At 40.3% G+C, this 288358-nt stretch overlaps 1 protein-coding gene across 19 annotated transcripts; it reads right to left on the bottom strand.

Moving 5' to 3' along the window:
• Positions 1 to 46628: 46628 nt before the first annotated feature.
• On the bottom strand, positions 46629 to 207152 carry EYA4 (EYA transcriptional coactivator and phosphatase 4). 19 transcript variants are annotated; one of them, XM_075414028.1, is made up of 20 exons: positions 207031 to 207152; positions 186343 to 186444; positions 124702 to 124751; positions 103157 to 103281; positions 101915 to 101983; positions 95736 to 95813; positions 89201 to 89267; positions 87146 to 87288; positions 86859 to 87002; positions 85777 to 85856; positions 85220 to 85400; positions 78068 to 78204; positions 76432 to 76515; positions 67606 to 67695; positions 61323 to 61381; positions 61057 to 61217; positions 59196 to 59310; positions 57287 to 57408; positions 54914 to 55014; positions 46629 to 53323 (listed from the first exon to the last, which is right to left on the bottom strand). In XM_075414028.1, the coding sequence occupies exons 2-20, from the start codon at positions 186373 to 186375 to the stop codon at positions 53243 to 53245; spliced, it is 1920 nt and encodes a 639-aa protein (XP_075270143.1). In that variant the 5' UTR covers positions 186376 to 186444; positions 207031 to 207152; the 3' UTR covers positions 46629 to 53242. The 19 variants fall into 19 exon arrangements, with proteins under 19 accessions (XP_075270143.1, XP_075270144.1, XP_075270145.1 ...); XM_075414029.1 differs by having other exon boundaries at positions 85238 to 85400; positions 95736 to 95828; XM_075414030.1 differs by lacking the exon at positions 54914 to 55014 and adding an exon at positions 55054 to 55154 and having other exon boundaries at positions 85238 to 85400; positions 95736 to 95828.
• Positions 207153 to 288358: the final 81206 nt, after the last annotated feature.

The following is a 288358-nucleotide window of genomic DNA, read 5'->3' on the forward strand; positions in this document are numbered from 1 at the left end:
TTTGGCTGACACCCAACGAGGCTATTAGTTTAACCATGGGATGCACTACCAAATGTACAAGAGTCAGCAGAACTTTTCCTTCTGAAAATTGCTCGTAACCCTCTGTGAAGAAGCCTTCGAAAACCCAGAAGGGATAGACGGAAGGGAATAATCAGGCAAAAAGGGTCTGACTTATCGGCTTCCGATAATTGGCACGGCTTCAGCTTCCAGTTTCTTTTCAACAACGTCCGCTCACTATAGCAACCCCGGATCCCATTTAAATGTCATGCTGCCCTCTGTTCTATAAACATGTATCATCCATCACTAAATATTTAGATCTGAATTGTTGGAGCTGAGTTCTGTGCCAGGGGTAAGGGGATTAATTCCTTTCAAGGCCCTCACATGATGGATTTTTCACTGAAGTAAACATCCGAGAAGAGCTCACACTACAGCCATAAAATATATAAATAAAGTTTAAAGTTTAATTAAGTCAACATTATTTAAAGTGGTTGTCATATTTTATGGTGAACTCTTTGTGTTTATTTTGTATGACTCCTCATAAATAGTCTCTCCCCTTCAGACAAAAGGCACAGCTGGGTTAAAGTTAAGGGTCCCATGCATGGTACTGGAAGGAGGATCTCCGGGGCTCGGGGGATCCAAAACACACCGTATCGGGCCTTCTGCTATCTTGTGTCTTCCTAATGAGCTGAGATGTTGTGCAGACACAGGAAAAGCATGGCGGAGTTTACAACAGACGTGACATGGGGAAGACTTTCGAGTGGCTATCTGGGCTCAGCAGAGGGAGGGCCTCATCCTGCCTGGTCCAAAGGCTGTCGGTGCCGGGCAGGCAGGCAGTGGGGAAGGAGACAGGGCTCGGAAGGGGTAGGTTGAGAGGGGCAGTTCCTCCCACCTCCACCAATAAGGGGACTGCACCAAGCATTGGAAGAGACCTGGCGCTGCTCCTGTTCTGCTCCCACCCTTCCTTCTTCCTAAGTGAGTTTCCCAACACAACAAGGTGTACTTTAGAAAGGAAGACAATATGATGTCTTTATGTGGCCTAATCCTTTGCAACAGCAAGAGTAATTTTAAAAGTGAAAGAAAATAAGTGGAGAAATTCATCAAAGCAATTGCCAATCGATGCTCTGCTGTAGGGAGGTCTTACAATGCCCTGATAAGGACTTCTGGATGATTAGGTAAGCGCCCTAAAGTGTGGACTAAATGCTAGAGCTCCAGCTCAAACCTGGGGAAAGCTTACATTCAGCTTCTTCACTCCCTCAGCTGCTGTGGGCAGTTCCCACCCACACACCCTGCCTCTGCTCCCCATCTGTACATCAGCAGTGGGTTATGTCTCAGTCAAGGTTGGGCTTGTTATTAGGGCAAACAAGAAACCATTGTGAGATGCTCATATTCTCAAGGAACGTGTGCTGTGTAAGACAGAGATCTTTCTTTTTCTCTCTTAGCATTTTCTATATCTGTGAAAGGGGACTAGAAATGTTGCCAGGACGGTAGAGCTCAAAGACAGGACTGGTAGCAGAGGTATTAGCTGTGATAGGAGATTGTCACTGATCTCCTACGTGACTGAGAACAAGTCATTTGGTATTTCTGTTTCTTACCAGTAAAACCGGAGTCATGGAATTTTATCTGCCCAGAGAGGTAGTGGAGGCCCCAACCCTGGAAACATTCAAGGCCAGGTTGGACGGGGCTCTGAGCAAGCTGGTCTAGTTGAAGACATCCCTGCTCACTGCAGGTGGGATGGGATAGATGACCTCTGAAGGTCCCTTTCAACCCAGAGCATTCTATGATTCTATGATTCTATGATCTTGTTTAACCTGCTTCAACTGTAAAGTTGCTGCAGTAAGGCTGGTGTTTTACACTGTCTATACAGTGCTTACACCAAAAATTTCCAGTCTCTGGAAATTGTCACCTATAGCTGCTATTCTGCTGTGAACACTGAAGCAAGAGAAGAGCATGTTCCCCCTTTTGGTTCCAGTTATTCTTCTCTGAACAGCTTTTTCTGCAAACATGCGAGAAGTGCCAGAAAAAATGTAGGTGAGCACTATTTCTCTAAGAACAAAAGAAACTCCTGTACCTATTCAAGCTCATTCATCCCATACCTATTTATAAAATAAATACGTACATGCATATGCATGTCTGCATATGCAGATGCATGCACACAGTTTATTGATTCTCATATATCCATGTTTAATCTGCGAGCATGGACACGTTCATTCAAATTCAGAAGCACAGGTCATGCAATCAGTTCGTGAGGGGAAATGCAAGGCATGCTATGTCCAGACGGGGCACATGCAGAAACACAGACCAGACTGAACTGAATTTACCAGACAGCAAATCCTCTTTTTAGCAAATGAAGCCACAAACAGTCATATGATGAAAGACCCCTCTGCTTTCATTCTGTATCAGAACTGATTATGTTGCCCCCAGATCTTTAGCATTAGGTAACATGACCATGCTGAAGGTAGTATGAAATTTAATGAGGTCTTAATCTCCATGACAGGTTAAAAGCTATGAGAGTTTCTAAGGCTCTATGTGGTATAAATGGACTGCAAGCTAATATTATTTGATAAGATAGGAAGAGGCCCAGCTGAAGGGAAAGCATTTCTCTACAGGCGCTGGACTTTGGTTAGAAGTGAAACTGTTAAAACTAAAAAGACATAAAGAAATCAACAAATGGAAGGAAGGAAGGAAGGAAGGAAGGAAGGAAGGAAGGAAGGAAGGAAGGAAGGAAGGAAGGAAAAGAAAGAAAGAAAGAAAGAAAGAAAGAAAGAAAGAAAGAAAGAAAGAAAGAAAGAAAGAAAGAAAGAAAGAAAGAAAGAAAGAAAGAAAGAAAGAAAGAAAGAAAGAAAGAAAGAAAGAAAGAAAGAAAGAAAGAAAGAAAGAAAGAAAGAAAGAAAGAAAGAAAGAAAGAAAGAAAGAAAGAAAGAAAGGAAGAAAGAAAAGAAAGAAAGAAAGAAAAGAAAGAAAGGAAGAAGAATTAGTGATCTTCAAAGTACACAAAAGCAGCTCCATCACTCCAGAGCAAGAAAACACTTTTGAAAAAATAGAGAAAAATTTTTAATTTTAACTTCATTTACAAGCAGTGAGGATTTGTCAAAAAAGAGTTAAGGAGTGACTCCTAAAGGAGTTAATGTTGGTCAAAAGTCACGGGTGCTACTTTTAATGGCATGGAATGAAATTCAGCCTGTGCAAAAAGCTAGCACCAAGCATGTTCATCTCGTAAGCCCTGTTCCCTCCATTTGCCAGCCAGCAAAAGCTGCTCACGGGGCCTGAGGCTTCCTTTCTGAGTTGCCAGAACTGGGAAATGGGAGGCAGGTTTGAAGGCATCAGTATTTCTCACGCCAAAGAAATATTGCAACATGCAGCGATGCTCATGTCTCATAACGACCTCTGCTGTTCTTCCCTCGAGGGGGTTCCCACCTGCGGGGGCACGGAATCACCACCCTGGGGCTCACGTGCTAGGAAAGTCGCACAGGAAGGACTAAGCAGGACTGGTATGTGGGCATTATTTTAGCCTCACTCCCTGATGTGGGGATGCACTTAGATCCCAGGCCACCAGCCACAGTTCTGACAAGTTGTGTTTTTACTCTATCACGCTGCCTTCCAAAGGCCAGCCAGATAAGGCATCCATAATAGGCACTATTAGTGTTGAATTCCCCTCTTCACAATTCGTTCCCCCGCCTAAGTTGTCAGCTGCTTTGGCAAACAGCATAGGGGAAGCATGAAGTTTCTTCTGCTGTTGGCTTTGCTTGTATGCATGTAAAAATTTTGTCACTTTGTTTGTATCCCCAAGTACCTGAAACCTGAGTGCTTAATGAAGCATTAATTCCATTTCTGCAACACTAGAGGTGGGAAAGAAATATATTGAAAGTTGTTTATATAGACAGAAATACGCATTTTCAAAGTAAAACCAAAACCAAGTACTATTTCACTATTATTATTATGGGGGTGGGTGGAATTTACAGGAAAACAAATATGCTATCTCGTGACCACTTCTGAGGAGTCAAAAGTTTTCCCACTAATCCCTTCGTAATAGGCGTTGGATAAGCTAATGCCTTGTTCAGTCAAGAACAACAGTGTCTGTTAAGAGGACAATCCTCTGGAAGGGAGGAGGGGTTCAAGTAATTGCTTTTCCCGACACGAACACAAAGCTACCAGATGGGGAAGTGATGATTAGGCAGTCTCTTTGTCCAGTTAATACTGAATTTATAGAACTGTGTGAAACAGATCCAGTGAGGGAGACTGATGACAACTTACCATGGTCAAGGGATTCATCATGGACTAGAAGAGAAAGAAGTCTGCAAAAACATAAATATGAACACTAGCCCTCAGTTTGACATAAGTGCTTGTTGGCTGTGCTTATCTTTCTCTTTTTCCTTGACCAGAAATGCGATCATTGTCAAACACGTTATATATATTTGTGCAGAAATGTTTGGTTTTGACAAATCAACAGTTTTTGACAACAAAATAAAACAAAAAAGCGTTTTCACTGGCAAATTCTTGAGCAGCCCTAGCAGACAATGCTCCCAGAATTGCCTTTAAACAGCCAAGTCATTCCCACAAGTATGAATATGCAGTTCCAGCTACTTTAGTGGAATTTGCATGTGTATATCAAGGGGCAGAATTTGGCTCTTGGTCTAAAACACGTTGAGCACTTTTTAAAAAGAAATTCATTTAGCAGTGATGTAAGTCTTTGCAGTTTCCCTGTTTCGTCTATGCAAGATTCCAGTTTTATCAAATGGTATGAATACATTACATGTATTTATATTTGGCTGTTATAGCAGTATGCAACTGTCTAACAAGCCAGCTGAGAACATCTCAGTTAATTGGTCTTTACCAAAACAGTTATCCCTCAATCGTAATCCTTTTATTCCAGCAAAAATTATTATGATTCTCTGAACTCAGATTTTTTCTGATTTCACTGCTTTCATGCCAAGGAAATTCCAGTGATTTCAGTAAAGTTACCCTGGCATACAAATGATGTAGCAAAGTAGTAAATCAGATTCTGTGCAAGAAATCCTAGTCCATTGAACTCAGTGGGAATCACAGAATCACAGAATCACAGAATAGTAGGGGTTGGAAGGGACCTCTGTGGGTCATCTAGTCCAACCCTCCTGCTGAAGCAGGGTCACCTACAGCAGGCTGCACAGGACCTTGTCCAGGCGGGTCTTGAATATCTCCAGAGAAGGAGACTTCACAACCTCCCTGGGCAGCCTGTTCCAGTGCTCCATCACCCTCAGAGGGAAGAAGTTCTTCCTCATGTTCAGACGGAACTTCCTGTGCCTCAGTTTGTGCCCCAATGGGCACCTTGTCCTGTCACTGGGCACCACTGAAAAGAGCTTGGCCCCATCCTCCTGACACCCACCCTTCAGATATTTATAAGCATTTATTAGGTCCCCTCTCAGCCTTCTCTTCTTCAGGCTGAACAAGCCCAATCAATGTTACCATTGATTTCAAGGGAGCAACATTTTCATTGTAGCTCTATAAAATAATAACTTTTCTTTGTGCAGGTGCAAAATAAAGTTAGTATTTCAGTTATAGTGACCAGATATGCACAGTATAATCGTTTCTTTTCTCCATATACTGAAACAACAGAGAACTCTGAATCTTGATTTTTGTTTTAATTCTCACTGGTAAGTATAGTTTGGGCTACAAATACTTTGGACAAATCATTTGAAAAGGTGTAAACAAGGTAGCTTGAGCATGAGCCTTATCCAAGGCACCCTGAAGTTCAAGTTTGGTGTAGCTGACCTAGATATTTCATCAAGAGGAGCGTGAAAATAAACAGTGACGTGAAGTGTTTGGGTTTTACTTGTTTTTTGGCAAACAACCTGGCCCTGATTCACCTCTCACTTAATTGTATAAGTGCTATAAGCGATAAAGTCAGATCTCATCATCTGGAAATAACAGAAGAATGAAAAAATACTGTGGAAACTGTAATGGGGTCTTGACCATGAGAATGCAAGCTTGCAATTTATCTGTTGAAGATTTTCTTGTAGGGACTGGCGTTCTCTAAGGTGGCAGGAGATTTTCTGGTGTACTTTGAAACCATCTTTTTTTGACTTTCTGTGACCAGACTCACATGCAGGGGATAAGAGCAGAGAAGAGCTCATGGAGTTATTAAGAGCTCACTGAACAGGCTTACCAAAGGGCCCACTGGGGATGCTGTCTTAGCAGAAGAGACCAGAAGAGCTTGGCATGGTTCAGCAATACAATGAAACCTGAGGGAAAACAAGGTCACTTCACACAAATACACTAAGGCGGAAGAGAGAAAGAAATACTAGGAAAAGGAGAAATTTAAACAGATGGAAAATATTGTCACAAGGAGAAATGATTATAAACAGTCCAGGAAGTAATTTAGGCTTCAAGGCAGAAGGTGGTTTCTTGGTCAGGTTTCCATGAAGGCAGCAGATAAAAATAGGAACATTCAAGGTGGAGCTTGTTGTGTGCACTGACTGTAGGAGATGGGGCTTGTGGGAATGGGGAGTCACTCTGTGGCACAGGACCATCCTTTTAGTCTCAAATTCCTCTCCTCTAAAGCAGGAGAGGAATTCTGCTGAAGACCCTGTTTCACAAAGCTGGTAAAAAGGAAGGTACATCGTCTCCTCCTCCATGAAAAATCACTTTAGTGACTTTGCTCTGATATCTGGGTAGCATCAGAAAACCTGCCTGCCACCAGAGTGGTGAGCAATTCCTAAGAAAACAGGTACGTCACACCCACATACATGCTCTACTCCTCTCTGTATCTGGGATGCCTCAGATAAAAAGTGTTGACATCTCCAGTAGGGGTTTTACAAGAGATTGCCATTCATATTCCACAGGGACCAAAAGATCCACATGGGAATATTTAACATAAACAGTAACAGTTTCCCACATCTTTGTTTAGAGAATAGCTTGAGGATTTCTAAACTTTAGGATCATATTCATTCCAGAAGAATGGTTTCACTTATAGCCGTATAAATCTTTCCTTTACTTAAATGATGATTTTTTTTGGTTGTATCTGAATATTTAAATACAATATTCAGGTAATCAGACTGCCACGAGTAGTACAAGAAACTCGCACCTCATCTAGTTCTACTTTACAACAAAAGACCTGATCTGCAGGGACATTAGCTGTCTACTGTTCTAGTGTAAGATGTGCCAGACTTCCAGGAAACACAGAGGGATCTTTTTAAAAAAAACAAAGCAGGAAAAGATTTCCCTGCGATTTCAGGATTGGACTTGCAAAGAAATCCAAGGCTGAAAAATTAAAGTCCCATGTGCACCTGGGCTGGCTCCTAATCACAGGGATCAAGCTGTGGAGCTCAGCACTCTTGAAAGCCCAGCCTTGCCACTAAGTGCCTAAGAAGGAGCTGTTTGATGTTGAGCTGTTTGGAGTATCTGCTCTGAAGCGTCCAAAAGGCCATTTCTCTTAGCTTGCCTTTGGGATATTTTAAATGCATTTTTGGCCTGCTTAGCACTTTTAAACATTCCTAACTTCCTTAATAAAGCCTACTGCTATATCACACTTGTCACTACTAGCCACAATCTGATATAGTACGTGCAACCTCCCATGGAATTAACAAATGTAGGGGAGTGGAGGAAAAGCTATCTTCTTGTTAAAAGCTAATGATATAGTATTGCTGACTTCTAGCATTCATGCGTCAGGCTCACAGATGACTATGAGACTGGAATACCTTTATTTCCTTCCGTTTGTCTGCTGATTTCTGAGATTTTAATGCTCGTATGTGTCAGCTCTTCACCACAGCCATGTGGGCTTGACAGTCATTGGATAGTGTAGGGCTGCATATTAGCTATTCATGAATCATTTCCTCACTCACACGTATCTCTATTCTGAGTTTCTATTTTCATATCTATGGACTCTGGATAAGTTAAGCAATGCTGACGCTCTCTCCTGGCACATTGGTTGAACATTTGTGTTCTGTTGTGTTCCTGGAAATAGAAAGGATGGATGAAAAACAGAGGTTCTAAGCCACTGCAAAAAACAGTGCCTGTTCTTTCACAGGTATAGTTAATACTTCTTCAGAAAATAACTGATATCTGGAGTTAACAGTAGGATATTTTGCTGAAGTTTCCAGCCCCTGAATTCTGAAGAGTGTATGAACTCAGGGAAAATTTCAAACAAAATTGAGACATCATAACCTTAACAGCTGTATGTGCCCTGGCAGGGTTTTTCGAACACATAGTGTTCCTCACATTCATTTCTCACTGTTTCAAGAAATAAATGATGAGATAGACTGTGCTACAACCGATTCTTTCAAAGTGGGAAGCATGCATGGTATCATCCAGTTTAAGAGAGAAAGTCAGAAGCAGGAGAAGAGTCACTCCTCTGTTTGTACCTCATGAGACCATGACAAAAATAAAGCGTGATCACTTGGTTGGAAGACTGAGGGAGAAGGCTTTTTTATACACTTGAGTTCTACGTTCTCTTTCTCGGAGTTCACAGAAATACACTTTCATGTCTGTGTTTGCAGCTTTAGTTTACCGCTGTGGGGCTCAAGTGTTTGATGTCAGGAGGAAGGGAGCAGAGGTGTTAGGACATAAAAAGCCTCTTCCACTTGCCAGGTGAACTGCAAAAGCTAGAACCACTTTCTTTCTTTCTTTCTTTCTACACAAATGATATGTTATGTTCCCTTTGGATAAACACATGAAGGGAAAGCAGCTCAGGATGACCAGTGTCTTCCCTCACCAGTGCAGTCATTAAAGAGAACTAAATATAAGTAGGTTACTTCTACTTAGCATTAAACAGTAGTTCATTCTTGACAAACAAGTTATCAGTTTTTGCAAAATGGATGTTTTACATGAAGAGGACCAGAAATTCTTTCTTGAGCTTTCTTACAAAGGATGCATTGATCTGATTTATCCAATTCCTGGAATTCATGAAAGACAGAACAATACAGCTTTGTGGTATTTTGTAAGAACTAAAAAAAAAAGACTAAGAAAAAATCTAAGTCTATCCAGTTACATGTTTAGACTCATTACATAATGTCAGAGTTGGGGGAACAGAATTGACTTCCAATTCATTAATATTTACTTTTTCGGTAGTCAAGTGTGTTATTGGTGCCAAAGGCAAAAAGGTAAAATATAAGAAAGCGTTCACAAAAGAGGCTACTTCATAAAGCTTGGTCAGTATTGGAAGTAACTGGTGCAAAATTCCTTTGTGAAGTGAATCACAGCAAATGTATTCTCTTATTGTACCTGTTTCTTCATCTATAATTATGGTTTAATTGTAGTTTGCAATGGATAAAGTATCTGTGTATTCAAGACTCCTTTCTCTTGATTATGGGCTTGATAAAAGTTTTCATAACTGGGCTTAGCTAGTTTGTTTGGTTTTACGCTTCCCTTCTTGAAGCCTCCCTCCTTATTCTCCTCTCTGGACCCTTAACAACTTTTACTCCAAGCACATCAGTATTTATGGTGTGCCCCAAAGGACAGTGCCCCTTAAAAACATATTCATAAAAGTTAGTCCAATCCTCAAGTACAACAAGTTCAAAAGAAAAACAGTCTGGAAATGAGCTTTGAGATGAATGCTTTAGAGTCATTATCTGAGGTACACTGGCAGTCTCTAATGAGACATTTGTGATTTAATTGTGTCACGGAGAGTCTATAAATTTTCCCCAGAGTCCACATCCAAGTTGTTTTTATAATGAAGATAAAGTAACACACATCCAAAAAATCTTTTAAATACACTATAACTTCTTCCAAAAAGATAAAGACACCCTATATGCTATTTATGTCACTACACTCGGTTGCGTAACACAGCTTACAACAAGTAAGACAGAGTGCAAGAGTCAGTCTATAATCATTGAATACTGTATAATTCCTTACATTTCTCTTTTAATCACATGATAATATTTTGGGGACTAGTTCATATCAGTACCAGAAAAGAAGAAGAAAAACAACAGGATTGCAAATGGTTGTTCTACAGAATCTTTATATGGGATTATGTTGTGTTTGATGCTCCCTCTGGGGAAGAAAATGTTCTAATGCTGCATGACTAAGGCACTCCTGCATCAGATTTCTACAGCTTTGGATAGAGAATTGTAAAAATTTTTATGCCTCAATCAATACCAAAATCCTGCTAGGCCAAGCACGTCTTGCAGATTTAGAAGATGATACACTCACTTGATCATTCCCAATGAGCCCTCCGGGTCCTTCAGCTAGAATGGTGTATTTACTTCCTCTGTAGATTTCAGCATTTTTTTGTCCTGCGATTCTATTTATTAAATTGTGCTGGAGACAATCTTCAAAGTTCCAGCTGGCTGGGACAACTTTCGCAAGCATTGAAAATGACTTAAAATGGAAGTGGCTTTTAAAATCAAATTTAAACTTCAACAGATACCTAAGCATTCATTTTTTAGGAAAAAGTAGGACATAAGACCCATGAGTGGAAAATAGAGGAGGCTGAAGAATATTTTGTGTTCTAATTCTATGGCAAATACTGCAAAAGTACCAAGTTCTACAAGAACCTGCTTTTGACTGTTTTCCTCTGACTTGTTTCTCTCACTCAAGCTGGATATTTGAGAACTGTGATCTAAATACAGGACAGGGAGTGATCATTCTTGTATTTTACTTCTGTCTTCAGCATAAACTGTCCCTGCATTTTCAGGAAAAGATATCTCACACTGAGATAGCTTTTCAAAAGCCATTCTGAAAGTTCTCATGACGTCTGTAATGTCAGCCCAAGAATCTGAAGCTGCCACCCTTGTAGATGCTGTTCACAGTGCAAGGTCTCAGATGAGAGACATGAAACACCTCCTCAGAAGCAACTCCAATATATCTTTTTCTTATTAGGGAACCATTTTTAAATTTTTTTCACCCCCAATGAATGAATCTTTTCATATGCTTTCTGCCATCTGAAGGTGAATATTTTAATCAATAAACAGAAATTTGTTTAACCAAAGAATCAGAAAAATAATCTCCATGTAAAATAATTTTTTATCAAAAATTAGGTTTAAGTGAGATCCCTTCCAAGCTCCATAGACAGTATGATAACAGTATTTATCATGTAACTATTTAATTTTCTATTCCAGAAAGTACATACAGATTGCGGTAAAACACTACTGAAACTTGAAACAAGAGATAATGAAATCATCATGCTTGGGCGTATATGAAAACTGATCAGGAAAGATTGCAGCCATTTAACAATTTTGGTCTGATTCTTCATTGCCTAATACCTTGTGGAGTCATTTGCAGGCATGTATAGGGAATATGAAACATGAGGAATGCAATCATGACCGCTGTATTTCATATAACTTTTAGTAAAGACACAAGAATATGAATTCTATTCAGTGCAATGTATTAGGCTTCACATTGCAGTAGCTAAGTGAAATTTTACGGCCTTAATTTTACAGGAAGTTAAGCTAGACAATGCAATTGCTTCTTCAGGCCTTAAAAACCTAGGAACGGTGGAGTAAATTACTGCGTTGGATACAAGTCAATGGAGACTGAAGTTCTACTGCAGCTGGAAGGGATAGGAATTTGCAGGAAATATAGTATAGTATACACCAGAAAAGGAATGGATTGTTTCAAATAAAAAGTTGTGTGACTTGTTACTAATTCCAAAGAAAGAGGTTACAGCTTGCAGATGAGGCACGGGCTGTAAACTATTCAGGATGACTTTCATTGCTCAGAGGGTATAATTAAAAGTATGAAGCAAACTGCCAAAATCTACAATAGAAATGAATAGTGTACACTGGGTCAAAAGGGATCTGGACTCATTTCTGGAAGAAGAGACAGTACACAGCTGTTAGCTTAATTTTTTTAAGGGTGAAGATGATCAGTTACTATATGAATTGATTGGTATTTCCTGGGCATGTTCTGTTAGGATTTAAAGTCTTCTCCTGGACCTTCATGTATCATTGTTTCTTTCTAGCAGCTGCATTCATCCAGGAACAAATGTCTTCCATTGACTGGAAATGTATATTGTAGAGTAAAATTGCTGTAATTACCAGAGAAAATACCTTGGTGCAAAGAAATTTTCTTGGTTTTGCTGTGATATAATTCAGATCAGACAAAAAAAATGTCAGGTAGATAACTTCACCGTTGGGAGACTTGTCTCCCCTTTAATCACCATGACAGTGCCTAGATCTGGGAGAAGGTATCTAACCAATTGCATACACACATCCATGCAAATAATATCCAAATCATTGCATACATCTTTTGTGTCTCACTGGCTCTGCAGTCTCTGTAGTGCAATGTACCATGTTAAAAACTCAGAACAAGAGATAAATGGACAGGGCTGGGGATAACCTGCTCAAACGATACTGCAACTGTCCATGAATCCCACCCCAGTACCTCACCCAGCCAAGCCTAAAGAAGCAATCTCATCTGAAATGGATAGAGGCAGGCACAGGTAAAACTGAAGGGCTTTAGAAAATCTGAGGCTCACAAACTTCTTGAATGCTGTAATCCTCCCAATCATATAGTACCATTCAGACATTTAATCATTGGTGAGAGAAGCGATTACTATTTCTGCAACAATTATGAAATGACTAGAACAACTGATGTGACTTCGAGGAGTGTGTTTCCATGCAGCTGGCACAGAAGATGACATGCTCTAAAGGAGGAGGTATTAGGGTGAGAAGAGATTACAAGCATTTGGATTTGCTGGAATAATTCTTGGAGTCCTCTGTATCAAGCTGAAAGGCTGAGGGCTAAGAAGCCCTGCCTGCTCTGTAGCATGCCCTGAGCTCCTGTTTATACGGGGCTGCATATGACTGCTGCATCCCTTCAGCAACGTTCTTGAGACATAAGCAGCAGGCATGGAGGAGTTTGCAAGACTGGATTCCCCCTGCTCCTTCTATCCTCTGTAACGTGGAGCAGCAACCCACTTTCACAGTACCTAACCAGGAAGGCCAAAGCTGAAGTTTTCTTGGATCCTGGGCAAGTTACCTGGGATACCGACTGCAGTCCCACATGAAATCTGCTTACACCAGAGCAGCAGCACAAAGAAGGTTCAAGGTGTTCTCTGCTCTCACCAGCACTGTGGATCAAGTGCAAAGAGGCAATAGCTGCTTCTGGCTTAGCCCGAAATTTATAGGGCCTTGGGAAAAGAAAAGTAGCATGCGGAGGCAGCTCCTGTGGCTAATCCTGGTGCCACGCAGCCACTCTATTTGATACCTCTTTACTCAGAGGAGTTTGTAAAATTTAGGTCATATTAGTATCCTACCTATATATGGAAAAGGACCATGGGTAACCAGTTTTGCTCCTAGGCTTTTTTCAGCATAGTCTGAGTCATCCTTGTAGGAGCAACAGAAATAGAAACAGAAATTCTCACTGAAATAGACCCAGGGAAGTCGTCACACCCTCAGCCTTCTCTCCACTCCCTCCCAAGTTTTCATTGGCACTGAATAAATACAGCAGGAGATTGTCCATAACTCATAGGGGTTTTAATCTAAATATTATAAGATATTTAATAGCCATTCAAGTGTTTCAAAATTTTCCAGATTCGCACACCACAGGCCTTACTAGTGGTGCAGCTCTGTTTAGTGCAACTTCAGTTGCTCAGGTGAAGAAGCTTACGCGGCTAGGTAGTGTGTACAGACACTGAATGCTCTTGGAGATTGATTTTTAAGGGGCTTCCTGATGTGTGTGATGTCCTCCCATCCGTATTTGTAACATCTGCCCACCAGCTCTTCAAATAAACTGTTACGGACTGGAAGAAGTGACTTCAAAGGCGGACAAACAGCAAAAATTACAAACGGTGTTGTCAATTATCAGGTGGGTGGCTGACTTGTGACTGTTATCACTGAGCACACCTACACTGGCTTTTAGTGAACATAGGCGGCTTGAATGAATCAATCAGCCTTCTTATCCTTGCCCTATTTCCAGAATAACACCTGTAAACATGACACCAAACAGTGCATGGGTTTCCCTGTTTTTCATTTATCATTCCTCATGTCCACAGTGTTTATTGAATTATCTTTTGTAGTGCAGGACTGACCCCTCTTGAGACAGATGAGATCTAGATTTCCCTGGAAATGTCTGGCAAGCTTTCCACCAACTTGAGTAGAGCTGGGAGCAGTTTCCCATCACTGGGTTTTTGAGGGTGTTTTGTTTGTTTGTATATTATTTGTGCTCAATATTTTCTGTTCATAGCATATTTATGGAAAGTCTTAATAGAAGCTAATGCCTTGGTACGAATCTTCCAATAAGCTTTGGTGCTTTCTTCAAGACACCGTTCCTTGTTTTGACGAAGGCGTTCAATGGAAATTGTGTAAGCCTCTCTTCTGCACTGAATTCACCAAGTCAAAGAACAAAAAAACAGAAAACCTGTAAATGAGACACTAAAGTACTGCAAGCAGATTGAGTGTTTCACTGGTCTTTCTCCTATTTCAGCTCCAAGCACTTTCGCAAATCCTGTATCTTGAAACACCTGGCCCACTGCCTTGGCTGAAGAGAGATGATTTTGTGTGTCAGGCTTCCAGGTTTCAACATATGTTTGTGTCAGCACCAGCTGGTTTTGGTGGTTCATTGATCACATGTAGGAAAAGATCCTACCAAGTCCTCTAATGCTTTAGAAAATTTTGCAGTGAGAGTTTTCTCCAGATGTGGTTAATGCTCCTAAATGATCGGAGGAAACATCAGTACTGTTCTGTGGAGCTGATATTATGTGACAGTAGAACTTCACTTATGCAGACTAAATTAATCCTAACTTGGAAATGCTTGGTTTTGGTATTCCAATATTTAAGCTTGTAGCTCTTTTAAAGTGGGATTTTAGAACTGATTTTTTTTACAAATATTCCTTGGTTATTTTGCCCCATAGTGCTAGTGGATGGACAGTGCAGACGAGTGGAGTAATTAAAAAAAAACAGTCCTAGGACCTTAGTCCAGCTGGACAGGGCACTGAGATTGGAAGATCCACAAGAATACTCTCACCTACCTTTGCTTCTGAAAGGCTGATGCCACTCCTCTTTCAATTTACAGGAGCATCTTTACTTGTCCATTTTAACCATAATCAGGGCTCCTATATTCCTACCTGCGATTTCCTGGCCTAGAAACCATGTGCAGAAGCACAGACTTCTCCCAGGAGATGTCGTATCTGCAGGTAGATTTCACAGATGCACTAAATCTGAGGCTTTCAAAGTATACCAGACTTTGTGCTTAAGTGTTAATGAGCTGTGCAGCTCACGTGCAATTAAATTGATACTGCCAGGAGCTGCTGGAGACACAGGGAGGACTGGTGCAGCTGATCTGCTCTTGCACTGCCAAGGGAGCCCAGGGCTCTGAAGCATGAAGCAGTTACGTAGGAGGGAGAGCAGATCTGCTTCCCCTGGCCTACCAGATGCCCAGGAATCCCCAGCAAGCCTAAAATCCCCTACTATTCTTCCTAGACAATACTTCCGAGTGGAAAAACAGTTTTCATGGTGACCTTACCCACTGCAGTGCTCAGAGCCTCCTTGTTGGGGTGAGGTTTTTGGGGAACTATGGGGCTGTGGTTTGGCTCCTCAGTTCCTCCCATGTGAGCAGGGTTCGTCTGATCCTACGCACAAAGTCTGCTGAAGCTCGTGACAGCTTCCCAGTCACTTCGCTGGGGTGGGGATTAGGCTGGTTGTCTTTGGCATGGGAGTTTGTCCACTTGTCAAAAGCACAGGAGGGCTGCAGGAGGACGAGAGGGGAGCTAATGCGCGTTGCTCTTTTTCTATGTTTCTTCCACATGATTGCTGGCAGATGTGACCCATGACAAATCCTTGAAATATGGCTGTGCAGACAGAGATGGGATAGATCCAAGGGTAAAAAGCCTGCGCTTGGGAGATGCTGTGCTGTGACAGATGCATGAGTTCAGATGTATCTCTCTCCCATCTCATGTTTGCCATCGCTTACTTAGAGGAAAGCAGAACTGCTGAGGCAGACGGCTGGACAGGGCTCGTTTCCTTACTCCCGAAACCTATGGAGTGGGGAAACACATGCTAGTCCAAACACTGAGGCTCTCCTAACAATATGGATCATTTGAGACTGAGGAGCGGAGCTGAAATGACAGAGATAATTTGTGCCAGAAGTGCATTTTTTGTGAATGCTGAAATCCTGACATTCCTGGCTAGGCCAGTATAAATATGGCCACCCAAGTGCTGTGGCATTGTTTGAGTTCATCTGCTGAATAGCTGTTATGTGGTTACTTTGGCAGCCCAGTGATTCCCTGAACTGACAGAAAACCATGGCCTCGCTCTCCGAGGCTGTCTGTGCAGGGGCCAGCCTTATAAAAAAACCCCAAACAGGCCATGACCCTGTGAAAGCACACGGGCCCGTGCGTCCCCGTCGGCGTGCGGCTCGCTAACGGCGCTCGCGGGGAGCGAGCATCCGCACACCCTGCGCTGGGGCTGGCCTCTCTCCTCCCTGCCCGCACAGCGAGGCCCAACCTGGGAGCCGATTTCCCCATCCTCCCTCTCAAAACACAAGCCATTCCTCACAACTGTAACCAGAGGGAGAGGCAGCACATTTATATTAAGCTTGCACTTGGCTGGGTGTGTTTACGCTTTGTTTCGGAAAACGGCACAGGGTCCATTAGCAGCGCGGGACAAAGTTCAGTTTGTACGACGCAAAGAGGGCTGTGGGGGAAGACGACCTGGAGGTCGACAGCGAGACTCCTCCCTGGGAATTTTTTTCTTTTAATATTTGCAGTTTGTTGTAATCCGGTCCCTCCCAAGGGAAATAATTTGCTCTACCCAATGCGTTTTATAAGCTCCAAAGAGAAGCTCTTGCTTTGCTGGGACAACAGAGAGGAGGAACCGCAATATCCCACAAAGGCAAAGAAAACGTCATAACTTTCCCTTCAGATCCAAAGGAGGATTTTTTTAAAAGAGAAAGAGGATTGTTGTTCTCCAGCAAGCTATGGCAAAATAAAATACCAATACCCTTCTTTGAACTGAGAAGAAAAAATGAGCAGAAATGCAGTGGAGGCTGCGTGCCGGGAGCTCCTTCAGACACTTGTTCAAGCTTTTCACACCGCTCAGGACCTTTTTAGTCTCTCCAGCCATAATATAGGAGTCAAATATCCACCCACACTGTTTTTATGCTTGGTGGATTGCACTATTGGACTGTTAAACCCCATGGTTTTATACAGCTTAGAGCATTGTAGAGACACCAGAGTGAAGTAAATGGTGAGTTTCACTGCCTCAGCCTAGCGAGCAGGCAAAACTTCCAAACTGTCAAAATGATTTAGAAACGTAACCCACATTTATTTAGGGCCAAGTCGATTAACCTGAAAGGAGCAGTGTGTCCTTGAGACTAAACCGCTATGGGAATCAAAAAAAAAGATAATTTAACCCTAGCCTAGGTGTTAGCACTGCAGCATGCCGCTCAGAGCGCACTCACCTTTGCAAACAAGGCTTATACTTCTGCGTCCCTTGGGCATGAATGAGGTCACCATGAAGCATGAAGTCCCTCAAGCAGCCTTTACCTGGGGCGGGGGGCATAGGACGCCCCGCGTTACGGCCTCCGCAGGCAGGAGGGAATGCTGGTGGGGAGCTGGGACGTGTCCATTCCCACAGCTCCCCTGGCTGGAGCCCGGCCAGCCTTTCTAACCTCCGACTACCTCGCTCAGTCCAATCCCACAGCACTTTCTGTTTGTTTAATGCTGTCCAGCAGCCTTGAGATAACGGGGATGTTGCCGGAGAGAACGGGGCCAGCTCGGGGCTGGCCTCGCAGCTCTCCTGCGCCAAAGGAATCACAGCCCAGGGGTACTTTCAACACGACAGGTCCCAAGTGGGCCATGATGTCCAACACCAGCGGGTCAGGACTCAACTTCAGGTTGCTTTTGGAGCTCTGAGATGCTTGCATGTTAACTACACATTAGCAAAGTCTGGCCTAATTTGATCATCTCAGGGCTGTGCTGGTTGCTGAGATCCCGGTCAGTGTAGAAAATGCTCTTCTGCTCAAAAGAAATAAAAAACAATGTGTCAAAAATATCACATGTATGCACATACACATGCGTGTATGCACGCACACATGGAAGGATATGTATAAACTTTCCCTCTGAGAGTCAAGTTCGGAATAAAAAAGTTTACAGGCCCTGCAATGGAGCAGGGCAGTCAGGCGAGAGGAAAATAGCAAAGTGCAGCAGCTGCAAATCCTCATATAACATCTCACTTAAAATGTCATGTGTGCTACTTGGTTTAAATTGTCACCCCTCCAGCAACCACAAACAATGCAGAAACAGCAGATGTGTTTTCTATTTAGAATTAAACAGTTTATCTCAACCACTGTCATTGTTACAGAGGGAAAATAAATAAATATCCATGTTAATGTAAACTTCAAAAGGTACTTTCTGGCATGAATGACTATTCTGAATCCAGATTTCACTGAGAAAACTAGGATTTGACCACATATTTTTTTTTTCTTTTTTTTTTCCCAATAGGGATACTGGCAGCTCAGCATGTAGTAAAACTTAGACTGGTCAAAAAGATTTTTTTGCCAGATATAGCATCCAATAACTCATGTCATTTAGACTTAATGGTCCAGAAAATTATAGTAAACATCATAAATGTCTTTTGTTATTAAACTTTCCATTCAAATATTTTGTTTAACTCTTTCTTAATGGAGAGTAAAGATGACGTTTAGGGCATATATTTACCTATGTGATAATCCTAGAGTCACCTCATTGAGATTTAAAGATTTGCCACAGTCTCAGCCTAGGCAAGCAATCAGCGAGAAAAACAATAGCTAGTGTGAGCGTGTTCTCTGGAGAAGCTAAGCTAATGATGAATTTGACCTTTAGAGGTCAAGGTCAGTATATTGTACAACTCCTAGTTTTATAAGCCTATTGCTTTGTACAGGCAAGAAGCATCTTAAGCAAGAGCCACCATATGAATATTATTGGATCCTTTTTTATTTTTAAGAGGAGACGCTATTTGTAAAGGGTGTTGCTGAGTGGTGTAGTTGGGATAGACCTTAAGAAAACATAGCCTTTTTGTACAAAAAGCAAATGTACAGCTTCATTTAGCCATTGATGCCCTTTCACATCAATGCTTGCATTTAAGACACAAAACCAAAGCAGAACTCTGTCTAATTGTGAAGATATTTTAACTAAATGAAGCTTGATTTGTTTCCACAGCCCAAGGAAGGTTCCAAAGCTGAATATCACTGCGTTCCTCTGTGTGTGTGACATGGCCTTCACAAATACCTTTCTCGTGTTTGATTTGTAGCCAGTATTTTAAGACCTCACCAGCCAGCTTGTTTCCAGATTTTATATTTTTACAAAGAGTTTTTTGTGTTTAGGCAAGCAAACACAAAAATGTTCCTGTTATTCTTGCTGCCTGAAATGGACAGAAGAAGGGTACATGTGACCAGCAATGAGCTGTAAATCCTTAACTGCCAGTAGTTACTTCATGGTCTTGTAACACATTCAATTCAATGCTTGTTTCTCCACAATTGTCACACTCCTGCAACTCTGCAGTCTTCTCGGTAGTTAACTAGATGTCTGCAGATAATGCAGTCAGCAGGACAGGCACAAAGTCAGTGTTAGCATTTCAGAATGGCTACAAGCTGAAGAAGACACTGTGCAACGTGCTGTTCTCCGGGATCCCTGAAGAAAGGAGCATTTTGAGAACTGCATAGTTTCCCAGAGATTAAGGTCTGAAGGGATCGTTAATTCATCTGGTCTAGGGTTTGACCACAAGCACACGATCGAGATTCATCAACATGAAATCCAGGCAACCCTTTTCACACCACAAAGAGCTGATCTAATTCAGCTGTCCTGTCCTCAGACATGATCAGTCTCCAGTGTGTGGGGGGAAGGAACAGGAAACCCTCCCTCTGGACAAGATGACAGGCAAATGCGACAAGTCGGGTGTTATAAGCAGATTCCCTTCTCACCTCTTTAAGCAGTTGCTTGTAAACGTGAGATTAAATCGCAGCCCTTGCTTACTTTAATACAGTTGTCAGTATAATTTCTGTGTGTGAGGTACAAGCACCTTGCCTTCTCATCTGACTCTGTTAGCTGTCCTGAGGAGAGGTAACATGCAAGTAGGTGAGGGCAGAGCTGGTTTCAGGGAATCATAGTTCTGATCTTATCACTGTTACACACTCGCTGTAGTAAATCTGCAAAAATGAGTGAAATACTTTGGAATTAAAGCATCAAGGCTTCGCTGGGCATTGGGCATCTCAGTTAATGATTTTCTGCCAGCATAGCCAATATGGGCATCATCATTTCGTCTGTCTGTCTTGACTCCTCTTCTGGTTTATGTGAGTTGAATATAGATCAGAAGGACTTTTCCAAATGTGGTGTTGCACCTAAACAGTTCTTCCGGACCAACAATTCTGGATCAACATTCCTGAATAATCCCATGAGAGAACAATTTTAATGTGCAATAACAATATCTACATGTGGAATTACACAGAAATAGTTACTGTGCTTGGTTTCCCACCCGCATTTGTGCCAAGCTAATTTTCAAGTGTAAATGATCCCTAAGAGGTTACATATTTACCCAGAGGAGGAAATACATTCCTTTATTATAAGACTGAACTTGTACAGTTGAAGAAATATGTAATACAAATCGAATGGACAGAAAACTTCTACTAAATGGGTACTGAAGAGCTTAATTAAGTGGACCACTGAACAACTAAGGCCTTTATTTCTCAGTAGTGGTTTGAGTGTTCATACCTATGAGCATCCATAAAGTCTACCAGCAACTGGATTGTATATTTGCATATATAACCTGTTCCTCTGAGTTACAGCTTGGAAATATTTTTTACTGCTATATATTAATATCATTCTGCCTCCCAGCCTTTAGGTATTGACTAAAGTGTGAGTGAAAGAAGACTGTGGAAATTACAACTAAAAAGGCAATTTATTTATTTTTTTCAATGTTTCTGCACAATTAAAAATTGATCTGTGATAACCTGAACACTTGAGCAGATTAATTTGAAGCCAGTATAATTTTGTTATTGCTTGCTCTTATTTTCAGACATCCTTATTTGAAGTAATTTTGGGCCATCACTCTTCAGGGATCTTGTGGTCAGACCAAGAAGCCTTCCAAAGCAATAAGAAGTTCATACTAAAACAATGCTATCAGATAGGGAAAGTAAATGCTAATGTTATCTGCATGTCAGAGAGCATGGATAAGTTCTTACAGCATTTCTCTAGCAAGATGGATTTGCTTCCTTACTACGGAAATCATGCTATTGATATTAGTCGCAACAGAAACAAAACCAAATTCCAACTCAACTATTTCTGCTTAATAAAAGGAAAAAACTTTTTAAGAGCTAGAGAATAAGTAATGGCAAATCATCTGATTTGGTCCTTTTCCTTTTTGTGACCTGCCTAGAAAAACCAAACTATTTGCTGAGGCTGTTTTTCTTTCTTAGCTTGTTTGCTACATTGAATTATGCAATTATTTGTGCCTCATATAGAGCTTTTTTGAAGTATCATTAAGCTGTGTTGATAACATTTACTCTTACAGAGATCATGCCAAAGTTTCACTGTCTTGATTCAATGGATGACTCTCAGACTCCTGTTTCCAAAGATGATACAATCAAATATGCAGTGCACTTGATTATTCTCTGATATCAAACTTCTAATATTGCCTTTACGTCCTTTTCTCAGTGATCACGAATGGTAGCAAATTTCTTCAGCAGAAAACATCATGACCATAAAGTTGGCCAAACCTAATCTCAAATTAATTCATTTTTATCTAAGTGTCTACACAAGCTAAATAATTGGTAGTAAGTCTGTAGCTCCAGGCTGTACTCCCTCTGTCTCAACATAGGGCATATGCTTCTATGCAGGTCAACCATGTTTTGTTGAAGTCATGCCAAATAGATAAAGGTATCTGTGAGGCAGGCTTTAGGGGTAAGACTACATTTTTCAATTTCATCTTTTATTTATTTTATTTTTAATAATTTTACCTGTATTTTAAAACAGATGTAATTATTAGGATTCCTGAAATTCCTTATCCAAATCTTTTCTTTCCAATGAGTGACTGTCTTACAGTAAGGGCAAGAACTGCTTCACCACTGCAATGTTAATTCTCAGGAATCACAGGGTGACCTTTGCTTTCCTTCTGGGAAGGCCGGCTCTGCCGCCTCACGCCGATAATGAAATAACTGCTTAAAATTCTGGTTTCTTCTGAATCCTGCACCCTGAGTCATCTCGCAGCCTCATCCCCAATTTCAGCCTTCAATATTTCACTTTTAGCAACTCTAAGCATCTCCCCATGACAAGGCTGACAACACCCATCACACTCCTTGCCAGCCTCTCACAGCCACAGGAGTTTTGCTCAGGAGAAGAAATTTCCCTTGCATTGAAACAGTTGCCCAGCCAAGCCAGAGAGTGTGGAGCCTTGTGCACCTCTGAGCAGTGGGAATGGGGCAAGACAGCAGGTGTTCAGAAGCAGCAGTCACAAATTAAGAGCATACTGGATATCTACTCCCTCCTCCTAAAAAAACAGAGAACGAGATTTTGTTGTGATTTCCTTTACAGACAATTTTAAATTAACTAATCCAGAGATCTTCAGAGCTCTTTTTCCTCAGCTGATGATGGGAAACAAAAGGGTCATGACCATCTCTGTCTAACCACTTGCCCTCATCACAGTAAAAATACTGGCTGTACAATGGAGGAAAATGTTTTTTTTTGAGAAAACAGAAGACAAAATAGCTTGGGGGAGGTGAAAGTAGGGAAGATGAGGAAAGAAGGAAAGCCTTCGAAGACTAACATTAAAAAAATGTTCATTGTAGAAGGTGGAAATCAGGGATGATGCACATGATGATGTTACTTGCCACCCTAAGAATGATGTACGGTTATCAAACTATCAAATTATTTCATTATTAAATGATCAAATTAATTAAACTCCAGTGTGGCACAGGGATACTGCTGGGATGGTTGTCTTTTTGTGACTTTGGAACCTCAGGGTCATTAAGAAACCCAAGATGACAACTACATTTTCCTGAGAGATTCTTTCACTGAGCAGAAAACTCTGTTTTGATTGCTTAGATTGAAAAGAATTATTATGAAGACTAAACTATCACACCTCTCGGAATGGAGGTAGGCTTTCCTTGAATTTCTTTCAAAACATGGATGGAAAGGGAAGGAAGCTCTAGCTGTGAACAATGAGAAAAGGAGCTGCCTCTGATCTCATCTAAGAAAGGAAAGAGTTGCCTTCTCTGCCTTGGCTCTCCAGTGGGTGCTGCAGGCGAGTGGGTGGTTGTTTGACATTAACTGCTGGTCGTTTGCTATGGGGTTTTCTCACTGATTTGTCACTCCCAGACCTTTTACGGCATCTTCTGGCTGATACACTTGGCACTTACGGATGCAATCACATTTAAGAGATGACGACAGCAGCATACATAACTACTGCAGCCGTAGACCTTTGTTTTACTCAGCTTACTATATGGTCTGACTGTGCTTTTGTTCCCCAGCACCTGGCAAGCCATCGTCACTACAGGAAACATTAGCAACAACCACATCAGTCGTGAGAGATTAGGTACGGTGGTAGGATGGTGTTTGCTGTCTCTGGTTTATGTCTTAAGCTGAAATTAGAAGTATATACAACTAATGAGCATGACAATGGAATTAAACCTTTAGACTGGCTGGGCTGACTGGAATTTTTTCCATAATGAAATAAATATCCATAACTGGTTTTGTTATCTATGTGCTTCAAATTCACGGCTGCCCTTATCAACCATCCCATCCAGGGTATGGCCATATATTTTCGGTTGGGGTACTGTGCAACACACCGTGGGGTACCAGCTATCTATAAACCAAGAGCCAAGTCAAAGTATGGATCCGTGCAGCGAGTTCTCTGGGACATTCTCCTGGTCTGAAAGATGCTGTCTGTTCCTGTTTTTAACATAAAGATGTTCTTATTAGAGCCAGTAAAATCTTGGAAGAGTGAAAGAAGTGTTATTTCCCATCTTGATTACCTCTCCAGCTTTAAACTGGAGCACTCCAGCTGGGGTGAAAGGCCTGTTCAGTGTCCTGCCTTCAGAGCTTACTGGACCTTGTTCAGTTTTTGAAAAGCTCAGGGAAAAATTCTGTTTCATTGCAAATTAGACCATTGACGGACACAAAAATGGTAAGATGAACTTCTGACTTTGACTGAACTTGGAATACTTATCTCCCACACCTCTATTAATTTCCATACATTATTAATTTCACCATTCCTTTGTCCACATAATGTTGAACACTAAGTAGCATCATTAATTAAAAGCTAATGAAACCAATGACATTTCATACTCTGCACACAGTTATCTGCGTAAGAATGACTTGTTATTTCTCTGTGCATATGAAATACAAATCATCTTTCCATCTGGGTAATGCAGTCAGGGACTCAACAGTACAGAGCTCCTTGAATTGGCATGGAAAATGAAAAGGAAGGGGAGAGAGGCCAGAGGAAGTAGTCCAGCGTTGTTTAGTCACAGCAGCAGCAGCCATCCCACAGGAAGCATCTCTGGCCAAAAGGGAGAGGGGTGGTCCCCCTTCCACCGCTCTGACCCTTGCAGCGTTGCAGGCCTGTCTGCAGGGTGTTTGAGCCAAGGAGCACGCTGCAGAGGAAAGCTTGAGACATTGGAGTGAAGCGGTGAATCACACACTGTGATGGCACTTGCACTGGGCAGCAGTCCTGCAGGGTTGGTGCTGTCTTTAAGGGGACTGACACGACACAGATGGGCAGCAAGCAAACAGGTTTCAAAACCCCGGTTGCAGCCAGCACTGAAAACTTCACTGCTCCTTCAGTTCACCATGATTTCTTCATTGCAGTCTCTCCTTTCTGATTCAATCAGATACCGTATGCTAACCAAGCAAAGAATTTCCACTTATTGCTTACTAATGCAGCCAACGTTAGACACAACTGTTGGCCAGATACAGATGGCCACTTCCAACAAAACTCGACCATGGGCTCTGCCCCGCACTTAGAAGGAGAAGGATTCTTCAGCAGTGTAGCAGGGCCAAACTGAGTCTGTGTTTGGTTTTTAAAAGGAAAGCAAAATTATGCAGATGTAGAATTCTGGGAGGCCAGATGGATTGTATCTGGAAGTGTTTATCATTTTTAATATTTTGAAACCAGATGTTGATGCACAGACACTGCTGGTTGCAGCCATAGGAAGCTGTGTTAGAAGGACACTCTCTAACCTTTGTTAAGAAATTACAATGTTTTGATCCAGTTAAGATCAACTATTAGTACAGAACTGGCCAACCACTGCTGCAAGCCGTTAAAAAAATAGGAAACAGATGCTCAGTAGAAAGAAAGCTATCAGCCAGAGCATTCCTGATCTTTTTATAAAATGTAAACTTAAATACTTTATGTGTCCTTTAATGAACTGCTATGGAACAACTTTAGCAGTCAAAACATTTCACAAGATTACACAAATGCAATTTGTCATTTATTAATATTTCCACAGAAGTAGCGTCCCTGGGAAAAAAGGGCACAAAGGTGGCACATGCCAGGTGATAAATGTAAAACGTTTCTGTGACAAGAACTCGACGCAGATCTGATACTCGTAAGACTGATGGCATTTTGATTGTAAGAAAGCAACAGCTTTAATCCCTCAAATAGACTATGGCTGTGGGGGAAGGAACAGCCGTATCTACATTATGTGGCAACATCTATAAATGTTAACAAGTATATGATAATTGATCACATTTGCAGGAAAGACAACAGCAGCAGTGCTCAGAAACTGCGAGCAGAGCAGAGATTTTGCTATTACAGCCCATTCTGTTGTTACATTGAAGGATTAACTTTGCTTTTCAGGTTTTTCTCAGTCTTACAAAGCTGAGCGATATGGTCCTGCCCTGTTTTCCTAGCTGAGAACAGTGATGAGTGGCAGACCTGAACGAGTGCAGCGCTTGCTGCCCTCCTCAGAGCTGTGACTTCTATCAGGGAAGGAGCGGAGCTGGACCAAGACTCCGGAGTAAGTAAACTGAGTGCCCCACGTCTTCCTTTTTTTTCTGTAAAATGGGGATAATAATGCTTCCTGTCTCCTGCTACAGTGTCACTTTAATACAGACCAATAGTGGCAGTCATTGGCAAGTTGCTTAGAAATTTAGTGGACCCAAACCAGCATCCTTTCCTTCAAACCGCATTATATAGATTGACGTGCTACTTCGAGCAGATTGGACAGCTGGATCCTACCCTCATGGGGACAACGCAAGCAAGTTAAAAATGGAAAGACATCCTGAAGGTATATCTTAATGTTCACTGGAGACTGAGGCAGAATGATCCTTCCTCACAGCACGGCTCTTTTGCAAAACACTTCTGGAGAAGCACGCAAATTGCTCCCTGTCCTGCCCACTTGGTGTTCTGCTTGTGCTCCTGCAGATTGAGGAACAGGCGCAAGCAGGCAATGGGACGCACGAGGAAATCCGATCTTCATGGTCCTTCTGGGTTTCCTTCATTGTCTAAATGTCCTGGGGGAAAGGTAAACACAACAGTCGCAGACACGACTGAACACAGGATAAAGTGATGCAATAGATTTAGATTAAATATCAGTAAAAGGGAGTTCAGAAGAAGATTATTTATTCTCTTTCCTGGCCACATAGGCTGGGCTCTGTTACCACAGTCCTTGGCCATTTGTACCTTAGGTAACTAGTTCCAAGGTAACTCAAACCCTCCATCCTACGGTGTAACGATGGGACGAACTGATTGTCAATGCACCCTACGCCTAACGGAGGGGCTCTCAGAGCTGCTCTCTTGTTGTGAATCGTCCTGGTTGATTCACATCTTAAAAATGCAGTTTCTCAAACAGAGCAGCAGTAGTTCATTAAAACATTGGACTCAATTGCTGCAGAACCAAAATAACACTCCACAAGCTCTCCTCCCCATTTAGCACAGCCTCCAGTGTTTATTATACAAATTCAGCACAACCAGAAACTGGATTATAGTTTTTCCTTTGTCTTTTCCCCAGATTAGATCAAATTTTCACATGGGGCAAAGGAAGGGGATAACTCCTTTGCGTGTATTTTAGCAACCAAATAGTTTAGTCTTTTGTTCACAAACAAGCTGCTGCTTCTCTTCTCCCCGTCCTTGTTTTTGGAGGCTATCCCACATTTCAGCTCATGCTAACCAGAGCTATATTACATCTGGCGCTGTCCCTGTGATTGCTTAGGCAGCTGGAACAAGTTAGATTGCATTGTTTCCTATGACTTCCCTTTGCATATCAGTTGCCATTACTCCACCTCTGCTGGAGCACTTTTCCATCTATGTTCTCTCCTTCTGTTCTCTGCAAACTGCCAGAAGTTTTCACCGTTTGTTCATTTCCACTGTGAAGCACATAGAAGGCCAAATATCCAAAAGCAGATGCGAAGGAAAATGTAGCATAGCTTTTGACGCAAAGCAATACAGATTACAATAAAAGTCACTGTACTACCACATTTGGGTCTCTCTCTGTTAAATATGGGTACTTCTCTTTCCTGAGGGAGGACAACGTATCATTCTTTTTTTAGTTTAGAAATCTGAACACTTCTAAACAGTGGTCTAACCCCCAGGTCCACTGCTCATGTAAGGCAGAGGTGATGTTAGCAGGAAGGCTTTGGCAGATGATAACTGTGAGGGGAAGATCCCTGAGATCCGTTTCCTTATATGAAGTGCCTCATGATCTCGGGAGTGCTGATGTGAAGTTATATCCCTGTAAATCCAGCCTGGGTAAGCCACCTTCTCTGTCCTCTCTGAGAGCTGGGAATAAATGAGGCACTTAGTTCAGCTTCTGTGATGAGACACAGCCAGTAGCTCACATTTGCCTCGTGCCATCATCACCCCTTCCCTGCTAGCTGTGCCTGCTGGCGCGAGGCTGGGCCCCAGCCATGACAGGCTTTGCAGCTGGTGCTGCCACAGTTCGAGTTATTGTCACCCCGCAGCACTTGTCTGAAAGCAGCTTCGCCACACCAATTCACACCACTGGACTATGGCTGGAGCTACCATACAGGACGGTGTTTTTCTTTGGCAACCCCGTGACCTGTGGGCTGGCGGCTGTATTTTCTAATTGTGATCATTTGTGTTACGAAACAAAGAAGGCATTTGATGTAGCATGGGTAACATGGCAGATGTATACATTTTTCATAAAGTGCAGATACACCCTAGCTGTTAATTTCTGGTCCATGATTTGGGGATTACTATTGTTTATTAGTTAAACGCCAACAATGTGCTCAGAGCTGTAGAAGACTCTAAATGAAGACAATCTCAGCCCTCCAGAACTTGGATCTGAAATTCTCCAAAAGTCAGAAGAGGGTTTAGATCAGGTGTTCCAGTTCAGGCTCATCCCCGTTATGAAGTGGTGCTGAAAAAATCCAGATGCTTAATAAATAATCGCTACATTTTCTTGTAAAAATGTAACATTTATTGCAAATGACTAATTTGTCTAATGAATATTTTGGAAGTGACGTCTGTGTGGAGAAACTATAGACTGCAATAAATTGCACGGGGGTTGCCTGATGTTTCTGGGGGCTAAAGAGAATGGAAACTCTTGGCCAAGATGATGAAAAACTTTCAGCAAGCGAGGGAGTGAGTGCCGACACCGTGTAATCTCAAGCATCCATTAAAGGTTTCAGGCTACATTATCTGTGTAAGTGCTGGACAGACATGGACTGAGGCACCAGAGCCTGTTGTAGCAAAGAAATGTTAGGGCTGTTAGAACAGTAAAACTCATATGCTGATATACATTGAGAACTGAGGATCTCTCTTTATAGTCATTATCCCCAGGGAGGGAAAAAAAAAAAAGGCATGAGAAGAGTGACCTACCATTTCCTGGTGAAGTACTGAGGAAGGCCAGGGAGGAAGGGGTTAACTTTCTGGTGGGTATGGTTGGGCTTTAGGGCTCAGTTCTTTGCCTGAAACACATCAGTCCTGTGTACTGCATTGCTCATGTAGGAGATGAAATCCTCAGCCACGGAAAAGAGGCACACAACATATGTGTGTGTGTGTGCCCGCACGCATGCATGCCTGTGTGTGTGCAGCTTCTACCTTCCCCTAAACTTTCACCTCTGTTCCTGGGGGACTCTGGGCCTCAGACACCTTGCATTTAACATGGGAAACACTCCTGGTAGTTGGCAGGAGGTGCACATTTATTAGATGTGGAACCTGCTTTAACCAGAAGCAAAACCCTAGGTATTCTATCCTCAAACCATCTATTCCTCATTACTGCTGCCGTAGCTGACACGTGTGGCATGATCCAAAGCCCGGGGAAAGGTCCCGTGCGTTTCCATGCCTTTTACATCAAACCATCACCGGCTAGAGAATTACTTAAATTTTAAATAAGAATTACTATTAAAAGCAAAAATCCATCACTGTTTTGTACACGTCAGGGGAGAAAGCAAACACCTGTTCTCGGCGATTTTATTCCAAGTTTGTGTGAACATTTTGTTCGGCTGCTTTTTCCTCCCATACTCCCTCCTCTCCTCGTCTCCCCAGCCCGGCCGCCCCTGACGTCGCATCAACATCACCCATCTCTGGGTGGAAAAATGCCGTTCCGCGGCGGACGCCTGCAGGCCGCAGCAAGGCTGGGCGACACACCTGTGCGCGGCACCTACGGCGACGCTCAGCGCGGGCAATGAGTGAGTGGGCACGGTTCCTTCAAGGAACGTGTACAATTGCACGCAAGCAGTACAAACCTCCGAAAAGCCTCCCCACCGGGACAGGCCCTCCTGCCCTCCCTCAGGCACCACTCCCGCCGCCCCCCTGTCTGAACACGGCCCCGGCCCGCGTCCCAGCGCCGCGGCGGGGCAGAGGAGAAGGGGCGCGCTGCTGCTAGCGCGGCTGCGCCGGACCTTGGTGGCGGGGCGACCCCTGGTGGTGCGGCGGGGAGCTGCCGGCCGGCGGCTCGGCGCGCTCCCGCGGACGGACCGGCGGGCAGCGGGTGCGCGCGCGGGCAGAGCAGACGTGCTTTCGCGCCTCGCCCTCCCAAAGCCACCTGAAAAAAATAAATAAAAAGGGGAGAATATTTACGGGCTTTGGTGTGCTTGGCTGGGAACGGTATTTTTAACAGCTCGACGTGACGGTGCGCGAATATCTGCTGGTTTTCAGCACACGCTGGGGTCGGTTTAGAGGACAAAGTGACGCCGCTGCCACCTTTAAACGACGTCATCCTTCGGGAAAGCGGTCCAGTTGTGTGGGGCAGGGAGAGACACAGGCAACTGACGGATTCCTGCCCACCCTGCTGTTAACGGCGGTGCCAGCGGTGGCTTGAGACAGCCTGCTCAGTTCTCAGCCAGAAGCCCTGTTGCGCGCCTCCCGAGCTCCCTGCCGCTTTCGGGCTCCCTCTGTCACCTCTGGCTCACCGTGCTGGCTGGTACATCACGCCGCGACCACCGTCGCGGCAGCCCGGAGGGTGACCTCCCGCCGCTGGCTGCTGGGCTGCCTGCCGCCAGGTCTCCACAACCCCCACGCAACCAAAACGTGTGCGTGAACCAGCCAGCCTCAGGGCCCCAGGCACCCCTCACGCCCCGCAGCATCCCCAGGACATGCGGGTCCGGAGCGCTCCATCCACGCGGAGCCCGGTGTCGGGAGATGGCAGTGTCTCCTCGCCGACGGCTGCCCCGCAGCCTCCAGCTGTGCGGCGTCTCAGCCAGCAGCTGGAGCAAACACCGCCGTGGCAGCACAAACCACAGCCACGGGGAGCGTTCGTCTTGCTCTCCCCTGAAATACGCTCAGCCATGCTTGACGGGCTGGCGCTGGCGGAGAAACCTGGTGGCCGGAGGGTGGGGAGCAGCAGCAGGCCCAGCCTGTGGCACCCGCTGAGCTGGCGTGATCAGTCGGTGCATCAGTCCCTCTTCTCCAGCCTCCGGGCTGCCTGCCCACCCCGCTGCCACTGCCTGCAGGATGGGGACGAAGGCTGGTTGATGGAGCACAGGGACCCTCAGCGCCCCGCTCCTTACACGTACCGGCCAGCTGGGATGGGACCTTCACAGGCCCAAAACCAGGTGAAATGACTCCTCCTGAGCTCTGTGCTGGTGACACCAGTCTGCCCAAGGTATCGATCATCAGACCAATGCAGAGAGCTTTGGAGATTCCCTTCAGCTTATGAGCTGAAGGCAGTAATTACTGCTCCACAAGGCACAGAGAAACCAGAAGCTGGCGCGAGGCAGATTGAGCACATGGGCAGTAACTCCTTGCCTTTTGCAGCAGGCAAGGTGTAACTGGTTATAAATACTCACATTCCCATCCAAACCTTCCCATCGTTCGGGTATTGTGAATCACAGTTTCAGCAATCACAACAACATCTGCTTGGGAGCAGCCTACATGAAAAAAGGGGGAAGGTGGTCAGATAGTGTGCAGTAAATGCTCACGGGCTTCACTATTCTAGGCAACAACAATCACATAGCTGTTCACCTGTCACCTGTAATGGTTTAGCTCTGCTACTAGGGGCTGAGTGATAGGAGAAATAAGGCATTTTTTTCTGGGGGAGGGTTCAGTGTGAGGCAGAAGGAGAGGATGGCATTCTCCATCTCGACACCAGCCCATGACTGGAGAAGACAACTGCTTTCCAGCAGCACAGCAGTTCAGGATCAACTTGTACCTTGAATGCTGCTGCAATAATCACTATCAGGATTTCATGCCCTGATCTGCACCAGCCCTTAGACCTGTCCCAGCTCCACTCTGTGATTGTCCCATCCCAGTTTCATTCCAAGAGCTCTTTGTGCACCTGGTTCAATTCAGCAGTGAGGAGGGGTCATGCTTCCCAACCGCTTCTTCTCCCTTTGCATCTCTCCTCTCTTAGTCGGTCGCATGTCCCATCACCTCCACTGCACGCCCTAGGTCCAAGGGACTCCCAGGGTGAAGGCTGGAGGGTCCACGGGACTCTCAAGTTTCTCTTTGCTTTAACAATAGGTTCCTGCAAATGTCTTTCCTTCCTTCCTGTAATTATTTTTCAAAAGCATGAAATTTATCTCTGGTTTTCTCTTTTTTGTCAGTGCCTTTTCTCTCCTCAGACTTTTCAGGATGTTTGCACAGATAGTCCAAATCACTTTTGAGAAAGAGAACTACCATTTTCTGACCAACATTAGTAACATGTTGCTGAGATTACTAGTCTGCCCAGAAAGTGGAGGAGTGCATTACTCAGTGCTTCCATTAATGTTTTTTTCATGTCTGAGATGGTGAAGCATTTCACAATATCCTGTGCCCAAGCATCATGTTGTTGAGATCAGTTCTTCTTCCACAATGAAAAGCTGTAGTCTGCTTGCCATTTGCATCAGCGCTGAACAGCGGTCCAGCCAAAGGATCTCGGGACCTGTGAAACATTCAGTCCAAACTTGTATGGATGTATTCCATTGACGCAGTTGTTGGAAAGCTTGCTATATCCTACAGATACAAATTCTATCCTATGTTTCAGAACATATAGTTTTCTGCTATTACCAGTAAGGTTCAGTCAGCTCCCAGAATAAAATGGGCAATGGAAAAGCATGGCAACAACTATGACTTTTTTAAAAGAACTGTGGAAGGATTGCCATTGCAACACTGCAGCCCATGTTGGTTTGCTGTTCTTTCCACTAGTTTTACCAAAATGATGAGTAGTAGAAAGGACTTCAAGAAACCAGTACAGCTAGAAACCTTTGGAGAAGAGAGGCATTCAGTAGTACCCTATTTTTAAGGAAACAAATATATCTAGCCTCACATCTCTCCTAAGCCCAACAGATGCTCTCGATCAATTGAACTGAAGTATGCTGAAAGATGTAATAGTACTGGCGAAGCCTTTTGGAGACCATCAACTACTGTGAATAATGCTATGACTAAGCCTACCATTTAAATGGCTGAGGTCCAAGGAATTTGAGGGTATCAGATACCTACAAGATTGGCCCACCAGCTCCATTTCACTTGCTTCTCCTAGAATGAATCAATACAGAGAAAATTTGTGACCTCAGACAGGCATCTTAAGGAAGACAGGGCCACAGCTTGCTTAAGGTTGCTGGCAATTTGTTTTGCACAAAGCCTTTCTAAGAGGAAGAGCATGAGAATGCTGGTTCTTTTTTTAAGCCAGGGAGAGTGCAGGAACATTTTGCAGATAGGTGAATTGCCCACTCTCAATATGCTATGACCTCAGTAGAAAGGAAACTCATTCAGTGAAAATACTGTGTTTTTCTCCTGGCTTCTTTGAAAATCCAGTCCTGGCTCCAGAGATCTTATGGAATGTCTCCTGGGAATAGCTTTGTGGCCAATTCATTGCCTTGTTAAGCACAGGGTGATAAAGTTACAGAGATCTCAATCTGCCCATTTATCTCTGCCTGTCCTAACACATTGAGAGCTGGAAAAGCCCCACACACTGCAGTGCAAACTCTTTGGACCACACTCCTGTCACCTCTGAAGGCTTTTTCTGTTACTTCTGTAGGCAACAATAGGTCTGGTCTGTTTTGCTGATAAATTATGCGATTCATCCGAGACATAAATTTGGCTTACAGCAGAAGCATTTGCCTGGCCGAGAGGCGTACTGTAACAACAAATGTACTTATTGGATTGTCTACCACCACTGAAGTCATCATCTTCCGGCCAAGGCCAAATGTTACGGTGCACATGTCTCCCCTCATCTCTCAAGCAAATCACAAGACTGCTTACACAACTCTGAGAAAACTTCACTGCAGATAGCATGCTATGGAGCTGACACTTCGGTAATGTTACACATGTGTGATCTCAGTTTATTGGATGACCGTCAGCTTTAGAGATAGCAATTCCAGCAGGTTTTCTCAAGTAACTCTCTCAGATACTCGCTAGCTCTCAGTAAATGGGCCATGCAGTGTAATCTTCCCTTTAAATGGCCTCCAAAACATTATTGCCACTTCCTACAGAGAAGTCCAACTAGACCTGAAGGTGGACTAACTCTGAGGTAAAATGGATTTTTAATCCCAAAACTTGCTCAACCATTGTGAAAACGTTATCCCTTGGCGTCCCTCAAACTTAGACTGTAAGGGCCATCATCAGACAGCTGGAATTCTTTTAAAATCCCTGGATCCAATGTTCTCTGTTGACTGGAAGCAGCTAGCACACACAGCAACAGAAAGAAATGGTTAGCATTGTTTTTAAAAGGAAAACAATAATCCTGAAAAAACGCAAGTGCTTGTTTAGAATTAAGAAAGATAATTTTTAATGCAAAATAGTTACAAAATGCACTAGAAAGTGTGTTAGGGGTTAGCAACAAAGTAATTCGTAAAAATACGGTATGAACAGAGACACTCCATCATGAAGGGGCAAAAAGCAGTGAAATATCTAAATGTTGTTTCAGCTATCCCAGGCATCTTTGCTGAATGCACAGCTACACACTACTGAGTATACAAGATAATTAACTTCATGAAAGGTGGGAGTAGGAAGAAGGGGCCAGGAAAAATAGTGTCATTGCCAAATACTACAGTTTTCTGACATGCCATGTCCACTTGACAGAAGTAGACAATAATGACTGATATTTTACTTTCCCTATATTCCACAATTCTTCCTTCCTCATAATACTGTGCAGGCAATACCAAATAAAACTGAGAGAACAAACGCATAACAGAAAGAGATATGTTTTCAAAACAGTTATAGCTGACCTGTAATTTTGACTGTCAAGTAAAGTTTTGAGGGAAAGAGCATGATGATTTTCAGAAAAGACTGGGGCTTTAGGTGATGAATGATAATACCTTCAATTCCGTCAGTGCAGGTAGCTAGTTATGCAAGTTGCCTTAAACCAGTAGCTGCTGAAAGACTGGAAGAATCTTGTTCAAGATTGGGCACAGCCTCCTTATCTTTTCTAAAAGGTTTTCCTTTTTCCTTGACTAACCTGGTGCTCATCTCTGTCAGAGACGGGTTAGTCCTCATAGACAGTTGGTCTAATCAGATCTGATATGGCTTTTCATAAAACACTTTGCACCTACCTAATCTCTCCTGAATAACTTCAGAAGAAAGACCTAAATGACTTCTGCTATTGAAAGCATCCAGAGAGCCTTGAAGCAGGACAACCCCCAAGGTGGGACAAGCTTTGAACATCTGGGCTACAGCAGACTGCAAGGAGCTGGCAAGGGAGTGCAGCTCTCAGTATTGCTGGCCCTGGGTTTTAAGCCATTGAACTGGCCTTTCACTCATCTCGTTGCTAGGATTTGTCCCTCATTAGGGATGGTTTTCACAACAGACAACTGATGTAATGATTTCTGTGTTTTTAAGAGCAGTTACAGAAAGAGTCTTTTGCAGGGGAGATCAGTTGATCTAAAGAAATTGTTGCAAGCAGGCAAGAGGAGAGCGACCGTTCCCACAACTACAGGTTTGGGACTGCTGATGGTGCTCCAAGCATCTGCTTACATCAGTAGAGAACAAGGCAGTCTTCTTTTCTTTGGTCAGCCTTATTACACTGAAGAAGCTGAACATATGTGACTGAATGTGGCTTTTCCAAACCAGGCATTAAGGTCACATAGCAGTAAGCTGCTGTGAAAGGGAGGTATGTGATCAGCCGTGGAAAGGTAAGCTGGACTATGAGAAAACTTTGCACTGGGAAGTAATCTATACGCTGAAAATCACTGAGGAATTCTGGGTTAAGCATGCAAGTGAAGAAACAGGAAAGCAGTATGCCAGCCAGCATCACCGTACAGAGTCTGCATGCTCTGTTTTTCAGTCTGCTGTTTTTAACAAAGCAAATATGAACACATTGGTTTTGTTCCTGACTGTTCTAATACATCCCAACAGTATGACAAGAGTTGTGGCTTCTTCTGTTCATTATGCTATCCTGAAACCCACAAAGATAAAAGCTCTGAAAGAGCTGCCTCTCCATATAAAAAAGTATCATGGAGACTGATTGTGAATTTACTACAGTGACAGTTGAGAAATAAAATTTAACAGCAAAAAAGGCTTCCAGTTACAAGGCTAGGTGTATAACGTGATGATTTATCATGACAAAATTTCTCTTGTGATACATCTTAATGTTGAAATCAATGATTACCAGAGGTAAAGAGGTTCACCCTCTTCTAATTCAGAAATATGTCAAAACAATGCCATCCACTTCTTTACACACCCAATCCTCTTAAAACTGTTTAAAAGGAGCTATTGTCACATGGTCTGGTGGCTGCTTTCTATAGCCAGATGTTTTGTTCTGTGGTGTTATTACATCACCACAGAGATCACTGCTATTGCATCACTGCAAAGATCACTGTGGCAAAGTCTTCATAGCAGAAACAAGATTCCTCTATTAACCCTAGCAGTCATTTTGAGTGCCAAATGTCTGTAGCTTTGCGTACTTGAATGCAGTAGCTCTGAGACCTACACATGCAAGGAAAGACGTTAAGCTCAGGCCTATCAGTGGAGTTATAAGGAAGGCTGAAATTAGCCTTTAACAAAGACAGCCAGCTGAAGGAAGTAAGGGACCACATGTTCTCCAGATGTTTTATAGCATAAAACCAGAATAAAGTCAGATGGTGGTTCAGCAGGAGGGGGGACAAGAGATATACATATTCTGCCTACCTCTATGAGAGTGGTTGAATTACTAGACAGAAATTCAATATCTCCTTCAGCAATTCCTATTAAAAAGCAGCCTCTCTTCATTATAGGCCCACGCCAATCTCTGCATATGGAGCAGAATAGAAAAGTTCAACAAGGATAAAAGAAGTCAAATGGAGCCTTGGCCAGAGAAGAATAGGTGTTGGATTTAGCAACAGGTAAAGGCAGAGAGATGAGGTTAGTCTGGGATGTGTGATTCTCACCTTACCATGCTGCACCAAATTCCTTAGTGCCTCAGTTACCTATGTGTTAGAACAAAATAACCAGGTTGGATGGGGTTTTGAGCAACCTGCTCTAGCGGAAGGTGTTCCTGCCCATGGCAGGGGGGGGTTGGACCTAGATGATCTTTAAGGTCCCTTCCAATCCAAACCATTCTATAATTCTATGATTCTATGAACAGCGCCTTTCCACTCAGTAGGGAAGAAGCAAGCTGTGCCTCTCCCCCTGAAAGCTCTCTCCCTAGGATTGCCCAGTAGTAGAGCACCACATCTCTTGGTGGAGAGTCCCATGAAGGGCTTCAGCTTGCACAGAAACTGGAGCATTTCCTTTTTAGAGTAATTTAATACAAATGCAAAGAAAATAAAGGAAAAATTCTGGTTGTTAAACACCAATCATTAAGATTCTACCTGCCTACTCTGACTGCTCTTCTCTACACGACTTGTGAGAATAACCATGCTGGGACCCAGCAGTAAGGAAAAGCACCAGGAGCAGGCTAAACTCGCCTGTGCCATTAACACCTCTGAGCAGAGTTCTGTGAACACAGTGACGAGTGATGGTGTATTTCAGAGTGTGGGAACAAGTGACGTGTAAGAGCTAGACAAGGCATTTCTCTTGCAGAGCTACATCCAGAGTGCAGTGCGTTCAGGCCAGCTGTGGTGAGGTAGGATCTGGCTTGGGATACCACACATAAACCATAGCCTGGAAAGTGTTACTTGCCAAAGGGACTCTGCTGTTATCCACTGTAATGGAAACGACTGAATCCTCCTCACTTTTTGTTGAGATATGCACACCTAGCCACTGAATTTACAAACTACTTCAGGACACTAAAATAACCTTCTTCTCAAGAATAAACCATCTTAAAACTGGATATTCCCATCGCCTACATCGCTGCCCAGCATGGGACAGGCTTCTGTCTTTTAAAGGAAGTATCTCAAACAGAGTGGACACTTCTCACTTGGGGCAGCAATGCTATTTAGCACCGTGGACTTACATAACAAAATGGCTAGCAGTGCACATGGAGATGGAACGGGATGGCTGAGTGCCAGAAAAAATGTGACAGTCCACCCGTGTGGCAACACTGGCGGCTGGCCTTCGAAATGAAGCGTCCACCAGGAGCTGTGACCCAGGAGACCAGCAAGGGTCCAGGCTTTCTGCCTCCAGCTCTTTGAAGTGGGACCAGCAGCATGAAAGGGACCAGCAGCACTTCTGTAGTGGGACCAGTAGCACAAACAGGATTTGCTTGAGCAGAACAAGGGGCCTGTGGCAGCGATACCCACCTGCCACTCCATCCATGCTGCCACGTGCCTGGGGGACGACTTGTACCCTGCTTGTGCCCCACTGCCGCGGCTGCCAGCAGCGAGGGGGAAGGCCGCTGTGATACATTATTTATGGTGAATTTGGGCTTATTATTGCATGGCATTCCAGCACGCAGACTCCACAGCATCTTGTGGGGAGATTGCTGCATGATGAATAGACTGAGAAAGGCCAGGCAAACCATATTATTATAACACTACATAAATATATATTTTTTCATTTAACATTAAAACACCTGATTTCCTTTAACACTGTAAACATGTCACTTTATTAGGTCTGGGAGAGCTGATGAATTTAAAGCCATTTTCAGGAAACAAGTAGCAACTTTTCTGCTTTCTAAATGCAGGTGAAGGAAAGAAACCTTTATCATGAAAACATATGGAAGAATTAAACAGACAGGAGAAAGCTGTCGCCCGCTCTGAAGTTTCCTATAGAGAGGGGAAGAGCCACCCAGGTGATATTGGTGGAAAAGAGTTAGAAAATGGGTGGAATATAGGATCTAATCTCCTTGAAACAGTTGGCATAGTCTCTATGTTTTGTAGCTAATAAATTTAGCTTTCAGGAGGAAATTCAAATAAGCTGCATTTACTAGTTTTTAAGAATGAAAATGAATGCATTAATTATGTACAACATTACCATCTGCTAAACGAGGAAATTTTTGGCCAGGACTTGGCAATTTCTTCCCGGACATGAAGTTTAAAACCAAGGCTTTTCCACCATAAAATTACTACCCTGTAAAAGGACAGATAAATGTCTAAACAAGCGCCTCATTACTGTCAGAGCAATGATTTGTTGCTTTATTTTACTGTTGTGTTTTCCTGGTTATTAGAGTGAAGCTTGAGTCAGCCTTTCCATTCTAAAAAAACTGCTTTTAAGGAACTGCAGTTTAACCAGAGAATAAAACCCACTGTGAGCATGATGTGAAAAAATAATAACACTAGCAAGAGTGTGGATACCCTTTGGGCTGAGTGGTTCTTGAGTTCTTGAGGGCCCAGATTATTTGTTGGTTTTCCTTTCTCTGTGAATAGGTTCCCCCCAGCTAGGATCACTGCTGTTTCTTTTTTCTCTGTGAACAGGTTCCTCCCAGCTAGAATCCCTGTTCCAGTGAGAACCAACTCAGTCTAAGGAGGGGGTAAAATCAACTCGGAGATAATCAGTAAAGCAATGGGAGCTGCATTCCTTGCTCCCTGGGGGCTGACCTCAGGTGTGATGCTGTCCGGGCCATTGCCCTCTTCCCTCCGGGATGGTAGCAAGTGAGGCTGCAGTGGGCAAGGTGAGGGGCCACGTGAGTGGGGTGGGCACCCACCTTGAGAAGGGACCTGGGCAGGTTCAGTTCTTTCCTCTTTCACCTGGCCATGGGGGCCAGGTGGCTACGCAGCCTCTGTTTTGGCCACCAGGAAGTTCCATGCTGAATATGTTCTTCATGAAGACTATTCAGGGCTTGTGATAAAATCCTTATTTTAGCTCACAGTGAGTAACACTAGAAATTGGGCTTTGCTTATTACCTTACCTCCATCAGCTGCCGTGTGTCAGTGGCCTGTGGCAATTGCTGAGAATACGATCGCATTTCCTAAATCAGCATGCACATGCTGTTTGAGCAGAACAGACCCCTGCACTTGGCTCCATTCTCCTCCCTCCCCCATTTTTTTTCTCCTTGTTTTGTTTTGCTTTAAGCGTGAGCAATTGTGAGGCATGGATGTCATTAAGAGTTTCTTTGCATGGGCTGCAGAAGCGTAATATATGCTCCAGTCATGGCTTGTACCATAAAACCAAATCAGACTAAAAGCTTTCCATGTGAGAAAGATAGCATTTGAAGCTGATGCACACTTGTAAAGATAGCATTATAGGCTGCTCATGGGACATGCTGGTGAGACACAGGCAGTGGCCTCCCATGGCAACAAACCTCCGCAGCGCAGGGACATGCAGCCTTGCTCTGGCAGGAGAGCTGCTCTTAGGCACGCTTGCGAGGGTGGCAGGGACAGCCTGTGAAGACTCTGCCCTCCATGAACAGGGCTCCTGAATAAAGGGGATGGGATCAGGTGCCGTAGGGATGTGCCAAGACACCCTAGCAGCTCCTACGCCCTGCAGCTGAAACAGGAACAAAAATCCATTTCACTGCTGCGAGCTCCTCTCCTTCCAGCAGCAATGAGTTGTGTATGGAGGGACTAAGCTGGCAGCTGGACCAGCATCTCCAGTCGCATCTCAAACCTCTCCTATGCAAAGCGCAGTTCGAGGGTGACAGGTCAGGACTGGCTGAAGGGGGTGACACAGAGAGCGTCATGCAGGTCCAGGATCCATCCTGCCACGAGCAGCAGCAACAGCTTTTGCGCCAAAGCGCGATTCACACAGCAATACGCATGCACTTGTCATCACTGCGACAGCACTCTGCACCGGTGAAAGAGAATATTCATACGCTGTTAAAAATCACACTCAGAAGATATCCATTTCAGTCTCTGTTCACTGCTGCCATTCCCATGATATAAACTGTTTATTCCAGGAGAAAAATAATACATATACACACACACAAATAAATAAATGAAAACCACATTTTTAGCCCATTAGTGTGTTGCAATGGTAATGGATTGAATCAACTGCAGCTGATTGTTACTAAGGTTTCACCATAACAGCTAACTATTTCCTGGAGAATTAATTTATTTAACTGTCTGAAAGTGGCAGGCATCGTATGGCAGTGAACTGCCTTACCCTCATGGGTTGCTAAAAGCAAACAGCTGTTGCCAAATGGCTGGGATGGCTCTCACGCACTCGGGTGGCACTTCTCGAATGGCCGGCTAGGTTCTCCGCTGAGCATGCCGGCTCCGATGCCTTGAGGTGGTGTGGGGCATGGGGAGGGTCTTGGGTGCACGGGCATTCTGAAGGGACCTCAGGCGTGCCTGGTGTCTTGAGGTGGGTGAGGTGGTGGGCTGGGGGTGGGGCTGGTGGTCAGGAATCATGTGCGATGGGCAGGAAGCGAAAAGGTATGGCCATGCCTGTCACAGCCAGGGATCAGGAGCTGGACCTGCCGCGACCTAAGCTGGCAGCTCTTCAGCATCAGGTTGAAGACATGCTGGGATCACTTCATAGGCTCTGGATAATTAAGGCAGCAGAAGAAAATCACGTGTCTTTCTCTGCTCTTCTACTTGCAGCTAGGTTTGTGTGTCTCCTGCTAAGACTTGTCCTCTTCCAATGCGCCTCTGCCATGAGTGAAGACCATGCAGAACGAGAGGCTTGACATTCTGTCAGGGGTTTTTGAGACACATCTCCCCTCCCACCCCATTTTGGGTGCGGGTGCCCAGGCGCTGGCAGCGAGGGGGTGCTGGGCAGCCTCTGTGAGGAGCGGCTGGGGCTGCCCAGAGCTGGATACAGCTGGTTCCAGGCAGCTCCAATGCACCCACAGCAGGGCACAGCCCAGCCCCGCAGCCAAGATGGCGGCACCCTGGGGAAAACATGTGCAAGAAAGGGCGGAAAACACCGCACAGGCAGAGGAGGAGGGAAGAAAAAGAGTGAAGCAGCAAGGGAAACACCAAGACCAGACGAGGAGGAGCTCCGTGGTGGAGCAGATATCCACATCACAGCCCGTGGAGGACCCCATGCTGGGTCAGGTGGACGTTCCCTGGAGGAACTGTGGCCTGTGGAGAGGAGTCCACACCGGGGCAGAGGAAAAGCATGAGGAGGAAGGAGCAACAGAGAGGAACCACTGTGTACTTACTGACTGCAGCTGCCATAATCCCCCATCCCACCTGTGCTGCTCAGGGGACACAGAGGAGCTGGGAGTGAAGGAGTGAAGCTGGGTATGGGAATGAGGGGAGGAAAGGTGCTGGTTTGATGTTTGCCTTTTTGTTTCCCACTACCCAATGCGATGATTAAATATTTAATTGGCAATAAATTAATTTTCTCCAGGTGCAGCTTGTTTTCCCCATGACAGTAAGTGCTAAGCAATCTGCTCGTCTTCATCTCCACCCGCAAGCTTTCTCGTTGCTGTTCTTCCTATTTCCCCGGTCCCACTGAGGGGAGGAGCGAGCGAGCAGCGGGGTGGGAGTTTTCTGCCAGCCAAGGCTAACCCACCATGCTCCCCCCAAAAACCCTGCAGAGAAGTCCTGCTGCTAAGTGCTCGGAGTTTGTCTGGCTATCCAGGAGGCTTCTAATGCTAGACACGATCTCCTTACACTAACCCGGCAAGCTGTGCTCAATGTGCCAGCCCTTAGCTCCACGAAGGGACAAATCCATTCTGCTTCTTCCACAAACCCCTTGTGCTTATCTTTGTGCACAAGCTTTTAATGACAGTTTTCTGCTTCTGCTCCCACCCTGGAAGGACAACATTGCTTGCCCTGTGTCCTGCTGCTCTGCAAAAGCATATAGAATCTTCTGCCCACCTGCTCTCACAAAAGTGACAGTTTCTCCCTATCATGCTGACTGTAGACAGTGGCAGAGGGAAGCATTTGTAGCCCTGCCACCAAAGGGAGAGTGGCACGTCTGGCTGGGCTGCTACTTACGGTGACTCCCATGTGTGGATCTCGCTCTCCTACAGCCCTGGTATCCCACGTGGGCAGGATAGCAGGGCTGCAGGGACTCACTCGCCTCTGTGGCCTGTGGCATAACACTGGCATAACACTGCTGGAGCCCTCTTTTCTTTTTCCTGCAAAAGCTGTAAGGAGCTGCTACACTTGAAACGCTATTTGGGATCCTAATAAATTCACAGAGAGCAAAGGGCTGCAGTGGCAATGAGGTAACAAAGAGATGTAAAAAGGGTTACGAAGATGATTAGGGGACTGGAGCACCTCTCCTACGAAGTAAGGCTGAGGAAGCTGGGCTTGCTTAGCCTAAAGAAAAGAAGGCTGAGAGGGAACCTTATAAATGCTTATAAATATCTCAAGAACATGGGGCCAGACTCTTTTCAGTGGTGCCCAGTGACAGGACAAGGGGAAACGGGCACAAACTGAAGCACAGGAAGTTCCGTCTGAACACGAGGAAGAACTTCACTCTGAGGTAATGGAGCACTGGAACAGGCTGCCCAGGGAGGTTGTGGAGTCTCCTTCTCTGGAGATATTCAGGACCCACCTGGACAAGGTCCTGTGCAGCCTGCTCTAGGTGACCTTGCTTCAGCATGGGGGTTGGACTAGATGATCCACAGAGGTCCCTTCCAATCCCTAACATTCTGTGATTCTGTGAAAACCAGAGGGAAACGAGGAAGCAAACAGATCAGCCCGCAAAGACCCATGGACCAGAGTCGGTGGGACAGTTGGAGGAGGTAGCTGTATGAGGTAGGAGTTCAGAGCACAAAGAACACAAATCAGGCTGTGCTGTAAAAAAAGGAGAGATCCCTACACACTGTCTAGGGAAAATGCCCTTTCTGGTTGCTGGTCTTTTCCCATGTCTCATCTTCCACTCCTCACCCTGCAGCCAACCGACCAACTAACCACAGCTTCTCAGTTGCAAAATCCTTTCTGGGCAGATTTCTTTCTCCAGAACCCTTCACAATGGGCATAGTAGTTTTAGTGCTGGGCAAAGAGAGGGGTGGTTTTTTTTTTTGTTTCTTCTTCCCTTCCCTTATTTTTCACTCACTTTTATTTTATGATTTCAGAAACGTTCCTCTTCACTCTTGGGACTGAACTGCAAACTTTTTGAATCAGAAAGCTAGAAACCAAGATCCTAACCCAGACAAGCTGAAAGCAAAGAACAAGGGCTTGGTATGCCAGCTGAGAGCCATAGTCACCAGACTCCTGCAATGGCTCAGACTTTTGTTCTGTCTGATCTGGTGGGCTCCTGATTCGCTCTTTCTCTAAACAGGACTAGAAATGTTCCATTCATTGACGCTGGTCTATGCAGTCTCAAAACACATTTTGGTTTCAATGAATCAACAATTTCTAATATTTTCCAAATAGTTTCAGTTGTTTTTCCTACTGTAGAAAAAGTGTGTGCTTCCTGGTGAAAGGCATAGTAGGCTGTGTAGTAGCCTAGGAAACATGAATCACTTTTCATTTGCTGCTCCTCTGCAGCACTTCATTTTCCCAGACGCTAAAGCACAGCAGAAAAATCAAATCTAATTAACCTCCATTCTCAGCCTAACTCCTTGATATGATGTAGTCGATTTAAATCCTGTCCTTCATGCTTCTCTGTTCTCTTGCTTCAGGTTTATTGAAGTGCATATGTGAATTTCTAATAACCCATGTTTAGATGGATGTTTGATGACCAATTCATCTGGCAAATTGAGAAATGGTGCTTTGTGCAACAAAGGATTTTCTTTGCTTGTCCACTTAAAAATGAATTTGTGAAGCTTTCTGGTGATTTCTCTCGTTGCTTCCCAACCAGAAAAAAAAAAATCCTTCTTCATTTTTTATTCATGGTTTCAAGTCAGAGATTCAGTTTTTGGAAAATCAAGCTGTGAAACTGGTAGAAAAACTAACACGCAAAACCAAACTATTGAGATGTTGAGATGTTTTGACTTTCTCAGCATTCCTCCTAATGCCTGGGCTTCTGGCAACCAAAACAACTCCCTCAAATTTATAAACATTTGTAAAATGTTTCTGAATTCATTATTTGTTTGGAAAAAAGAAAATGGATCAAACAAGACAATGCTAAACCTGCATGCCCTGGAGATACTAATACATCAGCAAACAATGGACAAGATGCATAAGAAATAATTCTATTCTAAATTTCTGCTTTGTTTTCCTTGGGGATTCACTATAGGTAATGGATAATGAGGAAGAGGTATTTTTGCACCCAAGTGAGGAAGAGGTCTTTCTCTGCCCATAAGTGCTCTCAGTGTAATGGTTCTACTTTACTTCAGTGCTGTGAATTGTCATGCGCAGAACATATTGACAGCCATTTATAGTATTGAGTTTCTCAGCAATGAGAAATGAAGCTAATGCTGTGCTAAAACCCAGACAAAAGCTTTTAGTAAAAAGCCCCAATAGCTAATTTTTATCCTGATGTGAAAAGGGGAAAGTTCTGAAACCTCCCACAGTTTTAATGGAGAGGAAAACCATCTTCTGGCTACCTTTTATCTCACTCTCCTGAAATGGTACTGAATATTGGCTCCTCTTTTCTAGAGTCACACGCAAATGTTAAAACTGCTGTTTTCTATGGGTCAGTGTGCTCAGTAGGTGGACTTTATTTGTATTTTGTCTGCCCTATTCTTGCTATATCTTCCTTTTGTTTCTAAAATTGGAGTAGAAGGCAAATGTACATACAGAACAGTTATCTGTGGAGATTCCACAAGGCCAAATGTTGGGTCCTGTGCTTGGGTCACAACAACCCCATGCAATGCTCCAGGCTTGAGGAAGAGTGGCTGGAAAGCTGTCTACTGGAAAGGAACCTAGGGGTGTTGGTCGACAGCCAGCTGAACGTGAGCCAGCAGTGTGCCCAGGTGGCCAAGAAGGCCAACAGCATCCTGGCTTGTATCAGGAATAGTGCAGCCAGCAGGAGCAGGGAGGTGATCGTGCCCCTGTATGTGGCACTGGTGAGGCCGCACCTGGAGTACTGTGTTCAGTTTTGGGTCCCTCACTACAAGAAGGACACTGAGGTGCCGGGGCATGTCCAGAGAAGAGAAACAAAGTTGGCGAAGGGTCTAGAGCACAAGTCTTACAAGGAGCTTCTGAGGGAACTGGAGTTGTTTAGTCTGGAGAAGAGGAGGTTCTGGGAAGATATTTTTGCTCTCTACAACTACCTGAAAGGAGGCTCTAGCAACGTGAGTGTCGGTCTCTTTTCCCAAGTAACAAGTGATAGGACTAGAGGAAACAGCCTCAAGCTGTGCCAGGGGAGGTTTAGATTGGATATTATGAAAAATTTCTTTACTGAAAGGGTTATCAAATTGGAACAGGCTGCCCAGGAAAGTGGAGTCACCATCCCTGAAAGAATTTAAAGACATGCAAATGTGGCACTCAGGCACACAGCTTAGTGGTGGACTTGGCAATGTTAGGTTTACGATTGGACTTGGTGATCTTAAAGGTCTTTCCCAACCTAAATGATTCTATGATCTTTGTAACAGACATGTTTTAATCTAACTCCTAGGAATAAACATCTACTATTTACAGGCTGTCTCTTCTGGTTGAAGTGCTGTGGTTACCAAGGCTCTGACACTTACTGTGTTGTTCCCAAGATCATAATGTCACATCTGTGTGCTGGTAGTCCTGCGGTCCCAGTTTTGCCTTAAAGCCTATGCAAGCAGACAGTGGGGGGCCTACTTCCTTCAAACCAAGGTCAGCACCTCACATAGACATGAGTCACTGCTCCCAAAGATCTTTAAAAAGTTTCATGAGGTTCAGCTTTGATTGGAATGTCTTGCTTCTCTTCAGTAGCCCCGTCAGTCTTGCAAGAAACCCACGTCCGTAAGAAGGACACTAGCATAACTTTAGTAGGTGAGCTAGTAAGGGAATTTAATTAAATTAATATACTATGTGTCTAGACCATCAAATTGGTTTGATTTGTATTTTGCCCCAAGGACACCGCAACAAAGATGTTAGTTGTTGCTCAGGCTGCATCTGGAGCAAGGCACCTAGTGTTCTTGGTGAGGGAACCTGAGTGCAGAGGAGAGGGAGGTTCTTTCTAAAGGCTTCACCCTGCAAACAGTATGTGGATGAGCCAGTCTCTACCAGACGACACGGGCACGAGGTTGCTGGAGGCACGAACCACAAAGGCAGCGTGGACATACTTAAAAAGAGTCCAAGGTCACGCTCAGTTCCTGTAAGAGACATCGTGCACGGAGGGTTTCAATCACAAACCAAGCATCTTACAACATGGTATAGTGCAGAAAATGACATTTCCAAGTGTATTTATTGAGAAATAGTAAAGATGTACATAATTTTACAAGCTTTCAATTTTAATTTACATTTTCTTAAATTATGTAGGCCCTAATAAACTATAATCTGCTAACACATGACAGAGACCCTTGGCTTCAATTATACCTCCAAAATGCTGCTATTGCTGGGATTTTGGCTCATGTCACTTCAGCTCCTCTTCAGAGATACTAAACACCATATTCATTTAGAGCATATGCCTGGTATCAATCCTGTAAAGCAGAGATGACTTTTGAACCAAAACCCTGGATCCAGATACAACCTCACAGCTAAACTCTAGTCTTCCTATTGTGGGCCAAGTCCATATTCTCCATAAACTCTGCAAATTCCAATTGGCTGCAGGATTTCATCTGCCCCGAGATGAAGGATGCTAGTATACAGGATTTTGATTTGGCCTCATCTCCCTTGTCAGTGCTTGCACTGGAACACACTCTGCATCTGCTTTAGATGCAAACACTGCTGCTTACTCTGGATTCTAATAAAAACAGATCCGGGAGCTGGCTGCCACCTATTATCTTTGCACACCATCTCAACAGGCATCTAAAAATAAGCATCATTTTTAGTTTTTCCTGTCCTATTTTACTGATATACTGAACTGCACAGTTATAGCTATTTAAGATACTGTCTTGTGACTGCATTCACACCGTATTTGTATTCTGCAAGCTGACTACTCAAATGCCTAATGAATGTTGAAGTTCTGTACTGACTGAGAACTGCTAGAGTATCAGCAAAAGGCATTATATCTATACTTCATTTGCCCAAAATACTTGCAGACATGACATTGTGCTCAATCATGGTTATTGAGGAGAGGCTGAAGGGAAGGCAGTTTCTCATTAATATGCTGTTGAATTAAAATGCGCTCCATGTCAGAATGACCAGCCTTCAGTTTAATCTGCTTAGGCCCCTCTGGAAAGGTCTGGTGTGACTACATCTCTGCCTTGGTTATTTTCTCCTCTGTATTGCTCATGCAGGAAAATGTATCAGAGTAATTTCTCTCTACAAGGCAGGCGTGTAGTACACACTTTTACTGAAAGATATATAACAATTGTTGATTAGCAAGAGAGTATTTGTGCTCTGCAATTTTGTTTTAGGATTTTTGTATTGTGAAGGCTTTTGAGCTAAATCCTTGAATTTTCTTTGTATGTACATTTTTGTGGATTATTTATTTTTAAATTTAACTTCTGCTATGGTAGCACACAGAATCCAACTTAAAATCAGAAAATTTTGTCGTGCTCTGTAAAACTTCCCTCCTTTTGCCTCCATCTCCTCTCTAGAAGTCCAGTATATTAACTGAGCCATACCTGCCACAGACAGCTAAGCACAACTCCAATGAAGGCACTGCAAACCTTTTATAAGAACCAACAGTTGTTGCTGGCCTATTTTTTGTTCTTGCATCTGATTAGGAAAAGAACACTGAAAAGCTGAACAAATAACTTGAGAAATAATATTGCTTCATGCATTTAAATAACACTATGACTTCTCCAGAAAAAATAAAAAAGGAAAAGTAAGCCAGTTCATCATATCAATTTTTTGTTTTATAAAGGCTTTGATGTTGAGATTCTCATGCAATGTTATGATGCTGGAACTTGAGAAGGGCTTTGTTTGAACAATTTTCCTATTCCAGTAGAAATACTTTCTTCCCACCTGAAAAACTATAAAAAGCTGTTACTACAGCTTTTTATGAAAAATGTACTTCCAGGCCAAATTTGACTGGACAAGTACTGTAAATATAAAGAACACGTGCATCGTTCTTACTTTTTGGACACACAAATCTATCACCCAAATAGCTAGTGCATAATGATTTCATATGTGACAAGTCTCATGCAATGGCTTTAAACTGCCCAGTGATAACAAATTATCATCAGTTTGTTGTGTGGTGACTTGTATATCCAATTCGAACACAGCAAAGAAATCCCATTTTTATGAATTTATAGAGGAGTTTTGCCTTGGACTTTGAGTGGCTGGAGGCTTTCACCTACCAACTAACTTTCATAAAACCTATAAAGTTTAAATCAACAAAGTTACTACCTGGTAACTAGACATATGGTGGCTTCACAGCACAGAGAGGGAAGCTCTTCACCTCAGTGCTGACTACTGTGCTTGTGTAGGCATCCTGGAGTTTACATTTCTCGTGCACACACCTCTTCATGCAGCCAAAGCACAGGCAACCTCTCCACATGCAGTGTCAAAAATCAAAAATTCATCTTCTGCTGTAAGAGACAAATCATTTGCTGTTGTTTCAGAGTGATCAAGCTGCACATGGAGCGCTAGGGACCCTGCGTGCAACATGGACCTTACTCATTTTCCAAAGCTGAAAGGTAGCATGTTCAAAACTTACAAGGCAATTATCACCGTATGGTCCGTAATTTTTAATAGACACAATGAAAATTATGGTAATATATTTCTCAATATTTCTTCATGAAAATCCCCTCCTTATCCTTTCCTCAGATGCCTGACGTGCTATTGAAATTTCTGACTCAAAAACATTTAGGGTTGCTCCTGTGTAGTATTGCTGTTTAAGAATAGCCACAAGCAGGTTGAAAGCCTATCGGTAAGAATCAGAGACCGAGGCAACAAGCGGAACCTGGTAGTGGGTGTCTACTACAGGCCGCCTGATCAAAGGGAGCCTACTGATGAAGCCTTCTTCCTCCAGCTCCAGAAGGCTTCGCACTCACAGTCTCTCGTCCTGCTGGGGGACTTCAACCACCCCGACATCTGATGGAAAAGTAGCACAGTCAGCGGTAGGCAATCCAGGAGATTCCTAGAATGCATTGAGGATAACTTTTTAAGCCAGGTTATTGACACCCCTACGTGGGGGGATGCAATACTGGACCTGATGCTCACCAGTGCAAGTGAGCTCATCGGTGGCGTCAAGATTGGAGGCAGCCTGGGCTGCAGTGATCATGCATTGGTGGAGTTCACAGTCCTGAGGGATATGGGAAAGGTGAGGAGTATGGTCAGGACCCTAAACTTTAGGAAAGCCAACTTCCAGCTCTTCAGGGAGTTAGTGGGAAACCGTCCTCAGGGAAAGGGGGACAGAACAGAGCTGGCAGATCTTTAAGGATGCTTTCCACAGAGCGCAGGAGCTCTCAGTCCCCAGGTGTAAGAAGTCAGGCGAGGAAGCGAAGAGATCGGCATGGCTGAGCCGAGAACTGCTGGTCAACTTTAAGGGCAAGACGGAACTGCACAGACAATGGAAGCAGGGACAGGTATCTTGGGAAGAGTACAGGGATTCTGCCTGGTTGTGTAGGGATGAGGTCAGGAGGGCCAAGGCGCAGCTGGGGCTGAACTTGGCAACAGATGCTAAGAATAACAAGAAGGGCTTCTACAGGTATGTCAGCCAGGGAAAGAAGGTTAAAGAAAGCATACCTCCCCCTATGAGCAGCTGAGGAGAAGGCTGAGGTACTCAACAAATTTTTTGCCTCAGTCTTCACTGGCAACCTCTCTCTTTGCCCCTCCCCAGTTGATGGACTGCAATATGGGGTCCAGAGGGGCAAAGACCTTCCCACTGTAATGGAACACCAGGTCTGGAACCACCTGAGGAACCTGCACATACATAAGTCTATGGGACCTAACGAGATGCATCCCAGATTCCTGAGGGAATTGGCTGATGTCATTGCCAAGCCACTCTCCGTGATATTCGAAAGGTCATGGCAGTCAGGTGCAGTCCCTGGTGACTGGAAGAAGGGAAACATTGTGCACATTTTTAAAAAGGGTAGGAAGGAGGACCCTGGGAACTACCAACCTGCCAGCCTCACCTCTGTGCCTGGGAAGATCAAGGAGAAAATCCTCCTAGAAGCTATGCTGAGGCACATGGAAGACAGGAAGGTGATTCCAGACAGCCAGCATGGCTTCACCACAGGCAAGTCCTGCCTGACCAACCTAGTGGCTTCCTATGATGGCGTGACTACATCACTGGACAAGGGAAGAGCAATGGATGTGATCTATCTGGACTTCTGTAAAGCCTTCCACACAGTCCCTCACAACATCCTTCTCTCTAAACTGGAGAGATATGGATTCGATGGGTGGACTGTTCGGTGGCTAAGGAATTGGTTGGCAGGTTGCAGCCAGAGGGTATTTGTCAATGGCTCGATGTCCAAGTGGACGCTGGTGACGAGTGGTGTCCCTCAGTGGTCCGTACTGGGACTGGTGCTGTTTAACATTTTTATCAATGACTTCGACAGCGAGATCGCATGCACCCTCAGCAAGGTTGCAGACGACACCAAGTTGAGTGATGCAGTTGACACACCAGAAGGACGGGATGTCAACCAGAGGGAGCTGGACAAGTTTGAGAAATGGGCCTGTGTGAACCTCATGAGGTTCAACAAGGTGAAATGCAAGGTCCTGCATCTGGGCTGGGGCAACCCCCACTATCAATACAGGCTGGGGGATGAGGGGATTGATAGCAGCCCTGCCGAGAAAGACTTGGGGGTACTGGTGGATGAAAAACTTGACATGAGCCACCAATGTGCGCTCGCAGCCCAGAAGGCCAACCATGTCCGGGGCTGCATCAGGACAAGCGTGGCCAGCAGGGCGAGGGAAGTGATTCTGCCCCTCTACTCTGCTCTGGTGAGACACCACCTGGAGTCCTGCGTCCAGCTCTGGAGCCCCCGGCACAAGAAGGACATGGACCTGTTGGAGCGAGTCCAAAGGAGGGCTACAAAAATGATCTGGGGGCTGGAGCACCTCTCCTGTGAGGAAAGGCTGAGGCAGTTGAGATTGTTCAGCCTGGAGAAGAGAAGGCTGTGGCGAGACCTTACAGCAGCCTTCTAGTACCTGAAGGGGTCCTATAGGGAAGATGGGGAAAATCTTTTCAGCAGGGCTTGCTGTGATAGGACAAGGAGCAATGGCTTTAAACTAAGAGAGGGTAGCTTTAGACTAGATACAAGGGATAAATTTTTTACGATAAGGGTAGTGAAACACTGGAACAGATTGCCCAGAGAAGTAGTGAAGGCCTCATCCCTGGAAACATTCAAGGCCAGGTTGGACGGGGCTCTGAGCACCCTGGTCTAGTTGAAGATGTCCCTGCTCACTGCAGGGCTGTTGAGCTAGATGACCTCTAAAGATCACTTCCAAACCAAAGCATTCTATGATTCTATGATTCTATAATTCTATGATTCTATGCCTGACATGCTGTTGAAATTTCTGATTCAAAATCATTTAGGGATGCTCCTGTGTATTATTGCTGTGCAATCAAAAATAGGTGAGGAAAATCATGTTGACCCAAACCAGAAGACACATGAATGTGGAACAGAATGGAAAAGCTGCCAAAACACTGTTATATTTACCCAAGAAGTGGACTGTGCTCCTGAAATGGCCAATGTCATCATACCAGCAATTTCAGCAACTTGTGTTGATCTTGAATATGCTAAATGTAGCATCATTTGTGCAAGTTCATTCCTAATGAGCTTGTGTTTTATTGCCCATCTGGAAGTAACTCCACATTTTCACCTCCAGTAATGCCACCTGTACATTTTGTCTGCTGAGTGGGAATTTGTTCTTTTATACACAGCAGATGCACTCACTGTATAGCTTTCAGTGGACTAAGTAATTCATGAATATGGCTCTTAGTTCTCTTGTCGGAGAATCAAGAAATGATGCTGAAGGTGTTAAACACTTTTTTTTTCAGCTTTCAAGGCAGCGGTCCCCAGTATCAACCTCGCAACATACTCGTAACTTTCCTCAAACAATCAGTGGAATTATTCAGAATCCAAATAAAAACACAAACTTTCCTTTATTTTTTTTCTTACTGCAACAAATACTGAAATGCTTTGGTGCAGCCCTGCTCTTTGATTTCTTTGAATTTCAAATTTGGTCATGTCAAAAATTATCACAAAGGTTTTTTTATCTACATAGTTTTTAACCAAAATTACATTATAACACACGAACACAGTCTTCTCTTTAAGGCACAACACATCATTATGCACATTCTGTTTGCCAAACTTATAAAAGAGACAATATTATATAACCCTCTCCCTCCCCTGCCCCCCCTAAAGAAAGAAAAATTGCATCCACTTCCAAAATCAGCTGCTAATAAAGTCACAGTAAATTATTTTCATCAATAATTTACACAAATTACAGGTCTAGACAGGATCGTCATTATACAGTCTGAGTGCATTCCAATTCAGATTTTCTGTGTAGGCTTAGGTAGGCTAAAGTCTGGTTCAACCCTCAGTGCTGAGAATATATCCCATTTTGAGGAATGTTGTTGAACACCACCTTGTTGGCTGGAAAACGCTTGTTGGTGCTTTGCCAGTTCGAGTCCTTTGTTCACTCCTGTCAGGGCTCACTTGGTGTGTACCAGCAACTTCCACAGTTTTAATTCACTTAAAAACGTTGTATATATAAGACCTTAGAGCTTCCTTACGTAGCACTAACGTTTTAACTCCATTCAGCAATCTGAATTCTTCAATTTGGAATTTTTAATTCCAAATATTTCTTCCCTTCTTAAGACAATTCATATGTGTAAAGCCAGAGGCATTGAATCACACATAAAAATTCAGTGTACTTGAAATATATATATATAAAAAAAAAAGGATCGCCAACTTTAGAACACAGTTACAAATACTCTAGTTCCAGTGCTTGATGGAGAGCCAAGAGGTCCGAATGACTGGATATCCTCCAGAAAGGCATGTTGTGCTGTGTTTGTTAGAGGGGGGAAAAGGTCAGGAAAGATGAACACTGTGACACAGGGCGGCATACGACACACAAGGCTACTCAGATTACCACCACATATTTTACACCACTGTGTTTATGGATTGATTTTTGCTAGTAAAGTACTAACAAAAATCAGACCAAAATAGATCTGAGCTTAATAGTTCAACCAAAGGTAAAATACTTACATAGCCTTTCTTAATATTTTCTTTGGAGAAAGCTGGTTATTTAGTAAGGGCTATTTGCCTACTGTTAGCATGCAAACACACACAAAGGAGCATTAATAGGAAATCCATTTCTACTCCACTTATTACATTTTGCAAAAGACCGAATGATCACTTAAAGGGCTGCAAGACTTTCGTTAAAAGAGGCTTCACACCCAACACTTTGAAACAGAGTTGAATTACATTTTTGTCCATCTAGGGGGAAAACCAGGAATCTGTTTTGGGGAGAAAATAATGCATTTCTGGTTTAAAAAAGATAATTTGTGTTGCAGAAAGCACCAGTGTCTGTAAGAGATGCAGATATATACACTATTCTTTTTTCCGCAATTGACCAGAATAGAAAACCCCCATACTTTCATGTTGTGTTCAGATCTATTTGCTATATTCATCGACCTCTTTGAATTCTCTATCTATTCATGCAATATAGCCAGTTAAGAAAAAAGCATGCCAGACTGGGAAGTACACAATCCAATCACCAGGTTCTTTAGCACAAACTGTAGAAGACCCATCACCAGTACTGTACCTATACTAAGGAACCATTTGGAATAAGCATTTTGGCTGCTTTAATTTTGTTTCCATTCCAGGACACTTTAGTTTGCTGCTCCCAGGCCAACAACATTTACCTCCTGTGCAGACACTGAGGCAAAAATTTTCAGTTTCTGCACAATTCCAGGGTTACACTGGAAAGTATGGTGCAAATTAGTAATTTGATCTGTTTCTGAACACCGAAAACTTATTTGGTGGAATTCAGACTTCAATTATTGTCATGAGAAAATAGAATATTTCTAAAGAAACGGTTCTTTTTTAGAAACACAGATTTGGTGCACAACCTCTGTGCTGTGTTCTTTTTCCTTTTGCAGATATGACATTCTTAAACAAATCGTATGTTCATCATATTTGCTCCAGTAAGCTACAGATCTTCATCTATGTTAGCAAAACATTTGCACAGTCCTTTAGATGTTTTTTCCACATTCTCTTAACACTTCTCTCTATACCTCCCTGATTTCACCATTTAAAGAAAACCATCACCCAGCCTTCATGTTATAGCCCTTTCTATCTCTTCCATCTTTCATTTGCTTGAAGCTATTCAGACATTTTTGCTGCCATCATTTGTCATTTATTTTTAGAATAATTTTGCTTTTTTTTTCTTTCTAAACTGAGGTGAAGCAAATGCTAGAATCCAAATGGTTCATTTTACTCTAAGTTTTGATCTCATCATGCTCTTGTTGCCTTGCATCTGTAGATTGAAATTATTTGTAATTCTGCCATTGTGCAACACTGACAGAAATGCAAACAGAAAGGCTTGCATTAGTAGCTATGTATCACACCAACATTTCAGGAGACAGGTTACCTTTTTTGCTGCCTGTTCTTCTTCTACACCATCCCCAATTACAACATACACTACTTTTCTGCCAAACCTTTGCATTATTCGTTCAAAGCAACTTTCTTTTCCTGGAAGATAAATGAGATAAGAGTTCAGAGTGAAGTTACCTGATTAGCTGCATGTTCCTCATCTCGGCCATCTCCAATCACAACATAAGTTATGTTAGTGCCAAATCTGGACACTATACGTTCAAAACAGCTCTCTTTGCCTGAAAAACAATGCACTACTTACTCAAGCTATCAAGTCAGTTATGGTGAAGCCCTACAAAGGATTATTGCAATGGTAAGACATTGTTACTACTACTTTTTAGAAGTTCCCAGCCTTGGGATTTAGAGCCAAAACTGGTAAGAAGCAATGAATTCCATTAGTGACACTAAGCTGCTCCAGGTAAAACTAAATCTCTTTCTTAAGAGTTAGAGGAAAGCCACTAAGCTAAACAAATTCACAGCACTGCAAAAATGAATAGGTCAGGGAATGAATTATTGAGTTTAAATATTTCCCTATTATTGTAGTAACTTTTTTTTAAAGAAAGCAGAAGTTTTAATTCTAATGCATCTGCAACACTGAGTGATGTAGCAATGGAAAAAGTGTTCAAAGAACAATGGACAAACAAAATTAACTCCTGAGAGAAGTTCCATGAAGCATTTGGCTCTTCTAGAGAAATATGCAGGCAAGCAGGCTAAGCCAGTAACAACAATAAACAGGACTGAAAGGGACCAAGCAAAGACAACTACTGGTATTCTCATTGTACTGCAGGTTCAGTTTTACCAACAAAAGCTTGTGCTATCAATCCTAAAACTGTTCTAATATGATGATTTCACTGTTTCCATGGGTGATCTCCATATTTAATTAACCCTTTCCATTAGGAAGTTTCTCTTTGATATGCAACCTACACGTGCCCTGTTGCAAACAAAACATCACCTATTGTCCTACCTCCCATCAACGCAGAGAAAGATTATTTCTTTCGTCTCTGCAATAGCTTTTTACCTTGTTTGCTGTTATGTCTATCCCCACCCCAGGTTTTTCAGTGTCTCCTCATGAGCTCACGATTTCTAGATCTCTGATTCTCACTGCTGTCCTCTTGCTTTTTTTCAGCTGTCCCACAAAAAAAGGCTTATGATTAGGAAAAGCATCATGTGTGTTAACTGTTGAGTGAGGACTAGATTTCAGTCGCTGCAATTACAGTCCTGTGCTCAGCACAGTGTAGAGATCACTGAGATGAAAAGTAGAGAGAGATCTTGTACCACAAGTGGCCACACTGTTCCCAGAAGGAATTCCTGGTGCAGAATTACTTCGACAGGGCCTCCAGAGACATTGCTTCACTTCACCACCCCCTTCTGTGCTGTCGGCACTATTCCTTAATGCTCCTTCCTGTGGTCCGAGTGCAATCTCAGTGACTGAATCCAACATGTACAGGCTGTATGACAGATGACATTCATTCCAGAGGCTGCTCAGTACCATGCAGTATTTGGGATACTTTGTGCCTTAAGTTTTTAAAATATTTGAGGCATTTCTGTCTAGAGGACAGCTACAACTAATTAAAGGATGACTGAGGTAATAACTTTTCCTGACACTTCTTGAATATTCATTCTTCTTTCACTTGTGAAAATAATTTAGGAAATATATTGTAATGCTTTTGTGAATTAAGTGTCACGCTCCATGTTATATAAGGTGTCACAGGTATAGAAATTAAGCATTCCTGAATTAATAATTGGTAAATGATGAAATCTGCCAAAATTACCAGCTACTGCAGGCTGTGTCACATTTCACAGGAATTATAACTTTTATTGGTTTACAAGAAAATTTTGGACACAATTTCCAGTACTCTTAAATTTCCAAACTGTAATACACAAGAGGTATCACACAGTTATCAACAGAATAGGGAAGTGCCCTTGTGGCATCCATCAACACAGCTTCTGTTGGTAACAGTTGTCATTACCATCACTGATGCACCATGCTTCCAGAAAAAACTTGTGAAGCAGTGGCTGTGCTAACATAGAGCTGAAGGTCAGAGCAGAGACTGTTTTAACAGATCTTCTGCTTAGATTTGAAATCACATAACACTTTTCTTCATTCTTTTCTGCACTTTTTTTTGTTTTCTGCACTGTACTTAGGAGTTTCTGAGGCTTTTAATCAGTATGGGGACCTTTATTCCTTCAGGCATCACTGAAAATAAGGTAAATTAGGAATTTATTGACATAAACACATCTGAACATATGCAATAGCTAAATCTTGTAGCTAACACTGTGTCAGGGAAGTGTCTTGGAGTCCATCCATTACTGGCAAAAAAATATTGGTAATCCAATGTAGTCAGAATGGACGAAAGAATAATTTTCTTACCTATTTTGGTTGCACTGTAAATGTTTTCAATAGGAAAAGCTCCTCCTAAGCTGTACAGCAGAACTTTTGCAAGTGCTGGGATAAGCTGGGTTGTTGTTACCAACACATTTACACAGTTACTCCTAAAATGAGAGAAAAAGTTTCAGTCTAAATAGTTTAGAACAATTCCCCAAATGCTGATGAGGTGAAGCAGCTGTGGAGAGCATATTCAGGATTTCTCATCATTTATTTTCAGTCACATAGCAGTGCTGCTCAGCACCACCATTTCCAGAAAAAATGTGCATAAAACCTTCCAAAAAATCTTTAAAAAAGATACAAGCCTGATTTGCAAGGAAATATTCCACACTGTTTTATGAAAAACAGGTCCCTGAAGATCGGTCCACTAAAATACAGACACTTAAGATTACCTACTACCTCTGAAAACAGGCATTCGCATGCTTTGAAAGCATCATTTTCATGCTGGAAATTAACTGGCAGTAGCTACCAGCCAAATAAGAGAGTTAGGAGAATGCAAAAACATCATTTGTTACCCCTGTCTTGAGGGGAAATAAACAGCCAATACACATTTCTGCACAATGACATCACTGTCTTCGTGTTTCAAGAGCAAGAATATTTCTGAGAAGAGGCAGAGATAAGAATAATCATGTTAATAAGCTAGCATCGAATGGTGAGGATGAAAACTGGAATGGAGAAGCTGTGCTGGCAGTTACACAACAGAAAGCTCAGGGCCGGGCTACTTCAGGCACTGACAGGCTGGAACATGAGCGTGACCATGGTGTGAACATGGAGCTGAGACCAAATAGTTGTGATTTTTCCTCCCGATTCTTCCACAAATTCCAAGCAAGACCTTAGGCTACTACTTCTGCCTTTATGCATCTCCATTTCCTGTCAGTAATGCATAGGTAACATTTAACTGCCTCACGGGTAGCTTCTACAGATTTATAGCTGTACAGTTCTTTGAAGACAAGACAAAAGACTAGTATTTAACAGTCCTGAGTAGCTGGTAACAGTTTTCCAGACTCAGCCACCAATGCTCAACTGGCCTTCATTACCAAATGTCTTTTTGAAGACTAGCAATTCGGAAGGAAATACAGAGCTAAACACAACGGCTTGCACATTTTTTTACTTTCTTTCTCAAGGTGCTTAAGACACTGTAAAATAAGCAACAATTAAGAGCTAAACATACTATGAAAGTTGTTACATTTAAAGTAAGTTTTTCACGTCTTTCCAAGTTTGTTCTTTCCACTTGATGCTGATCCTTTTCCCAGACATGTTCAGAAGGCAAGATGGCTTAACATTATTCTTTTTTATGGTTAAAACCAGAATTTTTGAGGATTTCTGATGAGATACATATTGCATGGCTAACTAAGCAGCAGCACTGTTCACAGTTTTATTACTTGAAAGGAACAATACATTTTGTATCTCATTACTGGGAGCCCAGACTTTTAACTCAGTTAAAACAGATTTTCGCACTGCTTAAAACTTCGATATATGCTTAAGCATACAGATTTGTCTGGAAGGACAGAATCAAAATGTTTTTGTGTTCTGGGAGTTATACAGTATTTAGGTAGCACTGTGAATAGGCACAAATGTGGAAGGACAGAACAGAGAGACGTGGAGTTCAGAGGATGATGCCCAGAAGTTAAGAAATTAAAGGCTGGCTCAGAATTCTACAATACCCTTTCAATGTATGCAGGGACATTTATCACATTTCATAAGACACTTTGTACTATCTTTAGTAAATGCTGGAATCACTGAAAATGGAATTTTTCCTATATCCTATTCAAAAGTTGTCTTAGACCCATTCTGTTCTTTTAAGGCACTAATTTATTATAACCTAAAATGTCAAAAAATAGCAATTTCAAGTTGAAAACTAGAAACTTTTTTTACAATAGACTCAAATACATACCTTGTGCTGATAATTGATAATGATTTAAGTGCATTTGTTAGCCAGGAGTCTGTCAGAGCTTCAATCTCTGCTCTTAATTGCAACCATGCATCTCTTTTAGCAGGACCCAGGAGTCCTTTCATACAAAAAAGCAAGAAAAGAAAAAAAACAAATTAAATTCTGTATTAGCTGACCATGACATGACCATAAAATCTATATGTTCCTATTTTAAGTTCCACTAGAACTTGAAATAAACATCAAAAAGAAAATCTACTGTCTTCAAGGCTCAGTAAATTGGTCTGTTTTTACTTACACTTCATTTTATCAAGCAATGTCAGAGTATTGCATACACTAATAACTAGTCATTTGATTTTTTAAAATTTATTCAGGCTACTGTACTATGTTTCAAAGTATACCTTTCAGAAATTAATGTTTTTTAAACCAAATCTTCACATACATCTTGCTCTCTAATTATCAGAGGCAGTGACAAGGAGATCCATGCCATCGGGATCATAGGCAGAGACACAAAAGAAGAGACTTTAGAATTAACTTGTCTTTGCTGTATCTGCATATGTTTAAAACTGCCCTGTTATGACTCTGTATGTAGGTGAACCTCAGGTTACACATATGGAAATAAATTTGTTTGCTGATGGCCTGCTCTTCATGTCCTGTTGTGTTCAAGTATTATTCATACACAAAAACTCTATTCATGACATCAATGAAAGGCCAGGCAGGGCAAGTGAAAGTCAACCGCCTGCTATCACCCTTTGTTCCTATTGCTTCTTCCTGTGGCAAGTAAAGACTCTGAACTACTAAGAGTGAGAACATATATTACAGGTCAATATAATTCAGAAAATGATTAAGGTAGAGATTAATTCACTATCCGCATTAGTTGCACTGCTTCCCATTTCTGAGAGACTGCAGGAAGTGCTAAATGAACACCAAACTCTCTGATTTTGCTGAAGGTGAGCTTTGCGTTTCAGGTTCCTTTAAGATAAATTTCAGTTGAGTTGAAAAAGCCCATGCTATGGAATGGGAGAGTGTTCACTTGAACTCCTTCCCGGTTGGGTTGGCCTCATCTCATCCTCAACTGTGGCTGCAGCAACGCTTGAAGACTTGTAAGTATTCTCTGTTCTCACAGTCTCTTCCTGAGGGAGTCAGCTGGCATGCTGCCCTCCTCAGCAGAGGGCTGGCTGTCTCTGCAAGTCACACAGGACTCTCCAGAACAGATCCTTCCAGTTCTGCTGCTTGATTTCCTACAAGCCTGCTGGCACGGACATGAGTGAGTCCGTGAATGAAAACAGTAACAGGAAAGCTCTTGGCCTTGATGAGACTCGCGTTTCTTACTAACAAAATTAACTATGTAAGCTACAGAGTCAACAAAAGGGGCTAGTGGCATGGCAGTGCAGAAGTTCTCTTGCATCCACTGGTGAAAACAGAGCAGCAAATACGCAGCAGAGAGTTTAGCAGTATATTGCTACCAACCAGATCATGAAAACATCAGATGGAAAAGGCCATCCACAACCGTTTTGTGCTGTGGAAACTATACATCCTCATTCCTAGAATAACAGTATATTTCAAGTAGAGTAAGTGGCTCAACCAATCAGTATGCTAAGTATAGCCGAGCTGGGACTGAAGGAGAAAAATGGGCTCTGTGGAAGTGAAATGGAAGCCTGCTCGGTTTCTATGCCTCTGGTTCTCCTGCACAACAGCACAATATTGGCTCTGCCATTACAATCGACAGCTTTCAATATTCCAAGGTCCAGTCACATCACTTTCCATTCACTCTGTGGCTTCCACGGCACATTCCCTTGGTGGGAGTTCATCGCCATCCAGTTTAACCTGATAAGCATTCTAAATTGGTTCTGACAGTTAAACTCACCTCCTATGTTGTTCTTGTAAGTATTATACAACTCTTTTACTCTTCTATAACGGAAAGCCAGCTTCCTCATCCAGTCAACCCCTCCTCTTACACCTGTTGGCAGACAAAGGTTTGCACTACTTGCAGCTGCATGGAAGCCATCAGTTGCAAAACTGTAGGTACTGCAAACACCCAAAATACAGTAAAAATAAATACAATGTATTCCTGTAAATGCTCAATTTATTTAATCTTTGAAGAAAAAAAAAGAAAGAAATGCTGTATCTTACCTTAGGTCTTGTCCATTATCATCAGAAGAAACATCATCTATATGAACTTGATCACACTCCTGATGGGGAAGAAAAAATCAAATGATAAATTATCTTGTAAGAGAGCATGCTCACCGCACGCTTAGCACAGATGCTGGACATCATCGGTGCAGGCCACTAATTACACCAGAAGATGGCAGCATATGTACACTTACAGCTTCCTATGACCACCAAATTCTTTAAAAAGAAGACAGCCTTGAACTCCTTCTACACCATACAAATTGTTAGTTAAAATATGCCTCTAGAAAAGTGGTATGTAATTTTAGTGTGATTTTTTATTAAAATTATTTTAATTGAAAAAACTCAACAATTACAAGTCTCATCTATAGTCTCTCTAGTATATCAATATTCCAAAGTCACTTAAACCTTACTTCTCTACTTCCTAAAAGCTAGCGATGATGAATCTCAACAAGCATGTAACTTCTGTTAAGGCTCTAGGAGTCTGGATGCTTATCAGATCCTTTTTTTGATTTATCCAAATGCCTTTGAATGGAAAATCACAGATAATCAAGAAGTCCTAGAGAACTTCATTATTTCCTGGTCTCAGAAGGGATGGAAGTAACTCCAGGGAACTGAGGTACATTGTAAAACTTGAGCTCCCCTCCAAGCTGTTTTTATAGTTTCATAGCTATCAAATATCCTTTTCTGCACAGTGGTCACAGCAGAAAGACAGGAAAATGTGGGGGAAGCACAAACAAATAAGTCAAGCCATCAAGCAAAAGTGAAGATTGAATAGGCATAATGTTAGTGCTTTCCGTAATTGTAGACTTCACATCTTAATCCAAAGACACACCTGAAATTCAGTGTCCAGAGATTTTATTTTTTTATTTTTATTTAATATTTAAAATAGCAGTTGTTATCATAATCCTAACATGTTTTATGAAAAGGTTCAAGGACGTGTTTAAAAATGACTCTTCATCTTATGCTTTCAAATAATCTAATCTCATCACTAAGACAAAACGAGGCTGAGCTTTTGAGATGCACGATTCTGTGCTTCAAATAAAGAGTCGTCTGAATCATCTACTTCAAATAAAATTGCTGACAAGCAGCACTTAATTCAGACTCTCTGTGACATACAGGAATATGCAGTTCTAAGCTTCCAATCTCAGTCTTGTTCCAGTGCTAAGATGTCCAGATAAACAATAAATCTGAACAGGGGAGTGATATGTATGCCACACGTTCCTAGAGTGTGAATTTGGGGGATTACCACTTCTTTCTGTTTTGTTTACTTTGCACTGAAAGAAAACCTAATAGACTTTTACCCACATGAGCTAAGTTGTTAAAAAAATAAATTAGCCATTTTTGTATAAAATAAATACATACAATTTAATTTTTAAATACATAATTTCATTGCATCATACAAGCAATCATAATTTAAAATTTTGTGTCAAGACTAAAAGAATGAGTGGCCAAATGCTGCTCATCTGGCTTAATCCATTAAGACAGGCATGAAAAAGCTGCATTCAAGGAATAGAAATGAAGTATTCTTCTCCCCACCGGAGAAAGAAAATTTTTTGGTTCTGTCTGAGGAGATTATCTTGAGCTATAGCATATTTTAAAGAGGCTGCTTTTGGATGTAAATAGCAGGTGAAAACAGAAAGAAAAGGGGAAGTGGCAGCTGAAATAGAAGATTAATTTCTTTATCTTTATTTATTATTTACACTCTAGAAAACAATGCAATTATACTCCACCCAGTGTAGGACGGGAACTCAAAAATCAGACAAAAAGCCCCACGGGGACAAATTCTAACTCTATATTTTGCAATATCTGAGCCATATCTGGCTTCCTAATCACCTTCAACAATTTCACCGGAACTGGTCAAAGTGTAAGATAATTTTAAAAGTCTAAAAATCGGTCCTGTGGATTTGAAGGTGTACTAATTAAATGGAGAGCACACAGAAGCCCTGATAGATAAGAACAGAACCCAAACAGCAGTGCCTGCTGCTGTTCGGGTTTTGTTAAGCCTTTCAGCTACATTGTTCCAGCCTTGAAAAATCCAGATCACTGTTCTGCTGATAATTTCATTATTAAGTTAAATATGAGTGAGTGCCAAAGGCTCATCTGTTTAGTTTCATTTTTTTACCTCCCAGTTTGTTCATTTACTCCAGGAACAGGAGATGAGGGGAACATTTCGTTTTCTGATTACTTATTGTCCATGCAAGAAGGTTGTTACATTTGTATGAGGAACAAACCTGACAGCACTCTCCAGCTACCTCTTCTTCCTCCTTCCTCTCCTCCTCTTGGATCTGTGGCTCACCTCCTCAACGTACTGGCAATACACATTTGCTAACCACCAACAAAATCATGTGCCCACCGCTCCTTGCTTCATTTTACTTTGCTTTCTCGTTTACTTATCTACGTCAACTAAAATGTTTACGTTTTAAGATTTCACTTGCGTGGTGTGAAAAAAAAATTCCATAAAAAAGAAAAAGCAGACGGTTTGAGCAGGTTTGAGATCATTCTCTACTTTTCCCAAAAGAAACAGGAAACTGGTGGCACAACGCTAGATCTGAGTTTGCTTGTAAAAAAGACCAAACAGTTGCAAGGAGAAATGAAAGCAAGCAAGCTTGTCTGCCACTTCAGATCTTCAGGTAAAATACTTCTCACATCAGCTACAGTACTGGCTACACTCAAACCACAGTGGCTGTCAGTGCAAGGTCAAAAACTAAAAGAAAGATAAAATATATTTCCTATTTCTGAGAGTACAGGAAAGGAATCTAGGTACAATAACTGGCTTTTGTGTGAAGCAATACTAACTTAAATTATATCTCCTTGCAGTCAATTCTTTGCAGCAATTTTTAAAGCCTGAAATTTTGAGCGTACAGAATCAACAAATCATCCATAAAAATTATCCTCCTGGAATGGACAATAATTTCATTATCCAGTAAAAACACTGACTCACCACACTGAACACAAAAATTTTATTACTGAGGGGATATTCAGCACTATGCTATGTCAGGCTATACAGAACACCCCTCTTTATCTGTTAAAATTGGTTTGACCTGCCTCCCAAATTCTGAGACTTACCTAAACCCTATTTTTTGTTTCTCATTTCCATTTCTAATGAGAAAAAACAATGACAAAAGTACAATGCGATTATCATAAAAGTGGAAATATAATTCAGTTTGCCTGAAATAAATACTCTTTTTTATTCATCATTCTGGGAGTGGAGGGGGATAATGGAGTTGGAAAATTCATGTCCAAATTCCTGCTTGCAGTTCATAGAAATTGGGGTTTCTGCATGCACAGTATGCCCTACTAACATATCTAAAAACTGTCTTAAAATTAATACTGACATAGGGAGAAAAACTTCATTTTATTCCTTACCTGGTTAAGAACATAATGCATTAGTCTGGATATTATTACTGAACTGAGTCCGATCTCTAAGCATTGTTTAGGCACATGAACTTTCTAGAACACCAGACTCCTATTTTCATGGCAAAGCACCAATTGCCCTCCCAAGAAATACTTCTCAAGCTAACTAAAATTTATACACTGAGAATGAAATAGCTGGAGAACAGCCTAGCCTGAAATAAAAGTGCAGCTTGGCTGATTAGAACAAGGGTTACTGGGTCAGCGGGGAATGTCTCAGCAGATCGGAATTTCTGCATCAGCAGTCACTGTAGTGAGACAGATTTGCATAGAGGAAGGAAAACTTTATTATTTGTATGTGATAACTTTCAATAACTTGGTTATTATTACTAGACCCTGGTATGCGGTGTTTGCAACCAAGAAAGGCAGGGAAAAAAGAGAGCTTAGAGGATGTAGAGACTGGAGTCAATATTACAGGAGTATAGATTCACTAGCACATTACAGTTGTCATGTTCGGAGCCACGAGGTTTATTGTGGGATGAAGATGAAAGCACGACAGAAGGTATGGGGCTTGATGGTTCAGCATTAAAAAAGTAAGATGATTAAAGGATAAGTAATCTGTCTAGTGAATAAAGGCCTATCTCGCTTCCTTCGGTAAGAACTGAAGGTCTTGTGTCTTGCTGGCCATGACCATCAACAGCTCAGCACTCACCTCCCCTCTCCTGGGGGAGGATGGAGAGAGAAAGACAGAGAAAGAGAGATGGAGAGAGGGGGAGAGATGAGAGAGAGACCCAAAGTCAGAACTGGGGCATTCTCAGAATTCATTACACTTTTATCATGCAGAAGCACTGTAATATTCAATAATGGCCATGTGGTCTGCAAACGTATTTAACCAGACAGATTTATTCACCTGCGTATTAAAGGATGCCTCTATGTACTTTGGCACAGGATGCCATGCAATTGTATCTTATTTGCTAAGAAGATACAAAACTGTTGGTCTTTTGCATATACTGGAATGTACACAGCTCACTTCAGAATAAGAAGTCTGGAATTTTGGTAATCTTGTAAGAGATTTGGTTTTGAAACAAAGATGAATTCTGGGCTAGAAAATACTTAATTGCATATAGAAATTGGTTTTAATCAAACCAAATTGATTGAGTTATGAGATTCTCCAAGACAGTCCCCAGGTAGTTTTTTTGATTTATCTAAAACTGAAAACTGGATACTGTTCAAGCTCTGGAATGAGTTGGAGTATAAATTTTTGGACAGGATATTAAAACCACCCTGTGAAGAATATACAAAATGTGATTATCCACCTATGACAGCTGAACCTAAGATCTACAAAGAAAATAAATAATGAGAGAAAGAAATGTAGCTTCAATGGCCACAATCAAGAATAAAGAGCCATGGAAAGAGGGAAAAGCTCCATTTTGCTGAACTCTTCCACTTGAACTCAGCACAAGATTGAAGAACTCTGGGCATATGCTACTGAACGGCTGAAAGTTCATTGTGAGCCACATGAAATCTGAACACAAGGGGCAAAGGTCTGCTAAAAAGAAATTTAAGCAATGCTTTGAAAAATTGATTTGGAATCTATCCCCAGTACGGGGCACCAGAATAACATTCACCGAATGCACTTGCATTGTCAAGTGATGACTCACTAGGATTGCAATAAAACACCGACTGGCAAAAGCATGTCCAGAGATTTGCTTTCTTATGTTTCTGCCGCTGGAAGGAGGAAGTGCAGCTCAGGTATAGGGTGAAGTAGATCACAGTTTCTTGACCTAAAAAGAGCTAACAATAAATGAGGTCTGCAATGCACAGCAAAGACAACCACTGCCTGGTACTTTTTGCTTTTCTTATTGCTTACAGTTGACAAAAGAATAAAAGAAGTGCACACTAGAAAAATCAATGTCCCAGTGAATGGAAAAAATCTCATTTACCCTCATTTTTTCTATTCACTCACCAGAGACCTTGCTCTGGCACTTTAAACAAAACCGCAAAGTCTTCCAGCTGCTCTTAGTGGCAAAATAACTGTCGATGGAGGGAACTCTGGGAGCCTCTCCGAGTAAGAAAACAACTGACTTAGACAGGGCAAGGTCTGAAAAGCCCATAATTTAATTTGAGAACTGTTTTTCACCATGCCTCTTGACACACATTGTTGTAAGACCGTCATTTTCCACGTTAACAGATCTGGACTCCCGAAGCGAAACGAAAAGTATGTGAAGCCCTGATGACGAGCCTGCTTCCCAGACCACTGTCCCTGTGGCAGTCCACCTGCACGCTTCTGACAAGCGGGTGGTCCACAGCGGTCACTCCCCAGGAAGAGGTCTCTCCCTTTTCTGACCAGATGCCAAATTGCACACCCTGGGTATATTGTGACAAAACATGTGGTCGCCTGGTTACCTCGGGAAAAGACATCACCAGTGAGTATATCTATCATAGCCCAAGCTCTCTGAGGCTGCTGTCTTTGAGGTAAATGAAGAATATTCTACCTTTGATCAAGAAAGGGGGGCCTGGGGCCAAAAGGCTACTCAGGTGTGTGAAGAGAAGGACACAGTCTCTTGTGGTCAGATGATGGCAGCCACTGAAAGTGAATGTAGAGAACTTCAAGAGAAAGAATGGGAGGCACACATGTCCCCCTCCTGAAAATGACTGCAGACAGCTCTAAATCCACGGAGGCTGAAAAGATGGTCATAGGACAAAGAGAGGAAAGGATAGTTTGCAGATTCCCTCTCTCACCCAGTTTCATGGAAGGACTCTGGTGCCACAGGAAGTCATTGACATCTTGTCAACCTCTCTCTGATTAGAGTATGACAAACCCAAAGTCTAGATAGGCAGAAAATGTCACACACAACAAACACTAATGCACAGCAAAACCACTATGCTAAAACCCCAGGTGTAACAGTGTTTATGTTCCTTTGATTCTTACCTCTAAATCGTTAAAAAATAAATGTGTGTCAGCAAGATTAAAAATCATTTCTTCCATTCGCAGTCCAAGGGTCACAGCCATTGGCGGATCCTTAAAAAACAGAAAGCAAGGTTAACTACTTAAATACGTTTAAACTATATGAGAATTACTTTAAAAACCGCTGTACACAAAGAGTTTTGAGAAACTAACACTGTAAGAAATTTCTATAAAGTCCTTTCAGCATTAAGCTATTTTAATATAAGGCTACAAGAAGAGACGGCTGAACCTGTGTGAGAACATTTGGGGAGGTGGAGATGTTGAAACATCAAGATTTTTGAAAGTCAAGGCATTTGCCACCTGGCTGAACTGATGGGAAAACCTGGTGGCCATACGTAAACCTGCATAAAGAAGGCTGTAAACAGGGAAGGAACTTCTCACAAAACATATATGTAAGAAAACCAATATTTATTGTAATAAGAATATACATTTTTAATCCCTGAGCCTTTTATAAAAATATACAACTATCTTGCCTGTCAATTTATTGGCAGAAAAAAGCTGAGTCATTGAGCAGTAACTAATCTTTCTGACCCAACGCACTGAGTCAGCAAAAGAGGTAGGAACAAAATTATTCCATGTGACAACCAGTCCACTGCACAATTCCTCTGATCTCTTGGCTTTTTTTCCCATCTTTTGGGGATACAGAAGTCCTTACCAAGGCCATGGTAAACTCGACTAGGAAAGGTAGTCATCTCCACCAAATTATTACTTTGTAAGCAATTATCCTACACTGTGATAGGAAGATGTGATTTAAGAGGCCTTTTCAATTTCTAATGCCTCTGCTTTGTAAAAATACAAAAGGTAGTCTGAAACCTCTGCCCACTTCCCCAAACTGAGTTTCACTTTGGATGAATAATCACTGCCTTGCCTACGCTTATGCCTATATCACTTCTTTCCCACAATTTCTGCTGCTCCAGTATGCATGCTGAAACCCTGTGCTTGGTCCTTCTCCGTCTCAGTATCTACCCTTCTTCCATGCAGGCACTCTCTGATGAATTTCCAGGTTCTCCTCTATGATTTTATTGCAGGTATTCATTCAACAAAGTGCTTGTAAGGGTTCTTCTAAATATTCTTCAGCGTGCCTACAACCTATGGCACAATTCTTTTGGTGGTCCACAGGAATAGGAAAGCATATGTAAGTTTGTTTGTTTACTACAAGTAATTTCTTAATTTCAGATGAAATATGGGATTCCTGTCCCTGGATGAGATTCATTCAAAATGTTGTATCTGTTTTGTAGGTCAGCTTTCACACTATCAAATCATTCTACCTCAGCAAGAAATCACAAATCTATTGATTTGCAACAACAGTTTGAGAGCATTTAGTGCACAGAAAATTTGAGATAATTAATTTAGCTTTGCTAGGCTTGCTGTGAAAGAGGTAAACCAATTTGCATTACCTTACATTTGTATTAGAATAAGAATGCACGCAGACAGTTCCTGATGCTTAGCTGACACCTGGTAACTAGTTTTATCATTGCCTTAATCATTTGCCTGAGCTTGTGGGGTTCAGTTAACTTTTATAAGCTTAATGTACTGCAATGGACTTTTAAAATAGATGTGATCCTCTGCTCATTAAAATAAGAAAAAAATCTGTATTTCGTCACTTCAACTCTGACTGTCACAAGCAAGTTTTCAGAAATCCTTTCTTAAATACCTTGAGATTAGAAGTCTAAAAGTTTACCAGCATCTGGCAAAAAAATCACAGAAAACTTCAAATGATCATTTGTTAGTATTAGCATCAAATGCCTCCCAATGAGGATCAGACGTTCTCTACTCCAGGGCTTCACAACAACAGAATAAAAAAAAAAGGGCTTCTTTCCTCAAGCACTTAAAAACTAATGGCAAAATCTGAAACACAGACATATGTTGACCCTTGCTCGTGAAAAAGTCACAGTTGAAGGGGAGAATAGTGTACAAGAAATTGTAATGATCCAAAGTTAGACCAAATTCTCTGGCAGTGAACGAAAATATTTTTATACGGACCCTTGAACTGGTCTACATTACCTTTTAGAACTAAAAACCAAATGCACTGCTTAGTAGTGTAATTTCACCCCTTAACGTCTTCTGCAGTCTTGTTCACTGGATCTGAAAGTCACATGGCTGAAGGCAGCAGCATGTGCAAAGGTCAGTTTTCCATGGGGATGATTACGGAACACACGTTAACAGATTTGCAAAAACTCATGTAAGATACTTAGAACACAAATCATGAAAATACTCCGGACTCATAAGATTCCTCATCATGCCATAATGCTTTTATCAAAATGTCATCACATATAAACATGTGTTTCTCTCTTCTTTCTCTAGCGATTTTTTCTGTGCACAGTAAACCATAAATTTTTCTTCCTAGATACAGTATAATAAAGAGTATTTGCAACATGCTGCTTTACCTCAATCCTGCGAACAGTAAGGCATGTGCATAACTTTATGCACAGGTGGTAACTCATTATTTATGTGAGTTAAGTTATTCACTGGAGTGCTTCCAAGACTGGAATCTCAGACTTTTGATTCTCAGCCTCTTTTTTTCCCCTTCCTGGGTAGAAGCAGACTTGAATGCGGAAATTTGCTATAACATATTCCATTATAATCCAATTTATTTTTACAGAAACTACCAACTATGTATCACAATTTCCTGTCTTGCCTCGTATAGTTGAAAGACATAAATGTGACAAAGCTTTTATGATTTTCTTATTAGTATTATTTTTGTAATCAACTATGCTTGCCTTTATTACTGCTAAAACAAGATTTCCTATGTTCCTGTTTTGACAAAGGCATGTGGAGGATATTGCTAGGTACTGTATGTAAAATAAAATAAAGCAAAGAGACTCATTTCAGCTTAACATGAAATCAGTATGGGATCTTCCCATAGCAACTTCTGCTAAGAAGAGTCACTGGAATTGAATTCTCAGGACATGAACAATTCTTCCTTTTATGAACTGGCCAAAACTTGCACGACAACAGTTTAACAAGAATTAAACATCACGTTTCAGCTCTTTCCATGTTAAGTTCATTCCTTCACATATAAAAATAGACAGAGGAAGTGGATTTGCCAGGGTCTTGTGGTTTTGTAATGTTTGCACAATGTGGAGGAACATCCCAATCATCATTTTACTGTCTTTCAACTTGAAGCAGAAGTTGCAGACTGACTCAAGTGGCACAAACAACTGAGTGTTGAAAAGAAAGCAAGAAACATGTGCAGTTAATACAGATTTGAGCACAGAAAATTGAGACACTGAATAAAAGGCAGACTGAACATCTGCCAAAATAGTATTTTGTGCTACTCTGCACAAGCATACACAAAAGAGGAAACAATTATAAAAAAAAAAAATCTGGAAGTTTTCCCCAGATAATTTGCAGAATAAAGAAGCATAAGTCTTTGGCCCTCAGAGGCACGATTTTAGCCAGATATCATTAGCGTGCAAAAGAGTCAAGACCAGTTACAGCACTTCTGTATACCAAAATACAAATGAGTTTAGTTACGTTAGTATGAAGGCACTAAACTGGAGCCAGACTGTCTGTAGACTTCCGTACTAGACTGGTCCATCCACTGGAATGCCTCCTGGGACACTATGTAAAAATAACCTGGGAGGACCAATATTTAAATATTTTGACCAAGAGGAAAGTGACTGAAACAAAGCCCCATAAGCTCAGTGTCCATTAGTGGAAGAAAACTACTTAATACTGTCTTGGAAGGTCAGGTTTCAGCACAAAATGTTCAAAATAATTTAATTTCATTGAAAAATAATACAAACACAAATAATGTTTTCATAAAATCTCAGAGAACAAATAGATAAATAGACTGTCAGGTAGATTCATTGTGGTAGAAATTTGTAAGCATGAAGCCTTAAAAAGAAGCAAGAACACAAGCAAAATACATCAATACTATTGTAGGAATAGATTTTTAATGCTTGGCTGTCCTGAACAGACTTACAACAAAATTGGCCTCTGGAAAAAGTGGAAAAGCTTAAGTTAAGTACCAATATTTTTAGGTAAAAGACACTTCGCTACATTATGTAGGAACCTCAGATTTAAGTTCAGCTCTCACTCTTTCACAGCGGATGCTGGTTCCCAGGAGAGCTTCATGTGGGTGGCAATGGAGGAAGAGAATACATCTCTTCTGAATAACCGTATCTGGTGGCTATGAAGGAAAACTCACTCCATAGGGAGTTTCTGTTCCACACTCTCTAGAAGGCAGCAGGAAAATGGACTGAGAGGTCTCAGACAATGAGGGAGTGAATGGAGAGGACAACTGGAGGTCATGAGAGATACACTATTAATACAGGCAGACAAAAGCATATTTATGAGTGAATTAGGGAATGTCATCATGGGTGCTAATGGTGACAGTTTTTCTGTTTAAAGACTGGACAAGCAGAAAGTGAACAATAAAAAGCTTCTGAGCCCTTTCTAGAGAAGTGTACAAGGTTAATGTGACCTCCCCAACAACCTTCTGTCATTGGCAATGCTACCAAAAATGCACAAATGTGATCATCAGCTGTGGCTTTGTTTTGATTTTTGCACTTGGAAATCACGTTCTCCCCCTTCTAAGTTCTCAAGAGACTTAAATTCTTTTTTAACCAGTTGCACCTTGAGTCACAGTATTTATCTGGGCATTCTTGCCCTCCAGACTGACCTGAGAGAAATGAATGAAATATAAACGCTCCGAGGTAGACAAAACTCCAACTTAATCAGCCTTAAATCAGCAAGAATAACTGGAATGCAATGGAACAAAGAATACATACTGTTCACAGGGAATAAGAATGTACCTCATAAACTTTTAACAGATGATGACATCTCCTAACACATGTCCTGTCACATCAACAAATCCTCACTTAAGAGCTCAGCATTGTAGAAAACTGTATCTGCCAACTGGTGCTCAGCTGCAAAAACCATCATCAGCGACACAAGTCATAATATAACAGCTCAGATGCCAATGTTCATAATTTGCTACTGCAGTAAATAATTAAAAATAGAAATGTACTAGTTTCATGAAGTACGAAGCAGATGAGCAAATGAGCTGAACAACGAGACTTACTCTTACGGCTGGGAGGCAGCATGGTTTCCCTGAAACCTAACAGAGGTGTAGTGTAGTTTTTATTCTCTTTTTATGTTAGCTCTGACCAGCCCAATAAAATAACCACTACACCAAAAGTCAGACAGAAACACTCCTAGGCAGAAAACAGCAAGCCACTGAATATTCCTCTAGGTACGTTTAATATTTTAAATATCAATGTGATGCATTGACCAGCCCCTGGCCAAATCTCTTCGACTCCAGTGGAGTTTAAAGCTATACTCTACTTCTGCCCAGACAAGAAGCAGCAATTTGCCCTGTTTTAAATGAGATGCTTACAGCTGCATCCAACAAGTTAAATCTTTCAGCAAATCACTAGTTTTGTTTTCAACATGGTTATCATGACAGCCCTATATAATTCTGAAATAAAATAATTATCACACCATGCAAAGTGTTGCACAAGTGTATACCAAGGAGAGAGACCATCAAAAATCCTCAGGCGTAAGTCAGAAATCTGTTGTCGTCTTGACAAATGTATGACCCGGAACTTGCCTACTGGATCCAGGCCTTCCCACATAGTCTCTGCCAATGAATACCCCCATTGCCTACAGGGATGCTGGCTTGCCTTTCCTATTTCTCTTGTATTCCACCCATTTGTTAAACTGTAGAAATCTTTTGAAAGAGAAATTCTTTGTCTTCTGGTTAGTCTGAAGCACTCCTGCGCTCACACATTGGTCCCTCTATCTGGCCATAACAGTGTGATAGACACCTCCACATGCGGCACCTCCCCTCACCGCATTCCCTGTGCAGCTTGAACTACAGCAGAGCAGAGAGATTAAAAGACTGACTTCTGAATGTACAAAGTGAGCACACTAGATATAAGCAGATGCCGTCCATTAAAGCAATGTTCACATTAAAGACTCACTAACCTCGTTTAGAATATTCAAATATGAGAGAAGGGGAAAACACTGCTGTTCCTGTTATTTTTTTTTTTTTTGTCATTTCTTTTTTGGGAGTAGCATCATTATGTTACACAAAATGGCCTCACAAAATACATATAGAAGAACCCAGTACACACAGCTAAACATTTGTGTAACATTACATGTCTCACTTTTTTTTTAAATCCGAGAGCAAATTACTTCAATTAAATAATTTATTATCACTATTATTTTACATGACCCTGAATTTTTTTTCATTGTGAAGCAACAATTTTATACCACCTTTCCAGGATAAAGAGCTCTTTCAGCACTTTTGGAAGACCTGTGTGCTCGCAAGACTTCCACTGAGAACATCCCAATTCATGGAGTATTTGCTCTCATAGCAACTCAGTTGTGACAGCAAACTAGACTTCAGTCTGGATTAAGACCTTGTTTACAGATGGAAATCATATGCAGAAAAGATAAGGGCCACATCTGCTAAAGAGGTTGTGCACCAGAGACTGACTGAGGTCCAGCTGTGCTATCTTTCCCTTCTCCCATGTCTGACCTCTTAGGCACTCGGGCTCAGACACAGCCCATCTTCAGTTTAGACAACACTTCAATGACATGCAAAAGTTAAAGCCTACTCATGATAAGCTCTCTCTGTATTCCCTTCCCTACTGCTCTAGCCTCACTGCAGTCAACAACAGATATATTTGAGTTTCATTGGCAATTACCTTCCCGATGACTTCTCTATAAATATGGCAAAGTTAGTCACTGCAGGAAGGAAAAAGTCTGCTACTTTTATTTTACAGTGTCTGGAAATGAACATGTTTCACTACTTGTATGCATGCCACCTATCAGTATCAAAAAAAAAAAAAGGATTATACTCGAGAATTCCTCCCCTTTTGCTTCATGGTTGTTCATGACATTTGTTTACTGATGCTGATCTCAGCAGCATAACTACATTAATTTCTCTTGCCCTTGAGATACTCTTGGTTTATGCAAGCCAACTTTATCTGCTCTCAGTGCTACTGGCTGTTAATACGCCATCCACGTTTCTAAGGACTCTGTATGAATTCTTAAAGAACAGTGGTACTGGGATTTTTTAAATCCCCACTCATAACAAAGCGAGAAATCAAGAAGAATTAATTTCTGTTTCTGTCTCTAAGACTGTTTCCAATGTTGCTCACAGGAGTTTGTGAGCTACAAAATGTGCTCTGATTTTTAAAACTTTGTGTTCAAGTCAACTTAGACTTTAGTCATATATTCTGTGAGATGGTGCAGGAGATGTAAACATCCTAAGGGCACAATCAAAAAAGGATCAAATGAATGACTGCGTTGCTGGGGCAATTCAGCAAGTTTTGTGGCAGTCTACGGGCCACACTTAAAAGCGATACAAGTGTTCACATTCAGCTAGGTTTCCTTCTTGTTTTGGTAACTGTAAGTTAGAAATGGTTCTGACAAAGTCACAGTTGTTACAGTGTTTGAAAAACAGCAGAAAGGGAGTTTTTGACAAAGTACTGAAATGTGCACTGATTTGGCACTCTGAAGCTGCAAAACAAGCAAGGCTGTTCTTCACAAGACATGAAAAACTACTCTTATCTTAGCATTCCAAAAATTCAGATATTTGTCTGGGTCTGAGTTTTCCTATTAGCTTTCTCTTTTAATAACCACAAATAACTGTCTCAAAACACGGAGAACTGGCCCATCTGTGGTTATTATCCACAGGTTCTGGCTCTGGCTGTTTCTAACCCACTGGCTGAAGAGGTGGATGTGGAAAGCATTTCTCTCATGTCTTGTTTCTCACACTCTTTTCTTGAGCATCTGATTCCGGCTGCGATAAAGAGGCAGGAAACTTACGCTAAACAAGCCCTTCATCTGACTTGGTACGGACACAGTTATGATCTTAAAAAGAAATACTTTTGTATTAATTACACTTGAGTGACACAACACCTAGAAAACCTACATCCACATACAAACATTCTCCCTCTCCATTTTCTTCCTTTCCATACATTTGCCCTAATTTTTTGTTTATCCCAGGCCTTTAGCTCTCCCCTTCTTAGGAGTCTGCTCCTGCTGCTACACACTGGTCTTCCCACCAGCCCTTTCTCCCCTTGCCCGAGCACCATTCCCAGGGCTCCCACTGCTATGCCAGTGGGGCTCACTGCTGAGTTAGCAGGAAAGCTCCTGCTCCTGCTCCAGCAGGCTGCAACTGCCTCTCTCTGCTTCCTTCACCCTTCCTCCTGCTCTCCTGCTCGCTGCTCCGTGACCTGAACTCCCTTTGGATCTCATCGGAGGGGAGAGGATGCATGCAACTGTCTGCTTGGGAGTCGGATTCACTCCCCGGCATTACTCACCCCAGAGCCAGCCAAGGGAACCAGATATTCAACGGAAAAGCTTGGGAGTCAAAGAATAACATCTGCAGCTGGCGCTGAAGCAGGTTTGTCTCCTACTTGCTCATCCTGATTCATCAATTTCCCTGAAAATTCACCCATTGCTCCAGTTTGTTTCTTATTTCTTCCTCTATGCATCCAAATAGTCAGTTATTTTATTTACCCATTACCTTTGTTATCTCCCTGAAACATCTCTTCCAACGTACCTCAGGAACTCATCCTTGTTCCCCTACAAACTCTTCCCTCATTTTCAGCATCTTCTTCAGCCCTGCCTCATATATTGTGCTTAGGGTCTGTGTCTCATTTCTCTCCTTGACTTTTACACATTAACTCCCTGAAAATGCAGTTCACTGTACACTTTCCCTCTACTTTCACCCAAGCCATGATGAACATGGAAGGTGAAAAACACGTACGTGTGCAGGCCAGATAGCTCTGATACAGTGAATCCTTGCAGGATTAATGGCTCACATACCTTGCCATACTTCTGTGCGTAGGATCCTGTGAGCAGCGAATGAAAAACTATGATTGTTTCATCCAAATCCCAAACAAATACACGCTGAAAAAGAAGTGGGGACAGTATTATTAAACAAATAACATCAAAGTCCAACCACTATCCCACCCTGGGAGCTAAAAGTCAACTCAGTCCTAAAGTTTAACTAATCGCTTGACCAGGAAGGTTTTCTCTTAAAATCAGCAAGAACTGTGTATCATGCATGGTAAAAAGTCAGAGGGAGAGTAACTTTTGAACTCTTCAACCATTTCTTATTTGTCTCCTAAACAGCTTTTCGAAACAGCTGCATAACACAGATTTCAAAAACGTGATGGGGGTCAAACATAATTGTTAACTTAAGTATAAACTGTACTCTCAGATAATTCTATGCAAGTCTTACTGATTCAAGGTTCTTCTTCGTTTGTCCTGCATAGCTAAAATTAAGTCTTGGGTAAAAGTGCTATATACCACGTATAATGTCATACAGAATTTAAATAATTTTGTAGGATAAAGTGGGTTATTCTACCTCAAAAAAAAAAAAAAAAAAAGAAAGAAACTCCTTAAAGTGATATGGGGTTTCAGTTCATTTTAACTGGTGAACTGTAAGAGAAACAGGAAAACAGAAATGTAAAAAGTTCAGAGTATTTTTACTGGAAAAATTAAATCATTTGAAAAGAAAAAACTATGTAACAGTTTCAGTATAAAAGCAAGGGCATTTACATTGAGTGCCTAGCACTGCAGCCCTCCTTGCCATTCTGGGAGCAGCTGTATGGCCAGCCAGGTCCCAGCAAGAGTCTTGTCTTCTGCTGCACCCGCAGCTGGTCAGCGAAGGCAGAGCCGTGGGGCTGGCCAGGGCTGCTCGCTCCCAGTGCCTGTCTGCTGGCAGCATGCTCCCCTGATGCCAGAGACAGACTGTTTCACACTCACACAGCTTCCTCCTCCTCCTCCTCCTGTCACTGTAAGGCAGTGCACTGCTAGCACAGGAGTAATACAACTGTAATTACTCCGTTGTTAAGAGGTCACCTACATCTTAAATCATCACTCCATATATTAGGCAGATATATTTCTTCACCAAGGCACTGATCTTGCACATACTTAAGTACAGCCATAATTTCCCTGATGTAGGCTGTCTCATTGAAAGCCACTGCATTACTTACAAGCACAAGGACAAACCTGTGCCTAAGTGTTAGAAAGGCTAGGCCCAGATAATTCTGCATATTTACACTGCATTCATAAATACATGTAATCAAGCTGAGCAATATATTTGATACTTCCTATTCAAAAAACTAAAAGAAAATTGGACAACTTTGAACACACACCTCTCTCAATTTTGTGGCTCTATTGCTTGAGAAACTGAAAGACACTCAATCTTACAGCTAAAAAGTGCAAGGCTGAATCACATTTACTTTTCTGCCTAACTTTGTCATAAAGAACAGTAATGCCTCCTTGTACATGTATGTTAAAATAGCAACTCATATCTGTTATATTCAGTTAGTGAGACTGAGCCCATGATGTTTTCTAAAATGCCTTGAGCTATTTCCACAGCTGTAGTTTTCAGAATTTACTTTTCATCAAAAGAAACCACCACATAACCATTCATCAATTACCACAGGCATACCTCCAAGTCACTGTCCGGAGGGGGTGATGGATTATTCTTCCGCCCTCTACCCCGAGATTTTGACCCAGAACTCCTACATGTTCTCTCATCAAGATCTTTGATTGGCGTGGAGGGGCTCTGCACTGTGTCAAACTCCCCTGTAAAATCAACCATTCATGGCAAAATTAGTGCTGGATTTTTAAATAGTGAACCTTTTTTTCCTCATAGCTAGACACGTCTGCATGCAAGCTCAACCACAAGATGCACCTAAAAAGTTGTATAAAACGAGTGATAACGTGGTTTGTCTTATGAAGATGGAATCTGCAGATGCCACATACACTTTTGACCTTACCAAGGAAATGTTATAAAACTTAGCAGAATAAGAGAATGACTAAAATGACACATATGCATGTGCAGATACATACACAAATACACAGGAGCACACTCAAAATATTGGTAGATCCAAGGAATATGTATTTTAAAAGTCACACCAATGACTTGCCAAAACATGAAGTGCCTTTTAATTAAAGTAGTTCACTTCCCATGTTTGGAGTTCAGCTAGACTTCTTTTCAAGTCTCGTGTTACTTTTACCAGAATACCCTTTGGCACATGTTCACACACCAGAAAAGCCAGTCAGCTTCCTTCTTCATCTCCTCCTCCCCTGTCATGTACTTGTATTCTGATCATCCTTCTCTAAGTACCAACTATCATCTGCTGTCAGAGAGAAGATGTACTAGAAGGACCTTTGGTCTGGTGTGGCATAGCTGCTCTTAACACTCAGGCCTACCCCTATTTACTCATTTAATCTGCTTTGCCTCTGCTGGTACCAAAGGGTTTTAGAGGTGACCACAAACCAGTAGCTACGTAAGACATAGAGTCAGCAAGAAAGATGACGTGGAACTTTCCCTTACAAAGTACTTTTATGTCACAGCTCAGTAAACAGAAAGTACCTTTTTCTTCATAACTCAGTACCTTTGGTGCCCTTTTAAAATTGCTAGCAATAAATGCAGTTTGGCTAGGTTCTCGAGTGCTAAATGACATAAATCCTCCTTCGCCATCTACCCTATTAATGATTTTTCTCCATTAAAGAAGGAAAAGGTACAGCTTAGATCTGACATCTACTACAGAGTCTGATTCAAAGGAGTCCTTGTGCTGCATGTAATTGAGCACTTCTGGGCCACTCTGGTAATATGTATTAAAAGTGCTCATGATGGCAAATCTGCAGAATAAATCAACACTTGGTACAAGCATTTTCCAAGAATCATCTGTGATGAATCTGATTTTGAGCTGGAACCTGAACATTATTTCTTTTTACAAAGGAGCACCACTACAGTCACCAAAATCCAGCAGGCAACAGAGAAAGTGGCCAGCAGATCAGAGAGAGTGATTTTTTTGCTCCATTCTGAAGTTTTGCAAGTCCACATCTGGGAAAATGTCGAGTTTTTGGTCCCCAAATATTAGAGAGATATTGACAAATTGGAGTTAGTCCAGGTGAGGGTCGCCAAGACAGTTAAGGGGCTGAGCACAGAGGATGAAAGGCTGAGTGACTCTTCACGGAGGTATACAGAGAAAGGACAAGAACCAACAGACAGAAATCACAGCACAGGATATTCCTGTTAGATACAAGATAAAAATCCTTCACTGTGAAAGTGGTCAGGCCCTGGGACAGGTGACCGGAGAGACTGGGCATTCTCCATCCTTGGAGATTCTCAGAACTCCATTGGACACAGCCCTGAGCAACTTGATCTAAGTTGGCTCATCCATGAGCAGGCTGGACCAAAAGACCTGCAGAGGTCCCTTCCAACATGAATGATTGAATGTTTCTGTGATCTTGCCCGAGTCATTCACCTCATTCTCCCTCCACGACAAAGGAGAAAACAATTCTAGTCTAGTAGGCTCTAAGAAGAAAAAATAGTCTGCAGTCTCAAGTTAAGGGTCTGTGCACAATGTAAGACAACAGTTAAATTCTTAATCTCTTCCATCATTTATTTATACCTTACAACAAACTACATACATAAGATTATTAAAATAAATACACTGGGAAGATATATTTATATATCTTGACTGGAAAAACACTGTTGTATTTCTTGGAAGAATAAGATTTAAGCCTATAATGTCACATTCCTGAATGGGAGCTCTCGACATTGTGAGGAAAGAATTCAAGATTCAAGGAAAGTGGAAAACAAGATGAAAGTTAGTTCCTGAGCCTCCTGGTTAGGACATTTACCTGGAGAAGGATGTATATAGGTTCCAATGCCTTCTCCAGGACAGACTGCTTTATCTCACTGAATGACTGATATATATGAAGTATAAAGATATATTTTCATGACCAAGAATCCACATCTCTCTACCCCCAAGTGAAAGGTGATGAATCTTCCATGAAACAGAAGGAAATCAAATACGTCTCTCTCATTTCCTCGAAAAGTACTGAAATAATTCTGCTACTGCCTGGAAGAAGATACTTCTACATTTTTCTCAAACTAGGTGATGACTAGTTCAATGTCACAAAATCAGTGTGCTCCTCTGCTGTGCAGAACAGAGCCAAACTTCTTCAGAACCACAATTTGAGAATTTATTCCAGATATCATTTTAGGTAGGTCTGTCCTAATTTAGATATATGCATATAATATGCATTCTGTAGTATTTTCTCTTTCATCTGAAACTCTTATTTGCCAAGAAACAATGGGAAAATTGAGCAGCAATAGTAATATCTAATGAATAATTTTTCCATGCTCTTTTTACTTTGTCCCTACAGAACGGAGAAAGAATTCTTGTTGACTAATCATTTCTATTCACAGCACGGTGTTGATGTCAGTAAGGACACTGCAGGCAGTGGAGCGATCAATAAGGTCACATTATCTTAGTTCTTCCTCCATAAGAAGAACAGCAAAATATACTTTTGCAAATTTACAAATGTACCAAAAGATGCTTCATAACCAGAATCCTCATGCAGCAAAAACCTACACTGGTTTCAACAGAAGTTCTGAGTGTGCAACAGCTCTGTACAAAAATGTAATTTCCTAGATTTTTCTGACAGAGCAGAAAAAATATCCCAAAACAAAACCCCAGAAATGAAAAGACAAACATTAAATAAATAAAGATGAATGTTTACATTCTTACCACAGAAGTCTTCTTATTTATAACATTTCAACATTTTACAACAAAATCAAGAGTCGTTTCTACAGTAATGTATTAAAACATCTGTTCTCAATGACTGTGTTTAATCTACCAAAAATAAAATATAAAAATATCCTGTTCTAAATCTTCTCTTGAAAGTATTCAACAACTGAAGTAAATTACTTCAATTTTCATTTACCATTAGCCACTAGCCATTGCCCCAGGCTTCTGCTTGAGTTAATGCTGTATATGATTGCTTAATTATCCATTAATCAGTACCGTAACTAATCACTGTACCTTGTAAGTTGTAGATATTTAAAGCCAACTTTATTTCATTACACTAATCTCTAAATCAGAACGAGCAGCTGTCTCTTACTTGAATGCAAGGTATGCATCTATTTTAGAACTGCAGAAGTCAGTAGTGCATGTTTTTTTGAACAACTGCAGACTTAATTGCTTGATTTGCTTTTTACCAACAGCAGGCTAAAGGAGCAACTGCATTTTCTTACCCTGTGTTTGCTTTAGAAATGAGGTCAATGCTGATAAAAGGAAAACTTATTAAAAATTCAGCCATATAACACAGAAGAATGCAAAAAATTCTAGTACCAAAGAGTACTGAAAACCTTACCCTCATGAAAAATTCCTACTGCAGTTTCCTATTAGATAGAAATTTTTATTGTAATATTTGAAATATTTTAGGTTTTCCAATATTCAACACATGCCTAATAAATATATTTCATAGCCTCCTCACACTGGAACTATGAGCAGCATCAGAGATCGAATAAAGCAAGAGGAAAATGTTAAAACAAGAGCATGGAATGGCCTCTTTATCACAGATGTTCATACACACACAGTTCATGTCCAGCAAGAAGCCTTCTATGCTGTGGAGACCTTGCAGCAGCCCCAGTTCGAGGACGGGGAGTTACAGCGCTACCTTTACAAATGGAGGTGGTCTTTCATATCCAGAACATTGTTTCCCACCTGTAGTTCAATGTGAACATCCCCTCCTCCTTGTTAAAACACAGTTGTGCCACTTAAGCAGGAGAAAAGAGGTATGGGCACAGTCTGCATATAGACCTAATGCCATGTCCTGGAGAAGCTGCAAAGGATGACTTCTTTGTGGGTACCAAATTAAGAGAGACCAAGCTCTGCTGCATCCCAGTAACCAAACTGGAGCTAATATCCTACGAGTGATTCACCTCGCCTGGCTCTGGACATATGAAAGTGAGGTGCTTACACATGAAGCTTTTACCCAGGCCTATTTCCTCTGCTAGAATTTTGTCTGCCCTAGGTTAAATGTAGTCATGTGCTCACCAAATGTACTCAAATGTACTCAACTCTTTCGACCTCATCTCAGGATTCGTCTGATTTAACCCAATCATCTGAGCTGAATTGCCCTTGGAGATATCTATTTGTATCACAGACACTCTGTGCTAGCGAGTGCACTTTGAAAAATCTTTTTTTTTTTCTTTTTTTTTCCCCCTAGCTTGTAATGTTTTATTGCTTGTTATGTCCCTGCTCATGGCAGGGGGGTTGGAACTAGATGATCTTTAAGGTTCTTTCCAACCCTTACCATTCTACGATTCTATGATTCTATGAGTATCAGAAAGTGAAAAGTCTATTTCAATTTTCATCTCATTTTCTTTACTTGGTGAATAAATTAAATTATTACTGATATTAATTCTTGATCTGACATGGCTTGATTATGAAAACAAGAAATCCTGTATGTGTGGAGCGTACTAGAGGCTTTGATTAGTTATTTGAATTAATAGCTAGCACAGAAGGCAGAAGAGTGAAGTGCCTCATTGTGTTTAATCTCCAATTTTAGCTGGAGTCAGTCTAAGGACCGAGCAGTAAATTCCTGTTAGGCAGCAACTGAACATGGTGCGTACTGAAGCTCTGCAGTCTGATCTACTCTGTCCGAAGTGATCTCCAAGACAGTGCACCTCACTGATGGAAATTTATTTTTACAGTGACACAGAAGGACACAGGCATGTCATGTATTCTCAAAGTGGGTGTTACGCTCCCAGCAGAAGGTCGCATGATCAGTGCAACGCTTCACAGAAATAAGGAGTACGTGGGCGGACTTGTAAGTTCAGATGCACAATCTACTTAACAGGAAAACAAGGTCACAGGCTTAAATAATCCACAAACAAGAAAAATCCTTACTATTTCACAGATGTGAAGCCTTCGATACTTTTTCAACCTGTTCAAGCTATGTAAGATTCCTTTTCTTTGCCAATGCTATTCAATATTAAGGGAGTTTGTAATACATGATAAATCTATACAGCATTTCTAGGAAACACACGTACACAAGGGAGACACAATCTCAGAAATGCTGTCTGATTTTCCCAAATAAGAATATATGGGAATAACAAAAGAACAACGAAAAGTACACAGGACACGTACAATTATCAAAACATCACTTGTGACCATACCCTACCCTACTCTACTACAAACATGCACATGCACACACAAACTTTAAAAATCAGCTCGAGGAAACCAGCTGGCAAGGAAAAATTTCAACTCACGCAATTAAAATTCCAATGTTTTTAGTGAATTTAAGCAGCTTATATGAAGTATGGGGCCTTGCTTATACTTTTCTACACACTATTACCCCTCCTTTGCACAGATTCATCATTATAGTACATGAGTTTTTCTTCGATACTTTTCAGTGAGATGTTGCAGCTGCCAGGATGAGAATTAGGAAGATTTATGTAAAGAGTTGGTTTTGTGATTAAAGCCCATTTCCCCCCTATTCAGAACCTAATCTAAACCCCAGTTTTTTAGTCCTTTTATAAACGATCACGGTCTGTAGGTAAGGAAGACACTACCCATGCTGCATGAGTGACATCCGTTTCCCTGGAAGAGATTTCTCTAACAGCGCTGAGCCAGGCAGCTGGCTACTGGTAACCTCTCCCATAGATGCTACACGCAGCCTTAGTAGGCTACTTAGGTTACGGATATATAATGTTGAGATAAATCTTTAACAACTTCCTATATAACGGAAAAAATACAGGAAAGTGAGCATGAAAAAGTAGTCTCTGGTCACCTGGTAAGGATAACACTTGTCTGACTGTGGCTGTGAATTCCTAAACTAGCCCACCAACATCTTCACAGCTCTGCACAATACTATGCATAATTTCAAATACACAACTTTAATTGCTTTTTATTTTAGTCCCATTTATATTAAACAGGGGAAAATAAATTGTTGAGTCAGTCAGAAACTTAGAAATCTAGCATAAAAAAAAAATCCATATTAAATTCTGCATTTTCACAACATGTAGAATGGAGCAGGCAAATGACTGCGAACCGGGTTAAAACAGCGATGAGGAAAACCAAGGAGCTGCCATTGCGCAGCAGCGGTGCCCTCGGAACAGAGCCGTGCAACGCAACGTTGTGCTGCAGGGGGTGTGCACAAGGCGGCAGAGCGGGACAGGCGAACCGAGCCTCCTCGGGGCCCCTGGGAACTTTCTTTTTCGCAGCTGCTTCAACGCTATTGTTTTCAAGAGACTTGTGGTAATAACCGATTGCTCTATTCTTAGTTACCTGAGTTTGTAAATTAGCAATCATGGCTAGTATAGATTTGAATAAAGCCCATGTACTCTAGCTCACGCGACTGGGGCGTCGTTAAACGAACAATGGTTCCTTGCTTTAAATTCTTTACAGCAACACTTCAGAACATGTCAGTGGATAAAGGAACGTCTCACTGTCAGTAACAGAAGAGCTCACTGAATTTTTATTTCAAAATTTACTAAAGGTTTGTTGCCATACAGTTGTTTCTGGTACTAAAGGATCCCTACCAGACTGCTGTAACCTTTTCGAGGTCTTCTCCTTCAACAGATGACCATCTCGGTCTGCAAAGAGCTTTATTTAACTAACAAACAAATTAGACAGGTTTCTCAACTAAAAATAACCCCTCAACTTATTTTGGCTGGTTTGCACGATAAAGTTTTCTTAAAAGCATGAGCTTAAAATGTCAATATTCAAACAAGGTGGATATGCAAATCTTGTCGTTACACAAGTACAGAATAAAATACAAAAATTTTTTTCACCTGAATGTAGATCTGTACCTGGTTGACTAGTCAGGCCAGGGAGAGAGTCTTGTAACTGGTAGGTTGATGATGATGAAGTGCCATCAGCCGTGTTGTTTGAGGTCATATATGCACCATATGTTGATGCTGAGTAATACTGTGCATATTGATTTTGGCCAAAAGCTGTGTATGATGGATAATCCTAAAACAGCAAATGCAGCAGAGTACTTAAGCAAAGTAGAGAGTGATTTTTCCAACAAGTATTTGTAAATGTGCAATCATATGACTTTTACAGGAGTTTGGGGGGTTTAGTTTAGATTTTTTTTAATATAAGGATATTTAACATTTTTAAATCTAAGGATATTTACTAACAGACTAACAGGGAGGTTGCTGAAGTATTGAAGTGCCAAAAGATGCAAGTAGGCGTCCACTGGGATTTTTATCACTTTCCAGATAAAACAGCATTGAACCACAGTGAGTCTGATTCAAGATAAAAGATCTAAATTAAACTAACATGCTGTCATTGGAGTTCTATAAATCCTTTTGTAATTGACAAATACTAATGTTAATATTCTTACCTGCTGTGAACTACTGAAGTTTGTAGAATTTGAAACAGAATTGTTTGCATAAATAGTGGATGATGGTGTAAAACTAGAACCTAAAATTAAAACATACAATTAACTGTGAGAACTTGTTTGTGAGACAAAATAAAATTCTAAATACAGTATTCCATGTTAAGATACAGATGAATCAGAATAACAAACAGCTTTTATCATCTGTTTAAACAATAAAATATTGTAATAAAACTTAAAAGAAATGAAATACTACTTCCATGCATACAGGCATTCATTCCTCTTCACACCACGCAAGGAAAGTATTGGCAGTAAGTCATTACACCGATCAAGAAAGCATTTTGCAATTTATTGCAGTGTCTCACCTCTTCTCAAATACTGTTTTTCTCTTTGGCCTTCATTTCTAAGTTCTAACATTTTTAGTGTATGTTCACTTATGAAACAAAAAACTTTTCAAATAATATTTTAATGATCCAGGTGTTTTGAATCGATCTGTAATGAGGCATCTCCTTGTTTTCAACGTAAGTCAGATGATTCATATTATAATTTGTAAAATTTAAAAGATTAACCATTGTAGAAGAAGCTTAAAAGTTATCCACATAAAACAGGTTTTCAAAGATCAAAGGGTAATAAATGAATTAATAATTGAATATTAAATGAAAGAATAAATATGAATTAAGGAAAAATTCTAACAAATCATGCGAATCTAAAGAGAAACAAGTATCAAATGATGTCATACTCAGAAACTAGGAAACAAGGAAAACAGACTTTCATACAGTGATAAATACAACAAATGCTTCCAGTCCAGCCATGTGATTTCACCCCATAAAAAAAATGAAGGTGCAAATAGGGACTGGATTGCATGACCAGTTATAAATTAACAGATGACCACAACGAATTCACATGTGTGTATTAGTACTGGAGAAAAATACTTTGCTGTAAATTTTAGAGGTAAACATAGCTGCCAATGATAAGCGTACTTGCCAGAGCTCACAAAAATGAACAGAAAACACATCATAAATATGATGGAAGAGGGGGCCGTTGGCAGCAGCGGGACAGGATGAGCCCTGATAGCAGTGGCTACTCACCTGGCATCTGGTAAGAGTAGGGTGTTTGGCCTGGCTGTGGGGTGGAAAACCCTGGGCTGTAACTGAGGCACCCACTCTGCAGTGGTGACTGGGTCTGCGAAAGCCCACTTTCCGTCTTGATGCCTGGCAACATTACACCCAAATCTGTATAAGAAATTAATTTTCAACCGATTCTTTAAAATATTTTCTTACAGTTGGGAAAAAAAAATAAAACAAAAACATCAAAAACGTTCACGTCGGCATTGCTCTTACTTCTACGTAAGGTGAAGTAATAAGAGGTCAAATACCGTAAGTGGGTAAGCTGTACGGCTGTCCTGTCTGTGAGTAGGCTGTATAGACCGCTGGTTGCTGCATTCCTGTATACTGGGTTTGTCCGGCATAGGCAGACATTGTTTGAGCTGCTGGTGTAGAAAGAATGTGTGGATAGGGCCTAAATATCAGGAAAAATAGCATTACTGTGGCAACAAATACTTTGTATGTTGATTCAAGCAATAAAGTAAAAGGTTTAAAGATGTCCAAAGGCAGTTCATTATTCTGCCAACTGTTCCTCTTCTGGGATTTCTTCCATCCCCCACTGAAATAAGCTGAAAACCACTCCAGCGCACATTCCCCAGGGCATGAATCCCAGGTGAATATTTGTGCAGTCCCACCACTACTGTTTAATTCTCCAGCTACTGCCTCCAGCTCTAGGTGGACTGTGCCACGGCTATATGTCTTTATATGGGTTTGACCCCTTTGAGCCACAATCAGCCTGCTTAAATCTGAAAAGCCCTCATGCTTGTTTAGTCCAGTAGAGGAAAACTTGGACTAGAAGAATAAAGGAAATACAGAGGTGAACACTGAAGCTACTACATTATGTCCTCCGTGTACGGTTCTGCTTCAACAGACATCTAGCCTCCGGCTTCAACAGGAGATGGATCGTGCCCATTGTGAGCCACATGAAAAATACTGACGGCAAAACTTTGGTAACCAGATGGGCTTTAAACGTTTGGAAAATATGGTCTAGGGAAACAGAATGGAAATAAAAATGGCCCTTTATTTATAAACACTGAGTTTTTACACTGAGATTGAACAAAATAAAGTTTAAAATTTTTGCCCTACAGAGTTGCAAAACCATACAGAGAAACATTTGTCTTGGATTGTTTTGTAAGTCAAATAAGATTTTATGGACCAAGAGTTGAATAAACACACTCTGCAGAATTACGCTAACTGAAACCTGGCCATTAAAAGCCATGACCAAATTTCAGATTCTATTTTTTTTAAATTTTTACTTTCTAATTAGTTCAGTACAGTTGGCAGCAGTTACTATCAGAAAAGGATTACTCATTAATTTAGATGCCAATAAATTACAACAGTAGATTAAAAATTCTATTAAACCTTATAATGTATTTGGCCAAAAGTATTTGATATAGTTTGCCAAGACCTGTTTTAAGTGGAATGAGGGCTGTTCTTAGTTCAGGCACCTACTTTCTGTGTCAATAAATATTGGCCACTATGATATGCAGGCAAATCTGTTAAAGAAACTTGAAAAAGGCTGATCAGCTACAGTTTCAATGTTTTATCTGTATCAAAGACACATAGGTAGCTGTATCAAATCCACGGAAACACATAGATGGTATACTGGAATTAAATACCCTTGTGCACAACACTGATCGTAGGACAAGTAAACTAACAGCCTGCCAACTGCAGTCTTCAGTGCTTTTTCCTGAAGTTCCCACTTCTGGATTCACGTGATTGCCCAAGAGTCTGTTTTCCTCAAAAACAAATGCAACACATTTTCTATTCCTAACAATGCCCACTGGCTTAAAAATAAAAAATGAGACTACAAGCTAATCCAATTCATTTGATGTTTAAATCTTATGATATTGGAGAAGGAGGAGGAAAGGGTGGTTCACGACTGCGGAATGTTCAGAAGCTTTTGGCAATGCTGGTACTGGGAGGGTCTGTGACAGAGTTACCCCTCAGTTTGCATCCTGCACATGCAATTGTGATTTCTAAATATAAACTGTCTTCTTCAAAATATGTCTGTACACATTGCCAGCACTGTTAAGATGCTGATGTCTGAGGACGTAATAGTCCTATTTTTTCCTTCTGTTGTGTGCAGATATTTAAGGGTATTTCTTGTGCAACAATACCGTACTGCACAGAGCAGGATCCTACTCTGCAGCCATGTGAGGAAAAAAGTTGGAGAGAGTGCTATAATGGAGGCAGTACTGAGGCTTAAGTGTTTTCCTTTCTCTCTGTTTCTTCTGCTGATGAACACTTGTTTGCAACAAACCGCAGAACTGCCTACAGCCAAGGTCAATTCCCTATAAAAGACTAGAAGAGGTGCAGACACTAACTTGGAGGGATATATCTGCGGAGAGTACTGGTGCGCTGATCTTGGGCTGTAGCCACTACTTGTTATTACTGCAAAAGAGAAAACAAGAGTACAGCAGTTAGAAACATCATGAGGCCAATACAGCCGAAGAGTCTGAATGTTAATGCAGCAACACTAGCAGAGAAGCTCACTGGAATGGACAGCTTTTCAACAAAGCAGACGTCACCTGAACTGCAACATCTTCATACAAAAAATAAAAAACTCCCAAATCATCATTGTACAGAACTCTTTAGTTGGTATGGGTGTGCCATGCTTTTTCAGTTTGACTGACATGCTTCTGAGTATACTGCAGAGGCATGTATTTCATACATCATCTGTGATTCACAAACCATAGATCTTTCAAATCTGCAAGTTGTATTAAAATTGGTAGTTAAAAAGAGTCTTGTGATTTAACATATGGCATTGCACAGGATTGAATTAACATACACATACTTTTAAAGTCTCACATTAACAAGTTTAATTTTAACACTGGGTAGGAAAAATGCATTTTATATGAGTGTGCTTAATTTTAGTCAGCTTAGGTGATGGAAGTTACCGAATTGACTATTAGAAAATGAATACCATTCCTTATCAACAGGTCGATTAGAACATAGCCATTAACAACAATATTTTTATTTCAAAAGCAAGCATAAACAGTCCTGTCCAGTAGCCATCAAAATTGTCTATGTCTATACTTTTTGCAGCTGCATTCTTCCAAGAAAGCTAGCAGAACAATAGTCATATCCCATTAAAATTTCATTCAGAAGCGGTGCTCACGCTGGATTAATTCCAAGTGTTTGGAAGTTTCTCTTTCTTTTAGCCATCTGTCCTGAGTAAGACAGATGTATTCCAAATATATGTACTCTAAAGTGTTGAACCAGTCCCTTCAGAGCAAATCCATACTGGGCAAACATACAGAGTGTCTTTATTAGGCCATCTGCTGCTCATTCACTTTTCAAAAGATTAAAGTAGTACACAATGAAGCACTGGAATTTCTTTAGTCTAATCAATCATAGTTGTACTTCAAAGTGTACCCTCTTCCTGAGTTGTTTGTAATGGTAGCAGAAATGAACTTTCAGAATTACATAAGTGACAAATAGGTTTTTGTTCCTAACTACTTTATGAAACATGATATATTTCTACATCCAGGACTAATTAAAATCTTTGAGACCTATTGCTTTGAACATACACAGAACTTCATAGTTTTAAAACTAGTTTAAACACATTTAGAACATATAGGACTTAAAAGGAAAATGCAGTAGAAAAAAACCAATTAGCTTCTTTTCTAAATGTGCAGTTGAGTATGGCTTGAAAATAAAGAAGAATCAGGTAGTAATTTTTGCAACATGTGTCACCAGATTTCATAAAAGAGTTGCTGATTGAAAAGATATTGAGGGTTTGCCTGTGACGGAAATCTGCTGAATTTAATTTTGTGTGACTATTCTTTTCCTTTTGAATGCCCTTCCGTGGTTTAAGCTCCATCCGCAGAGTGATCCACTAGGTGTGCATACGGCTAGTCCCAAAGTTAGATGAACCTACAGCTGTATTTATCAACATAATCAATCCATAGAACATGAAAGGATGCTCTCAGTTATTCAAGATTTGAAAAGTAAGTAGTCTTCCCTGCTGTATCCCTATGACCTTTCCAAAGACAAACAATAGCTAACAGGATGACCTTGGTGATTCACAGGGCAAGGAACTTTTGTGATCTGTTATTGGCTTATTGGATCTTTTTTGCCTGTACTGCTCCACTTTTTGTCTGATCAGTTGCTGGATGACAGGTCACTTGATTGGTCAGTTTGGTTAAAGCACATTTACCACTCCACCACACCTGATGTAAACTACGAAAAATTAATCACTGTTCATTTAAATCACCCAAGCTACCAAAACCTAACGTTTTTCTGCAAAAACTGTCCTGCCTGCTTCTTTGTTATTTCTTCATATACCTTATTTTATAAATTCAGACAAGAAAATACAATACTTTTGGAATGTGTCTGGTTTAAATTTCCTTTTTTTTTTCCCAGTTTCCCTGATGATGCTGCTAGTCATAGGGAAGAGAGAAAAAGAGGCAAGTGCCCCCAGAGTAAATTATGTACCTTTCAAACTAAAAAAGTCTGTTCCTGTCACTCTTTCTCTGGTAGCTTGTCCTATTGATTTGTGCACTACATTTTAGACTGGGAGATATTTGAGAAACACAGGCGTAAGACCTACCATAAGAGAACATTATGACTGAGTAGAGCCTGTGGACTATGCCCGTATCTCACGGATCAGGTTGCTAATTCTAAGGGTTATCAAACGTAAACAACTTTCGCTGCTGGACAGCCTCCTAACCCTTCTTCTGATGACTGTTGGCAATGGAGGAGATGGCAGAGGCAGGTTGTTATGGTTTTTATAACTGTGCCACTTTATACAGCCATTTATATGAATGGGGCTAAACACTGTTTTATGTTGCTTGTATTAAAAACAAAATAAAAAGCGTTTCTTCTCTGAAAAATATTCTCAAATATTTCTAAGACTTCATTACTTGAATTTACCAGAGGAATGCTCTTCAGGGCAGATATAAGACTCTTGATTTCTCAAGTCCCACTACGGTGCTGAGGGCGTATTCCGGTCCCAAGCAATGCTGATTCACAGGGGGAACAAGAAGCTGACAGTCAGCTCTTGCCACTTACCCTGTTAGCTCAACTGGCCAAGGTGGCTGTGGAGAATGAAAATGACCACAAACTGTTCTGATAGCATGTGTTGGGTTCAGTACATTAACATAGGCTGGAATTTTGTATTTTTTCATTGCACATCTGGAAAATTCTGTGCAAAGAGGTGACGTTAAAAGGAGATTATTTAAATAACAAATCACGATGTCTACACACAGGGGGACCAAATGTAGGTTATACAGCAGTGGCGTTTCATAACTTTGCCTTTATAGCCTTCAGAAATCATTTTCTATATCCTTTTGTGTGTAATAAATACTAAGTAAAAAGGATGACCAGAACTTCAAATGTCTCTCTCTCCACTCCACTAAAATGATAAAAAAATTTCAAATTAATCCAATATTGTAAGCAATTTAAACACAAAAATGCATACACTCACAGTACAGCAGCTGCATCAGATTCACAGAGAATGAAAATGCTCAGATCAAGGCTGTTCTTGCATCTCTCCACATACTGTGAATACCCACCCCAATTGGAGTCTGCTGCAGGATCCCAAAGCTTCAAATTGAGTATGCTGATATTAGTTACCAACCACCATTCTTTGAAGAACAAGGAGGTGGAAGAGGGGTGCACAACTTGACTATTCACCCAGCTAACCCTCGCTAAGAGGCACAGTTTCTTCCAGGAGCAGCTCTGCAGGATGAGAGCCCTGAGCAGCATCAAAAACCGGGATTCATCACAGTTAGCAGTGAGTCCTAGTTTGTCTCTCCTGCCCTACACCTTGCACAGTCTGTTCGACCATCACTTTCCGTGTCACAGCTGGTCATCAGGGACAGAGCTGGCTACCTTACATCCCACAGGGCTTGTTCAGCTTTCTGCTCAGCTTCCAGGACACATCACGAATTTTGATGGCCCTTGGAGCATGGAATCAATTTTAATGGGTCGAATATTTGAAGGAGAGGATTTCTGCCTGGGGCAGACTCTCAAATGGGTCTCAGCACAAGGATTTCTCTTTTCATCCATATCTCATTTCATAAAAAATTTAATAACATACCTAAATGAAGGATGAAGGGATTGAGAGCAGCCTTGAGGAGAAGGACTTGAGAGGACTGGTGGATGAAAACCTGGACGTGACCCGGCAATGTGTGCTCGGAAAGCCAACTGTATCCTGGGCTGCATCAAAAGCAGTGTGTCCAGCAGGTCAAGGGAGGTCATTCTGTCCATCTGCTCCACTCTGGTGAGACCCACCACTAGTCCTGTGTCTAGCTCTGGAGCCCTCAGCACAGGACAGACACGGACCTATTGAACCAGGTCCAGAGGAGTGCTACAAAAATGATCAGAGGGCTGAACACCTCTCCTATGAGGAAAGGCTGAGAGAGTTGGGTTTGTTGAGTCTGGAGAAGAGAAGGCTCCAGGGAGACCTCACAGCGGTCTTTCAGTACTTAAAGGGGGCTTATAAGAAACATGGGGAAAATCTTTTTAGCAAGGTCTGTTGTGACAGGACAAGGAGTAATGGTTTTAAACTAAGGGAAGGTAGATTTAGGCTAGAAATAAAGAGGAAATTTTTTGCAATGAGGGTGGTAAAACACTGGACCAGGTTGCCCAAGATGTGGTAGAAGCCCCATCCCTGGAAACATTCAAGTTCAGGCTGGACAGGGCTTTAAGCAACCTGATGTAGTGGAAGATGTCCCTCCTCATTGCAGAGGAGTTCAGCTAGATGACTTTCAAGATCCCTTCCAACCCAAACTATTCTATGATTCTGTGATTCTAAATCCTTCCCTGCTCAACAAAGTATGCTTGAGTCCTGACCTATGGTAGTATAAGACAAAGTAGATGATATCCCTGCTAGTCGCCTCTATATCTAGGCATTCTCATGAAACAAGCTCACAGGTACTCTGAAAGCTGCAGGAAAGTACCAGCATTATCAGTTTGTCACAGCTGGGAACAACACACTTATGTAACTGATTATTAGGAAAAAACAGGCTTTGTTATCCACTGTTTTCAATTGCAGCTGGTTTGTCTGAAAAATCCTTCTACTAGTCAGGACTTCTTGTATTTGGCAACCCATCAGACTTCCCAAAAAAACAGTTAGTTAGGTTAAAAAGTCAGAGACATGCTTTTTGGGGGAGTTTTCTTTGTTCTTTAGCAATTCTGCCACAAAACTGATGCAATCAAATTCTCCAATTTGCAAGTGACAGTAAAAGGCAATTTGCTTTTTATGAAAGGCTCAGTGCGTTACGAAGGCAGCTCTGTGTCTTGCTCTGATGATGAAGACTGCACATCCCTCAAACAGGCAGACTTAGGATTTCCCACTGCGAATGACCATATTCATTTAATACTTGATTTTGTGGCCTAAATTAAGAAATAGGCTTGTATTTCTTTTGAGTATGCAGGTGGCTAATAGACAAAAATGACTGTGTAAGGCTCAAATTCCTGCCTTTTTTTGGAGGCGCTCGTTGTTTTCAAATCTCTGAAGTGTTGAGAACTCAACGCTTCTTTTGAAGTCTGTGGAAGCTAACGGGTGAGTGGCACCTGGGGAAATCAAGCTGTTACTTAGCTATCTAAACCTGAACTGGAGGCTGCAATTTTTGGTACCCCTTCCTGAAAATGTTGCCTTAGCCATGTTTTGCACAGGGAATCCAAATCAGATGTCTTAAATACATGGCAGAAGCTGACAAAATTTCACTAAGAATGACAAAATCATACATATGGTTGGACATTTCATAATCTATAGTCATTACTAGTAAAATTTTAGGACAGAGTAACAACAGAGTGAAAAGGAGAAGCTATGTTTTAGCCAAGACTCTTACTTTTTTTATGGAACTTGTTAGACTTTGCATTGATGCAGCTTCTTTCAGCATAATTATAATGAGGACAATGTTTTCATTTTTTCAAATCAGAAATAGTATACACTTACTTTACATCTCACAAAAGACCTTTTCTTCAGGCACTAAATTTGTTATAAATACTTTACTGAATAACCAACTTCAGACTATATCTGTGTTTACTGATGCCTAAAAAGCAATTCCAGAAACACACACTTAATTTAAAAAATATTTTCTTTACACAGAAACATTGTGATTTCCAAAATATTTTAAATAGCGCTTGACTACCTAAGTCTATCAAAGTAATAGTAGTATCAGTATGGAGTGGCAATTCCCGTATCAGTGAAATTTCAGTCTGGCCATCACTGAACTGGTATTTTCAGATGCAAAATTTATTCTCCCACCTCTTCTTGTTAATATTAGTATTAGCAGGATTCAGCTTAATGATTAGAATGCAGATTATCTGTACTTTTCCATAGTTCATCACCTTTTAGTAATTTATAATATTCTACTGAAGAATTACTCTGTTTGATTTTTTTTAAGAGGAAGTAACTGAAACTTCTGAGTATTTGAAGTAAAATACAGACTTTGTATTCATGGAATGAAAGTAGCTTATGGCAATCTGCTCAGTGTTTAAACTGACACACTGCTCATAGGAATAAAAAGAGTAGCACCGAAATATAACCCTTAAGATTTTAAATTTTACAAATTAGAATGGCTGTTACGAATACAATCTGTTATTTTCTTCCTAAGATCAGACAAGACTAACACTGACAAAAGTCTATATTATAATAATAACATTAGGATTTTTTGCATGCAGTGATGGTCTTAGTCATCATTATTGCTTCTTTAAGGTCATAGCTTATGAAAAACACAGATTTTAATTCACAAAAATGACATTATTCTTCTTATTATTATTATTAAAATGTTACTTTACTGTAATTTTTTAATGATTGCTTCCATGCAGTGAAACATTCATTAGTGAAGGTTATCAAACGCTATAGAAATGCACATCTAACAATACATGATCTTATTATGACTTTACCTGACCCAGTAAAAGTGTCAAGCGATCCATCTCCAGTTGTTGTTGTTGTTTCACTGCTGTTCATGGGTTCTGTTTTGACTGCAAGAAGAGACACTACATAGAAGAATAAGTAGACATGAGATTTTACTTCTAAATTTATACTGGGGTCCTCATGCCAGTCTCACTAGCAGTAGTCCAGCTAGAACAAGCATGCGGTGCAACAGCTTCGACATTTTCTCCACCACCATACTGAGACAATCTACACTTGCTCCGTCTGGAGTGGCCATGCATCTACAAAGCTTTTTATCTCTGCGTTTGTCTATCTATTCCTCTTCGCAACTGGAATATCTTCTGGGGAAATTTCAACCTAAATCTAATTGATTCCAACAATTCCCTACGAGTAACAGAGAGGAAGGAAACATTAGCTGTCAAGGGATGTAGCACATAACAAAAATAGTTTTGCCTGACAAGTGAAACAATAATAATATGGTTTCATGCTCATATAGAAGCAAATTACTTTCACAGTGCCAGCATTCTGCCTTTCCCTTTCCCATTTTATGGTGTCTGTGGGGGGCTTTTTGAGCTAGGTCACCAGCAAGCAATTTTCCATAAATGAAGAGAGAAGTTTAAAAGAAAAAAAACAAACAAAAGAACTAGAGTAGGACACAAACGACAGCCAAGTCAAGCCAGCTACAAACTCAGAGGTTACCAAACATTTGGGTCCACTCTGAACTCAAGCTGTTTCTTACGGATCGTCATGCACCCTTACGATCCAAGCTGTAAGCGAAAGCACCACAGAGGCAATCTAGATTTTATAGTTTAATACGTAACCTAAAATGACCATCTAGCACAGACTTTTGAAATGGAGTCTGGGAACCACCCTTCTAATTAATGTGGTAAGAAACAGCGGTACAGAATGCACTGCAGCTTTTATTAGACATTTGACTGGCAAACATGGAAACCCTCAACATATTACCGCAATCACTTTGTAAAGGTCAGTTAGGCCTGTGTAAGCATTTATCACATACACATGAGCAACTTGCTTATAGATACCACAGGACCCGTCACTGCCTGGGGGTGCAGAACAAAGTGGGAATGAGGACCTGCATGGGCCACTACTTCAGTCATATGCCAGGTATCGAAATTCCAAGGACACAGTCTGGGATTTGTGGAGAAGACTTTGCTGTGACAGTCGGGCTGGCAGAGCCCCCCCAGCAGGTTTAACATATGCCAAGCAAAGGCATTTTCTGTCAGCCAGTTACCTGACACCTCTGAGGGACATCAGCTAAGCTGCCCAAAGGTCTCATCTGTCAACATCACTGCATCCATGTTTGACATCACTGGCAATAGTAAGGGGAGCGGGGGAATTTCATGTTCTGAGCTGGCAACGTATTTACAGACTATGGCTCAGATTCAAGTCACCTAATTTAGGCATGTGAAAGGTGCATACTAAACTCCCTTTCTGTTCAGCTGAAAAAGAGAAGTACTTCTGGAGGACAATTCAGTCCACGTACAGCTGGAGCTGCACTCGAGTTCACCATCCCTCTTACAGTCTGTAGAGGAAAAGGTAGTGGATGAGCTAAATAAAGTATTTGGTTTTCTCGTGGGGAAAACGTGCAGAACATCACCTACAGAACCATTCTGCTGTTCCTCCCTGCATCTGTGAGTGCAATGAGGAGCTCACCAGGAACTGTGCAGCTACCAATACACCCACCTGTGACAGGCCCTTCGTGAGTAACCTCTCCTGCGATATCACACCCCATTTCCAGTCACACTGCTTAAGGGATCTTACTTTGGGAAGTCATATGGGACGCTGCAGATGTCTATAATTGCACAAGCGACCTATGCTGAATTCAAAGTGACGCCTGTCACGTAGGAAACACTTCGGAAACTGGGTTGTATTTGTCTCTGTGACAGGGAGAGTGCCCTGCAGTGTCTCTGGTGCCCTAGTGCTAATCAAATCAAGCAGCACCTCCTTACACAAGTCACAGCTATGCTGAAGTTGTACCTTTTCTTTTACTGTGCAAAATTAGAAAGTATCTGAATGTGTCTTTTACATGCAGACTTCTTTTCATTATCATTTCTCTTCAGAGCCACCACACCCACACATTCTCCCTGCAAGCAGTGGGATATCAATTCAGTATGAAGTCATGAGGGAAGAATTTTAGTCACATTTTTTCAAGCTGCTGTGCACTCCTCATCATTTTGCAGGCTATTATCTTCTGATTTAAAAAAAAAGGTGTGACAAAAATTACACAAAATGAACAAAGGATGATGAGAGGACTGGAGCATCTCTCCTACGAAGTAAGGCTGAGGAAGCTGGGCTTGTTTGGCCTGAGGAAGAGAAGGCTGAGACGGGACCTAATATATGCTTACAAATATCTTAAGGGTGGGTGTCAGGAGGATGGGGCCAGACTCTCTTCAGTGGTGCCCAGCGACAGGACAAGGGGCAATGGGCACAAACTGAAGCAGAGGAAGTTCTATCTGAACATGAGGAAGAACTTCACTCTGAGGGTGACGGAGCACTGGAAGACGTTTCTCAGGGAGGTTGTGGAGTCTCCTTCTCTGGAGATATTCAAGTCCCGCCTGGACAAGGTCCCGTGCAGCCTGCTGTAGGTGATCCTGCTTTGGCAGGGGGGTTGGACTAGATGACCCACAGAGGTCCCTTCCAACCCCAGACATTCTCTGTTTCTGTGATAAGAGTAATCAACTGTTCCCATCTTTCTATTTAGATGAGAAAGAAGTGATTTTATCAGACCAATAAAATATACGTCAGGAAAAAGCTTAAGGGTCATTTGTCACAAAACAATTGCCTCCATTGAATCTCAGACCTTTCAGTCATGTGGAACATGTATTATTGCCTGAAGCATGAAAAGTAGCTAAACTAATTTGTTTTCTGATTACTATATACAGGTCTGCCTGTACTTCAGACGGAGAATGAAAAATCATACTAAGATGGAAAGACTTGTATTTTCCCCTCTGAAGTTCCTTGGTTATATTTTACTTTATAAGATGCATGTCTCTTCTCTGCAGAGTTGTATTGGGTTTCTGTGGCAAGGTTTTGGGAGTGGAGGGGCTCTAGGGGTGGCTTCTGTGACGAGCTGCTAGGAGCTCCTATGAAGAAAGGCTGAGATGGTGGGGGCTGTTCATCCTGGAGAAGAGAAGGCTCTGGGGAGACCCGATTGCGGCCTTCCAGTACTTAAGGAGGGCTTATAAGAAAGATGGGGACAAACTTCTTAACAGGGCGTGTTGCGATAGGACAAGGGGTAATGGCTTTAAGTTAAAAGAGGGTAGATTTAGACTAGATATAAGGAGGAATTTTTTTACAATGAAACACAGGAGCAGGTGTTTACCACCAAGAGGTGGTAAAAGCCCCATCCCTGGAAACATTCAAGGTCAGGCTGGACAGGGCTTTAAGCAATCTGATCTAGTGGAAGATGTCCCTCCTCATTGCAGAAGAGTTCGGCTAGATGACTTTCAAGATCCCTTCCAACCCAAACTATTCTATGATTCTATGAAAGACACTTTAGTATGTGTCTGTTTTATTTAACAAAAACTTCAGTAATGTATTGAAATGTTTACTTTAGAGTTCTGTCTAGTTCTGGTTAATGCCAGCTGTAGTGCACTTCCATCAGCACCAACAGTAACCATCTTTCTCTCTCCTTGTCAAGCAGAAAAGGATCTAAACCAAAAAGAAACTCTCTCATGTACTTAACTTGAGGAAAAACATCATATTGTCATTGTGTTTTGTTGAAAAACACATGTACAAAGTATTTTTATATGTGCATGATATTAAACAGTTCTACCTTGTTATATTCAGATTTTGTCACAGTAAGGAATTAATCAAGGTCTTTCTTTGGTGTAGCTAGGCATTTGGACGACTACCTTTCTTTCTTTACGTTGCATGTCACTAAACCAAGAGGGCAAAAAGCACTAAACTCACTAAAAAAAGAACAATTCTCACATCAGATCAAAACTCCAGGAACATTTGAAGCTGAAATCAAAATAAAACCTGACACCAAGTAAAAACACAGAATCATCCCTAGGTTTCCTGACAAATGCAAGTGTGGTTCTGACAGTCCTATGGCAACCGCTCTAGACATAATGCAAAAAACAAAGTGTTTGAACCAGAAGAATACTTTAAACAATAAAAAAGTAATAGTCTATTTTTTTAAGTGTGGATTAGTTTTATTTTGTTATGTATTGAAAGTGTAAAAATTAAATGAAAAGCAACCTCAAGCTGCAAAGACATTTGTGTTGCTAACAGTGAAGACTGCATTGCTAACAGAGTGGGGCTACCACAATGGTCAGGGGCTGGGGCACATGATGTACAAGGACAGACAGAAGAAATAGGGCTTGTTCTGTCCTAGGAAGAGAAGGCTGAGGGCAGAGCTAATTGCTGTTAATTGTCTAATGGGAAGGTGCAAAGATGGCAAAGAACAAAGGCACATTCTTCTCAGAAGGTGCCCTGTGAAATAACAGGAGGCAACAGACAAGGTGCAACAAGGGAAAAGTCCAGTTAGATGTAGGATGAAAATTCTTCACTGTGAGAGCAGCCAGACCCTGAGACAGGTGCCCAGAGAGGCTGTGGCATCTGCCTCTTAGAGATATTCAACGCTCAACTAGACGCTACCTTGAGCAAGATGATCTAATGGCAAAGTTGGCCCCGATCTCAGCAGGGCTTGGCCCAGCTGACCTCCAGGGATCACTTCCAAACTTAATTATTCTAAAACTAACTTAGAATACAGCTCCCAACAGGCAGCAGCTTTTACAATGTAAGTTCTTCACTTGTTGAAAGGACTTAACAGACCAACATGACACCTACTCTGTCAACCTGTTTTTTTCCTAAAGAACCTGTCTACGACAAGGACTGAAAATGAACACAGAGTTTTAGGGCCAAGAGATAATACTACTATGCATGAAGCAGGACAAACAAGTGCAGTATCAGGAGGCAATGACAGCTATTAGAGCAAACAAGTCTGACTCATAGCTCACGTAAAACAATAAACCACATAGCTTGTCATAGGAACGATTTTCCTCTTTCTTTTACAAGCCTTACGAGTTTTCCTAGGAATATACTCAACTAGAAGCATGGATCTAAATGTTCTACTGCCTATGGAAAATCAGATTTAAAGTTTGCACCAATGCTGGAGTGTCCTCAGTAATGCAAGGATTTCCCTACTACATTTTCCCACTAGTGACAATTACTACTTAAATTATTACCTTCTACTTTTATCTGAACATGCCGAACAGTTAACTGAGGTGACAGCCTAAGTTAGCTCAGTCCCTCCTTCAACTTAAATTCTTGCAGCTGAGCAGGAGCATTCACATGGAATCAGTTATTCTAGTGCAAATGATCTTTTGTGCTCATCTGAACGTTCTTTTTGGTAAATTCTCTCTGGATATGTGGCTTGCAAGTGACAAGCTAACTCTGAGGAGATTTTCAAAAGATAACTTTTTGAGATCTTCTTAACTTTAGTCCAAATCTGCACAGCTTAAGCACCTGTGTAATGGCTTGTAGAGAATCATGGTGATGTATGTTTACACCTATGATTAATCCCATATGTACTGCAACAGTGTCACATATATAATTATTATTAATCATTATAACTCATAACATTTAATAATACATGAGAGGAAACTCATAAATGAAAACAACAGCTTGGAAACTCTGGCCAAATATTTGTAAAGTGGCAAGTTACATGTACTAGCACACTAGACATAAGCTTTAATTAATAATGAAAGTATTAGTAGGAGTAGTAACAATAATGTCAACCTTGATTTGTGCTCAGGTAATCATGCAATGTTGTACCTAAAAATAAAAGAAAAACAAATGGGCATTCTGTGGAAAATCCATTGGCCTGCCTTCCACAGTGCTGGCAGTTCCCAGCAATGTTGGTCACCAAGGGGTTCTCCCTGTCTCTCAGAGCATGTAGACAGCTGAGCTAATTCTAAGTCAGTTAAAATTCTCCTTGCTCGTCAAATGTATGGTAAGGTAACTATTTACTGCAAGTTCCTACCAGTTTTCTGGGTGTGGGAAAGGCCTCTGAGAAATGGTGGAAAAAAAGGGGTGGGGGAAAAAAAAACATGAAAATGTTCAAACCACACAACAAAAGAACAGAGGAAACCAAGAGAGATGTTACACAGCAGTCACGGAGACACACCACCACACACATGCACTGTACCAGGGTCTCTCATACTTGTTGCAGAAGAGGGAGTACTGCAACTCAGCAACCAGTCTGCAGTATTTAACACGGTCATGTTGTCTCCTGAGAACAGGAATGGTACAACGGTTCATTGTCCCAGTGTCTGTTCAGGGTACGTGAACAGTCTTCAAGGCAAGTAAGTGGTTTTGCACTTTGAGCCAAGTCTTTTAACTGCACTGTATTGTTTTTATGACTGTTAGTTCAACTAGTTTATTTATGCAAGTATAATATAGAGGCATTTAGTTATTAGTGTTATTTAATGGTATACTTGAAGTTTTCCCTTCTCTTTATGCCGGAATAAGGATTCTATTTAAAAACATAAATAAGTTGAACCTTAACGGTTCAGCCCTTCTCTGTAGAGCTCTGTTGCCCTCACATGCACATACACTTTTTGTTGACATTGACAGATTTTTTTTTTAAATAAGCGTGAGTAAAATGCTTTACATTGTGGCCAGAAAGAACAAATTAAAAAAAAATTTCTTGGTGCTAACTGCTAAAATAGGCAGCAAAATATAAACTCCAAAAACGAGGGCTGAAACTCTAGCTTGACTCATATCCATGGCTTCACCCTCATGGACACTCAGGGGAACAGGGCTCCGTCTCGGAATGTGGTACCCTGCTTCCCACTCCTCGAATGCAGCTATAGCAGAGCCTGTTATCTGAAAACATTGGAACACTTGTCATGTAGCTGGATGGCAGTGCTGTCCCTATAGTAACAGATGTATCAGTAATAACGAGTAAGTTTTGAGGAAAATCTAATAACCTCTTTATGAGAAACTATCATTACCTGCCAAGAAATGAATTTAGTATATTCATCATGTAAAAAAATTACCTAAGCCTAATTCTGACGCACTTCACCCGACAGAGCTTTTAAATTAACCTGAATGGGTGCAGCTCAGGGTACCAGAGTACTCAGCAATGACATATGATGCAGAAAATGCAATCTACTTCAAGTTACCAAGAGTTATAACCAAACTTTAAACACTCTGTTTAAATCAATCATTCCAAGATTTTCCTTGTTTCACCTTTGCACAGCTTTGCCTCTTACTTCAGTTGGTGCAAATCAAAGAAGTGCTGTTGGAATTAGTAGATGTAGACTAGTATGACTGCCATGTTTTCACAGTTCTTGCTGGGTTTAAAAATGAGTTTATGCTCATCCTTGAAATGATGTTAAAAACTGCGTATGACTAAAAACTAGCCAAAACTTTCTATGTGCCAGCAGTGTCTTACACTTACCTCCTGTTCCATTTGTTGTAACTGATGTGCTACTGAGATTAGGTTTATCCAGTTTGGAACTACCCTGCGCATCGCTACTTCCAACGAGATTATGAGGACTGGCTAGATCTTGCATTTCCATAGACCTGTTCAATAAGAAGGTGACAGTATTTAAATGCATTATGATGTGTGAATCCACTTATTCTACAACAATTTTTTTACATGGAGAGTTTGTAATGCAGCCTGATTAACAGATCAGTACAGGTTCCTTTAAGGTCCTCTTTGATTTTGACTAAACCTGAGAAAGTAGCTAATAATTTGAAGTGAACAGTAACAAGACCAATATTTTTCACTTTTACTTCAGGTATTGCAAAGTAAATGACACAGCCTTATGAAACTGCTCAAACAGCTTGTAAAAGATGTGCATGAGGGAGTGCATATATATATATATACCTGTATATATGGACGGATGAATGTATAAATGTATATATATCTGTATTTCTTAGAAGAAAACAGAGAAACTAAGTGAAAAGTCAGTCATTGCACAAGAAGTCAGAGCAGGAACTTCTGCCTCCAATTATCTGTATTCCAACCAGCAGCAGGCACTGAATTCATACTAAATCATAGGAACAGAACATACAGGCGAATGAACAGAACTTTCATGTACATCTGGAAGATTCTTCACTCTTACAAATGCATATATTCTTACTAGCTCACTTGATATTTTTTTTTTCTGAGTCATTTCTAGGACACTTGCAAAATTTCAAGTGGACTTAGACCGCAATGGATTTCAGCATCACAGTTGTACTGGGTGACTGTCTATGGCTTTCATTCAGTGACAACAGATCTGCCTTTCTCAGACAAAGCAGACAAGGAGTGTTTCTTGTTAGACCGGTAATTGCAATCTAATTTGCAGTGTGTGCTCGCCTCTTCCTTGCTTCATTTATAAATTAATTACACAGATTTTTTCCCCAAAGAAATATTTTTGCTATGTATAAGCAAAGTTGCCAGCCCATCTGTGACAGGAAAAACGTTTACCACATGTATACTACAAAGGCCAACAGAAAGATTGTCTTACAGAGCTGTAAAAGCCCAATTACATTGTAGAAGACTGAAATGGCTAGGAAAGAGATGAACAGTTGGGACAGTTCAGTACGAGTAACTGCTCCTGTATATTCATATTCTGACCAGGAAAACGAGTGGCAAATCATTAAGGCAACATCCAGTATCTTAAGTATTTATTGCAAGTTTCACTTTGAAATCGCCTATCTTCTGTGCTCCACACATCCTCCTCTGGGGAAAAAAAGAACCCAAACCCATCAAATATGGATGTGCTGTCTGAATCTATTTTTTCTTCTCAAAGATTAGGAAAAGAATAAAAAAACCCAAAATGAAAATGTCTCCCATTTAGTGCTCCTAATTCTGTTGATCTGGATGCTTTAGCTTGCCTCTCATTGCATTCATTTAACTTAAGACACAGATTTAGACCTTTCATGTCTTGAACATTTTCTAGGAAATGTAGGAAATACTACATCTCAGCTTGGAAGGCCTTACCCAAAGGCACATGAAGCTGAGGCATAAATCTCATTCACTCCAGCAGATGTTTGAATCGGGTCTGAGATGCACCGATGCTCCACTGGCAGGGCAGCGTCCCCAGCAGCAGTCTGGATGAGCAGGGGAAAGCTGATACAGCAGGAGGCCATGCATCAGCAGGTAAGAATTCTATAGCCACACTCAAGAAATGCAAAGGCATAAACCGAGATCTGAACTGCTTTGACATGGATTTCTGCATCTAATTGTATATACATTTCTACACATCTGTCAGCAGTGCATTATATTTACTGTCTACTAGAAATGCGATCAGTGTTACGTGAAATAAAATGAACTCAAGTGGTTTACTCGGCCATTGGCTTTTGTTTAGTAGTTTCTGTACAAGGATAGCAGCTAAAGGTTAAAAAAAGTCTGTGAGTTTCCATCTTGTATAATGTACTTAAGGAAGTAAGAGAATGCTATGCAAAATAAACAATGTGTGTTTCTTCACATATACAGTGTAATACTCCCCACGTGTTCACTTAGCAGTTTAAGTGCCAAGATTTCCTGTTCAAGTATGATCAGCCCAGAGACACCTCATGGGCAGTTCTAGCTTAGACAGTTCGTATGTGCTTTTTTTTTTGTTTAGCATAAATATTACAATAATTTCTTTTCATACAGGCTTATATCATGGCCACAGATATAAATGCTTCAGCAATATTTCAAAAGCAAAATAATTGATTTACTTAGCTAGTGTATTTAAGAAGTACCCATCTCAAGCACTTTTCACACTCAAATGAATCAGATTTTCTGTACTGGAAAACTAAGTCCACTGATTTTTCTTTGCTTGTCAAAGAATATAAACAATCTGAATGAGCAATTTTTGTTCCATAGCAGAATGAAACCTTTTGTGCAGAATGGTATTATATTTGCCTTATATTTGCTTTCTATAGCAAACAGCATCCTAGTCCACAGACATGGCAAGTTAATTAATTAATACTATTTTAAAAGTAGAGAATTTACAAATAGACATTTTCTCTTGGTGAGTGAAAGGCATCTGGCACTTACTGGTAGTCTATTAAGGCCAAAAAGGATATCCAAACCAATAAAAAGTTTCACAAAACCGTGTGTATACATTAGACTTATCCTGGTTGCTCGCTGTACCTTGAATACCGCGTTCAGTTTTGGGCCCCTCACTACAAAAAGGACATTGAGGTGCTGGAGCGTGTCCAGAGAAGAGCAATGAGGCTGGTGAAGGGTCTGGAGAACAAGTCTTATGAGGAGCGGCTGAGAAAACTGGGGTTGTTTAGTCTGGAGAGGAGAAGGCTGAGGGGGGACCTTATAACTCTCTACAACTTCCTGAAAGGAGGTTGCAGTGAGGCAGGTGTTGGTCTCTTCTCCCAACTAACTAGTGATAGGATGAGAGGCAATGACCTCAAGTTGCATCAGGGGAGGTTTAGATTGGATGTTAGGAAAAATTTCTTTACTGAAAGAGTGGTCAGGCATTGGAATAGGCTGCCCAGGGAAGTGGTGGAGTCACCATCCCTGGAGGTGTTCAAAAAACGTGTAGATATGGCACTTCAGGACATAGTTTAGCAGGCATGGTGGTATTGGGTTGATGGTTGGACTTGATGATCTTAGAGGTCTTTTCCAACCTTAACGTTTCTATGATTCTATAATTCTACTCTGTGTGAACAAGTAAAGGGATTATTTTAATATATCCCTATATGTTATATTTATTCAAATGCACATGTTTCCTTCTGTGTAACAGATGTCATTGAATTCACCTTTCTGGATGCATTTAGTTTACCTTTAGCCTAAAAAATTCTTGGGAAGATGTAACAGACCTACTGAAATCTTCAGTGAATGGAGGATTCAGGAAAAATGCTTAATAAAATGGATGAAATAATTCCAACATCTTGAATTCATTTTGTCAAACTAAATGTTTATCAGAGTCCTGCTTTCACTGACTTAATCAGAAGCAGGTTCGGGCTGAGTATGTGTTTTCCTGCATTAAAAAAAGCAAAAAAGAGTGATCTCCGAAGGACCAATTTAATACTTCTAAGTTTATGCAGTTATTTATTAAAGACTGTTTTCTAGTAAATGCAGTGTGTTTCAATTTAGACAGAATAAAATCTATTGTTAAAGCTGCTTAAATCTATGTTGTACAACTTTATTTTTCATTTTTTGTTTCTCTGCCAGGCACATAAATGTTTGAGTTTTAGTTTTCCCCCTCTTGCACTGTCTCAGGCTACTTTTAAGAGTAATTAAGTAAAACAGTACATTGTATCAAAAGATAAATTTTGAGAGGAAACTGATTATTTGGTATGAAGATGTTTTAAATTTCTCGACTGCTTGTTTGAAGAACATTAGCATGAGTCCAAGCTCCTGAGCGAAAACCTGAAATCTGGCAAGACAGATTTGTCTTTTATTCCACTTTGGCCTCTCTTTAAGTCTTTGAAAATTGGTATTTGCACATGCCTAGTGGATCATTTAGAGGCTTACTGGAAAAGTCTCTAAAACATCCCATTTGCACAGAACAGCCTCCCCGATCCTCGTGCACTTCAGCTCCAACCTGGATGTAGACAACCCCAACAAATTGAAGCAGTTTTGCATCAGAAAGATGGCTGTGTGTGAATCCTGGGCGTTCCACATTTTGTCCCCTGGCTTGAAGTGACATCTGTTCAAGGGTTAACCTATGTTCAGAAGCAGGTTAAGGAACAGCATCCACAGAGAGAAATTTTGCCGCCTATCTTTACAAAAGCAGCCAAACAGAACTTGCCATGCACCCCAGACCACTGGAGCGCACAGCCCAGCATCATAACCCAAACTTGCACAGGAAGGTTTAAGTGTGGCTAATGATGACTGCCCAGTTTGACAACTGCACCACTGTATTTCTGTATAGCTTTCGCTTGTATTATTTTAAAGATAAAAAGCTCAAGCCTTGGTTCTAAGGTTGTGTTTTTAAAATTCCTGTATTTTTTTTCTTTCATCACAGTCACATACGCATTTGTGCACTGCTTTTCTTCAGCAGAATTATAATCTATCTGCAGAAAAAAATGGGTTGTTATAACTTTGTTATCCATTTGCATATCCATAAATGTGGACTGAGGTAGGTCCTTCCATAACTCAAAACTCAATTGATTATTCATGAATTCTACAACTAGTTCATATTTAGATAACTTTCTTCTTTAAAGAGATCACATTTTAAAATGTAAACTTTTTACCACATAATCTACTTTTACTATATTTAAACCTATTTTACTAACAAGTTTGAAAGTATGAAATCCTTTATCAAAGATTTATAAAGAAAAAATATTCTAATGTGAAAACAAAGTACTTTAAGTCCTAGTGTAAACAGAACATTTTACAAATACTAATTCCTCATTGTGCACCATTTGCAGCAAATCTAAAACAAAATAGAATTGAAAGGACTGGCTGAAGGCTATTTAAAATGGAATAATTTCACTTAGTTTATAAATTAATCAGAACAAAATTCTTTAAAAGTATCTAAAAGTATTTTTCTTTTTAAAATTCTTTAAAAGGAAATTCTCTACTTCATTTTCTCTAACAGAATCTTTACAGAACTTCACTGTGACTGATGTCCACTCTGTCTGGGGGTGGGGTGTTAGTTTTCCCCTGCTTTTCTTATGTCCCTCCTGTTGTAACCCCAGTTCTTACATATCCGATCTTTTCTCATAGAAACCTGGAGCCTTTTCCAATTAAGATGTGAACTACTTTGGAGCCTCTGAAATTAAACAAATAAGGAATTTATTTAAAATTCACTTTTAGAGCAATATGAAAGTTGGGTAACAGATCTGTTCAGACTCAGCTAAATCTATTTCCTACTGCTGTCAGCTCAGCTCTCTGACCAGCTACACAGTTCTGAAGAAAAGTAGGGTGGGTTTTTTTCCATTTCTCACAGAAATTTTTTCAGCCAGATCTTTCAGCCAAGTTCTGGACATTACTAGCGAGCCCACCTCTCTTCCATATTCAGTCTCAATTAGCTCACACAAGCCTTTCACTCCAACAAAGAAATTAGAATGGATGTGCATACACAAATGTCTTTAGTCCAATAAAATCTATATAAAATCTACAACAAAGTGGGAATCAGTAACAATACATACATCATATTTATAGAGTATTTTTCTAGCTTTTCTTAGAAAACTGTGCTTTACACATTACATTCACAGTTAGGCCAGGGATTTTTCATGTTTACATGAACCTACAGAAACTGTAAATAATGCAATTAAAAAGAAGTTACATCAACCCTTTCACAGTTCTCAAAGACCACAGTGGGCAGTAAGCAAGAAGGTGAAGAGAAAGGCATTCTGGATGACGGACAGGTTTCAATGGAATACACACATGCATACAGGTGCATATACACTAACACACAGCTACATGCAAACCTTTAATAATTCTTGGTGCTAAATATCCACGCACACACGTGTATAAGTGTATAAATACACAGTAAAAGACTTTCCAACATCTTTCCAACAAAGACTTCCACAAAGAGCGTAATATAACACACAGCCTCAAATGAGTAATATTTCCAATAATGACACTAACCCTAAAATACAGGTTAATAATGTTTTCTTTTCCAGGTGCTTTTACGCTGTGTATGGCAGCCTTTGACATTTTTGACCACTGTAAAAGGTAGTGAAGAAAGAGTGAAATCAACAAGATAAATGTGCTCCATTGAGATGACCACGCCTCTTGTTTTTCCAGGCTCATCAAACCCTCCTGTGTATCTTCCCAAGCTTAATAGATGGCCAAAATAGCAGAGCTTCTGCCATTCTAGGCACAATCTCGCAAAAAGCATGTCCCTCCATCATGCGAGTTCTGGGAGCTTGCCAGAGAGTTAAAAACACATAATACTGCTGGACACTAGTAAGACCTCCTTTCCACTCTCCTTGAGGCCTCATTTCTTAACTTGTAAAGTGATCTGATACAGTGCTAAGAAGCAGTAAATAATGTGATGTTATAGGGATAAAATCAGCAAATGCTCTTCAGTGTTTTATTTTATTACTTTCTTTTAACAATCCAGAAAACAAGTGCGAAACTTTTTGCAACTATTTGTGGATTCTAGCTGTACGATTTCTGTTTCTCATGGTTTTAGAAGGGTGTCAACTTTCCTATTGAAAAAGTGAGAGAAAGAAGTAAAACTAATGCCACGTTGATTTAAAAAAGAAATCCTTCTCCTCCATCAGTCATCAACCAACATCAGATAGAGAGTATCAAAGGGAGAGAACCTTAGTGAAACAAAGAATTAAAACATTAGACTTTTTCTACCGTGTTAAAAAATATCACATAGGCAATAAATAATGAAAATATCATGAGATTCAGATTTGTAGAACTGTTAAGTGTACAGTAAGGACTGCAGTAGACTGCTTATGAACATGGATCATTTATTACAAGCTTGAATATCATTATGCAGCTTCCCAGCGCATGAGTTCAACCTCACAGAGCAATCACCTTTACCCAGGGATTGCAATAACCATACTGTGGAGAGGATCCTTCTAGTACAAAGCGACAATAATTTGAGGAAAACTCAAAACTGCCTGATTTTATTTAACAGCCTTTTTGATCTCAACAATGAGACGATGCAGATGGGAATCCTTAGGTGATCTTTTGGGGCATGAAGTGGCACTGGTTGTGATTGTATCTTAGTTTTGCTTTCATGCCTATTGTCTTTCTCTTGGCTATTCAAGCTCCAATTCCAGGAGAAAAAAACCTCACGCATAGAGGATTACTTTACAGGAGCTGTCGCACAGGCAGCCAGTGTCAGTGCTGGGGCTGCACTTGGTGCAGAGGGCTTGGCTGAGAACGCGAGCAGGCGGGTTTGGTGACAAAGGCCACCATTGTAGTGAGCCTCCTTATGCCATTCACAGCTAGAGAAAAAGGATGTGTCTTTTAACAGCACTGCAGCTTCTTCCCCAGCCCCCACATCCCATTTCCCCAGTTAAACTTTTGCTATCGCCTTCCTTTTCTGACCCTGTGCCACCTTGAGATTCTCGGTGCTTCCTTACAAATGTCAGACATTTTTTGTCTTCATTAAATCTATGCTTCCCTCTTTTCTCACCACATGTGCAAACACCAAAGGCCATAGCTTTTGTTACTCTAGCATATGGATATTGCTATAGTAATAAGCAGATGCTGCGTTACTGAAACAGATGTATGCATTTCTTCTTCATGGGTCTAGTGAGAAAATATGACTAAACACTCTGAAAAGTAATTGCTTACAAATTCAAGTTTATTTTTGCTGGAAAAGAAAAAACTGACATTTTCTTTTCCTGCCTGAGGAATAAAATGAAGGTGAAAAGGTTAGGTTTGCCCTGGTGATGAGTGAACACAGCAATGAATTTAGAAGGCTTGGACTGTCATACTGTATAATTGCTAAAAACTATTATTTGCTTAAAAGTCAGTAACTATATGGTTTCTCTAGTTTCTGATTGACTGAGACATTTTCTTTAAGTTTAATGTCATTTAATGTGGTTTCCAGAAAATCACAGAAAACTGTCTATTCTAGTGCAGTTCAGCTGGCCACAAATCCACATTAAATCATTTTCTCACTGCTTTCTGACTTTTATTGGGAACAAATACCATTTCCCTGACACAATTAAAAGACAATGTAAAATTAATTCGGATTTCCACACTTGTGGATAACACACAGAATAATTTCTAGGAACCATTTCTGGATTCTCCTGTTGGATATGCAGTTAATTTGTCCAAAGTCAACAAGTATTAAAATTAATAGATTAAAATCAAGACAAACTGGGGGCCGAGGTGGGGGAAGGAGGAGGATGAGACTTCTTAAATTCTTTAACTCAGCACAGACTTCCAGCTCACTCTGTCTATGCTCAGGAGATTTCGTCAGTTACAAAACACAGGTCTACACTAGCGAAACGGGCAGGCTGTCACTGAAAAGGTAGTTAACTAAAAGCCTGTTTTTCCATATGGCTCCCCTTCCACCTCACCTCCCTATCCTGAAGTTTGAGATTGGTTTGATTTGATGACGATGTAATAAATGGATACACAAAAAGCAAAGCTACACAGTGCAATACTTCCTGGCCAGCTGGATCCCAGCCTTTTAGATCTCTTCTGTGGGCTACTCAAATGTGACAGCCACAGGTTTGGTGTGATACCGTTTTAGCTCAGGGTCTATGCTCCAGGCACTGGAGGAAGTATCTGGCAAGAAGTAATGTGGTGTCTGAACAGATATTTCCCGTCTTCTCAAACAAAAAGGCAGCTGGTTGGAGAAAACCACCCCAGGAGACAGACAGAGAACATCTAAACTAATAAGCAGCGAGGACCAGGGATCGATGGAACAGCAGAGGAAACAAGAGGGAGCTCAATTCTCTTAGTCCACGTACAGGCTGGCCCTGAACCTGGGCTGTACATGAGCATGGCTTAGCATCAGCGGGCACGCACCAAACCCATGCCTAGCAGTGATCCCACGCCACAGCTCAGGCTCGGACAGGAGCACGTTCCACATGCTGCCACGAGCCCGGCCACACAGCCCGCAGGCTGCATAACATGCTTCTTAGTCCCGGTGTGAACGGAGAATATGTGAAGGTACACAGGAGGTTAAACTCATGTTTAACCTGCTACTTAAAAAAGATGGCTAAAGTAGGTTTTGAAGTCATTATGTGAGCATTTAAATAAATCAAAAGCAATAATGATACTGCAGTTCCACGGGGAGCTGTCAAGTATCCAGCTTACATGAAATAGAGACTACTGGTTTACAGATACGTAAGATCTAAATGCAGGTCTTTGGATCACAGGGCCACATTTTCAAAGAGTAGTTCACCCAACAGCTCCCTTTTCCACTTCTGATCACTTCCAGATGTGATCGGCACTTGCAAATTCTGTGGTTCTTACAACGTGATGAGCTGTGTCATAAACAAATAACAAACACTTCTGTGGAGATGGCTGAAATGCAAACAGCAAGCCTGTGGCCTTCCCTCCTACGCCACAACTTCTGCAGAACAACTGCTCAGAGTCCTATCTGCAAAATCTGCTAGGAATTTCAGGGTCCTTTCTGCACCTCCAACAGGTGACCTGGTAGGAGGTAAGGAATGACTGGAGAATCTCACTAAGCCTCTCATTGGGTTTTTTAAGTCAAATTTGAGCAAAAAAGACTATTTCTCGCATATACAGGGGAAAGTGGAGATGATTGGCTCTGCCAATTACTAGCCTGTTGCCAGTCTGTCCCTTGTAAGATACAGCCTTTGAAGCCATGGTTCTTACTGCACAGGATTTCCAAACATCTCAGGGATAACACAAAGCAGTGTTCCTCATGGCATAACAGTCTTATTTTAAGTGAAATGAAGAGAGAACTTCTGAAAGGGCTGCTTGAAGCCTTGATTTTCTATGGATAATGAGTAGGGGATGCTCTAGCACCTTTGCTCTTGAATGTGAGGAAACGCCCTCTTCCAAACCATGTGTTAATGGCAGATTGAGATGGAAAGAAGCATCAAAGCACAAAAAGTCCTCCGAATCCTTGGTACTCACCCACACATGAGAAAGAGGAATTTCTAGGGATAACTTCACCACTATCTTACCTTCCAACTACTTTTTTCAGAGGGGAAGGACCATAATTCCTCACACCCTTTCCAAGAGTGATGGAGACTATCAGAAACTTGCTTTTGTGATGTGGGAGCTCTTCTGTCTAGATTTGATGTACATTTCAAGTATCCTTCATTATGGGCTTGTCTGCACAGCAGGTGGATGTACACTTTCAGCAAGAGGGAACATAATCTCTTTCCTTGACCTGCCAGATAAACACTACCACAGGTGAAGATGGGACAGCTGGGATGCCTGGGACCAGATATTGGTGCCTGATCCATATCTACATTATTAATTGCAATATAGTAATAAAATTATTAATTGCAATATAATAATGTCAACTTTATTAATGTAATTTAATATATTTAAGCAAATCTAAAACTGAACTCACATTTTCATAAGAAGTGAGCTGAGGGTGGGTTGTGTCTGTCTCCCCCTGAATTGAAATGTCTGTTATGTCTACAACTAGTTATTGAAATGTGGTTCTTCTTCTTCAAGGATTGCCCAAGGGAAAAGAAGATGTATTATTATTGTATTGTATCAGGTGTGCTGTATTAAAGCAATCATACCTCATTTCAACGTAATTTCTTTAGCCACAAGTACAGGGGCCTTGCAAGAACTTCATCCATCTCGAGAAAGGATGAGTTATGATGATACACAGGGCAGAATGCAGGAGCTGCCAAAAAACTTGTAGTTTTCATGCTCCATTCAAGCTTCACGTTTTAACGCAAACATTCTGAATCTTTTCTGAGTTATTTTTTTGTAAATATAAAACACAGAGAGTGGTAAATATCAAACACAGAGAGTTACTGGCAAGCAGTCTTAACATGGGAAGCATTAACACATCTCACTTTTAACAGTGAAGTTCCCCTTAAAAGTTAAACCTGATCTGAACCTTGGCTCCCAAGACAAACATTCTGCAGTTTACCTCATGTGGAGCACATTACGTTTGGCTCCAAAACAGTTTGTGTCAAAAGCAATTATTTCTGTTCTCTAATTGCAGTCACAACAATGAGCTAGGTTTAGAATATAAAATAAATATATGCAACTTTCTGACTGCCTGATGCTTTAACTGCTTCAGCATCTGGTCATTCAAGTTAAGCAATAATGTGTAGCTGGCCATAGCCATTCTGGACGGCAAGGTACATTGGATGTGTTGCATGCATCTCTCCCTTTTTTCCAGGAGACCTTATTACCTGTGCGCCTGAAAGAACAGGGAGATTACTGCATTCACTTTTAATAACTAATTACATTCAAAACAATTTCTATTACTCTGAGCAAGGGAGTGAACGATGTCCTGATAAATGTGCTCATGATGGCTGACCTTTACAACTGATATCAAATGATTACGTTTCATTTTGCTTTGCTGTTTGATTTCCCCAAGTCATTTTATAATTTGAGACTTAAAGCATACACACAGATTTTATGTACTTTTTTAATTTGGGGTGAAGTAGGTGATTTTTCTAAGAGTCAATAAAATACGTGTTGCTGAGGACTCTGGGGCCCAACCTCCCCCAAATTATCCCCTTAAGCCACAAGAAGGGGCAGGTACCAGCTGGAAATCTGTAACACTCCCAGTTCCAGTGGAGCCTGCATGCCGACCGCCTGGCCGTGGCGGGGGGACACCTGCCTGCCTGGGCAGAGACGGGACAGCTGGGCATGGGCAGAGCCATGGCTCCAGCCCCTCGCTGCCCCACACGCACACGGCCACCCTGGAAACCGGCCTCTCCAGTGGAAACTGCCCTCTATATCTTCCTCTGCTAAAAGCCTGCCTTACACCAAATGGTTTGACCTCGCGATGGCCTTTGACAGACCGCCTAGCCTTTAAAAATCATTAAATACCCACTTCTGTGAAAGTCCTGAGCGAAAAGCAGGGCAGGAGGAAACAAACCCTACAGTGCTGTTGGTTTTTAAGTTCACGCACATCTATACTGAAGACGTTAGACTGTGACTTTACTGCCTTCAGCGCAGGTTCCCCAGTGGTTAAGCACCTTGCAAGACAGGACACTGGTACAGGAATGCTTTTCATAATTCAATTATTTTTGTTTCTCAGCAAATTTTAAAATATGACTGTTGTGAAACATGGTATAATAATGAAACACTAAGGGGGATGAATGTGCTTCTCTAGTAATGTTTTGAGAAAGTAACGAAAAGCATTGCATCTTTGAGAGCATGAGGCAGGGGGGTGTTCTCTTTAATTTAATCTACATAATTAGAAGGAAAATAAGACATAAGCCTGAAATAACATAGGAATAAAACATGATCCAGTCACCTGTCAATTACTTCTACACTGAAAAGCAAATAAAATCCCCAAAACCATTAAAAATTAAGGTGACAGAGATTCAGTTGTAAACTGAAACAGAACTAAAATGAAATTCACCGAACAGGATTCTCTCCCTCTCTGCCCTCTTCTGCGTTTGTACCACATAATAAATAATTCTGCTAAAAAGTAAGTCTGTGGAATTGCTTTATTTATTTGGGCACTGTGTATGTCTTTCTCCATAGATCCAGCAAACATATCTTCCCACAGACTTGCTGCTTCAGTGATGTTCCTCTTAAATGGCAAACAAGAATCCCCTATGAATTAGACTGAGTCTATCATACTAATTTTCACGTTTAAATAACTCCAGATTCGAACTTAGGTTTTCAAAGGTGGACAGCTAGTGGAAGGTAAGTATATTTCCTGCTTCAAAGGGAGGTAAAGTTACCTCTGCTCTACAAATGACATAAAGTAATTCCCAAAGAAATTCAACAATAATACAGGCTTGGATCACAGTAAATTATATCACTTGGCAGCTAAACTGAGAACTAAGTCCAGAATTGCCAACAAAACTCAAGACACACGTTTGACTATATGGAAAGCTTTGCAATTTCTAACAGAAAGGAGCCTGCACAGGCATCTTACGAGACTCATAAAGAACCTTATCAGCGGGAAAGGAGTGCGTAAATTTTGAGGATCAGATGAAAGTTTTTTGCTCTTTTTTTTTTAAATAAAAGCATTCAAAAGGAGAAGATAGAACAGACAGACCATCTGCACTGTAACCACATAAAAGACCCCTGGGCAAATCCAAGCCCATTAGCAGAAGTGCTTGACAAATCTGCCAAAGAGCCAGATGCCGCTTATGGAGGAGTCTCTTTCCCTACTTGTCATATGGATCCTCTGACTTCTGTTCCCAAAGGAGGACGACGCTGACTGGTGCTCAGACTAGGCTGTGTGTGGAGAGAGCTGAGGCACAGAATCACTCTCTGATAAGGCTACCTTAACATAAACAGAGGATACCAGGTTGAAATATTAAAAGCAAAACAGCTCTAAAAAGTATGTATGTCATGTGGAAGATGCAGATGCATCTTCAGAAAGCAAGAAACAGAAAACAAACTTGCAATTAGTTTATTTGCACGTGGTCTCTTTTTATACTGATTTTTTCTGTTCATGCTATTCTTGTTTGCTACTTCTTTTTCTCCTAATGACTGCTCAGGATCTCACAGGATGGCAAAGAGGTGACTTTTGGCATGCTAAATACTAGCACAGCATACTAGCTGCATAGTGTTAGTTAAATGATTACCAAGTGCACAGACTGACTGACGGTATTTAAAATGTGTCTGAACAGGTTGTGAAATAAGAACTAACACTTAAAAATATTTCAGGAAAAAAGTGATTCATTTGAAAAGTAACCTGTACCAATGTCAGAATACGGTAGTTGGATATAAACAGCCAATTTCTTTAATGTCTGCGTTCTTCTAGGAATCTATTCAACTGGATTTGAAATGCAAAGTAGATGGAACCAAATACTTTTACTATTCAGGCTCACCAACAGTAAAACATATTTGGAGTATCCAAGAGGTCAAAGAAGCTGGAACAGAGTCTGAATTAGTTCTCCTGTGTACTGCTGTAATGTGATATGACAGAGCAAAAAATAGACCAAAGGAAAAAGAATGAAACAGAGCTCCTTCTCATTGTGACTACATGTGCTGCGCTTGAAGAACCAACATCATCATTTTATGGCTCAAAATCCAGTTCATTTTTAGGATGAGGCTCTGAGAAACTATTGGATTAAGTAAAAATTCTTTCAGGTACAATCTTAGGTTATCTTCTTTCACTCAAAAATAGTATTTACACTATCCCAAGTCATTCCTGAAGATTCAAAAATGTTAAATTCTGATTACTACATTATTTAATACAGAAATACATGCACTCCATTTTCTTCTCTTTGAAATCCAAGACTAAGTATACCAAAAGTACCATGACTTAGCAGATCAACAGATTCAGTATAAACTAGTCAAAATGGGGGGGTGGGTAGGGTGGAAGAACAGAACTTAGAACTGTTAGAATAGCATGTTTCTCTCTTTCTCAGAGACCTTTATCTAATTTCCAGATGTATTAGATTTCTTCTACTTTTAAAATAGGTTTTAAATCATTAGCAGTGGTTGGTTCTTGCATTCCAGCAGCACAAATCCATACTAGAAACACTTATCTTTCATAGTATGTGATATTAGACAAAAAGACCATGTACCTGCACTTCAGGGTAACTCCAAAATCTCCAAATTACTTCTACTAACACTTCCATTAAATCTCTGATTATCCTATTTTTTTTTTCCAATAAGGTGATATAAATTTCAAAAAAGTGTTCAAGACTTCTTGGGTTTTCTTGCTTTCTTTTATACCAAAGTGTCACCCACCACTGATGAAGATTAATGGAAGTCTTAATACTGACATGATCTAGCTTGGGATTATTACTAATGTGATAGAAAATACGTTATGCCTGATTTTAAGAAAAAAACAGGCATTTTTAACAGACCTGAAATATAAAAAATACATTAATTTTATTGTTAAAACTACAGTGATCTGTTAATATAAACCACTCAAATACTTCCCTGTGATGTCATCAGTTACCATGTGTTTGCACTGCAAATAGATTATTGTAATTTCTGTAAACATACGTATGTATTTTTAGAACTCTTTGGGGGCTTGATGCAGAGCCAACAAAAACCAATGAGCAGACAGTGACCAGCTTCAATAGGCCTCGGGTAATCAGAAGACTGAATTTCTAAAGTTAACGAATGAGAACATCAGCGCAGAGCAGCCAGAGAGATACCACACAGACTGCTCTAAAAATAGGAAAGGCTCGCGATGCCTGAAAACTACATGCTGAAAAGACAACGTACATAGCAGGGCAACACAGTTCTTGTTGCAACTATCACGCAATTGTCACGGACGCTGTATGTCATTCAGTTACATGTATCTGCATAGTCATCTCACTAACTACATTATTTTGATTGACTCAAACTGCCTAAGTGGCATGCAGACTAAACACGTGCACCAAACCTTTAATAAGTAACAGATTTGTATAAAACATTCTCTTGACTGCAAGCTAAGCCTGTGTGTCCCAGAATGTAGTCTTTATGAGAAATCTTATTCCACAGCGTAGCTATTTTTCAAATTGGAAAATTGTGATATGTTTTTTGCCAGCCACTGTCTTGACTGAGAAGTCTGGGCTTGATCCTGCCAAACATTTCTCTTAGGTGAAGTGTTTATAACTATAGCGGCCTCACTGACATGAATGCTCTATTCTGACAGACATATACTATCCCTCCTGTTGACTGGATTTTTTCTTCCAGTTCCCAAAATTACTTGTGGCAATCTTTTAGTTTCAGCTTTATTTATTCTGTATTTTAACAGAAAATTTGTGTTGCTGTATCTGTCCCTCTTTACAGTTTTCCCCAAGCCCAAGAAATACTAGCAGTTAGTCTCAAAGCGTTTTTTCCTGGCTAAAGAATAATCTTCTTTTTTCATGTATTCCCTTCTGGAGCTGAACTGTTTTGCAGAAAAGCAGAATCTGTAAAATCAAAATAAGTGCTTTCATTGCCTTTGCTCTTACTGTGTATCTAAATGGTCTTCTTGTAACAAATCAGCAGTGCAACAGGTGATCGCTGGTGAAGTCTGCACGGTTGCTCAGGAGAAGACGGATACGATAAGCTGTCTTTACAGTCAATAGAAAGAAGATTAGACAAATGGCATCTCAGAAGTGCCTACCTTACATATCTACTTCAGGGTGGATGAATCTCACCTTCAGAGTCTAAATCAGACTCCTCTCAGTATCTCATTTCCTCCAATGAAGCCTATTTATCACACCATTATGTTCTACAGATTATTCAGTGTGAGATACAGTGGAGCTATGCTACTCCTGACTCAGAAAAGCATTTAAATTACCCTCTAGCCAAGATAAGCTATGTATGGATCACAGATCGACCTTTACCTTCTCAAAAAACTTTTTAAGACATGGATGAGAAGAAACTGAGGGAGTATAATGTGGCTAAACAACATATATGAAAGCTTGGTAGTCCGAGCTTGCCCACAACCAGTATTTATTTTTTCTGTTATAATTGCCGAAAATTTAATGACAGTTTCCATAGCTATTTCTGGCTTTTCTTGCCTGGCAGCTCAGTCATAAAGCTCTTCTTTGCCATGAAACAGTGAACATTTGTTGTTCATCTCCTGAACTGCAAGGGAATGAGAAGGTACTGCTGGTCTCACTCTCCTAGGAACCAGTACGCAGAGGGTCAACTGTGTTTAAATAGTCATGGCATGACAGCTTCATCACAGAATCTGTCAGATGCATGTAAAGCTTGGATTTGAGTTGAGTAGTTACAGTGTTAGATCTGGTAAACATGGACAATTACATGGTACTAAAATAACGCCAACACCTGACTGCAAGAATCAACCATCATCATCATCCTGAGACATGACTGTGAAAGTCGTTGAGGGAATTAGTGAAAGAGAAATCTCAGGTGTATTTACCAGAGTCTGAACTGCTGAGAATGAAACGCTTTTGATGATCTGGCTGTCCAGAATAAGGTGCAGAAGACACGTGTTATTTTCCTCTCCATTTTTGTTAAATATATGGCTGCCCATGGAAACACTGTTCAGTAATGAATTCATGCAGTATTAGCGTAGCTCAGGTACAGTAATTACAGTGAATATCATATGCACAGCAGTGCCCCCAAATTGCAGAGGAAATATTCATAAGTTTTAAGAGAGATTTATAAGATGAAGAAACAGAAACAGGAATTTGTATATTTTAAATCTATGTGGCGCACTTTTAAGAAGTGTGGATGTGGAAGAACAGAACAGCAATCATCTGACAGACAGCTGCCATCTACGCTATGAGGCTCACTGAAACCCATATTAAATTGAAATATTGGAGACCTTTCTGAAACATGTAAAAAAACCACTCTGTGATTTTTTTGACAGCCTGTTTATCTGGCAAATGTGTCTTTGCATATGATTCAATATTTACCAGTGATCATCATCAGGGAACTTGTAACTCAGAAATACATAAGAACAAACTTTGTCTAGCTGGTACTAACACAATAATGTCTCTGATTACTCTCTTCTTACAGCATCTGATAAAGTTTTAAAAGGAGGATTTGCTTAAGACTAGCTTCTTTTCCCTTTCTTTTGTTTTTAGAAATAAAAAAGAAGTAAAAGAAGAGACAAGCCAGGAAGCATCAATATAGCTTGAGATATTGGATCCACAGGTTTGTAGTACAAATTACGCAACAAGAATGGAAAGCTTCTTACTTCATACTCCATAGGACATAGCTTTAACTCACCAATACAAAGATCCATTGCCCTTCTGTGAATACATAAGTAATGTCTTTTTGACACCACCATGCATTTTCACAAGTTAATTTCTCAGCTAGCTTTCATCCCAAGCTTACAAGATGACTTGTTAAAATCTTCAAGCTCTCCCTTTTTTCCCCGTAGATACCATCTTCACAATGTAAAGATTATGGTTTGAAGAGGGAAAGTCTATGACATATATGGCCATTTTCCTTTATCCAGGAAAAAGAGAAACTGTGTCTCAGTCGTCAGAAAAATACCCTCATTCTTCTGCAACCTTCTATCCTCTCCAGAGAGTAGAAAAGCACGATTTTTTTTCCCCCTATAATCAGTGGACTTAAAGGAAGTGGCAGAAGACCCTGCTAAATTTCCATTTGCAGGGAATTCCTCTCACTCCCCTCACTTCTCCCTATTTCATTTTATAGCCCAGAAAACCCTGTATTTGTTGTCAGACCTTAATTCCTGATGTGACTTTGGTCTTACAGTGGAATCTCTGGCAGGCCTGCTGGGAAGGGAAAGAGGATTTGGAGGTAGCAGTGATGTATTCATCAAACTGTCTGTTGTCTCAAAAAAAGACGCTGCCCTGGGATGTGTGGCCATACTGAATGTGCTGTAGCTGAGTGTGTGCAAGAGTCTGGGACTCTGTATTTATCATTTTACCAGACTTCAGAATCACACATATTCTAGTGTTTAACTCGTTTCCACAGCAAGGTCTTGGGGCATGAGCCTCTAAGCGTAGCTTACAAGTTTTCAGGCAACAAAATGCTCCCTTATTAGAATTAAAATGACTTATTTGATTACCTATGTAAAAAGGGATCTTGTTAATAACTGCAAACAACTTTCATGCATTGTGCTAGACTTCAGCGATTCTTGTGTGACGTTAAATCTAATGCAAGAGCTGTTCAGCATATGGAGGACTGGCACCATTTTAAAGTATACCCATCATATAAGAAAATTAAGAGCAATCTATGTTTATAGGCTCTGAACACAGGAACTTCTCTTCCTAAACTCGCTAGCAAAATTGATCAATTTGTTACAGGGCCAGCATGCCAGAGTTGTCACCCACACATGTTACTCCTGTATCCTCCGGACCTGCAGTACAATGGTTGGCAAGTCCCAACCATTTACAGCCTCCATCTTGCACACCAGTGGCTCCAGAAAGCTGTAAGCATTCTGCATGACTGGATGGCTACTGAGACTTGCAAGATTAATTTGATTTTTATTAAAAAATCTTAAAGAAAGAGTGCCATAATATTAATACAGCCACAACACCAATATGATTAGATATCGTACCACCATTTAGGTATAATATCAAAATATTTGGGGATAAGAGGAAGTATCCACAACCAGTTCATAGGGATATGGCAAAATATCTCCCAACAAATGTTGACAGAATTTGTAAGACAAAGTCTTTTGTGAATCAAAATTTGTGACAGAGATACTGAAAAGTCAAGCATGTTTCCTTTTGTGTTTACAACTCGCCTGTCCACCATGACTTCAATTCTTAGCTACAGTTCCCTCTCCATCTGTGCATCTTTACCTGTCTGTCAAGATCACAACCATTTTTATGCAACCATAAATAAATGCTGGAAATGGTCTGTTTTTACTGCATGTATAGCTGGATACTTCTGGAAAACATTTTTTGATATGCTGCATAGGTTAATAAATTCCCTTAAAAAAATTCGCTAGTCACATCTGCAGTTTGAATGTTTCTTTCTAAAAGACAAACCAAGGCCAAGCAAGACAAAGAATCTGCTGATACACACATGTCACTCCAAGAATTCTCCTGACAAAGTTCCCACACCCAATTTAATTACTTCCCTACTGTAAAAACACTTTCCATCTGCATTTATTGTAATAGTTTCAAATCCAAAACCAACACACTATAAAGCTAGCTAAATAAATGAATGATATTGGCATTAGGTCCCAAGCCAGGAGCTATTCTGTAAGGTTGTGTGTCTCCAGCATTCATTTTTATGCTGATGTTTCATTTTATGTGCAATGTTTCCACTTAAGCCTTGTTTACAGAAGAATTACCTTGCTCCGGGCTCTACAGCTCTACGTGCTGCATGGTGCCCTGTAGCGCTGTTCTGCCAAATATCTGGCAGAGATTCCCCAGCAACACCAAAGTTGCATCACGAATCGCAATCCGAACAAAGCATCCCGCTTCAGGCTCTGTACACAGCCTTGCACACGCTCAGGCCAGGAACATTAATCTCAACTGTGTCTGATGTATCCTCAGACTGAGGCCACAGAGCTCGAAATGAAAAGCATTTATGTTTGAAAATGCACCTTAAAATAATGAAACTACCAGATTTAGCCTCCAGATTGTCTATTTGTAACACAGCTTCCCCTATGTAGTTGGGAGGAAAAAAGTATCCTATGCCTAAGATTTGGTATGAAGGATTTAACCACAGTTCATAAGAAATTTCCTGATGTGCAAAGGTAATGACAGTACATCGCATCCTGGGTCCTCAGGGTTGTTGCAATATAGTGGTCTGATGAAACTACGCCAGACTATGGCCTTCCTAACTTTTAAAGAGTTTAGCTATAAGAGTCCCACTTGGAGAAGCAAGACACTTAAAATTATGCACATGCACAAGTGTTTTGCTAAGCTGGGATTCTTCATGTCGTCCAAGCACTTGGAAAAAGCTTGAACTTCATAAAAAATTTTAATCCAAAGCAGCAGCACAGCGGATACATTTTTCATTTAGAAGTTATTAAACGAGGACTGAAGGGCAAAGCATGTCTCCACTGAAGTCCAGGGCAAAGCTACTACTGACTTCACTGTAAGCGTATTTGGACATTGAATTTTGTATTCAATTACATACACTCAGTACTTACCAAACTAAACAAAAGGATGTATTAATAACTGACATGAAAAGCTAATCAAAGAAATTTAGATGGTGCACAGCACAGCTCAAGCCACAGGTATTATATTGGCCTTGGATATTGCAGGTGACCCCCAGAGGATCTTACTGCAACAGTGGCACAAAGACATAGTTAAGGATGGGATGTGGGGGCAAACCTTGAATTTCTTTGCTTTTCTGAGTTTTAATCACAATACTACTGTGATGTCAGGTTTGGTTTGTGGCTCTCCCTTCCCAGTTAAAGCTTCTGAGGTTTTATGAAACTGAAATAGGTCTTCTAAACAGAAGCAAAACAAAGACAAAAGCATTTTAAGCCACAAAATTTGAAGAAAATCATCCACTGTTGCTCAACAGCTTAGCAATCAGCAGGACGATGCACACTTCATGGGACACTGGAAACAACTGCTACTTCACCTGCTCAAAATTATGCATACACGTACACATATGTGCAAAACATGGAAATTAAATCCATTTTTCCATGTACACGGAATTAGCAAAGACTAGTTGGAATAGTTTCTTTATAAAGAATGTACGGCCTCTCCCCAGCTTAGCAACACAGTGGCATGTTTTGTGTAAGTGAGGGCAACGAAGTTCTGATACAGGTGAATTTTCACAAATAAACTGTTATCAGTAAACTTCAAGACTCAGGTATGCAGAAAAAGGATAAACAAAGAAGGAAATATTTATTTACACAGATTTCCCTACACTGTTTAACAGGATTTTTGTTTAACCTGAGGATGACAGTTCAGCATTACAGCACCTTCCAAACTCGACAACCTAGATGCTAGACCACATCTTTAACTGCAAAAAGGGGAAAAACTCTTCCAGAGTGAAAACCATTAATTAAATTAATTGAGTCATTAGTTCTCTGCAAAGCACGTCTGTCACGCTCTGATGCTACGCATCCGCAGCACAGCTCCGCCTAGCGCCCCGCCACTGCGCTCCGGTCAGTCGGCATTTGCCCGCCAGTACCGTACCTGGGGTTCTGCGGCTCTGAACCATCTGACTCTGTACACGGTTTCTTTACCTGCAAAAGCAAATGAGTGCCAGTTACTCTCACGTGAAACACTACTTCCTCGCTCACGGTTCATGCACTTTACAGCGCTTAAAGTGGATCCAGCTCTGCTCACCATGATCTCTATAAAATACTTCCCGCATTTTACAGCAGCAATATGCAGTACTAAACAGTGTGTTTCATTATTATCCCATGAACAGCTGCCAACTGCACTTCCCCAGGCTCCATTAGTATGTAAAATGTTCGGCTAAAATAGCTTGGGAGTAGTCTAACTAGGAACAAAGAAACCAAAGAGCCAGGTTCCCCACTTTGAAATGAGAAAGCCATACTGTTCTCAGCTCTGTAAAGAAATGTTTTCCCAATTGATGCTGCTTCTGATTCCTGCTAAAGCACACAATAATAAACACCAGATTCTGGGGCAAAGCACAGCATTAGCTAAATAATTCATACGTAAATTTTCATTTTGTTAACCGTATTTTCCCAATGCATCAAAGAACATATACATGATTTCCACACATATTTGCAATACATAACTACATAAAAGGTATTTTAACTTCCACATTAATCTCTGCAATACATTTCTGTTAGCTAATTAAAGGCGAAAAAATCCATCACTTTCAAATAAAAGCAGAAAACTGTTCTTTTGCAGACTAGGTATCTCCTTGGGATCTTCAGGATTTCCTGCAAAAATTTATTGGACCTTCAGGTAATCTAAATTTCTTGTACTATCAGCAGAGAAAAAAACATTTCACTCACTTGTGTGCTAATGCAGAATCCAGGGCTGTGTGGGAGGTTTCAGAACTCTGTTTTTAAAGCCACCTAGAAACATCATAGTCACTCAGACTCACTTGACTTGACTGAAACAATTCAAAGAGCATTCCCATTATAACCAGCACGTGTTCAATGACAGTTTTCGGGAATACCTTGCATCAAGAGATTCTTCTATACTCTTTTGGTACTTTAAAAGTATTTTGAAGAAAAAAAATGTGAGTGTGGCTCACTCCTCTCCAAGTCATTGGCAAAATACTCACCAACTGCAACAGAAAAAGGATCAGGCTGATGGTAAGTATTTTCCCTAAGTACCTCAACTGAATGCCATGCACTCATAGATGGCTGAGTACAAGCATGGCTCTACAAATGGTCATTTTGATTCTTCATTTGTGTTCTAGATACTGAAAAAACAATATGCTTGCATACGTGATTATCCATAGAAATCAGTTTTCAGTAGCAGTAACGAAAATTTCCCCATGATGATAACTTAAAACTGTTTTTATTACTGTAACAGGTGTTATCTGAAACACTAAAAAAATAGCAGACACAAAGGATCTTCTAAATATTACGTTTTTCTTGACTTTTACTACAAAACCTTTTTCAACCTATCCAGTTATTCTGTTTCTTCGTCACTAATTTTCCTCCTCTTCAGTTGTTTCTTCCCTGTTCCTACCGTGCTACTCCATGGACTTGGTAGTTGCAATGTATCTCGGAGACTTGTGATGGTGCAGCAGCTTGAGCATGAGAAACAGTGAAGGCTCATGTAAACCCCAAACTCAAAGGCACTATCTCATAAACATTCAGATACAAACATCATTGCTATAGTTTTATGTTCACTACATTAAAGTAACATTAAATGTGAAATAAAGTAAAATACTTGAGATATAAGCACGTGGTTGAGTGCCAAGAAAAATGTCTTCTGTGTGCATTACTATACAAACAAGAGAAATATTCATTCAAATTAGTGTACTGAGTGTCAACGTCACAAGCAATTGTTCAAAAAAGAAATTCAAAGTCATTCAAAGACACTGAAATTGAACCAGCCCTTCCCCGAGAGGAAGTGTATACTTTACAAAGCAGATTGTCTCAACTGAGTTACAGAGCGACCTGGCCAGAAGAAGAACCTTTTTATTTTACATATAAAATATAATTTTAAATAATTACAAATATAATGTATGCAGAACTATAACATGTAATTATAAAATAACAAAATCTAATAACATAATGTAATTAAAATTAATTAAAAATATAAATGCAACTAATTTCTTTAAGTTCTAGAAAAGCTCCTTTCTCTTTGCCCCTTTAGCATATACTCACTTCCAGGCTATTTCTGCTATCTCCTTTCTGTTAAATTTACTGGAATTTATACATTCCTTTCCAATTCCTTTGCTGTTGATGTGGTTGCCACCAGTAGCACTGTCTGTCACATTTGCACTGAGGCTCAGATCTCACTCCCCAGGTCAGGAAAGTTCAACCAGTGACTTGAACCAGTTGCTGCAGAGTCTGGCAGTCACCCAGCACATCCCAACACCCTGATTTTGCAAAGTGGTGGCAGGTCCTTTGGTGGGCAATTACCAGACAAGCCCAAAGATAATTCAGACACACACTGTCTGAGCACTTTAACATACACAATATATTAAAAGCTTTGGTTTTTCTGGGGAGGGAGAAGTGCTGCTTCTCTCAGTTATGCAATAGCTAGGTACTCACAGATGAGTTGTCCTACCCCTGCTCACACTACTACTGCATCTTGCTTTGACCAACATTACCAAGTGATTGACATGACTGAAAGATTATGCTCTGTGTTGTGCCTATAAAAAAAAAAAAATACACACACAACAAATTCTGGTACACCTTAACAGGGAGTAGCAGAAATGCCATGCACCAACTGTATCAAAAAGACTCACCTCCTGTGAGATGGAACAAACATGGAGGGGAAAAAAAAAAGAATGAACATTTTGTGTGCAAGAATATTGCTATGAAAAAAAGTATTTTTCAAAATAAGAATATTTCAGGTTTTCTGCTTGGTATATAGATGATGCAGTTAGTCCATGACCATTCTCTGAGCAAATGTGCAGCAAAAGCATATGGTATAGACTTGTCTTTTCCTCTAAGACAAAATGTAAACTTCATTGTGTATCTTTCGGGTCCCTCTTTGAGAGAAAAGATTCAATAAATAAAAATGTTATTTCTTAAAGGAGGAACAGGCATATGATTTTCTTTCAAGTGGCCATATGCAATGAACACCAGTTCTCTCCAGGGCTACTCAAGTAGCAATACACACTCTGTTATTCATAAAATTATGCCATCCTTGAAAGTGAACAGAAAATTTTTGATCAAAGACTAAATATCATTTCCTTTGTCTTCAGCTGCACTGTTTTTCCTCTTAATCTGCCTTGCTGACTGTTATCAAAACAATTAACTTTCACTAACACCACATTTATTTACATTCTCATGTGTTAAACACTATAAAAAGAACCTTTTTCTTGACTTCTTCTTTGTTTTCTTTTTTTTTCTCTCTGTTTACACAGGTTTTCTCACCATTTAAGTTTTATGCATGTTGAGAACCACTCACAAGAGTGGTAAGATACCAGTTTCAGTTGGTTTTGAATTTTGCCAAGCTGTGCTGAAATCTCTTACCCTGGCTGCCTACTACAAAATGTTTGAAAGGTTTCAGCTACAAATCCTTAAATCCGAATTTCTGAGAAAACATACTGTTGTGTTCATATTTTAAAAGTCACGCCGCTATGCTGCTGAGCAGCTTTAATGCCTACAAGTTTGGAAGCAGAATCCCAAAACTGGAAGTGGGGGGGGAGTCCAAGGTGTACTGGCATCCAGGAAACATCATCTATGTGAAATGGTGCCCAAATTTGTCTCCATTTATTAGCTTCTAAAAGCCCTGTTTTCATACCGTTGGCGGACTCATGTTGTAGCCTGGCTCACGAATTTCTGAAGACCCTATCTGCATTGAATACTCTCCATCTCAAAGATGCTGGCGCTGAGTAAGATTTAGGATTACTTCTCCTGAGTGCCAGGAGTCCCCGCGATGTTAGGAAAGGGACTGACATTAGCCAAACCGTCCCTCTTTGCTGTGTCAGTCCCACCTCGCACCATGCAGGTACCCAGGCAATAGCCTGAAACAGAAAAACCCTGTAGACTCAAACACAGGGAGGAACAGAGGAGAAATAGGAACAGTGAGAGGGACTGGAAGCCAGGGGACAAAAGAAGAGCAGGATCTGCTTGGGGCAAAATTAGAGGAGGGCAGAAACCAGGTGAAAAAAATGTGGCAGACGTAGGGGTAGGATGTGGACAGTGGAAGGGTACTGGGGCTGGCTGGGATAGGACAGCACAGCACAGTTTGCTGTGCTTTCCTCTAATTAGATTTGGGACTAACACCATAAACACAAGTCTGAGCATTCATCAAATATCTGTGAAACTCACTAGTAAAGTCTTTAGCGACCAGTCTGCCCACAGTAACAGGCTAGTTCTGCTACAGCAGCTGCACTGCAGACCTAATTAATGATCCAGGCTGGGAAACTCTACTTTGAACTTACAAGAAGGTGTACAAATGTTACGTTTATCCAGAAAAATGAAAGTCTACTTTGACTCAAATTGGGGAAAAAAACAGTCAATATTTCATGCAATTTCTGCCTTCATCTCTGCCCTGGTTCAGCAGATTTCAAACACGAACAGTGTTTTAAGTGTCTGGTACTATGAGGGCACTGTGAAAAAGAGGTGCATTTATTAACAGTGAAGTTCTTAATTTAAGGTATGTGACAAATCTTTACAGGACGAATGATTTTATACTAACTATGGACTTTAGATGCTTCACCCAAAGTTTAACAAATATAGACCGAGGAACATTAAAAGAAAAATCTAACTACATACTCACTGAAAAGAGGAGTCATCCCCCGGAAAGCCTAGTATGCCATGTAATAAGGGCTGCACCATAATGCACAAGAGACTGGATTTCCACAGGCCATATTAATTCTGGCATTTCCTTGCTTCTGATGTTTTCCTTTGCAACATTAACATCCTTTTAACATTATTTTATTGGACCTCATTACACTAGATGTTAAACCATGAACTGGTCCTGCTCTATGAGGTGTTCTCGCACACACACTCATGGCATTAAACTCACAATGCAACACAGGTGAGAAATCTTTTCTAACACTTACAATAAGTACAGCTGAAAAATCTTGCAACATCAGTAGTAAATTATTCTGGCAAAGAATCTGCTGAGCTCCTTCATCTACTGCATCAAATATGGCCTTGAACATCCCACCGAAACTGGTAGGCGTGCAATTGGGCTGAGTAACGCCTGGAATGCTTTGGGTCTGGAGGAAGCAGCTCTGCATGGTGCAGCTATGGAAGCTCTAACGTCAAAGAGACAAGAATGAAGGGGGAAAAGTACTCTTTGCACACCCAAAGAAGCACATACATGTGCTTGCTCAGCCTGTGCTAATGTCACTTCTGATTGGTCGGGAGTACGGGCAGAGCAAGCACACTTCTACTGCCTGGATGCTTCCCTACAGCAAATTACCCTGGTGAAAGCTCACCAGATTCTACTCACTGTCCAGGGAAAGGGAATGGCCCCAGAAGAGGATGGGGCATTGAGGGGGAACAGTTTGATGGAAATACACAAGAAGAATATGGCTCAGACACTGCTATGAGAATGAATAGTAACGAAAAGTAGTTTCTCCTTCAAATATTTTTTAGATGCTGACTTCGACAGTGTTTACATATAGTTTTATAACCATGTTGACAGCAAAATCCTTAGCACTGAGACTGTCTGGACAATGCCTAGCGTAACAAATATTTCCTTTGCTACCATGACATCCTTCTTTGCTGCCATAACACAAATAATGGAATTATCTTGACCTACAAAAACAGGGCAAGGGCTAACTTAAAGATACAGGGCTGGGATTTAGCCACAAATTGTAGCCATTCTGAAAATGTATATCCTTTCAAACTGACTTTAAAAAAAATATACAAATATTACTGAGAACGAAGCAGTTTTTTGATGGCTAAATGCACATAATACTATAGCTATGTCTCCAGAAGACAAAATCTCAGTGAAGCTTCTGCAAAAACAAACAGAAATGCTGAAGACGCCTAGAGAAAGATCTGAATTGTGAATAATCCCAAATTCTCAACTGAGTTTTTCACCATAAATCACTGTTATGCTACACTTCCATAGGTCTCATAAAGGTTTTAGTTACTTTAGCATAACAATAATAAGCTTACATAATATAAACATATATAAACAGTTTGTATGAAAATGTAGTATGAAATGAAATGATGGGTATAAAAAATGTAATACTATATAGTTACACACCATGACGTTATAAGTAGGTTTCTGACTTAGTTAAAAACCCAAACACAGATGCTCTACTGTTGAGTGAAAGACCTTGAATCTATCGAAAACTGATTTTCTTCCATGAATTTTCACAGTGCAGGTACTGTACCTAGCTGTATTTCAACCGAATCACATCCTGAAGTGGATATATCATATCTCAGCAGATTTGAAAGTACTTCTAATCACAGTGGAAGAATGAGAAAAACTCTGCTATAGGAATCAACTTAAATTCAAGGACAAATCAATAGGAACTCACTACAGTGAATTTAATTCACTACTAAAGTAATATTTTTTTAAAAAATTAAAGGCTATATGAGCTAGTCCTCAGCAAAATCAAGTTTTCAGCTTATCTTCTAAACTAGGTTGAGCTAGTTAACAGCCTCTTCTATTTTCTTAGTAAAGAAATTGTTAAACTCTTATACCATCAACTAAAATTGACAACTCTAATCAAAACAGATCGAGTTTTGAATATGCTGAACTTTTATCTTTTCCCCAAAATGAAATTAAAATGCAAACTACTTAAAATGTTTGAGTATGGAAGCAGACTGCTGAAGTTGACCTTCGTGTTTGATGTGGCACAGTAGATGAGACTTCATATTTAAAGACATCAAATACATTTCCATGTCTTTAAGAGGTGGGAGGAATAAGAACACTGTGGATACTGCATGGGAGCTTTGAACGTGTAGCACAGCGCAGGGCTGAGAGGAAGGGATGAGAACAGGGGATGCCACTGCTGTTCCACCACAGAGTAGTCACCTGTTTCAGACTGAGAGGAATTATGCCAAGATCAATTGTGAATAACGGTTGCTACTCTCCACGGATTGCTGAAGGGGACAGGTAGTGGGAAAACAGCAAGGAAATGAACGGTGCTGCCAGAGAGCAAGGCAGTACCCACTGTCCCCACATAGCTTGTGTGTTTCACTGCATCTACCCTGAAATCCTCTCTGTCTGCAACACTGTCTACAGCAACGGAGAGTGACGGCTCCTGCTAAAGCTTCATGCTTTAGAGTCTCAGCTACTCTGAAAGAGTCATTGACTCTAATCATTTTAAGAAGGAGATATCGCTTACAAAGCACACACTAATTCTCTAAATGCTTCCACTTTCTGAGATGACACTCTTCGTCACTGCCACAATGTTTTAGACTTCCCGCGTAAACCTCTGCAGGGAACAGTGTGGATGAAACTTTGACGGGAACCAGCCCACAGACAGGCCAAGAGGCTGCAAAGCGCTGCTGCATTCCCCCTCGATCTTACTTCACCAGGTTGGGATGACAAGTAGCGACACACTAGAGCCTTTGCTGGTGTGCACAGTACATAGAAAATAAACAGGGATTTAATAAGTCCCAGTAAATGTCTTTTTCATACTTATGGGTGACTATAATGATTGTTTCTTTCAGGAACACTGCACAGTCTTAGTACTGACAGAAGTTTGCGTGCTACTCAAACCAGAAAGATTTATCCAACATAAAACTGTGTTCTACTGAAAAGTTTTACAGAGGGAAGTCTCACTATGGTGCATTTATAGCATAAATGGATAAAATTTGAGACAACATTAACTCCTCACTCACAGGGTATCTTTGGGGTCAAAACTTTCCTCCTTTGGTACTTTTCTTACTAGTGGAAGGATTTCCTACATGTTTGTTTTTGCAACCTGATTAATGGGTTCACTCAGTTCAGAGCTCTAAGCTTCTTTCAAGTCTTTTATACCTGCAAACATTTTTAAAACACTTTTTAAATTGCCTTTGGCACAAGTGCACTTTAAAAAATATCAGAGGGTGTGACAGTCAAGTCATAATTTAAGCGACTGCAAACTGTAAAGTACTATCTTCTACATTTTGAAATGCATTTATACATGCACGGTGGGAAAAAAAAATGGCATTCTTTTTTTCTTTTTGTTTGTTTGTGTTAGATGAAAGAAGGAAATATGCCTTCCCCTAACTGGTGGGGCAGGCAGGGCAAATGCCACACCACAATAGCATTTTTTGTTTCAGCCTGGGTTACCTAATAGCTCAGAGCTCACAGAACACTTTCCCCTGCCCTGCTGGGAGGACGGGCCATCAGCAGGCTGGCTCTCTTCCCAGAAGGAAAGAAAGAAAGAAAAGGAGCTAGCTCCCCATTCAGCAGCTGCAAAGGCAGGGAAGCTCCAGCAATCTGGAGCCGGGAGCAGCTCATTTATTCTCCAAGCCAGATTCAGGAAGAAATTCTAAAGCACTAGCACGGGAAATAGCTCTTTTTCTTTTTTTCTCTCACGTGGTCGTCTTCTCTCTTTCACTCCCTCTCTTTCTATTTAAAAAACACTAAAGACAAACCTGTGGCTGCCTTCTGCCTTTTCAGATCAACAGTATGTGTCGTTGGGGCTGAATCTGCAAGTACACCCTTGGCACCTCCCCGGGATCTCCAAACTGGAAAGCAGCTAGAAGACACTGTTCTTCATCTAGACATAGAAAAATGCTTCCTGTTTTTCCTCCAGTTATGGTCCCATCATTTCCCCCATATTTATTGAGATGGTACCATTTTTATTAGTTTTAAGTGTTTGCATTTTAAATCTGAGCATTCCCAGATACCACTGCTCTCTTTTCAAGAGAAAAACATACTGAGATGATGCAGTAACGGAGCCGTGCTGTGCAATGCTTTCTAGATTTAATCTTGTGATTCCCGTATCCACAGAAATACCGTAATGAAACTAGGTTTATCAAAGCTGCTTTGGACTTATCACTTAATATTCAAAGGAATAGCAAGTCATCTCCCCTTATATGCATAACATTCAGTGCCCCCTCAGAAAACCTGAACTCATTTTCTTTCCTCCCGCTTTTCAAAACTAACCGGGGCCAACAAATGCAAAGGAAAAAAAAAGGTGAACTTTGAAGCTGAAATTTAAAGCAATGAAAGTCAGGAAGTTCAAAAGTTAATGTTCCTATGGCTGTGTTAACTTGGCCATGTTGCAAATACATCATGCAAATACTTCAAGCTATTTTGTTAAAGGCATATAGTACTGTGCCATAAAGCATAATAAAACATGCTGTTTTCTTTTCATGTGGAAACCGTCTTGTTTGAGCAACAGTACAGTGTATTTCTGAGGCTAATGCTGATTACCACAAGTCAAGTGTCTCTGCCTCAAGCTGCCTCTCTGTTCTGAAGATACTGATGCCTCATCGGGACCTAGCTCTCCCTTAGCTCACCCATGAGCTTACACACTGACCTCTGCAGTAACAAAGGCCAACTTCTCTCCTGAGCCTTTTGCCTCAACAGAAAATAATCTGTCTTTCCCCCTTAAGATCAAAGAACACTTGTCACAGCTTTTCCAATCCTCTCTTAGAGGAAATCTAAACAAACAGCCATGTCGATCATCTCCTCCTTTCTGCTCTTCACTCTCCTGGTTTCTACCTAGGAGCACACCAATACCCACATGCAGTGAACACACATGATCACACATCCGTCAAATACTCATCCTCACCACAGATGATGAAACACATATATGTAAAATATTCTGGTTTATCAGAGAAGTCCTTTTTCTCTCTCTGTACTCTTGTCTTTGTCTTACCTAATTTAATATAAGTATTGCTCTGTGCTAAGGTTAAAGGAGATCAGCCCCCCAAAACGTGCCTTACTCTTGGTCAACAATCTCCAGTTTCTTAGCTCGACTAAGAGTTCACTCCCACATGCTGGGTCAGCCTTGAGGAAGAAACATGTACAACACCACCTGTTTCACTGTCCTCTCTGCCTTGGAGGAGCATACTCATCAGCTGCATTCTTCACCCCAGAGCTAAAGGCACTTTAAAGACAAGGACTGTGGTTTTGAACTATATTCAAAAAGTTGAGCAAATGTCATTTAGTGGGAAAAAAAGGCAGATCTAAGGTGTTCACAATACCCTGACTTGATGTGAGCTTTGTACTAATTACTTTTCAAGCACCAAAGTCTTCATAAAAGTCTAGCCCATTTAATAATGAATGAATACCTGACTCATATCACAGTCTGACAGAATAGGATGGAATAGTTTGGGTACATTGAAGGCACTGTATGTGGATTCAGCTACACGACAACTGGGTTTATTGACGATCCAAAGAAAGTTCCTAAGTTAAGACTTGAACTATTCAAGACAACATGGTAGACACAAGCTTTTCCAAGTGTAACCACTCATTCACCAGTACCATTTTTGCTCTTGCTCAGCTACACTTTGGGCCAAGTTTTCTTCACTGATGGTCTTATCTCAAGCAGATACAGCTAATAGCTCTGTGAGCCAGATGTAATGGTAGGAGGTCAGTGTATTACCTGTGGCATCTGACAGCATAATCCATGCTGTGTGACCAGTCCAGCACATGTATGTCATATAGAATCAGAAGAAATGCTGATCCTTGTAGATGTCCTTCAGAAAATGAGGAAAACTAGTGCTGTACTGCAGTTTTTCATTACAATTTTTAGCATGTATCTACTAAGAAGAACTCAACTCACTTCTGTGTCTTCTGGATTCATCTCCATCTCTCAGGAGAGACGACCATTTTTAGTAGACAGTGTCATATGTGACACAGAGTACCAAAAAGATGAGAAAATGTAACTCACCGTTACTTACAGATCAAAAAAGATCATTTGACTTTGTTATTAAAGAAATTCAGTTCCACTTCCTGACCCGAATTCAGACTGCACGTGCTCTAAAATGTCCATTTCAATTAAATGATCTTGCAACTGGCCATTGGGTAGTTTTGCTGTAATGGTGCTCAGGAAAGGGGAGGCTTTACTGTAGCTGCAGGCAAGGATCACTCCAGACCATTGGCTTCTTCAGCTCCAGTTGAACTCCAGCGCATTTGAGACAAAAAAGCAAAATTCCTGTTCTAAATGTTCTCAGGACAATTTTGCCCATTCTGACAAAAACAATCACCAATTTTTGATTATGAGCAGTTGTTCACTGCTCTCCTTCACAATACTGAAAGGCAGGAGTACCTCCATGTTGAGCACATGTACTGAGATGTTGGAATGACTAACTGCAGTAACCGCAGAAAATGACCCTGTCCCACCTAGGCTGCCATGGGCTTCCACTGGTGCCTTCACCTCACTGCCACAGCAGAGAGGGTAACGGCAGCAGCTAACTGAGGCTATGTCGTACTCAGTCCTTTAGCAAAAGGCATTCCCTGAGCTTGAGTTGTCAAGGTTGGGACAAGCCTACAAAAATTAAAGCTTAAGTCTAAACAGCAACATAGTGGTTAGGCCCATTATCTTCAGTGAAATGATTCAGAACAAAGAAGGTATGTGAATATGCTTTTGTAGGAAGGGGGTCTCAATTAATGCCAGAAAGCAACAGGTGGACGGAGCAAGAAGACAGGTTGTAGGGAGGACGAACAAGGTAACATGAGCAGGTAATATGAACACGATTTTAGCTCAGCACCTGCCTACCCATTATCAGCTGGCAGAGTTCTGTAGGCATTGGGGAAGATGGGAATTAGATGCAGACCATGTTCAAACAGTATTAAAATAAAACAAAACTTAAAAAAAACACCACCAAAAACAATAAACCCTATTCTGCTATTCTGTGGCAGTTTTTCTCCTACTGGTAGATGAAAGATATTCAGCCATAAATATCTAATTTTTCAACAGATAATATATGTGGAATCTGAACATGAACAAATAATTTGGTCTATGAAAATACTCCAAGTTGAAGTCATCAGCTAATTGTACAAAACTGGTATGTTTTGTACAATGCACCAAAGCTATTCCAATTAAAACCACCTACTTAAAATGTATATAGATGACTACTTTACAAATTAAAAATGAAAGTGTGTTCAAAACTGAAAAAAATGGAAGTAGAAGGAGAAGGTAACAGGCAGTTGCACATCACATACACCTTAAAAATTACCAAATAAATCTCCTGTACATTTACAGTGAACAGCTGTCCCTTTTCTTCAGTTTCACACATTTCTGTTCTTCCTCATTATTGAAGCTAAATTGTTTAGTATTGTAGCAATAATTTCTGGCAGCTGTTGTAACATTAATAAACTACATCAGATTACCAAAAACATTGGCAATCTACTTCTATTAGAATAAGGATGCAAAAAATTCTTTATAGCTCAAACTACTTGCTGGTTGAAATAAAATAATCAGTTCTTTATGGCCCATATGTTGTCTAATTCGTGAAAAAAACATTTGTTAGAGGAAAGATAAAATGACACACAGTTTTGCAGTAAAAAATCTCACAAACAAGTGAATACAGTCTAAAGAGATATTCACATGCATTTGTATTGTCATGCAACCAAATTTAGGTTGTTCCTGGTTAGTTTAGTTTTCAGTGCCTCTAGAACACTAATAAAAGTGAAGAAAATGCTGTTAAGAAACAAGCCTTCTTTTTCAATGGTAGAAAAACAAAGAGTAATAATTTATCAAAGACAAACTACAGACAAAATAATTTCTAACAAGTACACAAGAAAATATAATACATGTAATGTTCACAGTTACTATATGCAAAACGCTATTTAGTATAAACTACTTTTTATATATATAATTTACCTTTAGTTATTCAAATAGTAAGAAACAGGTAAACTCCAGGAACACTTACAACACAATATTCATTACATATGCAATTAATATCATGGTGTTAAAATGTAATGCAGGAAAATTAATCATAAAAGGATAATTGATTAATTTTATCTATACCTAGGGATACAACATATGTTTGCTTGTATACTAGTAAAAACAAAAGCCACAATTAGAAATCACACTAAAAATATTCACCATTCTTTTTTTCATTTGCTTTACGCTATAGTTCTTAACACTAGCCAGAATAGCTGTCTTTACAATATAAAGTATGTGAAGAACTCTCAAACCATGATCTAATAATATATTTTTCATTATTAGTCAATGGGGACAACATCAGAGGTAGCATAGGTCTTAATATGCCACAAGACAGAACCACTTGATAGATCATATTTCAGCTCACATGTAAGTCACTTTTGCCTCTTTTTTCAGGTTCACAAATTTGACTGGTTTATACCAGCATACTACTTTAGCACATCAAAATAATTTTTCAGATTTTTCATTAATACTGAAGTACTGAAATAGATGATTTAAAAATATTTAAAAGCATATTTTACTTTTTAAAATGTTCCATAAACAAAATAATTGAACTAGCTTACCAGAAGCAATTGATTAACTAGTTGTGGGGTTTTATTCACATTCGTACCATTTTGTTTATATTTGCAGTCCTCCAGTAAATTCTTTAACCAACAGGCAATTACTTGGAATAAGGAGTTCTTCCAATTTATTTTGGATGGTTTTATACACACATCTCAAGCATTAAATTAAAAACCTATTTAGTTTAGGAAAATATAACAACCAAGATTCTCTAAACTCTGAAAGCATTCAAAACAAAAATAAAGAGAGACAGCTTCATAGTGAAGGATGAATTTCATCTACCAAGGTCAACAGTCAGAAATAACAATAAAGCATACTGCAACCCATCTGCAGTACTTTCTCCCACAGCCTTTCCAGGCATATTCGGTGGAAAGACTGCACGCGTTCTTCCCCCTTTCAGACAAACAAGCAAGTGTCCTTTGTCTCTGGCTTTAACATGCCAAGTCTCCCGCATCTTTTGACCCCCCACCCCCCTTCTCTCCTGTCTCCCCAACCTGATCCTGGAATGCTTTGGCCACGAGGTTAAGAAAGATTCCCCCATTTATCACAACCTGCCAAGCACAACAGGGTCACAGTCCCAGCCCCAGTCCTGCCGCTTAACTAATCCAGCCTCGGCACAGGCATGAAACTTCAAAGATTTCTTGCCACAGGCAAAAAATTAGTCCTTATTTGCTTTAAAATCCAAGTATCAATCAAGTTAAACTGTGCTTCAGTGGAGCTAACATTTTGAATGTTCAGAGCAACATGTACATTTGGTTCTTAGCTGTGACTCTAATTGAATGCAGAGCTCACCTGGAGTAGCACTACAAATACTTTAAGTACAGCAAAAATCTAATAATGAGATAATTTATTTTATCCAGGAGAAAGCTCTTGATAGAAACAACTGTTCAAACATGCACATAAACACACAGGAATATGTTTATGTGCATGTGTGCAAATAAATATATATAATACATACAGAATCTGCTTATGTGAAAGCAACTCAGATCTATTTCACCCTCCAAAGGTTTTATTATCAGTTATACCAGATGATCAGTCACAGCTATATAATTGAAAAGCTCAGTTAACGACTTTAAAGTAGTCCTGAAAAGAGTTTTGAAGAACAATTACAGAATTACTATGAGAACACACAGAGAACTTTGCTTCAATATTTATGAAGCAAATCTTCAATTAACTGTGGCTAAAATAATATCTAAATTCTATTCTGGGATACTGCCTACCACTTTCTGTACAATCCAATGCAAACAATAAAATAATAATGCTTTTAAAATCAATCCAGGGTCGTCAATATATAGTTTTAATTTCATCCTTTTGGGGCTAAAATGGGATTAATTTTAAAATTTGCTTTTAAAAAATCATCACTTTTTCTTCACATCTTTACTTATAATTTAATACTGTTTAATCATGTATTAATTCAGGGCAATGATTAAATAGTGCATAGACTAGAGAAATAAACCACACGGATCTTATATTTCCTGATAAGCTATTACAAAAATGCATATTTTTTATTTTTTCCATCAGTATAATTGAAAATAGAGTTCATAAAACAAAATATAAAAAGTAAATAAGTAGCATATTAATTAGAGCATTAAATTCTACAAACAGCTCACATACCTTTTATACACAAATGCAATACAACCATGCTCTCTTTTTATTTAAAAATACTGAAGTGAAATATGAAGTTAACATTTTAATCCTTTGTAAATAACATTTACTAAATAAACTTTACTACTAAAATTTTAAAACTTAATAAAGTGCTACATATTTCCTATATTCTCCCAAAGAAAATGTAACTTCAATAAAATTTATGTACAGCTACTTGCAAAGAAAACACAGAAAACAAAAGAATAAAAAGAAACAAAAGCAAGCGAATGAGACAGCTAGTATGCAGTGTGGTTTTGCACTTGCTTCACCTATTTTACAGTATACTCAAGACATGCTACCAAACCACAATCCGTTTAAGTCTAGAAAATGACCGACTTCTAATTTCTGTAACTGATGAAATAGCTTTCCTGTATGCACACTCTAACATGTGTATACATGCTTGCATGATCACACAAACATACATATATTTCCCCAAAGCCAAATTCAAGTTCTTTTGCTTAATATTATCCACTTTCACATAAGGTTGATGTTACTTGATTCACTGTCCCATTTAAGAAGCTATACTAAGCACTTTAATAAATCTAAAATTATCTTGGAAAAATGCTTTGGCAAGAACTATATTTTTAATTCAGCAATTTAAAATATTACTTGCTTGGTATACCTTTTTTGAATTCACATCTGATTTACTGTAGAAGAAATTATAATGGCACAAAAGGTAGTGAGACAGCTAAATGCTGTTTAGCTGAAATGTATTTCAGAAAATAGTGAACAGTCCAAGAAAAGAATACTGTAACTGAATCCTGCTGCTTGCTGCTCACCAGAATGCAGGCACAAAATCGAAGAACTTACTGGCTGTAATAATTTATCATACCTTTCTTCCAAACAGGTTCCCTACACATCACAGTCCCCTACAGCAGCAAATGGCTGTTTACAGATGAACCGGACTGGGTTGCTCTTTCTTCCCTGGGACTTTGCTTGCTGCACGAGGATAATACAACAGTACTCGCAGAGCAAACCCCTCCTGCGTTTCCCTGAATGAAACGGACATTTAAGAAGCAGCAGTCATTATGCCAGCTCCCACCGTGGCCCTCTGAACGCAGCACGGCAGCGGCACTGCTGCACTCGCCTGCTACACCGATCCCAAGGAAAGCATCCAAACACAACAGCGGCGCACATGCACAGACTCCCTGCAGAAGTAAGGTTTTAATCAGATTTTATTCTCAAAGAACAGCCTGTGCAACTGCAAAATGTATTGAAAAGTTTGAAACACATTCACAATGAAGTAAAACTCCAATGCAAACTCTCACTGCCAACAGACAAGATAACATTGCAGAGAGAGTTACAGCGAACTTTGAGGGCGCAGGGCTGATGCTTCAGTGGAATGACACTTCAGCACTCTTTGTTCCAAACTAATGTCTAATCAACTTAGAAATGGACTAAATGGACTCGAATGAAGTGTTAGTAAATTAAATTCACTTCATTTGTATCCCCGGTTTTTGTAGTTTAGGGCTAATTAATCTGAACTCAATTTACATCTAGACACCTGTCTCAGCACACTGGCCTTTAAGTGTCTCTTACAGTAATGTTATTGAATAACACACCAGTGAACCGCTCACAGATTTGACAAAATTGACATTCACAACATATTATAGAATGACACATTTTATTTCTTACAGCACTTAACAAGCAACCTCCCGTCTCAAGAAAAAGCTGCTCCTGAAAGACCGTGACGGATTCAGTCCTGTGACCTACCTAAACTCCTGTACTCTGGACCCACTATGAACAAATGTGTTGTTCCAAAATCAAGTCTGAAACTGCTACTACAGAAATGAAACCAAAATCTGCTTTTCAGAATAGAATCTGTCCGTGCAATTAATACCTCTTTATATTTCCCATTTTATCACTAAACAACATTTGCATCAATATCGCAAATTAAAATCCATCATAACCTTACCTCAGTTGTCTCTGAAGAACAGAAACGAACTCCCCAATGTGCAAAGTCAGTTTCCAGCACAAAAAAAAAAAAAAAAAAAAAGAGTATCTGTTACGTTCAGCACTAATCAGCTTCCACTGTACAGCAGCTAAGGTGTGCAGACAGATTTTCAGGACCAAAAAACTTTTGCGCCGGTCAGCTAGAATTATTTAAACTCAGAAACACTGAAGACACTTTGTTCTTCCTTGAGCTGTCACACCAAGCCTGGCACAGTCCAGTTACTTAAGTTAACTAAGGGGAGACCTGGATAGTAAACAAGCTTGGCTCTGTCCAATGGCTTTCCACACCCTTCTGTTTATAGTAAGATGACTTGCATTCAGAGGTCACCCCATCAACAGCTCCTGTCTTTCAGTGGGTGTCTAATGTGCTGCATTTATCCCAAAGCTCATTTAATGAAACCACCTTCCTGGTCCCTGCTTGCCTGCTGTCGCTATGACACATCTGCTCCTTATTGTGCAAAGTTCTATGAAGTGTTCAAACATACGAAAAAGATGTACCTGGGCATATATTCTGCAAGTAATAGGGGTACTTATAAGCGCCAACCTTGTCTCTGAATATTGACAAAATAAAGTGTTTCTGAAGATCGAAGAAAGAATTTTGCTAGTGACATTCATCTCATGAATAAAAGAAATTCAGGAAGAAGGAAGATGGATGCTGTTGTTTGATCTGGACTTTAAAACTTTTACAAATACTCCCCCAAAGGATAATGCATGTGCCTGTGCCAGGTAATATTTACCTGAATATGTTAACATGCTGGAAACAAGAGATGAGGAGTGTCCTCGAGCTCTGCTGCAAAATGACACAGAGCCAAGAAAAACAAGGGTCAAGTGCCAGGACCCCAAAGCAAACACCGAGTCAAGTCTGGGCTGAAAGAATACATGGAGTTGATGGATCTTACAAAACACAGTAAATGCATAGACTCCTAGCTCTCAGTTTTTACGCACGCAATGTGCTACTGGTTACAAGGGGTTTGCGATCTAGCTGGCAATTGTTATTTTCGTCATATGGCATTGCAAACCAAAAGGACAAAGCCCAACTTTACTTTTCCTTACCAGAAATTACTCATCACAACAGACATATCTAAATCAACGGTATCTTAAAAGGGGAACAAGAACACGATGTTTAGCATTTTTCTTCTGAAGTCCAAAGTCTCATAAAAATAAGAATTAAGAACCATTTCTCAATTTCTCCTGATAATTTTTTCCTCACTTAGCCATCGGGCAGCACTAGAAAGTTCAGACTTGTTTCACAGGGAGATGTGAAACTGAAGATGGCACTCTCTCCCCATGCAAACACAAACTTGACTGCTGCTCAGAAATGCTCTTTGAGTGAAAGTTACACCTGCAGCACATTTTCGGCACCAGCTTTTGTCACCACTACAGCATGGAAATGACAGCAGCTTGGCTCTGTTAAAGCTAATAAAACATGATTGATGAACTGGGCTAGAAAGCAATGTCAGTTCAGATTAGGATATTTGTGCCATCACTTGATGGGTCCCACACTTTATTGTTAGAAGGGACTGTCAGGATTGTACGGGCCACTAATAAATGCATCCATCCAGGTTCCCTGATGCCTTTTTTTGGTACTTGAACCTATTTATGCAGCTTAAGTACAAGTTTTTTCAAATGAAATTTTGCTTAATTTTTATAAAATACACGTGCTTAGGAATATAATACACTTCCTTAAACAGGTGCCTGTGAGCTGCTATTATCTCATGCACTGAAATCCAAGTAATCCTTATTTTACTCCATTATGTGGCATAATAAAGGCCCACCTCTTTGACAATGAAAACCCACTGGAGCATACATAAAGTACTGGGGAGAGCATAATCAGCTTTCACGTGTTGTTTTTGACATCAGCATTGGGCATAACCTCATTCTTAACTGCTGAAACAACTAACGCATCAGGTGTGGAAGGCCGCTAACGCAAGATTGCTTGCAAGCAATTGTGTTTTTCATCACCAAAAAAAGTGAGACAAAGGAAAGAGCCATCATGAAAAGCGCTGCCAAGGGAAGACTGAACGCCACGGGACGTACATGAACAGTGAGCTCTAAGGCTCAAATCCTTAGGCACTGCTCAATGAACTGCAGCGAGTCTTCACAGTAGCAGATGAGGAACAAGATTTGCCTCTTCTTTTACCAGGCATCAGGCAGAGGAAAACCAGCCTGGTTTTAGACTCCACAAGCAGTGAAGGAGCACGCCATCACCCCCTTTGCATAAGTCCATACACAGGAGGTCTTCACTCAGCAGCTCCAAACCAGAGCAGACTCATTTGCCACCCCCTGCCACCACTTCACCTCTGTCCTCCTGTCTTCTGCTGTAGACTAACATGTCTCTGCTCACAAGAATGCAAGGACCAAAGAACGACCATCAGCCTTCCTCCTTCTCCCAGTAAAACAAGACAGTTTTATCATTTCTCAGGCCTGAATATCTGGAGGCAAAGTACACTCCTGTACACTTTTAAAAGTGTTTATCACATAGCTGTGATAAAAAAAATTCTACAGCATAATTCTATGCACACAGCAGTGGTGTAAAGAGATGATCAGAAAAAATTATTACATTTACAGGATGAGCTCCTTTCTCAGGCTGACAGGGGAAACCACTGTCCCAGCATCCCTGTGACTGATGAACTGCCCTGTTTGCAAATTGAGACTACCAAGGAGGAGGTGTTTTCTATGGACACATAAATCCAAAGTTTCTTCATGCCCTTTATTTACACCACCTTCCTAAGGGTGCAGATGTGACAGAAAGGGAAGTAGCAGACATTAGCGAATAAGAATTGTACTCATTTGAGAAAAAATGAAATAATGAAATGTTAAATACTGTGAATCTCTCAGTTCTGCAACCAAAAGTGTTTGGTTTAGGGCTGCAGTAGTGAAAATTACTTCAGATACAGTTTTTCCTGTTCTACGGTTTGCGTTACATGGTGTTGTTCACCGTTTGCCTGCAATACAAAGAATATCAAACCAAAAAGAAAAGCTTACCAGCATGCCTTTACATTTTAAGTAATGTCACAAACTAACAAACTGTGCAGGACCACATAAGCTACAGTTACTCTTATATCCACAGTTTTGCAGACTAATAAACATAATAGTGGAGCTATGAAAGATTTCTCTACCTTTTATTTCTGTTTCCTCCAGGTGGAGAGACTGGAGAGAAGGAAAATGCTCTATTTATGTAAGTGGTGATCTCTTTTTAAGGTACTAATGGGAACATATGCTTCCCTTGAATGCATTTTTGCAGTTAACATTTTCTTACTGTTCCTTCAGATTTCATCATATGACATGAAGTGCTTCTCAAGGTAAATTAGAGGGAAGAACACACAGTAGCAGCAGATTCTTTTCCTGTCTAGCAACCTTCTCTAACACATTCTGAGGGCCACCACAACCACTCCACATTTTGAGTCAATAGGGGTTTTCAAGCAATATGGTGATAAAACTGACAAGAAAGAGTGGAAGAAGTGGAGACACTTTTTGAGAAGGGGCTAGCTGTGAGATTTTGGATTGGTCAAGAGTTTCATAACCGGAGATCAAACTCAACGCCAAATAAATATTTTAGTGGACTCTGATCTTGCATTCAAAGAGAGTTTGAAGGCGCTTTGATCTAGGGGACTGCGTCAGCCCCCGACTCTCCCCACTGTGGGGCCTCTTGGCGTTTCCCTGGCTGTCTGGCTGGCTCTGGCAGGTCACGGCAGGCCCTGGGGTGTCAACCTTTATCCGTACAATGGATAACAGTGTAATGGTGCCTCCAACCAACCCAGCTGTGTCAAAAAACTCACTCACTCAACTGCTTTTACCTTTTTTGGTTAGTTTGTCTTTTTAGTTACCAAACTGTCAGAAAGAATAAATTCCCAGATCTGAACTGCTGTGCTTTTTCAAGAAATTTAAATTAAATTTAAATTTACAACCCCCTCTAAAATGGCTTTGGTGTCTTGTATTTTTTGGTTTATTTGCTCTGAGTTTATATGTGGCAATCCCATAGACCTTATGGGAAGACAAACTATCGTTTGAATTTCACTTCATGAGTGCCTCCTACCTACTCCACGGCTTGTCTGTAGAACCAAGGGAGTGAGGCAAATAAAATCATTACTATTATAACACTTCTATCAATATGTGATGCTGTATTTATTAGACTCCCAGCCACCACTAATACTGTGTTATGTTCTGCCTGGGCATTCACCAGCATGCAGCTCCTTAGAGCAAGGTCTGTGGTTTCATCGCTGTCCCATCACCCTCCTGCTCCTTGTTCCCTTCAACCTTGCAGAGAGACACTTCTTGGATACAGCGAACAACGACAACAAAACAGTGGATGACAGTTGAGTTTCAGGACACACACTTTTTTCATTACTGAAACCGCTACCAAAACTTAAATATCGTGTGATTAAATCTCAAAAGAAACCCCTGAGAAACAGATGGAAGCCAACTAAAATCTGAGTTCAAAGAAAAAAACGGACATTTGAGTATATCAGATTTTCAAACAGTGATAGTGAAAAAAGTTTATAAACATAAATAAGAATTTTACATTGTAAACATAAATTAATAACAGCAACAAACTACACATATTTACAAATCACTTTCCTGAAAGAGCTTTAAAGCATCACTTTTTTTTTTAAGTTTTGAGATCTTCTTAATTTGCCTTATGTTTTCTAAGCACTTGCATTTTCCAGTTTATTTCTGCAGTCTTACATGTAAGTCTGTAAAATGCAAGTATACATCTTCGTGCCTTTAACCTGAAATATTTAGCCTTTAACTTGAAACATTAATACCATAAACACAATAAAATCATCCTAACTGGCAACACAGTATTTTGTGCCTCAACATCTCCATCTCGATATCTTCCACCGGTTTCTTTAACCTTTTTTCCAAAAAGTACTTATTTACATCTCATTTGCACCTGCCATTTAAAGTGTTTCTGATATTAATTCTGATTTAAAACAAAGAAGTAAATAAAATCCTGAACTTTTCAAAATGCATGTCAAGTTCAAGGTACAAACTTTGTGAAAAGAGTTTTCATATAATTTCCCCTAAAGGGAAGTTGTCATGTATCATCTTATCTTTCGAAGACATTCAAGGTAATAATAATTTATAAAAGCTCCTGCTAATTATTACATGGTTTTATTACCACATTTTCTAGTGCTCCAGTCAAGATGAGTAATGCATCAGTGATCTGTGTCGGGCACAAATATGATCTCAACACTGAAAGTTTAAAATCTAGATTTCCTTATGGCTCTGGAGATTCAAGTCTAGCATAATCTTCCAGATTTATTTTATGACCAAATAAAAAATGTATTTACATCAGTACAGGAGAGAATTACAGTTATATGAAAGTTGGGAAGGCGCTTTAAATTTTTGAAACAGACCTTGTAAGCTGCAAGGGATATAAGAGGTCGAACTGTTTTGTGTTTTTGACTTGAACTTCTCATCCGCAGACCACATTTTCAATCATTTTAACCATTACACATTCAAAGACACTCTGAAAGAGCGTTTAAGTATCTGACTGCTCTTAGCCAAGCATCCAGTCTAAGAAAACAAAATGCTGTCCATTTATATCTGTCATTTTTTCAGACAGATACGATGTTTTCACTGCTTGTACTGAGCATTTGTTTCGGCTTTCATTCTGCTTCTGTGACAGGACCGGCTCTCCTCCCTCTTCCTCCCTCCCTCAGTACGCACGTGGCTAATTCATTGTACATACTCAGAAATGATGGTTTGAGGAATGGCATGATAGATTTTTCATATAAAACTAGGGCTCTTTCCTTGCTTTAACTTACTGTTTACTTTGAAAGCCGACTGGCACCTCCATAATTACCACGGACCTCCTCATCAGCAAGCTAGAGCAATATCCAGCCCGAGACAAACTGAAGCAGGGATTCCTCAGCTGTGGTATGCAAACAACTTCAAGGCAGTACTTTTGTGCCGGGGCAGGCAAAAGCAGGATCAGCAGCAACAGATCTTGACCTTTCATGGCACAGTGCTAGGACTCACACTGTTTATTTGTGCCTGGAGCAAAGCCTAGCGTGGTAGGGGAAGTGCTTTTTGCATGCAGGAAAAGATGGTGTTTAGGTTCTGACTTGGAAGACATAGGAATTAGGGAACGGCTGACTCACCCTGAAAAAGATCATCCATACATGACTCTTTCCTAGCAAATAATCTCTTTTAGGCTTCCACTTTAAGGGATTAACAAAATCAGCAGTTTAACTGAGGTCACCTCCCTTACTACGACTGATATGTAAGTATGTAAGAAAAATTCCGCTGTCCTTTTTTTAAAATATAAAATTTCAATGCAACATGATAAATTTTATACATGCATTAAAAATAAACTGGTACAAATAAGAAATGAGAAAAGAAAAAAGAAATGCCTGTACCGTAATTCCCTTAAACAAAACTAAAAAAAGCTCTGGTTGTGAGTGAATGAAGCTTATCTTTCATAACTTTAGGGAAACAAGCCACTTCATACAGAAATGGTTTTCACTGTATAAAAATCTTGAAAGGGAGCCTTACGTAAAAAGCAATGTCATACGTGAGTTACAGTGAAAATTCTTGGACTTCTCCATGTCTGGTTATGCACATTTCAGGGAGATACCTAGTTTACGTGGGCCACTTAACTTCACCTTTCCTGGAAACAGATACCCTCAGATAATTACGAGACAGTGTCCTACCAACGTCCTTTAACATTTTGGACAAAAGATAAATGAATACTTTTTTTTGGTACAAAGTTTTTGTAGCTCTTTCTGTACAACTTCATTTACACAATGTGTCACCAATGTGTTTGGTTAATGAATTAATTTGATTAATCCATACTCTGAAAGTACTGCTGAGCCATACTAACTATTGATCTCCCAATCTTTTCGTCTAAAGACACTGACAGCTGGTTAACAAAAAAAGCAAGTTTCACACAGAAATGAACATATTTTAGCCAGCTTTGCCCCGAACTTACAGATGACATTGTAACCGTTAGGCAAGTTAGTATTCCACATTTATTAAGTGCGTATCTTTACTAAAATAATTTCTTAGAAACATAGTTCTAAAAATATTTTACCATACCTAGTTAATCAATTTCTTACATGCTTTCTTGATTTGGGTAAGCTCTCTGCACTTTTTTTCATAATGCTTCTAAAAAGCTTATATCACACATGATGCTGATAAATTTGTTCCTTTGAACGTATATGTTCTTCTACCCATCAAAGGATGACTTGCATGGAAGTTTCCATATTTCCCTTTGTTTGTGTTGACAGCTTTACCAGTGGGAATTATAAAGAATTTCACAGCCTGGCAAAAGGAGGAAGTGACATCTCTATATCACTGAATTAATCCAGCTTTCAGCAGCTCAGTCCTTTTTCTGTTGTGCTACACTATAGGCTTTTATTTCTTTTTCCTCCAGTGACAGCTTACTGCTTAACTAAAATACAATCCTCCTTCTTTGTAATTTTATTAAATCCACCCGTTGCTTTAAGCTATTGCATCCTGAAGCCTAAGTTAAGTTTATAGTCCTCTGCAACACAGAAAAACATAGGGGCATATTCTGTTCTCTAGAGGCGTTCATCAATTTTCTGTGGAATGCACCACAATAATCAAGAGCAGAATGTGGGTTTCGGCTTCCACAGACAGTTTCACCAAAATACCACTTTATTAAACTGATCACTTACTAAACTCTGTAAGCTTTTCAAATGTGCAAAATAAATACATTAAAATTCTACATTGCTTCATATGCATGAATCCTTCAGTATTTTTCAAACATGCAGATTTATAATTGGAAATACAAAGATATTAATGTCTGCTTATGGCAACGCTCTCCTTTACTGCAGTGTAACCTAAAACTATCCATGACATAGTAGCAAAATTTAGCCCTTGATGTAGTTTTTTACCTAGTATTTCTATGTATAAGAAAGTTTAATTCACTGCATCCAGTTTTCTTCTCATCACACTTGCAATTCTGCTACAGTCAATGGGGTTGCACTGTCATAAGTGAGAGCAAAATTTGGTTCAGGATACAGATTTCAACATCAACCCATTCAAAAATATAGTATTTCAGAGGTTTTACCTCAGCTTCAAAGGTGTATCATCTTACAAGTGACCAGTGCTTGGAGAGCAAACATCCTCCATCATCACAACCAATTTCTCTGCATCAGCACAAGCATTTGGAAGAATCATTTAATTTACATCACGATCTCCATTTCTGGACACAAGGACAGAAATACAGATATGTTGCTTTTACATCCTGTTTAGATCTGCATATATAAATGAAGAATAAGATATCACAAATCATAGTATTTTGTAAAATGAAGTTTTAATAAAATTAGGTTTGTCACTGTCATGAGACATTAAAGTGCTTCAAAATGGGTAATAAAAAAAGCAATCATTTTAAAAGCCTACAGTGAAGTTTTTTTCTTGTATAATTATAAATTTTTTTTCCTAAACCAGACCTCCAAAAATTTACATTATGGCCTAAACGGGGAACTTTGTATTGTGCTTCTCCAACTTGGCTTTTGATAATTTCCAGCAATCAAACAGTACCTTTTCAAGACTGAGAATAAAATGTAGAAGTCCTAATGCTTTTTCTGTGGAGAAAGAAATGAACTGAAATACACACAAAATGAAAGAATTTGGAGTAAACCTGGCAACTTTTGCAGGTGAACAGAATTTCTGTCTGAACTGGGAACCAAGCAGCATATCCTGATGTAATACAGACAAAAAAAAACATTAATGGCATTTCCTTATAGTAAGCCAAAGTGATTCTTCTCAGCTTTGAAGGTAATATAGCAATTCTGGTCATTAGCGCAGATAAACTTTCCTTATTAGACAGACGCAACTGTATTTTGGTAATTTTTAGACTACAAGAAAACGTGTTTTGGAGATATACATTTAAGCAAATTATTTCTTTCAAAATATCGGTTTCTATGCCAATAAGAATATTCAACATAATCTATTAAAAAGCATACGCATGTGCTTATTTCTTCACATGTAAATTGTTTCACTGGCTTTAAAAAGTGTTTAATTCACAGTGTGAGTTAGGCATACGTGTAAATCACCACACAAATGCAACCTGAATTGAAAAAGTGTTGATAAGTTTCTGCCAGGGATTTCAAGTCTATTCTCCTTTCCAGATTTGTAATACTTCATTGTTTTCAACAAAAAAGGCATCACACTGTAATATGTGCAATTAGAAATGAGACTTACTCCTTATATACATTCCTAGAGATTTCCAAACACCTTGAGATATTACTAAAAAAATTCCATCGTGCATGAAAATATTACTTCAGAGTTTTGAAACAATTCAAGCACACATATATTAATTTAAAATGAATCCACTTTAAATATCTTCAGTTTTAGCAAGAGTTCAAGGGAATATTACAAAATACTAAGGAATGTTTTAAATACCTTGAGGTGCACAGCAGAGGGAGGAAATAAGCAAGTTGGTACCTAAAATATCTAGCTAAAATAAAACACAACTATTTCACTACGAGAAAAATGGTATCATATATTCAGAGTGCATGGCATTACTGACCGACAAAGCCATGTATGCAAGGTTTATACTGATTTGGCCCAGAACTGTCACATCTACACAGAGGCAGGGCCCAACCCCAACTCATACCCCATACTATACGTAACTGCAGTTCTGCTTTCTGTCCCTGTTGTGAGCGCACAAGTGCTGTATTGAAAGCACTGAGGAATAAAAGTAAGTTTCAAACAACCTCCAAAGTGTATTTTAAAAAATGAAATAAAGGCCTGGCTGTGCCTGCACAGAAGGGCAGGACAGAAAGAGACACAGTCACAAGAGAAGTCCTTCTGACAAGAGTGCCTGTTTGAGAGGGGAGCAGGGACAACTGGCAGTAGAAGAGGGAATCAGGTGTTTTTTCACCAGTGAGTTCTTTGCTCCAGAGCTAGCCGAGAGCTCAGTTTAGAAGATATCGACCACGGTATCTCTGACTCCAGTCTCTATTACGAATTAGATTACCAGATTAGATCTCTGGGTTATACAGGACACAATGACATATTTATGAAAGTGGATGTTACTGGTGGTTTTTAAAGCAGATACAAGAGTCACTCCACTGTCCAGTGAAGTTATAGAACAACCTGCCAGGACAAGGAGTTCAGTCTTACCTCTATACTATATGGATTTGTTGGTGTGTGAAACACAAATATTTCTATCTGACCAAAGCAAAACTACTTAATATTTGTGGATGGTCTTATTTTTCAGGAAATAATTTCAGTCACACAGTCATCCATGTTCTCTAGTGGCAATGAATTCCAAATCTTTATTATGTGTTGGTAGAAAAATATTCCTTTTATAAGTTTGAAATATATTTCGGTTTCTCTTAATACTCCCTAAATTGCAGCACTTGACTTACAGTCTCTATCCTAGTCATTACTGTATATGCATTACTGCACTCATCTGTCAACTATATTTGTCGCAGTCCATAAAGGAGGTTTGGAGTTTTGGATGTCTTTATTAATTCCCATTTCCCGTATCTGAATTCTGTAACACTTCCAAATCCATAGCAGGTTGAGCAAACAGAACTGAACACAGAGCGTGGATCTCCCTCCCTCCATGATTTCCTGTGGCAGCAAAGAAAGATTGAGAGAGACTCAAAACTGACCACTATGTAACCTTACTGTAGATTTTGTGTGAGATCACTTACGCTGTCCTCTACCAACACTCCTACGTATGTAAGTAGTATCAGGGCAGAGGGGTCTACTCACATTTTAGGGAACTACAGTAAAACTCTACTCCATCACTTTTTTCTGAATAGCCCACTTCTCAGTTCAGTCCTGAGACTCTTCCAGCATGAGACTCAGCAAACCAAGACCTGATTCACTATTGCAGAGGCCACATCTCTTCAGCGGCTGACTTCTAATGGGTTCCTCAATGGGGAGTTACAATTATGTTGGATGAACCTGAATTCTGAATCGCGAAATAGCTATGTAAACTTAGATGCCTGAAGTAGTTGTCTGAACTCTCCTTTTATCATATTGAAACAGACTGTTTTGTAGTGTAACCAAAGATTTTGCTTTAGTGAAAAAGAAACTCAACACTGGGAACCTTCAGGCTGATGATAGTTTAGTTTTTAGTTAAACGAAATCTAAACTTCTGGTTTCTATAATAAGATTTACCATATAGACAAAAACGGAGTGACGACCACAGATTACTAGGTTAGTTTTGCAAGCTCAGAGGGGCACATTGTCTCAGAGTTGGCTATTGGGAAAGGAAAACAAATAGCACCTGGAGGTGCACCAAGTTTAAGAATAAACTAAGCAGCTCAACGAGGCGTTCGAGGTGGGGGACAAGTAGCTTGAAACAGCTACCATCTCAACGAAATGCAGGAAATCAAAGATTAAAAAGAGCTGACGGACTGTTTCAGAAGAACATGTGTGAATGAACAATTAACCTTGAGCATTTGGAAAACATTAACTAATGCCTTCCATTTTACATTATGTGAAAAGATCATAGAGCTTCCTACTGCATGAAACTCTGTGTCTCGCTTTTTCTGAATCTTTATCACATGGACCTCATCAGCTTACTAGCACAGATAAAGATGAAATCAGGGGTCCTTAAAGTTGAAGATGGAAAATGGAGCTTTTCATTACATTTCAGTTTTTATTATAAAATAGTAGACTGATACTTAGATTACAGAGGTTAAATAAATCAGCTGAGGAGTTCTTCAGCAAAATTAAGTTAAACAGAAGCCATTTTCTGAAGGTCAGAGAGCAAATTCAGCTGGTTAATTCAAATCAGGCAGGTTTGTGAAATTTCAGTCCATTTCAGTCATTAAAACTGAAAAAAATGAAAACTTTCATAATCACTGCTAGGTTAAATACAAGACCATGCAATTAATTTCATCTGCATGAAAGAATTAGCACTGAACAGTGTGACTTTAAAAACCGAAAGATTAAATATTTTGATAGAACACAATTAAAATTAACTGACCTTGAGCATAAATAAGGATCATCATTATGACATACAACTGGTTACCCAGAAGCATCTTTCAGATTTTGTCTCAATGTTTAAGTTGTACAAGGTTTGAAAGTTATCAAGTCATAAAGAGCTAACTCATGAGCTGATTCACATGATTCAATGCCCCTCTAACTTTATGAAGATGGTCTGAAAGTCTACCAAGGTAAGACTGAAAATTCTGCTGAGAAGGAAAGGAGGCCTGATATCACTCATGCAAACTACCCAAAGGTGTGGTGAATATGGCTGTCCTCCTCCAAGATTGTCTTGCTAAAGAGACGGTCAGTTTCTTCGAAGTGCTATTATAGTATCTGGAAAGATAGCAGAAATAATTGAAGGTACCAAAACATTCCAAAAGACTTGTGCCCATCAAATGGAAAAACTGTCAAAGAAACCACATTTTAAAGGACAGCCATTTTCTACTATTTAAATAATTTGCATTCAATTTTAAGCATTTTTAAATTATATTTGTAGTTATACAATTGTATACTAAGACTAAAACTTCTACAGTTATGGAGTGAATATGATTTTTTAAAAATAGTGTTATTGAGTCATTATTAAATGTATAAACAAGAAATACTATTTTAATCTCAGATACATATAGGAAGAAAAACTTCTAAGTACAACTAAGACCAAAAAGTAAATTACAAAATCATACTATACCTAATAGGTATGTGTTTTACAATACATAATGGATAAATATTAGCAATTACATGTTTTTCAGATAAATATTTTATTTTCACCTGCACAGAAATGAGTTTTCCTAGACATTTCAAGTTTCAGTTTTCTTATCAAGGGTCATCAAGTTTTTCTACCTCTAATGTAAACGAATTCAATTAAGACATGCAAAATCTGGAAATTTTCTCTCTTCCAGCCATATAACAAAAGAAACAGCAGAAGTTGACCTTTACTAGTTAAACTAATTTTTGAAGATTTCTGGTGCATGGAAATTCAAAGGTGTCTAAGCAGGAAGAAACCTAATTGTAAATTCAAACTCATTTTTCAGAGGTCAGTAATTAATTTCATTTGTAAAATACGAAAATCTTCGTGTATAGCTTTCAACAACTTTATGTATCCAGAAGGCTTTGAAAATCTCTCCCAGTGTGGTGACTTGTCCACTTAGTAACTGTGATTAATAATTATCTTGTATACTAAATCCTTTAGACTTGCATGAAAATATTTTTGTTATGTATTCAAACTATTTAAGGCTGTTTTCTTTCAAGAAAATAAATTAAATGTTGGTTTTCTGCGTTTGGGTAGAATTCTAATTTGCATCCAAACTGAAAGTTGATCCAAATAATGAGTTAAAATTCAAATTTCTACAAAGTAACAAATGCGGTATCCTTACTTTTAACAAAATAGAAACTGAGATTCAGAAGTTGAGGAAGCCCATCAAATTTCTTTAAAAATCACTTGTTTCCCTAAATGCTTGTCTTCCAAGTGTCATGTAAGACAGGTCCACATTTCATGGTTATAATGTCAATAACAATGTTTTTAAAGAAAAAAAGATTTAAAATACTCATAAAAATTAAGACTTTTTTTTTTCCCTGATGGGTGATTTGAATCATGGTTAGAACTGGTGTTTAAAAACACTTTGACTGAAACCAGGCAACCCTGAGAAGTAGAATGACTTAAATTATTTCTACGAAATCTTAAACAACTGGACGAAGACTATTATTTCGAAGGTTTGACCTTTCACCACTGAAGTCAAGAGCAGATCTACCATGGACCTCACAGGTGAGACCCAGAATGCTCTGAAGAGTCTAGGGCATGTTTCTCCTTGTTAGTTTGATTTTTAGTCTCTTGGGATGGCAGAATATGCCTTAAGACTGAAATGAGTGAATCTAGAGTCATAAAATAGGCAAATTTATGTCCATACTCATTCACAAATTGTAGATTACATTCTTATATTATCTCTGAATTCAAATTATTAAATATGTTTGAGCTTATAAAGGTGTTGCTGATACACTGAATGGTCAGGAGAGAGGCTAAACAGGTAATGCAACTAAAAGGAGCACACATTAATAAGTTAGTTATCCACTCCTATAGTAACTTACACCTTCTTCTGACTCTTTGGTATGTAAATTAAAGAGACCGAAACCAATTTACATTCACATGTATACATCAGAAAGTGGGTGGAAATCTAGATTGGCTGAACTTACAAATTCCAATTTCTTGGCAAGTTAGATATCTCACCTAAAATCTCCTTATCCATTTATACATTAGGAAATGTGGACAAACCAATTCTGAAACAGGCACAGACCCAATGAGATCAAAAGCAGATCAGTATGCAAGGGTGATAAGCCTAATGAAAACATGGTTTCAAATGCCATATTTTAAACTCTGTGGGAGCCAACTGGGACTTCGGAACATGGAAAAAAGTATACGGGGACAAGTCGTAATGCACAGAGTTTACGTCCTTGTACAAACTGTGCAGAGCAGACACTTCTCAGCAGTTAAGGAAAGGCTAAGTTAATGGCATGGGGATTGCTTTGAGTTTGAGCCAAGGCAATTAGGCGACTGCAAATATTATGGCTGTCATGCCCAAGAAGACTACCAGAATGTTCTACAGAGCTGTGGTCTTCCAAGGAGATCATGTCCAACTGGCCAAGGTGTAATTTTGCAACTTAACAATGATATTAAACATTTGTCCAGATCTCAGTATGTGCCTGAAAAAAGAATGGGATGGAGTGTTAAATATATAAAAACTAGCCAGTTTTACCCTCAAATCTGTCATCTATTGAACGCATCTGGGAGAAGCTGGACGGAAAACTAAAACCTTTAAAATAAAGCCACAGACCACTGAAATCTTGCAGTAATTCTCCCCGAAAGCTAGAAATGAATTGGATCAGCAGACAACTTTGCAAACACATACACACCAGGGCGTGGGTGCAGACGCACCCTCAGAAACAGATTTCCTAACATTTGCCAGGCCACCATGCCAGAAGTGAGTTTTCTCTTTTCTGACTGGATAGTATTATTTTTATGTGCAGCTGCTGAACAAAATATTCTCCATAGCCCTTGGATAATAAATCCTTTGAACACATCTATGTGTGTGTGTGCATGTGTGAAATAGTGACTCTTCTTTGAATGTTTCCAGCCTGTATTATAATACTCAACTTGTTCCAAAGCCTACAGCAGTTACTTGGAAGACTCCTCTAAGCGTCAGTACGCTTTGGATCAGCTCCTGGAGAAAAAAGCCAACTTGAAGTTTGATTGCAATGCAGAGATGTCTGCAGGAACCCATGAAATGCAGAACAATAAACCTGGCTGCTAACACACAGTGAAACACCCTGCATTTTAACAGAACACAGTGACACAGGGGCTGACCAGCCAGTACCGGAGAGGTTACAACACTGAGCTCAGTGGCTCAAAACCAAGTGAAACGTGCCCCTCTGGTGAGGCACAGGGTACTCTGTCTGGAGGCACATGCAGATCCCAAACGAATGCAGCCTGTGCAAGCAGAGTGCGTCACACTGCATTCCTAGAATGTGTGATCTCCCTGCAGTCTGCTTGGGAGATCACACTATTGAACCATGTTCAGCGAGCTTCTCAGAAATGATCCAAGTTAATACGGATTTTTCTACAATCAATAACTCTTTGCTTAAGAACATAAGTAGATCTATTCAAGATAACAAAAAAATGCATTGAGCCCAATCCCCCACCTTCAGCAGATGCTGAAAATGTGTAAGAACTGGGAAATCACATGGTGATACCTGCCCAAAATGTTCTCCAATTCTCCCATCTTTAAATGTTAACTTTTTAAACTGACAGTTAAAAAAAAAAAAAGGAAAAAGAAGAGTAATTTTTTTCCATTATGTCATCCAATCCCTTCTGACAATTTCACTCCTTGTTTCATAACTTCTAACCAGAATTTTATCCATGAGAGAACCCACCCTCTCCTCCCGAGCCTGTCAAACGTCCTCAAAAGCAGTTCCATGCACAACGCTACTGCATGCCTGTTGGAAATGCATGAAGAGCTGCTCACCCATATATTGGTCCCTTGAGAGCATTCTAAAACAATAGTGAGGCATACAAACCCTTTAGTGTCTTGCTCACCATCGCATAAAAGAGGAATTTGGGGGGGCTTAGATCCTTACTGGATGAAAAGTTCAGTTTGAATAAGGTACACCAAAGCAGATACCATATGTCACATATACTGTGGTAAGATTATGATACAGCAAATATCAATCTTCTGTTTTTGTTAAAAAAATAGAAAAGAAATGCATCAAGAGTTCGGCATGCTTAAAGCTGTGGTGACTTTTCCCGAGTATTTTTAGGACTTACTTTTAAATGAGCCAAAGAACTCTTTTAGGCTGAGATATATTTCTTTCTTTAATTAACATCTTACAAAACATTTATTGAGCCATACTGCATGCCGTACTTCTTTTAAAGTGTCATATAATTATCCTGTATAATACTTATAATTACTTCTATCATGTAGCATAGCAGAACAAGCAGTCCAGGCATCACTGCATCATGCAAACAACAGTGTCCACTAAGAATCTACAGAAAGCTGACAGAGTGGAGACTGCCCTTTCCACAATCCTTGGCACCTGAGAATACTGTGGGGCACAGACAAGAAAGCCTCTGGGATACAAACAATTCCCATCACAAATAAATTTCAACTGTCCTAAAACTGATGGTAAGTCATTTCAGTCTATGATTTCTAGGTATTTCTGCTCTTACCACTGTTTGTTACAAGTGATATGATGACATGGTAAGGTCCAGCTACTATAACTCTATGTTTATGTGTGTTCGGGAGGGATGAAAAACAAAGCCACATCCTGTCGCATAACTAGCAGCATACAGAACATGAACACAAATCACTTTATCCGTTCTAGGAAAGCCACACAGTTATCGTGTAACTGTACAGTTTTATAGGTACGAAAAGGTTACATAAAGGCGGCACTGGAATTCCCTACCTTCTCCAGTCACCCCTGCTGATAAAGCTGTGAAATGCTTGGGAGACAACTGCTGTATGCCACTGAAGAATACAATAGCTGCTAGAAGTACAGTGTTTTTACAGGTAAAGGCAAAAGTGTTCACTCCTCCAATAAGACAAACATGACAAGGCTCACGAAGTGTTTGTGGCTGGTACCCACAGGGATCATTTCTCCTGTGCCAGCCATGCTTCCTAAATAAACTTCTGTTATGGCCAAGCAACAAAAGTGCTTAAAAATGGCATTCATAATACAAACACTAATGTAATCCACACGAAGATGCACATTACAGCAGAATATGGGAGAAGCTGCATGAGTATGAACACATGTATGCATATAAACATAAGTGTGATAGCACAGACTAGCCCAAAGCCTTGCGCATTTTTGGTACAGCCCCAATAAATTCTACCTACATTACTTACTGCTAAAATATACTTATGATAATTAACTACTACAGATGAAAAAAAACCCAGAATTTATTTCTGGAATAATAAAGGTGACTGGTTACATAATGATTGAATCAAATGAAATTTTAAAACATCAACAGTTACTCATCAACAGAAACAGGACTAACATTCTGACTTAAAGTTTGAAACAGAAACCAAACTCAACAAAAAAAAGATGATAGCACAAAAAAACCCAACATAGCTTCATGAAAAGCACTGCTCTTCTAAAGTAGGTCCTTTCTTAGAAACAGAGCAGACACAGCTTCCATTTATTATTTATGGTGCCTTGTGCCCATGTCAGCTCCTGATTAATAATTAAAATTAATCTCATTAAGGCAGATTTCATTACAGGATAATTTAATTAAATGATGAATTGGCTCCCAGATGTCACCATTTGTGCCATCTTTTAAAAGATGCTGATGATGACAGAGATTTACAACATTTTAGTCCTATCTTGAAAAGCTATATTATTTAACAGATATATGGCAATTTTTCACAAGCAAGGCACACAACCTGAAATATAATTCAGATAAGGTGAGACAAGCACTTCCAAGAATTAACAGAGGTATATGTATGTTTCTGTATGGCATGAGGAAGGATGAGAAGGTCAGCTTCAAATCTGTTTAAAAGAATTCTAACTTAAATACTTGTGAGGTTCCTACATATCAGTATTTTAAGCAACTGCTTCCTTGCAGCACAAGGCAGCTGAGATGGCTGAAGAAAAAATTGTTTCAGAGGGGTTGACAGAAAAATTACTTTGAATTTCTAAATTTGATGTCTCAAGACTGAAAAGAATCACAGGAGACAGATGAATTAAAAAAGAAATGTCACTGGTAGCAGCAGAAGATGAACCTGGCTGTAACATACTTCCTACTACCCTTTTCATAATACTATGAAAGTTTTCTCTTGTTAGTTAACTAAAAAAAATAAACATAGTGGAGTATCAGCTGCTAGTGAATCAGCACTATTAGAACAGACCAGAAAGAAAGAGCTAATGAGGGTGTTTCATAAGCCATAGAGCACACAAAACAAAGAGCAGAGAGGAAGCAGTGACATGAAATGCAGTGACAAAAAGGTTCAAAATAGTGGAAAGACATTTGCTCTAATATTTCTCCAATGTACTATATCTCACAGTGACAGGTTACATTCCACAAAACCTCACGGACTTTTTTAAGAGACTTCATGCAATGAAAAATGAAAAAAGTATGAAGCTGAATTATAAGAGTGCACCATGCCAATATGCGCATTTGTGGGCTAGTGGTGCTATTTTTAGGCAACTACACTTGCCTAAGGCATGCCCAGCAGCCTGCTCTCGATTTGCTGCATATTACTGCTTTCCCAAAACACTGTGTAGTGTATGAAAAGCACTGCAAGTTCATGATCAGCAAACAATCTTTGAATGTATCAGACCTAGAGAAGAAGGCATAGCCGAAGTCCCCACTTCAGGAAGTATCCTGTTCACACCAGAGGTTGCTCCAAATAAAGAGGCAAATTATCCTTCAGAATGGAAACGCTTTAGTACTGATACTTTTGATTAGAATAATACAAAACCACACAGAATACGTTGAATGTTGAAGCTGCACCTCCCCTAGGTGTCCCCAACCCATTCAAACCATCCAAACTCTGCCCCAGGGGTGCTGTTAACAAAGCCCTTAGTGGGAGGAACATCATTGCCCCTCTTTCTGTTCCGTAACAAGCAAGGCAGTGCTCACTTACAGGTGATACATCTGGTGGCTGTTTTGATCACCAGATAATCTTACTGAACAGCTAGCAGCGTTACCACTACTGTAACCAACCAGGTACCAAGGGCTAAATCTAGAACAGATTTAGGTATTTAGAACTAAGTAGAATCTTGAGCCCTAACTTACTTTTTTCACTCCACATGCAATACATGGAGGGAAAAATGCAGTGCCACAGAAGTCAACGTGCTTTAGTCGTCTACCTGGTGGGAAATGCTAGGCAGACAAAATGGGCTTGATTGTTAACCTGCTGTTTACCAGTTAGATCAGTGATCCACCACGCTGTGGCTTGGCTTCTCAGCTAAGAGCCGTCCAGCCCAGTTAGATGCTGAGGCAAGACCGGCTTGGGGGTTTTTTTTAAGACTGGGAGAGTGTTCTCCAATAAAATAATAAGGGATGGCTTGCAATAGATATACAAATATTTAAATTCTCGGTCTGTCTGACATGCAGCAAAAAATTTAACATAAAGAGTGCTCAATTCTCATGTCCCAGAGGAATGAAAAAACCCCACAGACGAACACACATATCCCCCAAATGTCTTAACTCCCTATGTCCCGTGAAGTCATACAATACTTTACTGTTAGAAATATAGTGCTCAGGAAAATATGCAAAAGTGAAACAGGTACCCAGAGTGAGAGTGGAGTAGTACATGTCAACATCTAAAATTGCACTCCTCAAAACCCCTGCTTATTAACTGTAATTCTTCTTGATGTTGTATCTCTGCTTCTGCACAAAGCCAGAAACGTCATATTGAAAAACTGAGAACTCTTATCTCTTGTTTCATCTCCATGGAGCATTATGGAATGGCGCATCTTTTGTATTCTTGCAAATATCACAGATTCTGCTTTGTCCTTATACAAACTGTAGAAAATACGCAACTGCTTCTCTTTTTTTTTAAAAAAAATTAAAAAATAAATTACAACAGTACTGTGCAATTTAGGAAACTGCTTATACATAAAAAAATTCTAACTCATAGAATATCTGTATGAATTTTTAAAGCATTCATATATAAACTTTCTTTAAAGACTACAGAAATTAACACCTTTGTTCTATAAATCTATTCTAATCCTCTCTTACCATCTGCAGAATTAATAGGCCAGTCCTTCAACACCATATGACTAGGCTTCCAGCAACAAACTACTACCTGAAATGTGAAAGGCAGAAAGCCACTGTTTATTTTTGTCGGTCCCATGCTTCCACTGCATGTTGTAACATCTTTTTTTTCTATAGCTACATTTAAATTATCATGAAGCATTGGTTTCACTTACATTATTTAAGCTATTTAATAGCTCATCATCAAAAAAAGGTATTTTGCAATGAGTTAGAACAGCTATAATTTAAGGCTTTATATATATATATGCTTTGAGATGATTCAACAATATTTCCATGCATATAAGCCACAGTTTATCACAAAACCATGATTTAGCAGCAGTGCTGGTTATACACATCTATAGGAAAAATTTATCTCCTTTCCTTAATTTCTTACCTGCCTCTGGCCCCTCCTCTCCACCAGACAGTGGAGAGGACAGGAGGGAAAGAGGAATAGCCATCTCCTTCAATAGCTGCTTTGCTCTGCTTTCAAACGTGCAGTTTATCTGAAAAATTATAGTCAAAGAGCTAACTGGTTTCTATCATTTCAAAAGGGATGTGGTCTATATGGGTAAAAATGTACAATGTCAGGATGTAATTAAAAATTCAAATATAATATAGAAGCTACACTCTTTCATTGCTTTTCAGTCCTGATCTGTGATTTCTGGGGAAACTACAGCCCCCAAATAATATGATAAAAAATAACACGCTATTTTAATGTTATTAGGGAAAATTTCCAAAAAGCAAGCCTCCTCACTTGAAATCCTTCATCAAGATAGCTATGGTCTTTGTAACCCATCACCTTTTGAGCAGTATGATATGTACCTCCTTAACAAAATTAGAATTTCTCTGTTGAAAACACTACCCACAAAAAAATGGACAAAGAGTCAGACATGTTCTATTATCTGGAATTCCATGGCTCTGTTTCTCTGAAAAATGAGAGGGGAAAAATATACTTCTTAACTTTTCTTCTGGTTTCAATATTTTTATGGACAATTTTATTGGTAGTTTTATAGAAAAAACACAACATATCATTTTTCTGGTATTTCCCCTGCCTTTTACCTGATGGGTAAAGCTCTGCTTAGTGTCCCCAGTTTGTCTGCCTTTCCACAGATCTTACCAGGCTGGGCTCAGCGTCATGCTTCAGGTCTGTTAACTAGCATAGACATTACTGTGTATTCCTGCTTTGCACCACTGCATGGTGCAGGCCTGTCCAGTTCTTCCATGACAAAATATAATTCCCAGGGAGCAAAAAAAAAAAAGGCAAAACAAAACTGACATTCTAGGTTGACATCAAACCCGGATAGAAAAAAAATTCTATTACAGAGCAGCTGAAAATAAAAGTGTATGTATATAATGCACAGATAAGTGATTTTCTACATCTTATTGTTGCCTTTAAAATAATAAACTAATGAGTGGATTAAACGCTATTCTCTCTTCTTTAGAAAAGTTCTTCTCTACTTACCAGACTACACACCCTCTGGCTTTCCTCAGGTGTAGCAGGAAAAAGAAATTAAAATGTGAGGTGAGGTATAGTTGGGTGCTCAGTGCTATGTCTTCCCATTTTCTTGAAGAATTATGGAGTGTTCCCTCTGGCAATTTAACACCGTCACCTTACTCTAAGGTTAGAAGACATTTTGAGGCATTATCATGGACTTTTAAACACGGTGATGCTTACACTTCAACTCAACTGCCGTACAGGTCGGGGAAAATGCACTAATCTCATTGATTTGAGCCTACATGTATCAATGGTGGATTTTACGTACGATCTCTAGAACTATGTACTGGTGGTTTGAGAGCAGCAATTACTAATATAGTAATTTCTACTATCATTCTGAATCAAAATGGATGTACATCATTAGCATAACTGTGTATCAGAAATTATGCTCTGGTCACTAAACTAAGGTGGAGAAGGGCTGAATTTGCTTTCTCCCACACATACTTCCTTCACTGACAGGAAAGGCTTTTCACCAAGAAATGAGTGCAACTGAATATATGCAGAAAGTATGCAAAGACACAGGGAGAAGGTTTACAGAGCCCACAGCCACCCTGCTTTCAAATAGGTAATTGCAATTACTGCTGTCTCTTGTACAGAAGCCAGTTTGTGCTAATAATAGAAAAATCAAAAGGAAAAGAAGTGCCATATCTTAGTGGTTAGATGCCACACCTTAGATGCCACACCTGAGTGGTTTCTTGGACCAGTCAGAAGAGGACAACAGTAGCAGAGGTAGTATTCAGGTTGCTTTACCTGAATAACTTTGCTTAGTTACTCATTCCCTGCCCATGTCCCCTTTGAGGCAAGAGAGCAATGCTCACCAGTGACATCAAGCAATGCTCTTACAGAAATGAGATATACAGCTGTTTTCCACCAGTTTACTGCCAGACCCATGAACTTGCAAGGACAGAAGTGGAAGGGGGAGAGCAAAAAGACTGGAGCAGGAAGGGGAAGCATTTGCTTCTGTAATTTTGTCCTGGGCTCTCAAACCTCTGTCTATTTAAAAACGAATACCTTATTTCACCTTTGTTAGGAGCTTTCCATCTACTAAGGACATTGATCACAATTGCTTTTGATTGGCTTACTGAAACTAATTTTATTTTATACTGTATATAGTTATGGGAACACCACTGAAAAATAGACTGGCTGCTTACCGATCTAGCTTCGAATAACTGAAGTTTATCAATTCAGCAAATAAGTGAAATTCTCTTGGCGCAAATTATAAGCTCATAGAATTGTTCAAACTACCTCAATTCATTAGCAGGCCAAGAAGTTAACAGATATTTACTAGTTTTGATATTTAATATTACAGGCACAACATAGCCCAGCATCTATCGGACACAAAGTGAAACAATAATATATTTACGTCTTGATGTAAAGTTATTCCCCTCAAAATATACTTCTTCTTGCATACATTGAATAACACAACCAGCATTTTCATCAATAGTCTTTCTGTTACTTATTGAGCAATGTTCTATGAAGGATCTAAAAAGTTAATTATTAATGATGAGTTGGAAGTACGTTAGGGTGACACTGATAATCCAGAGACTTAAAAAATAAGAACGAAGATTTCTATTTCAGAATCTTTTAGTAAGATATATGCTGCCAAAAATACATGCCACTTTGTAAGGATGAACTTACAGAAGAGTAAGTCTGAAAATTTAATTCAAGAACCACAACAGTTCTTTGGGAAATTTTTTTCCTAAAAATGTGTTTTCAGTCAGGTTCTTTGCAACAAACCCTTGCCAGTTTTACAGGAGTTAGTTAGGTGAACAGGTAATGCTTTTCTCATTTTTTACTCAGCTGGGAACTTAGGCTTCTCCATTACCACAGCCTGATTCTAAAGCTACTTAATTCTTAATGCCTTAATCACTTGTGCTTACTACATTATTTAAAATGTGCTCTGAACAACAAAGAGAAGGAGGATCTTCCTTTGCAGCTAATGAAGCAAAGGAAAGTTCTGGTTTCGCAGAACCTGCAGGGTTGAACAGGCAGCTGAGGAAAGATGCCCTTGAAAGTTTTGGTTTATGCATTTTGCCTTATTTTTCTACTTACAGAAGAGGGAAATAAAAAATGGGTGAAATAGTAACAGCAGAGTTGCAATCTCATTATACATTTCTTCCAAAGAGGAAATAAGTATTTTTCCTGATTCTGTTCATTCATAATGTCTCATGATCACCTTCATATTCAGTACTTCTTGCACCTCGAGATGTAGGTTACAAAAGCATCACAGCACCACATTCTCTAAAGGCTGTATAGGGAATCTGCATCTTCTCTCCAGTTGCCTCCTCAGGAAAAGTTGTAAAACAGGCAGCAGGTGGAAATACCATGAAAAGGGAGGAAACCAAACTCCATTCTTTTGTACCAGGTACCTGAGCTACAAATGGTGATGTTTAGCAAGGGATAAATGCAAATGTGAAAAGGGTCAGAGACCACATAGGGGTGGTACATGAGAATGGCAGGCTGACCGGTGGTTGTGTCAACCCTTTGAACAACCTGCTTTCCACAGGGCGGGAAAGTGGTGTCTGAACATAGACATTAACAGCTGCTAACCATCTTACCTGCCAAAAATTTTCTGTAATGAGACTAAGCACAGAGATGGTAATGTTCAACCAGCAAGTGCTATCAGCCTTCACAGAGAGCGTCCCGTGTTATCACACAGCACACAGGGATCTGCGGGTGGGCTTTTGCTCACTGTCCTTTTTATATTCTTCCTTTCTGTTCCTGGGCTAGGTTTCTCTCCTAAGAGAATCGGTTTAACAAGGTTTATGAAGTATCAAGCATTCTTCAAAAAAAAGAAAAAACAAGCCCACAATGTTGAGATGTCTGTCCAAGCAATGCAATAGTTAAAAAGGCTGTTAACTATGCAACCAAAAGACAGTTTGGAAGAAATGGTGCAACTATGAAATGAGCATAACCACAGAAGACCAGAGAACAGCTTTAAAAAAATAAAAGTTTGATGACTTTACCAAAATGAAAAGCCAATTTTTTTCCACTCATCCAAAGATCCTTGTTGATATATGTATTTTGTAATGTTTTATTACATTGCCAAGTACAAATAATATTTTGTGCTTCATAAATATACAGACAAAGCTTCTTGATTCCTGTGCGTTTTTTCTATTAAATACTCAACAGAGACCTCAAAGGAAACACCGGAACCTACCAGAATTCTCAGAAGTGACAAATAACATGCAGACTGCAGAGTTTATGTTATTTGAATAACTTCCCAAAACTAGACACCAAAAAAATATGTTTGAATTTTATTATATACAACTACTTAAGTGTGGTAAACATAATAAAATTTGTGATTGTGTGATTTGTGACCTTTTTTTTCCTTACTAGAAAGGCAACAACACTAAATCAGTAATACATTATTACTACATATTATAGAAATTATCAAGGGTGAAATCAAATTTATTGCAGCTGTAACACTTCCAAAAGAGAACAGGAATCTGGATCTGTGCCAAAGAACACACTTTGGGCAGTCGATCACATGATCTTCAAAATAACTAAATTAATTTTGTTGTAAAAATAAAAACTAAACCCCACTGAATATCAAAACCAACGGGTACAAAGGTGATTTCCAGATTGAGAAGAAGGCTTTCTTTAATTTCTTTAACAGCTGCTATAGCATCCAGCTTTCTAACATGAAATGCAAATATACTTTCTATTAATTGCAACCTGTATTTATTCAAAACAAAGGAATTTAAATGAGGAATACCATAAATATAAAGCCTGATTCAGCTCACAGATGAATGGACCTTATCAAAAACTGAAATCATCTAGAGCAGTAGAAGACTTCCATAAAGCAGGAATAGCAGAAAAAACCTAGTTTGTCTTCTCATATCCATCCCCAGAACGTCCCAAGTGGGAGATTACAGCCCACATGCCAGTTACTCTTATGAGCTCCAATTCATAAAAGCATACCTATCCAGGAAAGCACTTAATTAAGTACATGCTTATATGCTTTTCTGAATCAGGTCCATGGTACCATAGGAAATCGATATAACAGATATAAAATGCGTGAGTAAAAGTAACTGAGAACTTAGCTCCACAGCATAAGCTTTCATTTATGTACTTTTGTATTTTTAAAATATGATGCACTCCTTAAAACATAGCACAGTTAAGCATATTCTACTGTGAAATGCAGTGTGGCCAAAAGCAGACCTGAATATAACCATATATCCCAGGACCCATCCAGTATCTCACATGCCTAGCCCACTGCCAAAAGGGCTGCAAAAGGTGCAGAATATTCTTTTTTCACGTTATTTTATTTTTCAGCAGATGGGCAGCTGTGGGCATATTAATATAATGAGGATAAATGGCAGGTGCCAAGAGAGCTGTTGGTCACAGTGGTTTGGAGCTACTGATACATATCTAGTTAAGAGCCAGCAAAAACAAGGAGCAGAGAAGGAAAGAACTCTACACTTGTTTGTCACATGCACACGAAAGATAACTTCAAGAACACCATTCTTTTTCTTTCACTACCAGCATTGCAGAGCAAAAATTTTATATTTTCCCTTCCATTCAATGCTGCTCTCTATAAGAAATCCAAAGCTGAAAAAGAAGGTGGCCACCAGAAAGTAAAGTTGCCCAGCAGCTGCTCTGAGCAAAGCAGGAAGCTGACTGAGGGCACACATGGGCCAGAGGGATTAAGAGCTACCATCAAGGTCTGAAAAATGCCGAGTTTTGATATGCTGTCATATCTGCATGTGATTATCAACCAACAGGACAACCCGGCGGTCTGCACTGGAGAAAACCAAGCTTAAGAATGGTAATTATGTGTATGTATGGGAATATCAGACCCTTTATTTAGTTTTAAATAACTGTTTTGCAAAAAAAGGTTACTTGTTTCACCTAGTTCATGTTGATTTTCTATCATTTAAAAATAATACTAAGCTGAATAAAAGTATATAATAGCAGAACCATTCAGAACATTACACTGAGAACCACAAAGTTTACAAATACTCTGCTGCCCATAAGAGCTTTGATCAAAGAGACAAAGGCTAGATTTGGCATCTTCCTCACTGCAAGGTAACTATAATTTTAAATATGGGAAAACAAAATAAAAAGCTGCAGTTCATTCCTTAGTAATCTTTATTAACACTTGAAATCAGTAGAAACTTTAGTACGTACCTGCCCCTCTAAACTTTGGACTTAACAAAACAGAAGCTACACAAACTCTCACAACATTACCAATGTATTTTGCAGTCAGCCAATCTGTCAAAATGCAGAGGTTTTTGCATAATTCAGTTATAAACTTATTAAACATAATTCTGTGAAATAATCTTGAGAGCTAAAATAGCCAGGCTAATGAGGTGTTATTTTCTACTTACACTTTCTAAAACATAACATCATGCAATTAAACTGAAGGAATAGTTTTTGAATACGCAGCATTCATAAACTGAGAACCTGCTGGTCAACCCATGCCTATGTAACAGAAAGGTGTATATAACCTGAGCCTAACAGGGCTGCAGTGGTATTTCAGGGAGGGAAGCAAGGTTCTTTTCAAGTCACAGTAACATGACAAATAAGTAGGACAGAAATAGCAGAGGGCTGCAAATTCTGTATATCAATTAATGGATTGCTACCATAGACTGACTTGCAGTTTCCAAAGGCTTTATTTTTCATCATGCAACAATCATTGAAGCATCTCTAAGGCACTGCATATCATATCACAAACCCATGCAGTCAGACAGTGGTTTCTTTGCTGTGTGCTTTCAGTATTCCAAAGAAGGATGCTGGAGTTCTCTTCTTTGAGCACAAAGATTAAATACTCCGTCACGGGCTGTTTCTTTCCGCAGCCCTCAAAACCCATCACCTCCTATAGCCATACTAATCACAAACATTCTACAGAATAAGCTGGGTTGAGCTTTATTTTTTCTTCATGACTCTCTATAACTCAGTCTTTGTATCAGTATCTCTTAATAGCCAATATACATACATAGCGGGAATTTACAGATATCTGCTGGGCACACCCCCCCCCCCATTACAACTCAAACAAGTGTGATCAAATCTCCAAATATTTTCCAGATTTTCTTTCATCCTTAGACTAAAATTGCTGAAATGACAAACATTTCCAGTATGATCTACGAAACACTGGCATATAATGTGCATACACCTGTTAATCCCACTGCATAATACAGTGGAGGATCTGTAGGGCTTGTTTTGGTTACCATGTATTTTGTCTCTTTATTTACTGTTGTTTTGGGAGTCCAGAATTTTCTGCTGAATTAGCAGGTGTTTACTGGCTTATCAAAGTTCAATACTTAAAATATTAACATATTTCAGTATTTAAATAGTGACTTTTTTGCTGGAAATGTAACAGCTGTTTCAACTGATTCATAAAAAAATCTTCAAATGATTTCCACTAAATATTATACATTAAAATATTTACACTGACAGCAAGTGTGAAAAGTGTATTTCTTCATGTGATACGGGCAGTTTTTAATCCTTCAACCATCTCTTCCCTTGCAAACAATGTTAAGTTACATATAAATGGAGCATACCACTTCAAGAAAGGGCAGGATCTGCTGTAAAACTGTGGTGGTCCTAACATTAATCTATGATTTCTTTCCTTTAAAGAGAGTTTGCAAATGACTAAAGTCCCAGGGAAGCAATAACTCTTAAGCCAAAAAGTAATACTGGTCTTAGGCACTTAGTCTGCTGTTCAATATATACAGTAATAATGTTTAATAAAGACAACTACAGCTGACTCAAAAGAGTCTACTGTCGTGTGAATGGGGGAGGTCTTTAACTGATAGTAGAAAATTGTGTATAATACTTCTTTCTAAAACCACACAATCATTTAAAATTTTATACATTGCAGTATAAGTAGGATAGTTTTAGTTTCTAGAAGTTTCGTGATTTAAAATGTACAATACTGTATTATCAGTGTAAAATAGTTCGTAATTTCTGGCCAGTTACATATGCAACCAGGATCACTGTTGTCACAACTAGAAGACCTCTGCTGGCATAATAACAGTTATGTTTCCCACTTAATATGCATTTTCTACTAACTATAAATGTTTGGTTTGCTCATATTCAACACCTGTAAAGATTGAGTCATTTAACCATAATTATAAAAAGAGGAGACTGTATACTTTAATAAAATGTAAGTCTTTAGAGTATGTAAATGTTGTCCAGATTCAAGGACCTGATTGTTTATGAGGGCAGAAAATGGATGTCATGATCTACTGCAGTCTATAAATCTCTCAGTAGTAAGACAGATGTTGGATGTTTTTCAAAACGCACCGAATGTAGACAGGATCCAGGATATGCAGGCGTACAATGAGACTACTAATGAACCTTGGACTGCTATTCATCATAAACTAGATTTTGGAAAAAATTTTGCCTTCTCCCAAAAGATTTATTCAAATATATTTCAAGCAAAGTGAGCTTGTACTGAATGAAGAAAAAAAGAACCAAAACACAAAACCCACAACACTCCCACTAGCCTAAATGCATTGCTAAAGAAATTTAATTTTTTCTTCTGCACACATGGCTTTATTCTATTCTCTTAAAGTAGATGGGGATAGAAGGATGGTTGGCTGAAGTAGACACAATATTTCCCACGCTTTCCTATTCTATCACCTACAACAGATCCCTTTATTGCTAGTTGTACCATGGTGATTTACATTTCTCTGTACTGAAAAGGCTCATCTCCTTTGTTACACGTCACTTGTGTGGGTACTGGGTAGAGCAAGCACAGCAGTTATCTCTTGGATTCTAATACATTCTGCCATTAAAATAATGTGCAATCAACAGCTTACTTCAAGCAACGAGGAGAATTACAACAAGCACAAACAAGCTGAAGGATGGTTGCAAGCCCACAACGGCATCTACTGAGTTCTGTATCGTTTCAGTGAAAGACAATGTCAAATACTACACCCTGTGCAATACCTTTATTGCACTTTTAGTATTCCCTTTTTATTAACACGGAATTTTCTTGTCAGCTCCAGAAATGAGACAATGACTTATTTCATCATTTTCTTTCCATTTGGAAGGCAGCTAGTTTCTCTTTATTTCTAAGATGAATCTTTTCTCCATCTCCTCCGTTTAATCTGACATCATTAAGTTTACGACTTACAGGGCATTATAACTTCATAGTATGTACAATACGATGTCAAACAGGAAACCCTGGGAATGAAGCCAAGTTCCAGTGGAGGTTATGGATATCAAACTCACAAGTATAGCTGAGTTTGGCCTTGGGTAATCCACGCATTGGTTTTCTCTGTTTTAAATGGAGGCATTTTCTTCTGGGAAAGCAGAAAAGTCACACGTGCAGCCTTTCTAAGACCAAGAAATGGAAGACAACAGCAGAAACATGTTTTTGGTCTTCACATAACTAACCTCTTTATGTAGTCAAATGCAAAGGCCTCACCTCTGTAGCAGCAGTCGTAACAGAGGCAGATTCCTCCATAGATACTCCACAGATTTTCATCACCATCATAAAAATCTTATTCTTTTAGACAGATTTACACACAAGCCTGTGCTGCCTATTTTGTACTGTGGCATCTGCTAAAGACCATTTTCCAAACCCAAATTTCAAGGGAAACTATTTACCCTCCCCTGAGAGAGAAGATTCTTACAAACTACAGGGAAGGACACAAAAAAAAATAAAGCAGCTGGAGATATTCCCTGCACAATCTAATATGTCTGTGCCCCCAGTCAGCTTCAAGATTTTTATAATGGTCTGATTGTCTGAGATAAATTGTTCGTTAATATTAGACTCAAAATCTACAACTGAGCAGCAGAATAGCAGGGACTGATTCTACCATTCTCTCCCAGTAACCAGTAGTAAAGGATAGGTGAATGGGAACAGACCAGGCTAGCTCCAAACATCAAAGGATGTTCGATAAGACTCCCTAGACAACATCTATTTCATTTTTCAAATAGTATTCAGTCATGGCACTTTGAGATTTTGTTACAGCAGCAGCACTGAAAAGTATAAAACGTAAGAAGTAAACACAGTTGCTTAGCGAAACCAGCAGCCAAAGAGCTATGTCTGAACATTCTGACTGTATTATTCGTGCCAACAGGCAGCCATGCTACGTTTTACATTTTTGTATTACTGTATATACTTGGTCAAAGTACCCTCACAGTTGTCATTTGCAAATATTTACAAAAATAGATGCTATTTTCCATCTTTTGCTCTCTCAGCATTAAAAATTTGCAAGAAAATCACCCATAACATACACATTTCTACTTATACTCTCCATTGAAAATTTCCTTAGTGAAAATGCAAATCTTTCAGAAGAACTGAGCTAGATATTACAGATGGTATGAGTATTACATGTTAAAAAAAAAAGAGAAAAGGGTTCACCTTTCACCTATGTAGCTTAGCCGTGTTTTATGTCTGAATGTAATTCGTGAAGAAACAGCATTGCATCTCAACAGTACCAGTGTATAGAATATTTGTCATACGCAAATGGCAGTATGGACTACACTTTACACACCTCCTGTATATTGAGAAAAATACTCCACATAAAACTGTCAATGCCAGGGTCATTCTCCTGCACTTCAGACATTGTTTCTGATCTATCCACTGCAATCCTTCTCTTCAGAGGAACTAATATGTGCCCGTGCTACTAGAGCCTTGCTACTAAAGAAAAGGTGAAAAAAAGTCACAGCAATTCAGAGCTGTCATAGTATGTCAGTAAAATAAATAACTTTGTTGATGTTTTCCATTTTAGCTGGGAGTTACAGGACAGCTTTACCTAGAAAGAATTTTAAAATTACAGTGCTTAAGCAGTGATGGCTCCAGTTAAACTCTTGCAGTCAAAGGGGCCAGGTGATTAGCACTGCATAGACATAGAAAGGAAACCATGCAAAACATGCACAGCCAAAACTCACATACTGCCTCTCTTCATTTGAACATCTTAAAATACTCTGCATGAAGAAAAACAAACTTTACTGTATTTCCTTCCTCTCACTACCCAGGCAATGGCTCAATTGCAAGGAGGCAAAGTCTGCAGGAAGAATACTGGCTATTAGTAATGTCAATAAAGTTTCAAACTCCAAAATAGGAAATATCCATTTTGATAGAATAATGAAGGGGAGATTTCCAGTAGGATTTGTCAGCTGTGTCAGGTTCGTTCTTTATTTCTCTTTCTTTTCTTTCTTTCCTTCTTTCTTTTCTTTCTTTCCTTCTTTCTTTTCTTCTTTCTTTCCTTCTTTCTTTCCTTCCTTCTTTCTTTCCTTTTTTCTTTCCTTCTCTCTTTCTCTGTTTCTCTTTCTCTCTGTCTTTCTTTCTCTTCCTTCCTTTCTTCCTTCCTTTTCTTCCTTCTCTTCCTTCCTTCCTTCCTTCCTTCCACCTTTTCCTGAGTTTTATGGTGTAACCATTATAGATTAATTTTTCAACAATACGCTCTTGACTAGACTGGATTGTGAACATTGATATTTCCTCCCATCTTTTTCTGAAACTATGCTAGCAGCAAGTATAATTTTTGAGCACTGTGAAGCACTCAGCTGAAAATTTCAGCTGTTTCGCAATACCACATTGTTCCTAGTTAGATGCTGCATCCCATACTCACTAGAGGCCTCAAGTGTCCCTTGAGACTGCTGGAAATCGGAGGAGGACAGCTAGTAGGTCAGTCCCTGCTCTTAGGACATGCCAGATGGGTTTCTGTAACTGGTGATTTTAAAGGAGCCACGCTCCAGCCCTTTTACAACCAGCTGGCATCCTTCCTCTTCAATGAACGTCATGTTAAGTGAACCCAGACAAAGAAGAGTAAAGCGCTGCCCCTGGGGTAATTACAGTTCTTCATTAGCTCCCCACTCTTCTAGGCAAACTGGGTGAATTTTGCAGCATAGTTTGCAGATCCACAATCAAGTGACATCCACAGCACTGACTATTATTGCAAAAGCAGTTACAAATGGAAGCACACCTAGAAATCAAATTTTACAGGTCTTTCTGATGCGCAGTAGGCTCTTCCTAAATATGAGAAATTCATTCATCCTTGAAGGAATGTGTAGTGCAAGCAAGCTTGTTGACCGTTACAGTCTGCTTTTTATCATTATGTATTTTAGCATGCAAGCCACACTAGGGTTTACTTGTCTTGACAAAATACACAATTTCCCATGCACCACCGAAGATGAAAGTAGCAATTAGTACAATCTAAACTTACCTCTTTTTCTCCTGTCTTTTGTAAGTGCTCACATAAACCCTTTGCACAGTAACTCTGCTTGACACCCTACTGATAGGCTTTCCACAACTGGTGAATGTTATGACTGCATGATGCAGAAATAATTATGTTGGGATCAGGCTCTCTCTATATATATTCATTTTTTGTAGACATAAAAAAGAAACATCAACAGGTTAGCTATAGCTGCATGGCTACAGAACGAGTAAAACACCAAGGATACTAGAGAAAAAATAATTTTAAATCTTCTTTTATCAATACATGGGCATTTAGATAAAAATATCAAGCAGGTCTGTAGACTTTCCAAACCTATCAACTGCAGACCAGTAAGTCACTTCTTCAAATCTAATTTTCTTTGGCAGGATGTCCTGTTAGACTATTATTCGGTCTCACTTATCACAGCTCAACTCCAGGAATTTCAACAGAACTCTTTATATACTTAATGTCCAAAACAGAAGACATCCAACAGCATGAGAAAAACAGCTGAAGTGTACCATTATTGTTGTAATACATCTACTATCACAGCCATATTCTAAAATACAGTATAAATTACATGAACTTAGAGATTTTCAGTAAATAGTTCAGGATAAGGTTCTCAAAATGTTAGCTAATTCTACCCTGTTTAAATTAAAATCAGATATTATTTCAACCTGAAAAGTCCAAAACAGTGTTGACTCTTCAAGGAAATCTTCACCGTGTGTCTTTCTTTCTGTCAAAATTAAGTACTATTGAACTCTATTACTAACAAGAAAGAACTGAAGCTTACGAACTATCAACTAATGATGCATGACATAATTGCCCTTGGTCCTATGACGACTATTTCCTCTACTGCCAATTTCATTTTGTAGTTATCTCCAGATTAAATTTAGAATCTTACAAGAAAAATGCAAAAATTTCCTTCAATTAATTAAACTCTTGATTCCTTGACTTCTAAGCAAGTCATGTATGAAACTCAGTATGGTATCAAATCCTTGAAAGCCTATGATTTTCACTTGTCATGCCCTGAAGAGTATGGTTTACATTGTCATTTACTACATTCATTAATAAACACACAAATGCATTCTGTTTGAAGTACTAAACTGATGATATGAGGCCCCTTGCACCTTGAAAGCTATGGGAAAAGAGGATAAAATTAAGTTTCATTTTTCATAGAATCACAGAAGGGTTTGGGTTGGAAGGGACCTTAAATACCATGTAGTTCCAACTTCCTGCCATGGGCAGGGACACTTTCCTCTAGACCAGGCTGCTCAAAGCCCCACCCAGCCCGGCCTCGAATTTTATGAATCTTCTACATACAGGTGCCATACTACAGAGGCTACAGGTTAATCCTTACTTTTATAATGAAGTACTAAAAAAGCCATGAAAACTCATTATCAAAGCTATTTAACTTCGGCAATGAATTTGAGAACATGACAGACTAGCATCTAGGTAACAGGATAAAGAGCAGGATGTCCACATGTTTGTAGCCCAACAAAGCTCTAGCATCACTACAAGAGCCACTGCGATTACATGGAAGAAAATGCACAGCGAAAGAAATAAACAAATACAGCTCTTAAGATTTTTTAGCATAAACCGAGCACGTGAATGTGCTAATGACTGGTGCTGGAGTTTAGTCTGAGTAGTTAATCACTTGAAAGTAGATAATAGATATGCAATGGAAGATGATAACCAGTAGCACAATGTATGACTCAGTGTACAAGAAACTGATTAACGTATATAAAGCTAAACTATGGTTGAATCTCCTGCAGTTACACTCCTGCATATAGGATCTGACTGACAATACACAGCGTTCCCTTTTGCTATCAGCTGTAAGTCCCTGAATCTGGTTCCTGAAATAAGTGAGATTAAAAGTACCCTGGAACAGCCCATGGTGACTAGCAGGTAGGCAAGTGGAGCTCAGATACCCATAATGAGTCAGGGTACCTCAAGGCCAATACCTGGATAGAACCTGGATGAAGGATAGAACACATTGCTCCATCTGATGGTAAAACCCACTGAAAGGGTGGAAATACTCTGCAGATTTCCTTGAAGGATTATTTTAATTTCATTGTTTCGAAAATTGTCATACTATCAAGTTGACTTCATATCTAAAATAAAACAAGCTAAAAAGGAGGAGAGGCATTAACAGCCCATTCCGCTCAAGCAAATGCCTGAACTGCTGGGAAGCGACATGCTGCACTCAAGGCACAGGCTACTGGAAGAATTTTAACAGTACAGTAAGAATCTTTCAATAGGTGGAAAAAAGAGCAACTGCAGGTTTTTCTAACCATTGCGAGGATCACCATTTAGTGAACAAGTTCTTTCTCACACTTAATCCTACCTGGGCTCATAAATGCACAAATCCTATTTACTCAGAGTCAGTAAAAACAATTCCTAAAAATGGTTTAAACACAAGTTACTCACTGCTGGCTTCAGAACTACAATCATAATTTGACTTTTTTAAGGAAGGAATTTAGTATCTACACTGCCGTGTGCAGCAAGATGAGGTTCCCAAGCTATGGGTGTTTACTACGTAAATCTCAAACATGCTCAGGTGTCCCCCCCAACACATTTCAGTACAAAGCCATGAGCACTCCCACAGGGAAGGTGACTGCGTGACACACTGAAACTTGAAAACCTGTGCAGATTTTTTAACAGCATTGCTAACTGAAATAAGAAAATCATTCTTTTTCATTTCAGAAGTAAGTGTTTGCTTTAGTTCCTTCCCTTGTATACTTTGACCGAATCACATAAACAAAAAATTCTTGTGGCCCAGCACCAAAGACTAAAAATTTAAAGCAAACAGTGTTTCACAGAATCAGGAAAGACTGAGGAATTACGCTAGAAAAGACTTTTTCATGGCAGAAATCCCATTAGTCATGGCTTCCACTACAAAAAAAAAAAAAAAACAAAAAAACAAAAACAAAAACAAAAAACAAAGAGAAAACCTATAAAGCAAAAATCAGGGTCAGTTAACAAACATTCCTCTATATTTAACCTAAGATACAGATTTAACACTTCAGCTCCATATTGCCTTATCAAATTATATCATATATGCCTTGAAAATTCTGTGTCCAGTATTTTCCAGAACAGAGCCTGTGGGGACTGAGGATGGGAGGCAAGGCAAGAGGAGGTACCCAGGAAGCATCAGGGATCAAAATGCACTTTCTTCCAGGTCCTCTGGATCAGAGACACTCTCCCAAGTACCTTCTTCGTACCTTACCAGGTAGCTCAGGCATAAAGCAAAGAGCATACTAAAAACAGACGAGAATGCCAACCTGCGTATACCTGAGCTTAGGAAGGTGCAGAAACATGATCCCTGAAGTATCCCAAGGATACAAATGCCATGCTTAGTCCCCACTTTGAAATTTGTTTCACAGCAGATTTTCTTCCTTTAGATACTACTGAATTCTAACTTTGGCAGGTGTTTTCTCATGGAAAAAAGTAAGCCCTCCCACATATTCTCCATTAGCATTAAAAAAAGATGTGTCAGCTGGCACTGGAAAGTAGTATCTTATAAACTTCTTTCAGAAATTGATCAGGGAAGCCACACGGCACACTAAGCACACCAAACGTATTACATTGGTAATACATATATAATGCCATAATACGTTGGGCCTTGTTACACCGCTTGTTACACTCTTCTTTTTTGCTTTAGGCAATGCACCTGCAAAATGGGAACAACTCTTGTCTCCACTGAAAGACAAAAGTTTTACTGTAAGTGGCCTAGGCTTTCCAGGGTAAGCAAATTTTCTATAAAAAACCCTCAATTTCAGGTACAGGTTCTTAAAACACTACAGGGCTATAGATCTCTTCAGAATATTTCTCAGCCCTGTTGTTACTTGATAAATGACAAACACTCAGCTTATTAATGGCTCTGTTCAACAACATTCTGGTCTGGTTTTGCCTTAAATATCATGAAACTAGTGTCAGGATGCAGTTAACATTTACAGACAGAGAGATATGATGAACTAGGTCTGTTGCCACACAAGCAAATGCTTGTCAGTCACCTCTGGTCTCGGCTGAAATAAACCAAGTTTCTTACCTAGAAGTTACCTTTATAAGAGTAACACTCCAACACAAAACTCTGCTCTCAGCTGCTTCAGATTTGGGTCAGTGGATCTCTTGGACTAAAGCACGATCACTGCTGAAGTCCAAGTGCTGGCATGCTGCAAAGCACACTACAGCAACAATACTCTCCTCTGTCATCAGGTGTTGCTTTCAGGAGCATGGAGGATGAATCAATCTTAAAACAAATTATTTTACTTATTAATAAAATCAGCAACACAAGTTTTGCATTGTTTCTTCAATGGGATCCTCTGGGACAAGTTCTGCTTTAAGTTATATTAAGGCGAAACTGTTTCCATTCCATGTTGCCATAACATTTCAACACTTCTAACTTTTCCTCCTTTAATTTGCTAGAGATTTAACCCAGTATAAAAGAGGACAAGGATGTGACTGTGGTTTAACGTGTCTGCATGTGCCCAATGTGTTTAAGACATACTTTATAAAATATGAAATTAGATTCTTCATCAAGTGTCATTTTATTATTTACAAATATAACACTTCTCCCTGTCATTCTTCTCTTTTTTAATATGAGTTGACTTGCAAGTCAACCACTCAGATACTGAGGTAGAGCTCAGAGAAAAGTTACTGCAGGGAGAAGAAAGAAACCATGACTGTTATATGATGCTGAACAAATATTAGCCATAGCCACAAATCATTCAGAAGTATTTGCTAATAAAATATTTCTGAAATTACTGCTTTTATTTTGTACTGTATTTCCAAGTCTTTTCCAGAAAAGCATTTAAGCACATGCCTAACTTACTGCACATGAGAAATGCAATTGATTTCAGTGAGATTAATCACATCCCTAAAGTCCCACAGATTCTTCAGCACACTGCTGCATCTGGACTTTTTACAATAATCTAATGAGAATAAACAAAGTAACCAGTGTAATCCATACTTTTCACACAAAAATGAAGACATAGTCATTTAATAGACACACAAGCACCAGGCTCTTAGCCTTACGAAATGAAAAGGCCAGAGAAGTTCAATTCACTGTCATATTATCAAATATGTGTGCATTACAAAACTCTGACCCCTTGTTACTGAAGAAGAAAGTATTTCTGGACATGTTAACATCACCTGGATACTGTCAAAATCAGAAACCTAAGCTGATGTACAATCACTGTCCTAAGGAAATTATTGTATTTTCATTTTGCATTCACAGATGGGACACACATGAACATCCTTGAAAATTTCATGAGTAATTCTAAGTTAAAATACAGTACTAAAATCAATTAGAAGTATAGCATTTATAGATTTGGCATTTTAATTGCTTGAACAAGTATCATAACTTACAAGTCAAATCCATCTGCAGAGCTTGAAATGTGTCTGTAGGAGTCTGATGACTGAATATAAAGAGGCACCATTTACAGGGAGAGGCAATATCTTTCATTAGACTGGCTCACATGTTACAAATCTTATGTCGACATGCATATATACAAATCTTTTCCTAGGTGAATAAGCCCCTGTTGAAGCTCCAAAGAAGGTCCAAGCTGCCCCAGTTTTCAGGCCTTCAAAAGAAGTTTTTGTACATGTAAGTTTTTTCCATTTTTTTCTGGTGTATTATCTGGTATAATAGAATAGAAGTCGCCTCTGATATCCCTATAGCATTAGAGGTATAACATCACTATTAATACAGAATTCCATGCTCCAGGAACCCTAGAGCCCTCTGTGAAGAAGACAGCATCTACCTTAAGGGAAGTTCATGCAGCTTATGGAAGTAGCAATTTTCCCAAGTAGTTTCATCCCAAAATTCCAGTCTGGGGCCTCTCTGGAGCCAGGAATACCATTCATAACAAGCTATGTAGCAGTTATGTGTCAGTCCTTGTCAGCGCTCCAAGGACTGTATGTGAACACAGAACATATTTCTTTTACTGTTTTCCCTTGCTGTTAAACACAGCCCATACAATGCTTTTCCATTTAAACCTCTGATACTGACTAAGTAACATCTTCCAGGAGACAGGTGGAGAGCTGAACCACAGAAGACGTTACAGTGCCGATGACAGGAACGTTTCTGTTTGTTTGCCAGCCCCTCTTCTCACCTCATCTTGCAAGGTTAAAAGCCATGGGTGTTATTCTGTCACATTTTTTGGGGTATATTTTGAAGAGATTTTCTATTTAGCTTTTAAAGAAAAGTGTTTTCAAATCATAATTTTAATTAACTCAGAAAAAAATGCACATTGCTATTATATGTGTGTAAACAGTGAACATTTGTATCTTTGACCAATGCCAAACTGTATTTCTCCAATGATATGCAATTCATACGAAACACGAATCAGCTCAGTTTCTTCTGCATGTCGAAATGCATTATCTGCTTCTGAATTCTGCCTTATTTGTTCCGTCCCATTCAGCAAACAGGAAAAATAAAACACACACACAACCACTAATGCAGTTTGAAAAAAGCACCTTCAAACCTAGCACTGGTGGATTATGGTACAGAAATGACAGAACGCTGAAGTGTAAGAGGGCAAAGCAATCAGAAAAACAGTATTTATGTGTTCTCAGAGGTTGTTATGCCATATGCAAGGGTCTTGCAGCAGGAAGGGGACAACTGAAATTTTTCTACTTCAAATTTGTTAGAACTTGAAAGATTCAGCCCTGTCAATTTTGTATACTACCCTATTAGATTACAGACAAGGAATTACAGTATTACACTTTATTCTTGATACACTGTAATTCAAAGTGGGTGATAATTTTGGATCATCTACACCAAGATGTCTCTCTGCCAATTTCTGTGCCTATAGAAAGGGGGTAATAAAATACCCAAGCAACTCTCAAAAATGCTCTGAAATATACCTTTGAAAAGACATGCTGATTTTCATCTACTTCAACTGACTTCAAGTTATGGCATTTTTCTTCAATGATTGTTTTTAGTTAAAAACAAGTAATCATTCATTAAGGCAATTGCCTTTTGCTTACTAAACCCATAATTTCTTCAGAAGGTACTCGCTTAGTGATATTTAATATGGGTCATTGCTTTCATAACCGTGACATATTTGTGCATACTGCCAGCATTTCATGACCAGAAGCTAGCCTAGATAACTTCCAGAGGTCTCTTTCAACCAACATCGCTAATTTGACAAGATGAATTGCCTGTAATATTCCCAGTCCTACAAATAATGATGTCACAGAGATGAGAACCACAACATGCTATGCTGCAATACAGAACAGTCTGCTAAAGTATGAACGACACTTAAAACTAAGTAAAAGAGTTTAAACTATTTTTCATTTCATTGAAATGAGCTTCAGGCGAAGTTCCCAGGGTGCAAGCTGGCTGCCCATCCCGCAGAGGGGAAGAGCAAACGCTGCAGGCACAGGGCTCATGCAGCAGAGAAGTAGTTACAGCTGAAAACTGATCTGCAAGGGGATCACATCTGACACCCTCACACGTTAAAACAAAGCAAAAACGGGGAAACAACACTGTCCAAAAATGTTGCCAGGGATTGTCCAGCTGCAAGTAGGGCATAAATGCAAGTAACAGATATGATAGTCTGTATAATCTGATGAAAAATAAAGAACTTACCCAGGGCACAATGGGGATGATTGTCCAAACGTCACCAAATTGAAAACCTGTTCATTCAGGTTTAGTCTCACATCTGCTAGTGCCCTGTCCTACAGCACTGCAATCTATTGTTTAATTCTAGGTTAAAATGAAGTAATCTAAATATGCACGCTGTTATATAAAAGGGACAGGGTATGAAATTACACCAGTTTCTAACAAGGCCCTTTGAAACCCTAAACTAGCAAGTTAGCAGCCAAATTATTTTTTTTCTACTAATACAGACTGAACAGCAAATAATGACTAGAAGAATATAAAATAAAGAGCGTAAAACTTCCGCAGTTCTCAAAATCCTCTGTTTGTTTGCTATACCAAGGCAAAACAGATGACTATTTAGGTGCTAAATATTTATCATTTTATTAACCATCTCCAAGACCAGTCTTAAAAAACTTTTGTCTCCCAATTGCTAGATTCTTCATAAATAGAAGATCTGCAAAGTTTCCTTCTCTCCCATTTCAAAACTAAATACAAGAATTATTAACAGGCATCTTTTGAAACGGCATTTCTAGTTAGAATTTAGTAAAAATCAGCATATTTATTTTGAACAATAGCAATAATAGTAATACAAAACCTAATGTGTTTAATTGTATCTTCTACTTTTTTTTTATTTAGTGTGTATAAAATCTATGGCAATCACAGTTATTAAAACTACCTTTTTACCTAGCTACATCTGTCTGCGCAAAACCAATTTATGTGTCTTTAAGTATTCTTTTACTTGATAAGCAGCAGCATGCACATGGTGACAGACATCACATCAGAATATAAAAAGGACTGTTTGGTTATTTTCTTCTGTCTGTGAAACACACGTGCTACCATTTTCTTCTATTTCTTTCAGAATGCTCACAAACAAATTTCCTTCCTATGCATGCAAGTATGAGCATAATTTGCTTCTGAATTGGGAAAGAAAAAAAAGAGTTGTGAGCTCTTAGGACACAACCCCCCACCAGAGGTACAGTACCACAAAGTGCCCCAGCACAGCACAGTCCATGGTGGCTGCAGGAACCCCCTGGATCTCAGCCACACCTGATGGATCCCAGCTCTCCTCAGTGACACGTAGTAACTTGCATCATTTTCCTGCTGGTCTTCAAAATACAGCTATTTACCTCTGCAGTTTTGTGTAAAGACAGGAAAACCAAAGTATTATAAACTCCACACCAATTCTGACTCATTTGATCACTGTACAATCTAGATTAAGACTAGATTCCCCCACCTCTGCCACACGGGACTGGGAGCGAGAAGACAAAGGAAAGCAAGCTCAACATACTTCTCGGCACCGAGGCTCTACGGTACAATAAGCAGACAAGGAGACTGACGTCTGGTCAGTCGGTGCGTAAGGATTTAAAATGTAGCAGGGGAAAGGAACTGACTACAAATAAAAATAGGGAAAATAAATAAATTAGTGACGTAACGCAATAAATGGTGTACATATTACATCTAATCAAGATGGCATCTCAGAAAACACAGCAGCTGCTCAGTTCAGTCAAATGCAATTCTTTCGAGGCTCAGAGAACAAGGGTGCACTTAGATTTCTGAAGCAGCATGTGGTCATGCAGTCACTACTCTGAGACAAAAGTAGAAGACTTTATTTCTTATATGGCAACAGGGATGCCGTGGAACTGCTCATAACTATGATTATATGAGTTTCAGCTGACTGTGATACAGTTTAAGGACAAGACTAATAGAACAAATTGTTTCCTATTAGTGTATTGTAAAAGAACAGAAGATAGTAAAAAACCAAAAACTCAAGTTAGAACAATAGTAGAGATCTCAGAATTATGGAGAAGACCATCCCAATAAAACACTACAGTCCATCATACTTTAGAAGGCTGACCTATTCGCAGAAATTAACATAATTTATTTTCTTTAAAATAAAACTTGAAAATTAACCTTGTTGACTAATCCAAGTAAATGTGCCTGGCCTCCTTTCTCAAGGGTGGAAGGCTCTTGACAGACTGCCCGGAGAAATGAAGTCAATAAAGGAATCTCTCTATTCAGAAAACTCAATTGTCCATCAGACATACTATCCAACAGCAAGTACGTTCTAACCCATCTCGGCTGCAGAGACAAGCAGTCTTTCAAGTAACCAAGGACTAGAATATTCAGGGCAAGGTGCCAGCACAAGTTTGAGCACAGGTCTTGCATTCATGCTTATTCACACAATCTAATACGCTCGCAGCAGCAGCTAGATCCTGAGGCTCCTTGAATTTCCATGATCTAAATCTTACGCACCCAGCTTCCGGAAGGGAATCCTGAAGCCAGAATGAAGTACCTAGGCTCCTCGAACTCTTCGAGAACCAGAATTCTTGCATGATGAGCAGAAACTGCCCAGAGCTAACCAGTACAAAACACATTAACCACTATAAAACACCAGAGCAGTAGAAGCAGAAGGGGTGTAGGATATACATCTGATACTTTCCTGGAGGTTAAACCACCAAAGCCTCAGCTGGAGAATGCCCTCTTCTACCTGGGATCTCTAGCCCAAAGTCCTACCCTGTGGCTTTTAAAGAAATAAGCCAGAAACACTATTTTCTTTTTCAAAACTTCGCTGTGAGAGGAGTTTAATTGTGATATAACGGTGAAAGGGCTTCTGAAGTGGGGAAATGAAGGTTCAGTATCTGCTCTAGCCAGATGGGCCTCACACCACAGCTGCTTTTCCCAGGACAGTGCCCAATACCTAGGTGAGATCTTAGTCTGTGTGTCACCTGGATGCAGGGAGTGATGAAAGAGGACTCTTCGTACCCATTATGTTGAAGTTCTGTCACTGCAGCAAAGAGTAAGAAGTAAAAACTCTTGTCTAGAATCACAATTTTCTGTGACACTAACAATAGTGTAAGGACAGAAAATCCTGTCTCCATATGCAACATAGCACCTCATTATGTAATCTGCAGGACTATTCTCACATATTAGCATAAAGCTACATAGTAACTATGAAAAATACTACAGTTATTAGACTACAATAAGGTAGCAAAATGGCTACTGAAATATGCATTTGTCAGGCATCCAGTGGTGCAAAAACATTATAACTACCATGAAAACACATTTTTGCACTAATCTAAACTGGCTGGTCTATTTCCTATTAATAACCGTGCTATGTATACTACACAGAATAATTGTTTCACAAACTATGAGAGAAGAACTTCTGCTTAATCCTTTATGACCTTTATAAAACTTTATTAAATTATGAAGCCATGTAGCTTTTACATGTTCTAAAGTTTTGGTTGGGAACAGCTTAAATACATAAATATGTGCAGCTGTCCCAAGTAGTGCCACCATGTTGACTTAAGACACTGCTAAGACTTTCCAGTTCTGTACCATTTTAAATCAGCAATAAAACTCTAGTCCAAGATAAAGTCTCAGATAGGAACTATCCAGTCAGGAGCAAAGTACTCCTTATTAAAGAAAATTACTGACATTTTAAAAATACATGCAAACTCTTTGCAGTTCCTTGCACTGGTGTTACCTATAAAATTCTCTGCAATAAAAAAAGATATTAAAACTAGTTTATTACACGGATAACCTCTTTCAGCATGTCAGAAATAGAAATATGAAATCCCTTTATTGACCACTAGTACACTGAGCCCAAGCTGAGACTCATGGGGATCACAGTACTCGCAAAATCTGCCAGTACTGTGACCACTAGAAATTAAGACATTAAAAACAAAGCCAATACTTCGGATGGCAAGCCCAGCCAACTTTAAATTTGATCGGAGCATGCTGCCTCCTCAGAACTGCAGCCTGGTGACATGAAGTCTGGAGGCCATATCCTTAAAGGAAAGGCAAAATTAGAAAGGAAAAAGGAGAAGAAATGTCCACCCCATTTTTCCCAGCTATTTCATCAAAGACAAGGGGACAGGGAGATATACTGCCAATTCTCACAATCCCCTTGAAAGCCAAAAGAGTCCTGAAACAATTCATGTACGTTGCCTGCCACAGTCTGACCATCTGAAATTCTTTGTTTGCATTTTTGCTAATTCTTGCTTTGGCAAAACTCACAGACGACTGTCGGTACAAATTTTGCTACAATTATTTTAACACGGCAATGATTTGAACTTACACCACTGTGCAAATTTTTAACATTTTATTCTTCCAGTGTACATTAACTATATCTATTAGCCCTCCAGCAATTCTAGTTCTGTAAAATCCTACATAACTATGATCTTTTACCTTTCAACAGATATAAAAGAAGCAAACTACTCGTTTCATGTACAAACTAAGAAAAGGTTTGAATCGAGAAGCTCAGAAGTTTTCCCCAGATCTTACTATAATTCTCATATCTGAAGTAAAATCCTTCAAACACAACTTCAACAGAATTCAATTTATTCCATTCAGTTTAGCAACATTTGTACTTACTGACTGCTCACTTAGATCCTGAGAGTCTTCCATGGAGGTTATTCACCGTTCTTATCGCCCACAAGCAGAAATTATCTTCCCTTCAATTTGCACCTCAGTAGTCTAAAGTAAAAAAAAAGAGGAAAAAATTAACATGTTACTCTGTGGTGCTCACTTCTCAGGCAAATCTGCAATAAACGAGCACCCTAACTACGACTGTAGTTTCATTAAAATCTTCAGCAAAGTTCCCACTGATTTTTTCAAGTCTAATTTCATATAAATTATTTCAACATCTCCAGTATTATTTCAGCAAGCCATCTACAATACACCAACAGAAACAGGAATACACTTAAGTAGTAATTCTTCAACTCCTGCAAGAAAAAATAGCTAGGCAAACAAACCAATAAAAAAGCTAAAATGTTTAATACAGGCAACTGTTTCAGTAGACAACAAAAGATAACCCTTGGGAGAATATATCAGAAAGACAATTATGGAACACCAAACAAAACTGCTTAATACACATTTAATGATAACCTCTTAGTCATTAAGTGTCTGGCAGAAAAAGGTTGTTATGCAATTATCAGCATGAAGTCTCCTCTCTAAGGTCCATTAAATTCCTTTAGGATTAAATAAAATACACAAAGTGGTTTATAACAAGCAGCTCCTTACAAAGTGCTAAATGACAGATATCACCCTAATTATCTGCTATGTCTATGCCTTCTCTCATAGGGTGAATCACTCTCATCAAATATTGAGCTCTTCAATAGGAAAATTCTATTTTCTAAGAGTTCTGCATACAAATGATTACAGTAACCTTAACTATAAAGCCACACAATCATATTACAATCTCTATTCTCAGAAAAGATCTGCTTTGGAGTTATGCAGTTTTGCATAATTTAAAACAAAACAAGTGCCGGGCATATTTTATATATACAATAATCATAATGTTATTAATCAAAGCTAGTGTTACATTTAAAACAAATCTAAATATATAACAGTATGTAAACATATAAATTAAGGAACCCAAATAACCTGGATTGTTTATAACTTTACCTGGATTTGTTTATCAGCAAGGCACCTCAAGAAACCATTACCTGGGAGTATGCACAATAACATACACATATTATGAAACTTTGTTTTAAATTCAGACCAGCAAGCACTTATCCCTTATGATACCTCCAAACTGCATAAACGTAACCTTTATTTATCTGAGGTTAAACACTGTATAACTCTGTCGGCACTCGCAGAACATTGAAAAGAATGGTAGCTACAAGCCATTGCACCCACATACTCCCACCCACCACCCTATGTTGCCCTGTGAATACCTCCTCTCTTAGTCTGAAGTGCCATGCATGTGCCATACCTCCATTTACTCCCCAAAATGTCATTCCCAAAATTTCCTTGTGTTTTCACAGAATCACAGAATCACAGAATCACAGAATCACAGAATCACAGAATGTTAGGGGTTGGAAGGGACCTCTGTGGGTCATCTAGTCCAATCCCCCTGCTGAAGCAGGGTCACCTACAGCAGGCTGCACAGGACCTTGTCCAGGTGGGTCTTGAATATCTCCAGAGAAGGAGACTCCACAACCTCCCTGGGCAGCCTGTTCCAGGGCTCCGTCACCCTCAAAGGGAAGAAGTTCTTCCTCATGTTCAGACGGCACTTCCTGTGCCTCAGTTTGTGCCCATTGCCCCTTGTCCTGTCACTGGGCACCACTGAAAAGAGCTTGGCCCCATCCTCCTGACACCCACCCTTCAGATATTTATAAGCATTTATTAGGTCCCCTCGCAGCCTTCTCTTCTTCAGGCTGAACAAGCCCAGCTCCCTCAGCCTCTCCTCGTAGGGGAGATGTTCCAGTCCCCTCATCATCCTTGTAGCCCTCTGCTGGACTCTCTCCAGTAGCTCTTCATCTTTATTGAATTGGGGAGCCCAGAACTGGACACAGTACTCCAGATGGGGCCTCACCAGGGCAGTGTAGAGGGGAAGGAGAACCTCCCTTGTCCTGCTGGCCACACTCTTCTTGATGCACCCCAGGATTCCATTGGCTTTCTTCGCAGCCAGGGCACACTGCTGGCTCATGGTTAACCTGTCGTCAACCAGGACACCCAGGTCCCTCTCCGCAGAGCTGCACTCCAGCAGGTCCGTCCCAAGCCTGTACTGGTGCATGAGGTTGTTCCTCCCCAGGTGCAGGACCCTGCATTTGGCTTTGATGAACCTCATCAGGTTCCTCTCTGCCCAGCTTTCCAGCCTATCCAGGTCACGCTGAATGGCAGCACAGCCTTCTGGTGTATCTACCACACCTCCCAGTTTGGTGTCGTCAGCAAACTTGCTGAGGGTACATTCTAACTCTTCATCCAGGTCATTGATGAAGAAGTTAAACAAGACTGGGCCCAGTACCGACCCCTGAGGGACACCACTAGTTACTAGCCTCCAACTAGACTCAGAGCCGCTGATGACAACCCTCTGAGTTCTGCCATTCAGCCAGTTCTCTATCCACTTCACTGACCACTTATCCAGCCCACACCCCCTCAGCTTCCCTAGGAGGATATCATGGGAGACTGTGTCGAAAGCCTTGCTGAAGTCCAGGTAGACAACATCCACGGCTCTCCCTTCATCTACCCAGCCAGTCATGTCATTGTAGAAAGCTATTAGATTGGTCAGGCATGATTTCCCCTTGGTGAATCCATGCTGACTACTCCTGATAACCTTCTTTTCTTCCACTTGCTTGATGATGGCCTCCAGGATAAGCTGCTCCATCACCTTTCCCGGGATGGAGGTGAGGCTGACCGGCCTGTAGTTCCCTGGGTCCTCCTTCTTGCCCTTTTTGAAGATTGGTGTGGCATTGGCCTTTCTCCAGTCCTCGGGCACCTCTCCTGTCCTCCAGGACCTCTCAAACATGATGGAGAGTGGCTCAGCAATGACATCCGCCAGCTCCCTCAGCACTCGTGGGTGCATTCCATCGGGGCCCATGGATTTGTGGACGTCCAGATCGCTTAAGCGATCCCTCACACAGTCCTCCTAGACCAAGGGAAAGTCATCCTCTCTGCAGGCTTCTTCTCTTACCTCCGGGGCCTGGGATTCCTGAGGGCCAGTCTTAGCACTGAAGACTGAAGCAAAGAAGGCATTCAGTAGCTCTGCCTTCTCCGCATCCTCCGTCACCAGGACACCCGCCTCATTCAGCAGCGGCCCCACATTGTCCGTAGCCTTTCTTTTGCTGCTGATGTAGTTGAAGAAGCCCTTCTTGTTGTTTTTGACATCCCTTGCCAGCTTCAATTCCAGGTGGGCCTTGGCCTTCCTCGTCGCATCCCTGCATGCTCTCACCACGTTTCTGTACTCTTCCCAAGTGGCCTGCCCCTCTTTCCACATTCCATGGACCTTTCTCTTCTGCCTGACCTCCACTAGAAGCTCCTTGTTTAACCATGCAGGTCTCCTGCCTCCTTTGCTAGATTTCTTTCTCAGGGGGATGCATTGCTCCTGTGCATGGAAGAAGTGTTGTTTAAAGAGCGACCAGCACTCATGGACCCCCCTGCCTTCGAGAGCCCTGGCCCACGGGATTCCTCCCAGTAGCTCCTTGAAGAGGGCAAAGTCAGCCCTCCTGAGGTCCAGGGTTTCGATCCTGCTTATCGCCCTGCTTCCTCCACGCAGGATCCTGAACTCAACCATTTCATGGTCACTGCAGCCGAGTCTACCTCCAACCTTCACATCCTCCACCAGTCCCTCCTTGTTTGTTAACACGAGGTCCAGCAGCGCGCCTTTCCTTGTTGGTTCCTCCACCACTTGCATCAGAAAGTTATCATCGATGCTCTGTAGGAACCTCCTGGATTGCGCCTGCCTAGCTGTATGGTCTTCCCAGCTGATGTCAGGGTGGTTGAAGTTTTGCATCATGTTATTTCCTAGAACCTACACACAAGCACATTTACAGCCCCAGTCCACTTTCTTTCCAGTCTCACCTTTATTTCCCCTTTTTGTCCTGCCACCAGACTATACCCTTCTGTTTTTTCTTCCCTCTTCTCTAAGTTTCAAAAAGATCTTAATTTGGGTTACATTAATTTTTGCCTTGATGTTACATAAGGAAAAAACAATTGCAAGCAAATTGTGTTGCATGTATTTCACCTTATCAGAAAGCTGAAAATAATTCCTGTCTTTCAAAATGGCTTCAGTCTCCTCTCAGTTTCAGAGGGATCCAAGACATCTTCACCCATAATGCCTTCACCAAAACAGTAACCACCTCCCATGGTTTGTCTGTCAGCGTGGAGCCCACACCCTTGTATTCGTAAAAATCTTGTGCAGGCTTTGTCCAATGGAGACCAAAGGGGAACACAAAGGCTTCTTTAAAACACCTACTACAGGCAAATTTCAGAGAGGAGCTTACCAAGAACAATGGGTATTTTGAGAGAAAGCAGCTTTAGATGGCATTTCCTGCAGCAGTCCCTGCCAAAGGAGGCAATTCCAAACACAAAGGTGAATTTTCACAATGATCCTAAAATATTCCATGAATAACTTAAACATAAATCTGTTCTAATTTAATTAAGAGTTCGAAGTGTGTGCATGTTATTGCATTAGTAAGATTGCCTGCGGAAAGAAACGGTCAAGCACTCAGTAGTAAAATACAAGATTCAGAACAAATTGTTTGACTAGTTTCTAAGTTTACTGACTGAAAGTCAGTACGTGGCTTGCATTCAAACATTAAATGCTCTAATTCTGTCCATCGGTCACTGCAGGTGTCAGATCCCTCACTTTCTGTGTGAAGCTCAACTACAACGCAACTATGGAGCCATACCATAACAGATAGACCCATATTCATGTTTCTTTTCAGCACACTGAAATAAAGAGATGGATATCATATTTTTCCTTAAAAAATAAAGTGTATCAATATTTTAAATACATCCTGACCATGTAAGTCCAACAGGCATTTTACTATTAACAACTGCCTACGACTCACCCACAATATGTGTGTTGTGTCCCAAATTTCATGTGGATGTATCCACTGGAACTCATCATTAAACACGTCACTTCTATCAGTTACCTTCTAAAAAAGATTGACTTTCACGAATTTTTGAACTTTACTGAATTGCAAGACAAAGACAAGCTCGTTTAATCTTTGCAGAAATACACAATGTATGAACATGCTATATAATAATAGTTTTTAGGGCTCTGTTCATCTTTATACTGCCTCAAAATTTGAATACTCTTACTAGAAATGGAACTTTTATAAATAAAATTCAGAATTAATATTTTACCAGTATTCTACCTATCATCAGCTAAATCCTGCTGCATTTTGAGCCCAGTTTAAGTGGCTGATTATAACCAACTGCTAACACATTGGTTTTTATGGTAGTTATGCCAATTGCACTTAGACCAAATCCTTTAGGGTTTAGTTTTATAAATTTGTAAAAGAGGAGAAAAACCATTAGAGAAGTCAGTGATTTAAATAAGACCAACATTACTCCCTAATAAAGATATAAAATTAAAGGATAATAGTAACCTCGTGCTGTTTTATGAGGCAATAATCCAGTTACCAATTCAACCTTGTAGTTTATCCCATCAAGAGAACCAGATTAAAAACAGAGGGAGGGAGGGCACTCCTATCCCTATCATATTGCAAGCATTTCTAACTGGGTTTAAATATTTTGAAAACTGTTGTTAAAAGTCTTAAACTCACAGACAAGTCAGAATGAAGAAAAACGCCTGTTTCTGCTCTTGACCCACTCCTTGCAGATGTGGCTTTAAAACTGATGAAGTGTTTTATGCTCCCAGATAAAAATTTTACCTTTCTAAGAAATGTCTTAATTAGGAGGATTCCTGACTTTCCTCATCAACAAATGCATTTAAATCTATTTTTTTATTTATTTATTTTTATCTGGGGGAATAAAACACTTCATCAAATTTAAACTGCAACTTCCAGGACTCGACCATGAGGAGAAACATGTGTTTCCTCCCAGACACACCCGTAAGTTTAACAAAAAAAACCCAGCTACTTGAGGAACTGCTGCATACTGCTTTGTAAATGACTGAAAATGTAAGACAGCAAGGGCGTGATCTCTTGTCTCGCAATGATTTCTTCAGAAAATCAGGACTGCAATAAATAAACAATTGACTGAGGCAGTTTCATTTTCTATGGGATGTCTAATAAGATCCTGTGCTGCAACTTTCATAAGCTCTACACAGAATGTGAAGCTTGGGGATCCACAGATAAAAAACCAGCCTTAAAGCACTAGACATTTCCCAAGAGTATTTCAGAGGCTGCTTCAGGCCCTCCGGTCAGCCAGATGGAGAGATGGAGCTCCAAGAAGAGCCCATCATTTGGAAGGGGAACTTGGCCATCAGACAGAAATTTTCCTCCCTTTCACTTCAACCGAAAAACTGAGGAAGAAAGCCCTCTCTTGGTCCACTAAGAGTTGGACCTCTTAAATGAAATTATCAGTCATGGTGGTCCTCACTTTCTACCACATTTTTTTTCATATGATAATCCCCTTGGGCACAATGTCAGATTCTTTTAATTCTTTTTCGACTGAAGAATACCTGCTTCTATTGAGGTTGTATCATGGTGACTCTCTGGTGTGATGCTCTGGCAGTATAGTACAGGAGCTGCACAATCCCAGTCAAATTTACTGTACTGTTTTTACATTTTGAAAAGTGTTGATAAGAAGCCTTGAGAATAAACAGAAAGGATGTGGCTGTGGCTAACACCATTAACTCAAAGCCACAAAGAAGAATTCATTTCTATCACAGCCACACGCTGAGAGTCAAAATGTGAAGTGAGAAGTGGTCACAAATCGAACAATTTCTCATTTTCTAGTGCTCTACTTCAGAAACCTGTGATAACAGAAGCACTTAGTGCTTATAACTGCAACTGAATGTATGCAGGACGCGCAGCACTAAGGCACCAACAAATGGGGACAGCCTCCAGGTTCTGAACTCCCCCAGCCTCAGGCAAGCCTCTGTCAGGGTTTGCACTGTTCCTACAGACCACCTGAGGAGAGTGAAGCACAGGAGAAGCATGACACTTTATGCAAGGCGGATAATGAGAATCTGTGCAAGGAACTAGAGCATATGCACGGCAATCTCACTAAATTAGATGATTTCATGCTAGTTCTTTCCCATGAAACTCATTTATTTGAAGGAACAGGAGAGAGGGTACAGGCAGTACCAAACAGGCATCACCTAACATTCAATGAGTTCTAACTTAGGAAAACATTCTTCTAGTTGTCCACATGCATAGCACATGTAGTCTCATGTGAAAAAGATAAAACATAATCTAAATTAAAAGAAAATGAAAAGAAATGCTGATTTATTAGAATTTCAACTTAGCCTATATCTACCGTCAAAAACTGTGTTTTGGACAGTAAAAACATACTGCTTTCTCAGTCCCCATTAGTATCACATTTGGAAAAGAAGAAAGATCCATGCCTCAGATGAGGAATGAGACTGATATGCTTCATAACCTAGCTTTCTTCAAAATTTAAGAGAAACTATTAGCAGACAAGTCCATGAGAAAAACAAAACATTAAAAAATTACACATTTTTCAAACAAATAGGATTATAACCGTAGGACTTTCTAGAAACTGGAGGTCATTGTCTGTCCTTGTTTTGGTAGGAAAACAAGACATTGTCAGCTTTTTCATCTTACGTTGTAAGGCAAAACGAAAATTCAGCTCTTAACGCAATCTCAGAAAAGCTACTGCTTGATGTATTTCTCATGGTTAATTAATTTTAGCTGCATCGGCTTTTGTGTTTCCTATTACACAAGTGCTGGGTTTTCTTGGAAGGAATGTCAGCCCTCGTAAAAACAATTCTTCTTTATTGTAAAAAAATGTAAGAAACATTATTATCTACATCTAACTTCAAGGGAGAGCAAATGACTAACAAATTTTAAACACCATAAACGTAATAAACAATTAAAAAGGCAAGCAAAGCCATCCTGACAGTATGATCTAGTCAGGGACATGTACTGCTTTCCGGAGGAGAACTGGCAAGCGGAGAGTAAGCATACAGAATTTTTCTTATTTTGAGAGGTTTTTTTTGACTCTCGAATTTTTCTTTTTGCATTCCTTTTAATCAGAAGGATCCTTGCACGAAGTATAAGTGGCTTGGGAATCTTGCCTGCGTCTTTAGGCTTACCTGATGTAACTGCTCTCCACCTCCTGATACCAAGGTGAGTGAAATGAGACTCTTGAAAAACTCTCATTGCGTTGTAGAAACAGATCTTGTTCTGTAGTCTAGATAATTAAGGGAAATACAGAATGTCCATCTTTCTCTTCCTCCTCTTCTAATACATTTTTCCTCCTTAGGACCTCATCTCTAGAGGGTTAGATGTGACCCTCTTTGGATCAGTTTGGTTTCAGTCCAATTTTAGCTTGTTGAGGTTCAGAATTTTACCCTTAGAGAAGTTTTGGAGCTTTCTGGAACCCACTGTAGCACACCTGGGACCCACTTCTCCATCTGTTAGTGACCTCCGAAATGCTAAGCCCTTTCCTCACCCAGAGCCCTTGGTCTGCAGCTGAGAGGACAGCTTGCGGTGCCACCCATAGCACACAGCTTATTTCAGCTCTCAGCATGCCCAGCGGCCCCTGGTAGGGGGAAACCATCTGCCCAGGCTTTTGTCTTCTGCTGAGCATCTGCCTTCGTCAATTTGCATTTGCAGATGGATTGCTTCAATAGAGAAGATACATTATCTCTTATTTTGAATTATCAGAACTACTCTAGGAGTTCATACAACAACTCACACAACTGCTGTAGGCTTCTGAGCACAGATGAATTCCCTGCCTACTGCAACCATGCACGCTGTCCTGCTACTCATTTACAGGTAAGGAATACGGGAAGAATTCCCAGGATATGCCGAAAAACAAACGGACCCAGCAGCGTCCTCTATAAATAAGATCCCTCGCTCTCACAGCAACACCCGTGGGTGACAGCGGACTGGCTGGGTGGAGGGGGCTGCACAGGGCACCCTTGGGGACCCGCTTCGCATGCTTATCCCAGCACAGTGTCCAGCGTGGATGTGCGTAAGAATATGCATATGTCTAAACTGGGTATACCGTATGCAGTCTAAGGTATATAGAAACTAAGCTTCTGAAGCAAGTCAGTTTCAAAGTGCAATATGTCAGATATTATTAGCACAAAAAAACAAAATAGGAATTAAAAATAAAATCCTGGTATTCTACTGTCAGGACTCTGATAACCCAGAGGCTCGGATTCACAGAAGATGATGCCTGCTGGAGATGAAAGAGTGTTTGTTCCTGGTAACACAGCTCAGCCACTTCCATGTCGTGAGACAACAGAATCATCCATACTGGGTTATGATGTATGTTAAGAACAGGGAAGGGATCTTCAACACCCAGCACACGTTTGTAGTTCTGTGCTCATCTAGTTGCCTTTTGCCTTCTCCCTCCGTTGAAAAATTACACATCTATAACTGGGACATATTTTTTTGTTTGCTTTCCGAGCATGTGAGTTCATGCCAGACATTAAATACAGCAATCAAAACAGACACGATTCTGCCACCAAACTTTAATACACTGAAAGTTTCTCAAAATTCAAGCCAAATAATTGGCTTTCATGCCAGTCACTATGTGTTTGTTACACACAGTCTTGCAAATTCTGCATGGTGTTTGGCGAACACTTGTGCAATTATTATCTTAATGCAGTTTGCTTCCTTGAACAGAGTTTCCTGGAGGGTGGCGTTGCTTGCGAGGTGTTTGTGGACATTTTATTCCAGAAAAATTAAGATGATATTCCCACTCTGCATCAGGTACTTCTAGCTTAGACACAAGTCACACCACCAGAAAACCATTTGGTACCAATCAAAGGCATAAAGACAAAAAAGCATGACCATGAGGTCTCAGCATCAGTTAGATACATGAAACAGTTAAGGAACAGAAAGGGTCTACGACGAGATCTGCCTGCTGTCCCATTGTCATCATACAACAAAACAAGTGGGAAAACAGGAAAACAGGAAGACTTCTTAGCAAATGGTAAACACCTGCAAGCAGTGCATCTCATTTACATCAGGTAAAGTAATACTTCAGTGCAGCATTTATCTGTCTGACAAAACTGGGTACCAATTTTATGGGTACCCAAATATGGCTGTAAATTACTCCCCTGCTCTTCCTACCACTCCCATCCCATACCTGTGCAACTAATATGAAGGATTAGCTTCAAGAATTTCAGAGTACAGAATTACAAACTCAGGAATTCCTCCCTTATCCTAACATTGCACAATATGCCATGAAATTGCCGAGATTGAAACCAGAGCTGTGAATTCCCTGATGCTTGGAGGCTTCCCAACTGTGAGAGACCTCTTCACTCACGCTTAGATAAGGCATGCAGCTTACACAGGCTTCTTCTGATTCACTCCAGATTAATCAATTACAGATTATTCCAGCCAGAAATAAATAAAGCAAATGCTGAGACTATTTCTGGCCTGGTTTTGTAAACAAATCTAATCTAGAATCCCAGTGTATACCCTTAAAAATAGAGGGAAATGGATTAGCAAATAAATTTAACATAGTGTTTTCAAACTCACAATTGATCAAACCCACACAACCCTTACCAAAAAGAAAGACGGTTCCCGGGGGAGGGGAAGTAATGCAAAAATGCCACAGGTAGAAGAATACTGTTTCAGAATTTTTAGCTGGCCATTTCAATGTTTTGAAGAACTAGGGTTTTTTAGGGGGAAGGATTTTGTTTTTCACTACACAGCTTATTTTGGTTAATTTCTGACACATTTGCCCTCTCTTTTTTGTAGAAAATAGCTGAAAACAAACCAAACAAAACATTTCATTTCTTTATAAACAAGCCACTGAAAACAGAAAGAAAAAGGCTGTGCTTGGTTGGCCAGAATATTTAAGGTGACTCTGTCAACTTGAAAATATTATTTATTATTTCCTCCCCCTAAAAGACATGTCAAATTTACCTTTCACACATAAAAAAAAAAAATTCTCCTGTGACACAAAAATAGCATAAGGTAACAATAAAGATAATTTCTAAACCACAAAGCCTACTTACCATTTTAGATTTTAGAAGAACCTAAAAATGAGCAGATCCTGCAGGTAAAAGCAAACAGCAGTTTTATAAGGCTGGATAAATTAACTCAAAGAATCCAATCACATGATAAAATTAAAGCTATGACAGCATAGTATCTATACATGTTTTTTGTTTTAAAAAGCGATGCTACAGTTTCAAGAGTGTATTCAGCAGTATGAGTATGCAATGATAATCACCGAAGAAGTTCAAATACTTGTTAAGATTCCTGGAAACATCCTGATGAAGGAGGACGCTCGCAGCCTGCCCTTCCTTTTCAGCTGTCAGCATCATTGCCCACCCCTGGCCGGCAGCTGCCATTCCTGTTACTGCAAGTGTTTCACATACAGTTCTCAAATGAACCATTTTGAAATGCCAGTAGGAAATACAAAAGTAAAGCCGCTGAAAGTAAACTTGGGTACTTTGGTTCTGGTTTGTAGGAGAAATGCAACCTTTTTCTTAACTGAAGTTGATAGTAACCCCTAAATATTGCATTTGGGCAAGTGTCCCATCCTCAAGCAGTTACTGAACTATGGTAAACTAAAAATGTGAATGCAAAACTGTCCCAGAATAAGGAACTCCTGCTGGTGCCAGCACACAGCTTGGGTGGTTTCTGACAGAAGAGAAGGACAATTACTACTCACCAAACTTAACACTGCTGCACCACAGCCGTCAAGTTAAACTGAAACCGTCAGAAGACAACAAAAGTAGCAAAATTCCTATGTGCCACCTTTGTACAACACAAAGAAAATGCTAAAACCCATATCAGAAGTGCTGCGTAGTCTACATTTTTTATGCTGATGATCCTCACAAGAGCTGCCCGCCCTCATGTCAGTTCCCAGCCCACCAGCAGTCCCCGCATGCAACTGAAATGTCATGAGGTCCATGGAACAGCTCATCATCCCACAGGCAAGTCTCTTTTACTAAGAGCCAGCACCGAGTGTAACACAAAGTAATTGTGAAAAACAAGTATTATCAGATTTTAATTACAGCAACTCTTTTGACAATGGATCCTTTACCAGATTTCCTTTCCCTCACTTAGATATTTATTATCTGAGATCAAGCTATGCTACATTCTCCTCTGGTAAACTGAAAATCGCTCATTCCGTGGAAGATATGTTCTATAGCTATTTTATTACTCCTCTGGTCTTATATCTGAAACTTCTCCAATTTTTCCAGTTAAAAAAAAGCTAAAAGAGGGCTCAGCTTTCCAGTAGCAGCTGCACCCATAATATCTACACAGGTAATGCAACCTCTCTTACTCTGCCTGCTATTTTGTTTAAATAATTACTACTACTTTTTTGGCTATGATACCAGTCTGATCATTTGCTATGGCCTCCAGTTTTTTTTTTTTAAATAAATCACTGGCTTGTAGTGAATCACATACTGTTTGCTTGCTCTCAGTTTACTGAACAAGCCAGACTACTCTTAACAGTCTGCTCTCTTCATTATTTACTCTTCCCTCAGTCTTTGTAGTTGCAGTACTGCAGTCATAAGAGTCTAACGACAGAAGTGCAAGAAACTTTGTAAGAAGAAAGATCTCTTTTATTAGGTCAGCAATTGATCTGATCAAAGGTATTACTTCTTGTAATAACCTGTAACTTACTAATCTTTGTGTCACAGGTAAAATAATAAATAGGTTTTGATTTGATGGCTAACCCCAAAGGCTGTGTAATAGTGTCCTCGTCAAAGACTCATTAGCAAGCAAGTATTTTTGAAATCTCTGCTTTAGTTTGCCATTTAATCCATTTCATTTGTGCCAAGTTGATTTTGTAGCCTTCAAGTTTATTAATCAAAAAGCTATGTGAACTCAAAACCCTCACAGAACTTTATTACATCACTGCTCTTATCTCTAGAAATCAAACTTGTACTCACATCAAAAATAATATCGCTAGTTTGGCATGATCAAGTGTTCATTAACGCGTGATGAGGTATAGCATGCGTATTGCAGTGTTATATGGGAACACACAAAAGGCATTTGGAATGTGATAGCACATAAGTTAATACTTTGTGACAGTGGAGACTTAATAAAAAATAGTTGCCATAAATTAAGTGCTTGTCTACAGTGCCAGCTAAGTAATGGCCACTTTTGAGAAATTATTCCACTTTTTTCCCCAGGAATAGTGGTAAAAGAATGCAGCCCGTCATGAGCTCTGCGGCCTTCGGCGATGACGTTCTTCTCCTGGTACAGTTGTTACGCTCTGCCTGTCCCCTGTGAGCCCAGCTTTTGGGCAGCGGTGCCCAGACCTGGAAAAGGTCTGTCGCTTGGTATCACACCTGAACTCCTGCCTGCCTTTGAGAACATCATAGCTGTCCCCTCCAAGGGTACTTTGGTAACTTTCCCTGTTGCTTAACCTGTACATATATCTGCAAATTATTTGCAATGACTTTAGTTTTCATTAAAAAAGCCCACATCAAAAAACCATTTTGGTTAAACATCAAGGGATCGGTTTTGTAGACCGTGTTTTTAGTCTGAAAAATTCCACCTATTCTGCAGACTTGACCCTGCACTTCAGTTAACAGAGGTGGCAGATTAGGTAACGGAGACTGTGGTTCCGCAGCTATTTCTGCAGCGCCGGTGCCAGGCTCGGCAGCGCGGGTGCTGCCACTCATTCCGACCTTTGCCTGGTGCCTGCACAGCTGTTTGTGAGCCACAGGAACGGATCCAGCTTAAACGAGTGGCCGGCATAGGAGGGGTAAAGGGCTGCTTAAGAATCACTGTCACCAAACGTGAAACTGTAGCTTGATGCTCCTCTGTCCTCTGCCACAGAAATCGGATGGGCATAGGAACTTCAGATTCGGCTGGTCACAAAAATCAACAAGTCACACACAGATTACTGCTATTACTGCTTATATGAACCAATACCCCTAGCAAACTATGTAAAAGCAGAGCAAAACGATGGCCCTCTTCCTACAGACCTCACAGTCGAACTGCTGCAGGCTTAGTCCTGATCTGACAACATCTCTTGAGCGGCAGTTCCAATCCTGGACTCTCTTCAACGCAGAGCTAAGCAAGACCTCAAAAAGCTGGATAGTTTTGCAACTATCAAGGAGTAACTCCTTCCATTTCATTTGTCTTCAGCCAAAAATCTGACTACTCAGCTAGCCCTTGGAGAAACTGGACGACAGTTTAATCAGAAAATTGGAACACAAGCTGAATCATAGCTAAATAGCTACCAGAAATGACTAGGAAACTCATCAGCTGGCTATTTTAGCTGAAAGACCTTACTCTTCTTCTTGCAGGTGACTCCCAGCCATAGTGGTGCACAAGGAGCTCAGCACTTGGATGGTGCTTTGCACACAAAAATTCCTTCTCTGAAGGAGCAATCAACTGAACCAAATTAATATAAACATTACACCAGCTCCTTTTATCACACCAGATTAGAATAAACACAAAAAATAGGTGGCTGAGTGGAAAAGTAATCTTTCCACTTGGGAAACCTACCACAGTTCCAAATCTTGCGTTGGGGTAACCTGGATATTTTCTTTTGGAAACCCTTTCCCAGAATATAATTATGCTGTTTGTAAAACCTCTATACCATTCAGCCCTATTAATTTCCAGCTCCCTAGTTCTCTGAGTTAAGAAGACAGGAACAGGACCGTTAGGTTGAGTCTGAATTGCGTTGCTAGAACTTGGCAGAGGAAATGTGCATAATCTGCCTGAGCTACACCTGGTTTTGTGAAGCCACGTCTATGCTGGGACACTCAGGAGAGCTGGAAGAACAGACCTCACATACAGCGTGATGTCAGGATGCATAAACCAGAGTGTACAGAGGCTGGTTTAGCTGCTTTCACTTGGGACTAAGGTGAACTTTGTTTTCTGTGATTCTCTGGGAACATACTACAGTAGATAAAAAGGAACATCCAGGTAGGATTTAGCATGGTAAATGGACTTCACACTGTTCATTGAACAGGCATGGCATTCATGAAATGTCCCTGAGTAAATGCAACCTGTCTATTCACTTCTGTGAGAAACAATGTTGCCTGAAAGGAATTAAAAGAACACAGTCAATTAACAACATTTCTAACTGCATCATTTTCAGGAACACAATTACTGTAAAAGGCATTTCTGTGGTCATTTATAAAGTACTGCAAAAAAAAAAAAGATATATTCTGATATAGGAGTATGAAAACATCTTAAAAATGAAGAAATAATGAATATACAATTTGGACATTTATACATAACCCTCCTTTGTTTTTTCTACGCATTGCAGGATCACTCCTCTGTGCGTGTGATCTCACACATAAAGTATACTACAATACCCCACAACAAACCCAGACTGCACTAAGAATAGAAGACTAGATACTCATCTGGCATAACGTGAGACTGATCACTCCAGTAATTTCAACATTCCTACTCCAATTTGCAACAGCTAAGGATCTGGCACAAAACATCAAGTTAAGTTTCCAATTACATCATGCACCAGCATTGATTTCAACAGTTATATACACATAGTCATAGAGGAGAATTATTTGAAAAGTTGCACACACAGCTCTGTATTTCTTTTGTGATGTAAATCAGAACCTTTGTGGTATTTTAATGTAGGTTTTTGTGGTTTAGTTATATATGTGTCAAGAGCAGAACAGTTACTTGCTGCATCTACCCAATTAAAAAAAAAAAGGCAGCAGTAGTTCTTTACACTGCTGACAATGTCAACTTCTACTGGGTCATGTCACAATAGTAATAAACTTCAATGTTGTCAAAAAATCTAGTACATGCTAACTTCAATATGTAAGTAAAAAGTTATCACCTATATGAAAATTAGTCTTCTGTAGATGAATATTTTGCAGGTTGCCTTGGGAGGTCTTTTTGCAATTTGCTGCTTCAAATTAGTCAAATTGTATAGTCCAGACGGAACAGGAGGCAATCCTCGTGTAAAGACACCGTATTCAGTCATCCCAGACAGACTCTGTTCTTCAGAGACGGCACTTAAATTAAGTCCTGAAGATAATCACTCCCATTATAATCTTCCCTTATCGTGAAGAAATTTTAAACAAATTGAAAATAAAATGCTTAAACTTTAGTATTCCTCAGACAGCCGTTAGCATTTGACATTTTGCTCAAATGTCTGACAACTAGGCTATACACAATCCTGTGAGTGAGACTGCCCAGTGATGCATTTTGATATACGCTAATCAATCATCAAAGTAATTTTACTGTTTAACATTAAAGCAAAAGGCAGGCCAGCTACTTGACACATTTCTCAGGCTTAGAGACAAAACGAAAAAACTGCTTTAAAATAGTTTTCACCAGGGTCCCGTATTACAGGCATCCCAAAAGGAATCCTTCTGGCAGCATTACAGCCTACAATGTGGACTAAAAATGTGTGTTTTATTGCCTTTTCAAATAAATTTTATTCTTTACTTGACAGATAAGCACTCTTCAAATCTGAGCTTTTGAACTGCAAAGTGCATCCAAGTTCCTTTAAGCACTTCTGATTTAATGACAGGTTTAATAACATTGCAACACAGAAGGGTGGACTTGGCCAAAAAAATTATTTCATAAAAACCTGATTTCTGTACAGCAACATCTAAAATGTCACCTAATACACACAAGCAAAGTAGAAAGTTTTTAACGTACATTGTAAAGCCTGGGGCTTCAATAGGTAAAACATCTACTGACTTTAAAAGACCATAAAGATAATTTATTTTTAATAACCATTTTTATTTCATTTTAAAAAGAGTAGCAGTTTATGCCTTCAGTAGAACCATGCTCTGAAATCTCAGGGGTGATTAAAGGGCCGTGCCAAAGCTGAAAGGTTTCAAATATCAAACTGTACTATTATGTCAGGGCCAGCAAGATCAATTAGCGCTTTTCAGTGACAGAAAAGGTTAAGTTGGACACGCATTTACACAATATTTAAATCCAAAAAAGAAAAATAGCACATATTAAGTTAACACCACACATTAAAAGTTTACTTATAAACCTCTCAGTCGATGACCAAGTATCAGAACTCTTCTTCCACTTCCACAACACAACTACTGTTTTTTCAACGTGAAATGGCAAGAAGATTATAGATACTTTAGATAGTAGAAATAACACTGGATTCTCAAGTACAAAGTAAAAACCAGACATCTGACTGTTTCTGCTGCCAGACCTGGTTTAGTGCTGAACTTTCAAAAAGCTTTAAAAATACTTGATAAACTTGACAGATATCTGTTAAGTCTGATGCCCCTGTGTTTGCATTCTTCTTGCAAATCCTGACAATACTAAAAATGAATGATAACGAGCAAGTAACCCTACTCCCATGTTCAACTGAAAGACAAATAGAAAACTACCATACAACAAAAAAAAACAAATTAAACATACTAAAATGTAAGTTAACTCATCTTATACCTGTTAAAAAGCAAACGTACACCTTCCGCAATCAAAAGCCACAGAGCAACATGCACACCAGGAAGGAAGGGAACTTACATTTCAGTTCTCAGTGTCAGAAGAATACTCACTGGAAGTACAGGTATGCTAGCAGTTAATTTGATACCTGTTAATGTCAGTGTTGCCGCAGTAAACATAGCTTGAACAAAGTACCATGTTATGCTATCAAATAAAGTGAGTATAAAATCACGGTAAAAATGCAGGAGGTGAAGAAATCTCAAGGAAAAAGCACACTGTTGAAATCAGTGATTTAGATTCTAATTGCATTATTTTGAGTAAAAGCAAAGCAAGATTACTTTTGTTCAACAATATATTTCAAAACGTCTCTTTTTTTAAAGCCCACTTCTCTATTTATTTCTTCAAGGAGTGATTTGAAATATTTACTACCAGACAGTACCTAATTTTAGGTTTTAAGTGCTTTAACAGCTCTATGAAATATGATCAGCAGCTGCAATATAGAAGTATGCTGAATAAACTCTCCATATAAAAAGGGAGACCTGTTTTACCCTGAGTTCATAAAATCCTTACTCTCAAGAAAGAAAAAGACAACACAGAAAAAATAAGTAGTTGCGTCCCAGAGCATTTGACAGAAATTCCAGGAATTTCTTTCTTCTTTTTGAATTAACTTTCATATTTAACAGAGGGAAAAGTAGTTTAAATTTTAAAACTGGAAGACTGCATTGAACTTCATACAATACCACCAGGTCATCAAGGAAACAGACAGGCACCTTTCCCATACCAAATGCCAGTGCTTAAACTGGTTAATTCCCAGACTGAAAGGTAAAAGTTGCATAGAGTTTAAAGAGTAGCTCTCAAAGCTTGCATCAGAGGCTAAAAATATGCAACAGGATACTATCTATAGCTTTATTTCTAGTTGCTTGTTCGAAACATTTTAACTGGAACTGCGCTTAACTGGGAACCCACCGGTTTTCTACTCGTTAAATTCCTTGCTTAGAATTTATCTATCCCACTGGCGTTGTCCATACAGCAGAATAAATTGCTCTTGCAAAGTGCTGTGGTGTCACTAATAAATACAAATCCAGCAAGAGTAACCTTCAACTAAATTTATTAGCAGTACAACCACATACACGTAACAATTTATAACTTCATATGAATTATCTGAACAAAGACATACAAAAGGTTAGTCAACATACTCATCTTTTAGTGTTATTAAATTTGATTGAAGAACATTTGGTAACACAAATACCAGAATTCTCACGAGAAAGCAAGAAGAGCAGTTTCAGACGTAGCCCAGCTAATGCTAGATGTCAAACAGACAGGAAGAATCACAGGGAAGAGAGAGAAACGTCAATCTGTATTTCCACTTTACTCACAACACGATACATATTGTAGGCACGCAAGCGTTTTTTCCTCGGCAGCGTTTTCAGAAACTCCAGGAGAAAAAGTCAAACGCACGGTAATTTTACGAAACTGCTCTTTTGAGTGTTAAGGAAATGAAACAATGACACAACCTGAGCTTTAATGCAGAGTACACTCTTCAATTAGCAGGTAAACACTGAAGTCAGACCAAAACCAAGTAGTTACCATGCAGGAAAGATGCTTGCTTCGGATACTTTGAATCTAAACTGTCGACTAGTTTATCTCCGACACACTTTCTAGTCCCAGCTAGCGAAACACGTCAAGCAAGGCTCGGAAAACTGCGAACACCGATTCCTTACTGTGCCAGCACGACTCCGCGCTTCAGCTCGAAGCGGCCCAGGCGCTCCCCTGCCCGGACTTTTGGGAACGCCGGCAATTCCGCATCGCCGCCGGCCGGGCAGCCCCGGCGGGGCAGCGGGGAGGCAGCGCCCGGCCCGCTCGGCGCTCGGCGGCGGCTTCACCAACGTGAACCAAACGCTGGGTGCCAGCTGCCGTGGGACCCCGCTCCCGCAGCCCCGGGGCACGGCTGCTCCCCGCCCCGGGCACCCCCCGGACACCCCCCGGGCACCCCTCAGGGCACGGTGGGGCCACCGCCGGGGCTGCGCGGGGGTGATCTGGTTTTGGAAGCGCCTGTTAATGACAGTCGGGGAGGCGAATTAATGGCCGGCAGCCCGCTGGGTCCGGAGACGGAGAATCCAGTTACCTCCTCACGGATCAAGTGCGCGCACACGCACGGAGGCTTCCCCACGTGGAACCGCTCTCGAACCAAAACACGAGACCCACCCCCGTCGCCGGCGGGACCCCACGGCGGGGCTCTGCTGTGCCCCCGGACTCCGGCGCGGCGGGGGGCGAGTTGGGACAACCCGAACACGGCACCGTTTTGTCTTTAAACCACAAGAAAAACAAGCCGGGGCGGGGGGGGGGGGAAGGGCAGGAGGGATCCCTCGGGGAGAGGAAACGGCGAGGAACAAAACCAAGGGGCAGCCCCGTCCCCGCTCCCCCCGGACACCGGGAAAGCGGCGGCAGAAGCCCCGGCGGCGGCTGCGGGTGGGGAGGCGGCCGGCCCCCTCCGCCGGCCCCGCCAACCCCCGCAGAAGGAAGCGCAGGGGAGACCCCGAGCGCTGCCGGCGGCTGCGGCAGAGCGGGGCCCGAGGGCGGGCGGGAATCGACCTCCTCCTCTTCCTCCTCCTCCTCCGCCGCCGCCTCTGCCCGCGGGTCCCGGCCGAGCTGCCCACCTCCGGCGCTCCCCACACCCTAGCCCCGCCGGCCGAAACGGGGCTTTCGGGAAGGGGCTCGCTACCACCCCTGCGTGTTTTCGTGCTGCTCTGCCCGGAGGGGCTCCCCGCCGCCACAAAAGTTGTTTCCTCCCGGGCTCCTGTCGAGCCGCCGGCTCCGGTCCCTCCCCGGCCTCGGCATCCCCCCGGCTGCCGGCGGGGCGCAGCCCGGGCCCCCCGTTTCCGCCGCTGCGGGGTGGGCGGGGGGCTCAGGAGGGGAACAACGCGATGGCAGCCGGCACATGGGGTAAGGGCCAGCCGGAGAGGCTTGAGGGCAAAACGGCAGCGACCGTCACCTGGAGAGAGGCAATAAGTCCGGCTGGACGGGCGAAAAGTCACCCCGTCCGCACCGGGGACCGGAGACCGGAGGTTTTTTTTACCACTAAAACTCGCGTGGGGACTGGGGGAAAGCCCGTCGCTGCCCCACGATGGACGGCTCCGCTGCTCCTTCCCATCGTGTTTGTTTTATACAGCAACTTTTTTTCCGTGGTTGGTTTTTTTTTTTTTGGTCACCGGACCGACACGAAAACAACGCTAAATAGGCGCTGAACACGAGCACACGCACACCCCCACCTCCGCGGACACACGCACATGCGGCAGGGAGCGGGAGGGGTGGGAGGGAGACTCGGGGACGGGGAAGTCCGAGAGACACTCACCTTCTCGCCGCCGGGATACGCCGCTACCTTTATTTTAGGGCTGCTCCTTATTTATTTATTCCCGTCCCTTCTCCGAGCCGAGGTTCCCCTTTTGCGCTGTTCCTCTGGCAAAAACAGGACATCCCCTCTACAAGTAGTCCCCCCCGTGTCCCGTCCCCCCCCCCCTCCTCTTTCTCCACACACAAATAAAGTGCAACTGGGATCAAAACGGGAGGGAAGACTCGGGGGGGAGTGTAGACGGAGGAGGAGGAGGAGGAGGAGGAGGAGGCGGCTGGTACGGGAGAAGCCAAACACTCCTCGCAGAGTGCAACCAGTTGCCTCTCACGCACAGGCCCCTAGAAAGTTTCCCTGGCAAGGGACGGGACTTTGCTAAGGAAAGGTAACCCCCTCCCTCCCAAAAAGGGAGCGGGGAGGTGAGGAGCGCGGGAGCCGGCGCGGCCCCGGGCCGCCGCTCCGCACTTGTGCCGGGACGGGCGGCCGGCGCCGGGCCCCGGGGCTGCCCCACACGCCGGCCCCGCACGCAGGCCCCGCTCCCCACCGCTGCGCTGCCCGAGGCCTGGAGCCCGCACCTTCCCCGCTCGCTGGCAGCCGCAGCAGGCAGCGGTGGGAGCACAGGAGGGGGCCCTGGAGGGCACGGGTTGCGGGTCAGCCCGCGGCTGGGTGGCGCCCACCCACTCACGCACAGGTATCAAAGTCCCCACTTCAATTTTTCCTTCTGTTTTTTCTCTAATAAACCAACACCGTGAAGTAATCCAGACTTCTTGGGAAGGCTGGGAGTATACGAATGCTCAAGTTGCGACACAACAGGACCTGCTGCTGTACCCCTCTGTAGGATGCGTTTGCCTCCTTCCTCTCCAGCTGGTCGGTGTGGATGGACACAAAGTGCTTTCGTGCTTCAAGCGCTCTTTTCTGCCGGAAATTCAGCAGCTGTGTTTGGTCCTCTTTGCTACCTACTCTGAGGAAGCAAAAGAAAATCCCTAATTGCTTAGTCACTTTTCACACTCTTATCCTTCACCTTGTACTATCTCCTGAGCCTTGTTTCACTGAGTGGATTGGGAGGCTCATGTTCAGCCAGCCGCATCACCCTCTTTCCTGTCACGTTAACTTCACTCGGCAGAGGGTCTAAGTCAAAAATTCAAAGGAGAAGGCAAAAGTTAGGCCCTATAGCTGGAGAGAGATGTGAGAAAGAAATCTTGGTTTTCAGAAGCTTTTGAGGTCAGCAAGTCACGTGAAATGAGGGAAAAAATGTATGTATTTGTGAAGATTCTTTCTTACCTGCCTTCTATTTCCTTACTTTGCATCCGGTGACACTATTTAAGGCATACCTCTACTCAAGCTGTCTGCCTTTGAATTTCATAATTTGCATTCAACGAATTGTACTAACAGTCACCTTTCTCCGAAATAATTTCAGACTTAAGGTGACTAATTCTTCATGAAAACAAGTCTATAGAAATGCTGTATTTGCTATCTTGGGAGAGTCACCACTCAGAAAGAGAACAGACTTGGAAAACTCTTTTGACCTACACAAGTACAGCTAGGAAAACATTAAAACTAAAAAAGCCCCCAAAAGCCAGCCTTCAAATTGACATGGTGTAGGACAAGCCAGAAATATGAAATGAATTTTGAAACTGAGAGTTTAGAGAGTAACTGGCAGGGGGGAAAACTCAGATTTGCAGGAAATAATTGCAATTGACAACCCTGCTGCGGAGTAACAGTCGTGACTAACGCCAGCACCCATCTTGCTAACAGGCTCTTTCTGCAGGGAAACGTGCTAATGACGAGAGGACTTTTGTGAACGGCAGCGGTCTGACATGAGGTACTCGAGCACTATGATGAAGGTTTTCTGAAGTCTGGTTTCCTTCCACTTTACTTCAGTGAAGCAAATTCCTGTTACAGGGAACAGTCTCCTAGTAACGTGGGTTGATTTAACAGGCATATCACTTTAAAGCAAGCTTTTAGCCATCTGTTACACCCTCTCTTAAAATGTAAGATATGGCTGACTTGAAAATATTAGGTATGATCTTTGTTCGGCATAACGTGTCTCCAGCCGATGAGGGGTGGGAGAATCGTGCTGCTGTTACACGGTACAGACGGACCCATGCAAATCTCCCGCCAAGGGGCTTGGCCCTGGCGTTGTTGAGCCACATCACTGTTCTGCAATTGATTTTGGTGAGAGTGGGCAGGGTGACGTACAAAACGAATGAGCGCTTGGCCTGGGCCACGCATACTGAAGGACGTCCTACAGAAACTGATCTCGTAATCAAACACTAATTTTTCACAGTGGTTTGTTGTAAAGACGACTTTCACAGGTAGGAATTAGATGATGATTTTGGTTAATTCAGTGTATTTGGGCTGAGGCAAATTCCAGTGAGCTCAGCGGAGGTCATTTCAGAAGGCAGCAAATCCAAAATCTTATGCAATATACTGAGTCACATAAATTACTCTGTGTGACCATATAGAGCCCTGCATGGAGAAGGTCATGCTAGAAATAGTCCTAATGGAGCCCAAGGAAGGGCTGTAGGATCCACTTTTACACAAGAATAGAAGAATAATACCTTACCCATTTAAAGCAACAGGGGAATGTAAGTAGGCAGGATGTAATTATCTAGATTGGTATTTGGCCAGGCACTCCTACACTTGCAGAAACTACCATAGGGTGCTTAATGACCGCAAGTGCTCGGTATCCTTGGTTTTACCTCTTATATAAAGGCAGCACTCATGATCATATGTTTTATGCTGGTTCAATACTGAGTCAGCAAAGGAATGTTGCTCTGCACAAATACCAGTTCTTACAGTAACTTGGAATTTCCTTGGAGGTCTTCCACTCAAGTACTATAGACCCAACCCTACTTACCTTGTGAAATCTAATGAGATTACAGCCATAAGTCGTATGGTTCCAGACAATGACATTTTGTATGTTATTACAAACAATATGGGCTTTAGAATCTTTATAAATGATTTTGAAATCAAAACAGTATGTTTTTACATGCCACCTCAGCAACAAAAAGGTTTTGTTGTTGTTGTTGTTTAAGCAAAGGGATTATACTTAGATATTCTGAGAAAATCTAATGACAGACAGCCACTGTTTTGGCTACCTGTCATCATTATGATTTATTGAAGTGCTTACCATATGCCGCATCCAGCTTAGGTACCTGTTGTACATTTTGTTTTACAAGAGCAGGGCTTTGAAATATGGTTTCGTACTTTCAGGTTCAAGTATGAAATCCAAAAGTGTGTTAATTAGGCAAAGTTTGTTGATCTGTATACTTAAGGTTATTATTGGTACTTCATGGCTTTATAGTCAGAAAGAATGAATGGGGGCTCTTCTGCACTGGTTATCGGATTTCGGGTTTAAAAAGAAGGTGACCCACCCTTTTCAGTAATTCGACATGCAGGGTTCAGCTGTGGGTTCACAAGCAGGTTACGACTGGCTGGTCATGGTGAAGCTGAAGTGCCAACTGTGCCTTTAGGTACGTTATATAACCCCTTCTTCGGTTTCATTTTTGAAGTGTGCCATCATTTCAGTGTCATTTAGATTTCCATAAATTTTTGTAATCCAAAAAAATCTGACCTCAATCATAAGGTTCCGCGGCTCCAAATCGCTGAGCTTTTCTAACATTGTATTTTGAGTGCCTACGCTCCGTGCCTCATCGCACAGATATGCGCCGCGGGCAGTGCCAAGCGCGGTGCCAGGGGTGTCCTCAGCTATCTGCGGTGCTGGCCAGGAGAGGGCTCTGTCCCGCACCCCAGCCACACGCAGAAGTCCCGCTGAAATTAGCGCGAGTTCTGTCTTTCAAGCTTGCTTCAAACAAAGCTTGCTAAGCGCAAAGGAGAGCCTGCATTATTTCAGCCGGCTGTGCAGGCAGAACGAAGTGTGCTTGCTAGTTTTAATTTGCATCCTGGAATTATACCAAGATCTTTTTTTTTCTTCCTGGGAGAGACCCACTCCGCTTCCAGCAAGATACCATTCCTTCATGTCTCATGAAGTTTCATTTAAGTAATATATGGAGCCTATTCATAGAAAACTCTGGGACGTGCTTTTTTTTTGATGAATCGTGTCTTCACTGTCGCAGTGGGACACAAAAACTGTGTCTGCACTGATGAGGGCCAGCGCACAGATCTGTTAGCTTGCTGCTTGGCGTGATGTTGCTCTCCCCAGTTACTGTTCTCCTGAAAAACGCTCTGGTGCGGCTCAGGGCACGGTATGGGCCAAGGACCATTCCTGGTGCTTCGTCTGGTCCAGCCACCCTATGCTGGAGAGTAAGGCAGCCGACAATGAGACTTTTAGCCTTACAGAAACACTGCTCTGGCAGACGGCCATGGGGCAGAAGAGCAATCCCCGGACCATTTACTAGCGCAGATGTAGCCTGAAAGTCATTCCTAGACCTGTTCCAGAGACAACGTTGTGTTGTTGGAGAGGTGGCGGAGATGTCAGGGCTGGCATCACCTCACCTCCAGAGCCTCTGGCACTGGGGGAGGGCTGAGGGTGTGCCCCACACCCGTCCGGGTTTATTCTGGCTGTAGAACCTTGTTTCAGGTTTCATTTCATCACAAATGAAACAATGAGCAATCCTTGTATGGTTTATAAAAATGTGAACATTTTCATGTTTCATTAAACATTAGTTCTGCTGCTTAATGTAATTCCCTTGTATTTGCTTTTTATCAGTTTTATGCTGATGTAGTTTTCTGACTTTCTGATTACTTCTAGGAATTTCAGCCATCTTTTAAGATTTCTCTCTGCTTCTTTATATCCATTTACAACTTTCTTCAGCAGAATAACTTTGAGATGGTCACCATGCTATTTCTATAAATCTATTTAAAGCATCCTCAAATTCTGTGAGACATAAACCCCAGCATTTTGAAAATAGTTTTCAGTTACATATATAGGTAGCATAAACCAAAGACATGACATAATCGTTTTACTGTCACTGATCAGAAATGGTCTATGTCAGAGAGTACTCGTGTTTAAGTCAACTATCAGGCATGTTGAGGTTTCCAGTGAAACCAATGGCAAAGCATTCATCAATGTCATTGTCAGCAGATTGAGCTCATTATGCAAGAAACTCGAATACAGACTCATGCCAAGAACTTTTCCTGCACTGTAACATCATATTGTTGCTGTATCATAACATATATTCAGTATAGAATAATTGGCCATGAGCTTTTTCACATCTTTTATAAAAGCAAAAATGTCATTGCCAAATGACACTACAGAAGATATTATATATTGCCGTTATGTTAAAAATAACATTTTTTTTTCCCCGGAAGCATGATTGTTCCATTCTCCTAGTAGTATAAGCTTAAATGAAGCTCAGGCAATTTCACTCATTTATTTGCAGGTGGTGTGCAACAGCGGAAGGAAACACAGAAAAACTATAAAATGAAAAACAGAGATTCCAAAAAATTGTGTCAAAGAGTATTTTCAGAAAACCTGTTTTATTTCAAAGTACAACTTCCTTTCTCTTGTTAAAACCTTCTATTCAAAGACTTCAGACATTTCTGAACTTGTAAATTACAGCTCCAAAAGTATATATAGATTTAGGCTGCTGCTAGTTTAGTTGCAGCACTGAAGTATGGTAATAGACAGAAAGCTGGCCATAGAATTTAGGGACCATTATCCTTCTTTTTCAGAAAGTATTGCAATGTTGTCTTGTGTTGGGATATTCCTGACCAGACTTTTCAGGTGTTAGTTTCTGTGAGGACCTCATCCTGAATCTCAAAGATATCGAATAGAAATAAACTGTTTAGGTTACTTTAAGGACCTTTAAACTGCAGTTTTAGAGGTCTGGTTTGTACACAGCTGTGAGATAATCCTGAGGGCAAGCTCCTTATTAAATCATTCTTTTATGCACTGAAATCTTAAGACATCCAGCAAGAGGTAAGTTTATTCCATTCTGGCTGTGAAGTAATAAATGTACTCTGAAAGAATTGTTAATGCTCATGGCTTCTGCATTCTTCCAACGGGTCCAGCCAGCTTATGCAGTGTATTATTAGTAGTTAATGTAGTTACTGTATTTACGTTTGTTTACTTACTAACCCTTACGCATAATGTATACATTCTGCTCGGAGGTCTTATTACACTCTGTAAACACAGAGGCAGACATGGGATCTCACCAGCTAGCCCCATGGAAACCACACAAAAGAAATTAATAATATCATTTCCTCTGGCATGGTCATCCACTGGTTGAAGTCAACAGAAGGAAGTATGTCAGTTTTAGTATTAACTGGAGCATGTGTATCTGTAGATTTTGTGTGGACGTTACTGCCGTAATTACATAGGACTGCGTATGTGATGGAACAGACTTCCAGTAGAGAAGCAGCTAATCGTTTGATGTACTTTTTGAAACCAGCAGCTCCGAATTATAAGCAAGATGAGAAGATGCTAGGGTGAAACTGTTTAAGGCCATATAGCCTTGTTTCAGCTAACTGAGCAGTGTTGGTACATCAAGAGCCATGAGAGCTACCTGGGCAGCAGTAGCTGTTTTTTTCCAAATCAGAAGAGAAGAGATTATGTGCCTTCTCAGTTCCGTTTGTGGGGGAGAGGAGCTCGTCAGACTGAGTGCTGTGTGTGACTGAGTGTTGATGCAATGGTACGTGTGCATTTTTCTCTCCATTGATTTGCAGTTGGGCAGCAGCAGTTCTGGGACAGGAAGAGGACTTTTTTGACAACGGTCTCCAAAGCAGTCCTGAGTGGGTTAAAACAGGAGGCAGAGAGGGTCATCAAGATAAATGTGCTCTCCTGAACATCTATCCTTTCTCACCCCTCTCCCATTATATTATTTTTCTCCTAGTAACATATAGTTTAAATATTTTTGAAGAACTGAAACCAAATGGTGTAGGTTTTGCCACAGCTCTTAAGTTGTTCTGAGATCTACAAGTGGTCACTTCAGCTCTGGTTTCAGAGCGTATGCTATTATAGTGAAAAAGAGAGGGTGCAGGAAAGGGACACGAGGGATGCAGACCACAGATGAAAACAAAGCAGTTAATGTAAATCTCCACTCTTTGCTCTACAGTACACCTCCTCATTAAAAGACATAAAAAGTTCTCTTCCCTTTCACCTTTAGCATTAGTTGATGACACCTGGGACTGGCTGTGAATATGAGTACCTTATTAGCATTTGAATGACCTGTACCCGCTATGTAAATGAAACTGAAGACTGAACTTCATGTCAAAAGAAAAAAAACATACATGTCCTAAAAGGTGGCAGCCTGTGTTTCATTTTCCCTCCCCCATATCCTGTTCTGGGAAAACTTTTCTCCACTTCTGACTTAATAAAAGCATATACACATTCTGAACCTTTTTTTATATATAATTTTATTATTCACACTTTTGAAGCACAGAGAGGGACCAATTTAAAGGGCCTAAAATCTGGGGAGAGTTTTGCTCTGGAAACAATTATTTTTGTTGAGGACTATTGATGAGGTGATTACCTAAGAATTCAGTGGTAGGAAATTGAAGAGGAGGCAATTTCTGAGTTTTGAAAGATCATCAATAACAAGTGAAAACAAGTCAGGTTTCTCCGTGGATTGTTTGTACAGGAGTGGTTGTTGATAAATGAAGTTCAGATTGGTTATTAGAGGTACACAGTGTGTAAAGTGTAATAACAGTTTTACTGCTCAGAGCTTGTGAAGACTGCATAATTTACAGGCAATGTACTCAGCCTTTGCAAATAAATAGTAAAATTCTTATAGTGATCCTCATCCTTGTGTAACCTGCTAACAATATTTTTCTTTTTGTATTAATGTTTATCAATTTTCCTTAGGTTTTGTTTTTGTGAACAGGCAACAACTTTTAAAATAACTTCACGCTATTATAGGTGGAGTTTAATGTTACCTACCGTGGTTAGCAGAGGGGCAAGAAAGAGGAATTAATAAATGGATAGTTCCATATCTTAGGTAATATAAACCACAGTTGTGATGCTCAGATACATGGTATCATGGTATAAACCACAGTTGTGATGCTCAGATACGTGGTATCATGGTTATGCTCTAAGAGTGTAGTAGTTAAAGCTTGACCTTACCATAGTCGGTGGCAAGAGAAGATGCTGTGTTAGTTGTGTAAATATGCAGTTAGTTATGCAAAGTAAGAGATGAATTGACTGGTAAGGAGAGGGGTGGGCAGTGCTGGAGCTCTTTCTTTGCTCTGCCAGGTTTAGTGTACCTTCTATGCGATGCGTCGGAGACGTTTTCACAAGTTCCTTCCAGGTACCTTCACTTTGGAAGATGGGTAGTAATGACATTTATATCATAGTGTCAGGAGAAAAACAGGAATATTCTTCTATCAGATTTCTTTTATACCTATTTGAAAGTTTAAAAAATGTTTTGTCTTGATGAAAGGGTTTCGGGAGGAAAAGATTAACAGAGGGCAAGTGCAGTAGTTTGCTCAGGTATCCAGGAACCCTCTTACTTGTCCTGTTTGTATCATGCATCTTGCTGTAAATGAATCTTAACATCAAATAGGATTTCTGAGAGGGAGAGGTGCTGCTGAAGTAATGAATACTTTCTTAAAAACTGGAAAGGTTTGAGTTGGAGGAAGCATAAGGTTTGTTTCAGCAATTATTCTCAAGGGGAACAATCTGGAAAAGAAAAGCAATATTGTCTTAACGTACAGCCAAGTGACAGCTAGGAAGGATGAGTGCAGCTTATTCCCCATAGAGGACGCAGATTTCCTCCATTAGAAAAAAGAACCACAAAAAGAAGTTTCTCACCCTACATAGGTAGAAATGTAGTGTGTTTGTTTTTTTTTTTTTCCCCCGGAGTCACTAATATTTTGATTAATATTAGAGTAAGAAAAAATAATCTCTGTAATTTTAATGCTGGGAAGTACTTGACAATTAAAATTTTTACAAATTTTAATCATGGAGAAACTGGCCCAAAGAACAAACTTAAATACGATCTTCAATAGGAGGGAGTTCTTGGTCTGAATTCTTCTGAGGTTCTGCAGTAGTTGCAGCCTGTATTATTATCTGCAAGAAATGCCCATGGAAGAAGGAATTACACTCTTGTAACAGCTGAGTTTGGTGACATTTATAACGTTGAGATAACAAGGTGTTGACATTGGCCCATTTTTTTTCCCCCTGTGATCATGCTCTGTTTGAAGTGACTCAATATGTATCATATTTGTATTTCAGATACCACATCTGTAGTTTGTACACAAACACTTGAGAGATTTATTGTCCATGTTATATTTAATTCTCTAAATTATATATATATTTACAGTTAAATTACAATTTTGAGGCAGATTAGTAAGATTAATATATAGCTAACAATGCTTCACATTTAGTAGAATTTCATTTCAGATTAAGGCACCATTCTTTATGCTGTATTTTAGTCTCTTGAGAACTGCCAATTCATTTCTGTTACATTTCTCTGGAGTTTTTTGGTTTTAATTCTGGCATTTTCCACTCACTTTGTAAAATAACTCCCTTAGTATTGTTTTAAAGTAGAAGCTGCATTTTATTAAAAGAATACTTTACATTTTTTGGAGATTTTCCTGGCATTTAGTCATACATCAGTGATGTAAAGTTTACCCCTTGTCATGTGCATAAATATTTCTAATGCTATTTTACAGAAGACAAGAAAATAAATAATGAATTATTCTTTTCAGGGAATCGTACAAAGTCTGAGTTTGACAGACCTTGCAGAGGTCCAGAGCTTTGGCTACCTAGGCACCTCATATCATGAGGCTGGAAACAAAGCCTCTGTCTACAGCAGCAGCAGGTGGTGAGTGTTGTCAGCAAGACTTCTTCCACTACCACAGGAATCCTAAGCTAGTATTTGCCCTGGTACTTGGGCAAGTTGTAAATATTGAATACATGAGAAAACACACAAGCCAAAAGTCAAGAAAAGAGGAAGAAGAAAACCACAGATATGCAGAAGAAAGGAATCTTTCAAACATCTACAGGTTTAGTGGTTGTTTCATTCCATATGTTGATTATAGTTGCACTAAAATTACTGTAAGAGGATGGTAAATTTGCAGCATTGGAAGGCTCTAATTAAAAAATCTTCCATCAGCTGTAATCCTGGCTTCATGACCTCATGGTGGTTCTCATCTGACAAAGTTATTCTGGAAACCAGAAATTGATTGCTACCCTCAGGTCCCGTCTCACGTGCCCTGTAGTAGCTGGGGTTGGGGAACCTGTGGGAAGAATACACTGCTGTCACTCAGCAGTGGTCTTTCTAGCTAATTAAAGAGGAGCGCTAAACAAGCTCTGAAAAAAAAAATTGCCAGCCCCCATCAATTAGAACAATGCAACATTATTACAAGAGTCCTGAGGAAATGTTGATAGAGAAAGACAAAGGAAAGGTGGGCAAGTGGAGTCCCCACAGGGATAATGGGATGATCCTGTAAGGCAGCTAAAGTGATGCTAAACTTGATGCAGTCTTTCCCTGTCTTCCATATTAAAGCTTCATATGTATCACAGAGATTTATACAACTTACATTAACACTGCTCTGGGAAAACAATAGAGACGTCCAGATTTATTCTTACTTTAGGAAATAAAATGCATATCAGTCCATCGTGGAGCTCTGTTATATTGGGTGTTATGTATGACTGTCTAATGACAAGGAAAGCAACTTCCTGCAGAGCTTCAAATTTAAGGGTGTAGGAAAACAAACATAGACTTAAAGTACTTCCCCCAAGGTGAAACCATTCTGCAGTACCAGTAACTGGAACAGAATGTGTGCCTCCTGCCAAAACACATTTGTCCTGTGGTACATCCTGCACCTTAAGTCTTGGAGCATAATAAGTAGGAATTTTTGTTCCTAAATTATTAGGTTATTTCTTCTAATTTTCAGAGTTACAGAATAAACTGAAACCCCCCGCTCTCCCCAAATGCAAAATTATATTCTCTTCTGTATTCCCTCTTGCAGGGTCATGGCCCTCCAGGCTTCCTTGCTGTTACAATTGCCATTTACTAGCATAAATACACTGGATGAGACTGCACTTAGGGCAGAAGAAAACAAGGACCATTTATGATATAAGCACTGCAGCTCTGTTAAAATAAACAAACTATCATCGTGTTAGCAAGCAGAATGGATGGACACAGTCATGTACCTTTTTGCTACAAGTAGTGACTGTAGCCTTGTATAAATATGTATTAACTGATTTCACAGATCACTAGGCTGAGAGTTGTATTTTACATGGATAAACCAACCAGAACTTCATGGCCTGAGCCACATGCTGCAGTATGCTTCAGTGTTAGGAGAGGTAGATTGCTCCTATGATAGATCTCCATTTCTCCTGGAAGCATATAACTGAAGAAAACCCCTTCTTGGATAAAGTTCAGGCTTTTTTTCAGTCACACCAGTACACCGGAGATTACGAAGGAAAACTTTGCTGCTGTTTGCAAACAGCCTAACTATTTCTTTTGTTTTTCCTGTTCTTGTGACCACAAATGATAAAAGACCTCTTCCTTGTTCTTCTCACATACCTCCTCTGAGGTACCTACCTTCTTGGAGTCAGAGTGGAGACCAGTGGCACAGCTCATAGAATGAGAAACTGTCCATACCTAGGAAAGGCCTCATAAAACTTAGGGCATTTGGCTCCATTTGTGTTGTATTTCTGTCTGAATGATGTAGGAAAGGATAGAGGATTAAACAAAATAGTGGGAGTAAAAATATGACTGCTCTGTGTTAATTTATGACCAGGTTTTGTTTGCTAGCTTTTCAAAGCGCTACCAACTTGCCCAAGAGGCTCGAATGGTCAAGATAGCTTGTGTAGTCAACAGTGCACAAGAGGCTTAAGGAGTTGGAGAAAATTGCACTTTGGCTCCTCAGCCTGACTGACAAGGAACCTATTTATCTTGATTAACTGGGAGATTGTCTGCAGCATAATTTAAACTCACACTTCTGGAATTGCAGCAAAATACCACCCTGCTGGAGAACTTATCTAAATAGCTGCTTCTACTGAAAATCTTGACCGGAGACTTTAGTTTGATTGTCCCTACCTCCCCATTATTGGTGGTATCAGATTATTTTGTTTTCTCTAATTTTGATGTTGATTGTGATAAAAAATGAGTTTTGTATCCCAGTCATCCTAGTTCTTAAAATCTAGACTGTGCTGAGAAAGCCTATATTTGGTTCCTATAGGTACAATATTTAAAATTTTGGTACATCTTCTAATCTTCTTACTGAACTTTTTAAAGCCTTTTAAAGCCAACAACACATCATATTTAATGTGGAAAGAACTCTTGAAAGCATACAGTCCTAATTGTTGCTCTAATCTAATTTTTTGTGTGGTGAATTAATCATTTGTAATTTTATGAACACCAAAGGTCCAGGGTGCTTTTCAGCCTCCATAATAGTATTCATTTTGTTTTTATGAAATGTAGCAAAGATGATTTGCTACTAGGGCTGTTCAGCCTTTTCTCTTCTTTCTGTTTTCATCTCTGCGACACATCTTTTTATTTTGCCCTCCAACACAAAAAGATGTTTCCTTTCCATCCATGTACTCAAAAGGCTAACTGGAAAAGATTTTTATAAATTCTTGTGCTTCTCCTTTTTTCTTCTTCATTTTCATCTGTATTTCCTCTGCTTTTTTCTTCTTTATTTATTGATTTAAAAAATACAAACAGTGAAGTCATAAAGAATTGTTTAAGAATGAAAAAAAACTATATGTTGCTTACATTTCACTTTTATGTAAAAAGTGTATGCCATCTTCAAACAACTGAGAACATATGCACAACTTGAAAGCATTACTTGCTCACTGTCGATAATGATAATAGCTGTAAATGTATACAAGTTTGCAGTCAGCAAAGAATTGTGGAAACCTAAAGAGCATATACCAGCAAAAGTTTCCTGTTCAACTAACAGCCTCTGGTATTGTTTTTATAGCTATATTTTTTCTATCTCTATTGTATATCTATATTTTTATATATGTGTTTTATATATAATTTTTATGTATGTATATTTTTATTTATATATATTTTAATATACATAATATATATTTTTATATCTATATTTTATATCTGTAACCTCACTATTAACTTCATGTTTTCCCATTATTTCTCAGGAAAAAAGATGAAACCAGACAAAGGATTTGTTTGATACAGCAAAATAATGGAGACAGGTTCTTTAAAAGAATACTTGAATGCGTAGTATACCTTATATTGTGGCTCTTGAAGTGCTTTGACACTAAACTGTTTCTCAAACTCTCCTGCAATGTAGAAAAGAGTGGTCCTTTTATTAGCTTGAGTACGTGTCAACAAAAAATGCATGTGATTAAAGACATGACTGTGCTAAGAAATGTTCTGAGATATCTTACTTCCCCCATTAAGTAGTTTAGTAAAAATATTGCATTAGCAGCACCCTACCAGTGTTCAGCTGTCATGAAATATACCTCTTTCTTCTCATTCGCAGTGGTCCTTGCACTAAGGCCCAGCATTACACTTTCTGCCCCCAGTAACCACCTGCACCAGGCCCCAGTACGCAGAAGCAGTATTTCTGGTAAAAGGTTCAGCAAGATCAAAACGTCTGGTACCTTTTCTGGAGTGAGGGACAGAGCTACTGCCCTGATAACCATGCCAAGATGGCCAGTGATCTTTTACCAGCTATTTGGGGAAGACAGTACTCAGGACCCAGAAAGAAACAGTGGTCTGGGCGTTTGGAAGATAAGCAGATGCTGATCAGTCTGATCTTCTGACAAAACCCAGGCTAGACAGTTCAATAGCTTTAGCTACATTAGTTCTTTTTCTGTGAACAGTCCCCTAGATTTCAGTGGGTCTCCTTAGACTGCCTCACAGAAGCATAGCAGAATCTGGTACAGGAGATAACTTCTTTTCATTCTTAAATTCTTTTCTTCTTGAAGTATGTTAATACCACAGAACTACATCTATATGAAGAGAAGCTTCGTGCCATGATGGAGCTGTGAAAATGAACTTCAGAGGTATATCCTTAGTGTTGCAAAGGTTCACCACTGATGGATTGCTCTTCTCTCTTTCTAGTAAGCAAGTCTGAAACTGCTATGAGTTGTGAAGGGAGATTGATTCCGCATTAGAAAACAACACTGAAACCATGAAGACAAGTCCTAGAGACAACATTTGGCAATTTCATTAGTATGTGCTTGCAGAGGGAGAACAGGATGGCCCAGCACAGAAGGGGAATCTTAGATGCATTCCAGGGAACACTTATTTCTTAAGTTTCCTTAATCCTGGTGAAACCTGAGTTTATGGAAGAAACCAATACCTTAAATAGTGATTTTCTCCCCACTACATATGATCCGTAATACTTAGAAATTAAACAACAAAAGCCAGAACAACTTCCCGGCAATCATCTGAGAAAAGGAAGTAGTGTAACATAGCAGCTCTGAAAAATGAAATTAAAACCCCACCACTGTACACCTTTAGAAGCATGGGATAGGAAGTCCTGGGGCACATAAAAATTGAAGGAAGAAATCCTGTTGAATTCTGTTGGATCAGAATCTCATTCAGCGGGAACCTTGAGTAAGCAAAACTAAATTATCTATCTGCTAGCTAGGCCAAGACATTGTCATTTACACTTGTGAAAGTGCATGCCATTGACAGATCAGCATGGGTATAGTGCAAATTTGATACGTATTTTAGTTAATATAGATAGTTTTACATCCTTCTATGAACTGTATGAATAGTGAAATCAATGGCAATTGTAACTAAAGCCAGAGCTGTAGCAAAACATCTACGTGTATCATTTCTGCAGTCTAGGTTTGTTTCTGTAGGACTTTGTCCTACAGGTTATACTCGCACACAGTTTAGCAGAAATTCTCTTCTCCAAAGAACTGCAGAACTGCAGTATACACGTGGTGTTTGCATAATGCTGAACTGAGGTGTTTCATCCTCTTATCTGACATGCTTGTAATCTAAAGAGCGAGAGACAACTCGAAGCCTCAGTTTCATCATCTCAAAGGGGAACTCCACTTTGTGGAGGACCTCCTTCTCAAAAAGGACCTCCACTTTGCCTGACAAGGAAGTGTACTTAAGACAGCCCACAATAATAACTGGTTTTGTAAGAGCAGCAAGTAGTAAAAGTGGGCAACAGCTTAACCCAAGATCTTCACTGAGGCAACGGTGAGTTTTGCCATTCCCATTCAAGTAAACAAGTATTTAACACAGGGCTGGAAAAAATACAAGACTATAAAAAGCTTTAGCCAATATACGTGTCATCTAAGCCTGCACTGTACTAGCCTGTGAATTTACTAAACGCAATAGGGACCAAAAACCGGAAAGAGAGGTTTTTAAAAATAAAATCACCGTGAAGTACTTACCGTCTATTAGAGATACACACATGGTGAACATTCCGCTGTATTTCAATACCAGTGTTACATCTCAAGAACAATCACACTAATAGGAAACCCCATTAAAATATTTTCCCACCGTACAACCCTCCAGACGGAGACCATTTCAGACAATGTTTTCACTTTTTTAGTAATGATATTCTTAGCAGTCCCATTGTTCTAAGCTGGTCCCACAGATATCTAATTTTTAGTAGGATAACACACATAATTATAACATATCAGAATTTTTAACCAGAAAATTTCCATCCAACTTTACAGACTTGAAGGAACTATGTCACCATATGTGGTTTCTTGCATTTTTCTGACTATTGTGTTCTAGAACGAAACAAACTTTGTCACAGCAGCCTTATCCGTGACAGATTTCCACTGCCTGGGGGTGTTTATGGACAAGAAATAAGGAGTCTGTTTTAAATCGTCAGAAAGTGAGCCTAATGAATAGGCTTAAAGGCTCATCTATTTACTAGTATTTTATTATTTGTTAAACTAACTCGTGGTCATTCTTGCTACAGCAGTGCCATTCTCACCACTGTACTTAGCTAATGGTCTATCAACATTTCCATTAGAAACTCTTTTAGAGAAGTCAATGACTTAGCTGTGAAAATTTACAGTAGCAGTGCTGACTACTTCCCAGATGTGGTTTGCATATTTTTATTCATTTTTTAACATGAATTCATGTATATGGATGCTAGTGAGGAATATTAATAGCATTATTTAAACCAGATAGGCATTGCACCAGTTTCAGCTCCCTGTTGCTTAGCTGGTGCACCTCGGGCTTTGCAGGCAACACCTCTATTATTTCAGTTGCGTTCTTTTAAACAGCGAGCTGCCTTAAATCAAAAACCAGGGATCTACTATCCACTTGAAACTGGGCCCAAGTATGCTCACAAGGTTCGTGAATGTCAGGATGGGCCAATTCAGACAGTGCTGCCAAATTTTCAGGCATTGGGGACTTCCTGATGTTTATTAGTCATATTCCAGTGTCATGCGGTGTGCAATCTGAGCTGCTGCTTTGCTGACTGCAAACTCCAAAGTGGCGTCATGAGCCTACTGGGGAACACAGACATCATTCGTTTTATTAAGGACCTGGCCGGGACCCATCACACGTTCTGCCCACTTCTTATTTAAGAAGAAATATCTATGTGCTCTTTCCTTCACTCTTTCTTTAAAAACTAAGTACTGTAATCAGCACTGAATGTTTTCCTCCTACTACCGAAAACAGAGCCTATCAGAAAACTTCTTCAACTTTTATAGAGAAGAAATGTTTAGGAAAATAATATTGAACAGCAACCACAACGGTCCAGTCTGACTGGAGGCCTGTACAGACGTTATTACAGCAAGTACACCGCAAACCAGGGGCAGCTGGTGCTAATAGGAGTAGAAGAGTAAAACCCCTTTGATGTCCCTTCCACGGGTTAATCTGTGTCTACTGAACATTTCAGTACAGCCAAATGGTTTTGAAAATACAAGTTTTCATGAAGCTGCTGGGAAAGCAGCTGTCCTAGGGATACCATGATGTTCTCCCCACACACGCCCACGTTCTCCCCAGACGTGCCCTGACATAATACAAATGTGAGCTGTCATGGGCAAAACCCACATCTAGTGGCCTGCTCATCTTGGGCCATGGCTGGGAGATGCTTAGCCCTGCCTTCTGCCCCTGCTTCGTGCGGATGCAGCTACTGAGCGCTGGCTCGGTACGTCAGGAGATGGCCCCCTGAAAAAACGAGCAGCGACTGCTGTCTGCTGCAGAGCCCGTGAGACTGACTCTCGAGAGGGTGGCTTTGCCAGCTTCTGCGGGGCACTCAGACCCTCTCTGGGGGGTACTTTGTGACTTTACTCTCAGAAGAGGTTTCATGGAAAGAATCACCTCCACACTGGGTTTTGATATATTCTTGAAAATGGCTCCGTCTGGTTTATACTGATAGTTAAACTGTCTTTAGCACTACCTAAATTGTTTGTATAGTCAAAATCCACTGATGGCAACATACGACTGTCTTAGATGGCAGATTATACCTGGGGGCACTAAATCTCATAGAGTCAGGCACCGGGTGTAAAATACGTGAGGTGCAAGCATCTCCTTCTTGATCTGTTGTCTATGATGTATACAATTTGTTCTTCTTAATACAATTGTGCATTTAAAAGAAATAAAATGGGATTAATTATTATATCTAAAGCAGAGTAAAAAATATATCAATATGCAGATAAAGAATTAATCTGAATCTCTTTCTAAATTATTTTTAAAAGATACTGCTCATATCTCAAACTTTTTAGTAATTTCAAAATGAGATTCAAGAAAACATGAGGCTGCATTCACCTTTCTTGCATGAATTTGATGTAACCTTCAGGTTGAATGTTCTTCATTACTGATAGTATTTACAGGCATCAGAAAATAGTCTAATGCTCTTACAGGCACTCAGACTATTCAATTGCTATAAAATTGTAAAACAAACTATAAATAAGCACTGGAGTCAAATAGGAAATAAAATTTCTATTTCATGCAGTACTATTTCAATAAAGAACTAAAGTTTTATAATTTGTCCCAATAAAAAGCTTTCCAAATGAAATTTTGCTCTACATAACAGAAATTTCAGATTTGAGAAATTAAATGTTGTCATGAGATTTGAACTGCCTCATTTTAATACAAAAGAAACTTAAAAAAGCTGCTAGAAGACACTCCATGAAGTCATTTAATCCAGTAAGTGTAAATTTACTTAAGTGCACATGGGGCCAAGGACTGCTGTTCAAAGACTCCATCCATCTCCCCTTAAAGTCAATCGAAAACGTTTGAATGGGAGTTCAAATATGCCCTACATCTAGCTACTGTAAAGTGGTAAAGACTTATTATAAAATGCTGGCCATATTTTAGTCATACAGACCCATCTTTTAGGAGGGGCTACTTTGGAAAGTAAATGAATCCAGTGGGAAAGCCTTTAGTTCATTCAACTCTAAATACCTACATGTAGTATTCTGGTATGCACTTTTTTATGACCTTCACGTTTTTCCCTCTAGAAGGATTGTCTGAGTTGACTAAAGGAGTTAAAAAAACATCTATGATGGGGTAGGATTTCACGACTGAATGCAAACATCATTCATTACTATATATATGTGGGTTTTTTTTCATTCCCGGATTAGAAAACAGCATAAACCCATTCCAAGTTCACACTCCAGTTTCTTTTTTTTTTTTTTTTTTAAGAAAATGTTCTTTCTGTGATCTTTAACAGCTGTATTTTTATTATATGTTTAGCTGCTGCTCTACAGACATTAAAATAGATTTTGGTAATTCTCAATATGTGGTTTTTGCTGATGTGAAGACTATTAAATGGGTAGTTCATTTAGTTTCTTCTCCAATTAGATAAACCATAGCTTAGCAAAACAGTGTTCCTATAAATACACAGTGACACCTCAAGCCTTTTCTCCCTGGTAAACAGAAGCTTTAGTGGGGCCATTTCTTAATGTTAGCTGGCTGAGCTCTGACTCTGGTCCCAGGACCACAGAGGTGATGGAAACCTAGGTACCAAGTAAGGTAGCATCAGGTGACATGAGAAATAAACTCCACTCTGGATTTCTCCAGGTACTCCTTGTCACATCAAGTTACATGAAAGGGAGGGCACATGATGCTGTTTTGGAATTTGCCTTTATCGAGACCCGTTTTAGTACACAGTCTAGGCAGTGCATCCCTACTACGACACAGCCTTTCATCTTCTCTGTGACCCTGTTTTCCAAGTGCAAATAGGAAGAGAATCATAGCTGAAAGCCAGCCAGGAGCATCAGGAACATGGATCTTGGAGCCAGAGGAGCTGACCCATGCTGCTCTATGGCTAGATGATATGCAGGTGATTCAGAAAGTAGAAGCTGTTATGTGGTCCAACAAAAGAAGAATGTGTATTGGCAGGAAACTAAAGGAAATGAAAGAAAAACAGGGTCAATTAAAAAACCTAACTGAATAAATAGATAAAACAACTGCTGAGTTAGTCCTTTAACTTCAGGTCTCAGAAGATGAGAGAAGTTGAAGTGCTCCATTATGCCAGGCTTGCTCGAACACCTTTACTGTTTGTGGCAGCGATGCAGGAGGAGCTGCTGTGTGACCCTGGAAGCATCGTGACCACCCGCTCCATGTGCGAGTGTTGCGCAATACTCCAACAGCAAGCACTGGGAACCCATGAGCCCACTTTTTGTAATCCCAGTTCACAAACTATAAATAACCATGTAATTGATCTTTCTTCACAGAACAAACTAGAAGGCTTCTGGTGTCAGCTTTATGTTAGGAATAAGTTTTTCATTTTCTTCCCAAATATTCAAGTGTACTTGACCGATTTTAATCAGTTACGGCAAAGTCATTTATTTCTTTAGGAATAAATGGAGAATGGCGCTTCATAATGAGATCACAGGCTCTTTTGCATTGTTTTTCTATTCTTTATTTTTTTCTTATTCATAAAATTCAAGATATAAATTTTATTTGTGCCTTTTTTTCCCTCCTGATTGCTTTCTTTTCAAATCTGAGAACTGTTTTGTTATCCTTGACTGCATGCAAGGCATTATCTGCAAAAGCCTTGGACTTTGGCACAGTCTGAACTAGTTAGAAACAGATCTCCTTCTAGGTACACAGCAGAAAGCTGAACTGTTTTTTAGCATTTGTAGAGACCACTGATGGTGTGCTTCACACTGTCAGTGTTCAGTGCCTGGGCACTTTTACAGGGAGAAATAAGAGTACCAGACACCTACTGTATCTAGCAGAAAAAAAAGCAGGAAGAAATACGGGGTAAAATTTAAAGCCATTGAAGCTGAAACCCACATATATTCAAATGTAAGGGATGTTTGTCAGTGGAACAAATTGCCACAGGAAATAATACCTGCACAGTCTCCTTAAATCTTTCTAAACAAGTCTGGATGCTGTGGTCAAAACATGGAATGACGTAATTTGTGTCCTTTTGGGGTCATCATCCCACATCATCCCTTTTAGATTTAAAGTCTGTAAACCTTGCACATTTGTGATAATGTAGGTAATAATAAATTAATGGTTTACTGAATGGTTAGATTCCTGTGAGAATGAAAATTTTAATTTAGCTGAGGTTTTGGGTTTTGTTTTATTTTGTTTTATTAGAGGCACCACTTATTCATCTTGAATTTATTTAAATAAAATAAATAGGTATGGGTTTTAATGCTTTTATGTTATTTACTCAGCTTTCATCTCTCCACAACTTTGCAAGTAGCCTGAACATAATTCAGACAGAAATCTTAATCAGTTACTGGTTGTAGGATATACCTAGCAGAACCTTTCTAAAGAGGAGGGAAGGCTTTGTGCCTGGGTCTGTACCACCTGGGCTTTGGGCACGCAATGCAACCATAGTGGAATACAGTGGAATACTGGTGGGGTTTTCTGTGTAAAATGAAGTTCTGAGATGAAACAGACTTTGCAATGATCAGGTAATGTTCTAAGGAAGATTTTCATGGCAGGTCTGAAGATTAATACCTAACACAATACCTCTCAAAGGACAAGACATGCATAAAATAGATAGAAAACAGAGTGGTGTTCTCCCTCTACAAAAGGGGAGCAGAAGCATCAGGAACCTTGCCCCAGGACATATGGAAATTCAGCAGCAAGCTGTGAGCAGAATCCAGTCCATGCCTTAGCGATAACCCTGTTAACCAGCATTACTGTTACACTTTCTGCTATTGCAAACAATTATAGCAGGTCTGGAAGGAAAACTAAGGGAAAAGAAACAATCATGTTTATCAGTCTGTTTTATTTTATCTATTTCAGTATAATTGCTACTACAATGCACAAACTCTGCACAGTACATAAAATGCTTTAATGATCAGGACAGAGGGTTACTAGCTAAAGAACAATTAAGCGGTTACCTCCTAAGTCGCCTGTTATACGTTCACATCTGGAGGGAAATTGTACTCTAAAGGCTAAGCCTGCAAAAGGCTCTTTGGCAACACTGGGCAGTGCTCTGCCTAATCTCAAGCATCCTAGGGCCAAAGCCAAAGAAGAAACTTTGGCCTTGTAGTCCCTTCCATGGTGTGCCTCCAGGGCAGGCACCTGACTCCGGCAGCGCAGCGTGCCCACCTGCCTCGGCACCTACACGCCGAGCAGGGACCGGGGCAAGCCTTGAGGACACGGCATATCTTAGGCGTCAGCGCTTTCCAGGGCACAGAATGCCTTACGCTGGGCGCAGGGCAGCAGGATTCATAGTCTCCCCTCCTGGAGTGAGGTGTTTATGTATCTTTTCTTTTTTCTCTTTTGACAACTAAGGATTAGCTTGCTTCATCCTTCCTGAAGACTTCACAGAAGCAGCTGGTGGTACTCCTTGTGTTTCAGGAGTCCCAAAACCTGGCAATATGCTGTGAAAAGCAAGGAGAAAGACGTTTGCCCTCAGAGCCATGTTTGTGTCGGAGGTTCTTTCTTACATCTATGGCTATTACTGGTGAGGTGCCCTCAAAGGCTTTGTATAGTCACGTTCAGAGACTGCGTGCGACAGAAACTGCAGACTTGACAAAACACATAGGCAAGGAAGATCCACAATGTGTGACACAGTGCAGTAGAAACTTCTCAGAGATTTAGGAATGTGTATTAGGCTTTCTGAAGTGGGGTAATTTGAGGCTTAAATCAAAACACAGCAGCGTGAAGTGAGAGTCACTGATACCGCATTTACACGAAGTGGACCCAAGCAACTGTGGGGAGCGAGAGGAGAAGAGGACAAGTACCCAGAACTTGACCCAGAAGCATCTCTACGAAATCTCACTATCTTGCTCCTTGACGAAGTACACACTGTAAAAATTATAGGTGAAATAAACTGAAATAACTAAAGAGATATTTCAATAGGTACAGGCTTAAAGCTGATGGCTATCGTGCATACCATTCCTTCTTTGTTATTAGCCACTCCATAGTTTGAGCACTTCCCACTCTGGGTTCAGTATCTTCCATTGAGTCCTCAGGAAAATGTTATAACAGCCAGAGCAGAGGTTATGCTGGCAGAGAAAAATAGATATTTTAATTCACTCGTCTAAAGAAAGGGAAAGTGAGTACAATGGACACGATGGCAGGCCACCTCAGGTGAGGAAGGAAGCCCTGGATTCTCACTAGTAGTGATGACTTCATTTGAAAGACGGGAGCTATTTCAATAGGAGGGAATTAGACATTGCAGGATAGCCAATAGCCTTGTCATCTGAGATAGGCAGATAAGGGAGGTTTGAACTGCAGACTGAAGTTGCATAAATATTTTAACCATTACTAACCTCTTCGGTGGCCATAGTTGTGGTGGGCTTGAATATTTAAGGATATTCAAAAACTGGCTACCAGAGCAAAGCTCATTTGAGAGCTCAGTGAGGCACCAGTTAATTTGCAAATCCCACTGAGCTTCAAGAATGAGTAAATTACCAAATTGCTCAGTCCTGTAAAAAATGGTTTCTGGGCATATCCAACAGCAGATTTTTGGCTCCCTGGAAATTTTTATACAAAACATGTAGATGGGATTCGGCAAAAACTGAGAAGGAGGTTGAGAATCTCTGTGGCAGACTGAGGCCCCAGAGGGTGCAGTTAGCTATCTGTTCTTTCATGGATGTGGCTGTAGCTCTAAAGCGGATCTGTGGCATTACCTGTGAATTTCTCACATCCATACTTAGATCTGAAAATTAGACATGTTTAGATCTGAGTTTTTCGCTGAATAAAGAGGATAACCTCCAAGGTCTATCCTACCCATTCCAATAAAATGTGGATAGCTTTAAATGTGTTAATTCTGATTTAGTAAATATTTAGACAGGATTACCAGTTCTGGGCATTGAAAAACCTAGATCAAACAAGCAAAATCACAAAGTTCCTTTAGAAACCCTTAATTAAGAAGAGTTATAACAAGTAATAGTGTCTTTTCATTGCTCCTTTGATTTTGAGAATTATTTTCCCATCATTTAGTGCCTACATAGTTTACAATGTCAGACTCTTCTTGGTGAAGAAAGAGGAGCTAGAAACTCACATTATTGATTAAAAAAAAGAGATCCTTTCAAACTTGCGTGATTTTAGGGCAAGTATGGTACATATAGTGATGCAGACCTGTATTTTATCTCCTAAGCGTTAAGGCTGGCAATTCTTTCTTAAGGGAAAGCATAAGGATGCTACGACTGCACGTAAAATTGCCATTGCTGTGCTGGGGAAGCACAGACAAGGCTTTCTCCTGATCCCAGTGATGGAAGGAATCCCCCTGAAGCAGATGAGAAGGCAGGCATCACTTTTCTTCCTTTCTTGGACAATGGGCCAGCCGAGCTGTCAGTGTACACAGGCAGTGTGATTCCCAGGGCAAGGGATGGCACAGAACTGCATATCTTCTCCAACTTAACTGGATTGCTCTTTGGGTTAGAAATACATGTCCTAAGAAACTCCTTGAGCTGCTTCCTTACTTATATTGAGGCCCTTCACTATGCTAAATCAGGCAAAACCTGTAAGATACCAGCTGACCTTGAGTGTTGTATTACAAAAAATGCACAACAGTATTCTTTCAGAAGGGACATCCTCCTTTCTGTAACCATGTAATTCATTCTGCTGTTAATGGGAGCTGCTAAAGAGGGAGGATAAATCTCCGAAAACAATGATTACAGCATGACACATGTGCTCAGTTTGGGACGTGAGGCGAATGCAGTGTGCTTTTTCTCTTTTCAAGGGCCATGAAAACAGTTGAGGAGTTCATCAGCAGTGATTCCAAAGGCCCAACAAGTATTTTCTTTTCACTGTGTACTTGTCTCACTACCAACTCCAGTGAATTTTCAGTTCAAAGTCTCTAAAAACCTGAAAGGGAAAATACTCCTTCTGTTATTGCTATTACAAATGATCAGTGATGTGAAGATGGAAGGTAAGCTGTATTGGAAGTTGTAAGCATCACACTTTTTTACCTATAACAAAAGAATTAAATGTTTTTTAAGTTTCAGGGAACAAATAAGAATTTTTCAAAAATTCAGGTTTTTTTATCCTGCAAATGAATATTCAGGGGAATGGAAACTTTCCATAGGAACACACCAGTTCTGTACAAAATTTTGGGTATCTCTCTTGTCCAAAACTTGATTTCTTAATCAAAACTAGAGAAACTAGAGGAAGTGATGGGAAGAGAAAGTGATAGAAACTCCAGAATAGCAAAATGCAGATGAATCAGACACTGACTTGTACAGAGAAAGACGCAAACGAAAAGCTTCCCTCCACTTGGTATTTGCTTATTACATAAACTTGGATAGTTCCAGCTGGAAAAGCTTCTTATGAAATGTGGTCTATTCTTTAGGGCTGTTCACTTTCAGATAAAGAGGACGGCATAAAAGGAACTGAAATTGTCTCTCATATGCATCTCAAGCATTCAAAACAGTATACTGCAATGATGGGTCACTTTTAACTGGCTTTTCCTTTACCTGATTTTATGAATAGAGCTTCAAAGAATCTTGATTTTGTGGTGGGAACATTTATGAAAACTTGACAAGTTTCATGGGACAAGAAGTGTGTTTCCTGCCCAGCTCTACAGCAGGTGTTTATTCTTTAAATTGGGAATTTATTGCAGTGTGATAGTCTGCAGTATGACATTCTTTTCCTAATATTAAAACCAAAAGTTTCCCTAAAAAAAATCTAAGTGAACCTTATAAGAAACCAAGACTGTCATAATTATGATTGTCAGGATCCTCAAAATTAATTACAACTTCAAGCTGTGACAGAGCCTAAAATAGCAAGAGCTGTTGGTGATCCAAAAATCACTCACAGCATGTCCAAGCTAGTATTTGGCAGAGAGCATATGCAACTTAAAAAAAGAACATAACCCTTTAGGCCCATGCAAGCAATTAAGCTCTTTGTGGAAATGTCAGGCCAGAAGTATGAAAAGACCTTTCAATTGTTTACATACAATTTTCCTCTAATTAGTGAGAACTGAGTTTAATTTTTCCCCCTTCATTTTTCAAATAAGACCAGATGGGCTTAAGTTTGGAGGGCAGCTGTTCTGTTCAAAAGCCAAAAAAAAGAAAAAGAGAGGTGATTCTTGCCAAGTTAGACCCCATGATTCTTGTAGTGAGGGGGGTACAAGTAAATGCCAATCAGCTTAGCAGCATTTAAAGGTACGTGAGGAACTTAGCCTGGGAGCTCTGCTGACGACGTAAAACAAGAAGACATTTCCAGAAGTGTCTGTCAAACAAAGTATAAAAATAATCAGAGACTGATGGCACAAGTTACTGACACTCTAGCTGATATACAAGTGGGTGAAATTTAACAGCACTGTGCTAACTTTAATTTCATTGTTGTAGTACTTCTTGCTAACATTCTAAATGCTGTGATCAGTGGGTTAAAAACACACAATATAGTCGTGTTTGATCAGAGCTACCTCAAAATGCTAATGGAGAGGATTTTTCTTTCGTGCACAAACTGTTAAATCATTGCCGTCAAATTAACTTGTGCTGTCTGTGTCATCTCTCTGCTCCTCTGTCTTTTATCTGAAAGACAATGACTTATTCCTCCAACTCCATCCACTCTTCCTGCTCCTCTGAGCCTACAGCAACATGCTTTAAGTCTTGAGCATGATGACCGTAACAGTGTTTAATGCAAAATAGGTCAGTAGAATGCAAGGCAAATATCACCTAGCTAATGGTCAAAACTGCATGTCTTTGTTCCTGGAGTCTTGCCTCAGCTTGGATTCATTAGGAAATGCTAAGCCAGTCCCTTGACTTTCTGTGCTTCAGTCTGTAAACTGAGAATAGCATTTATCCATATCATAGGAGAACGGGGAGTCTTCGCTAAATGGTGGTTGCTTGAAATCCTTGGATAACAAGGTGTTTCTATAAATGCTAAGACATAGACAGTCTGTTTATAAGACAGAATAAATAACATGAAATATAGTGATTTTATTTTCTTATTTTCTTTTATTCTCAATGTCTTTCAAACATCTTCATGCAGCCCTGTTGAAAATGCCTAAATGTAGGATTTGTTTAGATTTTTGTTTATAAATATGGAACCTCAGAGGTCATGACGTTAGTCTGAGCAGTTTTTAGAATTTAAATGGCTTACACTTTCACTTTGCTTCAGTTTTCCCTTGCATCTGTGATCTATCTTATCTATTTGGATTGGAAGATCTTTGCAGCAAGGACTGTTGTGTCTGTGGTACATAAGGAGTCAATCTTTTTTTGGCACTGCTGGCGCTGCCATAACACATAGTGCTAGAAATTAATCAATTTAGTGTTTAGATTTACAGCTACAGTCTGATGGAAACTTAGAGTCAAGGAGACAAGGGACATCCTCTTACACTGGCAGAGCCTGCAGAACAGTGTTCCACTCAGTAGGTCAAAGCAAGAAAAAATATGACGAAATGTGTGTGATGTCAGTGTTGCTGCAATATAAAGCTGAGACAGAAGCATGCATCTCCAAGAAACAAGTAATAAATGAACATTGAGAACATCAAAGTAGATCCCATTGGATCCCTTTGTTTATTGCACTCTTTGTGAGCATAATCACTAAATGCTGCCTTTCTCTTCAACTCCCTCTGAATTTTATTCCCTGTTCCCATTTCTTCCTATCATGTTACTTGCTGTGTCTTCCTGTTTGTATAAAAGAGTAAGCAACATTGTTGAATATTAAAATCAATCCAGAATGAATGCTACAGCACAGAGTAAAAACAGGACTTGTTCTTGTGGCAGATGGATATAGCTGTGAATGCAAGCTGAGTCTGAAAAGTGTCTTCATTCATGCTTACATCGAAGATGCAGTAGTAGAGGAGGCAGTAGCTCAAGTCTGGATTCATTCCAACTTCAGCACAGTCTGAGTCTGCTCTGGAAAACGTGTCTCACCAAAGACTGAGAAAGGTGTTAAAGTACTGGCTGTAGAGTATCTCCATTCTGCCTGGTGAGGCTCAAAAACCAGGGAAGAAAGAGACTGTTCAGTCTACCCTCCTCCTTGGTTTTTCTGCAGAGCCTTCAAAGGAAGGGTGCCCAAAGCTAGCCCATTTCACACATATCACTGAGAAACAACTGGATGGCAATGACTTCCATGCATTAGCAAGAGCCTGGCCTGGGACTGATCCAGCAAGCCCAAAGCAGAAAGCTCTGTATTCCATTACCAAAACCCTGAACTGTCCAATTCACTTGACTTCTTTTTGTATAGACTATAAATAACTTCATTTCAGACATTTCCAGGTGGTGCAACAGGGTGAAGGCCACCACAGAGGAGAGTGTTCTCTCCTCAAAGCCTGTATCTGAAAGCTTTCTTTTAACTTGTATGTCCAATGGTTTACCTTTAAGGTCAGTTGCCAGAGGTGGTGTTTTGCTGACTTGCCAATGGACATTGGCTGTTTTTTCATTTGGGAACTGTGTTTCCCTCAGGCTTCGAAGGGAAACAATGACATCCTCTCCAAGGGTTAGGGAAGCCAGGGGGCTAAGCAACAGCACATGAGCGCCAAGGAGCTGACTTTGATGTATTGGAGAGGACTCCACAGGAATTCCAAGGCCAAATCCCATGGATCCTGGTGCTGGCACATGGAGGAAGCTTTCCCTCTGGCTTCCTCACTGCTCTCGACCTCTTTTGCAGAGGCAGTGCAGGCAGCAAGGTTGTTGGGCTGCCCTTGGCTCCTGGCCAGCACCTGCACGCTGAGCCCTGGGCTGGAGGTGACGTCCTGCAAAAGGCTTGCTAAGGCTTCTCCCAGCATAATTTACATATTCTTTACTCTGAAATTTCATTCCCATAAGAGCAGTGGTCTCACATTTATTGATGCATCCTCTCACTAGTGGGCTCCACCTTCAGCATGGGCTGTGCTCCTGCATAGGGCAGCTACACCAGTTTGCCTACTTTGCTGTGCTTGTTGCCTTCTCTGAAGCCATGGCGAAGGCAATGGATGTTGGTGGGTGGGGGGGACGGACACATCTCCTAAAGCCATGTTTCCCATTTGCAAAACCTGCAGCCTTCCTGAGGTACATTTCTTTGCAATTTCCTTCGTAGCAGGCCTACTTCAAATTCACTAGCATTGTGTTTCACGTCTTGTGCTCTCACCGTGCTGCAGTGGCTTAGGACACTGCTTGCTTTGTTGAAAATGAGAAGAGCTGGACTGACAATGGATTTTAATTTGTATTATTGTCATGCAGAAATGGAAATAAATGTTGTTATAGAGGCTTGGATCATTTACATGAGCACATCATTCTTATAGAAGTTACATAGCTGCCCAATAAAGAAAGTGATTCAGGAGGCTGTATTTTAAGGTTTATAATGGCTGAATTACAGCAGTGGTCGACAGTTGTGTCTGCTTTCTATCCAAGTAGTAAGGTACCTAGAGGACATGACTAAGATTAGAAGATGAGAAAAAAAATGTGGAGTATTAATACAGACATACATTTAAAAATGAAGTATTGCAGTATTAGCAGAGAAAGTCCTGCTTAGGAAGGCTTTTAACAGTTATCAACAATTCTTTAGAAAACAGCCACAGTTTACATGTGCAGCCAGTTGCTTTCTAATTGCTACAGCAGGCTACCACTGGGAAGAACAAAGGAAATATTTAGCACATCGTAAATTCTTTTGCAGCCCTGCCGAGTGGCTGGAGTTCAGATTACACGTTTATAACCAACATTTGAGAGCAATTTCTTCTCCACTTTGAGAAAGTGGGTGGGGAATCTGTTCGACACTTTCTTCAAATGCCTAAAGTAATGTGTGTCTGAAAGAAGTGTGGGTTCAAAATTCTCTTCCACTTGTCTTTTGATTCAGGCTTGCAATGTACTGTAATATATTGAAATGCTCAGAAAATCTTTGTTAAAAAACAGATGTATACACCATTGTTCTTGCTGTTATTATAACTTTTGGCTTCCAACTTTACCGCTATTGTGGATGATTTACTGAAATCTTGCAAGCTGATCAGTATTTGCTCCCACCAACGCTAAGGATCTTGCAAATGCTGGAGCGGAGTGTGCTGGTAACTGAATGGGGAAGGTATTAGTCTCCCGAAGTTGGTACTTAGTCATGTCTCTGTCTTGTGAATGAGGTGTTGAGGCTCTGACAATTGTAAAGATTTCATGATCTAGCAGAAAATATGCTGGTGCCCTGGCCAACTCAAGGCCCCCTTCAGTTTCAGATCTAGATGAATTCAGAGGTTGCTCAGGTTTCTCATTGTTTCACAAGGATAAAATATTCTCCATTAAATGTTCTTAATGAGAAAGCAATATTACTGTCTACTCAGCAGCTGCCAGTAATGTACAAGTGATGTAAGAAAGGGAAAGGGAATCTTCTGTGTTACAGTGATTCAGTTTGTAAGTAGTTTCAGTGTTATCCCATAACTTTTATGAACTTCTCTTTAAAGAAAGAATTGTTTTAGAACTTTAATAATGTTAGACGTTTGTCTAGATCCACTTTGTCATGCTTTTTTTTTTGGAGAGGGGTATGTCAATGCTCCGGTGTGTCAGCCATTATTACAGCTACAAATGGGACAAGGATGGCTATTTGCTCCCCCCCCCCAACTGGCTTAAAAATGCAGCGCACTTGGAGCTAAAAAATTGAGATGCTCAAGTGCCTGTAGCCAAATTTAGAAAAGAAAATAGAAAAACAAAGAACTAAATATGGTTTTTAAAAATCACTTTTCAGTGTTTTTGACAGTACTGAATCTACGTTTTTCTCTACATGTGTATTTTTTGCACAGCTAGTCTGACAAAAAATTCAGCAAATATTCGTGTATTCTGTCTAAACAGCTTAGTACTGATGCATCAGGGATACTGTCAGTATCTCACTGAAAGGCAAACAATACATCTGTCCACCAAAAGTCCTTCACCAACCTTCAAGTATATAGCTCTAAAATAATAACATATTTGCAAAGCCCACTCTCGCTCACTTGTATAACAGTTTTCTGGGGATGTATTCCTATGTGAATGAGAGAAGTTGACAGTCTAATCATACTAAAATTTATAGAAGATGTAGAAGTGCAAGGAAACCAGTGCATCTGTAATGGAGGGAACACGGACGAAAGATGAAGTTGCAGATGTTGCTAGAAGAACACAGGATGAAATCATAGCTCCTGCTAAATAGTTACCTTAACTTCTGTGTTATCTGATCATGATGGGTTTAGCTATAAAATGTTATAGTCACACTAATGCATTAGCTTAGATTCAACTGTTTATCCAACTTTCTTCAAAGTGAAAATCATTGACTAAGTGTATCCTTTAAAAAAATCTTTATCACAAAATTCAGAAGCCCATTAATTGCATTAAAGTAATGATGTGTTCAAATTGCTCCTCATCAGGCCTTTAAAATTAAAATGGGGATAGCTCATGGAAAACAGTCCAGAGAAACAAGGTAAAGTAATAAGTAGTATCTCCAGTAACAATAATAATGATAATAATGTGCAGCAATTGTTCTAAATCCTAAAAAAGAAGTTGCTAAATAGGTTAAGCTCTGCCTTTAACTTCAAGAAATCCCAGTGTCCCACTTCTGAGGGACATTTGTTTCTGTGATAGGCGTCTATGATGGCCAGAGCAAAGCGCTGCGTACAAACACAGCGAAAGGCTGCGTGATACAGGGACAGATCCACATCAACAGGAACTTGGGTCTCTAACCAAAAGCAACCACTGGTGTAGTACGGCCTGGCACCATCACTGTTACTCCATAAAAATTAAGATTGGGTGAGCTTTTAAAAATAGTTTAGTGGCAGGAGATATGGCAAACCTGCAACGTTAGAGGAAAAATCCCAGCACCCGGCCATTACTGGCAGATTGAAACACTTGAAGCTGCAATACAAGGGAATGGCTGAGGTGCTCCATAGATGTCTGTTTCTATTTATGTCTTTCTATCATCAGCTTCACACTCTCCACCCCCACACACATTACTCCTCTTCCACTGAATAAATGGAATATTTCACCCATGAATAACAATGTTCTTTCACTAACCTAAAAGTGCCACACAATGTCTTCACACCTGCAGCATTTATAAATTGCGGGTCCTGTGGTCATGAAAGGAACTTAATAAGCATGCTTCACAGGTGAGGTGGCTGTAGGTTAGAAGCAGAATATTTTGCTAAAATCTGCTGGATTTTATCATTACAAAGTGTGTTGTTTCCCTAGCCTTACGCTCCTACAGCCCACGGCCACAGCAAAACTATTTCCGTGGCAGTAAAGCTATCTAGAGGGCATATTGTAAATGCATTTACTTTTATAGTTTGTTGCCAGTTTGGTAATCTGTGTTTATAAGAAATTGTGGAAGTGGTTTTAAAAGTTACAGAAATATGACGACTAGGGAACTGGACATGGAGGGGCTGCCCCCACCTTTTGCCATTAAATGAAATGACAGATGGATGAGACCTTGTGTCATGGATATAACTGGTACTTCAGCAATCGATGTTACAGCCACTCTTTTTCCATTCATGCTTCTTCAGAACTTAGCCTCTCCTTCCCTGTCTCTCCTTACTTTTTGTTTGTTATGAAGCACTTCGGTCTCCTTTGAGAGACCCAGTCCTACAAATGCTTCATGTATGTGAAATGTGTTTTTAAAGTGTATTAGCATCATGGTATCTACTTGTCTGATTAAGGCAAGCAAGCTGAAACTGTGCTGATGACCTGCTTTTGCTGGTCTTGTCAGTCCTACTGTTTTTGTCTGAATTTGACGTAAAGCAAAGTATGAGTCTCTTGCAAAACAAGACAACATTGGCTTCTTTCCTTACGTTCAAGGGGTGACACAGGACAGTAGCAGCAGAGATGCTCAAAGGCTCTTGGATCTCTTAATTCTGTTTTCTCAGATCAGCCTAAATTTCTTCTCCTTTTTCTATTCTGTCCTTCGTATCTGTGCCCGTAGTTATTTTCCAGTGTTGTGAGGCATAAGGGTGAGGGGCAGGGGATGTGGCTTGAGGGCTTTGTGTCCATGTAGATGGTCATCTCCCATTACAAACAGGAAGTGGAGGAAGTGGGGCCTGACGGTACAACTGAACAGGCAAAACAGCAATCGCCCATGTGCACATAACATACGTGCTCTGCAAGTCTGTGAATGTATGCTTGTGCACACAAAACAGAGAATATATATTAATTAATGGATAGGATGTATATAATATACATCCTTAAATGTTTAGATTTATATCCATAAACATGCAATATTAAAGTCTGTGTAAAATGTACATTGCATTTCGAAAATAACTACCTACTATCCTTAGTTTTTAACTGTTATGCTACATCCCATATAGGAAGATATGACCTTGCCTTAGTGAGCTGCAAGGGCCATGCATAGTGAGTGCCTAAACCCGTACAGAGCCTTCAGAAGTCAGGAATTTGGATTCCAAATCAGGAATTGTCTTAAATAGGAATACAGGAAGAAAGATGAGACCTGCTGATGCATTAATAGAAAAGCAGTAAAAAACCAGTGTCTATGCTTTATGTTATTGCTGGTTTGCCTCTTGGCACACTATCTCAGCTGACAATTGTATGCACCAGCAGCCCCTGAGTTTCTTCCTCCCAGGAGACGCTGTACAAAGCTAGTAACGGACATAAGCCAGTCAGCCGGGATAGAAAGAGGTGAAGCACAGCCCAGTGAGAGTTGCAAAAGACTTGTGCAGGAAGGGAGTTTACTATCCACTGGGCTCTACCAGAGCTTGTGAAGGTACATCTGCTGATGAGAATCCATGAAAGTCTCGCAGATGGTTAATGGGTCAGATGGTTTCATACCATGCGAGGCTTTTGGAAGCGATGGATACTTAGTGATCATGTAACTTTCAGAAGCCTGAAGTCACCACCATCTGCATGTCAGCTCCCTTCTGCTGTCGCCATTCCTCCAAAAGAAAGCTCATATTAAATGCTTTGAGTCTTGGCATAACACAGATCCCCAAACCACACTTATCCCATGACCAGTGACCAGTGATGAGTGTGCAGTTCTATTGTTAGAAGCAAACCACTTCAAAATAGCAAAACATACGTTTTGCACATATTTTTCAACTCTATTCTGTGTGAACAGCAAAATCTTCTTTTGCCTTTTTTATTTTTTTTTTAATTCCTTCTTTGTTTAAGTTTTGAAAATCTCCACAGTGAGATCTTGGGTAGTTTTTATCTTAGAGATGAGTACATTTTACACAAGTAAGTGTGTTTTGACATCAGTTCTTTCCCGTGCCAGGCCTACGAGTTCTGGGTGCAATGTGTTCCCTGAAATAGTTATGATGTCACTGACACCTAAAAATGGGCATTTTTCTGTCCTGGTTTAGGTGTCAATGACATCATCATCTGCTGCAGTGGAAACAAACCCTTAAAATTTAAGCCTGGGTATGTAAATTGAGGAGTAGCTGGTTTTTGAAATATTTTGCTTTAAAATGTAGCATGTAGTCTAGATACAGATTCTGTTAATGATTTGGTATCATGAATGTTCTGTGTACAGGAGAATTGCAGGTTAACCTTTAAGAGAAAAGAAAAAAAAGATTCAAGGTTATAAAATGCTCTTACATACCTGAAAACAAGAACTGCTCCTTAAGTAAACAGAAATGTAAACGGTTGTAGAAAATGCTAGCTAACTGCCTCATAGGGCAGACTAATCCAAGGTACTTTATTCAAGTTTATCAAGGAAACATGAACCAAAATCACCTGAAAATCTTTATATGTATGATTGTGACCTCAGAAACAAGTGGAGCTATGGCAAACCAAAATGCACGAAAAAGAACAATTGAGTTTTAGCTCCTGAAAGTTGTGTTTCCAAAATACATTCAGCTTAAGCCTAATTCAGCCTCTCACCTTGATCTAAGGGACTATAATAGCTTTGGAAACATATTGAACTGATTTTAAAAAATCATCATATTAACAAAGATGTAAATTTTTTATATTTGTGGATGAAATTAAAGCTATTTATTTGGCACACTTTCTTTACAGATTTTTGACAAAAATACTTAGTTCCTCTTCAGTTCATCTGCCTGCAAGCCACAGTCTAGTCGCCATTGATCCCAATAAAAAAGCCAAAATGACTATATGATGCCAGTTCAAGACAAGACCACCTCTGAGGTGTTTGCCACCAGTGGAGCAAGCAGCCTCCATAAGAATCAGGATTCTAGATTTGAAAAGCAGCTGGTTTCATCTGGGGCAGCAAAACTGTAAAACCCAATCACTGTTTTATTCTGATGACCTGAACAGGACTAGGGTAGTTTAAGTAGAAAAATGTGGGCTTCCATTTCATGTTACAGGGCTATTGTATCTGCTTTGATCACAGATTTCTGAAAGATTTGTTAAGGAGATTAAAGGCAATTCCACAATTTTCAGTAGATCATACAGTGAATTAGATAGTGTCTCCACATGGATGTTGCTGGTGTGTTTCTGTTGGTTCCTGTGCCCAAACTGCTAATTTATCCAAGAAGAGTTTAATGTAGTGTTCATACATATACCTCTCTCAGGGTCAAAGCCAGGAACCTGCTGGATGAAGAGTCAAGTTAGGAAGTGGGAAACAGTGATTAAAATTCTGTGAGATAAAGCCAGGAACTGAACCTTGGTCACAGATCTCTTCAGTCAGCGCTCAGACCATGGTGTTATGGTATAAAGGGAACATGAGAGTGGTGGGAGTGTTCCTCCAGGTATTCTGAAGACACACAGAAAGTGTTACTCTGTTTTACGGGTGACTGTTCCTTACTGTTGTGCTTTAGGGGCAACTTCATGTAATGTATTTTAATGAACCCCTCAAGGAATTTAGCAGAGGGTTCCTGGATTCTGGACAGGCCTAAGTTTGAAGGTGGAAGTGAGCAGCTCAGCTTTGCCTAGTAAGAATGAGACATTTTCTGCATATAGACAGAAAAAATGTTTTCAAGTTCTTAGACATCTTTCAAGTTACCAGCTATGATGCCTCAAGAAGTAACTCAGAGGGAGCTTTCAGAATCCCACTATTTCATGCAGTTATCTACATTTTTTGCCCGAGTCCCTGTCTAAGTCCCCAAGTCCTTGTGCGGGTGAGCACAGATCAAGACAATACCACTGGCTGAACACAGACCTCATTTTTGACAGTGCTTATGTTAACTTGGTGCAAAGTGACACCTACTGTCCCTTTACATTTGTATTATTATCTGGAATTTATTTGTGGTGGGTTTATTTTTGTTTAATAGTAAAACCTGTACTTGAGTAGAAGTGTCTTGAAAATAGAAAATAGAGGCAAGAACATCTCAAAAACATCTGTGTACATTAGCCGTTAGTATTACCATCACTCAAGGATATACTCATAGCAACTTCATGCCTTAAAGGTTCTGGAAGTTGATAGATTGTTCCAAAACTACTACATAGTTTTAGTTGATTAACCACATATATTTTTTGCCAATATGTCTGGCTGCCTTTTAGAAGTTAGTGCATTGCTGGCCATATTACAGAAACAGATTTTTTAAGGATTAGAATCAGATTTGGCAGTAAAGGGTTCAGTTGCAAATGCATAGGTGATCTTAAAATTTCATTTGACATAAAAGAAAACTCTTTGCAATGGAAAAATAAGAGCCTGGATTCTATTTAAAATGACATCTCCACTTGTGACCTTTTTTTTTTTCTAAGCTATAACCTAAGCCCTCTCAGGGACAGTGCTCGCTGAAATTTCTGGTATTTTCCCTGTTCATTTGAGATCGTCTTCTTAGGAATGAAGTAACATCCTGCCTTTTTAAAAGCAGAAAAATATCTGCTCAAAACGTCTTCTCATTAAAAGGTCTTTTGTCCTTTTCTTGGCCTTTTTAGTTTTTAATGAGTTGTTTATATACCTCAATGGTTTGAAAAGACAGATGTATTTTATGTAATCTTCCATGTAAGCTTTTTTCATTTCACTTATGAATTGCTTTTCCATATTTTAAAATGCAGTTATATTTTCATGGAAAAGTCACCAAAAAAACCGTGAGCAGTTATTTGTTGCTCACCGTGAACTTCCAGATAAAGTAGGTATAAATTGCAGTAGGTAATAAAATCCTGACTTATAAATAAGCCACAATTTTATTGTAGAAATAGCAATTAAAACTCTGTTGTTCTGTTTTATTTTTACTATAAGACTGTAATATATGAGTTTCATTTGGGTAACAGTTAAATAGTTAACAGCGTGCTCTCTGTTTTGCTCAAAGGCCAGCTCCAGGTACCGAAGTTAGAGACCCCAAGCTGCCTGGAGATACAATGATGAACGGCCTCTTTATAGCGAAGGGCTTCCAGAGCCTACCAGGAAAGGCTGTAACCTATACATAATAATCTTGCAAGGAGCAATGAAAGATGGAGATGCCAAAACTGTGAACCTTGTAACTGAATAGCAATCATTTAAGCCCATATGCCAGGCTGTATATCGTAGATTTCTTCTTTCTGAAGCACAAGCTTGACCACAATGCTGTCCTGTTTTCTCATCGCTGTAAACCTTTCCTCAGCCTACTGTCAGATACGCTTTTAACTCATAAGTTTGGACACAGTTCAAGCACAGAGCCTTAACTGCATCTTAAGCCTTAGTCTGCAAGCAAACAAAAGACAAAACAATTGTTTTGGTGGTTTACACAGATGTGTAAATGTGTACTTTATTGGTTAATTTGGAGTACTAATAAATGTGGAAGCTGTTTGACCTGTGACAGAGGTCCCAGATCTGATTTTAAAATCACCAGTGATACTTGGCATTTCTTCACTGAAACAGGCATTTCATACCAGAGAAAGATCTTTATTGTTATGAATTTATATGGAAGTAGTATCTACAAATATCATAAGCACACACTTAAAGAGAGAATGTATACATACTCCTAGTTGGGAACAATCAAAGTCTGGTGTCTGTGAAGCTCCCAAAGCAAAACAAAAGGAAACCAAAGACAAACTTGCTGTTTGTGTTCTCTCTGGTGGCTGTGGTTTGAAATTGTGAGAAGTTTGTGTTTTTGCTGACTCTGTTCAAGTCCTGCTCTTGTTTACATTATTGTTTTTAAATTGGATGCAGTCAAAAAACTCAGCCATAACTGCCAGTGCTTCTGTTTTCATAGGGCTTAAGTACTTTTTAGGTTTCTTTGTCATCCTGTACACAGAGCTGCGTGTCATCAGGCAGACCAAAAGTCATGCATTCTAGTGGTGCAGAGCTGGTGAGGCATTTACCATAAAGTAGCAGGAAAAAACAGGAAGGGAAGGGAAGGGAAGGGAAGGGAAGGGAAGGGAAGGGAAGGGAAGGGAAGGGAAGGGAAGGGAAGGGAAGGGAAGGGAAGGGAAGGGAAGGGAAGGGAAGGGAAGGGAAGGGAAGGGAAGGGAAGGGAAGGGAAGGGAAGGGAAGGGAAGGGAAGGGAAGGGAAGGGAAGGGAAGGGAAGGGAAGGGAAGGGAAGGGAAGGGAAGGGAAGGGAAGGAGTAAAAGTGAGAAAAGAGACAAAATAAGCAAAAGAGAGTTTGGATTATCTAATTGGGGGCTGGATTTATCTTAATGTTATTGTTAATAAATTTAAACTGATATCATTTCCTGAAAACTCTTCTCAATTATCCCATTGTGCTGACTTGAATACAGTTAAATGAAGGGGCTGAATTTTGTCCAGTATACTGTAGTATCCAGTACACACAAACAGAACTAATCTACATACAAATAATGTATGGAAGTCTACAACTAATATATATTTATAGAAACATTATTTTTTATTTAGTGAAACTGTTTTCACTTAGAACAGCTCTCTTGTGCTCATATTTTTGGGGAGTAATCCCAAGTTTTCAAACCGTCACCTAGCCATAAGGAAGCTGTTGAGAAAAAAAACCAGGCGATGGACTATACTACCGTGAGGTAAGTTCTAATATCACTGCCATGTTATAAAAGTTTCTAATGAACAGATCACGTAGTATGAAGTCAAGAGACCTCTTTGATTCTCTGGCACATGTATTAAAAGATATACTGATATGCTATAAAACTTTACATGAAATACCTTACAGAATCATAGAATCATTAAGGTCAGAAAAGACCTTTAAGATCTTCAGGTCCAACTGTCAACCCAACACCACCATGCCTGCTAAACCATGTCCTGAAGAGCCATATCTATATGTTTTTGAGCACCTCCAGGGATGGTGACTCCACCACTTCCCTGGGCAGCCTGTTCCAATGCCTGACCACTCCTTCATTAAAGAAATTTTTCCTTATATCCAATCTGAACCTTCCATCACGCAACTTGAGGCCATTTCCTCTTGTCCTTGTACAGTTCAATCTTTTAAGCATATAAAAATACATTATAGTTCCGAGTATGCTGACCACATATGACATTTCATGTAGATATTATTAAATTTGAAAAGTGCTATTGTTTTAATGTGTACTTAGTGTATTATTTTTGTTGACAAGGAGACACAGAGGTCAGATTCTGCTCTTGACCATTCAGTTTTTCCATGGTCATGAATGCATTAGTGTATCCTGAAGAGGAACTTAGTTTTCTGTGTACTAGTGATAATGAAAAGTGTTCATGAAATGTCGAGTAAAATAAAACAAAACATACTTGTTGTGATCTTTTCTTTATTTCTACTGTAATTGTGAGAAATGGACAAATTTACTAGAAGCCGTTCTGCAGAAAAGCAGTTTGCAGCTTCATGATGGAATTTTCAGATTTCCTCACTCAAATTTTAAGTGATTTTAAAAAGAAAAATGTGTGTTTGAATCCTAATATACGACTTCTATTCACTGAAGTGGTCCCCAGGGCTAATCCTGCATGATCAGTATGGATCTAGGAGTGGGAAGCCCACCTGGAGGAAACTGGGCCAGCTCTCCTAGCAGAGGCTGGGGCTCTGAAATATAGCAAGGCCACACATTACGTTCACATCCCTTGATTGACACTTAGTTCCACAGGGCTGTCATAGAGAAGTAGAAATATGGCTTCCTTTACTGGTCACGTCTTCACAGCCATCACAGATGGTAGCGAGTTTCTCAGCTTCTAATCCTGATTGTCCAGATGTGATCCTACTCTTGTCCTCAAGCCACGCAGTCATACCACTGTGGCGTGGTGCTTGTATTGGTAAGATCTGCCACAGCATTTGGCCCATAGTGAGAGGATAAAGTGTAGAAGTGATAGAGAATTGGAAAGGGTAACCACTTTTCTTTTTACTCACCCATCACTGTACAAATACCTGAGCTGTTTTGGGTTTCTTATGAAAAAATATGAATTGATTGCTTGTTTCCTTTTTTTTTAAATATCTTAATGGCATTGTCAAAGTTTTGGCTTGGGGATTTTTTTTTTTGGAGGTGACAGGGTTCTTGCCTCTGAAGATCTGAGGAACAAAGCTGAAAAGCATCGAACCATGGCTTCTAGAAGTTTTGAGGACAGAACTTGTTGAGATATTGCACTCAAAATGTGAATTCTCCTGTAAAACACAGTGAACCCATTACTTTTTAAAACACAGAAGATTCAGGAACATATTCCTTAGAGACCACTAGAGCTGTAGAATTATATAAGGATATATTATTGACTGCCATACTTGGTCACATGCTAATCAGACTATGTGTATTTTAAGGCCCATTTATAGTTTAATTTATGACCAATTGCACTACTTGTATGGTATTTAAAGGTGTCACAGACAGTTTGGATGTAATCCAAAACGCAAGCAATGTTTTCTTCTTTCTCTAAGAACCAAGCAATGCACTTTTCTTTCCTTGATGAAAGATCCTGGCTCAGCAGGCTGAGCTGCCTTGCAAAATGTATATATGTCTGAAACATAAGAAGCTTGCACTGAAAAAAAGAAAAGCCAAAAATGAAATAAAGAAAAGGCAGCTAGCTTGCTGACAAGCTGGCATGTTCAAATATGAGGCTCAAATTCAATGTGAATCACAACCATGTGAATCTTAATCTGTTTTAGAATTGAAGCAGAGCTCATCTCTTGCAAACGAAATGATTCTGCCTCAATTTACACATGTGTAGACCTGCTCCAGTCCATGGGATTACTCGCTCATGTGCAGAGCTACATGCAGACTGGATTATCTGGTTAATGCCCTGGAAAAGCTTTCCAATTTTTTTTTTTTTTTTTCTCATGAGTTATCATCAAGACGCTTTTCCATCTTTTGGAAAGTCTACCAACAGGAAGAACTGTTGGATATCATGAAAACTAGTCCCTATGAAAATGAAAGGTGGATAGATTTTTCAGCAACACTACCAGGACTATTTTTACAACCATTTAAAAATGCACAATTATTTCTAAAGATTTCAGAGAAGGGTTTCAGTAGAATCAGGGCATCCGTGGTTTCAATGTCTTACAGCGCTGGGAGTTGAGGGGAGCAGGGGCAAGGAGCAGGAGAGGCAGGAACAGATTGTAATAATAAAGCCACACAATAGTATTATACACGGAGTTTAACATTAAATAAAGATTGCCTAAATTCCTACCTGCGAATGCTTAGCCTGGTGTTTGTTACACTTCCAAGTGTGAAGGAAAAGCCACAAACATTTATCATGATTGTCAGTAAGGCCCCCTTCCGCACCTCTCCCATGCTCTCCACTCCTTTCCCCGCTTTTCAGAGCTGTCAACATCCGTGCTTGTTCAAGCCTCCATTTCTGGCCATTACTGTGTTACAGGATTGTTTTACATGGCCTGCCTAAGAAAAAGCAGCTTGATTTGAGTAGGCGGGGAAGGGGTTTTAGGATCTGGGAATAGTCCGAGCCCTGGCAGAATTCTAGCTATCCTCTCTGAGGCTCGTACCCTTTGAATTAGGCCAGCTCACACTGAGCTCTTTGCATGCAGAGACCTTCACCAAGCACTGCTGTTTTGGGGAATGCCACTCTCCGGTGGCTAGCAGTGTGCTGCAGTGGAGCTAAGCTGCAGAAGTTGCTCTGCACTGAAGGCACAGGTCCCTTTTTGTCCTGAGGAATGTGAGAAACTTCTCTTATCCCTTAGCAAATTCTTAATATGCTTATTCTGAATTTATGTCTTCCTACTGTGTTCTTTGTACTTTTTCTTGGGATTCAGCCCCTTTTTTTTTGGTCTTATTTTATCCCTCTTACAGATTATCAAGGTTTGTTCAGTGGCCTTTCTTAGGTTTTCCTACGTTTTATCATGTACTTAAATATGTAGTACAGTTCGCTCACAGTCTATCAGCAGGGGGAGTGCTTTAGGAATAAAATTATTAATCGTCATTATTTTTAATGCAAATGCCAGGAATTTACACAGAGAAAGTGCCTTTTGGGTGTCTGGGGAAGGTGGGTTTTTATGTCACATGGATAAAAGCGAGGTGGGAGTGGCTTTGGAGGAAAGGATTTAAGGAGCATCCAGGGATGATGAGGACTCACCTGAATTCTGTCTCAATACTGTGAAATGAAATGCAAAAGAAACCCAGCAGTGAAGGTGCATTTGGGTCCTCCATTATTTCTGTGGAGTGCTTCGTGGCAGACTGGAGTGGCACCTTCCCCCTGCTGTCTTTCTCTCCCCTGAATCACAGCCATCAGGAGTGATGTTCTGCCAAGTCTACCCACGCTTTGGTGCAGGGTCATCCTGTGGTGGCTTGCATTCCACATAATGCCAGACGCTGGCCCAGCACCTCCCCAGGGCCACCCTGTCCCACCTCACTGCTCGTGCCCAAACAGGGGCACCACAGCCACATGACTCCAGCCAAAATCAGGTCTCCAGCATGGTGAAGCTCAGCCTAACACTTGTTGCATGGAACGTCTGCCAGCGGCACCATGCATTGAGGGGTTTAGGGTTGCCCTAAAATCTTTGAAATAAATCCCACAAACATTTAGAGGACCTTCTTGTCTTTCTTGGAGCAGTACAGTAGACACTACCATGTTGGCAACATGTATTTCAGTTTCCAGCTTCAGCAGCTCAAGGAAAATGCAGTTTGGCTGCTGCTTTCAGACTGAATTCTTTGCAGCACCTGTGAATGAAGAAAGGGGCTAGGTAATACTTATCCTGGTTGTGATTTTTGTGATGGAGCTAGCAGAGGAAGCATGTGGTTAAGATTATAAAGCGCTAATGACATGGCAGTCTTCAGTCATTGTCAGACTGAACTCCATTCACAGCTAGGCATGAAAGGATTTCATTTTTTTAACCACAGTAGCCCCCTGAGGAGTCTGCATCACCAATCTATTTTTAATTATGGTGATTACTAATAGATGATTTCACTTGCAGTTTCAGTTCTTGTATTTTCCACTCTTGGAAACACAATTTATAATTAAATTCAATATAATTTATGCTGCTTCACTGCCATTGGCTTTGTTTGGCAGTTACATAAACAAAAGGGCACCTACACCCTCCTGTGTGCTCTGTCGTCACTGCACAACAGCAGCCGTTGTCCACATTTTGAAGAAGGTCTGATGCAGAAATTGGCTATAAGAGTAACCAGTATTTCAGAGATTGAAATGGATATCTCCTAGTTGCACAGACAACTAAATGAGATAATCCAGGGTTATTTAAGTCATTTTTTGTAGCTATCAATGGCTTATCTGTTTAAGATTCAGGCACTCACTCTTGACCTCTGTTGTGGTTTCCTTTCAATAGCTGACCTTAGATTGTATGATGATAGGTACTTTTATATTTGATAGTCACTGCAATTTTTTTAATAACCAGACTTGTAGACACTTTTCCACATATACTAATATATGCTTTAAGTATTAATAATTTAATTTTATTCTGCACCTCTGCTCAGCTTTCTGTAGTATTTTAAAATGTACTAGAGTCTGTTGAAGATCTTCAATAGCCTTTCAAAGGATGCAGATAAGCTATGAAATCTGTATGTGCCACCTTCAGCTCTGACTGTGACGTGTTGTGGTCTCACAGAAAAGCAAGCTGCCAGTTATGATGGTATAGATTAAATTCTTTATTTCTCAGGGAAGACTCAGAAATATCCATGTATTTATACTTCTTCTGCACTAGTGTTATGCAACAGGGGAAGTTTCAATATCATTTCACTTCCTGCACTGGGAGTTTGTAGGTGTTATCTCCTGCCTACTTTCATGCGATCTCAGAGAAGAAAGAAAATTCAAAATGTCAGAGTCAGCTCAACCTCCCATAGAAATCTACTACAGGACTGCCAACCCACCAATGAAGTTTGATTCAGTTTAAATGGAATCTTAGATCAGTCTATAACAAAGCTTTCCCAGATGCTGTAAAATGATATCATGATACTTCTGACACTGAGCTTATGAAAAAGAAGAGTTACAACATTTTCCATGCAGATTTGTGGAGGGCAGTTACCGAGTCTTCTCTCTAGTTTGTATTTATACAGGTAAATTGTTGTTTTTTCTGGAGTCTGGTTCTTAATCCCTTCCACGGGCTACTTGTATTGAGTAGGACTCAAATGAGAATTCCTCCAGAGCAAGAATTTGAGGTATATGAGGCTTAATAATCAGAAATGAGGTGGGGTGAGTGAAATAATTTTTTGCACCTTGCTTCATCTTCCTTCCCTCTAAACTCAACCCAAGTTCATGCCTTCATTTTCATATCACTCTGCGAAGGAAATTCACAGTGAGACAGAGAGAAGTGTCTCCTCTGTGGCATTTGTAGCCTAGGCACCTTGTGAAATGTTGAGTCCCAGAGAGACAATTCTGATGGCAGTGTCAATACACACTAACACTGGCCTGACATCAAGACATATGCATTTAGAATGGTTTTGGAAATCGTTCCATCTTACTCCCTGTTCCCTATTTCCTTTCTGGTTCCTTTTATCATGTTTGCATTTAGCTCCTAATCCAGCACTACTTCTTCTCCGTATTTTCCCCAGTGTCTCACCCTGCTCTGGTAGATCACTCCTTTCTAAGCTAGAAATGAATATTCCGATTGCATGGAAATGAAGGGAGTGGTGTCCCAAATTGGTGAAGGAAAGCCTGAATTTTTTTTGTAACTTTCAAAAATATCTCAGTCCTTTGTTTCAATGCTGATACCATTGGAATCTAAAGATTAAAAAAAAAATGAAAAATATATTTGTTCAAGAGGATCAAACCTTCTCCCCTTTTATACAGGGGAGCCAATGTAAGGTGGCCAACCCTAGTGATACCACACAACTGTAATTTTCTGGGTGGAGGCTGCACAGAAATATGGAAGTGATTTTGAGATCGTCTATATTTCTAGTGAAGTTCGGCAGGCATGAAGTCAGAGAATTAACTGACTGAATGTTTAGAACCCAAATTCAGCCTAAATTGCACAGGGAGGCCACTCCTGATGCAGCCAGTCTAGCAAAATAGGAGTAGTAGTCATGTCTGGAAAGTCTGGGGCCACAGTCTCTGGTGAGCGTCTGTCTCTTGGTCATGTATCACAGAGTTACCGTTATCCAAGCAAGCCTGGTGATTTTCATTCCCCTGCAGGGGTATTGAATATTATCAGTTTAAACGTGGTTTTATGGATAATAAGTACTCTTCACGCTGCTGGTAAGGCCCCCCCAGGGCCTAACAAAGATCATTCTTTGTTTTAAAAGAATCTCATAAAAGTAGATTGGTCTTTCTGATCACATAGACAGATGTGTGCCGTCCAAACGCTCGCTATCGCCTGCAGTCCGCAGCGTGCGCTGGAGGAGTTCAATAATATGAAGCTCACTAATCACCGCAGTGTCAGTTCAGGTCACGGTGCCACAGACTGGGTGAGGCGTCCCTGCATTAGATACGCAGTGGAGTCCCGTCATGCTCTGAAGTACAAAAGAGCCACGCTGCTCTGCAACAGCGGAGGCAGGAAGCTAACCCTGAAAGACACCTTGCCTTTTAGGGCAGCAGTGATGGAGCCTCAATGCCTCCAAGGGCGAGGCCCTTTATCCCTATTTGTTTTGCCCTCCTTACATGAAAGGTTCAAATTAGCTGCTCCTTTACAAGTTTCAGCTTTCATTTTTAACTTGTGCCATTTAGAAATGCACAGTTTTCGAAGCAAAACGCACCAAGGTGCCGGAAATCAGGTGCTATGTGTTTAGGCATCAAATAAATAGGATGACTTTACTAAGTGGAGTCCACTCATGTATTTCCCATTTTCCTATAATTTCACTAAGTGCCTGATCCGAGACCCCTCTGGTTTGCCTTCTGACAGCCTTTACAGATAAAAATTTGTCACTATCAGAACCACTGAATCCCTCCATCACCTCCTGAGCTCTTCACTGCCTAAACCTCCCCAGCTGAGATCATTGATTCAGCAACTGCAAAAATCTTCCGGTAACCTTCTGCTTACAAACATCCAGGTTCATCTTTACCTGTCTGCCAAACCTGATGCTACTCGTATCCCTAAGCATACAGCTCCCCTCTCAGCTATAAACTACCCTCTACTACTACTCTTCTCGCCCTTATTGCCAGCTTTTCAGTCCTTTTTTCCCATCTGCACAGAACCGTCCTTCCCTTTTTACTCTCTGTTTGACTACAAGAGTTTGATAGATTCTAGCCGTTTGTTTTCAGAGTCCTAAGCAGATTTCTATAGCCACCACTTTTTTCTCTACTATTCTTGCCAGCAGTTCTCATTTTAACTTTCCTTTTCCAGTGATCTCCAGGAGAAGCAGTTTGTGCATGGCCACTGACAGCAGACCTTGGTTGGTGTTTTAAAAAAATCTCAGACAGTATTATTCTCTGAAGTGTCTCTTGCCTTTTCAGCCATTCTGCTTAATTTTGTATGGCTGCTTTTGAGCTGAGGTGTGTACAACACAGTGCCTTTATTATTTGCTGTAATATTTTATAAATATTTGTTATGCAGCTTGGAAAGTGGTGACAGTAAATCCTTTTCTAATACACCAAGGCCACTACAAGGAGTGCTCTGCTCATTCTTAGGCAGACACCTGGGCTGAACTCAACAAGGCATTTGGCTAAAAATGCTCACTACTGACACATCTGCTTTATCCATCTCTTGTGGAGGAAAGGAGAGGCAGAAGGAGTTGTGGGGGAGACAAATTATAAAAACCCGAACATCTCAAATTATTATTGAAAATTATTTGTGTTGATACTAATGTAGAAGAAGATTAGCTGACTTTCTGGAATCACAGCACCAAAATGACAGTGACATACGAGGTGAAATATGCTTTCTAATACACAGAGATACTCTATTCCTTCTTCTGCTGCAGTGCTGTGTGCAACAGAGAAACACCCAAGATTTGGCTTACAAAGCTGAGCCAGAAAGTACTTTATTTTTATTGTTTCACTGCTCTGTTCATAAGCAGGCAATGGAGTACTTTCTCCAACCTGGTGCCTATTTAAAAACAGAAAGAGCTATTTTTTGACTTGCATGTCAATTCAGATGTCTAAAAAATTTCTTCCAAATGTAGTACTCCTAAACATACAGAATTCCATTAAAAAAACAAAAACAAAAACAAAAAAGAAGTTTTAAATCTACATGATTGAAAAACACTAGAAGAGTTGTGCTAGAAACTGATGTGCTTTTTCTGACCTGAAGACAAAATACATCTTAAAGGAAAACTAGAGAAAACTATTATGACTTCCATAAGAGCAAGGAAATTAGAAATCTTTGCCATGTGCCATCTCACTCCTGAGAGTACTTACTGTTTGTGTTCAAGTTTTATAAGACAGTCTCTGTATGATGCTGTTGCCAAGGACAGTGATTTGCTCTCCTGAGAGCTCACATGATGGGAAATGCATAGTGTATAGTGAAGCAGACAAGGATGTCAATGAGAGCTCTTCAGACCTGTGATCTTTGATATTCCACTTCACATATGAGTGTTTCAGCAGCTAGAAAATCTGATGAAAGCTGTTGCTGATCAAATGTCCTAGTATCTTTCCCTTAAAAGAGCCTCACCTGCAAGACAGGCTTTATAAGGCAATGTCTTAGGAAGCTCATGAGAACTTGCTCTCAAGCCTGTTGAAGCCAAGTGGATTTTCACAGGCTCTGGATCAGCCTTCTCACTGGGTAGAAAGGGTCCTTTCTTACACGCATGTTTTTATCGTTGGTCAGGATCTTGACCTGACTATTCAATCTCATGGTGCTAGATGCCATGCCCATGTGGGTTCCTCTGGACACCTCCAGCTCTGGTGACAGCTCACTTTTTCCTATTTGGCCCACCAGTAGACAGGGAGAAGAAAATTAATAACTTATACAAACCCTTAGGCAAATTTGCCTTAAAAGTTCATTTGGGACAGAACCTCTTTCCTTTTTGACACTTTGATGCCTGTTGAAGTAACTCAAAACTTTATTTTTAAGATTTATTATATTCATTGGTGTTGCTTTTTTTGAATCTGTATCAAGCACTTGAGCAAGCACCAATTTATGATAGTAGCTTCCAGGCTGTGTGATTGATGTAATAATTTCCATCTTATATGCTTGTCATTCCTTGCAGAAGAAACCACTTGGGGGAAGAAAAAATAATGTTTGTCAAATGGCTGTTCAGCAAACAAATTAAACTCTTTAAACAGGATGGTTTTGAGTCCGAACTTCTCTGCAATAAAAAACAGTTCTACAATTTATAACACTTGCTAATATAGATCTTAGCTTATTTCTCCCAATTAAATGCTATAGAAGAGTTAAAAATGCAGAGACAATGACATAAACTACGAGAACATGGGACTTTACTTGAAGCTGCCATAGTGTTTGTGGCTGAGCCTACCAGGCCCATAACGATTTCTTACAAAGTGCTGGCAAGACAGAAATGAGAGCTGTGCTGGACAGCATTAGAACTCTGTCTGTGTAAGCAGAAGCTCCACTTATTAGCTCAAGTTCAAGGTACTGGAAATCTGGAAAAGAACAAGGGCTAACCTTAAAATTTACAGCAACCTATAGGTGTTTTTACAAGTATGATGATATGTGCCCTGCTCTTCTAGGGGCATGTGTGTAGTGATTCATTTACCTCGCTTTCTTTCATTTATCTGTTTGTGGGAGGAATTTACAAGGATTTGCATGATTTCAGAGCGCATAGCTGGTGCTCACCTAGTGTCTGCTCCTATAACACAGCTCACTCTGTCTCTCTATATCTCTGTCTCTCGCTAATTACTTATATGTATACATCTATATATATATGGATATACATGTCTTTATATATATGTTGTGGTTTAACCTGGCAGCCAGCAACTAAGACCTGACAGTCACTCGCTCACCCCTCCCCTTCCTCCCCAGTGGGATGGGGAGGAGAAATGGTCAAAAAGGGAAACTCATGGATTGAGGTAAAGACAGTTTAATAAGACAACAAAGGAAATACTAGTACTACTAATACTACTACTAATAATAATGAATATGCAAAACAAGCAATCTAGGATACAATTTTTTCACTGTCCGATGATCGATTCATGGCCAGTCCCTCAGCAGCAATCGCGGAACCCACAGGTTTCCTGGAGCTCATAAATTCCGCAGATTTCACCAAACTAATGAATTTCATATAACTGCTGAAAAAGACCTAACTCGCAGAAAAGTTGAACTCCCAGACAAGAGAGGATTTGAACTCACGGAAACGAGGAAAGGGAGAGTCATGCCCCCTGTCCAACCCATTTATAAACTGAGCGTGCTGTCTATGGCATGGAATATTTCCATTGGCCACCTTGAGCTGGCTGCCTGGCTGTGCTCACTCCCAGCTCCTGCACACCTGCTCAGTAGCTGAACATCAGAGACTGGAAAAAGTCCTTGATTTCTTAGCAACAGGTGAAAACATCAGTGTTCTCAACATTTTTCTCATACTAAATCCAAAACACAGCAGCTACTGGGAGGGAAATTAACTCTATCCCAGCCCAAACCAGGACAATATATTTGGAGAGAAAGAGTGAGATGGGGAGGTAGAACAGAGATTTCATTCAGCACTACTTTTTAATTACTGCATCTGTTTTCTACATTCAAAATAAGAAACATATCAATTTCATAAGGAGTTTCCAGGTAGGCCAGTTTCCTAACTAGAACTAGTACTATGTGAAACAAATGGAGGAACATCAGGATTGTCCTTTCCTTCAACTATAAAAGAATTTCGTCTCTGGTAGTATTAAGCAGTAATTGACACAATGGTTTCCAAACATTGTGACTGGGACCTGACCAGCTGCTTTAGGGTATGCAATCCTGAGCACATCACAAATTATTTATTGCTGTCAGATTTGAGAGTCTAACCATAACTAAGGTGACATCACCTTGGATTTCTGATTTCATATGACCAAGAAATGCGGCACTAACACTTCAAAAGAAGACGTAGGCAACCTGTAATTCTAACTGCAAAATAAGACAGGCACTAGAGATGTTTCTCCCTAACCTTGAGAAGAAGTTAGTACCCATATTATACCCTGAAGCATAAAAGATTTCCCCTTTATGAAAGTTTTATCTCATCTAATGTAACTGTGTGAATTACGTATGCCCTTCTCACTGAACTGTGTATTTCCCTTTTGAAGCCTATTTCATTTTTTACTTGTTCTATTCAAAACCATGTTGATTAACTTCTGTTTCATTCAGGTCTTCGTTTCAAAGATAACACACTTTTATTTAACAATTTTGTTCCCACAGAACTCTTTTTTGTGACAATTTTGGGGAGAAAACACTATTTTCACTGTTTTACCTCAATGTGTCATTTGTCATGTTGTGGAAAACCCAATCTTTTAAAATCTATCAATTCAATTTTCTCTAAGAAACAAAAACTGTAAGTAAAATCTCTGAAAGCTGGTGCTTTGTCATTTCTTCACTGGACTCTTCTCGGTGAAATTAGTGTTAGGGGCAAGGACAGTGAGTTTCACCACGTTCTCTTTTACCATAAGCTCAGTAATGTTTTACAAGGTACCTCTCAGAGTAACAGGTAAATAGAGCACCAGCTCTACTCCCACTGAATAGAATGGTAAAACTTTCTTTATTAGTGGTGGAAGAAATAGCCTTTTCTCCTTCGGCACCTTTTCTATTCACAGTGTGTCTCCTTGTGTTGTACCATCTTGAGAACAAATACATAGATTTTTCTGATTTACTTCTCTTCTGTATTCATGACATTGTAAATCTTTAGTGTGATTACTCTCAAGCAGTCATAAACTTTTAGGTTCTTGTTATGCAAAACATTTTCTGTATCTGTACTTAGCTTTGCTTGCCATTTATAACCATTGCTTACTTGTTGTTAAATCCTTTATGAAGTGACATGGCCAGCACTGACCATGATTTTTTAAAAAGATTTTAGGACTTTAACACATGTGCCAAAGGTCAAAAAGGCTAATCTGGACAACAGTTTGCTTCTGTGTTATCTCACAAGCTGTGTTAAAAGTGTAGTGAAAAGTGTTGCGATGGGCAACATGCTTACGGCAATGTGTTAGTGGCAGAGTATCACATGTCTTTGTACATTGATATTAACCCCAATGGTAGTATAACACCTTCTAAATGTTTTCTCTTAAGGAAGCTTCTTCCTTATTCTGAATATAAGAGCTCAGCAATACAGCTGGTGCAGCATGAACAGAATGGGGCAGTTGATTTCTATGGGCTGTATACATTTGTCAGTGAGGTCCAAGAACTGTTGTGCAAGCAACATTTCGACATGATGGGTTAATGATCCTTGGCCATGGTGCATTTTTCCTCATGGTGTGACGTAACAAAGGCAGACTGGAAATGGATCCAATACCTGTGTAATATCCTTTGGACTTCATTATGTAGACAGGTGTGACATATGCAAAAGCCTACCTGAAGTTTGGGTATGAAATAGGCATTTTTTTGCATTTGTTCAGTCCTGGGACTATGAAGGAAATCAAACAGAAAAGTAATGTTTTGAAAGTAGTTTCAAAAGAAGTTCCTCTCATGGCACTTTTCTGTCACATTGTTTCTCATCTGTGTCATGGTGATGAGAGAACAGTGAGTTGCATTAAGATGGCTGGTTCTCTTTGCCAGGATGGCCCTCATTCTTCCTATAGGGGGAGACGATGAACACATCCAGACTCTTACAGCTGGCAAATACTGAGTTCCACCTTAGGCAGTCACCTTAGGCTGGATTAATTTCTGTCATCTTTAGCAGTTCTCTATGCTGATATCTCTGACCAACCACGTTTTTGTGCAGGGGCTCTCTGTTCTCTTTTTTTCTCCACCAGAAGAGCAGATCACTGCACAGCATTCTCTGCTGTTCTGCCAGGAGAAAGTCCAAACTGCAATGAGATTTATAGCAGTGGAAACTTGCACACATAGGAAGATGCAGCAGTTAGTTGGAGATGTCCTCCCCAAGAGAAGCTCAGGTGGATGGAATGGCTTTTCAGGATCTGGGATTTACTGTTTCAGAGACAAGAAACCACTTGCACGCACATGCTATATTGGTTCAAATTTAGAAGATATTTTTGAAAATAAGGCCCTTAACAATGTTAATTACTTATATATAATCCTTGAAATTATATTAGTGGCAGGAATTTGAACACTACTCACACAATTTACTTAATGGAATTATAGCATTAACATTCCTTTTGCGCTGTTGAACTATCACTGCACTTTAAGGGGGATGATATGTTTTTCAGAAGCCACTAGGATCATGCAAGTCAAAATAAGCATTGGGGTGCTTGACACTGAGGGAACTGTGTCTATAAAGACTGAAAGAGCTAACATTTCCTTCATAAAATAATTTCATATCTGTATAATTTTTAACCTCTCATCACTATTTCCTTTTTCCTCTTGGGTTTAAAGGAGCTATTGATCCTGAATAGATCCAAAGTATAAAGGAGAATCCATGAGGTGGACAGGTGCAAATGGCAATCAACATAACCTTCATCAATGTCCTTTTTCATTAGTTTAAGAAACCATTAGAAAGATGTTGCAAAATTCCCATGCTGAGCTGCCATGTCGGCACAGTTCATTGGCTAACACTCCTAAATCACAGAAAATCCAATAGGTTATTGCGTGCTGATACTGTTCATCAGCTGAATCCAACAGTCTGATCCTGTCTGATGAATCTTCTAAATATTGCTAAGCCACTTTTATAGCCAGCAAAGGGAATCTGAGGGGCTCTGCTCATCAGGTTCACAAAGACAATGCTGCAGGTTCAGCTAATGGTTGTCACGTGGTAATAAAAAAGCACTAATAAAGCTGGATATTTAGAGACTGACAAAATCATATTTTGTCAGCTGCTTTGACCTTTTTGCATCAAATTATTAATAGTATTTGGAGCAATGGAGAATGATGGGATTACAGCCATAACAATCATTACAGATTTCAGTTGAAAAAAGAGGTCATACATTACTGGAGTTGTTTCTACCTATTCAAGGACTTACCCTTTGGAGACTCTCTTTTTGTCACTCCTTGAGTGTTATCTTCAGGAAATGCTAATTAACTTGCCTTTACATAGACTTTCCTCTTAGCAGAATCACTGCGGAACTGTTTCTTCTGTCACAATTACTGTCATTCCTACTGGTTTTCGGATTTTCGTAGCATGGTCACAGAGCTGAGAGTAAAACCGTGGCCCACATACTGCGAAGTCCTGCAGGCTGTACAGTTTGGCCTGACAGAAAGATTATAACATGGACACCGGTTCACTATGTAGCCTTGAAATTATTTCCAGTCTTGGTTTGCCCAGGGATGCATGGAATATATTTCAGCTCCTCCGGTGAAACAGGCTGTTTGTTCCCACAGCAGCTGCAAGCCCATTCTCCCTGTTGGCCACACAGATCTAAATGAGAGCATTCATTCTGTCTGCACTAGGGGTTACCTCAATATGTATCTCTTGTACAATGTAGAAGCAAGTACATTATCATGCGATGTTCGTGGTGATTATCATCATCATCATTGTTATTTCCTTTAATTGTAACTACATTTTTCCAAAATCAAACACGATGTGATTCAGTATGTATCCCTGGCTAAGCTGTATATATTACAGGGCCATTTTAAGAGCATACAGATGGGTATGAGTTCCATGGTTTGGTTTTTTTTCCTACAATTTAACATCTTGGTAAGTGTTAGAACAGACATACTTCCCTATGCTGTCTTTTGTCCTGCCAGTCTTCTTTGGGAATGTCTCGTATGTCTCCAGACTGGCCACAAACAGACTGACCCACAAACAGGTGTTTTGATGACCTCCAAACGCTTGTAGTTCCTCAATAAAGCACTGTGAACAGCACAGGTGAACAATCATGTAGCCTTTGCCACTTTTTAGTCATTTCTGCTTACACACAAAAAAATGTGTATAAGCTTTCATTCCTTTGAATGATTTCATCAGTGAAGATTTCATTTTTAAGATTCACCTCCAGTGAGTGTCGTATACCAACATAATGAATAGTTTATTAAAAAAAAGAGATATGAGCATATTTGTGGTTATATGGCCTGACCAAAACTATTTGGAACTAATATATTTTTTTTTTCTAGCTTTGAATTGCTTTTATTAAGCAATGATGTGTGTATTCATGGTATGTGTATGAATACACTATGAATTTTCATTGCCTCTTTGAAAATAACTTTGCAGATTTGTCATCAGTCTTAATACATGTGGGCTTTAAAGATGTATCCTCTAAATCTAGGATGGGGATTTGGAAGGAGGTCTGGAAGAACCACTACGGCTTCTTCTAAGCTGCAAAATCCCTGATGAGCTGAGAAGCCAAAGCTGTTTTTGCCTACACTCTGTTCCTCTCGTGTCAAGGCAACAGCAGAATCATTTCAGACAATGATCTTCTAAAAAAAAAATGTCATGCTGTTTGTCTGAGAGGACTTCTATATAAAGGTGTGCTAAGTTGAAGAACCCAAAACTTCACAGATTTCACATTATTTTTTCTTAACAACATCAACAATAATAATAATAATAGTAGTACTAGTAGTAGTAATAATAAACTTTCAAATTGAGTCTTGACTGATTCCATTTGTACTCACAGATTTAAAATCTTGAGGACATGTTTAATATTACAGGCTGTGATCAACCAGTAGGATATCTAGCATTTGCCTAGCTTGAAGCCCATGAGTAACAATTTTTGAGTTTGAAACAACCCAAGCGTGAAAAAAAAAAAAGCAATTACTTCAACTATGAGAATCTTACTGTCTTTGTTTGAAATCTATTAAATTGGGAGAATCATGAGTATATTCTGTGAAATCACAGTCCCAGAGAGCTTATTGACTTTGATGTTGTCAGGGTCTTTATCTACCACTTTCTAAGTATAGTCTGAGTTTTTTATTATGTAGGCGATATACATTAACATGGATCTGTACAATACAATGAGTCTCGATACCAGCTGCCTGTGAAACAAACCCCTTGTATTCTTCCCATTAAGTCATTTAAGGCTACTGTAAACTTATAGTCCAGTCCTGAAACTGGCGAGTAGGGGTATTAATTTGAAAGTTTAAAGTTGGTGCAGCTATATTATATTATGTATTTCCTCCATATCTTTCCTTCTTTATATTGAGCACAGAGATATGATCTGTACCAAAACCAAAACCACTAAGCTTCTTTCATTGAATTCATTTGTCCCTGGCCATGTTGAAGTGGTGTATATAGATTACTTAAGTTTAGCTCAGAAAGATTTAATAGTAGCAGAGATTTGTTGATATAATGTAGACTCCGGTACAGTATAAATTGATGACAGGGACTGTTTCTAGAAATGGCACTTTGCTTACCTTAAAATATACATCTTGGGACCGTTCTTAAGAAAAGAATGGCTCTGGGTGTGTGTTTGTGTGTGTTCAAAATTACGGTTAGAAATGTGGGGGTTTTTTCCCCCCTTAATGTTAAGGTTCCATACTGCATCAGGTGAGAAGCAGACGCTGACGATATATGTTGTTCCATGGGTGTGTGCAGGAAAGTGCCCTAATAGTACTAAACAAACCCAGAAAGTCTTAAAAAATAGTTACGTGGGTAAGAGAGGAGAAGAACAACCCATCTCATCATTCTCCTCTCTGCTTTAATGGTGTGTTTCTTAACTACTGACTGAAAGCAACTGGAGGGTACACTAACAGACACACAGCTGCAAGGCCCACAGAGCTTTAACACAGGCTGCATCAGAGCAACTTAACTTTATTTTGGGAGGTTATGGGATAAGTCAGAACCTGATCTCCATTACAGTTAGATTCCAGAGATATGATCTATTTCAACTAGGGCTCAGAGCAGCCATAGTATTGGAAGTGGGTGAAAATCCACCTGGATTTGGTGCTTCAGACATGCCTAATTAGAATTCTTTAAAAGCTGTAATGATTTTTAGAGGACCACAGATACATGCTGATGGTGTAACGATTCTGTAACATGTCTGTTCCTGGAAACTGTATATGAATTTTCACAAGAGTACTGTATCATTTACATGTTCCATACACCTCTCGATTTCAGAAAGAAAATTAAGAAAATCCAGGGGAAAACAGGAATGACTAGGTTAGATTGCTGAATTTCTGCTTTAGAAAATGAGAAGTAAGAACCCATAGATATTGATAATGGAGGATCATCATTAGCAAAAGTCTGACTTGCCAGACTGGAATTTGGAAAACGTAGTTCAGCTTCTATTTCTGCCCTAGACTTTCTATGTGATTGACTTTCTTAAGCAAGTCATCAGGACCCAGATCCATCTCACCTAACTTTACCATCTAACTTCTGCTCTAAGCTAGTTACTTAGGCTCTGTCCTTCATCATGCCACAGCTAGCAGACATTTCACTCACCTGTCTAAAGTCTGCATGGGCTAAATCTCCTCTAGCTCTATGTCTCTGATAGTCTATCCTGCATAGGCACTAATTTTCTCCCAGTCATCTTCCAAGACAAACCCTGAGCATGAATGAAGAGAGAGTTTTGCCTCAGGGTCCACTCCACGCAAGAGGAATGGGCCACACCAGCAACCTCTGGTATTTTTGTAGAGACATGATTACAGAAAAGCCTAGACCTCTGTCTTAGACTAAATGTTTAACTTTGAGATAGCATATTAGATGTGATGAATTCTAACGCTGGGTCTCTACGTGCTTCTCACACTGTAAAATAGGAGCAACAATAACCTTTGATCTGTCACAGATTATTAGCATTCAGCTCTGACATTGAAGTGCTTCTGTGTTAGAAATGTACAGTTCTGTGCAACCACATTAATACCGATTAAATAAAATTTTACATCTCTTCCATCTCAATCACAGAATCTTAGAATGGCTGAGGTTGCAAGGCACCTCTGGAGGTCACTGGTCCAATACCCCTGCTCAAGCAGGGCCACCTACAGCTGGTTGCCCAGTGCTGTGTCCAGATGGGTTTTGAATACCTGAGTTCCACTGCTGTTGATTTTCCTATTACTTTTTAAACACAGTTGTTCACTTAATATTTATTTTAAGTTACCAAGACTGTTATTGGAGAACAAAACAAAGCTACAAAAAATTTAGCTGAGAGCATTCTTTTTTTCAGGGGAAAAAAGTATTTTATTTGCTAAACATAGCAAGCAGATAGTAGATCTGGATACAGATAACAGGCTTGAAGTCCATGATAACATTGCTTTGCCAGCTTCTTCATTAGACCTGAGAAGCTCTTTTTATTTGCCACAATTTCCTTCATATGCACAGCCTTCTGTTGTTGTTTTGTTGTCCCAGTGCAATGGATTAGCCTTTCTCTGACAGTGTTTTGAGGGTAGCTTCAAAATGGCTGAGGGGAAAAAAGAGCCAGGAGATTTGAGCCAAATTTATGCTGTAGTTTGTCGGTACCCTTCTGAGCGCGCTCACAGCTTGCTGGCTGCTGGCTTTACTAAATGCAGCACAAACCGTTCTCCACAGCTTATTGCAGCACTGGGGCAGGTGTCCAAGGCGCTATGTTAATTAAATGCCACTGATATCTGTGGAAGGTTTTGTGCCTCTTGTTACTGAAACGACAAACACAGGAAAACTTATAGAAACCATCATGCATTTCATGAGATGAGCAGAAACTTCATTAGCGAAACACTGATTTCCCATGTTTTCCCATGAGAGCTGTTGGGTGAGAGATGCATTGAACAAGTGGCAGTTTTATTTTGGGAAGAAGATGATCGCAGTTTTCTCTGTGCGGTTCAGCATCTAACAGACAGTCACAAATTTTTGTTCCCCTGAAATCTATCAAATCAGGAAATCTGGAGTTACTCCTGTGGCTCTTTCCAAACGGCTTATGCTTGCCAACACAAAACGAATGTAACATTTCTTGCAGGGTGGTAAAAAAAGAAGACAGTCAAGAAAGTGTGGGGGAAAAAAAAAAGGCAAGTGGCATACCCACACCACCACGGTTTTGCTGTGCTCCCAAGATTCAGATTCCAGTTTGGCCGGAGATGAAATTGATAGCTCTGTGGGAGGAATGTGGGAATAATGGGCTACGGACACTATGAATGAATTATGCACTGCAGGCACAGGGCTCCTCAGCGCATCGCTGCCCGAAATTTTATTTTTACGTGGCACATATTTAGAAAATTGAGGAGTGCCCAGGAAAGTTGGGACAGCTGGTGAGCGTGTGTGGGGCGCCGGGGGAATGCCGGGGCTCCACCAGCAGCTTCCAGCCAAGCAGGTCTCCACCACGCCTGCCCGCCCACCACCCCAGGAGCAGCCCCCCGCTGCTGCCGGGGCCGGACAGATGCTATGAAAGGCCTGGTGTTAAGTGCCTTTTGCAGGATATTAAACCAGCATCCTAACTGGTAAAAAAAATGACTTGTCATTGACATTATGTCGGCCCGCTTGGAGCCCTCTCTGCTACTTTCCGCAGTCTGGTAACCATTACGCACGAGAGATCAATATTCTCCTCAGTGCTGGAATTTAAGTAATGATTTCCAATAAAACCTATTTCTGACTGTTCTGGCTAGAGGACAGAGACAAGCCACAAAACATAATGCACTTAAAGCCTTTCTTTTCTGGTCTTTTCTTTCCTTTTTTTTCCCTTCCTTCCTTTTTATCTTTTTTTTTTTTTTAAAGACTCTAAATAATAGAAGCGAGATCTAGCGATAAGACACATGCACACACACAAAAAGGAGGCATTTTGGTCGAGGCCAGTCTGCTTAGCTAATGGCTGTAAGCTGACACCCGTAATGAAATAAAAATGTCTCAGTGCAAGTGCACGGCTGCGCAATTGCTACCGACACCACCCTGGCAGCCTCAGTGATGGGTGCTGGGGAATACGCCCTTCCACATCACTTCTTTTTACTTCTCCCTGTTTTGCAGCAAATAAAAGATACGTTTCCAAAATGGAATTAAGTAAACAGTTCAGGATTTTGTGCTGCAGGAGTCTGATATCTTTAGAGGTGGTGAACAGCTCCAGCTCCCGTTAACTGTGATTGACACTCCAAGTCCTCAGCACTTCTGAAAATCAGGTTTCTAGAACTGTTCCAGTTCTTTTTTTTTGCTACTTGAAAGCTTTTTCTTTTTTTCTTTTTCCTTTCTTCTGGTCTTTGCGAAAGAATCTGAAGGGTGTAAGAAGATGACTGGTACTTGAGGAATGAAATTTCTGATCTATTATCTGTTAGTGAAGGAAATAATTTACAGAGGTGAGATAGACAGAGACATACGCATATATCTTCGAAGTTGTCATAGTTTCATATGGGCCTCACTGTACTACCTAGGTTCTTTGTGTCCCGCAGTGCAGACTTCAGACAGAGGAAAGACCCTGTCCAAGTGTGCTAAGGCTGGACTACTGTGGTTAAAATGGTTTCCCCTGGATCTCCCTCACAGCTTGCAGTTGTCTGATTTCAATCAGTGGCAGTTCTCTCCACATGTCTAGCCATCAATCTTCTCCTGCTCGTGGATGAGTGTGTCACAGCGTGGTGCATGTTCCAGTTAAAAAATAGACTGCACCACAGCTCTCCCTTCTCAGTCATTGATAAGTATTCCTTTGATATTTTTATTAAAAAAGAAAGAAAACATGTTATGATATATGTTTTGGGAAAAGAAAAAAAAAAAGAGAGGGGAAAAAAGGAAAACTCAAAGCACACCAAAGCCCTGGAGGCTGCAGAACAGCAGGAAGCAGGGAGGGAGTTTGGGTTTATGTGGTTATGATGAAGCTGTTGCTTGGTAAGCTACAGTTTGTGTAAGAGTTGAGGATTTTAATTTTTATTGCTTTTCACTCTGCACTCCTCCAGCAATAAAAGTTCTCTGGACACTGTGTCAGTCTCCAGTGTTCATCTACTTCACACCCCACGGTGAATAATAATTGCTATTCGAAAACAGAGCTACTTAGAGATGGAGGGGCTTTTGTACAAAAACTAAGCCATGCGTGTCCCAGTCCCTTGCTCTCACCTTTGAACCTTCTAGAAAGAGAAATAAATGGCTGTTTCTCTATTTTAATTCTTTTAGATTACATACCAGTCTGCCAGTCTCCTAGACCAGCTTTCCTCTGTGTGGCTGAGGTACATGCGCAGGAGCATCCAGAAGTTACCTGATAGAGAGAACAGACTGACGTATCTCCACAGAGGTGTCCTTACCCAAAGTAAACACATCTTCTGAAAAAACTGAAGCTGCAGAGGTCTGCATAATAACTCTGCTTCTGACAAAGCACTTTTCCATGACAGAGCTCAACGCACTTTATAAAAGAAGGTAAGATTATCCCTGTTTTATAAATGGAAAACTCAGGCACAAGGAGGAAAAGCAAATTGTGCAAGGAGGCAAGTGACTTGGGGGACTATAAAATTGCTGTCTCTGAAGTGTCAGGGTGGTATTTAGGAGGCATTCTACTTAATATCTCACCCAGTAATGAGTTTTTACTGTTCATATATCGAAGCCGATGAGATTCAACAGTTAAAAAAAGATTGCATAAATAGGCTTGAGTCAGTCAGGCTCAAGCCTGTTTTTCACATGTGATGTAGAAGCTCATTTCGTTTCTTATGCTAATAATTCTAACTTTGAAAGAAAGTGAAAGGGGAAAGCAGCCAGCTGGGAAATAACCACATTTAAGAAAGGCAATTAGAAACTAACCACTTGTGACATAGCTATTTCTTAAGCTAAAATTAATCTCTCACTGTCACATTGTCACATTGTCTCTTTTCAATCAGCAATCTGCAGTGAAATACACTGACTCTCAAGTTTCCACATATCTCCCTACTCCATGATATTAACTAAAGCCCTTAAATTTGGAAAACTTGCCCACAATCACACAGTTTACTTTCTCATGGAAAACCATGTGATGAAAGCCATAGGAAATAGTTACTGTTAAAGCAGTTCACATGAATAACTAACTTCAGGATGAAAAATTTGCCACCAACACTATTAATTAGTATGAAAGAGTGTTTATGGTCTATTTTACTTTTCATTGCGTATTTTGTTGGCTCATTCTTTTACACCGGAAGTAGCCAATTTTATCTCTATGCAAAACAGCATAGCTCTTTTCTCTTCCTCCCCCCCAACAGGCAATGCATCTCAAAAAAGTGAATACACATAATAAAGAATGATTAAATAGGCACATCTCCAGCATAGATCTGTTGCTCAATAGGATTCAGTTCTTTAAAAGGGTATAGAAGAAGATACAAAATCACTGCAAATGACACCAAAATTGGAAGTTATAAGTAATGATGAAGATGTACCAGTACTGCACAGAAGTCTGGTCTCATTGGTAAGTTAGCCTCACCTGCATCACTGCTAAATGCCACATGAGATTGTTAATTAAGGCCTTTCATTAAAAATGAAAAAGATGGATTAGTTTTATATAATGGTTGACAGTCTTTAGGCACAAAGTGACCCAGAAAATGATTTAGAGGTTTTGCTGTGCAAACAGAGGAGCAAGAGCTCCTAGGGAAGCACAAAGGCTGACCCAGCAAATGCTGTCCTGGATGTATGTATGGGAGAAGACTACCAGATAGAAACAAAGGAGTTTTACTACTACAGATTACTGACAACTAGTAAGATCATTACTGGGATGTCTCTGTCCACTTCTGATGTACATCTTTAAGTAAGATGTTGGCAATTTGGAAAATGTTCAGAAAAGTGCTACAAACACAACTTCAGTAACAGCAGTGAGAGAAAAAAGGTGTCTTAATTTAGTCACTACGAAGTGCAGATTAAGAAGTGATATAATGATGGCCTGAGAATATTTCTATAGAAAGAAAACTGGAGAATCTGACTTTTAACTTAATAGAAAAGGTCATTACGGATGCAGGTTGAATCTCAGCAAATTCAGATTAACATTCATGCACACAGCTCTTTTCAATGAAGGATCCTAACTTCTGCAAAAAATCTTATCTAGGAATACAATGGATTCTCTCTCCTGTGAAGTCTCTAAATCAAAGCTGGCTGTCTTTCTGAAAGCGCAGTCACAGTTCAGGCAGCAGCAGTGGATTTCATATTGGGAATACTTGGCAAAATTCTTTGGTCCTGTATTATGAAAGAAGTCAGGCTACATGATTATTATCATTCTTCCTGGCCTTAAATGCTATCAATCTATGAAACATGGACTTAGCTTTAAGTCTAGCTCTAAATAATTTTGAATTCATTTGACTTCAGTGGAGCCATTTAAAATGGTTAAAGTTAAGCATGTGCTCAAGTGCTTTGCTAAGAGGGTGACTTGCCCTCTTATAACTGACCGCACGCCAAAGTGCTTTGTTGAAATGATGCCACAAGTCTTTGTAAGTCATCAAAGGTGCAAGTGAGAAAATCCCTCACATTTTCATATTTTTGAGGTCAGAAGCTTCTGTTTTGCTTACATTTTTTTTTCTCCCCCATGTAAATTGTCATGTACTGTGCAACAGAGCTGTCAAATGGCACTGCCTGTTCCTGGCTTGTTTTTCTGCTCCAGGATTTAAGGACAAGTCTGAATCCTACATAAAACAGCAGAAGTCACCCCAGGTACATTAGGGAATTATATGGACAAGCCATTTCTGTGACGGTGGAAAGACTCACTTTCTGGGAGGCAGGACACTGCTTTAGGAGACATGATTAGCTCTGCCTACCTACTTGAACATGGTATTAAAAAACTTACAGCTTTTATTAGGGTAAACTGTAAGAGACTGAATCAAATTAAATTGATGGTACATACCATGATTGGAGAGGACTTCTCCATCAGATATTGTAGTTAGCATTTCAAACATTAAAGTGATACTGTTATAATATCCTCATGCACATAGGCTGGTTCTTCACTGTCTCAGTTCAAAAGGAATTCAGGGGATGCAAAATGATATTCAATGTAAGGACTTCCTGACCTAAAAAAAAAATCAGACCTCCCTTTTCAATATCTGCTGTGTTTTTTCCACTGTAGTAGCCATATATTTATGCAGCATTTATTTAATTTCAGTCTAGTAAAAAAACTTCACCCCATGTCTTCACTTTTAAAAGGTAACAAAACTCCCAATTTCTATGATAAATCTTGCCATACTTATTTAGAGAATAGCTCACTTTTTAAAAAAATATGGTGAGGTGTGTTTGTCAAGCCCTGAATTTTGAGTTAAAAACAAATAAATCACCACTGAAAAGCAATCAAGTATTTGGTACTGAAAAGACTTACTATAGCACAAAAATGAAATATAGATTGTGAAATACTGCAGGAAGTGCTTATAAAGTTCATTATCACTTTTCATATTTTCAGCAATTTCAAAAGCCAGGGAGAATGAATTTACTTATATTTTATTCACTTTGCTTTACAATTCTTGCCAAGCAACTTGATCAGTAAGGCTGAACTGTAGGGACATTCCTATTAATTTAGATATTCATCTCAGCTACAGTATACAGCGTTGATTCCTTGTTAGGTTGAATGGTTAAACTGAGTATTTACAACTTTGATTTACATCTAGAAAATTGTATTATTTATAGCAGTTTTGCCCTAAAATGGCTAGTTAGCAGAGTTCAATAAAAGTTGAATTGACTTAAGCCTGATGTTAGATCATGCATGCTATACAGTGCTAACTTTTACTTCTGGAGAACCTGGTTCCATATTTACAACACAGACCACAAAGAAGTGCAAGCCAGAATTCAACCCCCGTTAAAGTCACCCATGAACATCTCATTAAATCATTCAACACACAATATCAAAAGCTGAAAGTATGGCTACAAACTTGCATTTTCCAGCTCACTGTACAATTTTAGCTCTGAAATGGTTTTCCACCACAGGAAGTGATGGCACATTGTGTCTTTGACATCCAGCTCAAACAGATCCCCAAAAAATGTAAGAGCAGGAGATAACTAGAGTCAAGTACCACTCAGCAGACATTAAAACAAAGTGTTTCTTTTTAATTAAGATCACCAGGATATGGAGAAGGCTGACGTACTCAACGACTTTTGTGCCTCGGTCTTCACCGTTAAGTGCTCCAGCCACTTGCCCAGTAACACATGGGAAAGGCAGGGACTGGGAAAATGAAGAACCACTTGCTGTAGGAGAAGATCAGGTTTGAGACCTAAGGAACCTGAAGGTGCACAAGTCCGTGGGACCTGATGAGTTGTATCTGCAGGTCCTGAGGGAACTGGCAGATGAAGTTGCTAAGCCACTATCCATCATATTTGAGAAGTCATGGCAGTCCAGTGAAGTTCCCAGTGGCTGGAAAAGGGGAAACATAACCCCCATTTTTAAAAACAGTAAAAAGGAGGACCCAGGGAACTACAGGCCAGTCAGTCTTACCTCTGTGCCCCGCAAGATCTTGCAGTAAATCCTCCTGGAAACTATGCTAAGGTACATGGAAATTGTCTTTAAATTGGAGAGTCATGGATTGGATGGATGGACCACTCGGTGTATAAGGAATTGGCTGGATGGTCGCACTCAAAGGGTTGCGGTCAACCAGTGATGAGTAGTGTTCCTCGGGGGTTAGTACTGGGGCCAGTGTTGTTTAACATCTTTATGGGTGACATGGACAGTGGGATTTAGTGCACCCTCAGCAAGTTTGCCAACAACACCAAGCCGTGTGTTGTGGTCAACACACTGGAGGAAAGCGATGCCTTCCACAGGGATCTTGACAGGCTTGAGAGGTGAACCTGTGCAAATTTCATGAAGTTCAACAAGGCCAAGGGCAAGGTCCTGCACACGGGTTGGGGCAATCCCAAGCACAAATAGGGGCTGGGTGGAGAATGAATTGAGAGCAGCCCTGAGGAGAAGCACTTGGGGGTGCTGGTTAATGAGAAGCTCAACATGACTCAGCAATGCGCACTTGCAACCCAGATGGCCAGCTGCATGCTGGGCTGCATCAATATCAGCATGGCCAGCAGGTCCAGGGAGGTGATTCAGCCCCTCTACTCCGCTCTGGTGAGACCCCACCTGGAGTCCTGTGTCCAGCTTTGGAGCCCTCAACACAGGACAGACATGGAGCTGTTGGAGCAGGTCCAGAGGAGGGCCACAAAAATGGTCAGAGGGCTGGAGCACCTCTCCTATGAGTCAGAATCACAGAATCACAGAATGGTAGGGGTTGGAAGGGACCTCTGTGGGTCATCTAGTCCAACCCTCCTGCTGAAGCAGGGTCACCTACAGCAGGGTGCATAGGACCTTGTCCAGGCGGGTCTTGAATATCTCCAGAGAAGGAGACTCCACAACTTCCCTGGGCAGCCTGTTCCAGGACTCCGTCACCCTCAGAGGGAAGAAGTTCTTCCTCATATTCAGACGGAACTTCCTGTGCCTCAGTTTGTGCCCATTGCCCCTTGTCCTGTCACTGGACACCACTGAAAAGAGCTTGGCCCCATCCTCCTGACACCCACCCTTCAGATATTTGTAAGCTTTTATAAGGTCCCCTCTCAGACTTCTCTTCTTCAGGCTGAACAAGCTCAGCTCCCTCAGCCTCTCCTCGTAGGAGAGATGTTCCAGTCCCCTCACCATCCTCATAGCCCTCTGCTGGACTCTCTCCAGTAGCTCTTCACCTTTCTTGAATTGGGGAGCCCAGAACTGGACAGAGTACTCCAGATGAGGCTTCACTAGGGCAGAGTAGAGGGGAAGGAGAACCTCCCTCGACCTGCTGGCCACGCTCCTCTTGATGCATCCCAGATGCCATTGGCCTTCTTGGCAGCCAGGGCACACTGCTGGCTCATGGTTAACCTGTCATCCACTAGGACACCCAGGTCCCTCTTCGCAGAGCTGCTCTCCAGCAGGTCCACCCCAAGCCTGTACTGATGTATGGGGTTGTTCCTCCCCATGTGCAGGAAAGGCTGAGAGAGTTGGGGCTGTTCAGCCTAGAGAAGAGGAGGTTCTGAGGAGGCCTTACTGTGGCCCTTCAGTGCCTGAAGGGGGCCTACGGATTTTTCACAAGGGGTAATGGCTTCAAACTGAAAGAAGGTAGATTTAGAGATGAGAAAGATATTCTTTACTATGAGGGTGGTGAGACATTGGAAGAGGTTGCCCGGAGAAGCTGTGGATGCCCCGTCCCTGGAAGTGTTCAAGGCCAGGTTGGATGGGGCTTTGAGCAGCCTGGTCTAGTGGTAGGGGGGTTGGAACTAGATGGTGTTTAAGGTCCCTTCCAACCCTAACCATTCTATGATTCTGTGATTCTATGATTCTATTTGATCCAGCCTTTTATCATGGCCTGCAGATCTATCTCAGCACAGAAGACTACAATAACTGTCTTTTGGTGCATCAGACCCTTTTTTCATGAGCACTGACTTGGCATTTTTACTCCTTGGGCTATGCATAGTGCAAAAATGTAGGAAAGCATAATGCCCTTTTTCTGAAGGGAATGGTACTTCTTTGGCATATTTTGCGCATTACCAAGCTACTGGGCATACATTCCAAGTAAGTTTGAATGTCAGAGCTACCACATCTAAAGGGCCACATTAAAGAGATCCAAAATCAGCCCAGTCTTTTTATATAAAGTGCAGTAAAAGCTCTCCAACTTAACCTAATAAATTACTGTTGTAAAAACAGATTTATGTAATGTGCAGAAGTCTAACAAAAACTGTTTTTAATGGTTATATAAAAGAGAGATTTGCAAATCTGTGAATATGCTAGCGTTATACATTTTTCAAGTAAAGGGAAAAAAAAGGGTCTAAAAATTGCCAAAATAAAATACAGAATAATGGAGTCTCAGTTTCACTTTCATCCAATTAACTACCTTGAAAATGAAAAGGCTGTTCTACAGAGTTTCTTTTAAAAGTCGGATTAATTTAACTTTCGAGGTCGAGTACTAGGAATCAAGTGCTGCGCCTGCACTTTTCATGACCAGCTGAAGGAGACAAGAGCAGACTGATTGAGCAGAGCTCTCATGAGTATTTCACCACATACACAAAATTCTGATTCTGTTGCAATCAATGGGGTTTTGGCTATCGACTTCAATAAGGTCAGGATTTCAGTCATGTTTGTCTTAAAAAACTCTAAGTCAAATTTGTGAGAAAAGGAATCTAAGTAATTGTCAGAAAAAAAATAAGTTTTGGAGATCTGAGTTTGTTTGCAAATCAAGGTTTAATTCCATGAATAGTTTTGGTGGAAAAATAGGGTTTTGTAAAAAATTGTAAAACATTGAATTTGCTTCAAAACCCAATTTTTTCTGCTTAGAATGAATGAAGGCTAAATTGAAACAGAGTAGTGGGCTTACCCATCTGAAGATGAGAAGTTGGTTTGTGAAATCTTTATGTTTCCACAAATGATCTTTTGTTTCATTTCCCTGTTTGTCATTTTCCCCTAAAATTTCTGTTTCAGTTGACACAAATTGGCAACCTCCTTTTCTTTTTGATGGGAAGACTGAGAAGCCCATTTTTCACAGAGCTTCTTATAACTCATATAAGATAACACATAGGCACCTGGAAATACATTTTTTCAACTTACTGCTGAAAGTTGCAAAAGCTAACTCCTGAAGTCAGACATTTGATTAAGAAAGAACAACAGATATTAAATAATAAAACCATAAAACAACAGCAAGAAGGAGGTTCAAAATTAATAGGTATGTGGCTTAAGCCTGAATATACATAGTAAGCCACAGTGAAGATAAGGTGACCTTTCATGCCTAGACACTATAGCATGTGCCCTTGTAAATGCAACTTCACCCTTAAAATCCCAGAATTGGCTTACCTACCCCTTTAGAAAAGGGACACCTTTTAAAAATATCCTCAACTCAGCCTCCAGCTTGTACTCCAAACATTTGTTTAAGCACCCTTTTTTTTTCTGTATTGTCATTTTTGCACCTGATTATCAGCCTCTTTATAACAAAATGTAGTTTACAATCTATGACACACACGCTCTGTAATTCTGAGTGCAGGGCTCAGCACAGAGGCATTCCTGCAACAGACTGGCACCTTGGCCAGGGTGCAAGACAAGTATTCAACTACATTAGATGGCTGGGTTAGCCATTGCTGTGATTATTCTGTGATCTAGGTGCCTTCTCACCGTCGAAACATTCAAAAAAGTTTCCATTCTTCTTGATGCTAAGTATATTTTAAACACCTGCTGTGCCTATTACCTTCTATCAGAAATTTTATTTGTAGGTGTTCACCAAGCCCATGCATGCCACCAGTTATAAAAATACTGCACGTTGTTATCTTGTTTTTCCTTCTCTGGTGGAAAACAGCTTTAGTGTCTCAAACGTTTCCTGAGCATTGTCCCATCTCCAGAGCAATGGTATACTTTCTGTGAGGAGACCCAAAGTGTCCAGTTTTGCAGAGGAAATGGAGCTAGCACCTCATACAGTCTCCAAACACTGGAACTAATTTGGATTTCTCTCCTCATTCATACGCTCAGTCTTCTCCCCCCACTCTGCTCCACCTGTTTTCCTTTTCTACTGAAGTCATACAATGAACTGATGACTAAAGATTTTCCTATCCACAACCCTTGCTATTGCTTTCCAAGTCAGGGCACAACATGATAGCCGAACTTAACTGTATTTTGATTTTTGGACCAAATTCAGCACAGCACCACCCTCTACAATCCACTGAAGTCAGTGAGATTACACAAAGAGGAATTCAATCCAGTATTACAAAGGCTTTAACCTCTTTTCCCAGCTCACTGTGAGCGCTAATCGCCGAGAAAACTTTCATTGCATCTGTAGTATCTGGCAACTTTAACTCTCTTTTTCCTTCTTTTGCCTGTTTGGTGTCTCCACTCGCTGTGCAGTGCTGCTTTGCTTCCTGAATCATCTTCACTGTCGTTCAATACCTGCAACTTCTTGGACACCCACAGCTTCATTGGTTCCCTTCCCTTGCCACTTCTTGAGCTCTCTCATTCACTTCCCCAAACATAATCTATTTACCTCCAGGCAGTGTCTCCCTGCTGAGCATCTTGCTGCACACACACACTGCCAGAAATTCTCCTCTTCCATCACTCCCTGTGCACAGCTAAAAACTACCAGGGCATCCTTCAAGTACCTCTTCAACTCACCCGCTGCTCTGAAAACCCAAGGTATTCCTATATCCCAGGATTTTTTGAGCAATTTCTCAAAACATGATGCTCTCCTCCATCAGCTCCAACAACCAAAACCATTTCTGGCTTGTGCATCCCATTGTAGGCACTTAAGGGGAGAACCCCAGCAGTTCCCAGTGTGCCTGGAGTTTCACATAGAGAGAAAATCTGATGGGGAACTTAGCAAGGGAGAGTGCTTTGCCCCAAATGACATACGGTACAGTCTCCAGATGGGGTGGGAAAAACCCAAACTCAACAATAACAAAAATAAGACAATGGCTGAGAAGAAGGATCAAAACACAGGGAGGTGACGTATCACAGAGGGTAATGACAGAGGCAGCCTTCCTGGGGGCAAGGTCCTCACTTCTCCAACCAAACTGCAAGTATCAATAAACGAGATTCACTTGCATGTGGCCAGAGAACAATCAAGCCAGAAAAACCTCACAAGCCAAGGGCTTTACCGTTGAATTTGTGTTTGGATGGCAGCGAGCTGGGGCAGTGCCCCACACATTGCTCAGGAGTAAGGTAAGTTCTGGGGATGGGTTGAACACAGCATGTGCCACATTTGTTATCTGCCAAGGGGAGCCTGCTGCATCTGTGGTTTTGCCACCGGCTCCTCAGTGCAAACACGTTCACTACAAAATTCCCCTCAGCAGCAGCTGCAAGAGGATCACTTAAAATTGCATAAAGCATTAATCTGAACTCTGAGACAGTTTGGTACCGCACAGTTGGACCTAAGCCAAAGTGTCCCATGTAGTAAAGGGAAAGGGGGGAGGGAAGAACAGAAAGAAAGGAAAAAAGAAAAGACAGTCCTGTCAGTGATTTTAAGCTGCCACTTTTTTTTTTGTTAAATGGAAAAATTGTTACAAATGGGTTCTTCAACAGATGTTATTAATTTCATTGTACTGGCTTCTTGCCAGGTAAGCATCAGTCCTGGTTTCTTTGCTTTCAGTTTTAACTAGCAAAACTCATGAGGTCATTAACGAAAATGGACATGAACTTTTTTTTTCCTTGCCCACAACTGTTATGGAGCAACTGACTCTTCTGAAGGCTTTTCTTTAATAAAACTTCAGCTTCTTTTTTTTTAATAGGGAGATGTACTCCTCAGCAAAATCTGGTGTTTCTACTATAAACAAAGCAACATGTGAAGGACTTCAAACACATTTACTGTTACTGGCAAGAGTAACAAAATCAGAAACTTTAAAAAACAGTCATAAATGTTAAGTACCATTTTATAAAGCTACACTGCTATTTACTTTGCTCAATACGTATACGTGCGAGAGACCAAAGCAGTACTGAAAAATAACAACGAAAGAGAACGTGGTTTGATAAAAATATCTACATATGGAAATGTTGATTGAATGTTATTAATATTTGATTTGGCTTACAGAGAACTGCGAAGTCCAGTTGAAGAAAGAATGCCGTTTCATGGATTTCTACACAAAGCAGCATCTCCCACATTGCGGGAGCCACGCCGAGCCCTTAATCCAGTGCACACACTTCCTGTAGTTGTGGGCAGGGAGCAGAGGCTCATTTGAAGAAAGAGCTGGTTTACTTTGCAAGTGGAGACTGGTGTCATTCACCCCTGGGAGTGGGAACAGAGATTTGGAGCTGACATGAAAATAGTGCTCTTACTGGTTGCTAGCACCGCTGTGCTGTTGTACACCAAACGCCTGCCATCTCCACTCCTTGCTCACTTCCCAGCCAGGCCATGATGGCCAAGCCCGTTGCAACATCCTCTGCAACCGCTGCTCCCAGTACCCGTCTCCAGGTCTAAGCTGAAGGCTGTGCTTTGTAACCTAGCAAATGAGAGCAGAAAAAGGCTTTCCTAAAGGCTTGGCCCTGCTCTGTCTCCTGCTTCCCATCCACCACGTAGACTTAGCAGATGTTGTTGGACAGTGTGCTCTGGGCAGGACCAGGCAGAGGAAGTCACCACCGAAGTCCAGCAGACCTTATGTATTGTGCCTATCTACTTCATCATAACTGTAGAGATACTGTCCTTTAGGAAAGGAGAAAATACGTTTCACAACGGCAGGCATAGGCTCTATAGGTTATTAGTACATATGACAGAATAGGTGATAAATAAAAAAATAACTACAACTTCACATTCAGCAGAGCTACCAATACGTACAAATAACAAGGCTGGAGAAATGCATGCTCTTATTACTTTTATCCTTGACCTTAATTTCCCCCTTCTCTCCTGTTGTTTAGCACATGCTCCTATTACATCATGTCTAAAATTAGATTGCAGGATCAGGCTTTCTTGTGAAATATTTAGCACTACTTTCTTCAGGCGAGACCAGGAATTCTGCAGGAAAGGCCTTTTTTCACTACATTTTATGTCTTCAGCTGATCCTGCTGCTGCCAAGTGAAAGAATTTCTTTTTCTTGGCTTCAAAGAATCTTGGGCTGGACCACGCGGCCAGAGACCACAACATGGCATACTTGTTAGACAGAGGAAAATCTATGTGTGCATGTAGAAATAGCTGATCTGCCTGCTACAGAAGATGAAATCATGCTCAGAGATTTCTTTTCTAATTAAGAAATTATGGTTCAAATGGAACTAAAGTCATTCTCCTATGCCTGAGCAGCCCTCCAAATTATACTGTGAAGAGATACAGGAATACATCTTCTTACTCTAAAGGCACAGAGACCATAGCGGATAGATAAGGATATATAGATGTAATCTAATATCCAGGGTTCTGTTACACACTGTTATGCATGCACACACACAAATGTATGCACATTTTCCAAGAATGCCTCTGGTAGTATAGGCTTAGAAAATAGAGTTTAGCTAGATAAAGGCTACAGATCAGTACCTTAATTGTCTGTCTCTTCCAACAAACTATTATCACAGCTTCACTGTAATTACATTAAGATGTTTATTTGGTGGAGAAGGATGGATGAGAAATAAAACTGCTGCTTAAGGTTTTATGTAAATTCATTTCAAATTCATGTTTTACTCAGAGTCCTCTGTACCTTAAATTAAGTGTCTGTGTTCCAAAGATATTTACAAAATGCAAATTTTCTCAGATGGTTTGTGAAAACAGGTACTTTGAAATATAATGGGGCATTTTTAATAGATCCCTATCTTTGCATAGTCTGTTCTATTCCTGGTTGATTTTACTTCACTCTCAGGAATACTGCTGGTCCTGAAGGTTGCCCTAAAACTGTCTGTCTTCTAGATGGCCTCAGCTGACCATGGCAAGAACAGGCCACAGTAACTGGTGAACCTCAACCTAAACCTAAGAATGGTGGTGCTCTTTCACTATAGTTATGATTGTCTCAGAATGCATCCATGAGAGAACAGATGTTTAAGTAAGGTTCAAACTTATATTCTTTGGTCAGGATTTACCTCATATAACTTTAGACATGTGGAAGTCTTTAGACATGTGGCTGTGCCCACATCAACATTTTGGCTGCAGGCAGCAGCATGGTTTTGAAGTGAATCCTCTGATCCTCGCCCCTCACTGCACGTCGGTTTGGTTTGCAGAGCAGTTTCAGAGGGTTGAAGATGGATTCCTCCAAAGGGAAAGGAGACCAGAAGCTCTGCTTCCAAGAGCAAATATTTCCTAACCCATAGTGGGGACATGAGGGTGCTAACCCTGGGCAGGTCCTTCGGCCAGCTCTGAACCACAGGCGTGATTTCAAGCAACCCCCTGAACTGCACACAGTGCTGATGCTGGGGCCTGGGCACCAAAGCTGCTTTGGCCTCCTGGTCTCTTCTGGTTACACTGAGTTACTTGCTAATGCTGACAGAGCCCATCTCTCAGCTGGCCACATCAAGTCTCCTTCACAGGCAGTAGAAATAAGTAAGCAGCGGCAAATCATCTTCCTTATCTGACACAGCTATCACAGGACAAGATAAATGGAAAGGACAACCAACTTAAATGTACACAGTGAACTTTGGTGTCCTGAAGACAGTTAATCCCCATCCCACATGCACAATTCCAGATATACTCAACACTAGGTGAGGAACCAGCTGCAGACTGCTCGCATATGGTGCATAGAAGGGACGATGCTGCAGCCCTACATGGCAGGAGGGGATGTGACCCTCAGGGAAACCTATGATGAGGAACTCATCCTGGGACCCAATGCACAGCTGTGATACAAGCTCGGGGAAGGACTTGTAGAACTGAATGCACCTGGGAACAAGAAAGGACTTCCCATTTTCTAGCATTGGAAAGGATCTGTTCATTCCTGATGGCTCCCGCAAACAACCCTTGTGAGCCTCCAAGAGAGTACTGCACTTCTCTCTCCAAGTTCCTTACAACTCTCTACATTTTACTCAAAAAAGAAAGAAAAATCCCTCAAAGAAACAAACATTTTATCTAAATAAGGACACGTAGAACCTAACCGCATCAAATGAACCTGTTTCACAGAAGCTATGTCAAACCTACTCTGTATGAACATCATCATAACATAACGAATAAAATTCCTCTTTCCTTTTTCCTTTAAAGTTTACTGCTGCATTTCAAGTTGAGGGAAGTATTTTTATAGTTTGATTTATGCTATGACTAGTTGTGTTCTGTTTGAGAACTTTTACATTACCTATTTTCTGGAGCTCCAAGAACTCACCTTAGTAGTTGCCAAATATGTAAATATTTATAAATACACTTCCATTGGCCATGAAAAACAACCTTGTAACGTTTTCAATGGATGCAGTTGTTTGCTGCTGAAAATATTTTTTAAAATCCAGGAAAATATTTTTTGTTATCCCTTACTGTTGTAGGGGTTAATACACACTCCAAACATTAAAGCTGAATAGAAAAATTTATGATGTATTTGATTGATTATTTTATCAAAACATTCCTTTTCTGATCTCAGAGGAAGACTGAAGCCAACCAGAAATACACCAATGATTTTGTCATCTATCAAAGATTTATTAGATAACGTGGTTCACAAAGAAAATCTGTTTGTCACATATGCCTGACTAATCTATTTAACAGGCATGACTTCAAAGCATGCATAGGTGCAATAACCCGTTCATACAGAACAAGTGGCAGGACTGGGACATAACACTTGCGAATTTAAAGAAAGTGGTATAAACATATGCTACAGAAAGGAGAACTATCTACATAGATATCAAAAGGCAAAGTCAACAGAATTTGTATTCTGGCTATGCGTAGCTACATACTGGTTCTGGCTATAAATTTTTTTATAGATATGCTGCTCTTTCAAGATCAAAAGTTTCTGAGGAATGTGCTGATTTTAAAAACATTTTGTTTCCAAAGTGAATGACAAGATACACATGCTTTTGAGTTTTACCACAAAAAAATATATCTTCGATTTCACACTTTATATTTTGTAATATAAAGATTAATATCTGAAATAAAAGGAATTGAAATCTAGTTTCCTTGTCCTAAAGACTTTTTTAACAGCTTAGTTTACAGAATATACTTTTGTTTTCATTCTGACTTGAATAAAAATTAATTTCATTATATTCAGATTTTACAGAAGATTTTAATGCTGACAGGTTCAGTTACCTAGGCATTGAAGCACTTCTATTTTAATCATGTCTTTTCCTCATTCCCAGATGCGTGGTCAGCAAGTAAAATACGAAAGCATTGGCCTGGGTGATAGCATTTTGTTTCTGACTGCAATACACAGCATACATGGCACTTATACTTTCTTCTTTGTTATGGGAGGGTATGTCCTATTACATGTACTTCTAAATTGTAGGTGGTACTATTGTTTTAACTCACAAACATAGTATCAGATACGATAAAGTGGCCTAATCATTAAATCATGCATCGTACCTGGGACAATATTTACATGCTCAAAAACTAAGTTCTTCCTGTTCACATTTCCCCTTGGTCTCTTGCACTTTTAAACACTTTGCTGCTGAAATTCCTTCTATCATACTTTGGACTTCACCTCATATAAGCTAGGGTGCTGAGCACTGAGAAGTCCATCATCCTTTCACCTTTGGACACCTGAGGTGAAAAGCAGAAAGGTGAATTACTCTTGCCCGAACAGGAAGCGTGTTGGTGGGGCCAGCACATTGTGTCATTTGCCCATGCAGATGGAGGATCACAGCAAGGACAGGGAGATAGAGTAGCTTAACCTCTCGGGCTAATGGCACAGCTTTCATGAACCTTGACATTACCCTTTCTGGTCCGAGGAGGAACAATTGAAAATTAAATTAAATTAATTAAAACACTCCAGCTCCAAAATCCATATTGATTTCCTGTTCAATAACACAGACTGAATGAGTGATCAATATTTTCACTTGTTCATTTGTGAAAATGTTTCTTTGTAGGCACTGTGATCTATGAGTACATTTACTCATAGACAACAAACGACTCCCAGATATTGACAGCATAGGCAAATAAATATTGTTACTGTGAGAAAAAAAGGGAAGATCTGGACAAGCTATATGCATATAGGATGTTTTAATGCCGTGATTTCAGCTCATCTGCATTTCCACTGAGCAGAGCTGTTGGTTATTGAGAACGTCTGAAGCCAAAGAAGGGAGTTTGTTAAGGCTATGTTGAGGTCTGACAGGACATGGCTTCAGCAGCAAGGAGGTGGCACTGGTAGAGGACTGGATTTAGGCTGTGGGCATGTCCCCACTGTGCTCCATTGGCAAGAACCAGCTTGCAGATTGCCTCCTGGAGATCACCAGGTTTTCACTGGAAGCTACTGAAATATACTGTCAGAACTGGCCTAGGTGGTTTGGGAGTCAGACACCAATGAGTTCAGGATTCTGGATCTCTTTTTCCCTTTTGGAAATGCAAAATTGGTTCTTTAGCTCCTAATGTGGATTCCAGCGTGTGCAAAGCTCAACACACAAGGCCAGAAAACAAGCTGACAAGCTGGATCTAGAAAATGTATGTGAAATCAGAGAGAAAAACTGTGGCCTTCATGATAGAGGGACTGCCCTGCAATGCTTAGCTTGTTACATTTTGCTCTTCATGGTCTTCTAAAAATCCATGCCTTCCCAATGTCCAAAAGAAAGAAACACTTAAATTTATCCAAGGAAATGTCAATAACTTTTAATTTCCATTCACGGCAGTGAATGGGTGAAGAAAGAGATAACTAATTTCAGACTTCCCTGCTGCTCAGTCTAGCTAGAAGTCTTCATATGTCTCCTGCTCCTGCAGACATCCCTGTTTTTTAGGTGTCTTGGAAAGCTTTCATTGGCAAGGGATGCTGTAAATGGCAGGCTCATTTCAGTGCTGGAGGCCTGATGCCTGCCCTGGGGAAAATATCCTGACTCACCTTGACCTGGGTTTGAACACACAGCTTTTGGACAGGCGCTTGAGGAGATTAAAGCATTAATTTACCTGACTGCCCCAGCTACTGTGCTTGAAACTTTAGGGCATCGTCTTAGTTTACTAGGCACAGCATCTCTATGTACTTTTATTTCACTGCTGTTTTATAGCAGGGTATTGTCTTGTACGATTCTCCTTATCTACACTTTTAATAGGTGTTTATAGCTTGTGGCAAGCAAATAAATAAAATACCCTTTTAGAATAAGAAAACTGAAATGTAATACATATAAACCAATCAAGGCAATCCTACAATCTGACAATGATTAACCACAGCAGCAGCAAAGTGAAGCTGTTTACATGTATTGGAATTAGGAAAAAACCCCAAATGCTTCCAACCATCTTTTTCATAGGTTGGTAACCAAAAATACTAAATATAACATGTGTTAGATTGAGCTGATCATCAACAATCAAACAGATTTCATTTTCATGAACTTTGAAGTTATTTTAAGTTGACTGCGCAGCGTATGCGTGCACTCCCGAGGCCCTTTGGCAGGAATACGCTGCTAGCTTGCCTGAGTGCTCTGCATGCCCACTCGCTCGGCTTTGGCTGGAATGCTGTGGTTTTGCAGTCCAGATGTATTCGTTGGTGGTGACTTGAGGATTTTTTTTTAATGAATTGGGCTCAGGGAAAGCAAAATAAATATCGTGAGTTTGCATGTAAAAACACGGCTGTGAGATTCTGAAGTAGAGTAAGATCATTAAAATAAGAACAACTTTTCTACCTCCAGTTCTCTTAATTGACTGCCTGAATATTTTCTATCTGAAAATGGTTTATCAGCAATGAGATGATTCTCAAAAATGTGCAATTACCATGAAAACGTGTTGAGAAAACAATTGGGTCAGTTCTGCTAATTTTCATTGTTAAATGACTCATCAACAGGATTGTTTAAAAGTTACTAGTTGCCAGTTCGTGTAGTTTGGAGAGGAGGAGGCTGAGGGGCAACCTCATTGTTCTCTACAGCTTCCTGAGGAGGGGAAGTGGAAAGGGAGGTGCTGAGCTCTTCTCCCTGGGTATCCAGTAATAGGACGTGTGGGAATGGTTCAAAGCTGCTCCAGGGGAGGTTCAGACTGGGCATGGGGAAGCATTTCTTTACTGAGAGGGTGGTCAAACACTGCAGCAGGCTTGCTAGAGAGCTGGTCGATGCCCAAAGCCTGCTGCAGTGTTTAAGAGGCACTTGGACAGTGCCCTTAATAACATGCTATAACTTTTGGCCCTGAAGTGGTCAGACAGCTGGACTAGATGATCATTGTAGGTCCCTTCCTGCTGGAATATTCTCTTCTCTTCTCTTCTTCTCTTCTCTTCTCTCTTCTTCTCTTCTCTCTTCTCTTCTCTTCTCTTCTCTTCTCTTCTCTTCTCTTCTCTTCTCTTCTCTTCTCTTCTCTTCTCTTCTCTTCTCTTCTCTTCTCTTCTCTTCTCTTCTCTTCTCTTCTCTTCTCTGATGGACTATGTTATTGAGAATTTTCAAGTGAATATCACATTCAGTAGAGTAGAAAAAGCTGAATAATAAATAGCCACCCAGGTCAACAAACCGAACATTTTTACTTCAGAGCATTTCAACCTTTAAAATTTTTCCACTTGTGCCCAACTTTAGGCAGGTCAGTGATTTTGACTTAGCTACATCCTTGGCTATGTGCAAACCCTTAGATGTGTCATGGAAAGTTGTAAAGTATTTTCTGCTCCTACGGCTGCTCACACGGCTCTCCTTTCTGGTTGTGGTAGGCCCTGCCTTTGCAGATCACAGATTTCTAAAGAATATTACTCACCACACTTCCAGGCCTTGCCAGAGGCAGAAAGTTCTGGAAAACTCAAAATGTGTTATTAAGCACTTTCCATCTCTGCTTAACACGTCAGGAGGGTGGATAGCCACCACGTTTTGCACTGAGCTTCAGAATATCCTCAGGTTTGCCTGGCATCATTATGCGTGGTGTAGACAACAGCGAGAGGGAGAGCAGGAGCCTGTGGGAACAGGTGTAGCAGCTGTGCACCAGACCATGGTATGGAAACATGACGTGCTTTCTGTCATGCAGAGCACTTTCCATTAGCAACCTGAAAATCTCATAATTTCTTCTTACTATCTGCATTGATTTTCAAAGCAAAATTATATATGTGTTTCATAAAAATAAAAAATACATCACTCCTGAGTTCTTGGGTGCATTCCCCAAAGCGTACGTTCTCCTGTCCTTGTGCCTCTTGAGTCCCCACAACACCGTGGGCTGTCTTTCACATGTGCTCTTTCCCTATACACTGTTTTTTCCTTGTCAACATCTGCCTCTGCTCTCTTTACTCACTTTCCCCCACTAGACAAAACTAAGAGAGCAGAGGGTCTTGCTGGCTTGGGGAATGACAAAGCTGGGCCCCACCAGCAGCTTGTTCCCACTGGGGTCCCTCAGCTCCAAGTCCATGAATGGTCCAGTGAGAACACAACCTGGGGCACAGAAAAGGTGAGGAAACAGCTGCGTGACAAGCTCCTTATCAGGGATAGGTGGTCACTCTCTCCTGGAGAAAAAGTAGCTGGAAAAAAGGAAAAATAAAAGCTATACACTGTGGAATTTTCCATGTGTTTCATAGTAAGAGTGAAATCTCTGCTAGGTATACCTGTGATAAAGCAGTTTACCCTTGCAAGGCAGTACAAATTTACTTGGGTGACCTAATTAATCTTTCCTCAGTATTTTGGTTTCAATGTATTTAACTTCTGAGCTATTTAAATTGCAAAATGAGTGAGACTGTCCAGGCTGCCAGCTCTATATGTCATTAAGTACCCCGCAGGCTCATTGTTCAAAGGACCTTTGAGTGGAAAATTATATTTGTGATATAGGACAATAGATAAGGTAAATTACTTACTTTTTCTGAGTATAAATGGCTAGAGTATTTGCCAAATGTGGATATGGTCAAACCAAAAGTTACAAATGAATGTTCTTGAGTAGGAACCTTGATCTTGGAGAACATTTGTTGGTTTCATAAAGGTTTGGATGTACAACAAAGGAGTAAATAAACCTGCATACATACAGATAGAGATATTTATAGACAGAGAGATATAAGGAGATATATATATGTATCACTGTATAAGTTTTTACATAGGGAACATACAGAATTGTAATTCAGCCACAGGAGAACAAGGAAAGTGTGGTGGCAAATGTTTTTGATGGCAAATGTTTTTCACGTCTTTCCACTCTTGCCAAGATTTTGCTGCTCTTAAGGAATAGGACTTACTCTGTTTTTATTTAATGCTTACTTCACCAGGCTCCCATTCAGAAAAACATCTGCACTGAGTATCTTTACTAATGAGTGTCAATGATGTTAACTAATCAGTTTTGTTGCAGTGTGAACATGCAGAGGATCAGCTACAGTCAGGACGGTTAGCAGAAGATTTTAAAAAATGCAATTCCCATCAGTCTGCATTGTCATCCCCCAAAGTGAGCAGCCTCTCCACACTTTCTGACAATACTATTTGGTGCTCACAATGAGCGTTTACAGTTGGTTTCTGAAGGCTGGAGCAGTGACTACAAACAAGCTTTTCCTCCTTTTGGGGTTTCATTGCTCTCATGCAGCTGTTGTTTTAGCCTCTTGTAGAAACAGATTTAAAAAATAGGCACTTCCTTACATATAACTGTTCACGGTATCTGGAATGACAGGGTGGGCACATTACAGTAAATGGTGTTTAGAAAGAAATGTTGTGAAAACAAAGAAAGCCACATAGGAAAACACTGACAAAACCACACAAATATGTGGCTTATTTATTTTGACTATTTGCTTTCTTTATGTTTTGGAGGTTTTCACAGAATGCATGTGGCCCTCACTTCCAGGCACACAGTATGTAGTTTCAGGATTATCCAAATGGAGAGAGTAGTCTGAAAAACTGTGAATATAATTAGATATGGAATACTTTTAACAGCTGGAGGGATTTCACACTTACAGCCCAATTTACAAAAGTTTGGGCTTGGCACTGTTTCAACACTAGCACTGGAAGTAATAATTTCCCTGGCATTTTTTGGCTCCTGAAATTATTTATGTCTATACATGTATCATTTTAAAATCACACACACACAAAAAGAATGCTTCAACCTGGTTAGTGATAAATGAGAACCTTTCGAAGCAGTGTCAGAAAGAAGTCAGAAAAAGGTGGTCCGACAGAAGACCCATAGTTAAAAATTACAGCTCATTTCCCTCCCTGTTTATAAAAGGTCTTGTGAAAGTTTCCTGTGTCATTGAATGTGTTTCAGACATTTTTCTGATACTATAACAGAGTTAATTTGTATGAGATTTACAAGGAAAAAATATTAGCAAGTAGCCAGCACATCAAATACAGTAGCTAGGAAAGCAGATTTATCGACTAGATGAACTAGATACCATTTCTGAGATGACATCTAAAAGACATGAGAACAATGACAACACGAGGAACAGATGATTACATTTATCATTTTCATGTCTTTTCTTGGCCGTGTTTTAATAGCAAAATAAGAAATCTATACAACTCTGAATTATCTTGTAAACTGCAATCCCAGCCGTTCTTGTTCTTAAAGCTCCTGTGCATGATTTCCTTTCACTTTTGAGGGTCTAGAAGGTAAAAAAGCCACTTTATGTGAGTCTGTTAAATAGCAGTATTCTTCTCAAAGGGAGAGAGTTGTAGCTCTCACTAAAGCAGTATCTTACAGAATCGGGGGAAGGACTGTGTAGCATCTCACAACTGTGAAGTCTGTATTAGAAGAAAAAGTTCAGTTCTTTGGTAGTCCTTAGATCACTAACACTGATCAAAAAAAATTAGAGTAAGTCAATGACTTTGTGATGATGCCCAAAACAGTGCTTTTCGAAACGTGCCATTCCTGGAAAAATATACCATGAAAGGTCCTGACAGTGGTGCATACTTAATGTTTTGCATTACATAGACAAATAGTTCCAAAATAATTTTTACACAGAGATACCAATTTATGCTCTATTCGCAGCCAGTGAAGGGGGAAGATATTCACATCCTTCTTCTAAGATTTCCAGAATATGTTCACAGCTGCAGACTTCTAGGTTACAGAGCTAGTCTCCTCTTGAAGGTTGCAGAATAGGCCCTTGAAAAGAGGAACTTGTTGTGTTGTATAACCTCCTGTAGGTATACAGTTGTGCACTCAGGATAAGTCTTTTAGAAGTGAGTGATCTCATGAACAGATTAATGCATTTACAGTGATTTTTTTTTTCACTTCATTTCCCACCTGCCTTAGACCGCTGGTAACTCACACACTGTCTGCTGTTTGGAGTAAGAGGGCCTCACTTGCTCCATCCATTAGGGTCTAGCCTGGAACCTGTGGGTTTCAGGCCTTTACCAAACATGCTGATAACAGGTATGGATTTGGTGACTCAGACAGCTACTGCAAGGAACCAGCATTGCTGAAGGTCATTTAATGCCACACACCAATTAATCATGCCATAGTGAAACCTCTGGCTTCACCAAGCCTAGGTAGGCTTTGCATTGGCAATGAGGTGCTGAGAGGACTGAGACACCTTCAGCAGAGCCCCAGGACGCACACTGCCTGGGCTTTGTTTATGCTTTCATAGAATGCTGATTTTATCTCAGACTTTCAGCCATGATGGGATTTCATTAAGCTATTGCATTATGAATAAAATTAATTTTCCCCCTAAAGGGACAAACACACTTCTGTTCCTCCTCCCCATTCCTCTGGAAACAACTTCTAAATTTTGCAAAACTGAATGCCATAATGAAAAAAACCTACTATTCCCATACTTTCCTTTGTACTGCCAAAACATCAACCTCTACCATTAATCACCACGAGGGCTTATCCCAAATTCCAGTTGATTAGAGCAAAAACATGGGCTGTAAGCCACTCTCCATCATCTTTGAGAGGTCCTGGAGGACAGGAGAGGTGCCCAAGGACTGGAGAAAGGCCAATGTCACTCCAATCTTCAAAAAGGGCAAGAAGGAGGACCCAGGGAACTACAGGCCGGTCAGCCTCACCTCTATCCCGGGAAA

This window comes from Opisthocomus hoazin, chromosome 2, assembly GCF_030867145.1.
Source record: "Opisthocomus hoazin isolate bOpiHoa1 chromosome 2, bOpiHoa1.hap1, whole genome shotgun sequence".
Classification (NCBI taxonomy): domain Eukaryota; kingdom Metazoa; phylum Chordata; class Aves; order Opisthocomiformes; family Opisthocomidae; genus Opisthocomus; species Opisthocomus hoazin.

What these genes read in the sequence shown, in the direction of transcription:
- EYA4 (XM_075414018.1), bottom strand. Translation starts at nt 186,375, where the DNA reads ATGGAAGACTCTCAGGATCTAAGTGAGCAGTCA. An exon ending in CTACTCTTACCAGATGCCAG is followed by an intron (nt 85,857 to 86,858) that starts GTGAGTAGCCAC and finishes TTTTAATTTTAG; the next exon opens with GTTCTAGTTTTACACCATCA. An exon ending in TATTTTTTAACGATTTAGAG is followed by an intron (nt 61,382 to 67,605) that starts GTAAGAATCAAA and finishes CTTCCCCATCAG; the next exon opens with GAGTGTGATCAAGTTCATAT.